The following is a 279535-nucleotide window of genomic DNA, read 5'->3' as shown; positions in this document are numbered from 1 at the left end:
AGGTTTGGGAGTTAACAGATGGCGAGAGGATGAAAGCAGAGTTGGGAATGCTCCATAGAGCCAGCGACCTCCTATTGAACAAGCGGCTTTGATGACCTGGCCCAGGTGCTTCCTTCCTGGAAACAACACAGCCCCTATTGTCTTCTGCAGGGCGAGCTGCAAAGCTGGAATTGCTCTTATGGTGAGAACGGGTTCAAGTGGCTCTGTCCTTTCTGCTTTTACCCTAATCCTCCATCTCTTGAGCCCTAGCAAAGATGTTTGTGCAGAAGAGGTGTGCAAGGGAAATGAGCTGGGTTTTAAGTGCATTTATCTAGTACATCAGAGGCAGGGTAATGGAGTAACACAGGAGCTTGCAGCAGCTGGAGTTTCTTCTTCATGCCTTGTGGAAAGCTGGGCTCTGTACCCATGGCCTCCAGCCTGGCTGCAGGCTCTTGGTGAAAGAAAACCCATGATCTGCTGTAAAACTGATGCAGAAATCAAACCCTCCTCTGACTGTTTAGCAGTGAGGATGCCAGAGCTGGGGCTGAAATGACACAGCTGATGGCTGAGCACATGAATCCCCTCACACAGGGCTCTGTCGGCATTCCCAGCCTCCACCTCGGACCTGCCTTTTCTCTGCATCCCACCACACTGGAGTGTCTAACACCACACAGCACTCAATCAGTGGCCTCAAACAACGTGATGATGAATTGAGTGACAGATGGTAGCACTGGTATATACTCCAGACAGTTGTTCCAGTTGTGTTTCCCTCTTTTTCCTTTCCTGGTGGTGGAACTGGAGGCAGTGGAGTCCCTACAGGCTGCAGCAGTGGGTGCCTGATCCCATCTCCCTGCAAGCCAGGGCAGTGCTGGGCTCCCAAGCGTCCCCCCATACCCATCCACAGGCACAACGAGCCCACCCAAAGAACCAACAAAACCACAGGGTTTTGCCCCATTGTTGCTTGGTGCCAGGGAGGGATGTGAAATGAGGTGCCTGTGGTACCTGCCAGCAACACCACATGGGGATAGGGCTGGCTTTAATTCTTTCCAGTCCTGTTACGGGCCACCGGCTGAGATCGGTGAGGACCACCAGTGGGTTGGTTTATGCTGGGCAATAGCATCCCTTTTCCCATTGCATAAAGAAATCCCTCTTAAGTGGCATCCTGGTGGCTGGCACATCCCTGATCCCACTAAAGGTGGCAAGAGGTATCCTGGTTTCTCCTGATGAGATGTGATGCAGCAAACTCCTCGGTGACAGCTCGGAGGGGAGACCAAAGCCGTGTATGAAACAAGGCATCGAAGCTGCTCCACCAAATCAAAGCTCATTCCCCTTTATTCCCCGGCAGAGATCCTGTGTTCATTGATTGTTGACATGACATATGTGGCTTGGAGAAAGGCAGCAGCGGCTTCTGGCAGGGGAGGAAGGGGCCGGGGGGGCTCTGGAAGCTGAGATGCTGATTACCAGGGGCAGCAAATAGCTTGCAGCTGCCTCTGCTCAACACGCTCTTTGTGGCTCTTTGCAGCCACTCTTTGGATGCAGCTATTTTTAAGCAAAGGGGGTGGGTGATGCCTCCAGCATCCCCCCTTCCTGCTTCCACCCCTTTCCTGGCCAGTGCTTCCCGGCTTCCTCTTGGGAATGGGGGGGAAAAGCTGTCGTTCCCCCCCCCTTTGGGGTTTATTTTGGGGTCTGCCTTGGGAGCCGGCCTTGGCTTTCCCCCTGCACCAGTGTGTGTGCGGGGAGCTGGGAAAAGGCAGGGATAAATAAATAGACAATTAGGCAGACATCCAGCTATGGAGGGGGTGTGCTGCAGAAAGAGGCTCCGGCCGCATTTTGGAATGCCTGAGAAAGCGGCTGGAGCCGTGGGCTTCCCACCATCGCTCTTATCCCGATGGAAAAGGGGAGGCTGCGGCTCCCAAGGAGGAGGGAAAAGGAGGGTGGCAGCTCCCAGCCTTGTTTTCAGGGGGGTTTCCTTCCATTAGCATCTCCTAAAGTCCAGGATAAGCCTTGTTTGTGTGATGAGAGCGGGGCGAGGGGTGTCTCAGCCAGCCCTTGGCATGCTCATCCCATGCTCCAGAGCAAACTCCACTGGTGTTTTCGGGGCTGGAAGCTGAGGTGTGTGCTCTGTTCAAGCAGCAGCACAGTCTGGGGTTAATAAATGACTTATTTGCAGGCCTTGTTGCTCTGTGAGGGTAAGCATTAGTGAATATTATATTCCTGCTTTATCCCGGCCATGCATTATTCATCAGGTTTGGAGGCTGTCAAAGGGACATTGTCAGGTTAAAACTTGCGTGGAGGCAAGCCGAGGGCTTCAGGGAGGTTTTGTAAACGGCTTTTCTCAGCGCTGCTGAATGCAGGGTTTTCACTGGAGTCTTCCCCTTTTTGTCCATGGGGGTTTTGGAGGCATTTCTGCTGGGAAAAAAAGGAGAATTCCCAGGCAGGTTTTGTTATTGTGGGTTCTAAGATGTAGAAAGTAGGGAAAAAAACACCAGCAAAACACTTCTTGACCAGGTAATGAATGTGCTTTTGGTAATTCCTATTTACTAAGACCTTTTTACTTCACTTTGTCCCTTCAGAGCTGCAGCAGAGATTTCCCTGCAGTCACTGAAGCCAGATTCTAAGTAGGCATTCAGATAAAACAGCCGGTCTTGCTGCAGGTTAAACTTGCCATAGGTACATCACGTGCGTAGCAGCTCCACATTACCCTTCACCTCCTTCCCATTGGATCCAGGAGTGGGTTTGTCTGTATATTAACACAGCTTCTCTGCCACCTCTTCTGCAGGGAGAGCAGGGGCAGAGGTGCTGCTCCTGGAGCCATGGGAGAGCTTGGGAAGGTTCCCACCTTCCTGGGAGGGTTTTTCCCCCAATGTTTTCCTGGCACGCACTCCAGGGCCATGCGCTGCTGCACTCCATGCCATGGAGCTGCAGGGATGTGGATGTGGGTTCTTGCACTTGCACATCCTATATGTTGTAGCTAAAGATTCCATAGCTATGGCTGTCCATGATTTTAATGGCCTGGGCATCTGCAGGTGAGGTGGTGGGATGCTCTCCCACTGTGCTCCATGGTGGTCACCACTCTCCTCCCATTCCCTCTACAGTGGCACTTGCAGTGTTCCCTTTGCTGGGGGATCCCTGTGGAGGGAGTGGGTGCACAGGTTGGTTTTAGATGTGTCCCAGCAGCACATTGAGCTTACAAAGGGATTCCTACTGGTTGTGATGCTGTGCCTGGGGAGAAAGGGTGGGTTTCTGGAGCACACCCATCCTCATCCCTTTCCTCCTTGTTCTACTAGTAACTGCATCAGTAAAGTCATAGCAGATCACCAGGGCACTGGGGAGCTACTGGGATATAATTAGAGCTTTGGTTCACTTTTCTGGCTGCTTTCCCATTAGGGGAGGGACAGTGGGGATTATGGATGGAGCAGATGTGTGGAGGAAGGGGACGTTTGGCTTGCATGGGTGGTTAATGCTGGTTTAGGGAGAAAACGCTGCGCCCCTGGGACACAGGCTCCTGGTGTGTTATTCCCAGCCTTTATCCCTAAACAGGGTGGGCACTCACAGCACTTTTCCCCCTTGAGTGCTGCTTGCATCAGTGCCTCCATTGCACCATGCAAAGCCCAGCTTGGGTTGCTGGCTGGGCATTCTCCTTGCCCTATGACAGCCATGTGTGCCTGTTGGAACCATTTCTGCTTGGAACTGCCTTTCTTGGCCCAAAAGCTTCCCGTTTTATGCCATGGGGTGGAATGGCCGGTGGTCAAAGGTTGGAAAACACTTTCCAGCCACTGCCTCTGCTTCTGGGAAGGTCTGGAAAGTCCAGACTTGTCAGGAAGCTGCTGGGAGCAACAGAGAGCAGAGCAGGTATAGGGTTTTATATAGGGTTGAGGTGCAGGATGTGGCTGCTGCTTGGTTGGCCAACCCAACCCAACCTCTTCTTCTTGGGTTGGCCTCTAGCTGCAGCCCCCCAAGTGGTATTCCTGGAGCCTGGGTGCGTGGTATTCCCAGCCCAGCAGGAAGCTCTGCAAAGCTCATAAGAGCAGTGCTGGGGAGTAATGAGATTTCCAGACTCATTTGGCTGGATTCAAGAGCTTCCACTGAAGCATCTGCACTCGTGGGAGTTGTCTGAGCTTCCTGCGGATCTGGTGCTGCCCTTCCCTAGGGTTTTCCTCACTTCCTTATCATTGAGTGCTGGTGTAAGGGGCTGCATTGATTGTCCTTAGGGGTGAAAGTGGGGGCTTGGGGAAACCCCACCACATGGGGTGTAGTGCATGGCTCCAGCAGGAGATATGCAGTGTGGGGTGTAACTGGTGTTGCTTTGCTGCATCCATACTAGAGCCTGCTGCTTCGCCATAGAAGGATGCTGTGACCTGTGTCTGTGTGGTAGGGTGGGAAGAGCATTGACCAGCCATAAATTGCCTTCACCCACTGAAAAGCAAAATCTGCTGGGCCCAAAATAAGCCAAACTGGGGAGAAATCACATCTATAGTCTTGCAGTGCAGCATTGGGTCAGCATAGAGATGGCTTGGGTGGGTCTAACTGTGTCTTGTGAGTGTTCAGCTGCGAGGTGTCTGCTGACTTTATCCATCATGAGGTGGTGCTTTCCTTTTAGTTTTGTGTTATAGTGGAAAAGACAGAAGGAAAATGCCTGGTTCCTATGGAATGGGAAGTGTTTTCTTCTGAGACACCAGGAAATGTGTTCCCATTTTATGTGCTCTTTTATCGTGGGAAGCACTCGGTGTTTTTCTCTTTGCTTTATGAGCAGTTCACTGCTTCCTTGAGCTGGTGTAATGCAGGGCCTTAAATTATCCAGAGCTCAAGATGATGGCTGTCAGAGGTGGCTCTGCAGGGCTGTGGTGATGCTGATGGTGTGTGTCTGCTCTGATTCCTCTGCTCTGGTTTGCTTGTGGGATGGCTGGAGACCAGGAGACCCGTCCCTCCTTCCCCTCTAGGCTGCAGGGGAGATGGAGTCACTTAGGGAGGTACAGGGCTTTGGTTGATTTAATTTGCTGCTTTCCTTTGATGGCTTTTACCTTGGCCGTGCCCATCCTTGCTGGTTTGGAGGAGACAAAAGCAGCAGCTCATTCACAGCCTCTTCTCTCCTCTCTGATTTCTAGTCTGTGTCTCCCCAGGTCTCCAAACAGCCTGATTTGATGCCCCATCCTTGGAAGCATTCAAGGCCAGGTTGGACAGGGCTTGGAGCATCCTGGTCTAGTGTAAGATAACACAGTGTACCAGGCAAGGGGTTGGAACTGAGTGAGCTTTAAGCAGCCTCAGCACTGGTGTGACTGGTTTGCAGAGCCAGCCTGGGCTGTTGGGCAGAGCCTGCCCCAGTTTGGCCTCTGCTCTCCAGCACAACCAGTGCCCAGGTAGATGCTCAGTCCAAGTCTAGGTGCGGTTGGACAGGGTTTGCATGACTGGCCAACATGGGTGGAGATCACCCAGCCTCAGTCCAAGCTTCCCACCTGCTGAGCTGTCTCCAAAGCTGGCGTCACCCTGTCTGTGACCATCTCTGTGTGCGGGTGACCTGACGAGCCCTGCAATGGGGATGTGGTGTCTGGTGTTGTTTTGGTGGAGCCCTTTTGCTGCTGGGAAGGGACGTGTGAGCTGGTGTGCATGGAGGTGATGCTGTGTGCATGGAGGTGATGCTGTGTGCATGGAGGTGATGCTGTGTGCATGGAGGTGATGCTGTGTACATGGAGGTGACGCTGTGTACATGGAGGTGATGCTGTGTACATGGAGGTGATGCTGTGTGCATGGAGGTGACACTGTGTACATGGAGGTGATGCTGTGTACATGGAGGTGATGCTGTGTGCATGGAGGTGCTGCTGTGTACATGGAGGTGATGTCGTGCGCATGGAGGTGATGCTGTGTGCATGGAGGTGATGCTGTGTACATGGAGGTGATGCTGTGTGCATGGAGGTGCTGCTGTGTACATGGAGGTGATGTCGTGCGCATGGAGGTGATGCTGTGTGCATGGAGGTGACACTGTGTACATGGAGGTGACACTGTGTACATGGAGGTGATGCTGTGTACATGGAGGTGACGCTGTGTACATGGAGGTGATGCTGTGTGCATGGAGGTGCTGCTGTGTACATGGAGGTGATGTCGTGCGCATGGAGGTGATGCTGTGCACATGGAGGTGATGCTGTGTACATGGAAGTGACACTGTGTACCTGGCAGCACGAGGTGCAGGGGACCACTTGGGACTTGTCTCCTACACCGAGGGGGTGGAGAACAAAGCTGACAGGGCCAATTTGGAACAGTGCAATTTAAAACTCAACTATCAAGATGCAAATGATGCCCCCTTTCCTTCCCACCCCCAAACGGCTGCGTTTCCCTCTCTAGGCAGTTCAACCCTGCACCAAGCTCTGGTCCATCACCGCCTGTACAGTCCCCAGGCCCATGGTCTCACCATGCTTCTGCCATCAGGCTGATTACCATGACAACTCATTGGAATGCTGCTTATTTGCTTCCCCTTTGGCTGGGTAATTGTTGTAGCTGTTGTGCCTGCATGTCGGGGAAGCGGGAAGCAGGGAAGATGCCACGCTGGCAGCTGCGAGCAGATGGGGTCGGATCCGTTATCATCTATTCCTCCCACCCCATTATAGGAGGGGAGGAGGACATTTTGCATTTGAAACGCATTTAAATCCCAGAGAGCAGGAGGGAAGAATAAACCCTTGCATTTGTAGGGCTGTGAGATGGTGCCTTCAGCGTGGCAGGGCTGGCAAGTGCCTGTGCACTTTGGTCCCCAAAGAACCAGGATATAGGTTCAGCAGCTGCTCCAAGCTCTTTGTACAATGCTGGGCTTTGCTTTAGTCCCCTTGGCTTGATCCCAGTGGGACCTGGCCCTTATTCCCATCACAGTGCCGATGTTCTCTGCACCTTCTGTTCTTCTTCCCCTCCAGCTGGACATGGAGTGTGCATGTGCATGGATGCAAGCTTCCCTGAAGGGCTCCCTGGCTTTGGGGATGCTGCAGAGGACCCAGAGGGTCAGACCCCAGCACTGAGGGATGTTGCCACCCACTTGGTCACCCTCCCTGCCTGGCATGGGTGATTGTCAGGACAGGATCTGGCTGTTCCCATCACACAGGGACCCCTCGGATGCTGTTCAGCAGGAAAGAGGTTAACAGGAAGGAGGCAGGCTAAGCGCTGGCTGCCAGCTCCCGACCCCGCTTTGGGCTGGGAGCAGCTGGGAGCTGCAACACTGGTGCAAAAATCCCCATATAAGGCCAAGAGGAGCTGGCTCCAGCCTCTCCAGCACAGCTCCGGCCGGGATCACACTGCTCCAGCTCCGGCTCCCCGGATGGGCGCCCATGGGGATGGATGCGGATGGGGTGCCTGGACCCAGACTTGCTGCCTGGGCACCCCCAGGGTGGGTGCTGCTTGTACTATACAAAGGTGGCCCTGGGTGGGAGAGGAGCTCCAGGGTGCCTGTGGCCAGCCCATGGCCTCACTCAGTGTTTAGACTTGCTGTCTGTGGACATAAACACCAACTCCGCTTAAAAGCGGCCCCTGGCTGAACTCTCCTGCCCAGCCCCTGCACTTCACCCCCTCCCCAAACTGCTCCCAAAGAGAAAATTCCTTCCCCATGGTGAAAGTGGAGCTGATATTGTTTCAGCTCCTGGTAGAGGCTCGGCAAGGCTCTGCAGGGCTTGGCATGCAGGGATAGGTGGGCATGGAGCTATCGCATCCTCCAGGTCTACCTCCCTGAGCTGATTCCTTGGGGTACCTCCGTTCAGTTCCCTTCCCTATGGTAGAAACCTGGTTTTTTATTGCCTACTGTGTGATATATGGAAAGGAGGGACTCTTACAGATTAAACCCTTTTGACTTGCAGCATCAACCTCTTTGCCCAGGAGCTCATTGCCCACAGAGCATCCAGCGCTGTGCATCCTCTTGCCACAGCATCTGGGTCTCCCCAGTAATGTCCTGCTTGGGGTTTCTTCCTTTGGGCTTATAAAAGGTCCCCATTCTTTCTTTCCTTCCTTTCCACTGTATAAGGTGGGGGCTGCTGCAGTTGCTGGGCTCTGCATCCTAAGAGCATCGTGTCTAGAGGCTGCTGGGGTTGTGGATGTGAAGAGCATGGCGTGGCCCAAGCAAGCTGGAGGTTTCTCAGTGGCTTCACTGAGTAGTAGACATTGACAGAAGGAGTCTGTGGATGGGAAGTGTGTGCTCAGGTGGCCAAGAAAGGCACAGGGAGAGCAGAGAGCTGTATGGGGATAGAGGAGCACAACCTTCTGCTCCCCTTCGATGGGTGGCTGCTCTGGTCCATCCCTTTGCAGAGCTTGTTTTCAAGAGCCTTTGTCTAACCTAATAAACCCAGGATGCTCAGCCTGTCAGATGATCTATAAGTGTAATAAAATCTGCCTGCTGCAGAGCTCTCCTCGCATTGTGGCCGTATCAGTAACCTCATTCCTGGTGACAGGAAGCCTGAAAGGCTCATTAAAGCCCTGCTGCTGTGCCAGCCTGGCGCCTGGGTAGCGCTGGGCACACTGTGGCTACTGCATCAGCACCGGCAGGCTTAGCCCTGTAGCATCAGGATGAGGCATCCCCTGTGCTGGCGCATCCCTATCTGGGATTTAGGGATGCAGTACATAGCTGATAAGGGAGCTCTCTGGGACTTTAAAGGAGTTGGTGCTTTCTTGCTGGTGGGAATGGTGGATGTGGCTCTGGTGTGCCGGGAGCAGCCTGTCCAAGCTGCGTTGTTACCCTTGCCCAAGGCACGGTTGTCTCCTCATTGCTCTGATGCAACGCTCCTGCTTGCATCCCACCTCAAACAGCACTGTTGGTGACACTGGGGATGGATGGAGCTTTTAACATCCCACCCTAACTGTTCTGTGGGCCTGTGTTCAGCAGCTGCCTCTGCAGAGAGCACTGAGGAGCTGCGAATGAGCAACGTGCTCTCAGCAGCCACCTCCATGAATATTTGAGCTCAGAGAATTAACATTTGTCAAGAAGCATTTATGGAGGCAGAGTGGATGTGTCTCCCCCAAGCAGCGCTGAGAGCCAGGGCAGAGCCAATCCAAGCCCTTCCCATGCAGCATCGCAGTGGAACGGGACAGCAGAGCCACGATCTCCCACCGGGACAGCCCCCGGTGCCAAGGCAACCATCCTGCCATGCGAGGTAGACAAATGGTGATGGGGTTTTTCTTTCCCTTCCCCTCCTGGTTCTTGGCAGGAAGGAAAATGTGCCTTTTGTTTGGCTGCCTCCTCCCCCTGCCCCGACGCCTTTCTTTAAAGGTTGTGTTCCAGCTTTCATCAAGCCCACGTTGTGTAAGAGCCCTGGAGAGCAGCATGGGCATTGGCCGTGTCCCACCAAGGCTATGGCAGGAGCTTGACCCTGGGGTTACCTGCGTAGAAAACATCTTGTGTGCAGTTGCTGAGCAAAGCCGTGTGTTGAGGTTTTGGATCGAGCTCCTACAATGTGCTAGAAACGATGGGGAAGGTGCTTGGGGGAAATCTGGCCATTTCTGGCCCTAAATAATGCTCTGTTTCTACCTCAGCCCTTCAAAACTGTGTGGAAATGAGGGATTTTTGCAGATAAACCCTGTTGAATTACAAGATGCTTGAGTGTTCATCACCCCCAGAGCATCCAGCACTGTGCATCCTCCTGCCACAGCATTTGTGTCTCCTCTGTTCATGTCCCGCTTGGAGCGTCTTCCTTTGGGCTTATAATAGGTCCCCATACTTCCCTTCCTTTCCACTGTCTAAGGTGGGGGTTGCTGCAGTTGCTGGGCTCTGCATCCTAAGAGCATCGTGTCTGGAGGCTGCTGGGGTTTTGGATGGGGAGAGCATGGCGTGACTCACTTCCTGGGTGCCTGGTGAAGGGAGGGGAGGAGGAGAGCGTACTATAGGCTTTGTGTAACATGGGAAGGACACTGCGAGCACGTGCGTGTGTAAATATGGGTCTGTCATACCAGTGGGGAACAACAACCCGATTGTTTCTTGGCTCTGGTTCCTGTGCTGATACTGGCAGCTGTAGCTGCTCAGATGGTGCAAGTGGTGCCTTCCCCGTGCCTGCATGTGGCAGGGGCTGGGCTGGAGGTACCAAGGGGAGATGCTGCTTGTGATGATGCCCGCAGTGGTGTCCTGTGCTGGTGCTGGGCTTCCAGGCACCAGATCCGGTTGTGGGGCAGCTGTGTGCCCCATCCCATTGACTGCAGCAATGGGAATAGCAGAGGAAAGATCAGTGCATGGGGACGGGGCTGTTCCTAAGGTGGGGATCAGCAGAAGCCAGAGCTGAGCCTGAGCATCCTCTCCTGCATGAGCATCCACCCTGACATGAAGCCTCCCCATGGCCCTGGGGTCTGAGGCTGGTTTCAAGCTTGTATCAAAGCATCTGCTCTTCAAAGGGCTGGTTCAGGTCCCAGCCTTGTTGTTGTTTTGGTGTCTCTGCTGTATAAAACCTCCCTGCTTTTGCATTTATTTATTCCCTTCCAATTGCTGGGGCCACACAGTCCTCACCTGAACTGGGACCAGCCTGGGGACCAGCTCTACTCATCCTTCCCTGGGCATCCCCAGCCCTGAGGAACCCCCCAGTGCAGAAATGGGTGCTCATAGGTGGGCTTCAGAGCCTCTCCTATGTCCCCTGTGCCCACACCACGACCACATCTTCAGCATGCAAGGTCTATCCCTGTTCTCTGGGTTCCCTGGAGAGAGCAGCTGTGTGCCATGGCCAGCTCCTCCATTGGGATCCTGGGTGATGTCAGGATGCTCCCAGAGATCAGTGCTGCCCCAGCTCCATCCTTTCCTCAGTGCAGGTTATGTGTGCCCATTCCCACCTGATGCCATTTGCATTTCTCTTTGCTTCGGAGTGCCTGAGCTGCTTCCAAGGAAGGAAGAGAATGGTGTAAAGGGATTTACATCCCAAGCTGCTGGTCTGTCAGGTTTCATCTGCTACTGAGAGCCGTGGGGATGCTGCGGGGTGATGGGTTCATCCCTGGCGCTGTCCCTGGCCACAGGCACAAGAGGGGCTAGAACCAGCTTTGCTTGCAGCCCCTTGGAGGTGCAGCAGTGGATGGGGATGGGTTGGGCTGTGCAAGATGCCAGCGTTCACCCTCACAAGGAGAGGCGTGTGGCAAAACCACTTCATGGGCTGGTCCCAAACCGGCTCCTCCGCTCCGGGCACGCTTGGGTTGGGTGTGAGCTCCAGGGAAGCCGCCCTGAACACTGCCATGGGGTTAGAGAGGGAGGAGAACAAGGAGCCTTCTCCTCCTTTCCTGTACCAGCTCCCTGCAGGGCCTGCCTGGGCGTTGAGGGGTGAAAGAGGGACCAAGTGGAGAGGTCCCCTTTTCCTCCTCTCCTGGTTGCGTTCCCTGATGCTCTGGGTGGGGAAGGAAGTTGGAGCCAGACCTTGCAGTCCTGGAGGCCTTGGCTGTGCTGAGTGAGACAAAAAGGTTTCTAAGGCTCCGCTTGGAGCAGAGGGAAGTTTTTCCATTGGGTTTTTATAGCTTCCAGTTTTATTTTTGTTGTCTTAAGACAAAAAAATCCTCTTAGGAGGAGACTCCCTGCGGTGCTGCCTGCGCCGTGCCAGGGTCTGGGCTTGGCTTTGCTCTCCTTCCTTTTCCTTCCATCCCCTGGGGTCTGTGGATGCTGATTTCCATGAAGGAAAAGAGGAGGTTTTGGTGTCACTGATGTATAACCAATCCTGTTCTTTGTGCTGGGCATTGATGCTGCAGCACCCATGGTAACTCCATGCCCACCCTAGGCTGTCATAGGATGCTCCTGGGGCAGGGAAAGCCCTTTTCCTGGGGAATGGGGTTATTTACCACAGCCTGCAGATGGGTAAACCAGGGCCTTAGGGAGCTGACCTCAATTTCATGTGGTCATCACATTCTCCCTGCTCACCTCTTCTTTGCTGCTTTTGGAAGTTTATTTTTGGCAGGGGAACCATGGTTTCCATGGTAGAAACCTTAACAGCATCTTTAAATCCATCCCCACCTTGGCCTGGCTATCTAGAGGGCACAAGGAGGCTTTGGTGGGGTAAGGAGATGGCCATGAGCTGATTTGGATGCTCCTTTGGCCACTCAGAGGGGTCCCTCTGCCCGGTCATTTATGCCCCAGGTGCAGGTTCAAACCAGGATGCAGTGGGGAGCTCAGTGTCACTGAGCCTGGTGACACAGAGCACTGGGCACCCGGAGCGGGTTCCAGGCTGTAATCGGATGAGCCAGCACCACTCCAGATGGACCTGTCACCTCTTGTCAGTGCTGACACCTCTCTGGGCCCCTTCACATCCCAGGGGGGGCACAGCCAGTCCCCACTGTGCTGTGTCTGCTTGGAGCAAGTGGGCTGGGAGGTGACACTGTGTTAGAAAGCCCATCAGACAAACTGGATCCCTTCCATGCTGTGGTCCCTCCATGGCAAACTCCCATTGTTTTAACAGGGAAAAACCTGATGTGTGTCTGTCTATAGTGCTGCCCTGCATTGAGGGCAGGGGAACACTGCCACCCAACCACCCCAAATGGTTCCTAGCTGCAAACACAAAGCCTACCACTTGATGCTTTGTCTTGCATCTTGCTGGTAGCACTGGACTGGGCTGGCAGGGGTTGTGCCTGCTGGTCTGTGTGCCAGCCCTGCACGTGGTTGGGTTTGGATACTCACGGGCAGAGCATCTTGGTGTGTAGGATCCTGGTGTTCACCAGGAGAGGTTTTAGGGCTCAACTTTGCACTCTTCCCTCCTTAACCATTGCTCCTTTCTCCTTCCCCTCGCAGCCAACAACCCTCCCACAGGGCACCATCAACATGAACCAGTGCACAGATGTGGTGGATGGGGAGGGCCGGACAGGGCAGAAGTTCTCCTTGTGCATCCTGACGCCGGAGAAGGAGCACTTCATCCGGGCTGAGAACAAGGAGATCATCAGTGGGTGAGTGCTGGACCAAGTCACCTCAGGGCTCTTCCCTTAGCCAGGAGGAAGAGGAGGGTGGGTAGGACCTTGCTCAAGACTGGGTGCTGTGGGAGCCTTGGCCAGGCCCCAGAGCTAAGCTGCTCCTGAGTCACTCATTACTTATGAAGGCCACTGTTTCCAGATCAGTTTGGTTGTCTGCTATTGGGCAATATCCTGCTTCCTGCTGCAGAACAACATTCCTGGGGGCATTTACCCCTGGAGTATCTGTGGGATGCTCAGAGGGTGCATCTGATGCCGGGGTGCTCCTGGGCTGGCTGTAGAAAGCAGCTATTTGCTGGCCAGGGGAAGAAGCTTGGCTGCAGGGTGAACACCAGAATGGTGCTGGGAGCCTGTGGGGATGGATGCAGCCCATTCTCCTGATCCCAGTGGAGTATCTGACCTCTGAGGGTGATTGAAATATCATTGCTCATAGGAACGCCTGCCGCTGGGATGCAGTTGCTCAGCAACACTGCTGATCAGGCCACTAAAATGAGCAGATTGTGGTAGGTTTCCCAACTCCAGGTGTTGGATGGTGACCTAGAAACATCCTTACCCATCACTTGTATTCTGGGTTGAAAGCTCTGGGAGAGCTGAGCTGCAAGCACACAGCAGTGGGACTGCGAGGCTGCTGCTGCTCTTCTGTGAGCATTTCCTATGTGGAATGTCTGGAGCTCAGTGCTCACTCCCAGCATTTGTTGACATTTAAAGCGGAGCAGAAGGTTGAAGGGATGAAGTACACACTTCTTCCCACTCTTACAATCATGGAATGGTTTGGGTTGGAAAGGACCTTAAAGCTCACCCAGTTCCAACCCCTGCCATGGGCAGGGACACCTTCCACTGGAGCAGCTTGCTCCAAGCCCCATCCAACCTGGCCTTGAGCACTGCCAGGGATGGGGCATAGCTTCCTGAGGTACAGCATCTTCTGCTTACCCAAGCCCTGGCAGCAGCAATCAGTGCTTTCTGTTGAGGTGATTTCTATTTCTAAGTGTTTTCTTTGGTTGTGAATCCCCCCATTTTGGTAAACACAGTCTGAAACTGTAATTTTTCTACCAAGACCTTGGGATTTTGATCACATTGATGTTTTCATGTGTTGAAACTTCCTTGCTCTACCGAGACATGGGCATGGGTGATTCTCCCTCTGTGCACTGCCTTGGTGTCCTCTGGCAGCACGACCACCCTTCTGTCCCCAGTTACAGTGGTGGGGTTGCAGTAGCTTCATAGCCAGGGGAATTCTGGCACAGGGGAGCTGTCTCCTCTCCTCTAACCAAGGCAGATGCAATAGTTATACCCCAAAACACAGCCAATCCCCTTGACAAACCTTGCTCTTGTCTTCTTTTCCCTTCACCTTGGTTCACAGCTCAGCCTATTGTTGCTGGTCCTGCTCTCCCTGCATGGGAGGGAGAGGCATTGCAGAGCAAGGTGGGGCTGATTTATTGTTCATTGGCCCTGCACTGGATTTTGAAGCAGCTCATTTGCTCCTGACTGCAAGCATTAATCATCCCCAAAGAGCCCTGCTCTGACGGAGCCAAGCGGGTTCCATCTGCACTTGCAGCACGACAGGAAGATTCCCTCAGCTGGAGGAGAGTTTGGTTCATGTTCATTCTGTGCTTCTGGCACTTACTGCTTAACCAAACCCCACTTGATGTGGTCCTCCCAAAACACTTTGCTGCTGTGTGTGAAGTGGGGGGAACAGGAGAGGGAAGTGGGGGCAGCTGAAGCAGGAACGTTTCCCAGTGGTCCATGGATCCCTGTGATGTTCAGAGATGCAGGGGCAGGTAGTCAGGCTGTGACAGGAGGGTCCCCCAAACAGGCAGCTTGTGCAGGGCATGGGCTTCTCAATGCCAAGTTTATGCTGCTCTCTCCTGGACAAAAGCACTTTGTGTGCAGGTGTTGGCATTGCTGAAGGGGGAAGGTCCTGCTGGAGCCTTGTCCCTCTCAGGATCTTTGAATCCCTGTCCCATGTCAGCCCTGGCCATGGCCTTGCTCTTGCAGTGAGTGGGGTTAGAGCCAAAGCACCCGGGGGTCATCCCTCTTCTCCTATCCTGCCTCATTGTCCCCCAGGAGCTGCTTGGGATGGTTTCTGGGTCCTGTTTACCACGCTGACCAGGTTGGGAAGCAGAGCTCCTCTGTGTGCCCAGCTCCAGCTTGGGGTTGTGCTTAGGGCCAAGTTATAAACCCCACAAGGCTGTGATTAGGGATGAAATGGGGATGCTCTGTTTCTGGAGCTTGCAGGGAGCCTGCCCTGGAAGCAGGATGGGGAAGCATCCCCTCAGCCAGTGTGATCAGATCCCCCCTTAGTGGGCTTTGAGATCCACAGGCTGTGGGAAGCAGTGTTACAGAAGCATGAGCATTGCTCCCATCCCTGCATGCTGCCCTTCAGCACACACCTCACCGTCTGCTTTCTCTGCCTGCAGGTGGCTGGAGATGCTCATAGTCTATCCAAGGACAAACAAGCAGAATCAGAAGAAGAAGAGGAAGGTAGAGCCCCCAACTCCCCAGGTAACCCCATGGGGGGACACACCAGTCCCTTGCTTCCCTCTCAGGACCATGGCATTACCCTGCTGCTGGGGAAGATGCCCCCAGACCCACTGCTCCAGCAGGCTGATGCTGTCTGTGCAGAGGGCAGGAGCCAGGGTGGTGTGGATTCATTCCTGGTCATCACTTCCCAGGCTCACACACTGCTGCTTTCTGCCTGCTTCAGGGCCACGTTTTGCCCCCTTGGGTGCTGTTTAGTGGCACCAGCCCCACATACGCTGTCCTGGGTGTCCCACACAAATCCGTGTGGTCCCCATGGGGAACCGAGGAGAGGTGCTGCCCCTTCCCGGGCCAGTTTGGCAGAAACAGGCTGAAATTCCATCAGGCTCCGGTTACCCCCTTTGAGATGACCCCGGAGATAATGGGAATGAAAGGAAAATACTAAAGGCCAGGGCCAGGCTGGGAGCTCCGGGGGCCGGAGCTGGGCTCTCCAGGGACTCAGCAGTGGCTTCGTGCTCAATTTGACTATAAATGGTAAAGAGTGGGGCCTGGCCGTGACTCACTTGTTCCTGCCGGGCTCCCACGTGGCCGGAATGGGGGAGAATCCCACAGATGGGGAACGTGACCCCAAGGCCAGCCTGGTCCCTCGCTGGGGCTGAGAACAGCAGCATCCCTGAGGCTGCCTGACCTCCGGGTGTGTGTCCCACTGCTGCAGGGGACCGGCTGTGAGGGCCCCTGCGGCCAAGCTGTGGGGCTGGAAACAGCATCCCTGAGCCCCCCCCCAGTCTTAAGGTGCCCTTCAGTGAAGACCTCAGGGTGGTCCTGGTGCAAAATGTCCATGGTGGGTTTAGTATGGTGTTTTTTGAGTCAGGTTTCCATCATTCTGGTGGGTAAAGAGGTTTTGGGCAATGGGAAAAGAAAGTAGGGGGGAGATGATGTGATGTTGTGCATCAAGCTGGAATTCTCCTGGGGTTGTCACAGCCCCCTGAGCACTGGCTCTGGTGATGCTCCAGGGAAGATGCCTGCTCTCTCCATGGCTAAGGGCTAATGTGTTATGAGTTGCCCATCCTCAGGTGCCACAAAGGGGGGCTGCTGCGTTCAGGGCACCCCAGCAAGCTAATGGATCAGGGCAGGGATGCTCACCCCATCCCTGGCACAACACTAAACCCAGGCTGGGTTCAGGAGGGGGACGGGGTGGAAAGGAGAAGAGGCGCAGAGCCAGAAAAACATCACTGTGGGTTACGTTTCATCACCATGGAAACTTCTTGGAAACTGTACAGGATCCGAGCTCCTGAGCACCAAATAAGGGAAGCGGCTGTGGGAAGGATGCTGGCTCCCTGTGGGCAGACGGGCTTCCCAGGTGCTTGGGGATGGGGTGAGCATGGAGCTTGGTGGCCCTTATCACCTCCTTGGCTGGAGGTGATCCACTCCAAGCCCCATCCCACTTGTTACCCTCTTTCCACTCTCTCCATCCCATTGGCATTGGAAAAAGACTCAAATCCACTTGCAAAACCAACCTCTATGCAGGACCTGCTGCCAGATGGGTGCTGCGTTGTGTTGGGTACTCCAGAGCAACCTGCAAAGCATCATTCTGCTGTGTCCTGACCCATGCTGATGCAGGCAGCTGGTCCAGGGAAGGAGAGAGGATGCTGGGGAGAAAAGCAGCACCAAATCCCCCTCTGTGAAATGGCTTCTCCTGGAGCTGGCTGCTGTTCAGCTCCCTCTCTGTGTGTTGGCGGAGAAAGCCTGATTTCTTTCTAAGACAGCAGCACACTAATCCAGCAGCAGATCCCGTCTGAGCGCTGCTCAGGAAGGGACGGACACCTTTAGGAGTTGGAAAAAGCATTAAAACAATGGATACTGGTGCTTTATCTCATTCCCATGTAGCTTTTCCTTAGCTGCAGCCTGGCACTCCTCAGGCATCAGGGCTCTTTCCAGCTTCCCCCATCACTTTGCATCTTCGCCCTGTAACATCAGTGGGGTGGGAGCAATGGAGGTGAAACTGGGAATATCACTCCAGCCATGGGACAGGGATTGTTTGGTGCAATCCCAGAGGCATTTTCACCTTTGCTTTGCAAGCAGGGTTGCAGTTTTAGGGCAAAAAGGGCAGGTTTCTGTTGCAGCTTTTGCTTTACTCCAGTGCAGGCAGCAGGAGAGACTGGGCTGCCTTTGCCTGCAGGATTTGGGGCTGAAATGTGGGATTTGAGGTGCTGCTGTCTGCTTGCACAGGGGTGTGGCAGGCTCAGGTAAGCAGAGCGTGCCCAGACACACTTCATGCAGCTGGAGGCCTGTTTTAGGCCTGTTTGGCTGATTTTGCTTACTGCTCCTCTTTGGGGCTCTTCATACACAGAGTTAATTTCTTTGCTTGCTTCTAGACCTCTTTTTGGCCCTCATCTCTCTGTCTAATTCAATACATAGCTACAAATACTTATATGGGGGTGCATGGAAGGGATGTATAAGATTATATGTGCTGAGCTGGTGATGAGTTTGGGGCTTTTGGACAATGAATGAGCGCATGGTTGAGGGTAAAGGGGACCTTGGTGCCTGTTCTCAAGGAGGGTTCCCTAGAGCAGGATGCCCATGAACCGTTTACCTCCAACACTGCATTCCTTCAGAGTGACATTTCCAAGGGGATTTTGCTTACATTGAGGTCATTTGCTGCTTGTTGTGGCTGTGAACGAAGCCAGGACCTGTTCCCTGGGAGATCCCCAAATGCTGATGTGAAGGGGATGCTCTTTGCAAACCCTGTCCCCAGCCCTTGTTTGCTGGCTCAGGCACTCCTGGATTCCCCCTGCTCTGTGGGAAGGGAACAAGCAGCTGGGAAACTTCCCACAATCCGGAGTCTTTGAAGGGGGGGTTAATTGCCATTGATTTATTGGTGGCTTTAAGGAAAATAATCTGCTAATGCAGGAGCTTAATACAACAGCAGCAAAACATCTGCTAAAGAGCAGAGCCAAGGCCTGTTGTGAAAGATGCTGCCTCTTCTGGGGCATGCACCCAACCTGGGCTGCCCAGGCTGTGGCCACCAAAGTGTCATCATCATCATCTGATGGATTCCAGAGCCCCTTGGGAAGCAGTTAAGATGATGGGTATTGTTTGAAAGCATAAAGCTCAATGTGATGTTGTATTTGCTTTGTCAAACAAGGAGCCTGTTAATGAAGCACCCAGGAGAACAGCACTGGTTGGGTTTTACTCTTTATCAGTGGCCTGTAGCAAACCAGCTGTGACAAACAAACAACACAGCTGGTGGAGGCAGGGAATTCATTTTCTCCTCCATCCTGTATCCTTTAGCTTGATTCCTTTTGGGGGTTTTGGGGATGTTAGTTATAACACTGAGCAAATCCAGGCCTGGCAAATGGGGCCCAGGAGACAAGCCTTGTGTTGGTCTGCATTTGTGGAAGGCTGGGAAACAGCTTGCAGGAGGAGCAGGGATGTGAGGAGGGTAATGAGGAACTGCTGTGTTCACTTGCATCCATGACAGAGGGTGCAGTGTTACCCCAGCCTGGGGCTTGGCAGAGGTGAGGGGAGCATTTCCAGGTTCCCCATGAGTCAGGACCTGACAGACCGGTTTCTCTGTGGGTCTGTGGTGCTGCACATGAATATGGGCACAGGGCCCCATGCTTGCACCAGGCAGCTTTTGGGAAGAGCTGGAGTGTAAGTGGAATGGTGAGGGACCTTGAGTGCTGTGTGAGCATGAGATGAGCTCTTCCCAAGGAGTTACATGTTGGTAGCCAGAGCATCCTGTGTGCCATGCTGGGAGGAGTAGTTCCTATCCCAAACAAAGCCAGGTGCTGCTGCAGCATTGGCTGAAGTAGTTGTTGGCTTGGCTTTGCTCTGGATCTGTTTCCAGCTGGATGCATGGGGAGGTGTGGATGGTTTTGGGAGCCCTCCCTGGCAAGGGATATTTCCTCTCGCATTGTCTCAGAGTGATGATCACTCTGTCTGACCTGACCCCCACTGGGTAGGGTTTCCATCTGCAAGCTTTTCCCCTTGGGAATGTGGTGGTGGCACATGCTGAGCATCATGGGCAGCCCCCAAGCCATGTGGGACCCATACCTCCAGGGGATGGCCCCATGTGGAGCTGGGGCAACCCCTCTAACCCTGCTGTGTCCCTTGTTCTCCTTAGGAGCCCGGTCCTGCTAAGATGGCTGTGACCAGCAGCAACATCCCCAGTGCTGAGAAGATCCCTGCCACCAAGTCCACGCTTTGGCAGGAAGAAATGAGAGGCAAAGACCAAGCAGATGGAGGCAGCAGCATCAGCCAAGCGCAGAGCCCAGTGCAAGGCCAGGCTGGGGCTGCCAGTTCCCTGAAGGATTCCGTGCTGGACAGCAAGGAAGGTGAGGGATGGGGATGGTGTGTTGCTGCTGTGAGCTGGTTTGAGCAGCTGAAAACCACCATAGAAGGAAAAAGTTTCCGTGGGTTTGGTTCCTGGAGCATCCCAGCAACGAGAAGGAGGCAGACCTCATCCCTGCTCTGTAGGGACCAGATCAAGGCATTATGGGCTGGAGTTTAAGTAGGAAAAACTAGGCATCACATGCTGGAAAACCACAGTGTGGAGCCCAGTCCTGCCCCAGCAGGGAGATGGGGATGCCTGCCCTCAAAGGTGATGTTACCCTCAGGCTGGGGGCAAAATGAAGGGGAAAATGCCTTTTCTAGCCCCTCCACATCCCAGCCTGGGCCAGGATGCTGTGGCTGCCAAACTCTATGTGCTGCTTCCTCCTCCAGGGCCCTATTTACATCTGGTCTCCCATATGAGTCCCTGGAAAGCACCAAGGCCTTGACATTGTTCTCCCTGGAACCACAGGGGCTGGGGACTCTTTCTGCTAGGACTGGGGACAGGTTCCATGGGCTGGGAATGTTCCCTTTATCTGCCTGCTTGGATGGGGGATACTTCCCACCTGCTCCCAGCTGCCGAGATTGAGGTGCCCATTGCCTTGTGCCCATGGAGCTGTGGTTAATGCCAGGCTGGGAAGGACAGGGATGGAAATGAATGCAGAGCTGTGACTGCAGCCATCCATTTCTTGATTTGAAGGTTTAGGTTGTGTAGTGATAGGACAATGGGGAATGGTTTTAAACTGAAAGAGGGTAGGTTTAGATTAGATATTGGGGAGAAATTCTTTACTATGAGGGTGGTGAAACACTGGAACAGCTTGCCCAAAGAAATTGGGCCCCACACTTAAACACAAGTGTTTAAGGCCAGGTTGGATGGAGCTTTGAGCGAGCTGCTCTAGTGGAAGGGGGTCCCTGCCCATGGAAGGGGGTTGGAACTGGATGAGCTTTAAGGTCCCTTCCAACCCAAACCAGCCTGGGATTCATCTGTGTAAGCCCAACCCAACAGTTGGACCTGCATCCCTGGTTCCCTGCAGACCATCCCTCCACCACCATGGGCATGAAGGGTGGTGAGGGTGGGAAAACCAAGAGTGCAAGAGGTGGCACAATGTGGGGCTGGGGCTTTCATTTCCTATCCCTGTCCTGGGTGGAATGAGGGTGATTTTAAAAGCAGAATCCAGCTTGGAACCAAGTTGGACTTGAACCCAAGCTCAACACCTTCTGTGTCCTTTAGACGAGAGCTCCATGAACGGAGACCGGATAGACTGCGGGCGGAAGACTCGTGTCGAGAGCGGATACTTCTCCTTGGAGAAGACCAAGCAAGACTCGAAACTGGAAGAGCAGCAGCTGCCGCCCCCACCGAGCCCCCCCAGCCCCAGCACCCCCAACAACAGGTACAGTTATCCCAAATCGCCCTCACAGGAGCATGCCCAGCCCTTTCCTTCCCCAGGTACCCGAGCAGGCGACCGAATGAGTCACAGCTTCTCTCTGAACTCCTTGGATTTGAAGAGCACTTGCCCCACGCACAAGGACTCCGGCAGCAGAGATGTAGGAAGGGGAGCTGAAAAATCGGGGCGTCCCCTTTCTTTTAAAGCCAGCCGGCAGTACACCACCCTGGCCGACGTTCCCAAGGCCATTAGGATCAGTAATCGGGAGGCCTTCCAGGTGGAGAGGAAGAGGCTAGAGCGGAGAACCCGGGCCCGTAGCCCTGGGAGAGAAGAAGTGGCCCGGCTCTTTGGCAATGAGAGAAGGTAAGGGATGAGTGGCTCATCTCCTCCTTGCATGCTTGCAACAGCAGCGAGGCTGCATCCCTGCTGCAGCCCTGGATGGAATCCCTTTGTGTTCAGTGCTTCTGGGTTGAAGGATGCTCATCCACACCGATTAGGCGGTGGGATGTCCTTAGTAGTGCCAACAGGCAGGTACCACCCTGCCTGGCTGCTCTGGGGGTGCTTGGCTGAGGTGGGTGATGCTCAGTGGCTGTATTTGCAAGCAAGCTCACCCTTCCTTGTCCCCTCCCCAGCAGGGCACACGCTGGCAGCTGGCACCATTAACTAGGTTAGCTCTCTAAACGGTGTTAGTGCCAGGTGCCTTATGCAACTGCCTAATGAGCTGAGAGAGGTTGCAGAATGTCAGGGCATTAATCTGGGAGAGGAGAGGCGGGTGCAGTGCCAAAGCAGGGCTGCAGAACAGCTTAGTGTGGAGGAGGACAGGGAAGGAGAGCATCCACACACACGCCTGCTCCACGCTCCGGCATGTTCCATGCTCTCCGGGCGAGGGACAGGCTCGTCTTGCCCTGGGAGAGATGGATTTGTGCAGGGAGGGCAGCAGAGCAAACCAGGAGACAGGCCCCGGGCGAGAGGGCCGCCTGCCAGTCTGATTCCTTTGCCCTGGTTTTCCTGCGGGCATGTTCTCTCTCGCACGGTTTCAGCAGGCTCTTCTCCTCTGTTTCTTCCCAGCCCCTAAAGGATTGTTTTCCAGCCTGGCTTCTGAGAGCTGGAAGTGGGTCTGGGAAGCATGGCACAACTTTGTGCCAGTCGGCAGGAGGATCCCAAAGCCAGCCCAGCCCTGGCGGTGTGCACAGCGAGTGCTGCATTGGGAATAAAGGAGCCAAACACAGGTTTGGCTTTCCCCACCTCGGGAATTAGGCTTTCCCCATGATGGAGAAGGATACCACATGGGTTCCTTGGCCCCTTTGGCTGGGGGCAGGGCTGAGAGAAGGCTGGTGACTGCTGGTTTGCTGGCTGTGCAGTGTGTTGGCTCAGGTGTGGGTCTGAGAGCATGGGTTTGCTTGCACAAGGTGCCCTGGCCAGTGCCTGTCCCAGTGTGAGAGGGCAGCATGTTCCTTCAGTGCTGACAGTCCCTTGCTCCAGCCCTGGGATCCAGCATGGAGCTGGGATGCACCAGCCAGGGGCAGGGAGGAACAGATTCACAGGCAGATAATGGGCCTAGGAGAGGATGCTGCTGGCATAGACTGTCCTTTTATAATGCCAGCCCCATACAATGCCTCCTGGCAGGTGCCTTTTCCCAAGGCAAGTCTGTTTTCCCAGCCCAGCTGGGCTCCTGGAGCTGTTAACAGCTTTTTAGTGCAGGGTGGGTGTAGGGAGAGGAGCGGGTCCTGCACCAGGTCTTCAGGTCTTGCTGCCCATGGGGCTGAGCCTTGACCAATGTTTGGGAGGGGAGTGATGGCAGAGAGCACGTCCAGCATCACATCAGAGAATGAGCATTCAGCAGCACCCTGCTCAGCTTGGCTTGGCTGCTTCTTGAATTTGACTTGACTTAGTCCACATATCCCTCTCATTCTATTCCTCCAAGCTCAGGCTGTGCTCTTTGAGGCTGAGCAAATACAATAACTCACTTCCATGCTGTTGGGGTCAGCTTTTCCCTTGGAGTTTAACACCATTTCTCATAACCCTGCTCAGTAACCCACTAACACATCCAGGAACACTTGCCTGAAGTCACTTGCCCTTATGCCAACCCCATAGGCACCAGCCAGGCATGGTTCAGATCTTTCATCCTTCAGTGCAGCCAAATGAACTTGCTTTGATTTTGGTGGTGTTTTTGGTTCTCCTTCCCATTTTTCCTTTGTTTATCCACCATAAATCAGTGCGAGCGTCAGAGCTACGGATGGGAAAGGATTATTTTAGGTACCCTGTGACACACCTGCAGGCTTAGCTCCAGATAAAGCCGTTTCCAAGGCTTCTTGTCGCGTTCCCTTACAGTAAGAGATATGACGTGACTTAAATCCAGGATTGGGATGGAAGTTTTCCATGTTGACCATGTATACCTGAGGCTGCCTCCACGCCCCGTCTGAGCTCGCAACCACTCAGAGCCAGGAATCTGAAAGCAGGAGATCATCTACAGGGTTTTGGCACAGCACAGAGTGCGAGTTCCCTCTGCTGGCACGTGGCAGGACGGGGCTGCTGTGCCTCCAGATTCCCATCTCAGACCCATCTCTAGGGAGAAGGAGCAGGGGTAGCTCTTGGAAAACCCTATGGATGAATCTTGAAGCCTTCAGGGATGTCCCCAGCCATTGGTCCCTGTATCCCAGCAGGACTTTGCAGCCGCAGGGATAAATCCTGGCACATCTCAGCAGGGTGGGAAGGAGACCACCATCGGGTGGGAAGCCCTTTCCTCATGCAGCTTCCTGGGAAGCACTGGGATTTCTGGTTGGCAAACTTGGCTCTTCTTGCACACTTTCAGGGATGCAGCCTCTAAACCTGTGGGTTTTCCTGGTTGACCCCATGTTCTGCTTCCTGCTGGCAAGACTCCACTGTGGCATCTGCTGTAGGAGCATGGTCAGGGGGCTGAGGGTCTATTTCTAGCCTTGATAAATAGCTGCCTGGAATGGCTTAAAAGACTTTTCCTTTCTCAAATCCCTTCTCTGGAGCTTCTGGATATGGCAGGCTCTGCACTGAATGCTGCTTTTACCCCCAGAGGAGCGCCTGCTTTCCCAAGTAGATATATATATTTTTCCATGTAAAGCTATCTTCTTCATTTTTGTGGACCTTTTAGGAGAATTCCTCTTCCTTTCCCTGACACTTGCTGTCTTTCTTGCTGCTCAATAAGGAATGAATCCAATAAAAACAAGCCCTTTTCTTCCAATCAAAGAAAATCACATTAACGATAGCTCGTGCTGGTCTTTATAGCTTTCAGCTTTTATAGCTTTATAGCTTTCAGTCCCTCCACCTCACAGCCCAGATCAGCAGCTCAGGTTTAATAGCCTGGAAAAGATTAACAGCCTGCATGGCCGAGGAACAACTTGGGATGAGCTTTGTGGTTGAGAAAGCACCGAATGGCACCGCAGCTTCTCAAACGCTTCTTGGTACCTGCCCGCAGCCTTGGTTTGGCAGCACGGAGCTGCTGTTGAGAGGGAGCAGCTCTCCCCTTGTGATGGGGAGGAGAGGACAGCTCTTCCCCTCCCCATTCCTTCAGGATCTCCAGCAGTAACCTCTCTGAAATGAGCTAATGGGAAATAAAGACGATTCTTTCCTGTAATCCGGATGATATTAACCCTTGGGCCTGTGATTGGGTTGCAGTGATTTCTTTTTCCCTCCTCCCTTTTTTAATGACGAATTACTGGAATGATTTTGATTTTGTTTTATTATGTAGATGCAGAGATATGATTTCCTCTTCTGTTCATTCATTTTCCAGCCTTATTTTCTTCCAGGTCTTGTTGCTCTCCACCTTCTCCTGCTGTGTTGCTGTGTGACGTGTCCACCTTTACTTCGCCTGCTTCGCTACCATCTCATCTCAATCTCAAGCCGTAGAACAACCTGGTGGTGCAGCCCCTTTCATGAGAAATCAACCTGCTTTTGATTTTGTTTTATGGTTTTATTTGGTTGTTTTGGTTTGGTTTTATTCTCCTCCTGATTTTGGTTTTCTTCAGGCCTTCACCTAAATAGGGCACAGACAATGTTAATTCATGGAGCTCTTACTCCCTCCTAAACTGAAACTCAGAGAAGGCTTGGCCAGTGGGGAAAAGGTTCAAATACTGTGTTTCCAAAGCACTTCCCCATTTGTTGGTGAATGGAGGATGTGGATTTATGCTTCATAGACTGGCTTATGGGAATGGACATCTCATGAGCAGAGCATCCTGCTCGCACTCTGCAAACTGGGAGGCAGCAGGAGCTGAAAAGATGTCCCATATAAACATTATAGAGGTGTTTGGATTTACAAAGCAAAGTCTCCCATAACCGGTTTTGTCCCTTCCTCTTTGGCTGTAGGCTCCAGCACCCAGTCCTGGCAGCCTGGCTCTGAGAGCAGTGGGGGGCCCCAGCCCCCTGGGGGATGTGATGTGCTCAGACTGTTGGTTTCATTGATGGAATTTGGGGCAAATGTTGGTTAAAAACTGAATGTTTCATGGGGTTTGAGCCCTTAATCTGCTGTTCTTTCTCTGGGAAGTGTGAAAAATGTTATTTCTTGACAACCTGTTTCCCCTCATGTGGTTGCCATTGTGGTTTTCATGCACATTAGAGGTTTACACAGAGCAAGCAGCCCTGAGTTGAGATGCGGCACGAGTGGGTCCAGGTTTTGTGTCCAGAACCCACCTGGACTGAGCTTTTGGGGAGGTTCAAAACTGAGCTTTAAACCCCACAGCTTGGAGCTCAGCTGGCATTTGTGATGGTGGTGGTGGGTTATTGCTTCATGTTCCCATGTTGTGGTCACAGACCTGAGGTTGATAACAGAGACCTGGGCATGCAGGCTTAGACACCAGCAGGTCCTTTGAAAACTCCTGTATATCCTGTGGGTCATAGAGCAACTTTTCATGCTGAAGTGGTGCTTTAATTCCACCTGCAAGGCTCTTTCCTAGGAGCATCCCATTTGGGTTTGGTCTGGGGTTGGCTCCTGCTTTATCCACACTTCTTCACAGTTCTCCATCCTCAGAGACATGAGTGCCACAGTGCTGTGGGTCACCAGGGTAGTGTCTAAGAGCCCAAGCTGTGCTCCCTGCTGTCCATACTGGGTATGCAGATCAGTTTGAGAGGAGGGTTGAGCCCCATGGTTTTACAGGGGATCCCCTGGTGTGCCTGCGCAGGGTGCTCCTCATCTCATGCCTCTTCAGCTGGTACAACCTGCAAGGCAAACTGTTGTCTGGAGGCACCTATGAACACCGTTCTGTCAGTGCAACCCTTTGGGTGTTACCTGTGTGGGGCTGTTTTTACAGGTTATCTATTGCAGGGAACACACAGGGTGACCCACAGCCACCCATTGCCTCTGCACCCCAGCTGGGTCTGATGTGTCTCTGCTCTGTGGCCTGGGGGGGGGCTGTTGATAGCTGCAGGGCTGGAGAGCAAAGACAAAGCTTGAGCCAAAGCTCAATCCCAGCCTGTCAAAGGGATGTAAAATGTACATGTAAAAAGCTATTGCTGGTTTTGCAAGGGGTTTCTAGGGATTTAAGAGGATACGAGGGAGGTTTTGTCCCCACTTCCAATGATGCATTGTCAGATTGGGGTGTTTTACCCTGGATTTGCACACGCTGGGGCATGCAGAGAAACGGGGACCAAAATCCCCTTGTCCATGGTCAAGCGTTTGTGGGGTTGTACAGCTCAGCTCAGTTCTGGGATTTAAACCCCCTCTGGTTTCCCTTTTCCTGTCTGTTTTCCAGGAGATCCCAGGTAATTGAAAAGTTTGAGGCATTAGATATTGAGAACGCAGAGCACATGGAAACGAACGTGTCGGCCGGTGCTGCCCTTTCCAGTGAGACGCGGCAGGGCAGGAGTGAGAAGAGGGTTTTCCCCCGGAAACGGGTAAGCTGCTCATCCCAACTCTTGTGGGGTTTGGGAGATGGGATCTGGCAGGTTTAGCTATAGGTTTAGCTGTATGGGGTTTGTCCCTGGGTGGAGCAGGGGATGTGGATCACAAGCAGGCTCAAACAGGGGCTGGACCACTCTGTGTGCTCAGTGTATGCAGGTTTGCTGCTCGCTGCTCTGCTCCCATGACCCAGCTGCAGAGTGGAAAATCAGGCTGTCTTTTCTCCTTCCTCCGAAATAGAAACAGGGAAACTTCAGCTCTGCCATGGCAGGACACAGCAGGATGGGGTGAGGTAACAAAAGAAATGGGGAGTTTTGAGAGTCCCAGATACACTTGGATATATTGGGAACAAATTAACGCCTGAGAGGACAAAAATGTGTCACCAGTGCAATGACACTTGTTCTGAGCCTGAGATGCCCCTTAAATAACAGGGATTTTTATGCCATGAGCCAAGAGAGCAGGACTCTGTCCTAGTTCCTGCACTGATCTGGGCTAACGCTGTTCACACAGGACTTCACTTGTGAAACTGCAGCTGTGGGCTCCATCCTGGACGTGTCTGCATCTCCTCTGTCCCCGCACCGCAGGGCAAAGTCGCTGGACAGAAGGTCCACGGAGTCCTCTATGACGGTGAGACACCAGGGCCATGTCCTCTGCCTTGGGGGAGGATGCGAGAGGCCCTTCCCAGGCAGGTCCAGGGAAAACGGGGCTGTCTGCTGCTTTCCTCATAACCAGGATGTAGGATATAGGATACACACAGATTTGGAGCAGGTTTCAGTGAGAGTCCTAGGGGCTCAGCTGGAGAGAGCTGCACTTCTTCTCTGTTCCCATCTACTGTTTAAAACAGAGTCTTGCAAGGAGTCCTTTTCCTTCACGTACAGCAGCAGCTTGGAAATCAGCCATTTTGGTTGTTATTTTTCCCTGGAATACCCCATTTCCTCAATGCTTTGCTCCATGTGTTAAGCACTGATGCTGTACATCACCCCTGAGGTGCTGGGGTCACCAGCCAGAGCTCCTCTTTGCCTTGTGCTGCCTCTCGGTCATGACTGATGCATCTTCAGACAGAGCTAACACATGGCCCAGTTTCCTAATGCCATTACCTTGATGTTTGTGCAGTTGCAGGTGAGTGTGAGCGGGATGAAGGCTGTGAGGAAGGGCCAGACGTCCCTCCCGAGCTTTCCTCCCTTTGCATATTTCAGATGCTCACCAGACCTGAAGGCAAACAGTACCGAACAAACACAGAATGCTTTCCTCTCACTCACCACCCTTCTGTCGGAACAGAATAAATACACTTGCTAATCTCTCACAGAGATTACAGAGCCACTGTAAATACAAGCTGCATTTTTTGTGGATGGGTGACTTCCATTCAAGGACTTGCAGACAAATGCACTGGCTGAGTCCTCCTGTAGACTTGTACAGCCATTAGAGTGAGTGTAACTCCTTGGTGGGAAGAATACGGTGCAAGAAGTGGCAATGCACAGCATCCAGTGAAGGCAAGGAAGTCAATGGGAAAAAAACCTGTTCCTTGCATTAAATACACTTTTATTGTGCCACTCTTGCTATCAAAGTAGCAACATAGAAACCTGTATGCCTGCTTGGCTTGCAGCTGTAATCGCAAGACTCTCCCCTACCCATTTAGTTCACTGTGTCAGATCAGGTTATCCATCAGGATAAAAGCCAAGGGAGAGTTCATCCCTTGTTAGGCTCTGTGAGTTCAGCAGAGCTGTGGCTTTGCTGCATTGGGTATATCTTCCATCGAGTGCTTCATCTGACTTTGGTTCCTAAAGTCTACACCCTTCAGTGGCAGCTGGTCCCAGACATTTCATGCTGGAGCAGCTTTGGAGCTTCAGGCACAGTCTGTGCTCTCCTGTCTGCCTGAGGAGAGGAAAGCAAAGGGATTTCCATATGGAGCAGGACCTACAGGAGAAACCTTCTGTTCCTGGTGTTTCTGTAGTATCTCACTGCAGCTGGCTCTGAAACATGCATATACTGCTTAGCAGCATCCTTCCTCTCTGCCTGCTTCTTCAGCTTTGCTTAAATCTTAGGGAAACTAAAAGCTGCAGTATGGATGCTGCTGAGGAGAGGTTTATCTGCTTTTCCATTAGATTCTGTTTATTCCCAGTTGATAAAAAACAAGTGAAAGATAACTCTTGGAGTCCTTCCATTTTCCTTCTCTGCAAAGTGCATAGCTGGGAGCCAGTTACCTTCGATCCAAATACAGATTCTTTTCCTGATGCTCTCCTGTAGTACAAGAAAGGGCTTCAACAGGATCCAGACCCTAAGAGCACGATCCCACCTACACTTTGGCAGAGAAGTGGTGGTGTTGCTTTCAGGGTCAGGTAGGGCTGAGATCAGGATACCCAGCTTTCAGCCTGCTTCAGAGATGGATGTAGTCATGGCCAATGCAATATTCTCTGCAGTTTGTCCATGGCTTATTGCTGCCTCAGCAGCAGGTCCTGGCAGGCCTCAGTGGGTTTATTGCCTGCAGGCGCATCCCAGCCAGGGCTGCTCCAGCTGGTGTCTGTCTGTTCCCTCATCCTGTTCCATAGGTATCCATGAAGGGCAGCATGGCATTTACTTCCCCCTGTGTGTTCATGGAATGAGGCTGGGTTCCCACCACGATGGGAGCACCCAAATACGTGTGCTTCACAGCATTGGTTTGATTGAACAGCCTTCCAAACCCCAGTTTTCCATTGATCTCATTGCTATACCCTGTTTCAGGCACTGCAGCTGCATTTCACACGCTGCTGTCCTTTCCTCCTCCACTCTGCAGCACATGGAGCAGCTGGAGAAGCTCAGCCTCGAGGGAGTGAAAGCATTTCCACTGCATCCTTCCCTGCACATGGGCAGGGCTGGGAGTGAGGGCTGGCAGGGGTTATCCCATGCTGCCTTGGTTGCTTTCCTCAGGGCTTCAACATCCCAATGCATCCTCTTTGGAGTAAAGAGCAGGTGTCATTTGGGTGATGCAGTGCTTGGATCCCCTGGGTTTCCAGCCTTGTTTTGAACCCTGCAGCCTTGCATCCATAGCACATTGTTTTTCTTTCATAATATATAATAGAGGGACAGAACTGCCTGCAGTCTTGCTAATTCCTTGCTACTCCTTTCTCTGTAATGCTGGTGTAGCAGTAGGAAGTTGCCAAGGGGAGTGCTAGGAAGAGAACAGCCTGAATAAACCATACAGCAAGTCTTTGTTCCTCCTGGGAGCAGACATTTAGCCACCACACAGTATAATGATCCAGTTTGGACTTGATGACCTTTAAAAAGGTCCCTTCCAACGCAAGCTATTCTATGGTTCTCTGAATTTAACTGTTACTGGCCTCTTTTATTACTGTTGCTTCTGGGTGCAGATGCTTTTGCCCTCCCCTCTGATCACCCTTCTCCCTTCTTGCAGCCTGACCTGCTGAACTTCAAGAAGGGCTGGTTGACAAAGCAGTATGAGGACGGGCAGGTGAGTCTGGGGGAAGCTCTGCCCTTCACATTGGTCCTTTGGTGCCATGGTCAGTCGTGATTTCTAGCAGCCAGCACTCACTGGGATGTCCTGGCTGCACACAGGGCTGCTCTGGGCGCTGACAAAGCTCCAGTGTCCTTGCAGGGTGGGTGAGTGTTGGGCCCATGCTCCAGATGGGAGAAACCAGTTGCAGGTGCAGAGCAGTGACAGGGAGTTTGCACAAGGCTGGAGCCAGACAGCAGTGGTTGTGTGCAAGCCCTATGCAAGTGGTGTTTGTCTTGGAGCGGGAATATCTGGTTCTCTGTCCTAGGGACGAAAGCCCCACAGTGGGATATCATGTCCTGGGGAGCTGGGGCAGCTTGGATAGCAGGACTGGTTTAGTGTTCCCATTCTCTGTTAGTCATGAGACCGGGAGCAGCCGGCTCCCCTGTGACCCAGCAACCCCTTTGGCGTCAGTAATGAGGCTCAGATAAGGCCTTCAGAGCACTGGGGAAACAGCAAGGCCAAGGAATAAATAAATGCCTCTGAGCTGGCTCTGAGGGAAGCAGCAACTGCTGCCTTCCTCCTGTCCATTCCCAGAGGGATGCAGGATGCACTGCTTAGAGGCAGGCACTGATGCCAGCATGGGTGTGCTGGCTGTTAGCAATCCCCTTCCCTGGATTTCCTTACCTCCCATTCATCCTGTTGAGGGGAAATGGGGGTGTCTGTGCTGGGTGACTGTGACAAACTGCCTGGGATCTGCTGGTGGGGAAGGAGCAGGAGTGTAACAGCCTCATCTTCACTGTTTCCTAGTGGAAGAAGCACTGGTTTGTGCTGACTGACCAGAGCCTGAGATACTACCGGGATTCAGTGGCTGAGGAGGTAAGTGTGTTCTCCATCAGCATTCAACCCATTGCTCTGCACCCACGTGCCCCCAAACCAACCCCAGACAGGTTGTCTTCCCAGATGCTGAGGTCCTTGAGCATTGCTCTTCAGAGCTTTGTGCTTCTCAAGGAGCTGCTCACTGTGAGCCCACCACACTTTAGGATTCTAAAGCATTGTGTTTTATTTCACCACTTCCCTCTCCAGGCAGCAGACCTGGATGGAGAAATCGATTTATCCACATGCTATGATGTTACTGAGTACCCGGTTCAGCGAAACTACGGCTTCCAGATCCATGTAAGGAAAACACGGGAAGGAGGAAGAGTCTGGCTGTGGGACAGCCAATGGGGCTGCTTTATGTTGTGTTACTGCTTAGGGATGCTCATCTGTGGCAAAGGAAACATCTCCCCAGATATATAAGAGAGACCACCCAGCACCCCCAAAATGCTCCAGGGATTTATGGCCTAATTCCCACTGTGAGCACACTCAGGGATGGAGGGGCTGGATGCGACCTCCACACAGCCAGGCAGCAATGCCCTAGCGCTGGGTGCTTGGGGCTGGGTGCAGGGTGGTATTGGGGTGTGTGGGATGATCCTGATGGGTGCCTTTAGCTGCTCTGAGCCCATTCTCCCTCCCTAGACAAAGGAAGGGGAGTTCACCCTCTCTGCCATGACGACGGGCATTCGGCGCAACTGGATCCAGACCATCATGAAGCACGTTCGCCCCACCACTGCTCCAGATGTAACAAGGTAAAGGGGGGAGTTCAGCAGCCCCTGCAGTTGTCTGGTTTGCTATGCAGGAATAACTCTTCCTTTATCCCTTTTCTTTCCTCTTTCTGAGCCTGTCTGTTCCTGGAAGCTGCGGCTCTTTCTCACATCCCTCTCTCTGGGCTTATTTTGGATACGCTTTGTGGGGATGCTGATATGCTGAGTTACTCTTTTTAACGTGTGCACGTGTCAAAGAGGGTTGCAAATGTGGCTTTAATTTGTGCGTAGGAATATGCAATACTGTTCCTATATCAAGGCTCCTCTGGATTCCTACCAGGTATTGTGAAACCACTTGGATTCAGTTGTGTGAAAGGATTCCCCCTTTCCTCTGGCTACTGTTCAGCACGAGCTGCCCATCCCCTTCGCGGGTCACAGCAGCACAAGCCCAGGGTTCAGTTTAGAAGCTCTTTGGCTCGGATGTATTTTAAACTCCAGCCAGCAAATCTTCCCTCCTCTTTTGATCTTCCAGAGCTCATTCCCCTGTAGTAACACTCGCATCTCCTCCTGCCACCAGTGCCAGAGGAAGGGAGCCCCTCGCTTCACAGAGTCCCTTCTGTGGGCGCTTGTGGCTGTGGGCAAAGGGTGGTTGACCTCCTCACAGCTAACTGTGCCAGCCACACTCGTATGGGCCACCTCTTCCAGGCTTCGTGGACACGGACACACCATTAACTCCGTCTCCTGTCCTTACTGTAGCTGAAACAAGCAGGTTTTTGCCAGGTTTGTCCCTGCATTGATGGAATGGCTCTTCTCACCCGGTGCTGTTGACATGGAGATGCTCCAGCCTCTCCTTCCCCATCCCGCTTGGCACTTGGCCACTGTTTCCCAGCCCTGCCCGAGCTCTGGTGGATCTCGCGGGGGGTCTCGGGGAAGCCTCCTCTCTCCTCATTCCTGTGTGTGTTTGATTTCCATGCAATCCCAGGAAAAACTTCTCTTTGAAACTATCCGTGCTGAAGCCCAGGTTGGAAAACTGTGTTCTCTCCTGTATTAACGTTCTGTGGTTTGTATTATCTCGTGGTTCACTGCATGCTCCTTTTCTGCACCTCGGATGGGAAGTCCTGCAGTTTCCATTTAGTTTTCTTTCCTTTTTTCACCTGCCCCTTTATCATTTTTTCCCCTTAAATAAAAGCCAGAGAGAAGGGAAGAAGCAACCTGGTCTTGACACTTGATTTCCCCACACTGGTATCTTCCGATGTGACTATAGATGAAGATGGAGACCAAGGAAATTGGAGGGGATCTCTCTTCCTTCTAAGAGCCAGATATAGCCCAACAGGTTCCTGCAGCGCAGCAGACCTGTGCTTGCTGCCTTTGCATCTGCTCCAAGCCCATGCAAAGTGGTTTGGCTTGGTTTCCCTTCATGAGAGGGTCCAAGCGCAGGTACCAGTTGGGCTGTAACTTGTTACACTGCATTAATAGACCATGAATCACAGTCCTGAGCTGGGGAAAAGGGAATTATAGGTGCACTTCTGTTGTTTGCACTGGTTTGGATGGGGTACGTGGGTTAGTCATGTTGCTGTGGGCTGAAGGGCTGCGCCGTGTGTGGAGCAGGGCTGTGTTCACCGGTGCCTGCTCACAAGCCCTTTGCCATGGTGTGGGATATCCCATCCCATCCCGTCTGGCTTCAGGCCCATCATTAACACCCGCACCCACCTTGTGAACAGGGCTGCTGGAAAGCCAAAGGAGACTGCCAAAGGCTCGTGATGGAGAGGAGAGGTGGCCAATGTCTGCACAGCATGGCTGGGGTGCAAGAGGGACAATAGCCTGGATGCTTGGTTTTGCTGGGATGGTGATGGTGTTCACCCCATCCCTAGGGCTGGTCTGACTCCATATGCTCCTGCAGCCCTGTCTCTCATTAGCCCACTGCCATGTCTCCACTGAGCCAAACACACTCGTTACCCAAGTCCTAATTACTGTTTAGATTGCTGCATGTGTCAGGCCCTGGTGGGGGACAGATGCTGCTCTGCTCCCTGCCCTCAGCACTGCCCTGCAGTCTGCAGAGACACTACTTACCCTCTGCTAATGATCACTATGCAGATATAATATACCCACAAGCAAGAAGGTGGCTGCTTCAGTGCTGGGACACTGGTTCCCCAGTTCCCCAGTGTCAGTTGCCTGCAGCTTCTTGAACACACCATTCCCACAGCCACATGTATTAAACCTCCAACTTCTCATTTTGACCTATAAATACCATTTCAAGGGAAATATCCATCCCCAACACACACGTGATGTGAATTGATTTGGGATGAAGGAGATGTGAGACGTGTGAGCAGAATTAATAGCCATGGGTGCTTGCAGGGGATGAAACGAGAATCTCTGGGTCAGTCTTATGAGTGTCTTTACTCAGTCCCCAGTGGCTGCTTCCTGACACACATCCCGTGCCCTTTGGAAAGCAGCAGAGGAGAAATGAGCTTGGGAGATGTGTCACCTCTAGAATTACCAAGATTATTCCATGTGGTATTTAGAGCAGCATCATTTCTGTCTCTCATCAGCATCCAAGGGGCCCCAAGGCCCCATTCCTAGTGCTCTTCTCTAGTTTAAGACTCAATCTCATCCCTGTTCTGCTGCTTTTAAATGCAGCTGTAGTCACTGACTCCAGACTGAGTGCCTGGCTTTGGAGTTGTGCAGTATCTTCTCATGCTTATGGAGCGAGGCGGTTTCACCGTGCTGCCTTTTGGGTTTATTCTATTAGGTGCAAGTGACAGTGCTGCAAAAGGAGTTACCTCTTGAGCTGCTTTTAGCCTGTGTATCTTGCAGCCCAGCTCTACTGAGCCTGTGGTTTGATCGGGGATGAAAGTGCATCGGAAGATACTAGCGCAGAGCCATGCAGAGCATCTCTTCTGCTCCATCCTTTGTTTTGGGTGTATGCACATACATGGAGGTGGTTGGCTGCTGGGCTGTGTTTGCAGGGCTGGAGGAGAAGCCGTGCTGCTCCCTCCTGGTCACTGCAGTCTCAGTGCATGTGGTCCCATGGGTCAGAGCCCTGGTGACAGTGATTTACCTGCAGCAAAGGGCCCTGGGGAGCTGCTTTCCAGCTCTTCCCACTGCGTCCTTCTAGAAAGCTGATGGAGGCTATGCTGGAGGCTGGAGCCCGCGGGGAGGCTGTGGTTGTACTGGAAGCAGGGAGAGCCAGGAGTCAGCCTGAGCAAGCAGGGCTGTGCCTCAGGAGGCATCTCAAGGGCTTCTGATAGCAAAGAGGGTTCAGCACATGCCTGCCACTCCCTCGGGATAGATAGATATAGCTTAGCACACTGCTGGTTTCTGTGTTGATTTTGATCTGCATGTGACAAGGCTGGCATGTATTGATAAGCTAATCCTGCATTATGGATTATCCATAGGTTGGAAACGGTATTACCTTCCCCTGTTAACTTCTCCCTGCTTGACAAGTCTGTCTCCCCTCCCAGCCCACCCCATCAGCACTCAGAACTATTCCTTGCTTGAGAAATGGGCATTTGTTGAATAACTCTTGGCTCTCCTTTGCTGCACTGACAACCGCTCATAGAGCCTGCAGACCCCATGCTGCCCTCAAGGCTGGTTGCCCAGGGGAGAGCTGTGCCTTCAGTGCAGATAGTGGCACAGAGAAGTTTTCAACCCATTCATACCCTGACTTTGCCAAGCTCAAGGAAAACCTTCCCCCCTGTCACCCAAGACCTTTGGGAGCTGCTCTGTGCTTCTCCATCCCGCAGCTCTGAAGCCAGCCTGACTTTGGTGGGACTGGTGGCATCCTCCTCCCTGCAAGTACATGACTATGGCTGCATCGACCAGCGTGTGTGCATGGAGCCCTGCAACCAGGGTGGTGGGCACTGAGCCAGCCACCGGGTGCTGGATGGAGGAGCTTTGGAAGCCTCTTCCCTGCCTGGCAGGATGGTTTGGGGTGGCTGCCTCGGCCGCAGGCTGCTGCTGGGTCATGGTCACCAGCCCTGGGATGGCTGCTGAGGAGGAGCGAGGTTGGGATCAGCTGCAGAGCAGCCGGGGTTGCTTGCACCAAAGCTTTGCACACCAGTGTGACCCTGGGGAAAGGCAGCAGCAGCTCCTGCACCTGAGAGGCGATGGGAGATGGAGGGGCAGGGGGGCACCCACGTGGCATTGGCTTGGGCTTCCAGCAGCCCCTTTCCACCCAGCTCTTCAAGGCATGCATGGGAGCGCCTGGCTGTCTCGAGCACCCATTGACGCTTCCCTTCACCCTCTCTGTGTCCTCACAGCTCTCTGCCGGAAGAGAAAAGCAAAACAAGCTCTTCCTTCGAGCCTGGTCCCAAGCCTAGCGAGAAGCCAGATGCGGAACAAGCTGAGCTGGACCCGGAGCAGAAGCGGAGCCGTGCCCGGGAGCGCCGGCGAGAAGGCCGGTCCAAGACCTTTGACTGGGCTGAGTTTCGCCCCATCCAGCAAGCCCTGGTGCAGGAGCGTGCGAACGCTGCCGACTCCTCCAGCAGCAGCTCTGCTGCCTTCACCAGGGACACCGGTGCCGGTGACACCGACACGGGTGAGCTGGAACGGGAGAGGGCTCGGCGGCGAGAGGAGCGGCGCAAGCGCTTCGAGATGATCGATGCTGTGGATGGGGCAGGGTCGGAAGAGGCGCTGAGGATGGAGGTGGATCGGGTCCTGCCCGTCCCGGTGGATATCAAACCACAGAATGTCCATGTGGAGATCGAGCAGCGCTGGCACCAAGTGGAGACCACACCGCTGCGGGAGGAGAAGCAGATCCCCATTGCGCCGCTGCAGCTCGCCAATGCTGAGGACCGGGATGAGGGGCTGGCGAAGCAGCACTTGACCACACTGCTGGAGAAGGAGGTAAAGGGGGGGGTGTGGGGGGCTGGAACAGGGCCCTGGGGTGACTATAGGAAGCCTGAGCAAGGCTTTGAAAAGCTGCTTTTCTCCCTGCTTTGCAGTGGTAAGGAGCAGGGATGCTGTAGGAGCCCCCGGAGAGCTGGCAGGGCACAGATCCGTGTCCATTCCCATTCAGCCCTGCCAGCAGCTTTCATGTTCCCACGGCTGCAGAAAGGGCTCAGGAGCACTTTGTTACCCCCTCCCAGCCAATGCAGCCTGCACTCATGCTGGTTGTTGGCCAGCCTGGCCCTGATGAGATGGGCACAACCGGTGTGTAGTAGCCAGACCCTAACATCAAGCTCCTACTTCTGTATGGCTGTAGAGATTTGTGGCTGTGGTTATGTCCACAAAACCAGAAACTGGCTTCAGTTGTAGCACACACCATAGAGGTTCCCTTTCTGTGGAGCCTACATCAAACAGTCTTAGGATTTAGGAAGAGAAAGGAGGAGACTCAGCTCACTTGGAAGAGACCCATGCCTGGGATAACAAAGGTTGTTGTTAGTTGGGATTGAGGTGTATTAGGGGTACAGGCATGCAGTAACCAGGAGTATCGCCAATCCGAACTGGGCTGGGATTTGCCAGGGTCATGCCTGGCACAAGCTGGTGCCATTCATCCTTTGCTGCAGTGAGCTTTAGGGACTAAACTAATCATAATGTGGTTCTTTCAGTGGGGAGGGATTTTGCCTGGCAAAATGAAACGCAGATCCCAGAGCAGAGCAAAGCAGCAGTGCCATCAAAAGCCCTGTTCATGCTGTTCTGTATCCCCTCCAAACCCCTTGCTCCTTATGACCCATTCCCTGCTCAACTCTCTGGACTCTGTGTCCCTCCAGCTGGAGCAGAAGCAGAAGGAGGCCCTGGAGCTCCTGGAGCAGAACCGGCACCTGCAGGACCAGCTGAAAGTGGCACTGGGCCGGGAGCAGAGCGCCCGGGAGGGCTACGTGTTGCAGGTAGGGGAGCAGGGAGGAGAGAGAAACCATCCTCTTCTCTGTGTGTGCCCAAGGGGGACCCTGGTGGGCTTCGGTCTGGGGTGTTTGTGGTTGCATCCTGCTTGCTGCAGAGATGGGAACCACTGAGTGGGGTCCAGGAGCTTTGACCTTGCAGAACACTGCTAATTCAGCAGCCTTGCAGAACCATCTGCTTAACAAAACCTCTCATCTGGGATGCAGCAGGCAGCAGAGAGCATTGCCTGCTTGCATCCCTGTTGGAAAACAAAACACAGCCGTGGTAGGCAGGTGGGATCTCAACAAAGTCCACCTCTGATCTGCCCCATGTTTGCCCATGCAACTGCTGTTCCCCTCTTTCTGTGCTCCAGATATTCCCCTCAGGCTGTGGGAATAAGGCTTTTGTGTCCCCAGTGTGTCCTGGATGAGGAGTTGCTGCGGTGGTTGTATGGGCAAACACAGCACATGTGATCCAGGCGGATCTCCTGGGCACATTCCCTGCAGGCAGAGCGGGATTTGCACCAGGGCAGCCTGTTGTCTTGGATCTTGGTTCTTCTCTTACAAGATGCTTTTCCTCAGCAAAGCCTTGAATTGTGTTTTGGAGGGGCTGGCAAAAGAGATGGGAGAGTCTCTTGGGAAGCCTTTGCTCCCCTCCTCCAAACAAAGCAGCCTTTTCCCAGCCCTTCCTTTGGGAGCATCCATGCCTGGAGGAGCCGTGGCGCCTGCAAGGCAGCTCCTGACTGCTCTCATGGGTCCATAGTCCTGTTTTGACCTGCTCAGACCTACTTGGCCAGTTTGGCTCTGGATGGAAGTGGCCACACACTGAGCTCCTATGGCAGCAAACCCGGTGTTGATGCTGAATCTGGTGTCCTTATTTCCCATGGGAGGAATCTCCCCTGAAGGAGTTCCATAGGCAGTGGAGCCAGCCCAGGTAGGGGAGGATCTTGCCTCCCTTGCCAGTGATCTCCTTGGAGGAGGTCTTAATACATTTGCTTCTGGAGTCCCCAGGCTGACAGTGCTTGCTTGGAGGAGTTCCATTGTCAGTTGGCAGTGTTGGAGGAGTAACTTAACTCCCACATCCCTGGGGCAAAGGCATCCGGCCTTCCTTTGCCTGGAGCCTGGAAAAAGTCAGGGAATGGGGCTAAAAGCTGGATGCTCAATCCATCATCAGATTGGCTGAGTTGAAGTTGGCCCTATGATACAAGGAGGAAGGCTGCAGGACGGCTGAGGAGTCATCACTGCAGTGAGAAGTGACCCAGGCTGTGACTTAGAAGTTGGAGAGGGTTTTTGGAAGGGCTGGAGGCTTTTGCTTGCTCCAGTTTCATTGTTCTGGGGATTTCCCTTGTGTTTCCTTGGGAACAGAGGGATTAAAGTCCTGTTGCAAAGGGAGTAAACCCAGCAAACCCTGTTGGGGCAGAGGAATGGAATCCCTGGGGTGTTCCTGCAGCCCCACACTGTGGGCAAACATCTTTTGGGATGGACCCTCTGAACAGTGGTCCCCACCTCCATCCTGCCTAGTTTTGGAGAGGTTCCCATGTTGTCTATGGGGAGGGATGATGGAGGAGCCTGACTGCTGCCAACCCATCCCTCCTGAGCTGCCTGAGGGGGAACCAACCCCTCCTCGGCAGCCTGACCAGCCCCACACAGACCCCCAAGCACTGCCAGACATAGAAGATGCTGCATGTTTCATAAGGCAGCCACTGAGATCCGCACCCTGATGCATGTGCCGCGCACCGAAGCCTCTCCAGCCTCGTGTAACCCCTCTCTTGCTCTGAGCTTCCTTGGGATGGGACATCCCTAGTGGGAGAAACAGTGGGAGCTCCTGCTCCTCACCAACAGACTGGAGATGTCCCCGGGCTCCAGTTGTGGTGGGTGGGAAGGGTCACGTACTAACCTGTCCCGGGCGGATGTTCTTGCATGTGTTTTGGTGTAAAGCATGAAATATAACTTAACATAACTGAGTGTCACATCTGTGGGCTTTCCTTACCAGCAACCAGAGTACAGCAAAGGCAGGCCAAATTCCTAGGCTTCACGCTGTGCTTCTCTCACCTCTTCCTGTCTGTGTATTTTGTTTCAAGATACATCATTTCTGTCGCCTTCATGCATGGGTTCTCTCTCTGTGAGTTTTCTCGTTGCATGCTACATTGCTTTGGTTTGAATCTCACCAAGGTCGGTTTCTTTCAGTTTACATTCTCATCATGCCTTTTCCCCTTCCCTTCCCTTTTATTTTGTCCTTCGTTGGGTTTGGGGTTGGGTTTTTGTTTGCAGGTAGAGGAATTAGATCCTCCTTAGCCTTAACCTTTCACATACCAACACCTCTGTCATGCGATGAGCAGCCCTGTTTGCAGGCACAGACATGACATCGCCACGCTGCAGTCCTGCGTTGGGGTGGGATGTGATGTCAGTGCTGTCACCTCACTTTCTGTTGTTGCTTTGGGTCGGTAGGACTGTGTTACCTGAACTGTGCACTTGTTGTTCCACAACAACCCGAACAAACATGCTCAGAAAGCACTTTCTTCTCACCCTGTTACCATCCTGCCTCCCTTCTCACGCCCTGGTTTTGCTCTTGTCTGTCTCTCTGTTTTACTGCTGGTGTTTCTTTTCCATCGTGTGGTGTTTTGTTTCCGTTTGGTTCTGTTTGAGTTTTTTGGTTGGGTTATTTTGGTTTCCTTTTGAGCCTGTTCCTGTGCAGCTGTTTGGATGTTGTGGTCCGTGTTTTCTCTTCCTGGAAAGCAGTCGTTGCTCATTCAAAACTAACAAAAACAAAGCCCAAAAAAAAGAGGTTAAACCAAACTATACAAATTATGCCAAGAACAAATCATCTCAATTGGAGCATGTGGGTAGCAGCCAAATCACTGCGAGGAGCTTTTGCCATGGCCTGCCTGGCCAGAGGTGTGACACTCAGAAGGGAGAGCCAAGAGTGTTACTAACCTAGTATTTAATCAATCTCTTTAAGACCGAGGTGGCCGCCTCGCCATCAGGTGCCTGGCAGAGGCTCCACAAAGTCAACCAGGACCTCCAAAGCGAGCTGGAAGCCCAATGCCAGCGCCAAGAGCTGATCAATCAGCAGATTCAGTCGCTGAAGCGCAGCTACGCCGAGGCCAAGGACGTGATCCGGCACCACGAAGCCGAGATTCAGAGCCTGCAGGCGAGGCTCAGTAACGCAGCGGCCGAGCTTTCCATCAAGGAGCAGACCCTGGCCAAGCTCAAGAGTGACCTGAGGAGTGAAAAGGAGAAAGCCAAAGAGCAGCTGGAGGAGTGGCAGCACGGAGAGGCTGCGCTCAGCTCCCAGCTGAAGGCCAGCGAGCAGAAGCTGAAGAGTGCAGAGGCTTTGCTCCTGGAGAAGACCCAGGAGCTGCGGGACCTGGAGATGCAGCAGGCTCTGCAGAGGGACCATCAGAAGGAGGTGCAGAGGCTCCAAGATAGGATTGCAGACCTGAGCAGGCAGCTGAACGCCAGCGAGCAAGCGCGGATGCTCATGGAGGAGAAGCTGCAGAGGAATTATGAGGCTTTGCTGGAGAGTTGTGAGAGGGAGAAGCAGGTTTTAATCCGGAGCCTGAAGGAGGTGGAGGAGAAAGCCAACGAGTATGAGATCCAGCTGCAGAACAGCGAGCAGCAAATGGAGATCCTGCAGAAGGAGAAGCTGAGTGCCAAGTTCGAAGGCAGCAAGCTCGTCCACCAGTTGGAGGAGCAGCTGCTGATGAAGGAGGCCAGCATCCAGAAACTGGCAGAGCACATCAAGGAGCTCGAAAGAGAGAGAGATCAGATCAAGTGTCGGTTCCAGGAGCTCATGAATCAGGTTGCTGAGTCGGATAACGAAGTGGCAAAGCTGCAAGCAAAGCTGAAGATGGAAGAGACCAACTACCACAACCTGGAGCAGTCGTTCGAGGAGGTGTCCGATCAGTTCCAGGGTGTGCAGGAGGTGCTGAAGGAGAAGGAAGAAGAGCTGAGACACGTTAAGGAAATGCACTTGAGGATTGTGGAGAAGAAAGATCAAGATCTCAGTGAGGCTTTGGCTAAAATGGTTGCTTTAGATAGCAGTTTGGAGGAGACTAAAATAAAGCTGAAGGCCAAGGAGGAGGCTTTAAGGAAATTGGCTAGTGTAGGCACAGGTCCGTGTGCTGAGGAGGCAGAAGAGCTTGGCCATAATCTAGAGGCTGATGAAAGTCATCCCTCCCAGTTAGGGCAGCCTCTGCCAACTCAGGATGTCCTCCCAGCTCTGACCTATGCACTGAAGGAGGAGGAGGATGAGGTTCTTGAGACCAGCCAGAGGCAAACGGAGGAATTCGATTCCCCATCCAAAGCTGTAGAGCTCCAGGACCAGGATCTGGTTCAGAAAGCCTTAACAAAGCCCGAGGTGGGAATCATGGGGGCCAAGAGGCAAAGAATCCGTTTCTCGAGCATCCAGTGCCAGAAATACATCCATCCAGATGGATCGGAGAAGAACTGGACAAGCAGCACCTCGTCGGACACGAGCCAGGACAGGTCTCTGTCTGAAGAAAGCATGTCATCGGAGCCCACTCTGGGTTACCCATCATCGGGGACAAGTGACTCTGACACCTATCTCTCCATTATCCATTCCCTGGAAACCAAACTGTACATCACAGAGGAGAAGCTCAAAGATGTAACGATGAAGCTTGAGAGCCAGCACGGCCATAACCAGGAGACCCTCATTGCCCTGCACCATCAGTGGGCCAGCACCGAGTCTCAGCTGCGGGAACAGCTCCAGACCAGCTTATCCCAAGTCAGTGCTTTGATCTCACAGCTTGAGAGTGAGAGGCAGGAGAAGTTGAAGCTCATAGAAAGCCATGTTAGTGAGCTGGGAGCTTTCCAGCTGAGAAATGATCAAGCCCTGACTTGCTTAGAGAAGTGCAGGGAGCAATTGAGGTCTTTGCCCACATCCGACAAGGAGAAAGAGGGTGATTTGGTCCTTGTGACTCTGTCCAGCATGGAAATGACCTTATCAAATGCAATCCAAGCCTTGAGAGGTGCACCATCCGAGCATCAGCAGAGTGAAAGGCTTATCACGGATAGCCATGCTCCAGAAGGAGGGGTTTTGGGAGAAGAGGAGCATGTCTCCAAGGAGCAGCGAGTGGAAGCGTTTGACATGGGCCAGCTGAGGTGGCTTTCAGAGAGAGTGGCCTTTGAGGCCTCTCTCATCAACCAAATAGCAGAGTCCTTGAAGAACGCAAGCTCTGAGATATCCCAGCTTCTGAGAGAGATCCAGGGAACGGCCGAGGTGGCCTTGTTGGAGCCAGCCCATGTGTCTCATACAGCCATCAGTCTGGCCAGTGTCCTGTCTAAGAAGCTGCTGCTGGAAGGGGAGTTCTGGAGCCAAGTGGAGGAGCTGAGAGTGCACTTGAGCACCAGAGAAGGGGAAGCAGAGGGCAAACCAGAAGCAACAGGTTTGGGCTTTTCTCCATGTTTTCTCAGTGCCGTAGCAGATGCTGCGTTGATCAAGGCAGAACTTGGGTTTGTTGCACAGAAAATGAGGGAATCTTTTCATCAGAGATTAAAAAGCATTGAAGAAGACCTCCATAATACCAAAACAGCCCTCCAGCAGCATAAGTGCATGTTGGAGGAGATCATCAGAGCGTACAGGACTCCTGATTTTGATAGAGTTATGCACCAGATTACTGAAGCACTGGAGATACAGAAGGATGCTTCAGGAAGAGCCCAGATCTCTTGGGATGGGAGCCATCTCCAAATGGGGCCGTGTCAGGAATTAGCCAAGAGGGAGCAGACTGGCAGCCTGCAGGACTGTAGTGGTGAAGCTCTTGTTTCCATTCAGGAAGATCTTGCCCAGCAGCTAAAGGACAAAGCTGATGTTCTGAAGGAGATATCTGTTGCCTTACTCTCTCTGCCTCCTGAGGAGGCAATGAGAGACTGTCAGAAGCTCCTGAAGATATCTCAGAGTCTTTCCTATCATTCATGCATGGGAGGCCTTGGAAGGTATTCCTCTTTGTTAGTCCACGATGCAATAGTCCAGGCTCAGGTTTGTTACGCCGCTTGCAAAGTGCGGCTGGAATATGAAAGAGAGATGAAGTCCTACAAGGAGTCCTTGCAGAGCATGGATGCTCTCTGCCAAGAGCGCGTGAAGACGGTCTCTCTCCTTCGGGATGAGTATGAAGACTTGCTCAGGAAGCAGCAGGGTGAGTACAGCGAGGTGATTGCCATGCTGGAAAGGGAGAATGCTGATCTCAAAGCGAAGGTGGCCCAGCTCGATGCTCAGAGGAGGCTCCTGGAGGAGGAAGAGCATAAGCACAGCAAGAGCTTGAGTGAGTTACAAGGACGGTACGAAGAGGAGATCCGGAACGTGATAGAGCAGCTGAACAGGACAGAGGATGCTCTGAAGGCTGAGAGGACAGAAGGGCTCACCCAACTGGATGCCATTGTCCGTGACAAGCAGAACATGGAGCGGTACCACCTGGAGCAGATGCAGATGCTGGAGGACAAGTTCCAGGCCAAGATCAAGGAGCTGCAGGTTATCCATGGCGAGGAGCTGCAGGCGCTGCAGGAGCACTACAGCCAGAACCTGCAGCGCCTGCAGGAGACCCTGGATGAGTACCAGAGGCAGCACCCTGAGGTGTCCCCCACCATGGACCCGGGTGATGGGGATGCCTGGGTGCCCACTGGTGGCACTGGGCAGGAGCCTGGGAGTGACCTGGACTCCATGCACGGCCTGAGGGAGCGCATCCAGGAGCTGGAGGCCCAGATGAACGCCATGAGGGATGAGCTGGAGAACAAGCATCTAGAGGGGAACGCTTCCACCCTGAGGGAGAAATACCAGAAAGACTTTGAAAACTTAAAGGTTTTGATATGTTTTTAACACTTTTTCTGCTGCTGAGTGACCGGGAGGGTGTGTTTGGTCCTGGGGTGTGCTTGTTGGACCAATGGGCATCCCCCTAAAGAGCCAGCATGCTGAAGTGAGCCCCAAGGTCTCTATAAAGCATCCCCATGCTTGGGTATTCTAAATGCATTGCTAAAGGCTTGGTCTTAGTAAGGGAGTTAATGCTTGGAGGTGGTCTCTGTGTATAGAGAGGGAGAGTGACAAAGTAGCTTGGTAACATCACGCTCTCCTTCATTATGAAGACCATAGTGTTTCTCCTCCTATCTGAGGCATACATTTTATTCATGGCTTCCCTTTAAAAGCATTCCTCAACTCTGTCTGTCTCAATCTGATCAAATCTCCAGTCTGTCTCTGCTGCCCTCAGAAATGTGGGATGAAATGGGAATTTACTTGTATGTTCCTGGGAAAAGCAGCTGCAACCATGCCAAATTCCATAGCAAAGCACAAGGCTGTGAGGAGAACCACCCTGATGGTGCACAGCAGCAAGTCTTGACACAACAAACAGTGCACAGTTACAGGCAACCCAGGCGAGGTGCAGAGGAAGCCATTGGCAATAGAACACCAATAGAACACCATCGTTCGCATTGCTCCTGCTGTACTGTCTGGCTGTAAAACTGGCCTGAGATGCTGCAGCATCTCAAATAACCCTCTCGGCTTTGGTGTTTTGCTGTTGATGGGAGAACATTTCCAGTTGGGAAGTGGGTTTAGGGTGGCAGAGGACTCTTGGTTGAAAGGGCAGCGTGCAGAGGCTGTGCTGGTGAGGCTTCCATGGAGTTCTTCAGTCAGCAGAAAGCTTCCTTCCAGCCATGAGATCCTCAGTGGATGGGGGTAAAGTGTGGCTCAGCTCCAGCCAAAAGCTGGTATTAACCTGGGGGGAGCAGTAGTTCTGCTGCATCCCATCATATGAACTGAGTGCACAGGGGAGAGGGAACTGCTGAGGAGAGCAGAGGGAAGCAGTGGTGCTCACTCAATACTATCTCCTCCATCTTAACCCTTAGGAAGGGGAAGTGCTTCTTGAACCCCTCACTGAGGCCAGCAGGACACAGGGATAACCTTGTCCTGTGAGCCAGGCACCAAACAGGATGCTGGTACCAAGGGATGTTCTTGCTTTGGACGAAGGCAAAAAGCATCTTCCCAGCAGAGGTATCCAGGAGGAGAGCAGAGTGAGCAGCTTCTCTGTGCACCTTGGCAGGAAGCAGAGGGACTTCCTTTAGCTAGAAAGCTAACCAGGCTATAGCAAACCTGTCCAGTTTACAGGCTTAAATGTGCTTGATTCTTCTCATCTGAACCCGATGGAGAATGGAGCATCAGTAACACGAGGTGCTGTGTTGTACATGTTCAAATGTCCTGGATGTATAGCAATGCATTTACAATACATGAAGTACTGCACCTACAGCCAGACCTATGGAGAAGCATTTTCCCCCAGCATTAGAAGTGTGATGGAGAAGTCTGCAAGGCTGCTTCATGCCACTGCAAATCAAGTCCAGACAGGTTCTGGCTCTTGAGTTATGAGTTCCAAAAGCGAGCAAGGCTGAGGAAGTGCACAATGCCTTGGGGTTAAAACGTAAAGGTGAGGGAAAAAGGAACCGGAGCTGAAAACAGGGAGTGAGAATGGGCATAGGTTACAAAGCATTGGACAAAAAGTGATGCTGAGGAGGGTGTGTTAGTGTAGGTCAATGGTGTGACTGTCATGAGCATTGTGGTCACTGGGGTGTGAATTTGTCCCCCTTAAAAGGCAGCCTGTAGCATGAAGAGGGAGAAAAGTCCAGTGCAGTGCTCAGCATCAGGTTTGCCCCCAGCTGTCTGATGGGGCTCATGCACCTTGTCCTCAGTGCTTGCCCCTTCCCAGCTCATAGCTTGAGCCTGCCTGTGGCTTTGCTGTCCTGCCTCTGTCCTGCAGCTGTGTGTCCATGCGGGATCCCAAGGCCCTCAGTGGGGTTGCCAGGCTGCTGGCTGAGCTGGAAACAGGCGTCTGGGGCAGAAGGACCATGCTGGAATGCAGGATCTCAGTCCTGGTGACTCCTGGCTCCTCAGAGCACTGCTCCATCTCCTGGCCTAAGCTCACTCCTTTTAATTCCATTAGCAGATAATTGCCCGTGCAGCACTTGAAGCAATGCTCAGTGGGAGTTAAGGTCCTGTTGCTGTCAGGAGTCACCTGCTGTCCACCCTAGAGCTGGCTCTATGGAATCAGGCCGAGCAGAAGGAACACTGTAGAACACATACAACACAGTAGTGACTGCAGGACAAGCCCTGACCTCATGAGGTCCATCCCCATGATGGAGCATCCCCCTGTGTGCCAACCTACCCGCTGCAATGTGGCTCCTGGTGGTCTCACCACCACTGTGATGCCAACCCCTTCCCCTCGTCCCTTTTGCAGGCAACATGTGAAAGGGGCTTTGCAGCCATGGAGGAGACGCATCAGAAGAAGATTGAGGACCTGCAGCGGCAGCACCAGCGGGAGCTGGAGAAGCTGCGGGAGGAGAAGGACCGCTTGCTGGCAGAGGAGACGGCTGCCACCATTTCAGGTATGGGGACATGAGACAGGGTCCCCTGCCATGGGGCAGCTTCCTGTTGATGGGGACATGGGAATGGTGTTTGCTTTAGGATAGAGGAGCAGAGCGTGGGATGGGTGGGCATCACAGAGGGATGGGGAAAGGCTGGTCTGAGAGATGCTGTGGATGGAGGCACATCTGCTGCTCCTTCTCCAGGCTTGGTACCCTTCTCCTTGGTCTGTTTTCTGTTCCAACCCATAAAGGCATTGGTCATTCCTGTGGTTAATTTATTGCCAATTCCACACTGAATTCATTCTTCAGTGCCCCAGGGAACTTGAAAGCACTGGAGCCCAGGGCTCTGCAGTAGGAGTGCTGCAGCCCAGGAAAAAACATGTGAATAGGACAATTGTTTGGGCTTCATTCAAACTGGCAGAAGCCAAGGACACAGACTGAAGTGTGAAGCAGTGGGAGGTTCATGGGGGTGGCTCGGGTTTTGTACCCTTAAAAACCAAACTAAAGCTCTAATAGAAGGCCCTTGGGTGGAGTGGTGCTGGGTGCTAAGGCTGTGCTGGGTACCAGCACTGTGCTGGGTGCTGATGCTGTGCTGGGTACCAGCGCTATGCTGGGTGCTGATGCTGTGCTGTCCCCTGCAGCCATTGAAGCCATGAAGAACGCACACCGGGAAGAGCTGGAGCGAGAGCTGGAGAAGTCCCAGCGCTCCCAGATCAGCAGCGTTAATGCCGACATCGAGGCCCTTCGAAGGCAATACCTGTAAGACCATCATCATCCTCTGTCACTGGGTCTCATAAGGAGATCACACATGTTGGATACTCCTTTCTCCCCTTTGATTCTTGGCTTATCCCTATGTGGGAGCTGAGCAAAACAGCCGAGCAGCTTTGTTAATCGTGATGCATCCACGTGGATGTGTAAATGTGCAAATACTCCAGTCCCAAGTGCCCAGAGCAAGCTTAGACTCACGGAATGGTTTGGGTTGGAAGGGACCTTAAAGCTCCTCCAGCTCCAAGCAGGGACCACTTCCACTGGAGCAGCTGCTCCAAGCCCCTGTGTCCAACCTGGCCTTGAGCACTGCCAGGGATGGGGCAGCCACAGCTTCTCTGGGCACCCTGTGCCAGTGCTTATATCCCAGTGCTGTTGTCCCGGGGTGCTGCCAGCAGAGTGCATGCAGGGAGGGCACTGCCCATGTGTGTTCCACAGGGAGGAGCTGCAGTCGGTGCAGCGGGAGCTGGAGGTGCTTTCGGAGCAGTATTCCCAGAAGTGCTTGGAGAACGCTCACCTGGCGCAGGCGCTGGAGGCTGAGAGGCAGGCCCTCCGCCAGTGCCAGCGCGAGAACCAGGAGCTCAATGCCCACAACCAGGTGAGATCCTCACCATGCCCAGGCCAAGGGGGTGGCAGCCCCATGGGCAGCACGGTGGGTGCCAAGCCCTGGCCGTGCTCACCATTCCCACATGGTTCTCCTTCTCTTCCCAGGAGCTGAATAACCGCCTGGCTGCGGAGATCACGCGATTGAGGACCCTGCTGACCGGGGAGGGCGGGGGAGAGGCTGCTGGGTCGCCTCTTACACAGGGCAAGGATGCCTATGAGCTGGAGGTGAGTGAGCTCTGCTGTGCCCAAGGGGCAGCACAAGTGCCTTTGGACACCCCCGAGAGCATCCCACAGCCATCCATCACTCCGTGCAGTGGGTCTGTATGGCTGCTCAATGCTGTGCATCAGGATATGAGATTATGGAGTCCTGATGTTCCCTTCTCACACACCCCCTTCTGAGCCTGTTTGTTCGTTCCCTGGGATCCAGTCCCTACAAAGCAATGGGGACAGAAAACAAGGGGTGTGCAGGGAGCTTGGGCATGTTCCCAAGAGGCCCAAGGGCTCACTTTGTGGGTGAACCAGCAGCCTTATGGAGCAGGTTGTGCCCTGGTGTCACCAGGCACAGCAGGAGAGCATCTCGGGCTCGTGCTGCATCTCTTCACTGTGAACATGGGCTGCTTTTGTTCCACAGGTCCTGCTGCGGGTCAAAGAGTCAGAAATCCAGTACCTGAAGCAGGAGATCAGCTCCCTCAAAGACGAGCTGCAGACAGCACTGAGGGTAATGCCAGGGGTGGTTCTGCCATCCTCTTACGTGCTCTGCTCCTCTGTGGGCTTCCATTTCAGCTCACTTAGAGCCAGATTTGAAGCAATTGTTAATGTTTCCCCTGCATGGGACTGAATACACATTTGGTGTCATCAGTAAAGCCCTCCACACCTGTGTCAGCTTAGAACTTACCCCCACAAGGCAGACTGAGTGGGAGACGTCCCTTCAGTGCTTTACCCCTATTCCTGGCACATCAGATCAGATTTAAATGGTAAAAGCAATCAGTGTTAGGGATCTGCCCAGCCTTCCAGCATTGGATCTAGTTTGCTCTGGTGGCCTCTGTGCCATGGCTATTTCTGGGAATTCTGATGGATTTCTGTGTCTTTGCTGAAGCACAGACAAGTAATCCTATAACAAAAGGGCTACATGCATGGGCAGTGCTGTATGCTCTTCCTCTTCAAGGTCTTTTAGGGTATTTAAGGTCCCTTCCAACCCTAACCATTCCATGATTCCATGCTCACCACTGGAAGAGCTTTGTGCCTCTCCCAACCCCTGTCCCACTGTTAGAGGCAGCTTTGAGGGTGTGTGGATGAAATGCGTGTGTGGCTCCAGCCAAGCATTCCTCCCTGTTGCTAGCTCTTCCTTGGGCATTTGCCAAGCTCCTCTTCGGTGCATTCACAACCTCCTTGGCTCCAGCTGCGTGTCTGACCCCATTGGGTTGCTCTTGTGCCTTTTGCCAGGATAAGAAATACGCCAGCGACAAGTACAAGGACATCTACACGGAGCTGAGCATCGTGAAGGCCAAGGCAGACTGTGATATCAGCAGGTTGAAAGAGCAGCTGAAAGCAGCCACAGAAGCTCAGGGAGAGAAATCCCCTGTGAACACCACTGTATCGGGATATGGTCAGTGCTCCCCCGTGGGTTTCCTGAGCTTCACACATGCATCCTGGCATCCAAGCCCTCGTGTAGCAATAGGTCCAAGTATAGGACTTGCTGTGAGGCTGTTTTGCTGTTTCATGCTGCTTCCACCTCCACTCCTTGCAGTGGAGCTGCCCTCCTGTGGCAGTTCCTCCTTCCAGCCCACAGATGGGAAGTCAATGGGATTTGAAAGCCTTCTGGCACTTTGCATTGGGAAAACCTCATGGTACAAGGGAGTGGTGACTCCTGAGAGCCCCCTCTGACCATGCAGCAGCACCGCTTGAGTTGGGCACACCAAGGCACTTGCTTGGGATGGGAGGGCAGAGGAGCCCCAGCCCCGCTCCTTGCAGGGATGCAATGGACACCACATTAACACCACTTCTTCTGCTTCTTCCCAGATATAATGAAATCAAAAAGCAACCCTGATTTCTTGAAGAAAGACAGATCCAGTGTTAGCCGGCAACTAAGGAATATCAGGTCAAAGGTGAGCACAGATCTCCTGTCCCATATGATGGGAATAACCAGTGTTACTCTCCAGTGGGGGTGCTAGGTGGGAAGGAATGGAAGGGGAAGAAAACTGGGAATTTCCCAGTCACTAGTGCTAGTCACTGGGAAGAAAAGTGAGCTTTTGACTGGAATGGTTGGCTGAGCAGCCCCCCATGGTACCCACACACACTCTGAGATGGAGGGGTGAAGTTGTTCCCCACTTGAAAGGAAGGATGAAGTTCACCCTGTTCTTTGGTCTTTCACAGGAGGACTCTCCCAGTATTTGCTCCCCATTTTCAGTTGAAATATAGATGGAAACAGGCACATCATTCTAGTGTTCAGTGCTCATCACTGCAAGGTTTTTGGTCTTTACATGCAACAACGATGCCTTGCTCCTGGGTGTATTTAACACACTTGCTTGTGTGTTAACACGGTGCAGATGGCCCTATGTTCCTCTGGCTGTTGGTCCCAAAGCCTAGTGCTGCTGAGCCAAGCTCTCCTTGCTGACAGCCACAGTTACATCATGTTCCACACTGCCTGTTGCTTTGGGACCACAGGGATGAAAAGGGCAAATGAATCTGCTCAAGGCATCGTTTGCCATAGGTCAGTTGAAGGAAGATCAGCACAGGCAAAGCCTTTGCCTTCACTGCTGGATACCTGGTGTCTCCTGTTGATGTTTGAAGTGGTTGGGACCTTGTGTGGAGCAAGAAGCTGGGCAGGCAGAAGGCTTCTAGCTCCGTGCCCATGCAGGGGATACAGCCTGTGCTGCACTGAGTAAATGCAGAGAGCATCCTTGTGCATTTCAGAGCAGCCCAGACCTGCTGGGCCAGATGTGACATTGGGTTTCCCTTCACCACTTCAACTCATACCCCTTATGGAGTGGTGCCTGCTGTGTGTGTTGCTTGGTGGGGAAGGAGGAGAGGAGAGCAAGCATGGGCTCTGCCTGCTCGCATCGCTGGGGGGCTGGGGCTGTACCAATGCATCCAGGATTGATGAGCTTCTCGTTCTGTTTTTGTTTCTCTTTGTTTTGCCTCTTCCTTCAACAGTCCGTTATTGAGCAGGTCTCATGGGATAACTGAAATGAACCCGAGTCCAGGTTCCCTGCCACATAGGTAAACAGACCAGCACCCACCACGACCACCACCACCACCGGAGCGGCCACTTTTGCATGCACATGGCAAACCAGAGCCCTTCTGCTCTTAATGACTGTGGTTTATGGCTAATTGCTGGGGGAGGGGGAAGGGGAGCAGGCAGTGTACCCAAGATCCAGATGAAATGCAGTTCTTTTCCATAGGGAATGTTTCTCATCTTCCTGCTCCTCCCACCCTCACCAACACAGCTAACCTTCATGGAGGGGATTTGGACATGGTCCCTTGGTGGCTGTGTTGGGAGCGTGGGACACTGAGTGTGCATGCTTGGATAACTCTGTATGCCTCAGGCTAAACTTCAGCAGCATCCAGGTCTGGTAGGACAACAGGCGTTTGCTGTTAGCCACGATGAGGAGTGGATTGGGGATGCCTGGAAATGCCTTTCCTACATAGGCCTGGAGCATGTAAAGTGGTGGTCCCGGTCCCAGCTGCAGAGGGGATGTCCTGGGCTGCCCTAAATTTCCTTTACCTATAGTTGCTGCTTCTTTAGGTTGATCTGTGCCTGAGCAAAAAGAGTCTTCCTTACACAGTAACCTCCTCTTCCTGCTTTCCAGGATCCCTCCTGCTTCCCAGTGTCCACTGTACTGCTCTCCATCCCTGCATTGCACCCCCATCCTGCTGGCCTCAGGCTTCCGAGCTCATCCAGCAGAAGGAGGGAGTTATGAGGCAGATCCTAATGACCCTTGAGTAACTGGAGCAATAGTTGCTTTACTGGCCCATGGTAGAGAGTGAAGTTGGAGCACCTGCAGAGGGAGCTTAGGGAAGAGAGGGGAGCTCCCCAGCTCGATGGAGAGCCCCAGGAAGGCTGATGAAGGATGCCTTTATCACAGATCTCATCCTACATTAGTCACCTTTCATCAGGCTCAACTTAAATGGGTTGTGAGAGTGCCTATGGGGTGGATTGCTGGAATTTGTACCATCAGGCAGAGTAGGCTGATGGTTTCTGTTGTCTCCTTCCATCTCACTGGGAATCAGATGCACAAACTGGAATCCATGGGTTGCTGCCCATTTAAAAGAGGCCCAAAGTAAACTTCCTTTAGGAAGTGTGTGTTCAGATACTCACATCCCAAGAGGCTCTGCTGCCCTTTGAAAAGAGAGCACACAGCATTTGGGAATTCAGCCCAATCCCTTTTAGTGCTTTCATTTCCGTGCTGCTTCATTCTGTAGCTGTGGGGCTGTGGGAGGAGGAACATGGAAAGCAGTTCAGTAACCATGGGAATGTGCACAGCCTCAGGGCAAGTTCATCCTGGATTCCTGCCTTCATAAACACACACTCAAGAAACCCAGCCCAAAAGTCTTAACCTGTGCTGGGATTGCACATAGGGAAGTACAAGCAGAAGGAGAGCTGGTTGCCTGTTAACAGAAGGGACTTTGCCTTCAGGTCAGTGCCTTTTGAACCTGCCCTGTCATGGTCCTTAAAGCACATAATGACCCAGCCTAGGCCACAGCTTTGGGGCTGCAGGATGGAGTGAAGGTTGGTGTTAGGCTTGTGCCTACACTTGGTAGTATCAGGTTTAAGGTGTTGTATAGGGGCAAGCAGTTTGCTTCTGGGTTTCTACCCCTCTCATAGCTGTTCTCCTGGGTGAGAGCTCACAGATGCAGATGCTGAGGACCAGCAGGATGGGCTGTTGTCTCTGTTGTCTGGCTGTTGTTTTCTGGTGTCTCTCCGAGTGTTGTGCCTTGCAGTCTGGATGCTGCATCCAGATTGGATCAGCCATCACATCCTGCTAGAACTGAAGCAGGCACTGAGCACATCCTCTGTCTAATCCTGTGCAGCAGAGGCAGCTTTGGCTTGGGAGAGCCCCCACATGGGCTTAGAGAAAGAGTGGGATTGTCTCTGGCAATCAGAACGCAGTTACAGGGCTGCTTAAGCAGAGCCCATACATTGACCGGAGCCAGGAGTGTCCCACATGGATGCACATCCAGTCAATGCTGCAGTGATGAGGGGAGCACCAGGCTGCAGGCCCTGCTCAGTGCTTTAAAGCATAGCAGATCCAAGCCAACCTGCCTTGGGCTCCACTGGAATCACCCCAGCACCACCACAGGCTCCGGGTCATTTTCCATGTGGATCCCATCCCGCTTGCAGCATGTCCCTCATCCACAATCCCACCCTCTCTCTAGGCTTCCTTCACCAATAACCACCCTCCATAACCCTGTGTTCTCTCTTAGCCCATCCCACTAATCCCTCAGCCACGAGACCACTCTCCTGCTGCCCACATCCTTGAGCATCACACCTTTCCATGTACCCCATTCCCAAATCCCGTGTGTTTTATCTCCCCCAGAGTCTGAAGGAAGGCCTGACTGTGCAAGAACGCCTGAAGCTTTTTGAATCCAGGGACTTGAAGAATGCCTAGTTCTCCCCGCTCCGCTTGACCACGCGCACCTCCCAGCTTGAGGCAGCACAGCACCAGCACCGTTTGTCTCCTCCTTCCTTACGACTTGTCCTTTTGCTGTCGTTCGTCTCGATGCCCCCCGACGGGACCCGGCGCCGCGGTGATGGTGCCAGCCCTTTGCCTCCCCAGCTCCTTGCCCTTGCTTGTGAGATGCTCCAGAGACTCTTGAGAGGGAGAGGAAGGGATTGGAGTGGGGTGTTTTTTCCCCCCATTCCTCTCTTTGGCGCTTTGTAGGAGAATCCTTCCTTTACTGTAAACCATTACACTAAGTGTCAGTATTAAGGCTCAGTAGCCTGTTAATAAGCTAGCTCTGTCGTACCAACCGTTTTGGTATGCAAGCAGGGCCTGGGTGGTGGTCGCAGCCATCCCCAGCCCTTACTGCTGTCAAGAGACCCAGTGCTCAGAGCACGCCAGGAGCCTAATGTTAACCATTGGATCTCGATTGCATTACTTGCACCTACAAGGAGGGGAAAGCCTGGGGGGAAGCTGTCGGGGAGCTCAGGTCCCTGCCGGTGTGCGCAGCCTGGAGGGACAAACACACATCCCGCTGGAGAAGGATGCAAGAAGTGATTCTCCTGCCCCGTGACTCTGAATGTAGGTGATGCTGGAGCCCAGTGGAGCGTTGGTGGCTGCAGTGGTTGTGGATAGGGAGCTGCAGATGCTCCAGGGCACCATGGAGCCTGCCCCAGCGCCGTGTCTTTGCCTCCCGTCTCACTGGTGGTTGGAGTTGGTGTTCTGGGGGCCCGAGCTGTAAGATCACTTCTTTGCCTCTGTTAGATCAAGCCCAGCACTCTCTTTTATTGCTGTTACTCCCTTCCTCTCATTGAGTCCCGTGTATCCCAGGGTCTGTGCGCATGTGAAACTCCCTTTTCCTAGTCAAAGGAAAGTAGAGTAGAAAAGTAGAGCCGATACTGACTGAAAATGCACAGTGCTCAATGCATATAATGCTCCTTTTTTATCAGCTTCTTGAATTCAAACTCTTCTTGTCAGCAGGGCAGCTCCTATTTTAATTCTTTAATCTTTTTTTTTTCCTGAAATAAAGGATCTCAAAACCATTTTGTGCTTCAGACCTGCTCAGTCCTGATGGCTTCTGTAGTCCAAGAGCATCCAGCTCGGCACCGTGAGGCTGATGGAGGGATGCAGGCTAAGTGAGCTGGTAGCACTGGATGCAGCACATGAGGTTGTCTTCATAGAGGAAGCCTGTGCTGCTTCATGCTGGGCTGAGTTTCAAGATGCCACTTGGTCCTGCCTCACCAAGCAGAGCTAAAGCAGTGCTCTGGCACATTGGTTCCTAGCCCTGTTTAGCTGCTGATTGACCCATGTCATGTTGTGCTGGGCTGTTAAAGATGCTCCTGAGCAAAGCTTCCTCTTGTCTATCAGGTGCTTTAACACACAGTTGAGGCAGCTCTATGTGCTTCCATGGCTGATTTGGGGGCTGTTAGGTGGTTGTACAAGCACAGCCCATAGAGCAAACTGTCACGGCAGCCCTGGAGCACTGAGCACCATGGTGTTGGTTCCAGGCACTTGCAGTCCTGCCAGATTGGACCATGCTGGAGCATTCACCTTCATCCTTCCATCACAGCAGCAAGTTTCTGTCTGGGACCCTCAGCAGGAGATGGCCTCATCTAACCATGAATCAGGCTCTTACCCAGCTTGTGTGGCCTTGCCATGGCCAAGTGCTCAGCCTGGCACATCAGAACAGCATCTGGTGCTGCCCATAGGAGCCCCACTTGTCCCCAGCCAAGATGCCAGCACTGAGCAGTGAGCAGAGCGTGTACCAGGATGCTCTCCCATTGAGATGCTCTGTGATCTCTGCCCGGGTGTACATGGACGTCCTGGAGGCAGGAGCAGGGCAGGAAGGATGCTCAACCACTCGGATACAAAGGCTCTTCCCTCGTCAGCAGGCAGGTGCCCTCGGATGGACCCAGGAGCCTTTCCAGCCATGACCCATGTGGACCACATCGGATGAGCCACCAGCCTCCAGGAGCCTCAGTGCTGCTCCTTGCATCGTGTTTGCTTTAACCCATCAGCCAGCCAGCCTTAATCCTCCCATCCCACCATGGAGGAGCATGGCCTGTGCTCTTCCCTTGCAAGACATCACTGGTTCCAGGATGCCTCCCTTTTCCTCTTCTCTCAAGACATAATGATGGGACTTTGTCCTTTTTAGCCAAGCCAGAAGGACGTGTGCTGGTCTCCTTCCTCCTCGCCATGTGGACCCCAACCTTTCCTGCATCCCTTAGCAAATCCTGCTTGTTCTTTGCATACTTCATTGGCTCAGGAGCACTTAATAAGTATGGGGATTGGAAGTTATGTACTTGCTATCTGGCCTTGGCACTCGGGTGGTGTGGATAACACAAGATGGACCTTTTCTGATCCAGGATCATGCCACTGAGCATCTTGAGGCTCTCCATGGGAGGGATGATTTCATACCAAGCAATGCTCTCATAGTGTCCTGGGTATTGAGTAGGAGCACTTGGTTTCTTTGCCAGTGCTCCTGCTTGAAGCCTTAATCCTTAACATAGGGAACAGCTGAGTGAGTAGATGGAACAGGCAGAGCTCATGTGGAAATACACTGATGGATTTGGGTGGTAAAGAGGGGTGAGGAAGGTGCTGCAGTGCATTGCCAAAGGCAGCAGCACTTTGGTGATGGATGGGGCAGGAAGGTAGAAGAAGGTGGGATAAAAACAGGGATATGAAAGATAGGGAAGGTGCAGAGATGTGCATTCTGCTTGGGCTCTGGCTCTCCATTACCCTGTGCAGAGAGGCTGGGGGTGCAGTGTTCTTATTTATATACATGTAAATAAACACTGATGTCTATGGGGCAGAGTCATTCAGGAACACTTGTACAGCTCCAGTTTCTTCCTATGGATGTGCCCAAGTGAGATGCTGCAGGGATGCAGCTGGATTTTCTTCACTCTTTCCTGTGTTTTTACCTTACTGTACAGAAAATGCCAGTCTTCCCATCACTCCCCACCTTTCTATGGTCACCTGAAGCATCTGTAAAGGGATTTGAATTGAGGTTTGCCAGGACCCCTGTATGGACAGGATCAGACCTGGAGGATCAGCTGCTATCAGGATGCTTTCATTTAACATTGGCAGCTGCTCTGGACCTGCAGATAGCTGAGGAAAGCAGAACAGGCAGGTTTGCTGGGGATAAATGGTATAAACTGGCACTAACAACAGATGTAGCTGACATAAACCAGGAGGGCAGCACAGGGGATGTGGTGTGTGAGGGAGCAGTGGGACCGGCTGCCTTTGCCATGGTTTTAGCTATGTTGAATACATCAATGAATCTGATTGCTGGATGTGGTGGGTTCAGTGTGTTTATTCCTAAGCAAAGGGGTCTCTCATGAACATGGTGGTGGTTTTCATGCTGTAATGTGTAGGAGCAGCCGTCTTCCACTGCAGAATTAGGTTCCTTTGGCTGTGCTGTGCCAAGAGGGCATCAGGGGCCTTTTGGCATCCTAAGGATCACCTGGAGCAGCACAGGCTCGGTGGGAATGCTGTATGTGATGTCCTATGGTGGTAGCTATGAGCTCTGAGAGTACCAGAGAAAGATGAGAGGATGCTGTGGGGTGCAGATAGCTGCTGTGAATGGTGGCTGCAAGCTCCAGGCTTCACTTAAGCATCTCTCCAAAACAAGAGGTATTAAAAAGATAGAACTTGCAGCACCAATAAACAGCCAAAACCAGATATATTTCTGCAGAGAGCAGTGCTTTAAATAAGGGGAAACAAAGCAGAAAGCCAACTGGGAAGCTTTTTACGTATCACAACGTGCTGTAGTTATCCGGTTGCTGCTTCCTGCTTCCCTCATCTTTCAAGATAAATCAGTGGCAATTAGAGTGGAAAGGTGGGGGAAGTATTGGGAGGCAAAGAGCAAGCTCCCTACCTGCATCATCCCACTGCCCAGCATCACCCTTCGGTGTGTGGTACCACTGCAGGTACCTGCTTCAGGTGCTCTCCAGGGCATCACATCTACACAGCAGCACATGAAACACAAGCTGCTGCATCTTGCACAGTTCTGTGCTGTTGATAGCATTGAAATGTGAGGTGTAGGAAGAGCCAAGTGTGAGGATGGTGCACTTCCACCAATCCCTTGCTTTTTGCCCTGGTTAGATGCAGTACCTGGGTTGTGACCCCCTGAAGCACACTCACTGCAGCTTGTCTTTGCTCTGTCATCTTCCCTTTTTTACCCTTTTTTAGAGAAACCCCCAAGTTTTGTTATTCTTGTCTTTTAAAAGGTTAATTTAAAGCCTGTATTATAGCATCCAGAGCACACACTGTACCTATTACTCAGCAATCAGTAGAGGGGCCTCTTTTTGTGCCTACAATGTGGGGTTTGAGGTTTAAATCCTGGTCTAACCCAGATGTCCCCGCTTTAGGAAAAGAGCAATGAGTGTGATGTGGCCAACCCACCCTATAAACTGGCCTGGTTTGGTTTTGATGACTCTTACAAATGTCTTTACAAACCTTTTCTGCTGAGCTATACCTTTAGCTTTGAAGATCCTCATCCAAAGATCATGAACAGTGGGTTTGAGAATCGTACCCTATAAGCTTAGGTTGGTTTCGTTCCATATGGATTGCTCCATGATGTTGTATTTATGTGGCACATCACACACGTGCAGGCTGTGGTGTGTTACTATAGAGCTACCTGGTGATGGAGCACACCTTGTGCAGTGGGTTAGGGCCCATGAGGCACTGCTGTAGTGCTGGAACTCACGTGTGCAGCACATTCCAGAGCTTCTTGGATGTCACAAGGGAACAGACACACGTTCTCCAGGAGGAAAGAAGCACGTCATAACTCACAGTGTGTAACTTCAGACATAGCTTCCAGTACAACACACTTATTACTGCAGTGAACTTAGGTGGTCCTGCAGTAGAAATCACTTCTCGACAGAGGATCCAATGTACAGGAGCAGTGAGTACCAGGCTGGAAGCAATGGACTTGCCCTGATCAGCCTGTGACTACTAAAGGAAACCAAGGGTGTGGGATTTACCAGCAGAACCCTAAAGAGCCAAGAGCCAGGTTGGTACCAACTGCATGAAGCCAACTGGCCATGAACTCCTCAATGATGAGTGCAATCACTCTTGTGTTCTTCGTGCTGTCTTCATGTGCTGCCTGTGTGATACTGACAAGAACACCCTTTGTTCTAAACTAGAGATGGCAATGCATGTTGTAAGATACTAGAGACTATGGTAAGTGGGAAGAGGATATGAATACAGAGGCTTTGACCTGTGCCCACCCTCCTGGGACCTGGAGTTCTGGATGTCTTTGAGATTTTAAGGAATCGTTTTAAAGACTCAGATTTATGGGAAAGGATGAAGTTTTGGGGAGGAAAAGGGCAGTTCTGCAAGTCTGTGGTGGTACCTGGAGTGGTATTGGCCATCCTCCTCCTTCACCCTAACAGGAACAGACAGCTTGCCTTGGTTCTGTCCGAGCACAGTGGCTCAAACCCAGGCAGGCTCACACCGAGGAGAAGAGGGAACACAGTTGTTCCCAAGCTCTGTCCATCCATAGGGCAGAACAGTCTCTTTTAAGGGGATTTTCCACATGGATCAGTCCTGGAAATGGCATCTCACGTGTCATTTTTTCCCTCTGGAAAGAGGAGCAGGTGTTGAAGGCTCCTGTTCCTCACTATGTGCGAGCTCCTCTCTCCTTCCCTTCTCCCTTCCACTCCAGTTTATTCCAGAGCTTAAGAGCCACCATTCCCCATGTGTAACAGGTCACTTCTCACCGTATTTATTCCTTACAGCCCTGTGTGACATGCTAGGTGCCCATGGATGTAGCTGATCCTTTTTATTTTGTAAATAGAATTACCTAACTTTACATTAACTGTATCCTAATAAACTATTTTTGCACCACCCTTTGCATGCCGGGTACTGAGGTGTGTTCTTCCAAAGGGGAGGATGCTACAGGGAGAGCAGAGGCCAGAGCCTGAAAATGAGAGCTGTTTGCCTTCACAGTCACTACTACTACTGAAACACGTAGCATTCAATAGCAGTGATATGGCTGAAGTAGTGTAAATCTAATGGTGTTGAAGGGGATTTAATAGAGAACCACATTCCCCAGCTCCTTCCATTGGTGCTCTTTAATAGCAGTGCCTTTTCCCCCAGACCCATGCCAGCTTTGTCCAATAGAACATATCTCTCTGATGATGTTATTCCATGTATCCTAAATAACACTTAAGGATCCACAGGAGCTCTTATTGATTTGGATCTTTGGAACAACCACCCCGCAGGGATTGCCTGCAGCACAAGAACCAGATGATGACATTGAGGTTCTCTGTGAAAGCAGTTCATTTGGTAGCGCCCATCACTGCACTGCTGCATCAAAGCAAAACTGGTGCCAAAACCTTAAATCAAAATTACACATTTTGAGGCACTTTATACTCTGGTTTAAGCAGTTCTTACACAGATGGTAGGTAAGGTTTTAATCGTCTCAAGTGCATCCATCTGTGTTCCACCCTGGAGGGCCATATCTCACCTCTCTCCCTGTTACTTGTGCCCCATCCTGTCGCTGTCAACTGCAGCCAGGTCTGCACTTGAGACCGACTGATCCCAAAGAGTTTCTTTGTTCTTCCCAGATATCCCAACACTTCCCTGCTGGAAGATGCTGGCTCCTTAGTACCTGCGACCTCAGGCTTTCACACTGGAGTTCGGCTCAACTTAAACCCTCATCTTAAACCAAAGGAACCCTGTTCTCACTCAAAACACAATCTCTGCCTTCTCATTTCTATAGATTTCCTTTACAAACTTAAAACAATTAAAGCCAACACATAACTAAGAAACATAACTAAGGTGCTTAACTCCTCTATGCAAACTTTATCTTTGCCCTCTTAACTCTTCCTTTGTGTTGAGCCACAATTCCTTCCTGGAATATCCAGTTAGAAAACACCCATTTCACCATTGAAACACCTGCCAGCACCCTGTGAACACACCTGCACCAAGCCACAGCAATGAGCCTGCCTGCTTTAAGCCCTAAGAAGGCAGCCCTGTCACAACTATCCTCAACACAATTCCCTATCTAAGCTGTGCTGTTCCCACAGCAAAGTGGGTCATTCAAGGCAGAGAGAACTTTGCTTCTCAGGAGCTTATCCCAAGTGGATATGACAGTGATGTCCCTACAGGCTGTGAATGCTCTCATGTGCTAACACTCCACCAGCCGTATGAAGCAGCACAGTCACTGTCCTTGGGATACAAACTTATAGTTGGTGGGATTGTATTCCTCCCAAATCCTTTCAAACTCATCCAGATACAGCTTTGCATACTCCGCATCCTCCACCACCAGCACGTTCTCCCGGTTGCTCTGGATGGCCTGCGTGGTCCAATTGAGGGACCCGGTGATGAGCATCCTCCGGTCCACGATGGCAAACTTGTGGTGCATGTACCCTTGGCCCTGGTCGTGGCGCACCTGGATCCCTACAACGACACAACCCGGTCCTCAGCGGGACTCGAACCCGCGGCCCCACACACACCTCCGCTGTTACCCCCCCCCCCCCCCCATTCCCCACAAGGCCTCACCTGCTTGCCGGAGGAGGCCGATCTGCGACCCCCGCAGCCCCATGTACTGCGCATCGGTGACCACCCGGACACGGACCCCTCGGCGGTGCAGGAGCCGCACGGCGAGCCCGAGCTGCGGGCAGGAGAAGGCGAAGAGGCAGATGTCGAGCGAGCGGCGGGCGGACAGCAGCCGCCTCAGCAGGCGGCTGAGGGGGCAGTCGCTGCTCGGCAGGGGGCAGGGGCAGGGCTGGGCCGGAGCTCCGGTGCCCGCAGCCTCGGCCAGCAGAGCCTCGGTGCAGCTGGGAGGAGAGGGGAAGAACAGCACCTCACGGACGGGCCGACGCCGCCATCGCCGGGCGGCCATGGCCACGGCTAAGGTGGCGGCCGCCGCCATCGCCACAGCAAGGGCCTGACGGCCCTCTGCACCCGGCACCCACATGGTGCCCCCGGCGCATGCGCGGTGGCAGCAGGGAGGGTAGCGCAGGGAAGGCTGTCGAGGTGCTGAGCTAAGTACTGGGTCCAGCCATGGGGTTGGGATGGGAACGAGGGGCAGGGAAGCGTTGGGAGCATGGGGGAGATGCTCCAAGCATCCTTCATCTGTTCCCACCGCTGTCTTCGGTACTCATGGAGCAAAGGGACATCCTGGCTCGGTGAGGTGCTGCAGGGTGTGGTGATGGAGCTGTTGGGGAAAGGCCAGAAGAGCAACGAGGATAGTAAAGGGGATGGAGCACAGGCTAAAACACTGGGGCTGTTCAGCCTGGAGAAGAGAAGCTGTGTGGAGAGCTCAGAGCAGCTTCCAGTGACTAAAGGTGCTTCGAGGATGCTGGAAAGGAACTCTTCATCAGGGACTGTAGTGAGAGGATAAGGGGTGATGGGTTCAAACTGAAACAGGGAGATTTGGGTTGGATCTAAGCAGTTCTCCCCTGTGAGGGTGCTGAGTAACTGGCACAGGGTGCCCAGAGAAGCTGTGGCTGCCCCATCCCTGGCAGTGCTCAAGGCCAGGTTGGACACAGGGGCTTGGAGCAGCTGCTCCAGTGGAAGGTGTCCCTGCCCATGGCAGGGGTTGGAGCTGGATGAACTTTAAGGTCCAAAACCACTCTGTTCTTCTCTGATTCAATCAGTTTGTCTTCAAGGCTCAGCATTTAGAGGGAAGGGTGATGAAAGATGGCTGCAGAAACACTTTCTGCTTAATTAAGTTGTGCACATTCCAGCTCTCACGGCAAAAGCAGCACCTGAGGGATAATCCGGGAGCTGCAGGAACTTGCCCAGGCAATTACTTGATAATCCCATGTGTAGATCTGTTCTAGCAGGCAAGAGCATCTGCTTCATATGTTCACAGACTCAGCAGCTCTCCCCTTTCCTTTCTGTGGGCAGTTTATAAGCACCAAGTTAGTGGTTTCCTTGCCCTGGCTCCGAAATGATGCATTATCCAGAGTCTGGCTGTCTGTGACATGGATCAGGACACAGATAGAGTAACACTGCAAACAACTCACCCTTTACACAAGCACGAGGAAGAAGAAGATGGAGCCTCAGGCTTGACCCTGTGCCCACCTATTTGCTGCTTCAGAAGAAACCACACTTCTGCTCAGAAACACGGGATGCTCACACATTAGGACATTAGGTTTTAACATTGGTCTGCTTGGGAGAGCTAGTGTTTGAAAGATAAAACCAGTTCAGCAATCAAACAATGCCAAGTCATGTCTTACCTGCTGTGTTACACGGCTCTGGATCGGACCAGAATAGCTTTCAAGTGCAAAAAGAAGATCTCATCAAAGATTGCTACAAGAGCAAGCACTGGAAATTGATTTACTGGTCTGTGCCTTTCTAATTACTCCTGTTGCTTTCACCCCACTGACAGTGGGCTTTGTTCTCCCCTCATGACTAGCACATAGGAAACAAGATGCATGCATTACTCAAAGCTCCATCTCCTGTCTTCCTTACTCACAATGGGGAAATGCCAGCTTCTTTCCAAAGGCTGAACTTCAACAAGTGCTTTGGATACAAAGTAAGGCCTTTGCCCAAGCATGTTTGCTGCTTGGATCTCCTGCAGTTGTTTTGTGTCCAGTCAAGCAGTTTTAGTTAATGTATCTGAGTATCCCTTGCTCCAGATGTACTAGAAACTAATACAAAGAGGAAAAGGCCTATGAAATTAGATTTAGGCTAAGACACATATCAACTGCTGCTTCCCCCCCAGCAACACACATAGAAAATGAACACAAACCCAGGCTTTGTCCATTTACAAAAATAGCTCTTACTGAGGTTTAATGCCTGTCTCCATTTTACAGATGTTCCAGACACAGAAAAAAATCAACCTGCATATTTTATATATATATATATATATAAGTATATATATATATATAAGAACAGAACTCACGACAAGTTGGAACATCGCCTCTGAGCTCGAGTCTTGTTTGAATGAGTGTAGAAGGTCACCTGGGTAAAACCTGCCTTTAGCTTGGTACAAATGTCTGTGGTAATATCAAGTTTTCCCAACATTGATCCAGAGGAAACAACAAAACAAAGACTTCACAACAGAAACAGTAATTCCTTACAATACAGATAAGGAAGAATCTGATTTAGGTCATTAAAAAATGCACCAATGTTTCCATGAACTATTAAGCAAAAAAATGGCTACTATAGAGTTAGATAAGGGAGCACCTACAGGTTGGATCTTTCCTGCTTAACTTCATTAGGAAGCTAGAAAACTCTTTCTGGAGATAGGGAACCACCAGCAACCGGATCCTGACGAGGTAATCTTCATTACCTGGAAGTTTTGCAACTGCAGGCAAAACAAGGCGAGTGTTTTACCCTCTAGAGAGGCAAGCAGGCTGCTTTTAGAGACTCCTTATATTACACTTCTCCCTCCTTAACAAGGTTTCCAAAGCAAATGCTGAAACTGTCTCAAGTTAAGATATAAATAAATAACGTGGAGTGACAGGACTCCAATGGGATATCCTGACTTATGCTACAGCAGAAAAGAAGTCTCTTGTAAATCCGAACATAAAGTGGTTTGAAATAATTTACACGTGGATCCAGACCCTGTGACGTTGCCACACTTGGTTTTGGTTCTTGTTTTCTCAGGCATTCGGGAGATTTATGTGGGATTTGGAGAGATGAACCGTATCCATTCCCAGGAGATCTGGATGTTGTCACAGGTAGCCAAGTGTTGCCAATGAAAGCTAAAACTGAGCTCTATTGCCACACCACAGTGCTTAGTGAGGCAGGATGGGATTTGAATCAACTCACACCGATTCTTTGAGTGTCACTTTAGTCTCAAGTGTGCAGGTCTAGGTTCAGAGCTGAGTTTAGGACAGACAGCAGCACTATTTATTAGCACGTATTAGTCCAGTCTCACAGCAATTAGAAAAGACTCAAGTGGCTCTTCAAGTTAGTCTGAGGACCAGGAGAACAGTGACGAAGTGGCACTATCCACCTGATGCACATGCTGCGGGCTCAGCAGCGGTAACTCAGGGTCCCTGCGGTTATCTGAAGGCAGCAAGTGAGGTTGGGCACCTTTTAGTTCCTGGACTCGGAGGATGTGGGGCTGCGAACTGTTGACATCAGATGGGACTTGTATGTCTTGCTCAAGCCAGTCATCCAGAACTTGAGAAGCTTGACGTTGTCCTCCTCAGCAGCTCCCAGGATGCTCAGCAGTTTCTGGGTATCCTCCTTGGGTCTGCTGTCCACTTTAGTGAATTTGAAGAGGACCTTCACTTTACTATGGGAACAAGAAACTCCTGTTATTACAATGGGTTTGCACATGTCAACAAGGGAATGAGCAGTAAACTGCAGCTGCTCTCAGTACCTATTGCAAGAGAATGCTAATAACAGCTTCAAACAGTATATTGTGGAAACCTCTCATGCTTTGAATGAAGAAGAGTACAAGAAAAGGGGGATTATTCATTTCCACTCGTAATATGCCCAATTCTAGTTTGTTTCTTCATTCTAGTGGAAGGTAAAACAATTCATTGTGACAACTGGGAATCTCCCTAGGAGACACATCTAGTGCCAATCAGGCCCTAAGGTAAATCCACAGAATCTTAACGTTCCATGAATTATTCCACATGACTGTCTGGTCTTCCTTTATACTTGCACCCTTAAAATGTAGTGCCGCAAGGCACAATGATGACATCTGTTTGGCATGTTATCTGTACTGGAATATAGCACACATGGACAGGCATATATGGAGTTGCAGACTTAATCCTCATAACGTGTATCAGGCAGACAAGTACTGTCATGCAGGTAACCTACAGATGTGTGAACTGAAGCATAAAGGTTAAGAACTGCTGACAGCCAAAAGGACTACTCTTCAAGGTACTTCCAGTACCTAAATGAAGCTACAAGAAAGCTGGAGAGGGGCTTTTGACAAGGGACTGTAGGGACAGGCCAAGGGGAATGGCTTGAACCTGCCAGAGGGAAGATTGAGTTGAGCTCTCAGGCAGAAAGTGAGGGTGCTGAGGCGCTGGCACAGGGTGCCCAGAGAAGCTGTGGCTGCCCCATCCCTGGCAGTGCTCAAGGCCAGGTTGGACACAGGGGCTTGGAGCAGCTGCTCCAGTGGAAGGGGTCCCTGCCCATAGCTGGGGGGTTGCAATTGGATGAGCTTTAAGGTCCCTTTCAACCCAAACTAGTCTGGGATTTCTATGAACAACTCAGATACTCCTAGCTCCTAACAGCACAGCCAACTACTGTCAATACTACAGCAGAAGTTACCTGACCACAAGGTTTGTCCTGTACCCTGCTGTAACCATTCTAGGATTAGTGCCAAAGCTGTTTCTCTGAAAGCAATGCAGTCACACTTACTTCATCCACTCCTCCTTCAGGCAGACAAGGCACTGATCCACAACATCTACAGAAAGGTTCTGGTTGGTCAGGGCAGCTTCGATCTTGTTCAAGATTGTGGGACCAACTACAGCAGCAGAAAGAGGAGGAAAAGGGTGAGAAAGAGAACACAAACTATAGGTTACCCACTTACACCTTTACTAGTCATTGTTAGCAAGGGCCGGTCCATTTATTCATGGCCTGGATACCTGCTGAAATTACAAACAAGAATACACATTTCTTCCACCTCTTACTCTAAGTTCACACTCATTTTCCACCAGTGCTTTGGTCTGGTGCATCAATGCAGCTTCCTCTGTATGGAGAAAGCTACACTATTAGTAACAGCGCAGCCAACTTCAACAGAGAATTTGGCTCCATTAGTTCATAGGTAATAATCTCCTTTGAGTCCAGAAGAAACCTGCATATTCCATAAGGAGGAAAATGTTCCCCCCAGTGGCCTATCTTGATTTCACTTCCATGCAAGAGGAGCTAAAGATCATCCCACTAGAGAAACACCCGATCCAAGAAGCAATGTGGAATTCTGTGAAGGAACAGGACTTGAGACAAAGGGGCTTTGTTTCCTTCAGACCCATTTTAATCTGTTGGTTAGATTTTGTTGGTTCTAGTTCCGTATCAAAAGCTCCTTAAAAATGCAAAGTTATGAAAAGTCTTCCTACTTTGTATAATATACATGAAAATATAACCCCTCAGTTTTGAAATCTCTGCTTACTCTTGATTCAATGTTCCTCTTCTTGAGGGCAGCTCCAGGGTACTTAGTAAAAACCCAAACCAACAGCCATCCCAAGGCATTCCTCTCCCCAACCACGTTTTGGAATTCCCTAGGAGGCTTTTCTCCCAGCAGTCCACTGCCTACTAACTTTGATGCTGTGGTGGAGAAATGACATTTCAGTGACTATTCTAGTCCAGAAGCTTCTGGACATGCTACTGGTTGGATGGGAAGGAGACTATTGTAATTATACTGTAAGTATGCATTACACAGAGAGTAAGTCTCTGCTTTGCATTGCACCTGTACTTTCAGAGGACAGAGCAGGAAGGATTTAGCCATCTGCCACGTGGAACATGGGAGATGAGTAATGTCATAGTTCTTGTATGCTAGATGTACTCAAACACACAGTATTCCAGGATATAAAGTGGTCACTGGGGGTTACACAAGAATTTCCCTACAAGTACTGCTATTTTTAGTTAAGCAAAATGCTGATCTGGTAAAACAAACCCTTTACAATAAAACAGACTGCAGGAAACCTCATCTCAGTATTCAACCCAGTTGTTTTCTGACCCTAGTACCTGAATAGCATAAAAAGCAGTTCACGATCAAGATGTGTGTTTAATCTCCATGATACAGGTTCTTCTTGCTTTCAAATCACCCACCTCGATCTGCTGCCACGGGGCTACCGCTGGTGACAACAAACTCGTACTTGTTGAGGGACTGCTCCTCCTCAAACAGTGTTGGGTAGAGGCTGGACCGGGTTGCAGCACGAACTTCCACAAGCACCGCAAACTCTAGAGTGACAGGAACCCAAAAGAACAGTAACTGAACCAGCCCAGGTTCTAAACTACAGCTCCACACCCTGCTCGGAGAAAGCACAGCTCTGTCAGTGTTTGGTCCAGCATCAGCCTTTCCCCAGTAGGAACCAAGAATGTTGGCTATGCCTGATCAGTGCTTAAAGCAGGTGTCACACCTCTCCACTACTGATCAGGCAGGGATATAGGGAAAACAAAGGGATGTGGTACAAGTTTTAGTTCATGCAGCAATATCAGACTATCTGCCAATACTCCATAAATAAAATAAGAAACTTGTGCCTTTTAATATGACAGAGGAAGGAGAGGGTTCTGCACCATTCTTACCAGATGACAGGATGTGGGATGGGATTTGGACGTGTGGGCTAAGCCCTAGGAAGTTACACCGATACGCCTCTTCATACTGGTCACTGTAGGGGATGATCCGCACACAACCAACAGGCAGCATAGTCTAGAGAAAGAAGGAAACATGTCAGGAGAAACACTGCAAGTAAAGGAGTACAGTACAATTTTCTTCCTCACTTCCAAGGAGAAAGACTTGCAGCACTGCTTGGGGGAAGCTCCTGATCTGGGGGATCAGAAATATCCCCCAAAATCAGCTTGAAAGTTGCTGAGGACAACCAAACCATCCAAAGGTTGAGTCTCCCCCCTTTCCTTGGTGGCTCTTTTTTGTTGGTGGTTTTGTGTTTTCAAACCCATGTAATTCAGACCACATTCTCCACGAGATTACACGTCAGAGACAGGCCATTTTGAAGACTGGACTATTAAGGAAATGCATGTGAAAATATGCAGCCAGGAAACACAAGGAAAAAGCTTTTACCCGCAGCACATCAAAAGCAGACTGGACAAGATCCGTATCTCGAGCTTTCCAGATGACCTGGTTCCCCATCAGAACATGCCAAGCCAGCATGCGGAATGCTGATGCCCCCAGAACCTGGAAAAGACCCCAAACCATTCTGCATTGGTTATGAAAATCAGTGAAATGTCCACTAAAAGCATGCCTGCCACTTAAGAATATGGCTAGGACTGAACAGCAGAAATAAACATGAGCATTTAGCAGGTCTTGTACCCAGAGCAGTAGCTCTAAACCACAGCACCAAGATCAAGTGTTTTGGGACAGGACTGAACAACTTCTGATAGATGATAACAACTTTCAGGCATTTCTCTGATCTGGGTTATGTACAGAGATGAAACAATGTTCTTGGACAAGCCTCCAAAGGCACATACTTACAATACAGTGATGCAGTTCAACAGCTTCAAGCCTTCTAAACTGGGAGACAGTAGAACAAAAGGAGGCTGAAGACATAAAGCAGGTACTTGTCCAGGAAAACAAGCTGGTGTGACAGAGACTGTGGGTCAAATGCACTGAACCTTCCCCCTCAGCCAGGTAACTGGAAGCACTGGAGAGAAGCCTGATATGTACAGAACCATTTGCTTTGCTTGTAAATGGGTTTTTTTTTCCTTGTGAAATACTTTTGTTTTAAGCAAATTAATACTTGGCTTTGGGGATGCTGCACAATCTCTGTGTTAAATTACTGTCACTGCTTTTGGGAAGAAGAGGAGTGAGGAATTTGATGGAAATCATATGATTCCATCCCACATGACTGATGATCACTAGAGGCCCACATGATCTAGATGCAGTTAACACTGTGTTATGAGCTCTGCAGGCTCTGTGTTGAACACAGAACCAGGGAAGAAGTGCAGAGTGCAGGAAATAAATGTATCTTTTAAAGAACAATCAGGAGAGGTTATTAACTTGGGAATTCAGCATCAGTAACATGCTCCTCTCTTACCTGCCTCATGTGCCTGAGAGAGCGAAAGACAGACAACCTTCTGTGAGCTACATTCCAGCTGTTGCAATCTGGCATCAGGGATGTTTCAGGTGAGCATTTAGATAGTTCCTGCCCTTCCACAGCATCTGGCTGGGAAGAAGGTTTCTCTTCTTCCTCAGAACCATCCCAGCCTTCTGACTCTTCCTTCAGATCTAGCAAAAGAAGGGCAGAGAGGTCATCAGAATTGCTGCTCTCTAAGAATGGGAACAGCCTACACATGCTGCAGCCAATTGATTTTGGCTGGATGTGGGAATAGAGAGTTCAGAACACAGCAACTGGAAGTACTGGCACCACAGACACACCCAAAGTCTTAACAAAGTTTATGAATTCAGATAGAAGATAAGCACTGAAGCTTCAGGAAGGGATTTTCAGCCTCTATAGAACACAAAATCACATCTTTTCACCAGTTCCCTATTCTTGTTTTAAAGGGCATGGCCAAAGCTTTGAGGCAGGTTTTGGAGATTCTAAGCTAAATGGATTCATAAAATAATTCAATGTAATAAATAAATTACGATCCCTTAGAAATGTTGTAGAAAGAGGAGCAAGAAGCCCATATATTGTGACTGCAAATTCTTCTGGTTGTAAAGATCCATTGGAAAGGCCAACCCAGCCAGAGAGAACAATAATCATGATGATGCAACACTCCTACTCAAGTAACCAAGATCATGTGTGCATGCAGAGCCTACGAGGACAAGGATTTCACACTCCTGTCAGTCATCTCTACATGGGAGAGCACATCAGCTACTGCAGAGACTGCCACTAAAGTTGATGAGAGATGGCTGTGCTCACAATGCTGATGAAAGAATTTGGTGTTTTACCATCCCAAGAGGGTCTTCCAGCTCTGGAAACCTCTCTCTCACCTGCAAGTTTTTCCATCTGAACAAGGGTGTCTTCTGTTGGTGCTCCCTCCAGAAGCTTCTCTGTAAGTCGGCTGCCACAAGCTTTCAAAAGCCTGGAAACATTGGAAGAAACATAAGCAGCACTCATTAAACCTGCCAAAGCCCAGCAACACACTTGGTGTGATGAGCTCAACAAAAATCCAACCACGAACCAACATGTATTTGCTTTCAACACATCTCTATGCCTTCCTCAGTGTGGTAACTATCAGCGCATCTTACAACCACTGTCACACACAGTTACCAAAAGGACTACCATTCTGCAGAACACTTATCCCCCACCCAAATCACATGGCAGTGTTGCAACCCTCTCTGTGGCATCTTTCCAGGGAAGTCCGAGGAGGAAGTCAGGTACTGGAGCAACTGGACTGCCACAGACATGCTACTGTGCTGCACTTCCCACACTGCCTATCACAATACTCTGACACTTCAGGTGAACACTCACTGTACTTCAAGTGTGAATCCAAGGTACTGAGGGTAGGAGCATCTTTCCATGCTGTCTTCCATACCTACTTTTATACTAGAAAGGTTTTTTCATCTAGATACACATAGCTTCCATTAGCTGCCACATTATTAGGTTTATTTCATCTCTAGCATGACCAGCAGATCAAGGGAGGGGATCCTCCACCTCTACTCAGCTCTCATGGGACCCACCAAGAGCACTGCATCCAGGTCTGGGATCCCAACACAAGAGGGACATGGAGCTGTTGGAGTGAATCCAGAGGAGGCCACAGAGACACTGCTCCAGAGCAATTCTGCTCTGGAGCCAGGCTGAGAGAGCTGGGCTGGTTCAGCCTGGAGAAGAGCAGGCTCCTTAAGGGGAGTTCTTAGAGCAGCTAAGAGGGAAGATTTAGACTGGATATTAGGAATAACATTCTTCTCTGTGAGGCACTGGGACAGGGTGCCCACAGAAGCTGTGCCTGCCCCATCCCTGGCAGTGCTCAAGGCCAGGTTGGACACAGGGGCTTCGAGCAAGCTGCTCCAGTGGAAGGTGTCCCTGCCCATGGCAGGGGGTTGGAACCAGATGAGCTTTAAGGTCCTCTCCAATCCAGACCATTCCATGATTATTTCACAGCAACAAGGTTTTTTTGGTCCTAAAGTCATCTGCAGGCTGCCCTCTTCGTGTGTTTAGCCCCTTCCAATTCAGAGACTACTTAGCGAAGTCCAACTTCCTACCTCAAGAAGAAAAACAACAGCCAAACTCTCACACCACATTTCCACCCTTTCAGAACATGCCAGTATTCTCTTCAGGAAGGAGGTGTAGAAGCTAGAAACACAAGTGGCATTACCAAGCAAAGGACGTATGCAAACATGCCCAGAGGTTTTCATCGTTGGTCAGTGACGTTAAGGACCGGGCTGCGTTGCCGTTGCGCTGGTGCAGGAAGGGAGTGAAGGCTGTGTTCATCCGCTGCGCACGCTGAGGGCACCCGTACTGCTCTGCTTCAAACACCTACACCATGGAAGAAAGGCAGTGTAAGAGACTGAAAGAGATGTTTATGTAGAGCTGAGCCAAAAAATACCCAGTAAGTACAAAGTGAAAAGGTGCATCACACACAATCATCCAAAATACACTGCCAATTACAGGAAAAGAGAGGGAAGGGATAACTCACTCTCAGATTGACTAAAATTACCATTAAGTGCTCCAAAAGCATGATCCTTCTCAGCTTTAGCTACTTAAATTTCTAACAGAGCTACTGTCTAGCAGTTAGGTCTGTGAAGTGTGTTACAACAGGTCTAAAATGCCAGAGGCACCCTGTTCCTTCCCTCCTAACCCCCAGATACACACCACCCTCTTGTCCCTTGTGTCAACTTTAATGTCCACCCTGACTGCAATGAGCTGGATCAGCTTTTTGACTCAGCTGCACATCAGCTATTGTAATGTTTTACTAACGTTGAGTCAAACAGACCCTGTGCTCTGACCGACCTTAAGTGCTTTGCCCTGAAGCTCATCAATGATGCCTCTGATTTTTCCCAGCAAGAAAGGCCAGGAGTTGATGAGGTAAATCCGGTCCATCATGATGGTGATGATGCTGTACCAGCGCTGGAAGCCTCGAGCCAGGCTGTCTTTGATAAAGAAGGTGTGGCTGAACACAAAACCATGCTGTTCATCTCCAAAAAAGATAGGGCCTTCCCGTCCTGGGCAGACCTGAAGAGGAAGGGCACATACACCAATATGGTTAAGCAGATCACACAGCTGAAATGGTAATACTGCACAAAGCTTCCTACTCTGAGTGAATAAAACAAGCCTTTCTTAGGCTGCTATCCAAAATATGTGGTCAAACAGACCTCCAGAGATATCCTACAGACACTACAAAAGCTTCAGTTTAATAGCATGTTAAGAACTCAGCTCTATTCAATGACAATACTATTGAGAATCCACAAGGGATTTTGCTGATCCTGACACACAAATGCTCCCTGATCTGTATGGTTCTCCCTTCACTTCTACGAGATGCTGAACGTTAATGGTCTACAAAGATCAAATATTCCTTGACACTAAACAAGAGAGTCCAATGTTCTTACAAAACCAGTTTATCTTACAAAGGAAAACCATGAACATCCAGGAGCAAAATCAAGAAAAGGAACCTTTCAATCCCAAAAGGTGAGAGGAAGGAACCCTTAAAGTTATCAAAGATCAACCTTAAAAGCTACCATCAGACCTGGAATGGACAGACTTGTGTGTCTGCCTTTCCACCTCCATTCCCTCCTTGCTTCAGGCTGCACAGAGCAGTCAGGATGAGCAAAGTGCTGATACCTAAAGCCATGACCAGGTTTTCTCCCTGCTCTCCCAGACAGTTACCTCACAGCTCAGGCTGCGAACACAGGCCTGGCGCACGATGCTGAAGAGCTGGGGGTGGTTAGGGTGCTGGTGACTGACATATTTGATTGATGTTTCCTTGTCGTGGCTGACGTATCCAGGATGTCCTCCTGCAAGAGAGCGGCAACCCTGAAGATAGAAAAGCAAATCCAGCCATAAATGAGCATGCAGTTGTCTAAGGTTTCCAAAGGCCTCTGCATATTCCCTTCAAAACATAGGGAGATGTTACTTACACCTATTGATGACAACACAAATACTTAGAAGACAAGAAATAGGAGGCAGGGTGAGGATCTGGACCCAGCTCCTCACACAGAACTTTGTGTGATATACGTCCTCTGTTCTTATGCTCATTTTCCACTATTTAATTCGATCATGAATTTGGTGCTGGCTCTACAAGTGGTAAAATTCAGTTAACAGCAGCTCTGAGACCAACTGATCTAACAGAACTGGCCAAAACCTAAAGAAAACTAAATAACAAATAGCTCAGAACAAGCACTAATAGGAGACAAGGACAGGAATGACTAAGAACATAAGCTTACTCTACTATTTTAATGCCTCTTGCCTTTTCTTTCCTGTTTCCTAATCAATGCTGCTCTTAAAATGGCTATCAATAAATGATCAGACCCTATAAAATACACTCTTTGAGCACAAGGAAAGCATTTCCCAGACATAGGAGATTCACAGAACACAAGGCTTAAAGAGACCTCAAGACACCATCTTGAACAGTTCCTTATCCTTTTATCATGAATCATTAGGAGGACTCAGAGATCCAGCACCAGCAGTCACATACAAACCAAGCGCAGATCACTGTTCATCCTCTCTTAAACAACTGAATTTGCATTAGAGAATCCAAGAGCCCTTCAGTTAAGCCAAAGGACACTGATGTCCACACACAGATCTTAAACTCACCTCACACATATCTGACTTCTTCGGCCCTGGGCTGCTGGAGTCAGCACTGGCACCTTCCGCAGGGCTGTGTGAGCGGATGCGGCTGCTCATCTGAATGCCACCTTCTTCCTCTTCTGCCTGCTCATTCTGCCCGGAGATGTCCCCACTGCTGGCACCTTGGGGGAGCGGTGAGTGTAGGACCTCAGTACAAAAGAGGGTGCGAGGGCCGTGGAGCTCACAGAAGTGGCAGAGGGCAACAATTGCATTCATAGTGAGAGCTCAGCACATGCGTCAGGTCTCCTGTGGGTAAGGGAGAAAGCACACAACATCAGAGCAACAGATACTAGAGCATCTCCTTGGCCTGGTCCTGCTCTGGATCCCTACAAATGCCCTTAAGCTCAGCCTAAGGGACCAGCACAGCTCCACCACGGGGTGACCTGAGCAAGGCCCAGCCCTTCGCACCCTGACAGGGTGGGAACAGCGCTGATCTAGCCCGGGTCAACGACAATAACCCGGGACACCGCAAACCCCAGTGAGGAGGGGGCCTGGACCGGACTCCCCGTGACCGGATACCTGTGCTCTTACAGGGACAGGCCGGGGTCTGTCAGGTCAGAGCTCCGTGCCCGGACCCCACCAGCGCAGCTCCCCCGTGCCCGGAGGCCCTCAGGGGGTAACCGGCTCTGCCCTACTCAGCCCCCCCGGCCCCGAACGCCTCAGGCCCATCCGGACCCGGCCCTGCCTCCCCTTCAGGGCCCCGGCCCCCCCGGTCCCGGACACCGGCGACCCGGCCCCGACCGCGCTTACCGCGGCTCCGGCTCCCCCGCCCCGGCCTGTCCCGTGCCAGCGGGCGCCTGACACTGACTGACCCACCGGCCCGTACCATCCCTACCGGCAGCTAGGGGGGAACAGGAGCCGGCAGCTTCCCGGCTGCACATCCACCGCCGCCGAGGAGCGGCGAGGAGAGGGAGCGGAAAGGGGGAGGGAGGGAGGGGGAATCGGTTCGTACCGCGGTACCGAGCCGGGGCTCCCCGCCGCTCTCCACACGATCCCCCGCTCCCCCCCGGTGCGGCAGTGACTCGGCCCACGGCCGCCCTCTCCACAGGGGCTAGGCAAAACCATTACTAAGAGAGGGGGAGGATGAGAAGGTCCGGAGCACTCCTCCTTCCTTCTCTCGCTATCCCGTGTCCCGCTGTCGCACCGCAGAGAGATGACAGCCGTGCCCGCTCCTCGGAGCCCAGAGGGGTTGAGTCGCCTCCTGCGACCCTGTAGGTGCTGCACACTGAGAGGGGCCCGCTCCCCCCCCTCCCTGTACCAGATGGTGCGGGCCGCATGGCGGCTCACGGGCGGGGTCGCGCAGGCGCGCTGCGCGGCGGAGGCCGCGGTGAGGTGATGGAGGGGCCCCGTGGAGGCTGAGTCCGGCGTATCCCATAGACCATGCGATGGGTATTAATTCATTAAACTATTACAGTGTTAAGGTTAGAGCAGGGGATAACGTGGAAGAAGGGAGCAGACACAGGTAAATATGCTTGTTGGAGACTCTTCGATGCCAGGTCTCCATTAAACTACCCCAGTTCCTCTTCACCGAATCAAGGTTCTATCACTGGAAAACGGATGGAAAGATAAACCAAATTCCATGTGAACTATTAATCCTTTCAGGCTTCAAAACAACGAAGTACTGGAGCCCCCTGCCCTTCGCTTTACATTGGAGTCGATCTCTTTAACAGTTCTGAACAGAAGCAGTAAGTCTCCCACAAGGTAACAGGATAGAGCATTCAACTGAGTAAAATGCACTTAAATATCCCAAGAAAGAGCAGCTATCACCAATAGCACTACAACATCTGCCTCTGGAGCCATCCTGCATGGACTAAATTCTGCCTCTGGAGAAAACAGTACTTGGACAGAAGATGATTGTCACACAAAGATACCAGTGTTAGATCCAACATCTAATGCTGGAGGCCATGCTGGACACTTGTAGCATCACCTCCCAAGGAAAACGCACACTGCCTGCACAAGAAGAACTAGTTTCCACTCAAGGTAATTCCATAGAGCTTGGACAAGGGGTTTGAACCAGCCCTGAGAGAGGACACTGCCACAGTAGCAGCCAGTCAGCAAAATCACACATTCTGAGAAGCAACAAGGACAAAAGATCCCCAAAAACCCCCTAAGGCAAAGCCCAATATAAAAGAGTGACTGTCTCACGTAAGACACACTAAGAACGACTTGTTTGTTAGCTTTATTTGCCAATGGTACATTTAAACAACTGCTCAGGACTAACCTCTTCAGCTGGGGTGGAAAACATCTCCTAGGTTATACAGAGCACCTATGACAACACATGGTGGTTGTTCTGGAGAAGCATTATAGAATAGAATCATAGAGTAGTTAGGGTTGGAAAGGACCTTAAGCTCTTCCAGTTCCAACCCCCCTGCCATGGGCAGGGACACCTCACACTAAACCATAGCACCAAGGCTCTGTCCATCCTGGTAGGAGAAGGCAGCTGGAGTTAGGCACAAGCACAGGTGTGTTAGCAGAGGTCACCAACCAAGGCTCCTCTGCAGCACAAAACCAGGAGGGGTGGCTGCACGCAAAGAGCTTCTAACATCTCTTCTTTATTACATCTTAATACTTACTAATAGCAGCTGAATCAGACACCCCTCCTGTGGCTAAGAAGTGTAGCTGCACACCCAGTGCTACCTTCACAACTGCATTTTCTCTTTGCTGATTACATGAAAAGAGAAGCCAGAGATCAAAGCATGCACTCACTATCTCATGAACACATCTTGTGGCCATGCAGGATGGGAAGCGCCAGAGACAGGCCCTCAGAGAGCCTCAGCTCAGAGGAGCACAGCACGCAGTGTTCTTGCTCTTGATCAAAAGCCCTTCCCTGCAATAAATACAAATGAAAACCAGAAAGCACAGGCGTTCTCAAAGCTGCTCAGCTGACCACAGCCCATGCAGGCAGTTCCAAGACTTGAATGAGCTACTTCATTAGAAATCTGACTTAATTTCAATAGTATCTGCAGCCATACAGATGCCAGACTCAGTTTATCAAGCTCCTACTTAAAAGCCCTTCCCTGAAGCACTTTTGGTGAATGCTTTATCTATGGATTCTACAGGTGGGACCTGCCTTTGAATCTTCAATAGCACAACTAGAAAAGGAACCTTAAAAAAACAGGTTAAGCAATCCAGTGTAATATATCATTTCATCCATTACATTGCTATTTCTACTGTCCTTTTGATGTGAGCATGGATTTATTTTAGTTACTTCAGGCAAGAATAAAATGTAGCTGCTATTTGCCAACTGCATCTATTGGCTTGCTTCTAATTCCATGGCTCCAAAGCCATCCTGAAGCTCTGAGATTTTAAGTCCACACTCACAAGTAACAACTGGTGGTATAAAAGCCCAGCCACTGCAATATGGACATTTCTGGGTATCACATTCTGAGCCCTTGGTACTGAAAGACAAGCCATCCACATTCTTTTATAGGTAGTAGTTTGAGGTTAGTCATTTGCAGCTCTTTCGATGGCTGCCACCCAGCTGTGAACACTTGGATAATGCAGCTTCTGTGCTTCAGCCTGCAGCATTAGTGATTACTAATTTAACACTTCCATGGTACCAGAGAACTGCATAAGCATGTTCAGCACTGAAGTCACTGCAGGATTAACCAGGAAAAACACACCTTCAGAAATGATAAATATCTATAGCTACAAGACCAGTAAGGCAAGTGATGCAAAAACATAAGGTGTAAAAGTTGCCTTTAAATATGGAAGTGTCTATGATAGGAAGCACCAGTACTCAGTGGTGAGCTGCTAACACTAGGAAATATGCTGTGTTTGACACTAAACTGTGATTTTAGCCTTTTAAAGACATCTTACACCACCCAGACAAGCATCTGGGAACACATCCCTTCTACTAGAAGGCACTCGCTGTCACAGAGACTATGCTGGAACTAAGACACCAATTCCAAGTGCAAATCCCAGTGGGTCTTTATCAGCACTGGAAGCACGAATGGGCTATTTTCAACCATGGGTGACCTCAATACGTACAAGCTTCACATGGCAACAGCCACAAAAGCTCAGCTCCTGCTTCAGCATCTGAAACAAAGCTGGCAGGTTAACAGCAGCAAGCAGCTCTTAGTCAGGCGTTTCAGTAGGAAGCACTGGGCGCTGAGTTTCTCATGTTCTGACTTGATGACAGGTTTATTTATGCCTGATAGTAGGAGATTTGCACCTACATGAAGTGTGTCAAAGGTGTTTGAATAGCGAGAATCATCAGATACACGAGAACTACAGAAAAAGAGCCCATTGATTTAAGTGGTGAAGCATCCAGCAACCAAGTTCTTATGTTTAAAACAGTGAATTAAAACCCAGGTAAGATTCCAGCATGTTATTTCCAAATAAAATCCTGACTTTTGGGAGCTCTGAAGAATAATCCTGTTTGTGTTCCACGGAGAAACAAAGATCTACAGCATCCCCTTCACTTGAACTGATTTGCAGCCTGTTGAATACTTTCATGCCAACTGGATAGAAACAAAGATTTAAATGGCTTTCAGCATAAACAACATCCTGTCTGGAATCCTCCAGAACACTGAGCTCTTCCAAATATCCTTTTGTTTAGGTCTAATAAGTTAGACCCAAGAGAAAATATTAAAGAGACATTCTGCACCAGAAACTTACCACCATCAATAGCTGTCATGTCCAGATTCCCTGCAATGATTTGGGTTTTTCAGCACATCCACCTCACAAGGACTCATTAATATGCTCATCCTTTTGGGAAGAACACAGGTCTGAGTTCATCCTTTAATAGACAGCAGCCAGCTACACTGGGCATAGGCAAATCATCATGTAGAGAGTGAAACTCCAGCCCTTTCCCCCCACCACACATACACATCTGCACTTTGAGCCAACTTTAAATACAGAGTAAAGAACGAGGAATTATCTTGGATGTGAACCAACACTAGTTTGTATTCTTCCCTGAATAACACTTTTCTTTCGCAGAAGGGAAATAAAGGACTGCTACAGAAACACAGCAACATTCAAACCCTTTAAAACAAAAGGTAGATTATTTAATGCATTAACGATGTTAATCTGAAGATAAATAAATCCACAACAGACTTTTACGTTTCGTTTTGAGATTTCCTTTTTCTTTGCAGAGAATATTTCTGATATTATACAGTACTGAGAGGGTGTTCTTTTATGTTCTTAATGTCCAGGTGAAAAGCAAAGCTCAGTTCTCTCTGCTCTCTTCGTGGAACTCCTCAATGCCCTGTTCCAGGCGGGATTCTTTCATAAGCTTTTACTTGAAAGCGGAGTGGTGAGCAACATTAATTTCAAGAATAACTGGATGGTTTGGTCCCTGAGTCATCCTCTTGAGAGCCCATACTCTGCAAGGGAGAGAGTTAGTTCGTTTCACAAACAGGCCTGAGGTTTACCTTTGAGACAGACAGGTCTCTGAAGTTAGCAGGTAGGAAAATAAAGTGCATATCAGATAACATGTGCTTCCTTTGTATTTTAAAGCATGATGTTTATGCGTGTATAAATACATGTTATTATTAACACTACATATCCTGACATTCAGTGCAACACATACTGCACTGAATCTATTGCAGGACATTAAATCACTTACCTTCTGCACAAACTGAGGGTTCACAGTGATCTCTTGATCCATGGCTTTCAGTCGTTCATCAAGCTCTATACATTTCAGCATCTTAAAAATACATATTAAGTTAATTACTCGGTCCAGCTTGCTCAAGATACTTCATGGCTGTGCTGTGTAGAACCAGTAACTTTTGCCATCACCAAAGTCCCATCTCAAAATGTTCTTATCCCTCATCTCTCAGAAGTGTCACATTATTTCTTATTCCCTTGATTCATGTCTTCCTAACAATCCTTTCCAAGGCCACTGACAGACAGCCCCATGAGGGCCAACCACCTCAGCTTATAGGCAGGTTACTGACAGCCAGTGGAAGTGATCCGTAAAGGCTAAAACTCTGAAGCCAATCTTTCCAATCCATTCTGTACAGAGGATACAATAGGGAACGCGTTGACAGTAACTGACTATCAATCTAAACCCCCTTTAAATACCAGTACTGTGAAATAGTCTAATAATGATTCATAGTCCTCAATCTCTTCAAGTAAGTCACCTACACTGGCTTCTCCCAGCAACAATCTGATTACAGGCTAAGGTACTCTGGTAGCAATTCCAAAAGCAGTTAAGATCTTAAAGATTTACCTCCTGGTCAATGTTATGGAGCATAGCTGGATTGTTATATTTTTCAGGATTATCATGGAAACAGACCATACCATCCTTCTGATTAATACTTGCAAAGATTTCACCATCTTCTATCTGAAATGAGAAAAGGTTTAACATAAGGCATGACCAAGAAGAGAATTTTGAGTAACTACAGCACACAGGCTCCTTGTGGAATCATCTTGTTTGCTTCTTATTTCCTAACAGCTTCCCAAAGACAAATGCTGTATGGTGGAGAATCCTGTTATGACTTTATGAGAACAGTCTAAACACCACAGCAGACTGACAGTATTTCCTTCACCCTGAAAGGGAACCATTCTTCAGCCACTCAGAACACCCACCACCAACCCAGACACTTAAATACACTGGATCAAGTTTTAAGTGAGGATAGTTCCACCAAGTCTCAAGTCTCACCATGTGGAGGACGTATTTTTCGGCTTCTTGGGGCCCCGACAACTGCACTCGACTTGCCATGTCTTGTAATGACAATGTTAAAAACGTCTGAAATGTAGAAAGTATCAAACCATTAAAGCTAGATGTAAGAACTTTTCTAATCTCATTTGTGAAGCCCAATGGGAAGAAACAAGTGGGACACAGTTATTACTTATAAAAGCCCCATGAGAGAGAAGTCAGTTCTTCCTCTGAAGACATGAATCTCTTACACTGTTCACATATACAGACCAAACTAACGGTCATTACTCCATTTCTGCTATTCCTTTTTACCCCAAGCATAGTCCTGACCATGCCCAACCTCTTCCCTCACCTTTTTACATGAATAAGGTGGCTGTCCATCCCTTGAATCTCCTTCAAGAGATGCACATATCGTATTCCTTCTGAGGTTAGTTCTATTGCAGCAAACATCATTTGCACTTGCCATAAAAGACCTTCTCCTGATCATCTTTAAGGATTAATCTGACCTCTCAGATGAAGGAGCACATTGAACCACAAATTCTGGTTTTCCCCTTACTTCAGATACTTCCAAAATCTGTCCTATTCACTCCCTCTTCTCTAATCAAACAGCCTGTAAAGTTCAGTTTTCTCTTCTGAACAGAGATGAAGGTCACTGGGTCGCTGCGCTCACAACTTCTTTGAATATGTATGAAAATCTCATGGGCAAACCCCTTTGATAGACACATTCAACTACCTTTTAAATAAAGCATAAGTAGCCACCTGAAGTGGTTTTCTATATAGAGCATTTTAGCCTCATTTGTTTCAGAGACACGAATCTCATTTTACTCATTTCTCCACGACATTACTGCAATATCATTTCGCTCTGAATTGAATACATTCCAGAGACACTCGGCCAGAAAAACTAATCACAATTCCTCAGCAAAACCACCCCCTTCATCTTACCTTGGTTAGCCTCTGAATATTCTTTTTGTAGAGAGATGACAAGCATTGCTTAACCAGCCCCATATTGTTATCCCTTGTGAATGTTTCACTGTGTTTGTTCACCAGGTTTCGAAGCTCCGAGGGTTTATTGGTTGAATAAACTTGTGCTAGTTCATGGTAAGCATTGCTAAGGGGCTGCAATTAGAAAAATGAGAATCCTTTATAAAGAACATGCTGTTCAACCAGCCTCTATTCACTACTTCAACATTAGAAGCCACGCAGGCATAAAAGCAGATTTTAAGCAGCTCAAGCATCTCTCATACCAAATAGATGATGCCAATACATGGCATTAGAACAGCATAAGATCCTCATATTAATACATAATACAGCTAAATCTGTATTACTACAATAGAAGATTTAATAAACTTCATTCAAGGACCTCTGTATGACAGTTCTAGTTCTGGAAGTGCAAGGAAAAGGCCATTAGCTGAACAGTGTATGAAGTGAGCTGAATTCAAGGCGCGTAGTCACTGCCCATCAATTGTAAGACACTGTCATCCTTGACCACAATGCATCACAGCAGGGCCAACAGAGAATCAGAGGGTGAAGACTTGTTCACTTTAAAGTAGCAACTGTTTGAGTTTGCTTAATATCTGGAATTACAAGAAGATTTTGGGAACTCTACAATTCTGGTCACAAATCTATAAACTCAGTGTTAAATAGAAACTAACTAAAAGTGTGTTATATATTGAGGATCAAAACTCTCTCACTAAGAGTGCTCTCTTCCACCCTACACCTCCTAATCTCAATGCTTACAGACTCCAAACTTAGAGCTGTTTCAGAAGCTTTTATTCTTTATAAAGCTGGGGTTTTGGAATAATCCATTTAGCATTTCACACTTCAACTAGATGAAGTTATGGGCTGAAGGTTCTTACAAGGCCACTGGACGCTGAAAACCAAATGAAAGCTGAGTTTTGTTTGAGTTCTAACATAAAATGCTATTGAGGGATGTGCAGTATCAGTGAATATTGGTAAGTACTATTCAACCCTGAAGTTCCTCCAAATTTATGTTTAAAAACCTGTATCCCAATATGAACAACAATGTTTGTTTGTACAAGACACTCTTTAGCTATTGTACATTAGAAAGGCAGTAGGAGGTTGTCCTCTGGCACATTATTCCATGATCTGCAATGTTAAAAAGTACCATCAAATGAGGGTAGGAGACATAAACTCAGCTTTATTGCTCTGTTATTTAACTGTATTCACAAAGACTTACCTTAATGAATCTACCAACTATCTGGGAAGTGTATTTTGGTAGTTGCTGAACTTTGCCAAGTAGTATCAAAGAAACTAGAATATACTTTTTATACGATTCCAACATAATATGACTGACTGCCATGGCTGGAGTAGTTATTGCCTAAGCAAGAAAGAAAGAAATAGAATAGGAATTTAATATACTTACTGATAGGTCCTGGTAGCTATTGCATTAAGAAAAAAATCTCAGTTTCAAGCTGCATGTGGAAGAGATACAATGACATCAAATTCACCTTTGAGCATTAAAGCTTTAAACTAGCTTCTGTCAAAACTAATTGTCCAAAATATATTAAATTCTATAGAAGCTGCTCAAAATGCATCATGTTATAGTGGTGCCTACCTTCAAATAACCCTGTTAAGATCAAATCTAAATGTCTTTCTTTGGTCTATATCAAAAGTTGTACCTGCAGCTACTTCTTACCAGAAGTGATTATACACTTTAGAACGTGGATTCACAAAGATCCCTAAAGAGGTTTTATAAAGCTATTACACCATCAGATCTCATATTTAATTATGCTGAAAGAGGCCTGCAGAATCAGGAAAAGGGATTTCAAGTTTACTACGATGCTGCTAAGCTACTCAAGGACTGACACTTGCATACAGGAACTGACACATATTTGACAGCATTTTTCTCTCATACATATACTAAGTTTTCCCAATTTGGAGATGCTTTTCTTCTTTCACAGAGGAAATGAAAGCAATATTGTGATAACCTTGACGTGTAACTCCCCTCATAGAATTAGCAAAGGTCTTAGGCAAAACCACTGCACTAGTTTTGCTTTAAGAACACACAATTGTGCATGTCAGCCTGGGAGCCGTTGCTATGCCAGCAGCAATAAACAAGCATCTGAAAAATATTTATAGTGAGATAAATTTAACATCAACCTTTGAGATGCATAGTTTTGTGGTGCAATAGTTACTTGGCTGGAAGAGACCTTCTTAAAGGAAAGCACATCTAAGGACAGCTTGCTTGTTACTTTACTACATGCTGAGTACCACCGTTCAGGCTGTACCTGTCATAAAAGAGCTAGTAATGAACACAAACCCAACTCAGGTTGTATGTATTACTATGATGAACACACTCACTAAACCAAACCCCATGTGAATGATGAGCAGCAGTACAGATCTGTTAGTAGAATCATACCTTTAAGGTTAAGAATGAAAACTGTCAGTGGCTGCTTGTGCCTTATGTTATGTTCACAGCTTTTCCTGCTCTCCTTGGTGGCAATTCAAAGATTGTATGTTATCTCAGCATTACTACACATGCTACTGTAGTCATGCTACAATACACTACTATTGCCTTTCAAGTGATCACACTTGAGACTTACCATTTGATTTCAAGTTACCTGTTCATAAAAGTAGAGTGCTCTTTCAAAGTTCTTTAGCCCAGTGTATATCATCCCACCATAGTAGTAGTAACATAAAAAGTGCTTCGCATCATATGCCCCATTCTCTTTACAAATATCCATCATGTCCACATCTAGATACGGGAGGGCAGGTTTAAAGCATTTTGCTAACAAACAGAGCTACGAGAAAATAAATCAGGTTGTTATAAATTAGCCATTTCCATTCAAACTTCCAGGAGGAAGAAGATAAAACTAAATTCTTCTGGTACTAGTCAATAAATCTCACTCCTCCAAGAGTGACAAAACAGGGTATGTGGTAGTGCTGTAACACAGATTAACACGGATTGTGAGCTGTTATAAATTATCTTAATGCTAAAGAAATCACACTGAGACGAAGCTGTCTGAAATTCCAGGCCTTCCAGACTGCCTGCACTAAATATTGCACTAAACATTCCTGTCCAACCCTAAATCCCAGGAGCCATGAAATGAGACAGAAGAGCAAATTCAGGCCAAAGACACCGAGACAAACTGGCTTTTTGTCAAATCTGAGCAAACAGCATCTGGGTATTACACTTACACTGCCTGTGTGTGACTTTCAGCCCAGAGAGAAGAGATGGCAAAGGACTTTCAAGAGTCATCAACAAAACCAAAGATCTGGGGACATGCACTGCACATTTAAAATGCATAGAAAGGCATTTTATTTCAGTGTGTCATTATTTATGACTGGAGACCAGTGACAAGGCATTTTAACATTGCAATATGTGAACATGCATCTCCTCAAAGGGTTCTAGTTATAAAATACACTTTTACTCTCACCAAAAGCCCTTATAGCTCCCCTTACCTGGCAGAGATCTGCATGTATTGAGGTCAGCTGGTTTGTGTTCATCTGCATCTTGTCTATGGCTTGTCTGAGAATGCTAATTCCTCGCAGGGGCTGTCAGAAATTACATCTCTTTCAGACAATTTCTCATAGATGGCAGCACATTGGATCTTATGTTGACACTTACAAATGAAAAATAACACTAATTGACAGGTTCCATTCAGTAATAGTTAACTTGAGGTTCCCTTTGTGTAGGATACTGCAGTCTCTCAGACAATAATATTAACCTGGGCTATACAACTTCTCCTGCTAAGCTAAATGAAGCCATCAATTCTGCTCCATAAAGCCAACCTCATCAGGAATATAGGAGTTTGTACTGATACAAAAGCCTCTCTTGACTCCATGACATGACTCCCACCAAGTAATAAAGGCAAGGCTCTTGATTTGCTCCACTTAGACCAGACTTGATCTCTGCTTCTACTTCAGACTAAATTTCACTGAAGTAGCCTGAAAAAAGTCAGTATCTTAGCAACAGAAACATTGGTCAACTACTTCTTAATCAAGTTTCCTTTACATTTTGAGGCATTTCATTAAGAACATTATATAACACTGGTGAGAATAACACTGAAACCAGTATCGCTGACTCACCAGTGCTAATAATTGTTGCAGCTCTCTCCTACTCATGCACACGTTGCCTGAAGAACATTCTGGGTACCACAGATCCCGTACTTTGTGTGAGAGAGCACACTCTTAGGTGACTCTCCCCCTAAAAATTGATCTTCCCTATGTTTTCCCTAAAGAAAGCTGGAAAATCTTATTGCAGGTTCATTTCCTCTGAGTAAACTTAACAAATAAGGAGCTGCACAAAAATATATAATGTGAAGTTCATGGCAAATCTTTACGAAGCAAGTCAGAGACTTCAATCATAGAACAGTTAGGGATGGAAATGACCTCAAGATCATCTAGTTCCAACCCCCCTGCCAAGGGCAGGGAAACCTCACACTAGACCATGCTGCCCAAGGCATGTCCCTTTTAAAGAGCTTGGATATGTAGGTAGCTTATATGTACTAGATGATAATTGCTCACCTGTTTTCTCTCCACAAGGGCATTTGTTAACTGGTGGCACAGGCCAGCAACTGAATACAGTAAAAAAAAACAAAGAAAAAGACAGCACAATGAAAAATCAGAATAAAACTATCACAAAACCATATAAAGTCTGAAAGTAAGCTTAACTTACAAGTGTCTGTTGCATATCTGATGTGTTCTCCATTACAAGTGCTGATAAAAAGCTGCACCTGTGAGAATAACGTTTCGAAGTCAGGGATGCTGGGCATAGAAAACTTCACAAACCTAAACCAAGCAAACAAACAAAAGGGTTAGCACTTCACATTTGGAGCTTCATTAAAATAAGCTCTGTAGATGCACGTCGATGCTTGCAAACAAATCCAAAGTGTTTATGACAGATGGCAGATGAGCTGCACAGCGTTTGAAAATACACTCTCCCTGCACACCCCCATTCTCAATCTAGTGCAAACGGCAATTTAGAACAAACTATGGCAAACAAAGATCATTTTGTCTGCTACAATAGTTACAATCAGAACAGAAACACTGGCTAATGATGATGAGTTGTAATACTCAGCCACATAACCTCTCTGGCCACTTTTGCCTCTCCTACAGCCACCTCCTGCTTGGATGTGCTCAAGGTTATCTCAGCTATTACATTATTAGATGTGTATCTCTTGTTAGGAGTATTTTCTCTTCACTCTCTGGTGGTTCCTTAGCACCCTATAGGCTTACACACTGCTGTTTCTATAGAATGAGCCATGATTATGCTCATCTCAGGGCAACGAATTCCTGTGCATCCAAGAAATGCCACAGAAACCTATGGGAAAACCCCTCTGTTCCATGCTAATCAGTACACGATGCTGATACCATTGCTTCAAATAATACACTTTATATATTATTGCCCCATCCCTGGAAGTGTTCAAGGCCAGGCTGGACAGGGTTTGGAGCAGCCTGCTCTAGTGGAAAGTGTCCCTGTCCATAGGAGGGGGGTTGGAACTGCATGAGCTTTAAGGTCCCTTCCAATCCAAATCATTCCATGATTCTGTTTCCTATAAGCACTTATCTCCTTCCTCTACCTGTTTTAATGACTGTTTCCATGTACCCCACGATACAATTCTGCTAACACAATATTGATGCCCTGCTTGCTGTAAAGTCCATAATGTGTTTTTATGAGATGCTAAATTGTAATATTAAACTGCATTATCTCTATGTATTCCAGTAATTCTGTTTCAAAAGGGTAGCAGAACAAGTAGCAGGATTCTGATCTTCCCTTTAAAAAGAGAACTGTTAAGTAACAGTGAAACCCGTAGATGCGCCTCTATAGGTACAGCCAGAAACAGTAGTTGGAGCTTCAAGGCCAAGTATCTTTACCTCAGCATCACCAACTCGAGTATTATCTTAAACTACAGACAACAGCAAGAGCTTCAGTGCTGTCTAGAGACAAACAGCCAAGAACTGTCAGAACTCATGGAAAAAAAAGTGTTGCTTCACACTTACAGTCTTAAAAGTCAGTTTTATGCCTTTTTGCTGCACACATATGGAAAAATACTTATAGATACAGCCATAAGGAAAACAACCCCTAATATTAACACTTGACAGTAACGGCATTTACAGCCTCCAAAGGTTTCCTTTGGAAAATGTAAGTTTGAGTTGGTGTTTTTATCACTAAATGTGCGTCATTAAGCACCATTCTAACAAACACAGACTGAAAACATGCAAAAGAAAAACATTTGGGTGACAAGTCAATAGTAAAACTCCAGGCAACATACTAAGATATTTAACTGAAAGAAAGCACCACTTACAAGACAGCCAGAACACCTAATGAGTGCTCCTGCACATCCAGGGCACCAAGCACTGTATCCAGATGGGAAAGGTTTTTTGCCAGCAGTTCTCCACTCTTATTGATCAGCTCACAAAGCTGGGTCATTTGCCCTGAAACACAAAACATGTTGTCAGCCTCTAATTAGAGAACACTCACACATTCCCATACTTCATGACACTCTTTCTGCCCTATATAACCTGAGGAAAAAGCATCACCCAGAGAATTTCCTTTTCTTTAATACAATGGGCATTAGTTTTCAACAGTGAGGTACCCACCATATGTGGCAGTGAAGCTTCTGGCCTTTGGGATTGCAAAGGAAGCCCTTAGAATACAAATGCAGCAGGAAAAGCAGCATCAGCTCACCTCAGAGATGGGCTGCACGGTCTTGTATCACCACCAGCCGCCACCTAAGCCAAGTCTACCAAACTCTGACCAGTGGACTGCCATGCAATATTTTGCCTGGTGGATAAATTTATCTCCACTTGTACCTTCTGGGTGTTGTAAAGGGAAAAAAACAGAACAAAACAGCACCAAAACCAGTCTCCTCCACTCTCTAGAAAATCCCAATAGCGCAGTTTGTTTCTTGCTGCTTCCCCAGTGCCCTATTTACCACTTTCCAGCTCTGCTCATAACCATGTTTCTTTGAAGCTGACATTAACATTACAACTAAGTGCCTACAAGAAAAGGCTTTAAAGATCTGTTCTTAAATCTAGCTTGTGTAATTAAAACTACAGTGGTGTTCTATTTGTTGTGAGCCATGAACACAGCATGAAAGGCAACTACTCTGAATTAGGAAGGTACAGTAAGCCCAGAAACCTTACAAAGAAAGCAGATCAATTGTCACAAACTGCTTTCAAACTCTTTCTCCACCATTCCTTGAATTAAAACTATCCTTTGCTGAAGCAGAGGATTGTTTGAACGTTCAATCCTTGTAGATTAGAGAGAAAAAGCAGAGGTTTTCTCACCCCTACAAAAATCATCATAAAAAGAGGAATAGTGCCTCCATTCATAGAGATACATTATCCTCAATTCTCTGGCCTTTTCCTTTGAAACAGGAAAGCCTGGAAACCCTAGCAATGAAATGTTGGATTTGAAGCAATAGAAGGATCAGAAGTTCCAAACAGGGGACAAGAGGCCTCACCCCCAAACCGCTCTCTCCATATGGCATTCAAATTCCAGCCATAAGCATGGAAAGAGAGAGGGCTTGTAAAATGCTCTGTAGTTTGATAACAGGTTGGAAACTTTAGTTCTGGTGAGCTCATTAGCAGAGAAATCCTCCCATATCACAGCTGTTACCTGGCATTCCCATGAATGCCAAAGCCAAAACCCCTCCTGAACAATCCCCTACCCACCAGCATCACTGACCAACTTGCGGCGTACGCAGACATACCCACACCAGACCCAACCAATCCATTTATGTCACTTCCCATGCAGCCAAATGCTGGGAACCAGAAACCATCACCACCACCGTGAGCACACAGACTTCTCCCATGGGCTCTCCCAGGCTCCCTGGATTTCCTTCTTCAAGGGAATGACTATCTGGCTTATCCCTGATGGAAGAACTTCCATCAAGTCAACCAGAACCCCCTGTAGTAAAAAGTTCCCCAGCTAAACAAAGAATCATCTTTGTACCCACACCTTTTAGGTATAGTTTGTCTCTTGTATGTGATACCCCCCCATAAAAACACTCTATATCCAATAAATTAAACCAATGTAAGAGCAAGTTGGGGTTCTATCCAAAGATGAAGCCTGGGGACACAGAGGAAAGCATCAACTCGTGATCAGTTCCAAGGAGCAAACATCCCATGCGAAGCAGCCCTCAGAACACTCTAGGAATCACCAACATAGAAAGTTCAAGAAGCAGGAACCTCTGTGTCCATGCACAGGGAACGCAGGAGTTTGGCAAAGAAACGAAAAGGGTTCTAACTATGGTGATTAATACGTTTGCTAAGCGCTTGGGTTATGGTAACTCTGAAGTGAAGTCTCAGCCTTCCTCCTGTACATGTCTATGTATAGTGTACGTACTCTTCTACATACAGAAATGTATGTAGAAGCCATACACTTCCATTGCTCTATTCGTGGCCTATTTTACCCCCAGGGACAACCGCTCGTGAAGCGCATTTTAAAGCCCCCATGCCGCAGCTTGCGCGCTCAGCACTGAGGTGACAGACCGGGCTGCCGAGCCCCGTTAAACCCCTACGGTGCCCGCTCCTCCCGTTCGCTTTTCAAGGCTCAGATTCAATGCCGGCTCCACCGCAAACCGCCGAGACCTCTCCCTCACCGCCACCACCGGCAGCCGGACCCTCGGACCCTACCAAACCGCACCGGGACCCCCCTGAGGCCATAGGCCGGTAAAGGCCCCACAGGAACGGAGGCTGAGGGAGAGCCGTGAGGAAGCCGGGGTTCGGAGGGGGAAGGCCGCGGCCCGCCCCCTCACCCATGCAGGCTCCCTCGGCCTCCACCTCCTCTCCAAGCCCCGCTCCGTGCCCGCCGCCACCGGGGCCCGTCCGCGGTCACCTTGGGCCGAGAGCTGCCGGACGCTGTTGACGAACTGCTCCAGGGCCGACGCCATCTTGGCGGCTGGCGGCGCGGCCGCGCGCGGGGGTGACGGGAGCGCGCACGGGGGAAGGAGGCACCGCTCACGGGCGCCGCCGCCGCCGCCGACCGCCCGCCAGCCAATCAGCGGCCGCGGCGGGGAGCAGCGCGACGCACGCCGCCGTGCGTCACTTCCGCCGCTTCGCCACCTCTCGCGGGAAAAGAAGTTGCTATGGCAACCACCGCCTTTCCCCCCCCCCCCCCCGTTAGGACGGAGGGAGGAGCGGGAAGCCGTGACTCAGCAGGGCTGCGTGATGACGTCACGGTGCGTCATCCCTTCGCGACGTGGGGCCCGAGGGGTTCGTGCCCGTTGTCCCCTTGAGGGGGTGATCGGCGGCTGAACGTGGCGACGGATCACTCCTATGGGATAATATGGGATAATATGGGATAATGTGGGATAATAACATCATCCCTATGATGAGAAATGGGGCTGTTCAGCCTGGAGGAGGGAATGGAGACCTCATTCAGCCTGCCGGTGTCTGAATGGGGCTGCAGGGGTGCTGGAGAGGGGGGCTCTGCATCAGGGACTGCAGTGATGGGACAAGGGGTTATGGGTTCAGACTGAAACAGGGGATTTAGGTTGGAGATAAGGAAGCTCTTCGCTGTGAGGGTGCTGAGGCACTGGCACAGGGTGCCCAGAGAAGCTGTGGCTGCCCCATCCCTGGCAGTGCTCAAGGCCAGGTTGGAGCATCCTGCTCCAATGGAAGGGGTCCCTGCTTGGACCTGGATGAGCTTTAAGGTCCCTTCCAACCCAAACCAGTCTGTGATTCTCTGTGTGTGCTCCATCGCTGCAGGAGCTGGTGGGCAGGGAGTTACCCTTCACCATACCACAAGGAAAGACTCAGTGTGGGATGTGTGCATGTTCTCTCACTGCTTCCCCAGACACATTGAGCTGTGTTGAAATCCCATTCCTCACTACACACAAATGCCTCTGGCACAAGGCACAGCAGAACTCAGCCTTAAAACTTAACGTGTTTTCCTTCCCTGTCAACATTCACCACCCCATACAGCCCGGCTGCCAGTTCTTCATGCCATGACCTTTCCCAAACCACCTGATCGCTCATTTGCCCTTTTTGTGAAGCAAGGACGATGCCTTCTACTGGAATCAAAAGATGGAATACTTTGGAACTGCTAAAGCTGTATTATTGCCACCGATCGAGCTCTTTCCCAGCTCAGCGGTTGTCTAATCCTGTTAGTCACACTCAGAGGTTTCCCCCTCCTTTAGCAGCTCAAATCCCTGCAGTGTTTTGTGACTGCAGCAATCCATGGCCCTGTGTCAGAATGCACAGACCGCGATGTGTCCCCAGCGCTCCTTTGGGGGCTAGTTTTGTCTTCTAAAGGTTCCCATTGTCACCCGTGGGGACAGATCTGCATCACATCGAGCTAGATGCTGGGCAGAGCACGAATTGGTTGAAATTGGTGTGGTTTAGGTCAAATTGGCTGCAAAAATCACTGTGTTACGTGTGCCCCAACACCCGCTCGCAGGGACGGGGACTGGAGGGGTCAATGTGGGTACCCGCAGGCAGGGACTGGGGTAAACTGAGGCAGGGGCTCAATGGGAGCCCCCGCTGCAGGGAAGGGGCGGGCGGATGGGATCGGCGCCGTCGCACCGCGTTTGTGCCGCTTGAAGGCGGTGCTGCGGCTCCGGGCTCGGTCGGGCACCGGGAAGAGGAACTGGGCTTTGCACTGCCGGGTCGGGGCGAACGCACCGCCGAGCACCGGGGCCCCGCTGCCGCTTTGCTGCGCCGCAAGGGAGGGATGGGGCCGGGAGGAGGCGAGCGCCGGTCTTTGCATCCCCCCCTCGCAGCCCCTCTGCTCCCTGTTGCATCCCCCTCGTACCCTCCCGCTCCTCCTTTCTGCTGCAAGGGGCCGTGCTTGAAATAAAGCCCCCCCCCCTTTCCCAGAGACCCCCCCCTAATCCCCTGCTTAAGCCCCTTTCCATCATGATCCTGCTGAGCAGCTTCTTGCACCTCCGGCCTCGGCGCTGCGGCCCCTTCGCAGGGCTGGGCAGGGGTCCCGGCCCCGCAGCGGGGTCCCGCAGGGCGCTGCGGGTGCTGGTGGACATGGATGGGGTGCTGGCTGACTTCGAAGGAGGCTTCCTCAAGAAGTTCAGAGCCAGGTATCCCGACCAGCCCTACATTGCCCTGGAGGACCGGAGGGGTTTCTGGGTGTCGGAGCAATACGGGCGCCTGGGACCTGAGCTGAGTGTGAGTTTCTGCATCATCCCCGGCTCTGCGCGTGGCTCTTGCTTGGCTCTGTGCTGTGTGGTTGGAGCTCTGGTTCCTATGGGACATCCTCCCCTACCCCCCCATTAACTCCTCCATCTCTGAGGTGCAGCGCTGTGGGTGCTGGATGGAGCTCCCATTGAAACACAGGCTGCATGCAGGAGGGCTTCCAGAGGTGCTTTGCTCCTGGAAAGGCAGTGTTTTCCATGCACATCTGTTTCCCTGCATGCATGGATGGAGATGGATGCGAGGAGAGCTCATTTAATCCCATAGCTGAGGTTTTCTAGCTCTGATAAGGCCAACCTGCATGGATAGATAATGTTCCTGGATGGATTATTTAGTTCCTCAACAGCAAAGTGAGGAGTGGGACACAGAGAAGTTGAGAGCAAACCATGCAATTGATGCTTCATGTGCGGGCTTCCTTAACATTAAATCAATCCCAAGCCCTCCCATGCTTCAGAATTACTGTGCTGCCTTTAATAATTAAAGCCTGAAACCAGAAGCTCTTGTTATGCTGTGCTTTATCATTCAGCAAAGGCCTGAGTGCTGCACAAAGGTGGTTTCTGCCTCTACCAGTTTCCTATCTCAATGGGATGTCTCTGGTCTCCCTGCAGATTGCAGCTGTGGTAGTGGAATGGTGTTAGGGCAAATGAAAGCACTCATCATTAGAGGTGTGATGGCTACAAGGAAAGGAGGAGGGTGAATAGGGTCCAAGGCTCTGCCACTGGCAAAGACCTAAGCAGCTTGATGAGCTGAAGGAATAACGTGTCCTCTCTAGCTGATGAGAGGGGAATGGAGGACATCATTCATGCGGGAAAGCAGATGCTAAAAGTATGACAGGAGCATGATAACCCTTTTGTTTCTCCTTGATCTTAACTACTTTGGATGTGTTAAATGAAGTGAGCTCTTTTTGTGTCTGCTGTGATCATGTAAAGCCATTAAAACCTTGCACTGAACAAGCAGCAAAACCTCCCCAGACTGACATCAGGGCAGCTCTGATTCCACCCATGATTTCAGACCAGGGATAAAGAGTCAGAGCTGCTACAGGGCCATGGATCATTCCAGGCATCAGACAGCACCATTGACCTGCTGTAGGAGACTGGAAGATAGAAGCCAAAGAGACCAATGAGCTGGAGGTCCCATGTCTGAGAGGGAGAACAACAGCTCAGCATACATTGAGCATACAGACCTGAAAGGATGGGGAAGCCTTGGATGGGTAGGAAAACAGCTCATGGGGAGACATAGGAAATAGAGGGTCTGTCCTGCCTGGCACACGGTGGGATTCCCAACCTGGGGATTTTTCCATCTGCTCCTGGCTGTGGTGCCACAGGGAATTATTCCGGCTCTGGGAGCTAAGCAGGTCTTTCCTTCAAGATGCACTTAGCTCTTCCCCCATAGAACTTAATTGCAAATGCTTTTTGACATGAGTGGAAGCCAAATAGCTGCGGAAGTGCTTGCTGTAGGAAAACACTTCAGGGCAGCTTCAAGTGCTCTGCTGCATTGGGCCTCACTTCTCAGGCATCTCTTGTGCAGGTACAGTCAGGATCTTAAAGGAAAGCAGCATTGCTCACCGGCCTAAAGCATAGCATGGGATGTTTGCTGGCCCCATGGCACTGTTAGGGTAGCTGTTCTTGTGGTGCCAGGAGGCGTTTCTGCTGGCTCCCTTGCACCAAATCAGAGTGCATACATACATATATATGTATGTATCTTCATACATATTCAACATGCATGAAGAAGCTTTTCTTCTTTCCTCTAAACCACTGAGGTTTGCTGCTGCTCAGGCAAAGGAGAAGAGAGCAAGGGTTGATGTGTGTAGTCTCTTCTTTTAAGTTTCTTCCCCAGGTAATGTATTAAAGGCATAATGTGGTGGTTACCCACTAGGTTCCCACTTAGCAGGCAGGAAGGAGCTGCTGGCATATTTAACCAGCCTATTTGTTCCTATGAGCATTAAGAACCAGCATCAGAGCATCACTGAGGCTGCTCCTACTCTGATGCTCTGCTGGCTCCTCCACCCTTTGCAATACAAGGAGGCTGGGATAGGCTTAAACTTCCTTTTGTCTCTATTTTCTTACCTCAAATATAGAAGCAGAGCTGCTTAAAATGAAGGTCAGTCCTTCAGGGCACAGCTCCCTTCAAACCTTCTCCAAGCTGCATTTACATCTACTTGGCTGCATTGCAACACCAGGACAGGGCTGCTTCTGCTCCCCACAGCCATACTGCAGCACAAGCAGGCTCTCTCCTCCCTGAGGACCCGGTGTCTGTGCTTGCAGCTGAGTTCTCACCTGCTTGAGGGAGTGCAGGGGATGGATGCTGTTCCATAGAGCTGGATCCCATCACATGCAGCCCCTGGTCCCAAGGTTTTGCTCCCTGTAGTTTCAGCTCTGTGCCATGTGCAGCCTGGATGTTAAAGTGTCTCAAAGCCTTGCCTGGAGGTGCTCTATTTGCCTGACAGACCTTGCCCAGACATCCCTGAGGATGAGCATCTGCATTCCTCCTGACATGTAGTTCATCCTATAATATGTGTTCTCCTGTGAGAGCAGCCCAGCTGGTATTTTAAGTGATCTGATGGAGACAAATAGGCCAGACAGCATCTGTGGCTGAACAGCACCACATTACAGCAGGGCTACCAGGGCACATCAGCAGGATCCACATGGAAGTGCCCCTCTGGATGCACGTCCAGGGTTCGGTTCAGCTCTAGACAATCTCTTGTGTTCTGATAAGAAGGAATACACTGCTCCCTCTGTGTTTGGGGCTGCACAGGGAAAACCAAGCTGCTCCAGAGCATCTCCAGTCTAAATGGTATGGAATGGGTGCAGGCTGGCTGGTGGGGAACAGAGGCGCCCCTAAGAAAGGTGGGTTAGCAGGAGGGGACTGGAGCCAGTGCTCCCACCTTTCCCACTGTCACCATACTCTGTCCTAGCAAAGGGTGAGGAAGATGCATGTGCAAGAGTAAGCGAGAAGCCCTGTGCAGTAACTGCTCTCTTTTCCCATACAGGAGAAAGCCATCAGCATCTGGGAATCCAAGAACTTCTTCATCGAGCTGGACCCACTCCCTGGGGCCGTGGAAGCTGTGAAGCAAATGGCAAACTTGGCTGAGTGAGTAGGAACCTGCCCGTGGTGTTTGGGATGGATGGATGGGGGTGAAGCAGTGGCTACCAATAACACTCTGCCCCTCTTTTTCTCCTCCTGGCAGCACTGATGTGTTCATCTGCACGAGCCCCATCAAGAAGTATCGTTACTGCCCTTATGAGAAGGTGAGCAGGTCCAGATCCCAACTCTTCTTCCCTACAGTGCTGCCCACTGAAAGCCAGCTGACCCCTGCATGCCTCCAGCTGTAAACCAGCAGTAATATTTCCCTGCTCCACCTGATTAGTTCTTAAGCATCTTCAAAAAGCCCCACTCTTGGCCAGCCTCTACCATTTGCATGCACTGAGGTACTTAGTAGCTCATCACAACATCCAAAGCTGCTTGACTTTAAAAGAACTCGTGCTCCAGCAGCATCTGAATCCTTCCCACTGAGGATGAGAGATGCCTCCCTATGTGCAGGGCTTGTGCCATGCTCTGCAGCTCTGTCCATGAGCCTTCCTCGAGCTCACTGTTCTCTCACCTTCCAGTATGCCTGGGTAGAGAAGCACTTCGGGCCCGAGTTTCTGGAGCAGATTGTTTTGACACGAGACAAGACAGTGGTTTCTGCTGACCTGCTTATAGACGACAGACCTGATATAACAGGTAAGGGAGGTACAGGGTGGTAGGAGTGACCAGAAACAGCCCCAAGGGGCAGAGAGCATCCAGGGGTGTGATGGGTGCTGGTCCCTCCCTGCTTGATTAGGCTCTGGTGTCCACAGGCTCCTTGTGTCACCCTTTGTGTCTCATAGAGCTGTCCAGAGCACCAACCTCTCTCTTTGCTTTGCAGGGGCCGAGCTGAACCCCAGCTGGGAGCACGTGCTCTTCACAGCCTGCCACAACAAGCACCTGCAGCTGAAGCCCCCCAGCCGCAGGCTGCAGTCCTGGACCGATGACTGGAAGGCCATTCTGGACAGCAAACGCCTGCCACCCGGCCAGGCCACCTAAACACCAGCATCCCACAGCCCCCCGGTGCTGCAGCCGCTCCTGCTGAAGGGTGAACCCACAGACGGACGGACAGACACTGTCCCTGCTGCGGAGAGGAAGAGGAGGGTGAGCTGAAGCACCATGGTAACCTGGATCCACATAGCAGCCCCCAGCCCAGCTGTGCTGCAGCAGCAGGATTGAACCTTGGACCCGACAGGAGCATATCCCACTGGTTCCTGAGGTCCATGTGCTGCATCTGCACCCTCTGCGAGGCCATCCTGGTGTTCCTGATGGACAAGGTCACCCTCAGCCTGTCTGTGTGGCACAGAGCAGCTCTCCATCCTCCTCTCTGTGTGGGATCACACAGGGTGGTTTGTTTGGTCCTCACAAGGCTTCATACTTGGATTTTGGGATGCAGGTGTCTGGAAGGGCAGGGGGAGCAGGCAGATGCTGCCCAGGCTCCCTGCACCAGCTCAGTTGAAGCAACAGGACAGCTATGCGCTTCCCTGCAGGAAGAGTCCCTGCAGTGTGACATGGGGACAGTATCACTCCTCCATGGATCTGGCCATGGAAAGAGAATCCAGAAGCATCTTCCAGTTGATGGGAGGGATCCCTGCTTGCTCTCATCCCTGAGGAGCTGCCACAGCTTTAGAGCTGATTTGGGATGAAGAGAAGGACTCTTCTCCCAACTGCTCATTGCTTGTGGGCTGCTCATCCAGGGGATCATTGGGACAGCACCAGCCCTTCCTGGGAGCCAGGCAGCTCATGGCTCACACTGACAGACATTGATCCAATGGTAGCTCCATGGATTTCAAAGCCAGGAAGATCTGCACATGCCGGCTGAGCACGTTCACATCACCCCATCTCCCTCCTCCTGGAAAGCTCTGGGTGCACCTTCACCAAGCACACTGCTTCCATGCAGAAGGTCCTGGGTGCTGCACCCCACCATGGTCAGGCAACTGGGATGTTAATGCCACAGAGCATCCTAAAGCCTTCAGTGCAGGGCCGCTGGGAAGATGCTGCTGGATGAAGCAGGGCTGGTGGGGAAGCTACAGCATCACTGGGAAGTGGGTACAGCAGAGACACCACAAGTGTCCAAGGGGCAGGTAAGGGTTGCGTTGGTGGAGGACTGTCATGGCCACATCCATGGATGCTGTTACCAGTCTTTACCTACCACAGGGGTAGAAGTTGGGGGGACACTGCTGCTAAAGGCTGGGGAGCCCATCAGAGATGCCCATGAGGCTGCAGTATGTACAGTGTGTGTGCCAGGCACACAGCCAGGGGAGCTGCAGCTGGGTACCAAAAAGGGACCGTGTGGATGAAGAAGCAGCTCCAAGAAGGATGCTTTTTGCATAGCAGTGCCCACAGCTTCTTCCTCCCCTTCCTGGCTCATTCCTGCTTCCCTGACCAATCCAGCCTCCAGCTGCAGTGACTGAGTTGGCATCAGCATCACCAGAAGGCAGCTGTCTTGTCCCAGAATAGACATCCCAGCTACTAAGGAGAGTCAAATGCCCCATCCCTGCCCACAGCACTGCTATAGGGCAGGACACAGCCTGGCTTTCCCAAGTAATAACTGGTGCCCCATGCAGTGCCCCAGGGATGCACTGGCTGCATCATGGCTCATGTGCATCACTGCAGAGCCCATGATCCTGTGGCCATGTGGGATCCCCCCATGTGCTCCTGCTCTCCTGGTCCAAGGACTTGCTGGCTGCAGGAGTGGAATTCCCCACTGGGACACATAGTTCCATGGGCAGGGGGTGTAGCCAGGGCTTGGCCACCCTGTGCTGCTTGCTCAGCCCTTCGGCTTGCCTCTCCTCTCTCCTACAGCCCCCATCAGCTAAAACCTGTGTGAGCTTAAAGCTACATAGCCAACAAATACCTGCTTCAGCATCACATCCTGAGGGGCTACTGGAGTTGGTGCTGTTGAACCTGTGCCTTCCCTGGCTGCTGCAGGACCAGGGATGAAGCCTGCATCATCTTGGGTCTTTCTGCTGCCCCATATCTTGGGATGGGGCAGGTGTGTGAAGACAGCAGGGTTGGTCCATGGCGGTGGGTTATGTACCATAAGGATGTTCTTTCTTTCCTGTTTAAACCACTGTGTGCTTCTCCCAGTGATGGGTTTGGTTCAGGGGGGTGTTTGCAATGTGCTTCCCCAAAGCAACCATCTTCCCCCATGGCTGGGGCAGACCCAAGGGATGTGGGTCTCCAGAGCCAGCCAGTGTCTTCCCCTTGGTAGCACATGTGATGCTGGAGAGACCACACATGCACACCAAATATACTTGAAAGCAGGGCTGGGGTTTCTCATCCCTGAGGTTCCAACTGCATGCACAGAAATCCCAAGCAGGAAGCTGGTCTGTTCACTGCTGCCAAGTTCAGGACCAGGAGGTGGCTTTCCATTGCCCAACGGGTCTGGCCTTTCACCATCCAAGCCCTTCTGTGGCCAGCCAAGATGTGCAGAGCTTTTGGTTTTAAAGGCACATCCATAAAGCTGAGGAGGATGAGGAGCACTGCAATAAACACTGGGGTTCATCACCATCCAGCTCCCTACAAGTGGAGTTTCTCTGTCTTCTGCATGGGGATGGGGGGTCCAGAAAGCCTGGAACCAGCCCTGCTGTGCTGTTACCCCATCAGACAGAGTCCCTGTTGGCAGAACTAAGCCCAAGGGGTGGTTTTAGGTAGCAATCAGCTTCCTAAAGATGTTTTATAATAAATAAAGCTGTAAAGTGTGTCCTGTGTTGTGCCAGAAGCTATCAAAGGGGCTGGTTCTCCCCTGGGGCTGCCAAGTGATGACACTGGGATCAGGGCCATGTTTCCCAGTATAAGATGGAATGAAGGGATTGCATCCCTCCGATGGAGCATCACAACCCACTGATGCACGCTAACCTGTAGCTCTGCAGCTGCATCCACTGCCTTCTTATTCTCCCTTGTAAAGCCCCAGGGTATCACATACCTTCCAGGTGATCAGCACGGTTTCCAAGCCAGGCAGAGATGGAGAGGAGTGGGAAGGACATGGTAGTGACCTGGCCCAGTACACAGAGGATCACTGGTGGTGATGGGATCCTTCACATCCCAGGAGTGGGCTGGGGGTGCAAGCATCCAATCCTTAGGGAATTCATCCCATTTCACCTCAGTCCAAGCCTGCAGGACCCTGTAGGGTGGGAGCAAGTGATGTTTATGCCTGGATCCCTTGGAAGCTGTGGCCATGTGGGTATTTGTTAGCTGTTTACCGTGTTGGTTGATGCCCAAATAGCTCCAAGCCAACATAGAGCCTGGATAAGGGGGAGAGTAAGAGCTGCAGGGTCCAGCCCTGATGCAGGGGTAGCGAATGGTGTGGGCTGGAGCTGGGACAGGGACAGCAGAAGGCAGAGTCACCCAAATACACAGCTGGAGATGGAGCAGCAGCAGAGACGGCTCAGCCCATGGTGGTGACCGGATCCCGCTTTGCTTCCACCATGCCCAGCTACAGGACAGGAGCAGGATGATGCCCTGGGATCACTGCTTGGGGTCAGGGTCTGGAGCCCAGCGCTGCCCATGCATGGAGAGGAGGAGAACCGTGTGATGCAGGAGAAACATCCACTAGAGGGGACTGTGCGATCGCGTGTAGGAGCGCGCTGCCTCCTAAAGGAGCAGAGCAGGATTTGGCTCCTCTGCCTGCAGAAAGCCACCTTCCTCCAGCCCTCAGCGCTCCCGGTTATCCCAGTCCGGGTTCCCAGCGCCCTCCGCATCCCTCCCGCTGGGCACTGCACCCTGGGGGGGATGCAGCTCACCCAGGGCAAATGGAGCTTTATGGGATACTGGGAATCCCAGCAACTTGCTTCCCCCAGCAGGATGGGGCAGAGAATGAGATGGGCATAAGCATGAAAGCCTGTGGGTTAGAAGAGGAATGAGGGGTTTACAGGGTCCATATAGATGCCCCCTACAGCTCAGAGCATCCCCCAGTCTCCACCATGCCTCCTGGTCCCTGCTTTACCCCCATGGCCCCACAACTCTCCCAGGGCTGAAACTGTTCATTCTATCCCTGCAGGCCCCAAATCCCACAAGGATCAGGGCTGTTCCTTGGCTTTTTCCTCCTGCTTACCCTGAAGCCAGAGCCTGTTGGTGGGGGCAGAGCCTTGTGTACCAAAGAAAGGCAGAACCAGGGCAACTGTTGGTTTCTTTTTGCCCTCTCCTTCTCCCCCAGCACCATGATATCATTTCCCTCCTGGTAGGATTAATGCTGCTCTATTTGTACCCAAGGACTTAAGTAATGCACTCCCCAGAGGGCAATAAAGCTTCCCTTGGCCCAGCAGTGCTGGGGAGGCCAGATGAGAGCCCACAGCCATAGGCTGCATCAGCTTTCCTCCCGTCCTTCAAGGCTCCACACATGAAGCCCATTCTCCTGGCACACATCCTGCAAAGTGTTTGTTTGCGACCGTGTTATAGCAAACACTTATGGAACACGATGTATTTAGACGTGAGCAACTCCATCTCCTCCTCCCTGCATCCCCAGGGCCAGGCCCATGGGCAATGCAGGGCTTAAAGCTGCCAAAACCTGGCTGCTGATGCTGCACTTGTGGGTACCACTGGGACCCGCAACCCCGAGCACAAGGCCACCTCGCCTGCTGTTCCCACCAACCACCAGACACCCCATCCATGGCTCTTTCCTGGAGGTTCCCAGTTCATGGTCCAGGAACAGGGATGGAAGCAGGGGAAGGGTCTGATCACCATCTCATACAGACACTGGGGCATGGATGCAAGGGCTCCAGGGATGACACCCAGCTCCATTAATACCCATCATGGGGGGGGGACACATGCATGAATTCATGCTTCACCTGGCATGGCCTTGGGGCATGATGCTGAACTCCAGCATCCCCTTCACATCAGACCCCTGTGCATTTACAGCAGTCCTTGTGGGCTAAAACCATTTCAGAAGCACCCAAACCTTTAGGGATGTGGCTCCAAGAAGCCATAAACCTGCATCTCTCCCCTCCATTTCCAGCACTGAAACCCCAGCACTAACCCAGCACCCATCCAGCCCCAGAGACTCTGATGCTTTCCACGCTCCCCAGCTTTGTATGTGTCTATAGAACACATCAAACGTGTCTGGAGGAGTGTTTCTGTTCCAGCACCTGCTTTCACCATGCATTGTTTCCCCAAAGCCCATAAGAACAGCCGCAGCTCAATGCACTGGGACCCAGTCAGACCCAACCAGCTCCATCCTGCTCAGAGGCGGTTGTTTCATCCCAAACTAGCTAATTCTTGCTGCTTTCTTCTATTCTTGCTTTTGAAGGAGGGAAGGGAGAACAAAACAGCCCTCGGGGTGCAGTTACCTTCTTAATTAACGAGGCAGAGAGCTTTGCAGATACAGAGCAGGAGGAGAGAGCAACAACAGGAAAGCTGGGCAAAACCAGAAAGGATTGGGTTCAATTGTCAGCCCAATTAACCTAGATCCCTGCTCTCCCTCTGGATGAATAGGTCCTTCAATGTAATTGCTCGGGCCCAGCTCCTCATTGAGAGAAATTAGAAGCAGACACTTAGCAAGACAAGCTGGGGTGGAGATGGGATGCGGGAGCTGCCCCAGGGAAGGCATCCATAAGGCAGAACTGAGTGAGAGCTTGAGCTTAGGCCTGGCTTAGAGGATCTTGCTGAAATCAGCATTATCTGCATCATTTGCACCTTTCTGGACCCAAAAAGGCTGCTGGGCTGGGGGATAACTTGGAAAGGCGCTGGAGATGGGAAGCTCTGATTGTAGCCAAGCATTTAAGCATCTGTGTAATTGCAATGTAAAGGCAAGTCCAGCTGAGCTCAGCAAGGGATTTAGGTGTGCTCAAAGTGATTCAGGAGCTCTTTTGTCTGGAGAAGAAATGAAATCCATTGTAAGCCTGACTTGCCCCTTTCCTCCATGCTCTGTGTTAGCACCCATCCACCCAGAGAGGAGGAACAATTCCAGCATTACAGGCTTTTAAATCCATACCTCCTAGGAAAAGCCACTAATCCTAATAGCTGAGAAAACTAAGCAGTGCTGTGTCTGAACACGCTTCTCCATCTGTAGGGCTGATGGGTTCATAGGCACTGGGAAATTTAAATGCAGGCTTTGGGAAGGGACTGCAGGTTTCAATATCAGCTTAAGAGCAGACAAGCATGTTTCTGCTGCTGAAGTGGGTCTCCTTGCAGAAGGGATCCCCTCTGCTTTTACCTACCTCTTTTCCTGCCTGCAAATGATCCATGGAGAAAGGGAAAAGGACAGGGAACACCACACATGGCTGCATGCCCCATACACCCCTTGTTCTCTGTCTCAAGGTGTGACAGCAGCTTTGCTTCCATCTGAGCTGGCTGCTGCCCTCAGCTACCCATGCTCCTACAATACCTGCATCCCCCAAAGGGCTTTTTGGGGTCCTGGCTCATGCTGGTGCTTGTTTCCAGCCCCTTGGTTGAGCCTTTAACCCTGACCCCATCCTTAGCCAAGCCCCACTGCAGTGTGCATTGCAGGGATGCTTGCTGTGCAATACAAAGTAGGTATCTCTAAAGAAACAAGCACTGGATACGTTACATTAAGCAGTTTTGGCTTACCCTGGTTGCAGAGCATCTTCAGCTGCTGTGTCCTGTACCTGCGATACCAAGACTGAGACAACTTCCCCATGAGTCCTGGCTACAGCTTTAACCCTCCTGCCTCACCCCAATCATTCCTGGCAGCTGCTTTCACCTTTGCTAATGAACTGGGTGTCCTGAAAGGTCCTAAACCTGCCCCAAATCAAGCAGAAACGGGTAAAAGGTGAGAGGAGCCCAAACAAACCCCATAGGCTCCGGCAACACAACGTGTCCTGAGGGCAAGCACCAGCACCCTGCCTACACCTGTGTGTTTATTGACATGGAAAACAGGTGCCCTGTGTTTCCCAGGTCCACACTTGGGCACAATCCAAGCCATCAACACCCTCCATAACATCCTTCTTCCAAGAGACTCAGTGTGTGCTTCATCCTGAGAGGGTCTGAAGGGTCCATGGTTGGTTTCATCCGATGCTGAAACAGGCCCAGGGTTTTCCTATGGATATCCCAAGGTTAAATTAAAGAGGATTTAAGCAGATGGTCGATCCTCTGCTCTTTGTAGTTGGCAGAATGGGAACCATATCTCTGACCTGCTTACCAGCACTAATTAATGTTTGTGAAGCACTCTGCTCTGCAAACTCCTGCCTATGTGCTAAGTGCTTGCATTAGTATTATTACTGAGCTACGTATGCCTGTTCCAGTGCTTTCTCTTCCTTGTCCCAAAGGGCTTTCCCTCCTCCCTGTGCAGATGTAGGGGGCTGGGAAGAGGAATCAGCTCTCCCAAGCTCTGTCTGGCTCTAGCACAGCCTCAGATCTCTGATTTGCCATCAAAACCCTCTGGCTGTGCCAGCACCACTGGGATGGAGTCACTGGTTCCATGATGAGGGCAGGAGCAGGCAAGGACTGCCCGGAGATGGAGTTTAGCATCCTCATACCCAGCTGTGGGTGACAGGGTTGTTTCTCTGCCCTTCCTGCTTGCGGAATGGACACGATGCTGCTTTGTGTTCCCATAGGGAAAAGCTTTCTCGTGCTTGCAGGGGCTGTTTGCATCCTTCTCACTGTCACCGCACAGCAAAGGGCTTTGCAAGGAAAGGGAGAGATCACTCATCCTTCCTAATGACCTAAGAGGGGACCGAGGCACAGAGGAGGTGCAGTGATGGATGATCTCAGCCACGGGCCATGACAGGCCCTTGTCCCCATGCAACAGCCAGGCAATGACGTCTGCTGCCGCCGGCAGATGGGACGATCATTCCCTACAAATAACCATCCTTGTATTCCGAAGGTGAAGCCTTCATCAGAGAAGCAGCTCACAGGAAACCATTCATGCTGCCTCTGTGTAAGGCAATGATGCGCTTGGGGTGCGCAGAGCCATGAATGCTTCTCCCATCCCATGCCAAAACTGCAGAGCACAAGATCAATGTCTCTGCTTTGGAATCCTGTGCTCAGTTCACTTCAGGAGGCAGGACATCCCTGAACGTCCCCATTGGCATCCCCAGGGTGGCTTCATCACTGGGAGGGGGAAGAAATTACCCAAGACAAGAAACCAGGGCAGCATCCAAGAGGGACCAAGTGAAACACAGAATGCACTGAGTGAGGTACCCAATGTGCTGCAGGGACACAGCAGCAGCATCCTCACCCCTGCTAATGTGGGGTGAGGAGGGCACCTTCACTGCAGTCACCTGCAAGCTAACAGGGCTGAGGAGTGATGCTGTGCTTCCAACGGGAGCATGAATAATCCCTTTTCCTCCCCTGTGCAAGTGCATGTGATGAAACAAGGCTTGGGATGTAGGATGTGGGATGCAGGATGCAGGATGCGGGCAGCAACTGGAGCAGGAGCACAGATAACACAGACCCACTATTGCCCTGGGCCAGGGTGCATTCGCTTTGCAGAGGTTGTTTGGGCACGGACAAGGAATAGCAGGAAAAATACAGCTCCAACAAGCATGAGATCCACATTTTCTGCGTGGTTTGAATGATCCATGACTTTTGACCCAAGATTAAGTCTAGTGTGTAACTGGTGGTTATATATTGAGTCATATGAGCAGGCTAATCGCAGGAACCCCATGTTCTCCAAACACCCTGCACCGCGCTCACGTTTCCCAACCGGAGCTCCCTCCAGCTTTGGGATCATCCTTTGAATCCAACACTTCCAAAGCATTTTGTTGTCTGACCCGTATCTCCAACCCAGAACAAACCAAACCCATCAGTGCCATGAGCAGGCAGCCCAAGGAAGAACACTTCCCCATGGAGTTTAGCTGCTCCGGTGTCTAGTAAAGGGTTGTGCTCCCGCTGCAGTGTTTTTCTCAGCAGGAGCTGTTTCTCCATCAGCAGTTCTCTTGCCATGCATAGAAATAGCCTTTTGACTTCTGCCTCTGTGTGTAATTTGGGTGAAAATGAGCTCTGGAGTCAGCAAGTATTAGTGGGGGGTAAATGGCAGGTAAATGGGCTCTCCCAGGGTGTGATGCCTGCCTTGATACCCACTGGGAAGCAGAAGGGATTGGTTCTGGCTCTCCCCAAACTCCCTTTTAGCTCAATGCACCTCCCTTCCCTCTCCTTAGGGCTCTGAACTGATTCACCTCCCCCAGAGAGCCCAGGTAAGAGCTGTAAAAGGCTGTTATCAGCAACAACAATCAGGTAAATACTCCTGTGAGTACAAGCCTGTGGCTCACCGGGTGATTCCCAGCACCTGGATGGTGCTGGCACAGCCTGTGTGTGCTGGAGCCCTTTGCCTTCCCTCTGCCCAGGGTCAGCCTGGAGAGGACCCAAAATGGGGCTGATCCCGGGTTTGCCAAGTCCCTGAAGGGCTCCAGTGAATGGGGATTGTGTTGGAAGTTGTTTTGATCATACAGCGGGTCCCTATGCATTCACACATGGCAGTAGGGACCTCATAGGAGCAAGGCAGCGAGGGATGCACGGAGACACGGATCCCATCACCATGGATCCACACAGGTTTGAGGCTATGGAGAGAGACACCAGCTCTTTGCCTCAAGGATGAATTAAGGCTAAATCACCTCTTCCCTCCTGCAATAAGTCATTGGCTGGTAGAAACCCATCAGGAGGAGCATGACCTGGGCCCAGGCTGCTCGTGTGTCCGGCTGCACGGGTACGGAGCTGCTCAAGAGGCATTGCATCACCACAGGCTCTCTGTCTGGGAGGCCAGCCACTGTCCCCAACTGTCCCAAGAGGGATGCTGGTGACGTGGGAGGTGGGAACACTCCAGCCCTGGGTTCAGAACAGGGACAGCCCCATCCTGATGGCCTCAGGTCCCTCCTGAGGTGCCCAGAGGATGGTGGTCCCCAGTGCTGGCTTTGCTGTGACCCTTCCATACCCCACCAAGTGTCCCCCAACTCATGGCATCCCCAACCCCACACACTCCATCTCACCACAGAGACCTCTCCGTGTCCCCTCATGCTCCATTCTACCCACCAACAGGATACCCAGTTCCTTACTGGTCTGAACCGGTGCAGACATCAGTGCTGGGCTTTCACCTGCTCTCAGCCAAAGTGGTTCTGCATTGCTTTACAATGAAAACAAAAGAACCAGCTGGAAGGGAAACAAATCCATGGTTAGAAAACAGAGCTGAGCAACCACGGACCTCTCACCCAGGAGAGGAGGAGGGCAGGGAGAGCAGAGCTGCTTGGGGGCACCCAGGGTTGGATTTCAACACCCCATAGGAGACACGATGCTTTTATTTCATCGTCTGGATCCCTTTGCTGCCCCATGTGCATGGGGGTGTTTGGTCTGCACTGATAAGGTGGGAATGGGAAACAGCAAAGGGAAGGGGTTGGGGTTTGGGGTCAGCTATCAGGACCTGCTCTGCCCTCTTCCCTCCTTGCTCCCCAGGCCCTGGGTACTCAGTAGCCCCTTATTTCTACAGCCCTTTTGCTTCGCTTTAACTCTAACCTGTTTTCTCTTAGTACAACACCACGTTTGCTACCACTCACCCTGATTCTTATTGCCTTTGGGTCTCCTTGTGTCCCTTTGGGACAGGGGCAGAGAAGCAAACACCCAAACCAGAGGCAAAAATGCACAGTTTAACATCTCACATCTGTTTTCTTCCAACCCATGTACCCTGTCACCCATCCCATGGATGCCACCACTGTCCTTAGGGCTTTGTCCTGCGTGGCCACATAAAGGTCATGCCAGGACAGTCCTGATGTTGGGGTTCCTTTGATGCTGGCTCCGTCCTGCCCCACCTCCACCATAAATCACAGCACACTATAAATCCCTGCCAGCGCTCAGGGACCCATCCTTGGGGAGGACAACGGAGTTCAGTCCTGAGGCAGCAAATCCAAAGGTCACGTGTTTCACATGGATGAGATTCCCTGTGGGCACAAACAGGAGCTGGGAGCAGGGGGTGCTGGCACCATGGCATCGATCCAGCCGGACCCGTGCAGGGACAGCTCAGGGCACAAACCTTTGGTAAGGCTGGTGCTTCCAGCTGGATGCACTCCCTGACCTGGCTCCTGCATGAGTCCTTGTGCCAGCACAAGGAAAAGGGACTGATGAGGGCAATAGGGGCACAGGGCAGGAATAAACAGCACTGGAGGGTGATGCTGGAGGGGCTGTGGCCAAAGGCAACAGGGATGGAGCTGTCCCAGGGGGTCCCCACTCCTTCCCCAGCCTCATGTTTACAAACCCTCCTATTCCCACCCCTATAGTGACTCCTGGCCTATGAGGACCTGTACTCACCCAACCTTGGCTTAGCTCTGCCAGCAGAAGGATTTGGGGACCAAACACAAACAGCCTCACAGCAGCTTTCCATGGCAGAGCAGAACAGGCTTTACATTGCCTAGTGAAGTGCTGAGATTACCCAGGCAGCTTGATTTGCTCTTAGCAAATCCTGTTTCCTTGCTGTGACGGCTGCTGCAGGAAGCCCGAGCAGAGGGTGGCTGCATTTGTCACTCAATAGGATTAAACAGGCTCTTGGCACACGAGAGGGGCAGCGCTGGTGGCTCCCGGGGAGTTATCGGCCACATCCCAGGGATTTGCCGGGAAGTGCCGGAGGAGCATCAGTGCCAGCAGCGATTGCTGTGAGCAGTGGTGTGGCAGAGCCCGTGTCATTCCTCATCACCGCCTGGCTCTGCAATCTCATCTACAGGAACCCAGCAGATTATTCCTGCATCTGTGTGTGTGGGAGGCTGATAAGGAGCTGGGAAGCTGAGGTTTTGTCCTTGGGGCTGCTCCGGGGCAGGTAGTGGGTGACAGCGCGGTGCCAGGTGCCTATTGGCTATCAGAGGAGTGCAGTGATTTGCTTATGCTTCTAGAAATAGCTCTTCCTGCACTAGAAGGGAAAACCACCTTCGTCATCCTCTGCCTGCATCACTGCTGATAGGCCAAGCAGCAAAACAGCACAAGGATGGGCTGCCCAGGGCATCGTCTTCAGTTTGGGTGGTCCACATTAGAATCATGGAATCGTTTGGGTTGGAAAGGACCTTAAGATCATCCAGTTCCAACCCCTGCCATGGGCAGGGACACCTCACACTAAACCATGGCACCCAAGGCTCTGTCCAACCTGGCCTTGAACACTGCCAGGGATGGAGCATTCACAACCTCCCTGGGCAACCCATTCCAGTGCCTCAGCACCCTCACAGTAAAGAACTTCTTCCTTATATCCAGTCTAAACCTCCCTTGTTTTAGTTTGAACCCATTATCCCTTGTCCTGTCACTACAGTCCCTAATGAACAGTCCATCCCCAGCATCCCTATAAGCCCCCTTCATTGTCCCTCATTTCTGTAACCTGCAGGTCCCCTGGCTAAGGACCATCCAACTCTTCCCATGGCTCAATGTGAGGCTCAACCCCATGTTATGGATATAACCAGCATGGCCCTACTGCAGGCCACATCTGCCCCCTTTCCCTGGTTGCGTCCCCACAGCACAGTCCAGGGCTGCTGGCCACAAGCTGGGTTTTAGGGGTGAGACAAGGCACCCACATGCCTGGTACTCTGGTTTTCCAGTTCAGTGCCCTGTGCCATTGAGGGCAACAGTCACGTTTTGCATGGAGCAGCAGCACAAACTCCCTGACCCCATCCAGGGCTCACCATGCACATGAGCTGCAGTGAGAGGTCTCCACATCAAAGCTGGTCCTTCACTCGAGCTACTCGTCCCTGTGCTGGCCCTGGGTTAATGGAGAGGACGGGAAGGGCTTTGGGCTGTGCCGCCGAAGGACGGCATGGGAACAAGTGCAAGGGTGCAGCAAGGCTGCCCATGGTGTCAGAGCACAGCAGCCGATGCTGGAACAGCCTGAAGGTCCCGTTCCAGCTCCCGAGCTGGAAACAAAAGTGCCTCTTGTTCCCGTCCTGTTTTCAAAGCCGGAAAGGTCGGGGCCGTGTGAGCACAGCCAGGCTGGGCAGCACTGCCAGCTCCCACCGGCATGGGAACACGCAGGGAATGACGCTGCTGCCTGGCTGAGGAGAGCCAGGGGCCTTCCCAAGCCTCAAGTCTGGGGTATCCTGCACCCACAGTCGTGTCTCATCCCTTCTCTGTGTGGGGAGAGGGAGAGGAAGATGCATGGGAATGATGCGACCACACCATGGACCCCCTGCACACACCATGGCCACAAAGCACTGCTGGAAGATGCACCAGCTCCTGGGATCTGCCCTGCCACCACCAAGGGAGCTCCTAATTCATCTCTAAATCCCCCAAGCCCCAACAAGGCTTTGCCCTCATTATATGGGTCCATCATTAGAGCACTGGGGGCTTCATAAGCAGCCCTCTTGCTGGGATGAAATGCAAAGGGTCCGTATGCCCAGCACAGCAGCATGGCCTTGCCATCACCACATCAGGCTCTGAACTATCCCCCTGTCCCCATGCTCGGTGCCTGCATGTGCTGCTGTGGGGATCCTAACAGGGAAAATCATGAGGCACAGGGCTGGGAGCCCAAGGGACACTTGGAAATCAATCCCAGCTCGCTGCCCAAGCCATTTCCAGCAGCCCAGCTTGAAGTGACAGCAGTTTCCCTCCATCCAGGAGGAAAAGGGGGTCTGATGGGGATGGATGCTGGTCCTGATCCAGCCTGGCCCCCAAAGGTTCTCAGGGACTCACTGCCCTCCAGATCCCAGAGCTGTGTTTTACCCACAGATCCACACCAGCCTTTATGGAGGGCAGGAAAATCCAGCACCAGAGCCATGGGGAGGAGGCAGGGCTGGGATTCAGAGCCAGGAACATGGGACCCCATCTATTGCCTAGGGAGCAGCGTACCTGGCAGCCAAGGCTGCTCCTCCCAGCACCCTGTGTCCCCAAGGCAGCTTTGGCGTTCTTACTCCTCAAGCCAATGGGACATTGACATTCATTTTGACCTTTCCAATCACAAGGATGTTCTGTCCTTCCCAGCCAAGTACAGTCTGGATACCCTGTGGGTGGATTAGACTGTATATACAGTGCCTGCAAATACAGAGCTGGCAGGGAAGGAGAGGTTTTGTGTGCTTGCAAGGGGGTTGGATGGGATAGAGGAGCTGCCACCAGTGCCTGCTTTTCCTCCCGGGATGCCCAAGTGGATGCAGCACCCCAAGGAAGGGCAGTGACAGCAGGAATGCTGCTTTGGTTGGAGGGAGAAGGGATCCAGCTCCGGAGGCTGCTCCTGGCTCCCCACGTTTCCCATCCTCCAGCTAATTGCACCTTTGGCTTTGAGAGAACACGAAGACCTGTCATTAGGAGACATGAGGAATCAGCCATAAGGGCCCAGCTGGTGCCTGGGGATGGTGCTTTCATTCTCAGCCATCAAACCCCCCTCTGGACAGGCTGTTTCAGGGCTAAACCTGCCCCAGCCCAAGAGCTGGAGCTGATGTGAAAGGCAGCACGTTCCTGTTCTATAAGGTATTATAGAACAAGCTCACTGACTTACATCAGCATCCTCCCCACCTCAAGCACTGCACATGCCAAATCCCGTGTCCCACAATGGAAACCCTGGCAGGGAAAGGGGTACAGACTGCATGGGGTTGAAGGCAGCCATCCCCATCACCCCATCCCCTCACAGTCCTTGGAAACCAGAGCATATCCCTGGATAGAGCTGCCTCCTCCCTGCTCTCTGCAGCACAGTGTTTGGCACAGGGCTCCCCCATGGCTCTCCTTGAGCCCTGGCAGCACGCAGGCTTTGCCAAGCGGCTGGCTCCATCCAAGGCTGTCAGGGCATGGATTCGGACACCCCGCAGCCCCATGGCGCCAGGGAGGAGGGAAGCTTTGTGCTTCCAGCCTGGATTCATCGCTTATCTCTTCCCCTCTCTTGCCCTTACACATTTTTTCCCCTCGCTGTTTTCCAGCCACCCCATAGGGCTCTTATCTCGAGCCCAAATCACCCCTTCCCAAAGGCAAGCTCAGCAGCATCCTCTGCAAACCCATTTCCAGGAGGTTGTGCACCATGTGAGGGGCACAAGTGAAAACCTGGCAGCAAAACCTCTTGCCCTTTATACCACACTGATGCCCTCAAACCCCTTCCAACACCCAAGGCAGGGATGGGGACGGCCAAGCACAGGGCATAGACCCCAGTGTCCAGCATTGCCCTCTCACTGCTGGGCTGTAGCTCCAATCTCTGCAGCAGGGAGAGGGAAATGGTGTTTAAAAGCTTCTGCAAGCCCAAAGAGCCCATGGGGTTAACACAGTGCTCAAGGCCAGGTAGGATGGGGCTTGGAGCAGCTGCTCCAGTGGAAGGTGTCCCTGCCCATGGCATGGACATCCATGGAACTGGATGAGCTTTAAGGTCCCTTCCCACCCAAACCATTCTATGAGCAGAGTGGGGATGCTGCAGCTGCTACTCAATGCATCCTGCATCACAGAGCCACCAGCAGCAGCCATGCAGGTGCTGGATGGGAGCAGAGAGCAAAGCACTGTGCTTTCAGCTTGCTCTAACACTCCCCAAGCAAGCCTTGTGCATCAGATCAGCCTTTGCTGTGGTCAGCCCTGCTTAGGAGGTAGGTTCCTGGGTCTTGCTGGTGGAGGAGAAATCAATGCCCCATCAGCAGCTTCTGCCTTGTTCATCCTCCCCATTGCTCAGAGTGATGCTCACTGCGGTCTGACCCCAGCCACATGTCTCACCAGCATGGAGCAGGTCTGCCCTGTGCAACAGCACAGGGAGGCTGTGGCAAGCCCTGCTGCCTGCAACAGCATCACCCAAAAGGATGAGCACCATCAGACTGAGAACAACGTGGTGGGTATGAGAACATTACACTGTGCACTGTGAAGGCAATCCCCCTGTTTCTAAGGGGAGGAGGTTTCTGCCTTGCTTCCCCCTGCAATTGACTGGCTTAGGAGGCTGGAGGTTTAAAACATCATAAAACTTAGCAAAGGGACCAAAGAGAGATCCCTCATCCTAAAGAGCTCTTGGATACAGCACCTGTGCAAAGGAGAGGTTCAAACTGCAGCCCTCCATGGGGAGGCTGGAGCTGGAACACACTGGGTCAGCAGGGAAACAGGCCCATGGGTTCCTGGTGTGGGAATAGCTTTTTGCATCCATGTGTGTGCATATCCATGCATGTGCATACGCACTTACAGCCCTCTGCATCCCATAGGAACAAGGTTGCGTCTGGGTGGGACATGACTCCCTGTGGATTCGGCTCTGTTTTAGCACACTGATGAGGTTTGCACATCCTCATGGGAACAGTCCCTGACCCACATCTTACCCCAAAGCGCATCACAAACCAGTGCTGCTGTCAGCTTCAGGTGGCCACATCCAGCCTGGACCAGCCTTTCCCAGCTCAGAGGAGCCACTTTCCACCCCTGAAATAGCAACTGAGATGATGCTCTCTGCAGCTGGGGATGATGATGCAGACTGCTCTTTATCCAGCAGGAACAATTAGACTTATGGCAATTAGCTCTGCAGTTGCTGAGAGATACTGGAACGGGCCAGCCGGCAGCCAGCTCCCTATGGAAGGATGGATGTGGTACCCAGCCTTGCCAGGGGCCACCATGGCCATGGAGCAAGAGCAAAATGCAATGGGAGCATCCAAAAAGCCTCCTGCAGCGCCAAGAGGGCTGGGTTTGTGTGGGAGTAAAAGCAAGGACGGGCAAGTGTTTATCAGAGAGCCAAATGCCCTCTAATGACGTTTGTTTGCCTTCAGATTAATGATGCAATGGGCTGAGCCACGCAGGGGTTAGAAGATGCTGGTATGGACTAAGTTGTTTCACGTGATGCTCTGGGCTCCAATGCAGGCTGGGCTCAGCTTTATCCATAAGGTAAAATGGGCAGAAGCTGGCTCCAAGCTGGATCAAGCCACGGGCACCTGATGGTCACTGAGCCTGAGCTGGGCTTCAGGCATCATTCCTCTAGGGTAAAAAGTCAGGCTTCTGGTTGAGAAATGCCCATGGGGTAAAGGCATAAAGGACAACTTCACTCATTTCACAAGTCACAACAACATAGAAGGGCTCTTCTTTTCCCCTTGACATTGTTTGAAAACCTCATTTGGAGTCTGAAGCAAGCAAGCCCCAACAGCCAAAACCAATCCCAGGCCGAGGAACAGCTCCTCCTTGGATAAGGGTGGCAAGAAAGCTTTTGGGATACAGCTGAGCTCCAGATCACCAGCTGATACCCAAGGGGAGCAAGGGAACAGGAGCTGGAGGGATGTGGGGAGCCTGTTCTAGGAAACCCCAGGGTGTTTTCCATTGAGGACTTCATTGGAAGCAAGCAGAGCACCACATCCCGGCCTTGTTTGTGCTGCAAGAGCCAGCAGAATTCCAGGGACACTTTCACTACCTGGTCAGCAAAACCTCTCTGATGCCCTTTGTTTATCAGTGGCTAAACATTAAACCCTTGGCAAACTGGGCTCCTTGTGGCCAGGGACGTGTGACCGTGAGCAGCCCCAGACATGGGTGAGAGCTGCTGGTGTGCCCAAGGAGGGGACGGGATGCTCCAGGCAGGAAAAGGATTAAATGGGTTCTCACTGAAGCTGGATGGAGCCTTCCCCATCTCCCAGTGCTTTGATTTGCAAGAGGGATTCACCTCCCACACTGCCTGTGCTGCCCCAGAAACCCACTGCTCTGGCACATAAACTGTGCTCTTCAAGGACACCCAGTTTATACTGCAAAGCCCCTATAAAATGGGCTGGTTTGCAGTAATTAGGCCAACTGTAGTGAAGTGGTAATTGCTAAAATCTTCCCCTGATGCCACTTTAAAGGTGCCAAAACAAAGCCCAAACAAAGCTCCTTTCCTCTTGCCCCCTGCATTCAATAACCAAAGAGCATCATTTTGCAACACTCCAACATCAGGTAATGGCTTTTGCTGCCACACTTTGAAGGGGACCTGACAAAGACACAAACAAAGCCTGACCCACTTTAGCAGAATAAGCACACCAAGAAAGAGAACAGGGATCTCAATAAAGCCCTTAATGCAACCCCATTAGCAAGTCTGCTACAAGCAGCCAGATCAATTCATCTTGATAAGTCTGCCCTCTGAACAGTGAGAGCCACAGATGCACGAGCACACAGATGCACATAGGGATGCACACGTATGTGCTGCCTCACTCCATCACCTTCCCCACATGCAGGATGTGCATCCAGGAGGTTGGGGCACTGGTGCTGGCTCTTGCAGCAATGCTTCAAGCACAAATGCTGCTGCCTCATGTGTTTTGTGGCTCATTTGTAAGTGATAGCAGCAATGCTGTTGTCACTGTGCTGCAGATGACAGCCAGCAGGGATGAGGCTGGTTTTACCCAGTGCTACCAAGGGCACTTCCCTCTGCAGGGGGAGGTATCCCCAAAGCGACTTTCTCCTCTTAGCACTGGGTAGGAGCACTCAACCTCAGCTTGGAATGACCTGATGGGACCCTGCAAGGAATCGGTGGCTCCAAAGACCCAACAGCCCATGCTGCCCATGGGCACATTGCTGCCCAACAGAGGCAGTGAGCTTCAAAGATGGAGATGGGCCAGGTTGCAGCTAATCCAGCTGTGTGCTGTCCTGGATCCAGGCTTCTGCGTAGCTGTCCTTGCGCAAGCAGCCCTGTGCTCCCCGTGCCTCTCCAGGGGTGGTACCCAGCCTGGTCCTGCCCCTGTGTTTGATCAATGGTGGCATCACTGAACATCACCAGATCCCTGGCCACTCCCTGTGCCTTTGAATCATCCCCATTCTCCCCCCTGAGTGCACCAAAGCACTGACCTTCACAGCCAGGCCAATGCCCTGCAGCTCCAACACCAACCAGGCTCTATCCTATCCACTGGAGGATGTCACTCTCCCAGAGGATGGCATCTTGCTAGGCATGGATGGCATTCCTCTCCATTGAAGGAGCTTCCTCAGCAGCTCTGCCAAAGCATAGTAAGCTCCACAAGGCACTGGGACGGGTTTGGATGCATCTGGTCCAGCTTGTTCACACCAGATGGATCTTGAAGCCCAATGGCACCCAGGCCACCAGCAGCTTTGGGAGCATGTGGTGGTGCATGGCTGCGTGTCTGGGGAAGCCAGAACTCCACAGCCTTAAGCATCTCTGGTTAAAACACTGCTTCAAAGGATGGAGCTCAGCTTATGACCCCCAAACCTGGGACAGCACGGCCCTGAAATGGTCCCTAAATGACACCAAGACTCAAGACATGGCAGAGCCCAAGGCCAAGTTCCCATCTGGTCAAAATTAAGGGGTTCTTGGCCAGGAACATGAGCAGTTGCCATGAGCTAAGGAAAAGGTCCAATGTTCCTGTGCTGCTGGAGCTGTAACTTCTCATTCCTATCACCCCATCCCAGGTGGCCACAACCCTGACATCACCTCCCAGCTGAGCAATACAGGCTTATCCCCCCACAGCAGCTTAGCAAGGCTTAAATAGAAAACTCAGAGCAGGAGGAAGAGATAAAGTTCAACCTGGTGATAGCCACATATTAAAAATGATAACAGAGCTGATGGCAACAGCACAAGCTCCAGATGGTCCAGCAGCGAGCAGCAGAACCCAGTGAAATGCCAGCCTATCAATACAAAAACATTGAGTCATTATAAGGAAAAGGTGAAAGGCCCAGAGTTACCTGGCACTGAATGAAGGAACTGGTGGTAAATCCCTCACAAGTTACCTCTGGAAGCAGACAAGAGGCACAATTTGTACAGAAATGACAGGAAAAGCACAACACTGGTATCATAAAGGAAACAGGCACCAACAAAAGAGGCTCCAGACAGAGGTTATTTGCTCAGCTGGGTTTTAGGATAATGGGTTAACCAAATGTTTGGATGAGCAATGAGTGCACGATGGCTTCAAGATGTGGAAGATAGGATGGTTCGGAGACATCTGCACACTTCGAAACTGGCTGTCCAGGGAGTTAATCACACAAAGAGCCCCCATCAAAGGAGAGGAACAGGTCGATCATTTGCTCTTCACGTTTATTACCAAATCCAGAGGGAAATTATTCCTCTCATTCAACACTCAGTGTCTTTGTTCATGATTTAGCTGCCTCACTAGGAGCTTTCATAGGCTGCTTGTTCAAACCCTTCTGCTGAGGAACTGATGGTGGTTGGAAAAATCCCAGCTTTCCTGCTTGGAAAATCAGGGAGACTTGCAGACCACCCCCAGCTCCTTATGAGGAAGGTCAGACACAGCCCTTCCACCCGAGGCAGAGATGCCAACAGGATTACAAGGTGATAGGGAGGAGGAAGACCACGTTGTTGGTGATACCTGTTAGGACCAGCATTACAAGGACGTGACCCAGATCATCCCATGGGGACAAGGGCCTCGTAGCTTGGAGCTCCACAAAGGCAGGTGAAGATTAGGGTCCACCAGCACAGCTCCACAGAGGTCAGTGCTTGTCTGTGCCCCTCAAATCACATCTTCTCTTTCTTGCAGACCTGTCAGCAGGGTCTCACCTCGCCCCATAGTCCTCACATGGACGCACTGTCATGGTACATACAGCAGCTCTACTGTACCCCTCGCACAGGAGGATACTCAAACAATGACCACAGAGTCTCATCCAACCCATTCACCAGCATCTTCAGTGCTGGAGGAGCCCATTGAACCACAACCCTACCACAAACACCTTCGCTCTCCCCTGGGTTTGCCACGAGACATGACAAGCCCCTGAGGACAGAGATGGGTAACCTCAGGGAGCTGTTTCCACTAGGAAGAGGTGATAGGAAGGAACATAACCTAGATAAAGCTGCTGTGGGAACACAAACCCCCAAATGAGAACTGAATGGCACAAAGCAAGCCCTGATTGAGAACGCTTTAGGTACAGCTGAATGGTATCTGCACACTGTCACCTGCTCCAAGGACTGCCTGACTCACCCCTCAGAGGCAGGCACCAGCAATAAACCACCCTCTCCATCAAGTCAGGGGCAGAATGAAACCCAGCACAGTGCAGAGTCCCCCATGGAGCCAGATTCAAGCCTTGCTTTAGAAACAGCCCATAAACAGTGACAGAAATGAACCTCTCGGCTCAGCCCCACGCAAAGGACGCAGCATCCTGCATCTCCTGCTTGGCTCCGGGAAGGACCATAAATACCACCAGCCTCTCCGCAGGGACCCGGGCTCCTTCTTCACACATTCCAGCATCAATGCCCGAGCCGGGATCTATTCCTGACAATAGGAACAAAGTGAGCAATTGTGTCTGCTATATTTAGAGCAAAGAGTCAATATTCCTTGTGGTTAAATGGTTACCAGCATTCTCATTTGATCTATAAATAACTTCCGTTTGCCTTCAAAAGGAACTGGTTTAAAGAAGAAAATTGCCTTCCCAGCCCATGACTGTTGAGCAGGGTGGGCTATTTCCGATGAAACATTAAGTTACGCATTTTCTCCTCCAAATTCCCCCACTTCCCAAGCCAGGCTCTCAGCAAACACTCCAGCTTGCTTTCCCTAAACCAACATCCACTGTGCTTCCACCCTTGCATTGCAAAGACCACATCCCCATCACTCAGCATCCTCAACACACTGTCCCCTATGAAGTCAAACTAAGGGACCAGGTAATGAAAACCCACATTGGGAAGCTGGGATGCAACAGCAAATCCCTGCTGCAGGGATTGATGTAACACTGGACAGGGAGATTCCTCCCCTAAGCTTCGGGTGGGAAGGGAGGGACGCGCCCAGCACATAACCTGAGCACAGCAGCGGTGCTGGTGCTGGTGCAGGGGGGATCCTGGCTCCCTCCTCCCCCTGCCGTTGGGGTGCACGAGGGGGGCTCACTGCAGGGGCACTGCCCACGCTCAGCGCAAGCCCCAGGCTCGGCTCAGACCCGGACCCGGACCCGGACCCGGACCCAGCCCCGGGCTGCACTCACTGCCGGACCATGCCCAGGGCAAGGCTCAGGAAAGGCCCAGGCCAGGCCGCGGCGCAAGCTCCGGCCCAAGGCCAGGCCCAGGCCCAACCTCAGAGGTCCACCCGCTCCCGGCCCATGCCCACTTCAGTGCCCCGGGAAAGCTCAAGCGAGGCCCCGGCTCAGGCACCGACCCAGGCCCAACCTCGGCGGTCCACCCGCTCCCGGCCCAGGCCCACTCCAGTGCCGGGGGAAGCCCCAAGCGAGGCCCCGGCCCAGGCCCAACCTCGGAGGTCCACCCGCTCCCGGCCCATGCCCACCCCAGTGCCGGCGGAAGCCCTAAGCGAGGCCCCGGTGCACGCAGGCGGCTGTGCCCGCTGCCGGCCCAGGCCCACGCCTGTGCAAGGCCCTTCCCTGCCGGCCGCAGGCACCGGGCGGGGCTCGGCGGCAGGGCCGGGCTCCTTGCTCCGCCCTCCCGTCTCCGTCACTGTGCGGCGCCGCGGAGCCCGGCCGGGATCTGCCATGGCCGCGGCCGCGGGGGGGGGCCCGGCCCGCACGGCCGAGGAGCCGCCGCCATCCGAGCCGCCGTCCGAGCCCAAGCCGCCGCCGCAGCCGCCGCCCGCACACGAGTTCTCCTTCCTGCCGCTCGTCCACGACATCATCAAATGGTAACGGGGGCACCGGGACCGGCCCCGCACCCCCACCCCCCAGTGATGCTGTGGGGCAATGGGGGCCCCCCTTTGACGGGGCTTTACCACCTTCAGCACCCCTGAGCAGGGAGCAGGGGAATGGGATTCCCCTATAGTGATGTTCTCCGGACCCCAGCATCCTCAGGGTGCCATGGATACGGAATGGGAATGGAGTCCCCCGCTCTCCTGAATGGGGAGCAGGGCTGTGGGGTCCCCCTTTTAATGATGCTTTAGCACCCTCAGGGTGCCCTTGGGCAATGGGAGCACCCTCTAATGATGCTCTCCAGCCCCCTGCATCCTTGGGGTGCCATGGGGAGCAGGACAATGGGATCTCCCTTCTGATCATACTCCCCAACCACCAACATCCTCAAGTGCCCTGGATGGGCAATGCAGGGCAATGAGGTCCTCCCCCCTCCCAAGCATCTTCTTTGCCCTTTTCCTCCCCACTGGAATTCCTGGGAAGAGCTGGCACAGCCCCAAGTCCATCTCTGCTCTGAGTCATGGCAGCACCTACGTGGTGCTTGGGTCACCCAAGCAGTGCAGGTGCTCCCATGGGCCAGGGATGCTGCCCCACCATTAACAGCCAGGAGCAGGAGTGTTGGACTTGCACCGGGTTATTGGTGCAGATAACAGCCCTGTGTGCTGATAACAGCCTCAGAAAGTACAGGTAGTGCTGGGGCACGAATACAGCCCGTTTATGGGGGGTTGTAAGAAGCAGGATGGCTTCTGTGGGGGTACAGGGCAAGTTGTTCTCATCCTGGGTCAAGGTAAGTACTATAAGGTCCAGAGACCTGTGCTGTGTATCCCAGGATAACCCCTTCAGAGATGCTGAAGGTTCCAGTAAGGGCATGGTTCTGCCATGGAAATCCATGCAGGCATATCTGTACACTATGCAGTGAGGCAGAGGGGATGGGAAGCCTGAACTGCTGGTTGTGGTCCTGGCTGTCCTTTCGCTGTGCGCTCAGTTAGGAGCTGAGGCTGATGTTCCACTTACATCAAGCATGTCTGAAAGGGGAGAGAGGTTGATCCTTAATGGCTCCACAACGTGAGTTGTGGCAATGAAAAGACTCAACACCCACTGACACACTGGTCCAGGTACAGAACAGCTGTGAGAACACAAACCCTCTGAGTGCCTCAGGTTCCCCATTGCGCTGGTGGTGCCAACCTCAATCCTGCCTGTTCTATCCAGAGCACACAAGTGAGGCTAAACCCCATTGCTGGGTGCATGCAGGTGCGTAAGTGAGCCATAACCACGAGCTGAGACCTCCCAGATTCCTGTCTGTCACTGAGCAAGCCATGGTGACCCATAGATAACAGTCCTTAGGATATCTTGTGCCCTGTCTCCCTGAGTCACCCACTGTTAGCAGCCATCCCACTAACCAGCTGTGGTCCTTGGCTTCACACACAGCATTTCCTGCTGGAGCAGATGTAGGTACACTGAACAGTGCTGCAGACAGGTAAGACCTCAGAGATGATGGGATGTGTGCCTGACAGATGGCAGATGTATTAGCCGCAGAGGCCGGCACTGCTGTTCTGACCCATCTCCAAGGTGACTCTGCTTGGGAGTGAGGATACATCCCATCAGTTTGCTTACACTCAAGGACACGTGCTCCTTCCTGTTGTTTGGGTCCGGAGAAAGTTTCCCTAAGCAGGACTTGGTGGTGTTTGCAACCTTGTACAGTCAAATGGCATCACCACTGAGGCCCCAGCACATGGCTCCACCAGTGGTGGGCTGTGGTGCTGTGATGAACACTGTGCCTTAAGGCAGGGTTTATGCTCAGTCCATCAGCACAGGCTGTGACTGGTTGGATGCTGTGTTCAATCCTGTGTTACTGCAGGCAGTCTCTTCCCACACTTCCTCACCTGTGCCTGTCCATGCCCTCAGAGAAGGAGTCGTTTCAGTGGCTTGATCCAGCACAAAAACCACCCGTCAGGGTTAAAACCTGATTCCTTTGGATCTACCACACAGACAGCTCCCTACCTGTGGGGAAGGGAACAAGACTTGGGGACGCCTGGAATGGGAAGGACATCCCTCTCAGAGCCAGCCTGCAGCTATGATAGATGAAAGGCAGCAGCGCCAACCCATCCATCCCGAGCCATCAACCTGTGTGTGTGTGTGCCTGTACTTTTCCACTGTCATCCCGACCGGGAATGCCTGCATAATGGGGCTCCATTCTAGTACCAGCTGCAGTTTGCTTTAGGAGGGAGTAATGACTGTTTTGTTCCAGCAGGCTTTCTGAAAGAAGCGGCCACCATCTGGTTAAAAGCTTTGCTCTCAGCCATGGCACCATTCCCCAAAGTTTAGAATGGAGCCCGTCTCTACCCTGGTCCTGCCAAGCAGGGTTATTTTTAGATCTGGCTATAGAACAGGCTCCGAGTTGTCAAAGACCATTAGAATCCCTCTCTCCTTATTAACAGGCGCCCTGGAAGCAGGGATTTGCTTTTGCCTGGAATCAGGGAAACTTCTCGCTGGTGCTAACAAAGCTGAGGCAGATACTAATGAGGGGTTGAGGGCAGACACTGCCTCAGACACCGCTGATGCTTGAAAAGCACAGAGCCGGCTGCAGAACCGATTGTGCTGCTCTTAAAGGACAAGCAAAATAAGCTGTCGCTTCTCTTTTATGAGGTATACATCCCAGGGGAGTCATTTGAAAGCTCCAAAGTGCCGTTTGCTCTGCCATTGGATGCTCTCGGATACTTTGGGGAGCAGTTTCTGTTTTCTGCTGTCAAGCTGTTTGACTGCATTGATTTTTTCCCTGTTGTATTACAGCAAGCAACAGGTCATGGGTGAGACTGAGAGGTTTCTTTCCAGGTGCCTACACCCAACACACGTGTGTGATCTTACCTTCCCCAAAGAGAGATACGGGAGTTCAAACAGGGAGAATGTAGCCTGCTCTATCCTGCTCCATGGTAATGTTTTAAAGCTGCAAATCAGCTCCTAACCTCATTGATGGATCCTGAGGTAACTGGAAATGGGCAGGAAACCAGTTTGCTCCAGAACTTAATCAGTCTGTGTACCTATCTGTGTCCATTTCATTGGGATAGGTGAATTAGGGGTGTGTAGCTAAATACCCAGAGCAAAATTTGCCCAGTGAGTTCCAGTTTAAGCCCTGGTTGTACTGGAAATACCAGTCACCCCCACAGGCTGAAGGGGTGTTTCCAATAGGAGAACTCAATGGTGTCTTGCTTTTCTCTCCTCTGCAGCATGGACAAGGACAGCCAAGATGTTCACCAGGTGCTGAATGAGCTCAAGAACAAGTTCCAGGAGATGAGGAAGCTGATCAGCTCCATGCCTGGCATCAGTGTGAGCCCAGAGCAGCAACAACAGCAGCTGCAGAGCCTGCGGGAGCAGGTCCGGACCAAAAACGAACTGTTGCAGAAGTACAAGAGCCTTTGCATGTTTGAGATCCCCAAGGAGTAGGGAGGGTGCAGCTCTGCTGTCAGGTCTGGGATACTGAGATACCTCTATCCTGGCTGAGCAGGAGAAATAAAGGTGGCAGGAGTTTACTTCTCTTTCTTGTTTGCTTGCTTTTGGTGGAGTTCCTCTGAAGTTGTGCCTGTGTGGATCAAAGGCGGGTGGCACTGAATCAGCACACTGTGTTTCACATATGATGATGACAGTGGTATGTTCACTTTGGTCTGCTGTAGGACTGTACATTTATGTGTCTTCTGTTCCTTCTCTGCACAGGGGAGGTTGGTTTTCTTTACATTGAAGCAAGCAGGAGACATGATGTTCTCTCCTCGCTATGGGTTAAAATACCTGCTGGTTACCCTCAGCAAGAAAAAGGAGCATTTTCTGCTTTGGGGTTTCTTTACACTTAAAAGTGGCCAAACATCAGGAGAGAATGTAAGAGAGAAGCATGAGCCATTTGGCCTCGCTCCTGGAAAGGGCTCTGGAACACTTTCCAGTCTGTGTGTCGAAAGAGGAACGATTGCTTTCAATTGCTTCTGTATTTCTGTCTTTTTAAACAAGTGGTGGTTGTGTCTGAGATGAAGCAAGCAGGGATTTAGAAATGCCAGGCTGCCTCTCTTGTGTATTCACTGAGTGGATGTGGACTGGGCAGGGGCAGGGCTTTGGCAGCACAGAGGACATGCGTAACCTGGGCCCAGCTCCTGGGTCTTTTCCTCTTGGAGGAAGGGCAAGCAGAATGAAAACAAAGGGCAGAAGTGATAAGAGCTTTTAGCTCCTCCACACGTGACAGAAGTCAGGCTCAACAGGACAAGTCAGTTCCACATTCAAAGTGCTCCAGGGCTTCCCACAAACACAAGCATTTGGGCAGTAAAATGGTTACCAGTGGCTGATGGAAAGCTTTTGAGTGTCGTATCACCTTCAGATGCATACTGGGGCTCCCTACCTCTGTTCTCCTGCTGTTGGCGCTCACAGTGGCAGAGGACAATAAGCAGCAGCATGTCTTGGCTACAGAAGATGTGATGGGACCTTGAACTTCATGGTTCTCTGAAGAGATGGTGCAGGTTGGTAGTGGAAGAGGTGAAAAACCAGCTGGAGAAGTAAGAGTATCTGTTAAGAACCAATGGTAGAGGGTGGGTAACACCTTCAAAAGCAGAGAAGCAAGGTGTGTTTGTGTAGGGTTTTCCTTTCCTAACCCAAAACACAAGCAATCCTGTTTGATGTAATGGTGGCAACTCACCTGGAGGCTAGAGATTACTCCGTCTCCACCCTACTAGTACTTTCCTTGGGAAGGTGCCAGTGTGTGAACTCTGAGTAAAGCACAACACCAAGATAAACACAGCACAATGTACACTCTTTTTATTACTGGAATTACCTTGCTGTCAAACATTGCCTGTCCCAGCTCAATACATTCTCATGTCTCCTTCCTGGATAGGGGCTTGCCTTTTGTTGCCAGCTGCTGTTCCTAGGAAATCAGGGCATATGCAGAGCTGGAAGAAACTGTGCTTCCAATGAACTGTCTGGCACTTAACACAGGAACACGTTAACTCTGGCAACTTGAATCCAAGTTTCAACCGAAACTGAGGCAGGTTTGGTTTGTGTTTCCCTCGCCCACCTTCATTTTATGGCTTCAGTAGAACCTTTCTGCCGTTAATAGGCATTTGTTCTGCTGCTTGAAGGGGCTGGAAATGAACCACAGCAGAAGCTGGAGCCAGGAAGAGCTGTTCTTTGAAGTGCTTTCCCTTCTAGCAATACTTACTAACAACTCCTTAAGAACTCCATCAAATGCAAAGGTGACCTTTCGAGTAAAGCACTTCCTTCACTCCTATTGCAAAAGCAAAACAATACCCCAACCAGGGGGCAAGTGACTCACTCTCTGTTGACATCATTAAAGTGTGCTTAGTTAATGGGGGGAAAAAGCATGAAACACAAGCAGCTCTTTCTAACGATGTGATGTCAGGCTGCTGGGTGGCTGCAGTGAATGACATGCCAATGGGCAGCACAGTGTGGGGCTGCTGCCATCGTCACTTGGCGTTAGTGGAGGAGAGTCTTGGCTCAGAGACACGTTTGAGTAACTAAGCCTGTGCGTGGCCTCTTGTTACCCAGACTGCTTGCAGAGCCAGAAACCTTTGCACTGGGAGAAAAGGGGGCAATAAAGGGGTTGAATCGAGAGGGTTTTAAGGCCTTCAAGTGGAGTTTGGGGCTGTGTTGAGCAGGATTCGGTTCAAAAGGAAAGAAGGCACAGGTGTCATTTGAAAAAAGATTTTATTCATTGGTAGAAAAAATAAAACATCAAAGTTTCACCCACGGTAGAAACACTTGAAGGGATTTTTGTTCATGTCAATGCCAAGCAAGACTTACATAAAGTGCTATTCGTTTCTTACTTAGAAAACCCCTTCCCATTCCCCCCCCCAACACCACCACCCTCCCCTGAATCTTGCAAATGAGACAAGACGAATGTAAACAGGAGTCAGTGTTTCGGTCCATGGGGACGGAAACCCTGCAATGCCTTTGCAACAGCTTAGGAGCATCTTCTGCACGTGTTCCATAGACACAGACCCACACAGGACACAGAGCCAGAGTCCGTGCTCAGCTTCTCAAGGTAAGAGAACAAAACAAGCCAACAGAAACCAACCCCAAAGCCCCAAGCAGGAGCTGGCAAGTGCCTGCCCTCTCCTCATGTAGGCTGGGTGGTTTGGGAGGGAAAGAAACACCAAAGTCTGTGTCCTCCATACTAATCCTCCCATCTGGCTGCCCAGCAGCTCACCCTTTCCCTGTCTCTCTGCCTGGAGGAGGCTGCTCCCAAGGAGATCCCCATCCTGCCTTCCTAAGCCTCCCCCTTCGCATCCCTTCCTCCCAAAATCCCCCCCCCCCCAGAGGGAAGGGAGATGATGAAAGCAATGCCTTGGGATAAGGGAAGCTAGGGAAAGAGGCGAACCCCTCTCTGAGTGGGTGCCTGCCCAAACTCAATTCGGAAACAAGCATCTTTCCCCCCCCTCCAGTCTTTCCTTCCTTCCCATGGTGGGGAAAGCTCCTAACTGATCACACAGCGATCCTTCTCCTTGCTGTGCCCACCACCAATGGCTTTCTCCCTGATGTACATGAGGTCGCTGTGGACACTGGGGCGCCGGGCGAAGGGGGCCACGATGCCGAACGCCTCCTCCGAGCTGCCCCGGCCCCCTTCCTTCAGCAGCTTCTTGCCTTTCAGAGCCTTCTTATGCAGGATGTCACAGTACTGGACCGAGACCTTGCGGTGCAGGTCGGGGCTCATCTCACTGGGCAGCTTGGCCATGGCGAAGAGAGCCTGGAACATCTGGTCCAGGCTGCTGTTTTTCTTGGCTGAGATCTCGAAGTAAGCACATTTCTTGGGGTCCCCTCCTACCAGCTGCTCGATCTCCCGGGGTTGCACCTCCCGGTAAAAGTCACGGTCCCCTTTGTTGCCACAGATGACCAGGGGCACCTCGATGTTCTCCTTGGTTTTGTTCTTCAGGCATGACTTGGTCTCTAGGATCTGCTGCTTCAGGCGCTGCACCTCCTCAAAGGAGTCCCGGTTGTCCAGGCTGAACACAAGGATGAACACATCTCCTGGGGACAAAGAGGGAAGGTGAGACGGCTGCAGGGATGGGGACACATTGCCTAAGCTAAGTGCTTGGGGATGCACAGACCAGGCAGAACATGGGTCTTTGCATCCTCCCATCCACCCCATGCAGGGACCAAAGTCGCCCACACCACACACACACAAAATCCCACCTCCCAGGACTGGAGAAACACCCCCAAACTGGACAAGAACACCCGAAACCTGCTACGGGGACCCCCCATTTCCTCCTGGCACTCCCCACCCAAGTACCTGTGAGGATGGAGAGGCGGCGCATGGCAGGAAAGGGGTGATTGCCCGACGTGTCCAGGATGTCGAGCTGATAGACCTCCCCACGGATGCTGTAGAACTTGCGGTGGAAGTCCTCGATGGTGGGGGTGTACTGCTCCTCGAAGCGGCCCGTGAGGAAGCGGGACACGATGGCCGTCTTGCCCACCTTGGAGGAGCCCAGGATGACCATGCGGTAGCAGTTCTTAGCAGGGATGCTCAGCTCGGCCTCGCTGGGACACATCTTCTTGATCATCGCTGCCAGTTTCATTGAAGCGAAGTGCAGCTTGCACCGAGGGAGGAGGAGGATGATGAGGAGGAGGAAGGCAATGCGTGCCCGGCTGCTCAGCCCCCTCCCCTCGCAGGAAAGGCCACTGTGAGCTCTGCACGGCCGGTGCCTCGTTATATGCAGGAGGCAGAGACCGCCCCTCGGCGCGTCACGGCCCGGGGCGGCGGCGGCTGAGTCAGTGCCCGGCTCCGCTCAGCGCAGTCCCGTTCGCAGCCCGGTCCCGTTCGCAGCCCTCTTTGGGCTCCCGGTGCTGGGCAGCGCAGCCCCGTTCACAGCCTGATGCTCGCTACGGGTACTTGGGAGCCCCGTCCCGTTTGCAGCTCTATGCTGCGCAGCTCGGTTCCTACTCCCGGTGCTGAGGAGTCCCGTCCCGTTCGCAGCCCAATTCGCACTCTCGGTACTTGGCAGCTCCGTCCCATTTGCAGCCCAGTGGAGGGCTCCCTGTGCTGCACAACCCGGTTCTCACTTAGCAGCCCCGTCCCCGCTCGCAGCCAAGTTAAGGCTCCCCAGCGCTGCACAGCCCAGTCGTATTTGCAGCCCCGTTCCTACTCCCGATACTTGGCAGCCCAGTCCCGTTCGCAGCGCGGTTGGGGCTCCGGGTGCTGCGCAGCCCGGCCCTATTTCAATCGCAGCTCCAACTCTCGGTACTTGGCGGCAGCCTCGTCCCGTTTGGGCTCCCGGTGCTGCGCAGCCCAGTCCTATTTGCAGCTCGGTTCGTGCACCCGGCGCTTGGGAGCCCCGTTCCTTTCGCAGCTCCTGGAGCTACACAGACCGGTTCTCACTGCCAGTGCCTGGCAGCCCTGTCCCGCTCGCAGCCAAATTAAGGCTGCCAAGGGCTAACCATCCCAGTCCTGTTTGCAGCCCGGTTCCCACTCCCGATGCTTAGGAGCCCGTCCCGTTTGCACTCCGGTTCTGCACAGCCCGGTTCCCACTCCCGATGCTTAGGAGCCCGTCCCGTTTACACTCAGGCTCTGCACAGCCCTGTTCCTACACCCGGTCCCATTTGCAAGCCGCCCCCATTACGGCTCATCCCGCAGCCTCGATGCTTTTGTCACCGTCCCACTCGCAACCCAGTGCGGGCTCCCCGTGCCCTGCAGCCATCTCTGGCCTCCCGAGGCCGCCCCGAGCGGGACCCCTGCACCCGGTGGGCAGCACCCGGAGCTGGGGGTACCGGGGATCCCAACCCGTTCCCCGGTGTGGTTTCGCTGCGGTTCATCCACCCGATCCCAGTACAGGAGCGGACCCGCAGACAGAGCGGAGCGAAGCCCGCACCACCGGCTCCGCCGCTAGGGGGCAGGCAAGGGCCCGGCAGGCAGCGCGGCCCCGGGCAGGGCTTTGGGAGCTCGGCTTTGGGGTATGAGCCCCAGCATCGGGCCCCACAGCCCCTGTGGGGCAGGGGGAGCTGCCCAGAGGAGGAGGAGGAGGAGGGATGCTCACAGGATGCAGTGCAGGCAGCAGGGTTGTTCCTGGATGCAGGCAGGGTGCGTTACCTGTAAGATGCTGGGTCTTGCTGGAGCTGGGTGCCAAGGCAGCTCCTCAGGTTATAACGTGCTTGAAGAGGTGCTGGGTTCAACCAGCATCACCCCGAGACAGCAGAAGCCAAGCAATAGTCCTCAGAGAAGCAGGAGTGTTGCTCGGCTGGGGGATCTCCTGTCTGCCCATAAGAGAGAGAGGACTTAGGGAAGCCAAGCTCCTCTTTAAATCAGGCTGATGAGCAAGTGTGAATTAGAAACACTTGTGAGGATCCATTAGGAAAAACACCCACCGAACTTAGCAACAGGGTCAGGGTAGCAGGAGCCTCACCCACAGCACTGAGAGGGGTCTTGGGGACAGCTGGAACACAGAAATCAGTGCAGCTCAGTGCATCCCATCAGCACTGCTTGGGAACTGGATGGTGCTGAGCTTTTCACCTCCCCTGAGTGTGGTCTCACACATGGATGTCAGCTTAAACCCTGTCCAAACGCTTGTGAAGGGATTGCAGTTGTCTGTGGGATGGAAGGGAAAAGCATTCCGGTTTTGCTTCCCTTGCAGGGCCATTCCAGCCTGCAGGGGAACATCATGCCCTGCAGCAAGGAACAAGGACACTTTGGGAAGGGAAAGTGGGACAATTTCCCATGTTTATCCATCTGTGTGCGAGACCCCAACAAGGAAAACAAAGGGGGGCGGGATAGGAGGTGCTGACCTCTGGGGGACAGACAAATCCAATAGCTTGACTGGCATTTATTGTCAACTGAACAACTATTAATAGTGCCAGGAATGGGTAAAAATAGCCTGCTCGAAGCCTTCTCCTGGGTTAGCGGCAATGGAAAATCCATTTGCTTCCTCTAAAGCTCCTCTCAGAGTCACGCAGAGCCTCAGAACAGGAGCATTACGAGGCATTAGGCTGAGTCCCCCCCCCAAACCATCTTGAGCTTCATCCCAGGGGCTGATGGATGATAACGGATCCACCTCAATGCGAGGCAATGGCTGTTAAAAGTCCCTCCCTCTTTCTGACCTGGCTGCAAATAGCCCCAGTCTGAAGCAAGGGGCAGGTGAAATATCACATCCCCCCATTGGGTGCCTATGCAGAGCTGGACCTGTCCTTTATGGGGTGCTTTGCTCCTCATCCTGTTTTGGAGGACCATAGAACCATAGAATGGTTTGGGTTGGGAAGGACCTTAAGATCATCCAGTTCCAAGCCCCCTGCTATGGGCAGGGACACTTCTCATATGCAGCTGCTTGGTACAGCAAGAGCCACAGACACCTTTAATAGCATTGAACATCAGCACGGATCAGTCCCTGCTTTCTTGCTATTTCTCCCCCTGTTTGCACCCTCCTGGGTTTACCAAGGAAGAAACCCACCCAGAGGCCATGGGGAAGTGGCTGGGAAAGGGAATTCCATGAAAGCCACATGAACATCCCAATAACAGAACATGCGGCTCCCCAGGGTCTGGCTTGGACAAGCTGTGCAGGCAGCACCAGCCTCTGCAAAATGTGGGAAGCAAAATGTACCAGGACATGGGATCGGGATGCATCGAGCCAGGGCAGGAGCATTGGGGGATACTAGGGAGAGGACAATTAGATCAGAACAGGGCTTTGGTTTCTGGGTGTGCTGCGGAGCAGGGAAGCAGCATCACTGTGGGGCTGAGCTGGGTCCTGGATGGGAACTCTGGATCTGAGTGGTGGAAAAGGAAGGAAGGAACAGCAATTGATGCCTTTTCCATCTGGGCACATCCAATACGAGCTCCTTATCACTGTTGTTAAGATGCTTCATGTCCTACCAAGGGCTTATCCCCTGTGCTGCAGCACGCAGCATTCCCTGGTTCCAGATACAAGTCCACAGCCTGGCTTTCCTGGCTCCCCAATTCCTGCTATTCTGCCCCAGGATAGGGACCTGCTCATCAATAGGACCTCTCTCCCTGTTTGGTGTCCGACATCCCAATGTGCTCCATGTGACTCTGATCATCCATCACCACCGTGGGCTGTTTCCCAGTGTCTGGGATCTTAAGGGACCCCAGATCCCATCGGCTGCTACCTCGGGATGGGAGAAGGAGCGAGGAGCTGGAGGGAGCAGGGAGAGGGAAGGGAAAAGAAGGGAGGCTTTAGCTATAGCTCTTGCTTGCTCCCCTGGGGAAAAGCATCTGATTAGCTCAGGCTGCAGCATCCTGGGATGCTCTTCATTCCCTATATTATTAACTTGTCTCATTGTATTAACTCTCCTTTAAAGCTGTTCAAAAGAAGCCCGTAATTCACAACACAGAGATGAGAGGATGCAGGAGTGGGCTGCTCTGTCACCGGGGAGGGTTTATTTGCTTCCTTCCCCCACTCGCTGCTTCTTTAGCAACACTTTTAATGTCTCTCAGTTCCTTTTAGCTCTTGGGATTGGATTAAGAGGGAATTTGGCAGCCGGAGACATGCCTCAGATCCCACTTCCTTGAGTCGCCCAGGCAAGGGGTGGTGAGAGCTCCTTTGGGGATGCTCTCCTTGTGCCTGGAATGATGCAGCTCCCACAGCAACTTGTGCCATGCTGTGGTCTTCTGACTTTCCCCATCTCCTCTTCTCCCATCTTTGCTGCAGAGGCCATTGATAACCATGGGACAAGAGGTTCCCCAAAGCAAGGTACACCCCAGGAATCCTCTGCTCCCATTTCCTATCCCATCTCATCCCATCCTTTCACCTCTGGTTCCTTCAGAGGCAGCAGCATCCCGCCAGCATCTGGCATGGACAAAGGTGTTTGCATGTCCTGGATATGTCCCCAAACTCCAGCACCTTCTGCTCCCTTCCAAAGAGCGGCAGATCCCTGGGATTAGAGGGAAATGTCACCTGTAACCAGAGATGGGCTCGGAATACAAGGCAGAGGGGAGAGGGAGGCTGAGTGTCCCCAGCAGATGCATTGGATTGAAGGAGGGTTCCCATGGAAATAGTGATGGCTGCCGGGGTTATAGGACAGAAACAAGAGCACAAGAGGAGGCTGGAGCTGGCACAGGGATGCAGCCGGGATTGAAGGCTTGCAGCATGGAAGTGTTTCATGTCCAGGTCCTGCATTCACCCCCATGGCTTTGGCTGTGGGGTCTGCTGATGCTGAGGCTGTGATTGGAGGTGTTGGGGTTGAGCTGGGTGAGGGCTGAGCCCAATTCAAGGCTTCCTGCCCTGATGCAGCAGCAGGACCAGAACTGCAGGCTCCGGTGTCTCCTTCCCAGGGAGCTCTGGCTGCTCTGCCTCCCTCCTGTGACCCCCCATTACCTGGGGCTGCTCCATCCCAAGGCCAGGTTGGACACAGGGGCTTGGAGCAGCTGCTCCAGTGGAAGGGGTCCCTGCTTGGAGCTGGATGAGCTTTAAGGTCCCTTCAACCCAAACCATTCCATGATGCTCCTATCAATGAAGGCATCGTGATGCTGAGGCCATCCAGGACCAGGGACACGTCCCCAGAGGACCTGCGCTTGGTTGTGACCACCAGTAACCCCACTCCTGTGTTTGCCTTGGCCCAGGGGAGGCACGGCCACTGGCCCCTATGTGACAAACAAACCCCATAGCCAGGAACAAGGTTAAACACATGGTGCAATCGGGGCAGCCGTGCTGAGGCTGCACTTCTGCTATAGGGGAAGATGGAAGGGAACAGGGGGGCTCAGGGGCTCCTGCACCCATCCTGGTGCTGAGCTTGAACCCAAACACAGCCATTGGTGGGCAGGGGAGATGCTCATCTGCCTCCAGCTAGGATCTGGTGCAACAGCAAAGATGAGCTTTGAGCACTCAGGGACAAGGGCACTGGAAGGGGCAGTTTGGGCACTGACTTGCCCAGAGAAGCTGTGGCTGCCCCATCCCAAGGCCAGGTTGGACACAGGGGCTTGGAGCAGCTGCTCCAGTAGAAGGGGTCCCTGCCCCGCAGGGATTGGAGCTGGATGGGCTTTTAGGTCCCTTCCAACCCAAACCAGGATGGGATTCCATGATTCTATGACTGTTTTATCAGGGATTCCTTAATCCAGAGAAAGCAGACAGGAGACAAGACAGGATTTACCTTTACATGGGAATAAACTGCTCCCCCCTATCCCTGCAGTGCAGGGAACACAGTCTGAGCTTTAAACACTCACAAAGAAATGCAATGGGAAGAACACCCCAAAAAGAAGCTGTTTCCAGGTGGGAAACCACCAGCGTTGGAGCCCAAACCAACACCTAGGGCAGGACCAGGATTTGCCCCAGCTCAGCAGAGCAGGGATTGAGCCTCATGGCAGGCTCCTGCTCCGGGATCTGCGGCTGCAGGCACCCCTATGGATACCCAGAGGATGCTTCAGTGCCAGGAGAGCAGCAGCATCCCATGTCCAGCATCCCCACTGCCCTTCACATCACGGTCAGGATCACATCCATCCAACACCACCCTCCACCCTGGGGTCCTTACGCACGGAGCTCCCACCATGAGCCAGAGGATGAGTTCCGAGGCTGTTTGCTTTAGCTTGCACACCAAAAGGCCTCCGGAGCGCTGCCATGCTGTGCCGCTTCCTCCTTGGAGCCCAGCTCCAAACAGGAATCATAGGAATGTGCTGCTTTTTCCATGTCGTGGTTTATTCCAGTGGGGAGCTGTTTACTGAGCCCGGCTCCTCTCTGAGGCAATCACAGCCTGAGTTGGGTTGAAGGGACCTTAAAGCTCATCCAGCTCCAAGCACCTTTTACCAGAGCAGGATGCTCCAAACCCCATCCGCAGGGAAGAGCTTCTGCCTAAGAGCTCAGCTCAGTCTCCCCTCAGAGCCATTCCCCTTGTCCTGTCCCTACAGGCCCTTGTCCCAAGCCCCTCTCCAGGTGTTCTGCAGCCCCTTTAGGCACTGGAGCTGCTGTAAGGTCTCCCCTGAGCATGGTGCTGGCTCCTCACCATGTTCCTATCACTGGGGCCATTTGGGTTTGTATGGGTGATCCCTCATCCCCCAGAACACATCACATGCACCTTAGGGAAGGGAGACACGTGGAGCATGAGGGTGGCAGATCCACTGTGAGGGCTGTGGGACAGGGCAACCCAAGGCAGTGCAGAGGACTCAGTGACCCATCCATCCCTGCCAGGCTCAGTTGTGATTTAACCAGATCCCCCTTTCCCAGTGTTTGCTCTGGAGGAATGGCCTGAACATCAAGGGAGGTGTTATCTGCACCCAGCCTCACGTGTGGCATCTCCCAAGGCTGCAACCAACCTCCCTGCCAAGCTCCTGGGGACCCACTACTGTATTTTGAAGCCATGAAGTTAGGAAAACACTTCCCATGACCACATTTCCTAGGATCCCATTGCTGCTCGGTGCCTCTCCAAGAGGCAGAGGGATGATTCCATCTGTGCCAGCACAGCATTGGGATCATAGCCGGCTGGTCCATGGGGTCTGATTGCACAGACTCCTTTGGATGCAGCAAGAGTCTCACATCCTGGCCTGGAGACCACGATGTCCATCCCTGCATCACTGGTCCTGTTCCACCACCAATGGTGGTGCTCAGCCTGAAGGGTTCATCCCTACCTTCTGTTATTACCAGGTAATTGGAGATGAATCAATGCTGTTTCCCTCACAACCCTCAATCCCTCATTGATAAATACCATCAAGCAATATAAATAAGTGTCTCTGTGTTCTCTTCCTCCCACCCTAGTGAGCAGCACAGCACTGCCAAAGACTGGCCCCAGCCCCTGAGGGAGGAACGTGGGCTTGGACCCCATGAGATGGGTTGAACATCACCTTCCAGCTCCTTGGATCTGCTTTAGGGAACAGAGCAGACGCCTCTGAAATGTCAAACTCCGGCTTTAGAGCAGCCAGAACCGGGGCTGTGAAGGCAGAGACACGTTAATCCCTGCTGGCTGCTGCAGGAAGAGCTACTGAAAACAGGGATGTATCTGGCACATCCCCAGCAAAAACCCTTGTGCGACGCAAAGCTGACCTGGAGTGGTTGGGAAGTGGGAAAGGTTGGTTAGAATTGGGTCTGAAAAAGGAGGAAGGCATCCATGAAGCAAGTCCTGATGCTTTTGGGATGCTGCTCCATCACTGGGGTTTATGGTGACAAACACCATGGAGGCTGATGTGGGCTGAGGATGGGAATGGCACAGAGCACCCCCCAGCCTTGTGATATGGGTATGGAAAGGTGTATGTGGTCCCAGACTGGGAATGAGACAGCACAGACACAGCCATTGCTGTGTCCTCATGAAGAGTAATCCTTCCCAAACAAGCACGTGGCTCTCTGGTTAAACACTGATTTCACCTATCAACAAAGCCAAGTTTATTTCCAGCAGAGACTAGGAGCCAGGACGAGCAACTCTGACATAAACTGCCTGGCTAATGCAATACATCCTCCCTGTGCTGGTTGCTATGGGCACTGGGCTCTTTAAACCCAGTCTATAAACATTAACTGTGAAGGGGATGAGGAAACTTACCTAAAAATAAACCCCTAAGCCCAAGTCTTTAAGAGGAAGGTTGAGGAGATGGCGATTAAAAGAGATCCTTGTGTAATGGTGATGAAACACCCACAGAGCATCCGTGAGCTCGGCCCAAGGAAACAGAGACTGAAAAGAAACCAACACTTTTAATTCCTGCTGAGCATTGCCCGAAGGGTGAGTTACAACACAAGAAAGCAAGAGGAAATGGGACTGTGAGGTGACACTGAGAAAAGGGAGGACCCTCTGTGGAGGGGACAATGTGATGCTGAGATGTGGTACCCCATCCCGGTGCTGAGATGTGGTACCCCATCCCGGTGCTGAGATGCGGTACCCCATCCCGGTGCTGAGATGCAGCACCGCATCCCAGAGAGCCGGTTTCACACTGCCTCTTTTTTGGTCATTTACAGCTTATTTCTCCAACTGTTCTGGGAATCTGTAAACAGTGAGCCTGAGGGTCTGGAGCATCACCCCTGGGATGCATGCATTCAGGGCAGCATCCAGCCCTGGGCTCTTTGGGACTTGCAGAGGCTGGTGGTAGGGGTGGAAGGGCAGATCTATACCTGGCTGCTGTGCAGCACCGAAGGCAGAAGCAGCCCTTTCCCTCCCTTCCTCCCATCCACTGCTCCTGCAGGGCAGTGGGAAACAGCTGGAAGGCACTGGGTGGTGGGGAAGGCAAGGCAGGACCCTCATGTGGGAAAAGGAAGGAGCCAGGGCATGGACACAACCAAGGATGGGATATCTGTGGGGTGCAGATGGGGACTGACTGTTCCCTTTGGTCTTCTCCATGCTGCAGGTTCCCCATGGATGGCTGCCAGCCCTTCATTGCCCTTGGGTGGTGGTTTAGGTTGTTCTTCCCTTCTCCATGCTCGGAGCCTTTCCACATAGTGTGGAGATGCTACAGGTGGGAAACAGCTCTGGATGGGGAAGTTCCCCTCTGCCAGAAGACAGAGGGTTTGTTGTTGGGTTCACAGCAGGTTCTGGGTTTACAGCAGTTTCCTTTCTTCCTTCCCCAACCGTGTCTGAACACCTCAGGAGCTCCTGAGCCCTTCCCATCGCTTCACCTGAGCCTTTCTCTTCCCCTGGCTCTTCAGCAGCATCTTCAGATGATCTCCAGACCCACTGGAGTTGGTGCTTCTCCACTCTCAGAGGTTACTTACAAAAGGGTCCCAGTGTCTCCATCACCTCTTGCCCTCCAGTCCACGGCTGGTGCTGAACTGCTTCTTCCCCTGCAGATCTCCAGTAACTGGTGCAGAAGAGGTTGGGAGGTCCCATTGCCATGGTACCACCTTCACGACATGAGCTACAGTGACCCGGCAATGGGGACAGGGACCTCCAGCTCCCGCAGCGAGGACGTGTTCCTCCCCTTGCTTCCAATCCCGCGGGATGCTCAGTTGGCTCATTAAGGGTTGCTGGGCTAATTATAGGATACATCTCAGTAGGAAAACAGGCAAATGGGCCAGCATGGGGACCGCAGAGGCACGATGTGCGAGGTATCTGAGACACTGCTTTGCAACAGGCAGGGAGACAAGAGCTTGTTAGAGACCTCACCTACAGCATCTCACCTATGTGCTACAGCATCTTTGGTTGGGCAGAGGCTATGGGGCTGCCAGAACCTCAACTGTGATGCTACTTGGGCTTGTCCAGCCCCTCTAACCAAAAGGAAGCCCAAGCTGAGTTTCTGGGGTGCACTGGTGCAAGCCCAAGTGCAGAAATGCTGGGGCAAGGAGCAGCCTGGAGCAGGGATGCTCTATTTCCCTGTGGGGTAATGCCCCACATGCCCTCTCACATCATCCCTGCAGCTCGTTGGAGCACCTACCATGGCAATAGCTGCTTTTCTCTGCCTGATTTAGACTAAGCTGGAGCCTCAAAGCTCCCCAGCATCCTGTCCTCGCACTCTCAAGTATATAATCAAAGCAATTTGGGGGTTGAATGTCAAGAGGCAGCCACAATCACTGCTGTGTAAAGCCTTCCTGTATGGGTTTTTGTGGAGGCTGGAAGCTCAAATCCACAGGGAAGTGCAGGAAAGGCTCTGGAGGAGCTGGGAAAGGCAGGGCTGGGAAGGGATGCATTGGGAAGGGGTGAGGGAGTGCTCCCATCCTCATCTAACGTGCCCATAGGTGTGAAGCAGCCCCTCTTGCTGCAATGCTCATTGGCAAACATACCTCTTGCTACTTGCTCTTCGCTCCCTTCTGTTTCTGCCAATATATTTCCTCTGTGAAAGGCCTGTAGTTGGGAATGTGGGGGGAGAGGGGGCAGAGACACGAGAAGAGGGGCAAAAGAAGGGGGGGAAGGATTAACATAAAGTTGACTGCATTCTCTCTGTTGGACCCATAAACTCTGCCCTTTGCAGGTTGGCCTGTGACTATCCCTATGGCAATCCCTGGCTCCATCTCCCTGGACCACAGAGCAGCTCCAAGCTGGGATCATCCCTGCACCAAGCAGCACACACTCAGCCTCCTCGTGCACACAGAGCAGCCTCATCTCCCTTTGCATCTCCTCGTCCATTGCAAACACAAAAGACTCTTCATGCTCAAGTACAACTGCTGCTCCTGGGGATAATTCAGGGCTGCTCTGTCCCAGGCTGCTGACCTATTGTGGCACCAAGTATGAGAGAAGCCCATCCAAGGAGCTACAGAATACAAGCTCTTCTTGCAGGCTCTCTCGAGATGACAGAATGAATCCTCTCACTCCCTTCCTTATTGTTCTTGTATGGCCAGAAACAGGCACCAGAATGGAAAAGACCATCTCATTTTGATAAGAATAAACCCCAGCATCAACGTTCCTAGAACTCAGCACACAGTTGCAGGGTGGAATCTGCCCATTGTGAAAACAACTGAGAAACCATCCTCTTGTTTTCCTTCTTCCCTGCTGAATTCATTGGAAAACCCCATCTCTGCCTGTGCTGCTCCCCAAAACCTCATGAGTTAAGGCTGGTTGGGACAACTGGAAGCTCTTCAGTGGCACAGAGCTACTCACCCCTCATACAGCATGGCGATGGTGTAGGAAAGTGCCACGACTGCTGTCAGCAAAAGGCCAGCTGGGCTTGCGTGCCTGTTTTGAAAGGGAAGAGCAGGTAAGTACATGGGCTTATGCAAGACCTGGTTTAGAAAGTGAAATGAGAGGCTGGGCTCCCTCATTAAACAGCCGTGAATAAAAGGGCTGGGTTTGTATAGGTAACATTAATTGTCTCAGACAGATGTTCCTTGGCAAAGCCTCTTCCCCAGCCTTCTTTGGTGCCTTCTTTTAAGTCTGATCCCTGCACGTCTCTGCTAAGAGAGCTTCGGCTTTGATGCTAAATCCTGAGATTATAAAGCTGTTTAATAGCTGAGCAGCTGCTTACATATGGCTCTGGCTCCCATCCAGTGTGCTGGAAGGGCAGTGCCTGATGTGCACAGGAAGATGGGCCACCAAGGGCACAGGAGATACTTGGCAGATGGAGCAGTGTGTGGTACCATAACATCCCAATGGCACTGAGCCATTGCAGGGATGGGGATGGAGGGGTCCATACCTGCCCCATGATGGGTGCTAAAGTGAGTGCTGCGTTGGGACTGGGGGCTTGGATCATGGTTAAATCCATTCCAAGGTGCTTAGGAACAGGAACATGTCCTACACCTCCCAAGGCCAGGCACAGGGGACCAATGCCACCCGCTGCACTGGTTATGGGCAGAGGTACCCAAGGGCTGCAGCTCTGTCTGGTTCACCACAGGCACCACATCCCTCAGACACCCTTTCTGCATCCTGCACCTCCTGCTACTGGCTGCAAGCATTGCCCTTAATGAGGATGCTGCTGTCTGCCTTTAATTGCTGGTTGCAGCTCAGAGGAGGACCAGAGCTGGCTGTGAGCACAGAAGGGTACTTAGCTGGTCCTTGGTGAGGATAAACACCCTACAAGCCTTGGGAAAACAGGGCCTCAGAGAGACCAACCTAAACCTCAGCCTGGAGCTGCTTTCAGGCACTGCTTGGTTTAATCAGCTCCTGGAGAGACAGACACAAATCTTCCCCTTTTCACTGTTTCCATTTTGCACTAAGCTCTTTCCCTCATTAGGAAGCATTGGGCAACTTCTTCCCCTCCCAACCCCCTGCTATTACATGCTTAGTCATGTCTCCTCCTTGATTCCTATCAGAGAGAACAAATTTGCATGATTGTTTGTTGACAGCAAGACCTCTAATTGCATCATTTGGCTGCAGCTCCAGCTCTGATTTACACAGCCTGTTGCCATGAGTTAAAACACTTCCCTACCAGAGATACACAAAGCTGTCCCCAAACAGCTAATGCTCCATTTGTCTTGCAGGAGAAATGAGGCTGCTCGACAGGGGCAATGAGAAGCATCTGGGTGAGTTGTTTCTCTCCTCTTAGGAGCAAGACCTACTCATTGGGCAACAACTCAGTGTTGTAGCAGTGCTGAGAATGAATCAGCCACAGAGATTTCATGGCCTCAATAGGGCTCTTATGGGGTAAGAACTGGCCCCAATCCTGCTGCAGCTCCCCATGGCTGTGCATTGCCTGTAAAAGCAATGGGAGGGATTTGCATCCTTCCTCATCAGCCTTACTGGTCCTGGATACTGGATGTGGGACACCTGCTTTGTTCTTTCCTCCTGGAGCTCTTGTTTTTGTGGTGACCTTCTCCAGCGCATGTGGTGGACATGGTTTTGGTGCAGTGAGTTGAGCTGGGGATAGCTGCAGCATCCTGCAAGGGAGAAACCAGCTGCTCTCACCCCATGAGATGCTCCTCAGGCTGGACTGGAGTAGGAAGGCAGGCTGGCTGGTACGCTGCCAGGCTCACTTACGTATTGTGCTATGTGTCCTTACGGAGGAAAATGAATCAATCCTTTGGGCTCTGATGGTACGATATCGAGGGTGATACATCACCAAAGGAGGACAGATATGCTCTAGGTGTCATGTCTGACCAGAACCAGGCTCATTCCTCCGGCATCCCTCCCACTGCCATGGAGCTGGGACGTCAGTTCGGGCACCTAACATCTTCTGAGAGCTCCGGGACCTCAGAAGAGACCTGGACTCCCCAATGAACCCCAGCATCCTGAGCTGGAGCATGTCCAAAAGGCAATGGAGCTGCTGAAGGGTCTTATGGACCCTTGGGCACAAGTCTCATGAGGAGCAGCTGAGGGAACTGGGGTAGTGTGGAGAAAAGAAGGCTAAGGGAGACCTTACGCTCTCTACAGCTACCCAAAAGGAGGATGTATTGAGGAGGGGATCAGTCTCTTCTCCCAGGTAACAAGGGATAGGACAAGAGGAAATGGCTTCAAGCTGTGCTGGGGAGGTTTAGACTGGATATTAGGAAGAATTTCATCACCCAAAGGGTTGTCAAGCACTGGAACAGGCTGCCCAGGGCAGTGATGGAGGCCCCATCCCTGGAGGTACTTAAAAGACACATAGATGTGGCACTGAGGGGCATGGTTTAGTGGTGGCCCTGGCAGAATTATGCTAATGGTTGGACTCTGCAACCTTAAAGGTCTTTTCCAACCTCAGTAACTGATTCTATGAGCGGAGATTCCAAAGCACCCCATGGGAAGGGCTGTGCAGAGCTTCCCCAGTGCAGGCGGGTGCTGTCCTGGTGCCACTTTGCACAGCTCCAGCGCTTTAAGAGCAACTATTGATTGTGCCTCAGTGCTCTTTATGGTGGCAGCCTTTGAAGGAGGAAAAGGAGGCAATCACAGCGTTGTCTTGAGCTGCTTTTGCCCATGATTGCAGTGGAGGACCAAGCATCATGCAAGGCTGCTCTCTCGCGGGGGTGAAGAGATTTCTGTGTCATAAACAGCTCAGGAGAGCTCAGTTGGTTCCATAAAGGCTCTAGGAAATAAAATGATCTTAAATAAAACTCTCTTGATAATTCCTCCTGGTCTAATTCCTCCTTCTGCACTGCTTTAGGGTGCTGGTGCTGGTTGTGGTGTGGGATGGGGGGGCTCCATCCTGCCCCAGCTCTGCCCCATTCCCTTCTTCCCTGTGAGGGTGCTGAGGCGCTGGCACAGGGTGCCCAGAGAAGCTGTGGCTGCCCCATCCCTGGCAGTGCTCAAGGCCAGGTTGGACACAGGGGCTTGGAGCAGCTGCTCCAGTGGAAGGTGTCCCTGCCCGTGGCAGGGGTTGGAACTGGATGAGCTTTAAGGTCCCTTCCAACCCGAACCATCCCCTGATCCTATGACAGTTGCCCACTACACTCTACAGGCTCCCAAGTGAACACAACCAGGGTTTGTTGCTTTTTGTCTCCTGGGCAAATACATAAAAAGGGCTATCAAATAAAAACCACATAAAACTTGTTACACAGAATAGAATACATTGCTCATTTGCTGCTAAATTACAGCCTATTCATTTCCTCGGAAGCAGGCTATTAAGCTGTGTTGGATCACATGAGGAGCCTTTCGGAAGCGTTATCACCGTGCAGTGGGGGAAAGGGTGTGTTGGCTTGTTTTGCTTTCCTCAGAGGTAATTGCAGGGTCTCACTGCTCCCTGGTTATCAGTGCCCTGCCCCTGCTGAGTGACACCCGGCAGGACTCTGGCCCTGCCTGTTGGTTTTTCCACGTGCAGAGCCTGCCAAGGACCTCCCTGTGCTGATGCTGATGCTTCCTTTCCCCTTTCAGCACTTGGCTGGGATTTGTTTGGCTACGATTGATGTCGGGAGTCTTTTATGGCAGCAGCAGCTTTCACATGCACAGAAATAGGAAGTGAGAAGTCCTGGCATGGGACACCTTCCCTGCCATGTTGGTGCTGGCTGCCATCACTAAGGGCTTCTCTGTCCCCTGATGCCACCCGTGCACAGACCCCACAGTGGTGTCTGCATGTACTCACATGAGAGACCAGCCCAGGTATATGGCTGTGCTGCCCCAGTACATGGGGTTATCCAAGACGCTGAAGGGGAAGCTGGTCACCTTTGCCTCCATCAGGATGCCAAAGTAATCACCTAGAGAGGAAACAGAGGGGTTCTGGTTAAGCACCATGGAGCTGGCACACTGATACCCTCCTTGTGCCACAGGGCATCCCTGCCAGGGATGCAGAGCGAAGGCAAAGGAGGGGTTTTGCTGCCGATTTCCAGGCTGAGGGAACAGGAACAAACAGGTTGGCTGTTTGCTCTGTGCCTATCAGCTCTTCCAGGAATGGCTCTTTGCCCATAGGGGAGCTCTGTGCATTGCAATGAGGTTATGGCAGCCACGTCCCTCATCAGGAGGCAGCTCTCGAGGTCCCAACTGGCTGATTCTGGCTTTCTCATCTGAAAACTGCCTGTCTGATGCCACTTGACGAGGAAGCAAGTGCATGGGAGCAAATCCATTTAATGGGGAAATGAGCCCAGTGCACTGTAATGGTCTCTCGAGATGCCCTAATCATGACCAGCACCATCACCAAATGCCCTCATTCAGTGTCACCCTTTGCTCACAGTGCAGAGAATATCTCAGGATGTCAGAAAATAGCACCTCTGCCTACAAAACACTCAATTATCGACATGATGATGATGATAATAGGGGATTGTCAACTGTAATGAGGAAAGCTTTCAGAGCTGTCAGCACCCAACCAGCTTCCTACCTACCTCGGAGCAATCCTTCCTGAAAGGAGCCTGGAAAAGAGGAGATGTGGAGCTTGGGAGCAGCATTTTGGGGACAGAAAGGACCAGGTTGTGCATCTCTGACTCCTGTTGGTCTCACAAGCAGGACCACAAAGGCCTTTGCTCCATGCCCATTGTATGAGATGCAGGTGAGGAGCGGTGCTGATCCATCAGCCCAGGAGCTGCCATCACCCTGGATCGTGTTCCAGGTTTGCTGCCAGCCTTTTCCCTGACCTTGGGCAAATTTCCTCCATCCCTCCCAGTGCTATTGTGCACCGATCATAATATCAGTCTTTCTTATAGCGCAGAGGGTGGTGAGGATTAATGTATGGTGAGAAAGTGCTTGGAAATCCAGATAAAAGGCATTACAGAGTGCAAACTATTCAAGGTTATTATTATTACCTGCATCGTGGTGTAATTTCTTTGACCTCACATGGTGCAAAAGCATTTCTTATCCTTAATAAACAGCGCCTGCCCAATTAGACAATGCTTTTGGGCTTTAACTACAGGCCACTAAGTGAGATAATTGCCTAGTATTCATACTATATGTTCTCACAGTTACTTGGCAATGCATCTCCGAGATTGTTCCGGGAGAAAGAACACATCACCCCCTGCCACAGCCCATTCCTGTGCTTTTCTATGTGTCAAAATGCTTCATTATCCCCTGCCTGCCCTCGCCTTTGGGCTGAACGCCTCGCTCCCCAAATGATGCTGGCACTGGAGAGGGCTGCACAAAGCTCTGGATCCATGGGGCTTATCTGTACCCTGCACCAGTGGGGTTGTGGATCCTCTGGGCAAGCTCCCTGCAAGCAAGAGCACACAGCAGCAGGGGGAAGCAGCTTGCTCCCCTAGGATACAAGCTTTTCCAATGCAAACCCTACCTGTAAACCCACACAACTGAAAGGACACAGTCACCAGAGAGGCCCTGCAATGTTTTTACATCCAGGCAGGTGCTAAGGGAAAGAAAGGGCTGTGTTGCTTTGCACAGCATCAGCCTGGGCATCATCTGTGCCACCTCAATCAGGAATCAGCTCCTTGTCAGGCTGAGGGACTATGGCATCTAATTTGAGTTATACTTTGCTGGAGGTGAGTGTAACCACCTCACTGCTCAGGGCAGACAGCAGCAAAAAGCCATTTAATGCACTCTGCAGGGTACCCAGAGCTGGATCTGGGCTGAAGCATCCCCTCTGCTTCTGCACCAGCTTCACCATACCCAGTAACAGACTCCGATCAAGTCAGTACTGGAAGAAACCATGCTTGGAAGTGAGACAGATGGGCTCAGATGGGCAGAGCCACCTCTCAGTGCCCTCCAGGAAGCCAAGCCCATGTTTGTCAGGAAATAGGGCACAAAGTGAACTGATGCCCCAACCCCTGTAAGGGCACAGTGCAGAGACAGCACACCAGCAGCATTGCTCTGCAGGGATGAAGGCTGCTGGGATGCAGGGCTGCATCCATCCACTGCAAACATGGGAGATGGGGTGGCACAGAAAGGTTCGTGACTAACGTGGCTCCTGCTGCATGGTTTAGCCCACACTCAAGAGACTAAGGCTCTGCAGCCTCTCCAAAGCTTAAATGTGCTGTTCAAGAGGGCTGTAACAGGCAGCCCTGATGGCAGTGTCTGTGCCCTGCCTGGTTCAGCCCTCACTGCTGTAGGGAAACCCAAAAGGAAAGGGTCAGATGCTGTTCCAGGAAGGTTTGGAAGTGTTTGGCTCTCCAAGGTGCTCCCATAACTTCTCTTGGGCTCAGGTATCAACTGGGAGAAGCAGCTGGATGCTCCCTTCTTGCCAAAGCAGCGCAGCTCTTTGCTACCTGCAGTCAGAAGGGCTGTCACTGCTGGGGTCCCTGCTCCTCCTGCAGTGCCAGCACATCCTGAAAACCCTGTGTGCAGGAAGACATTGGAAGTACCAGTCCCAATGGGGTCCTGAACAAGAGAACATCCAATACAAGATCATAGAATCATGGAGTCACAGAATGGTTGGAAGGGAGCTTAATGCTCATCCAGTTCCAACCCCTGCCACAGGCAGGGACACCTTCCACTGGAACAGCTGCTCCAAGCCCCATCCAGCCTTGAATCTTCAGAGATCCTTGGATACCTGCAGACCCTTTGTCTACCCTGTGGCTGGGTAAGAAACCATCCTGAACAGCATTCTCCATCCAAAGTTTGCTGACTTGGACTCATGGGGGCTTACATGGAGCTGGAAAGCCATGGATGGATGCTCTATGGAGCTCCAGCTTGGCCATGCCTCTGTGGCACAGAGATCCCAAGCCAGCCAGGGTCTTGGCATCTCCCTACCCTGACTCAGCTCTGCCCTGCTGCCGTCATGCCCCAGCTAGCACAAAGAGCTGGCCTCACTCTCTGCTGCATCATGCAAGGCTTGGAGCCAGGCAGCCCCAGCCCAGTGCACTGGTGATGGGGAGAGCAGGGAGGATGAAGTAATGCCCGATATGGACCATTGACAGCTTCCCCTTCCCTGCTGCAGGGGACATGGGAGCCACCAGCCATGCAGAGCAGAGAACAGAGCCACTCTCCCCACTTACGCTGAGCCTGACTCACTTGTGTTGGCTTTTTCCCAGTGGTTCAAGTCCACTGGATCCTCCTGGTGGGATGAATCAGGCTTTACTCAAACAAGCCCAGTCCTGGCTGACCTTCAGGAGCATCGAAGCAGCTCTTACTGATGGATACTCCTGTGTCCAACCCCTCTTCATGCACAGCATCACTCCTTTGGGGGTTGCAGGTGGAAGATGCCAATGGGAGCTGGGGGACAGGGATGTACCAAGCGGCTGCCCAAGCGATGCCTGAGGACACGCATTCAGGAGTGCTGAGCTCTATTTCTGGCAGCAGGATCTTGGCCAAGTCACCCCAGTTCACTGCAGGTCCACTTGAAACCAGGAAGGATTATTACCTCCCTCCCATCCTCCTGCTGCCGCTGCAGGAGCTAATGGAATTTGGCTTGTAAAGCACTTGCAAAAGCACAGCCTGAACGTGGTGTCAAAGTGGGGCTGTCGTTACTGGAGCCAGTGGGAGCTGCCCCTTTCCTCCTCTATTTATTGTTGCTGTCTCTATTCTATTTTGATGAATTCCACACATACTGGCACGGTTTTAAAGTCAACAGCACTAACAGAATGACTCTATATGTGAAACAGGCACAGTGGAAAATGTCTTCTTGCCATTAAGTGGTAGATAAAAAGAATCTGTCAACCAACGGCAGGTTTACTGCAGAAGGAACAGCAAATGAGGGCCTGCTTCTGGGCATGTGTCACTGTATAAAGCCAGTAATGGCATGGTTAGATCATGCTTTGGTATCATAAAGGCAAGACCAAAACTAACAGCCCCAAAAGCAAGAGCGAGGGAATTCTTAAGGACTTTGCCCTCCCAAACAACCCCTGCAAGGATTAAATGCACTTTCTGGTTAAGCTGATGAGGTTTTAAGGCTTACCTAGGAACGTCCCAGTGAATCCCAGTGCTAAGAAGCTGGTGGTGACAAACAAGGTCCCTACAGCCAAGATGGCCAAGCCCAAGTAATAGGCCCAGTGGCAGTCCAAGCCCTCCAGCTTTGGTTGGCTCTTCATGGCTTCTGTGAAGCTGTCAGGGAGACAAAAAGGGCTGTTAAAAGCAGCAACTCATTACTAACATCACCCACCTCTCCCTGGGAGCTCTGGGAGAGGATGCTGCCGAGGAGGATGCTTCACTGGGTCCCTGCAGCCTCCCAATGGGAGAAGCCAGGAGCCAAAGCCTTGTGAGGGCTTGACCTGAGGCTGCTCTTTCTACCTGCAACCCTTGCTCACTCCTGTAAAGCACCAACCCCATGGAACTGCTTTGCCTTGCTCACCAAACCCCAGCTTTCACCATAACCAGCAGCTCTGGAAAGACCCCCTTGCCAATGCTGGAGGCTGGGATGCCTGGGCACGGGACTTGGAAGCATTGGGAACAATTGGCTGGCTTATCTCATGCTCCCACCCCCGTTCCTCTCCATCCCAATATTTTGCCGTGCTCACGTGTTCTCCACGTGCCCAGGAGTGATTCATGGCTGCAGGCTGACACATCAGGGGGAGGACTGGAGCCGCGATAGGAAAATACTAGGGAAGCACATTGCCAAGTGGGAACGCAGCCTCTCAACTCCAGGCTTGTGCAGGCATCACAGCTCTGACCTTCCAAATCCTCCTTTGTGAGGGGAATAACCATAACCCCCCTTTCTCCTTTCAGCCCCTTGAACTTTGCCTGGAGCAGGGCTTCAACATCCCCATAGCTCCGATGCGAAGGGGTGACTACAAAGGAGACAATGCTGTGATTAAAAATGCCCATTAATAACAGGGGGAGGAGGTAAGAGCCCCGCAGAGCTGCACACAGTGCTTCCCTACATGCTGCTGACACATGAGGTAGGAAACTTGGAGCCTTTCTTTAATGAGCACCCAGGAGGCTGAGATTCAAGTGGAATAACAGAGCTGCTGCACCTCCAAGCACTGCACAGGCACAGAGAGCTGCTCCCGGGCTGGAAAATGCTTCCATGATGTTACCTGCAAGGCTTGGGATAGTTTTTTTCCCCCCTCTAATGCCCAGCAAATCCCTGGATTTTCTCTATTGCCCACATGAAAGCTGAGAGACAAAGTCCCTGCCTGGGTGATGGACAAGCAGCTGGAAAGGCAGCTTTTGAAGGCTCAAAGGCCAGATAACAAGTTACATACACCAAGCAAAGGCCAGGATGATTTCAACCCCATGAGTTAGGGATCTGGATGGTATTTTCCTTAGAGCTCATTGCTACCAGCTTTTCTATTGCTGGGGAGTATTTAGGACCTTGGAGCAAACCATTTGATCTTCACGTTGGACTGGAGCACGGAAACCAAACACAGAGTAAATGTGGTTGGGAGTGAGCAGGAACACAGCACCTTGGTTATTTACACTCTGCCCCCCATACTGGAAACCACAGGGAAATTCCCATTTCCAGGGAGCTGAGCGCAGGCAGAGGAATGGTCCATGTCCCTGGGGCTGGCCCTCCTCCAGCACCCATCACACCTCCCTGCGCTCACCAGGCTCCTGTTGGTTTGGCTTGAAATCATTCCTGATGGGAACACACAAATCCGGCTGGAAGATGAAGCAGCAGCAGCTGCACAACCCTTTACATCATCTCCCTGCTATTTGTTTTGAAGTGACACAAGCCTCCCCTATGAGGAAGCCCAAATCCACATCCCTGTCACCAGTGATGCTTGGGTTTGGGAGGAAAGCAACTCTGCAGGGATGTGACCATCTGCCTGAGCAATGCTGGCCTGGCTGAGCTCTCAAAGCATCCCCAGGGATGCTCCAGAGCTCTCTGCTCCCATAAAAGATGATGCTAATGACTTTTCACAACGATGGGGCTTTGATTCTGCATCTGGCCAGGACCTCCCCATAGGGCACCAGCACAGGGAAGGGATCTCACAGCCATCAGAAACCACTGCTGATGAGCCCTTGGGGAGGCAGGGAAAAGCAGCACTGAGCTGGTCCCTGCATCCCAGCTCCCAGCAAAGAGATGTCAGAGCAGAGAGACACAGCAACATCACAGCGCTCGGAGGCTGCTTATCCTCACCTCCTTGAGGCTCCTCTACCCTATGCCAGTGACCTGACTTGGCCTCAGAGCACGAGAACAAAGGTGGCTTCAAGAGCAGGAACTGGCTGTCTGCTCATCAGCCTCCGAGGTTCTGTGAGCAGCACATGACATGGTTTGTTTTGGCAAAGCCGTCTCCCCTGTTCCAGATGATCCCGTCCTTCCCTTTCATGGTCGGATAGGTCTGCATTAGTTATTCTCATCAGCATGTCTTGTTCGGTCCCCTGCTGTTCGGCTTACAGCTAGAGAGGGAGGTGTTTGCACGGAGATAATGGACTGCCTTTCCCTCTAGTAATGTTTTCTATCTTCCTAAACACACTCTCTATTTGCATTAAACATGATGCGCGCAGGAGTCTTGGTAAATAAACCTTGCAAGCAGTTGTGATGCTGGCCCATGACAAGCAGCACGGAGCCATCAATTATTCCAGCATCCTCCACTGCTCCTTGGTGGCAGGGGAACATCTCACCCTCCCTGGCAGGGGGAGGACAAGGTGTTGGCCATCTCCCTTGCTAAGGGAGCTACTCATGCAGGCAATCTGTCATGAAACCAGTCCCTTCCACCATGTGCCTCTGAATCACGTTTGTCACAGCATTTATTTCTGGCTGCAGGATAAAGTACCCAAGAGGACAGCAATTAAAGCTGCGCTTTGTCCCAGTACCTGGAAATGCTTTATGCGCTGAACAGAGCCATTGCCATGGTGAGGAGCATCCCTCTTCCCAGTGCAGCTGGGTAGGCTGCGACCTACTTTAATCGCATCCCTGGCTGCTCTCACGAGGACATCTGACAGTGGGGAAAAGGGGGGACGGGAAGGTGCCTTCTGCAAATGGAAAGGGGGCAAACAGGGCTTCCCATGACATCTCCCCATCTTGCCCATGTGAAGCGTGACACCAGAGGTGTCCATTTCCCATCCCAGCCCAAATCCATCAGCTCTGCCCTAGCCAAGTTGGCATATTTGGCCAATTCCCAGCAGCATGAGAGCAGCCAGGGTGGTTGCACAACTGACACAGCACACAGCAAGGTTGTGCATGGGGAAGCCAAGGCAGTGGGCGATGTTCCACTCACCCTTCCCAAAACAGAGATGCGCTTGCTCAGACACTGAGCCATCGCTATGCATGCATCACCTCTTCCTTTCATACCCCTTTTGGGTTGGAAGGGACCTATAAAAGTCACCTAGTCCAACCCCCTGCAAGAAGCAAGGACATCCTCAACTACATCGTGCAGCTCAGAGCCCCGTCCAACCTGACCATGGACGTTTCCATGTATGGACCATTTACCACCTCCCTGGGCAACCCAATCTGGTGTTTCCCCATCCTCATCATAAAGAGTTTCTTCCTTGTCTCATCTGCATCTCTTTTAATTTACCACATAATAAACCACATGAACTGGAAGAAACACTCGAAACGGTCCTGAAGTACAGGGACGGAGATGTCACACAGGAAAAAGGTGGGAGTGAGGGAAATGGGCTGTAGGCTCTCTTACTGGGACACAGGGATGACATGTACTGGTTTATTCAACCAGACAACAGCAATTACACCACCAGAAAACTTACCAAACCTGCAGCCCAAAATACATCCCCAAAGGCTGCATGGAACATAAAGCAAACATGGAAACACAAAGAAGCTGAGATTTTCAGGCCCACAGCGAGCCTATTTTGTCATCCCTTTCCCACAAAGGAGGGCAAAGACCTCATGCAGCAAAGTGGGTCGCTGCTGGGAGCAGCCCAGCAGTGCTCCCTTTGCCTAATCCCCAAAATCAGCTTGGAAACCGGGGCTGGCAAATACAATTGAGGCAGAATTGGGCCAGGAGCTGGCAGGCAGCGAGGAAGCAGTGGTGATGGATGGGGCTGAGGTTTCAGTGAGCAGTGCCACGCTCCCCATGTGGGATATCAGTCCATGCCCCCCCCCAATGAGGTTTTCTTCCTCTCAGCAATAAGGAGGCACTGGTAAAACCATCCAGTGGTGCCCAGCAGCACAGGCTGCAACAAAAGATCCTGTTTCTGTGTGAAAAGCAACCCCAGCATCACTCAAACCACCCTGCGGGTACCACCGGCAATTGTGAGCTTGGTCATCATCTTCACAGCTTCTGCTGCCAATAATGACTTTGCTTTTCTGCCAGCACCAGGGTATATGTGTGTGTGTGTGTGTTATTTAGGTCAGCTGGGGGCTGTGGCAGCTTCTCCTCCTACCTTGCATCTCAGCTTCCTGTTTTCCTCATCCCAATGCCTGGCTGCTGTGCCAGTGGGAAGAGGAGGTGCTCGGAGGGGACATCAGCTCCTTCAGGCTTGATTCCCATCACTGAACTCAGTCACTTGTGCACAAAAGGCCCTGTGGTTCTTGGGTCAATACCATTTACACCATGCTTATTCCATGGTACCACTGAGTGTAAAGCTGAGAGGCACTACCAGGCAATGACAACCAACCCCTTTCCTGGGCAAAGTCCCATCTCAGGGTGGATTCATTTTCTTGGAAGCACCAGCTCCAAGAAAGAAGCCTTTCCATGGAGGAGGCAATAACCAGTGAGCAGCATCAATAACGGGTTTCATGTCAGCTGAGCACAGTGCCAAAGGTTCTGCCCTCACTCTGCCTCTGTGGGGCTCATTCCCACTGGCCCCAGGTACCCCAAGCCCCCATTCAGGTGTGCCTATGGGTGTTGCTTTTACAGCTCAGACAAACACCCCCAAACCCTTCAAGTGAGATATTCATAAGGTCCCAAAACCCAAAGGTCCCAATCTCCCAAGATGGGGACTTGGCCAGGATGTGCCAAAGGGAGCACAGGAGGGTTTGGAGGGTGCCCATTGTAGAGCTCCTGCAGGGAAAGGTATCAGTGACATGGTAAGCTAGGAGAGAGCCACACTGGAGGCCAGGGAAGGTTGTCATGTCCCATGTCACCCAGATAATGGTCATAAACCATGGGGTAGTGCTCACAGTGCAAATAGTTCAAAAGTTCAGGAATTGTTTTCATAGATAAGAGCTCCAGGGATGGAAGTTCCTGCTCCTTGCTTAAAGAACAGGGCTGTAAGGAAAACAATCACTGCACCACAGCCATTAAGGATGCTTGTCCTGTGCCATTGACTAAGCACGTCCCCACTGCTCCCAGGTCATTCTGCATTGCTTCTCAGAAGCCAGCCAAGCCTGATAATGAATCTCTGAGCTGGGAAACACCTCATTGCTTAATTGAGCACAAGACATCCCTCCCCTTCCACCCAAGGTATCCCCTTGGAGCAAAGCTCACATGAGAGCATCGCTGGGGACAGGACCCCACTGGCATCCCTGCATGGGGATGCAGTGAAGCAGCCACACAGGTCCTGGATGCTTTCAGCCCCGATGCCAACCCTCTGGCAGGGTTTCTCTCTGCTCTGCCCTCTCCTCCTCTGCCCCCAGCTTGGAGCCTTTCAAACTACAGCTGCAGAAAGGAAGCTGGTTTTTAAACCCAAGAGACGTCCTGCAGCTCCTCAATTGCTCCTTGGCAGCCCACACACACATAAAAGGTCCCCAGAGCATGCAGAGAGGAGCTTTAAAGGTTGGATTACAGCACTGGGGGCACAGGGACCCCCCGAGGTGGCCTTTTTGATGGCAAGCAGCAGCCAGCTCTGTGCAATCAACACCTACCACCACGTGCAGCCAAAGCGCAGGGCATAGCCCGTGCCTCTGTGGGGCTGAGGGGTGGAAAAGCTGCCCACATCCATGTGCTCCAGTACAAGAGACTTGGAAATTCAAGGGAAAAGCAGAACAGCAGGAATGGGTAAGACACATCCCTATGGGCATCACTGGCCACTGAGACAACAGTGCCCATGCTGTATGACCAGTGAACCCCTCTGGCCAGCTAAACCCCAAGGGGAAGCATGAATCCTTCCCAAACAGCACAACTTCTCAAGGCTTGAGTATTGAGCCCTGGGCAGCTCTGGAAGGTGGGCTGAGCTGGGAATGGAGGCAGAGAGTCTGCCATATGCACCTCAGGGCAACTGCAGCACTTGGTGACCACCCTAAAACCATCCCATCACCCCCACTGTTAAGGGCTTGCTTTGCTTGAACAGCATCCAGAGCCTGCTAGCCACCACTCAGGCCAACTTCAGTGCCAAGGGAAAGCAAGGGAATAACACAACCATGCCAAAACACCCGAGCAAAATAAACCTTCACATTGCTATCATCTGGCCTTGGCCCATTGGTGTGGGCTGGCATCCCATCCGTGTCCTGCTGGGGGTGAGCTGCCCCATCTTCTAGAGCCTATCTTCCAAAACCAGGGTCCAAAAGGAGCTTTTCCAGCCCCCTGGGTTGATCTTGTGGCTTCCTTCAGGGTCTGTGCAAGCAGAGGCACCCCCAGAGCACTCACAAACTCATGACATAGAGCACAGGACCAGTGCTGGGGCTGGTAGAGCACTGAAGGGTCTGTAGGGTTAAAGCATGGTGTAGTGCTGGGACAAATGAGGTCTCTTTGGCTCTTCCAGCAGCTCAGATCAGGGCCTTGCTGTGAGCCAGGAGCCAGCTGGACCACTGGGAACTGAGGCTGCCCCCTCCATCAGCTGGGCTTTTAAAGGCAGTCACAAGGCTTTGCATTGGCTTCCCAGACAAGTGACTGTGCAATATGTGCAAGAGACTGCTGAGACATTCCATAGAGAAACCCAAGCCCGCTGTGTCCCTCAGACATCAGCAGCACACACACATACCCTCTGCATTGCTTGCATTCAATTACAACCCTACTCACTGCAAGCCTTCCTATAGGCTCTGCTATAAGCTGTAGCTGGGGCAAACGCAAGGTCTTGGTGTCACTTCCAGGAAGGCAAAGCTCTTAAATACATGTGCAAATTCCAACCTGAGATGTGTGCGCCTGGGCAATCACCCCAAAGCACTGAATAACCCCTGAGCTCTGACCCTGCCATAATTGGATCTGGGAATTCAGGGAGAGAGCCTGTCTCTCCTAACAGCATTGAGGATAAAGCCTACCGGATAGCAGATAAATTGCTGGCAATGAGGAAAGCTTGTGTAGTGAAACCTCTCTGCTGCACTCAGGATGTCAAAGGACCTATTCCCCTGGTGTACCAGGCATACAATGCTATTAGCTAGCACAGGTAGTATTTAAAGAGATCACAGATAAGAGTTTGGAGACACGGCTTGCTAAGTGCACACATAATCCTGCTCTTCTACACAGGAAATTGCAGCTTCTTATAAACAGGTTTAATTTGGTTTAGGAGAAAATGCAGTTTCTGCTGCTCTGGCTGATCCATGCTGGAGAAACCACCCCAGAGAGCAAAGCAAGGAAACCTGCAGCACTCAATAGCTGTTGACATGGATGGGTTTGACCCCTCTGCTGCATCCCTCCTCTTCATTACAAACCCAGGGATAGACATGGCTGAAGGCATCCAACCATGTAGCACCAACACACCAGGGCTGCAGAGCAAACATCCCTCATCCCTCCCAAGCCCTGGAGGGCCATTGCTTTGCATGCAGGGTTAGCTCCTTACCAATGGCTCCGCACACAGTTAAGCAGCAGGATAACAGCACCCAGGCAGTAGCAGGCAGCGTGTGGAGAGCCAAAGACTCGGCTGAGCGCTCGTGTGTTGTGCTCCCATCTGGCTACCTGGAGAGACAACAGGAAACAAAGAGGGTGGATGCAGGGACATGGGCACATCCCAAAGCCTTGGCCCCATATGGAGTGGAAAACACCATCTATGGGGCTTTGTGTAGGAAGCAAGCACAGGTCACTGATGGGACATGGCTTAAACCAAGCCTGGCAGTGAAAGCTCCTTCCCCTACCCATGCCAGCCCCTGCTTGCATTGCATATACCCTTGCATACCAGGCTAGCCAGCAGCACTAAAGCACAGGTTCATAGAAGAATCCCCAAAACCACACTACACATCAGTTTTGGGGACCACAGAGCTGGGACAACACGTGTCCAGCAAGCCTGAGAATATTGCTAAGACTGTCCCAGGCCATCAAAGGCACTGCCATAGAGCTTAGCATTGCTCTCCTGGAAGGAAAACAGATCCCTGAGTATGGGATGGATGACAGGAACACTCAGTTCTCACCTTCGAGGCACTGCCATCTCCTCCATCCAGCCTTAGGGATCATACCTGCCAGGAACAACCCATGCACATCCAAAGAAGCTTGCAAGCTCTCCCCAGACAAGATATACCAGCTTTACTCAAGAGCTGCTTCCATTTGTTCAGGCTGAACCAGCTGCCCTTTGTTAGCACTCAGCAATTGCAGGCGTTAAGGACCCATCTGCACTCCCCACATGCCTGTCTCATTACCACCCATAAAGCACATCAGTGACAGCCCAGGACTCATGTGTGCAGGCAGCATCTCCAGGGAGGCATTAGCATCCTTCACAGCACACTTTGGCTGCAATTGTGAGCTGTGTGCTGTGCTGATGAGTCCCCTGCCCAAAGCACCTTGCTCTCACCCTGGGAGGCTGCTGCATGTAGGTGGTTGGAGCTGCTCCCATAATCTATAGGGCTGGATCCACCCAAGTCATCAAATCCAGGACCCCCACTCCCAAGCTGATGGCAATCCTTACAGCTCCTCTTTTCCACCTTTCCTGCATCCCTCAGTAAGCTTCACTGCATTTATCACCTCTGTTAGGCTCCATGTTCAGGCACCAAGCCTGGGGTTTGCATCAGCCCCTAAATTCAAGCCAAGCAGAGCACACCTGGGCAATGAAGAGGGAGGTGGGAGTCAGCACAACATCTCACCACCAATTTGCTTCTCAGACACGGCGGGCACTTCATTAGCTTTAAATGCACTTCACTCCATCACATGGAGCCCAGGCAGCATTAGGGGGAGGCACTTGCAACCCAGCTATTGATGTGCTCTGAATGCATCTGCTCATCTATTGGAGCAGAGAAAGGCAGTTCTGCAGGTCCTGCTTCCTTCCTAGGCTGATGGAGAAGCACAAAGTGCTGCTGGTGGAGGGGGGATGCTGGCTTCAAGGAGGGGAGAACGATGCGAACCTCCGATAAGCGGGGCACTGATTTCACATGCTGAGAGCTGATTCAATTAGTTATGCAATGATTGCTCTGAAATTACAAATCCACTCATGACAGGGAGAGCTGCTCCACTGCCTTTTCCTGGCTGGTATAAATAGTTTGTATTCGAAATTGAATTTAAAGCACCGTGCGTCACGCTGCTGCTAAAACAGGAGCTGCTGTTTGAGTGCTGAGAGAGGGGGGAAAAGGAAATATATGGGTGAGTTACCACCTTTAGGAGTGACCATACAGGTGACTTGAGGCACAGAGAGAAAACCGCAGCCACACGCCAGTTATCCCTACCAAGTCCCGAATTCCTTGGGTATGGTCCTGGGGGTGAATGGCAGCTCCTGGCTTGTGTGGAGAGCTTCCCAAAGCACCTTGGAGCTGAAGCTGAAAGAGAAGGGAATGCTGCCGGGAGCAGAGGGGAGCCAGCCTCATAATTACCCTTGCCTTTAGAAAGGCACATCTGGGCAGCGATGGGACAAAGGGATGCGTTGGGATCCCTCCCAGTGCATCCCAGCTAATGCTGCATCCTGCTGTTACCAACTCCCCGTTTGGGACCGAGATCCAACTTGTATTTAACTGCTAAAGCTTTCAGATGGGACCCCAGGCTCCTTCCTTAGGCCATGCGGGAGCCATCCCGAGCAAAGCAGAGCAGGAGCCTGTGTGGGCTGGAAGCAGCGGCACCCGCCAGGCCCCCTCGTACTTCAATACCAATTAATTTGTTCCAGGTCTGGTTCTGTTCCTCCAACAACTAATTCCTTCTGGCTCGGGTCTAATTTTAGTCATTTCTAGCTAATATTAGCTCTTGTTCACCCCACAGCTCGCAGCTGCCTTCATGGTTTCATGGAATGTGTTGTTATTTACTGTAGGAGAGATAGAGATGGGATCTTAGGAAGTGTGAGGGTGCTGAGGCGCTGGCACAGGGTGCCCAGAGGAGCTGTGGCTGCCCCATCCCTGGCAGTGCTCAAGGCCAGGTTGGACACAGGGGCTTGGAGCAGCTGCTCCAGTGGCAGGGGTTGGAGCTGGATGAGCTTTAAGGTCCCTTCCAACCCAAACCAGGCTGGGAATGGTTCTATGATGCTGGATGCAAAATGCAGGGCTGAGACTGGCGGACTCCCAGGAAAGGCTGTGCCCATTCCCAGTGTGCCATTTGCCCTCCCAGCCAAGGCCAGCACTGTGTTGCCCATGGGGGAGCAGAGCATCAGGCAGAAAGAGCCTCCCACCACAGCTGCATATCCTGCTGATGGAGAGAAGGGAGTATCATTGCTTTCCTTCTGATCTCTAAGTTTGGAAATGGAGTTAATACAAACTTCCCTCACTTACCCAAGGGTCAAAGCAATAGAAAACCATCAAGGCTCCTTTTCCAAAGCTCCCAGCCCTCTGCTTTCACTTCAGGATACTCGGTGAGGGCTGCAAGTAATGTTCTTAACATCCCGCTCGGTGCTTGTTACTGAAATCAATCAATGGGAGGATGTGGCTGCAAAGCCAGGGAGTGCTCCTGGGCCCCATGTTCTGCCTTTGGCAGGCTGGGTCAGTGCTTGTTGGGGCCTGATATTCCCAAGGAATCGCCTCCTTCCTGACATAAATCCAGGGCTGGTTTCTGGATCCATCTCCCCAACCGCTCAGGCAAACGCATAAGCAGCACTGAAAGCACCAGTACACGTTCCCAGTGCCTGCTCTGATGCAGAATGGAAGCGCTCGGAGCTTGCTCTATTTGGGGCAGGAAAACCTTCCCAAAGCACCTCGAGAAGGGCCACAAATAAGCAATTTCACCTCACAAACCTGTCTCTGTAGCTGATCAATGGGAATTGCTCTTTACAGCTCTGTGTGCACGGCAGACCATCGCCTCTCATTAATATTTAGTGTTTGCTTCAAGGAAATCAATTCCTTTGGTCTGCCATCCAGGGAAGCTGCCTTTGGAACACGCTGCATTTTCATTTGCTCAACCCCAGCTCTGTAACAGAGCCTTTGTGCTGTTTTGCATCATTCCAGTTCTATATCTGACTCACCCCAGAGGTGGGGAAGGAAACCAGATAGCCCCAAGGCTTGGGTCTGAGGGATGTTCTGCATCTCGATGCTCATCAGCCGGTCCATGTCCTCACGTTGCCCTAACACTATTGTATCTGAAGAAGACCACGCGGGTGCTGTTTATCCCTGTGGCATGCCTGGGAGGCTGGGATGGATCAGCAGCTTCCTTCAACCCAAGGGAAACTGAGGGAGGGTTGAGGTGAGTGGCTGCTTCCCAGCTCTCCAGGGGGCAGGACAGAGGAGATGCTCAGCCCACTGGTGTCCAGTACCCAAGTCTGGGCTGAAGAAAGGATGACTGAACAGGAGGTGTTACCTTCACCATTCCTGTCTCACAGTATTTGCCAGCATGAAGGGGTTTGCCCCATCACATGGGGGCTGGGAAGCAGCCTGCTGAGGGACCCAAGAATCAGGAATTCCATTAAAAGTCCAGAGGGAAAACTATCCCAGTGTGGGATACGGGATGGGGCACATCCCAAGAGGATGCATGTACATAGGATGAGCCCTGGATGCTTCAGCCCTAACTCACAAATGGGTGCATCCTCCTGTGGGTGCTGGGATGGGAGAACCCTGACTCAAGAGCTTTGGTGGCTCCACATGGGCATCTCCCATGAGGGGAGATGTGCCCCTGCTAGCTCCTAACCTGATGAAAGGGCAGGAAACCTGATGTTACCCTTATTTCACTTATGAGGACCATAAGGAACTGACCTGTTCCATTTTCCTTTCTGACTCCCTGGAATCCCTCATTAAAGCATAAGGACAGAGAGGATAAAGATACACCTGAGCAGCCAAACTGCCTGTGGTGCTGCCCGGAGCAAGCAGGGGAGCGGAGCCAACACAATAAACACAGCAGAGCAGGCTGCATTGTAAATGCACATGCACTGCCTGCCTATGAGCAGTGGGGCTGGCTGACCTTTGCTGGATCCCAGAGGAACCAGCCTTTCCAGCTGTCCCATAGGACCAGGGAGGAAATGAGGGTGGCATGACCTTATCCTTCCCAATGATGCTCCCTTGCACTTAACACAGATGGTTTATTGCCTGTGTGCTGGAAGGGAAGCACCGACAGCACTGGGCAGGCTGAAAGCTCCAGCCTGAGCTCCTGTGGCCACTCAAGGGTAATATCCAAGTGCTTGTGCTGCTCCTAAGGGAGAACCCCACTGCTTTGCTAAGAGATTGCAAACCTCAGGAGAGATGGAGGGGAAAGTGCAGGTCTGGTCCTAGGAGCATCATGCACAGCAACCCCATGAGGTGCAGCACTGACCCCTGGCACAAGAACCCCACCAGGCAAGGCCGGCGTGTTTCCACGTGCAGCCTCATCCTGAACCCCATCCCAACACCAGCACGGGCTTTCCGAAGGCATGTGCAGCAACCACCCGGGGGGACTGGCGTGCCACCGGCAGCAGGAACATGATTAGCAGGAGCTCTGGGCAGCGAAGGCAGGAGAAGAAGAACAGAACAAACCACGGTTTAATTTGTACAAGCTGGTAATTATAGTTGCTATCTGTCTGAAATCTCTATTGAGTTCATTTAAATATGTTCTCTGCGAAGGCCATTCAGACAGGAATTATCAAGGTGTTGCAGCGGAGGAGATAATGCCATGCAGTTTTCAACAGATCAAGGGCTGATTAGGAGGAATTAATTAGCTGCTTAAACAGTCCTTGACTCGCTGCAGCAATTAGCCATCACCTCCCTGCAGTCACGTTCCCGATGCGGCAGCGATACCAAGTGCCCATCACCACAACTGCCTTCCCTGTGCTGCTGCTGAGCCCCGGGTGGGTGCATGGCCTTGGGAAGGTGCCCTAAACCCTGCAGGTGTAGCCCATAGGCAGGGCTTGGCAGACAGGCAGCGGTGCAATGGGCTGTGGTGACTCACCTGCACTCGCTGTGATGCTCGCTGGTCCATGTGCATCCACTGTGACTCCCCACAGGAGGCAGACAATGGATGTCTTCCCTTTCCAGCCTTTACCAGGCCAGTCCCTTGTGCATCCCTCACCCATCTCTTATATGCTATGCACCATCAGTTCTCAGCTGTGCTGCACCATCAGGGCCGGCTGATTATCCAGCAGCCTTAATCCCATGTGCTTGTCCCTTTGGCAGGGCAGGAGCATTGTCCCCACCTCTGCCCATCTGAGCTATCACCCAGCCTCTCCAAAGCCTTCATCCCACCCATCCCCGCCTGTCTCAGCACTGCTCAGGGTCCCTTGCTGCTCACCCTTAACCTTCCTGGCACAGGACCCATCTGTAGGGTGCAGCTGAGATGGGCACCAGCTCCAGGGATGGCTGGGAGACCGCTCTCCATCCCTCCTGCCAGCATCTCAATAGGCTCCACTTTGTCTAATGGCTTCCTGCCTGCACTGGGAAAAGCTTTGGCTGCTCTGGATTACCCCATCTAAAGACCTGGGTTACTTCTCTGAAAGCTTCTCAACTTGCAGGCACTCAATTACAGAGAGCCAAGAGATGGTAACGGAGCCCGAAAGCTTTTAGCAAGTGATTAAAGCCCTGCACAGTTCCCCCACTAAGTACAGGAGCAGCAGCCTTCAGTTCATGCAATTAAAACACTGAAGTGATATTAGAAGAGACAGGCACCATCCTAATGGTTTCACATGAGCCATAAAGGCAATGCAGGCCAGAGACTGCCCACATAGATTGTAAAGGGCTTTCTCATGGTAATGCCCCAAGAAAAGATGCACCCAGAGATGGATGGATGCTGATGGGGACAAGGGGTGACAGGAGCCAGGGCAGGGCAGGGACTCCCATCAGAGCCTGAAGGCTCCAAGCTCCCTGATCTGATGGGCAGAGACCTGATGCACATCCCAAGAGATGGGGATAGGCTGTCTCAGCTTCATAGGGGCTCTCCAAGAGGCTACACCAGCTAGTTTCTCTATTTCCCCACTGGTATGATGGCAATAACAGCTGTCAGTGAGCCACAGCCGAGCAGGACAGCTAAGCTCATCCGTGTCTGCCAAGGGCTTTTGGTTTGGAAAGGAAGGTGCTCATTTGACTCAAGGAAGACTTTTCCATTGCCTTCCATGGCTTCTGGATAGGGGGTTTGTTGTTTATCCCAGCCAAAAGAAACAGCAGTGGGGTTTTGGAGAGACAAGGCAGTGTGGGGACTGGCCACGCAAGGATACTGCGGCATGGAACAGCCAGCTGGAACAGGGGGGATGTACACTCAGGTGACAGAGGGGTTCACATAGGGGAAACACACGTTTACAGCATCTCACAACAGATCCAGAGGCTTGGAAAGCACAAAGGGCTGCAAAAAGATGTGAACATCCAAGGGGCTGAAGGAGAGAACCATCTACGTGTGGAAAGCAGGGAGGGTTTATCTCCAAAGCCAAGGGGGTGGTTATGGAGCTGCAGTGACAAACCCTCACTGCCTGCTATGCCCATCACCTGGAAGAGTGAGTTAGAGAACAAAACACAAGATGGAATGCCTTTTCTAGCGACTCCTTCCCAATGGATGCCACCAATGAGGGGATCAACAGGGTCCAGTCTGAGCACTTTTGACCCAGGGAGAAGAGGAAAGCGACTCTGTCTTGAAGAGTGGGAAGAGGGCTGTTAAAGAACCCCAGCCTGCCTTCCCCTTGTCTGAATTCAGCCTGGAAAAGAAACCTCACTGCATCCATCCCCAGTGAAAGTAATTGGACTGAAATGGCACAGGTCACCTCAGCTAACAGCCTGGAGCTGGGGAAGCAGAATAAGCCAGCAGGTAAACAGATAAGGGTTTCGTAAGGACTAGGTACACTTTACCTCAGAGCCATCCCTTGAGATTACCTCCACACAAGCCTTTACCTTGAATCCACTCATGATAAGCACCTGGATAATACATTTCATTTCTCTAATAGTGCTTATGTGATTTGTCCAAGTGGGGTCTCATTAGCTGCTTACGATGAAAACAAGCCCCTGCTCATCGGAGGCCACGGCAGCCTGGGTCCAGTGATGTTCCATGAGCCACATCCTCTCCTCTTCCATAAAAACATAAATGACATGGAATCCGGGCTGTAATTGCTAGCAGTTTCCAACACAGAATCTGAACAGCTTCTCCTCAAGGCAAGGAGCTCATGATTTATGTCTGAAGGGCTCTGATTTCAAGTAACCCAGAATAAGCTGCTCATTTTGAGAGAGGGCATAGGGAGCCCTGAGAGCAAAGGGGAAGGAAGGTGATGTGCTCCAGCTACAGGGAATCAGGCTCCACGGCCCAAACCGCCTCTTCAACCCATGGAAAAAGTATTTGGGAACTAATGATTTCTCCAGAGCACAGCATGGGATGGGGAAGGACCTTTCCATGTCTGCGATGCGGTGGGGACAGCCAAGGGCTGCATGGGGGAACAGGGAGCAGCCAGCATCCATGAAGCTTCCTATCCATTTCATTTCATTATTAATCAATGCATTAAATGAAAGAGGCAGAGGATGCCCTGACACAAGTATGTGGGGCTTTGCAGAGGGAAGGCAAACACTGCCAGATGAGCATCAAACATGTATGTTTCGCTTGGGTTTCACTGGATTTATGTTCCTCTTCCAGGCGCAGATGACTTGGCCCACACTCAGCTTCCCATTGCACACAGCTCCCATCCAGAAACCACAAACCTCCTCTTTCCATACATTCTCCTAAGCCTCAGAGCACTTTCTCTGAGCAAAGACCAGTTCAGGCAGCCCCCAGCACGCATCTTCCCAAACCAACCCGAAGCAAAGGTGTGTGTTTCTCGAGTGATGGAGAATGTTCTGCCCCTTTATGTCCTGTGTTTGCTTCTTTCCCCCCCTCCTTCCTGTTGCTCCTACTCATACAGCACTATAAAAAGCAAAGCAGGGGAAGGGGCCTGAAGTGCTGTACACACAGCTGCTGCACCGAAACAGGCCGTCCACCCCAAAGACCCATTTCCAAACAAAGCCTTTCCAACAATAGCACTGACGATGTTTGAACTGGCATCGATTTAGAAAGGCAAGCTCACTGCTGCACCTCACTGTCAGCAAGTGCTCAGTACAAATGCCACGTTACAAGACAAACGTGTCTCTCTTCTTTATGACTTCCCTTCTATTTTCACGCCTCTGCTCCATGGCTTCCCTTCCAAATCAAGCCCTGGATCCCAATGGATCCATAGGGCTGAGGTCAAGGCCCTCTGAATTCGCTGCACACTTAACACCTTGGGTTTGGTTTTAAATGTGGGGACGAAGCTCTTTACCTTCATCACAAAGCATCTACCCTTGCTCTTCAAAGCTCTCCAATGACTGCTCCAAACCTGTAGCTCAAATTGCTATCACCTTGGCAAATAAGGTCAGCCTGATTAAAACCCAGTTATTCTAGCTGGAATAGAAAGGGACAGTCTTCAGCAAGTACATCCCATGTAAGAAATACCCTTGTACTGCACTGAGACAAGCCTTCACTGGCTCCAGGTAAAAGGAGATTGAGGTCACCTAATGACTGTGACATTTCTTGCAGCCTCTGATTCATTGCAGGGAGACTGTATAAAGCTCTACCGGAGATGTCAGCTAATCCAAATGCTTTTCTGCTCTCCTGTATGACCCACATTCAGCTGCAATACGTGTTCGGGTATGAGTGTGAGCACCCAGCTACAGCACCGTGCCCTCAACCAGCTGGCCCTGCAGTTGTGCCACTGCCTGTGACTGAAAACTGGGGCTGAATGGCCCAGTATTTCAAGTTAGGCAATTCTTCAGGTTGATGGGGATAGAAATACTATGGGAATATATGGAAATATACCATGGGAATAGAAATACTTCAGTTCTGCTGGCTTAAAGACTAAATCAGAAGCCCCAGTTCACCCAGTGTATGAATAAAGAGTTGGCAAGGATAGAAGGGGATGGAGAAAGGCTGGGAATGATCAGCAAGCAAAAGCCCCTCAAAATGCAAACACATCAGCATACATCTACACACAGAACCATAGAATGGTTTGGGTTGGAAAGCACCTTAAGATCATCCAGTTCTAACCCCTTGCCATAGGCAGGGACACCTCACACTAATCCCTGGCACCCAAGGCTCTGTCCAACCTGGACATCAAGGAAGAAGATAAAGAAGCAGCCAAGACATCGCAGCGCTGCCTGGGATCCTGTGTTTGATGTGAGGGGTTTCAGACCCAGGCACCATCATTGCAGCCTGCTCTCATTAATAACAGGTCTGCTTGGATTCCAGCTCAGCCCAGCTCATTAGCCACCCCACCGAATCCGACACTAATTCTGGATCACTTCTATTGCTACAAACAAATAACACAATTGCCTCCACGCAGGGGTTGTTTTCCTCCTCTCTCCCCCTAATGCAGGGCTGGTAGCATCTCATGTATCCGTTAATGAAGTCCATTATACCCAGAGTTTCTCAGCAAGGAAAAATTACAATCATTAGCCAGTGAGTGATGAGAGACAGAAACACCATTTCTGCCCAGGCTGGCAATAACAGGACGCCAAGTACACGTCCCAGCGAGTCCAGCCTTGCTCTCCTGTAACGTGGTACCCAATGTTCTTCATTAGCATCTCTCTTTTTAATAGAGCAAGACAGCGTCCTGCAGCAGGTTGCAATTACACAGGACAATGAATGCAGGGAGCAACAATGACGGGGGTCACAGAGGCACATTTTGCAGTGGGGTTGTGGGAAGGTGAAGTGGGAAATGATTCGGAACATTTTAAAGCCCTGTCTAAACCCCAAAACAAATGGAAGCTCAAGTGGCAGCACAGAACAGGAGATGTGGCTGGGTTCTCATGCACTACTGCATCCTTTTTTGGTTTAAATAGTAAAGAAACACAATAATGACTCTTTTGGTTGTAATACCCCACTGGCCAGGACTGGTAGTCTCAGACCATTTGCACTGGCTTCTCCCACAGCTGTATTGAACAGATCCCTCACTCTCCGGCTGCCCTTTTGTGAAATGAGGGTTTAATTCTCTGGAATAAGACTGCTAATAAGGACTCCCAACACACCCATCCTCTGGACAGCATGTACTCGCTCATTGCTCCCCCAGGGGCTGTGATGGGAGGGAGAAAGTTGGGGGGGAGAAAAGAGATGAATACACCTCAGAGAGCAGAAAATGCAAGAGAAATCCAATACCCCTTCACAGGATAGTGAGAGTTCAGTGGAAAAGAGGCACTGGTTGCACTGGTGGAGCACCGATTCCAGCTGGAGGGCCTCCAGTCCTCTCCCTGCTCCTACATATCACGTTCCGTGTTAAGCCTTCCCTGGGAACAGTTCCCACAGTGCTGAGGACACTCATGTTTGCGATGCTGCTGTCGTCCCGGTGGCCAACAATAGAGAGGGACAATTTGATCTTTATGTAATGCTCTCTGTTCCCCTCTGCTTGGGGATGAGATGTTCAAACCGAGAGGCACAACAGGTAATAACAGCCTGAAGGGTTAAACACAACCATCCAACCCCTCAGTGTTAGCACTGGGGCTCCTCTGGGTGTAGCCATGTGTCCCATGGGGTCTGTTCAATGCAAGAAACTAAACCCAAAAGCTGAGGGAATGATCCATCACCCCTATACCCAGTGATCTGCACCTCAGGGATGCTCCTTCCTGCTTTTGTAGCCTCAAAGCTGAACACTGGGATGCACATATGAGCCTTGAATTCAGTGCTCAAACCCTCTTAGCCTTTAGCTCCACAGCCCTGCACAGAGGGATGTGGGAGGCTGAGCATGTCATAGCATCACCAAATGGTTTGGCTTGGAAGGGACCTTAAAGATCATCTAGTTCCAACCCCCTGCCATGGGCAGGATCCAGGCACATCCACACCAGGGACCACAGCCTGACAGGAACAGGCAGGAAAGTCGTGTTCCTCAGTTGGGCAATGCATTTGCTTTGGCTGAGTACATCCTGACTAGGACTGCATGACCAAGGCTCAGAATGAAACTAATTCATTGCTGCTCCCCAGCCTTGGGAATCAAATGAGTAACTCTGCAGTCATTAAAACAATGTCCTGGTAAAAATAAACAGGAAAGGGTACTTAATAGGAATGTTTCAGAGTTAAAAATATTGGCTCTGGTCTGAGCTCATCCAGTTTTTAATAGGAACAGCTACGCATGCCCCAAGGTGATGTGGTTTGGTATCGCTCCAGTCCTGTTAGGAGTGCAGCGTGTATCACACACAGACAGATGGGGCTTTTTCTTCCCCATTCAAAATCCTTCCTGGAATGTTGCAGACTGAGCACCTGCTGATGGACTCACCGCAGAAAACACAGCTCTGAGGGAAGAGGCAGGAATAGGAGCATCCGTCTGCATGTGGGGGATTCAGGGTCCCTCTGCTCTTCACCCAGCAATACGGAGGAGGATGCTCGAGTCTTTCATTCTGAAAGAGGCATTTCTATAGCAAAAGAGAGGCTCGAGGCAGAGGCAGTCACGTTGAGCACCAGGTAGGCACAGAGCTGATGCTGGAGAAAGGGCAGGAGGCGAGCAAGGAAGGCAGAAGGAGTACTGTAAAGGCTCACAAAAGCTGCATGTACGTTTTCCTTCCCTGAAAATGCCTTTGTGCTTTCATGGCAAGGAGCTGCTACAATTACAGCTTCTTTTATAAGCGAAGCACAAGCCAGATAATGAGCAAACCTCCCACTGCACAAAGGAGGTGACGAAGGCGTTCTGTAAGCCCTGATGGTGAGGCTTCCCCACCACAGCTAAAGGCAGAGAGAACTGCTCAAACCCATCTCCGTGTCACTCACTTCAGGGTCTGTGAGCTGCTTTTTCTTCCCCAAAGCACAAATAGGATCACACCAACAGTGTCTGTACCCACTCAGACAGGGAGTGAACACCCTTCAGCCAGACAAGGCAGCAGCTTGAGTGTCCTAACCTGCGGAACAAGCCCACGGCTGCATCATCCCTGGTCTGGAGGAGGAAAGAGAAGGGACAAAAAAGGGGTTGCAAGGGGAAAACACCAAACACGATATTGTCAAATCCAGGTGATTGTTATGGACTGTGGAGGTTCCTGATTTCAGTGACACATGGGATCACAGTGGCCTTCTTCTCCCTGACCCTAGCGTTTGCTGGGAGATCAGGGGGATTGGATGAAGCCACATGCACAAGCCTTGGGCTTCCAGCTTTTCTGGAATCTTCTAAGGGAGTTGCTGCCCTTTCCCTGCACGTGAGCCAGCATGGAAGTCTGGATGGCTTGGCAGGGAAAGGGAAAATCAGGCTTGCTGGGTAGGGCTGCTTCATCCCACCCCTCCTTTTGCCTCTGAAATCAAAGCCCCTCACTCTGAACAGCCAGAGCACTGCAATGGATCAACCAAAGCTAATGCTCATGTCCATAGACCATGTCCTCCATCAGTGTAATACATCAGCACCAGCTTCCAAAACTCAGCTTTGGTGCAGAGGGGTTTTAAAGCTTTGCCATTAGAAAGGGGAATGTAAGGGAGCTGAATAGGGCAGGCAGACACTCGTTTGCTTTAACTGAGATAAGGCTCCTAACATCGACCAGGATCCACTGTCCACCAAGCACCGCTGTGATGAGGCTGCTGAGGGATCTGGTTTCACACTCAAGAGAGCAGGATGTGGGATGCTCCTGCCATTTCCAGCTCCATGTCTCACTGGGGACACACTATAGTTGGAAAAGAAAAGGAGGGGATTGCTTTACTGATTTACTAACCTCCTTTACTACCCATTTACTCCTGCCATGGGAGATAAGTGTCCTCTTGGAGTTCACTAAGGGGGGAGAAAACAGGAAATGAGGATGGATTTCCTTTGGGATGCCATCCCTGTGTGCCTCGGGCACATCCAGCACCCCCAGCATGAACCCCCAACGCCTCCCTCCCAGTGTGAGTCTCCAGGAGATGGATTTGCATCACGCCGGAAGGGTCTTACAGAAATAAGCTCCCAAGAGCACCCAGCAGACTGCGTCTGTCTGCAGCTCTTCGTCAAAGCCTATTTTGGGAGATCCCATCCTTCTGGGAACGGGACAGGCTCTGCTGAATGCCTGCGCCAGGGCACAGACGGGAAACACCCGGCTCCCATCTGCAGGCAGGCACACAACCTGGGAAGCACCCATCCAGCCCCCGGATAGGGATGTCCCAGGGGAGGTGATGGAGTTCCCTTCTCCGGGTTCCAGCAGCTCCCGGCCCAAGGGCTACACACAAATGATGCCAAAGCCTAAGGCTATGCAGGAAGAGCTGCTGCTTTCCATGCCTCCCAGTCTGGGTAGATCCTACTACTTCCTATTTTGCCTCCAGCACCGCTTTTTGCCTTGTTCCATGGGATACAGGTGGTCATAGACTTGCCATTAACCACACTAACATCCTTCAGCAGCATGGCACAATGGGGATGGAGTGGGACAGAGAGGAAATGCCCTCTTCCCAACTTCTAGGGTGTATAGTTAATCCTCTGATGCATATGAAAACAAGACTCTTGGCTTAAGTCTAGTCTCTTTCACCTTTTGCGCGTGTTCTGACTTATTCCAGCAGGGCTGCCAGCAGCCCATGGGTTATTTTTAAACCAGCAAACAAGAACAAGTCCAGTTTATACAACAAACTCCCTGGGTTTCTAGAAAAACATGCTACAGAAGCTTAGGAAAAGGAGGAGGCTGCTTTTTGGGTCAGCTTGACCATGATCTATAGGGGACTGTGAGGTAAGAGGCAGCTTCTGACCTTGGTTTAGAGACATGCGTGGTAGGCAGGCAGCTGCTCAAAGGATTACCACCATCCTCTTCCAGCCCTGAAGGCTGAGACCATGCCTGGCTCAACACACGGATGAAGCAGCTCAGCTCAGCCAAGCTGAACTCCACATTTCCCCTCATCAAAGGCAGCTCAGCCTGCAAGGACATCATAAAAAGACATTGCAGAGCTCTATAAAGGAGGATTTAGATGCAAACACCACCACCCCTTGCTGGGAGGCTGCAGGGAAGCAGCACTGGGACGACGGATGTGGCTCTCCCTCAAGGTGACAGCACTCCTAACTGTGTCACTGCAGCCAGCAGGCAGAAGGATGCGACCCAGTTTTGGTACCTGTTATGTGGCTCACAGCAGTGCCAAGATGCTGGAAGAGCTAAATTTAGGAGCCAAACAGGCACAGTGTTATACACCCAGCCAGGACTCACCCTGTTACAAGACAGCTGGAGAATCGATGCTGTCCATCCGCTCACCACATGCGTTACAGCATCACTGCAAAGGCCTCGTTGCCCGAGTGGGAAGTATTACCCAGTCACTTGGAATTAAATTGCCACTAAATGCTGTTTGGGAGGAGGAAAAATAGAAAGCAAGCAAATCCTTGCTCTTTCCCAGGCATTGTAGGGAATGAACACGGCGATTGCTGCCTGGTAGAGAGCCCAATTACGAATAATGTGCGTCCTCTCCCTGCACAAAGGATGAAAGGCATCAGAGCTGGCAGTGACATTTTCAGACCGGATATGTAAGAGCGGATCCAAGCCCCATTGCAAGCCCAGCTTTACCCCAATAAAGAAGCACTTTCTGCAGTCAATTGCCTAGCAGCGTAGCTTGAAGGCCCGCTATTGATCTAGCATCTGTTATAAGCAGATAATCATTGTCACTGGGCCGGGGCGTCTGCAATGGGGTCTAAAAGCAGCTTCCAGAAGATGGCTGAGGGCTGTTTTTCTGCAGAGCCCACAAAACCCTTGAGGTTTGCAGCATGTGAAGGCCAGAAAAGACCAGTGTATCACTGCAACTCATTCATCTCCCAACCCCATCAACCTCAGCTAACCAGCCCTCACACAGCCATTCTACACCCTGCAATTCCTCTTCCCCAGCCAGGTGCTAACTCACCACCATCAATCCATTGCTCAATCCTTCCCTTCTGTAAGACAGTGATTGCTGCTGAACCCCCCCCCCCCAGCATCAAGCAGGTTTCTCCTGTCCCCAAAAGGCTTGCTGAGGATTGAATCCCAACCCATCCAAGCTTCTGGCCCCTTCCCAGCTACGTGGGGAGGTTTTGGGGCCAGGCACCTTCCTCCGGGTTTAGCAAGAAGTGGTCAGGGGTAGATGAAATCAGGCTGCAAACATCCCCCTCCCGCCAGCACAAGCACTTCCCATCCACTTGGCAGATCCCTGCGGTCTCCAAAGAAGGAGAAAAAGATGGGAAATTAAAAAGAAATGAACCAAGAGATTCACATCCATCAGGAGCCAGGCGCTGTCAGCCCCGCTCCCTGCGCAACTGCTCCCATAATGAAAACCTCATGCAGTCTAAGCCCTTGACAGAAGTCTCGAACTGAGATCTTGTTACCTTCCCCAGGAAAAGCTGCAACCTTGAAGAATAAAAGCATATTTGTCTGATGGGGTCTATTTAAAACCACACTAAATGACACGAAGCAGGGTTTGCTCTATGAGGATGGCTGGCGCAGGGGTCAGCGGAGGGGAGAGGAGGAGCAGGCTGAAGATGTGCCATTTCTAAATCAGTCCATTGACGCCAGACAGCAGTTTTGAAGAGCCTGGATCCAAGAAAAGGATTGCTGATGGATGCGCTTCCCACTTGAAACTCACTCGTGTGGTGGCAGACGTCAGCCTACCTGCCTCATGGCTCCGCCACTTGCCTGTTTGCTATGGAGAGGGTCAGAAACCTTCCAGCTTCCTAGAATGTCCCCATGTGCCACGGCTCAACGAGCTCTTTAAAGCCTCCCACATGCAGGTTATCTGCCTCTCCTGGCCTCAAAGTGTTTGTCCCCAAGGAGCTGCTATTTAATGCCTTCCTTCGTTACCGAGGGATGGGAAGTTTCTCCCGTCATTCCATGGCTTTCCAAACACAGATGGGATTTATTGTAGTTTCTGCTGCCTTGACCTCATTAATGTTTTACAGCAATGTGCCTACTACAGCCCCACAGCTCAGCTCTCCCAGTGCATTGAACACCTTTGGGGAAGCTGAAGTGATTTCATTCCCAAACAGCTCTGTTCCTGCCTTTGAGGACCTCACCTGCACCCTGCCTGATGCAGGATGATGGCTCCCAGCAGCTCCTCTCATAACAGGCACGGTGGGTGGGAAAGCACAGACAGCACGAGGAAGAGAAAACAAGGACAAAACCAGAGCAGAGGAACAAATCCAAGCTGTGCCATGGACAGCATAACCCAGGAGCCACCGATGGACAGGCAGGATGGTAACTGGCATAGAGGGGTGGAAGCAGAAGAGGGGTGGGGAAAGGCAGAGGTGACCATGGAGTGACATTCATGGTACCCATAGGGAATGGCTGCAGGGAGGAAAGGTGAGAATTGGGAGTCCTGAGGCCTTTTGGAGAGGTTTTCTGCCTTGTGGAGAACAGGAGGGAGCATCCAGCCTGGCTGGAGTCCTGCAATTGCTCTGTTAACAGAGGTACACACATTGACCCCATGAGCATCAAAGGTTACTTTGGAGCTCCTCTATAGCCCCTGGGAATGTGCTTCATCCCCAAACCCTGCAGGGTTTATCCCTGGTGCTTTCCAGGGCAAACAGCTCAGGATGCTCAAGGCCTCAAGATGTGCTCCTCCATCAGCCAAGCACTGCATGGAGCTGGGGTTTCCCCACCACATACTTATTCAGAGGCTCTGCACAGTAAGGACAACCCTTTGCAAGAGGCAGACCTGGCCAGAGCTCAGCAGAAATGGGGAATTAAGGCACTGAACTAAACCAATGCATCCCTACCCAATTTCTCCCTAAACCAGGAATTTCATGCTCAGGAGGGTTTTGGACCAGGATCCTGTATTACTTACAAAGCACAGAGAGCAGAGAGTGCTTGGCACTGCACAGCAATCCAGTCTTTGCACTAAAGCTCTTGCAAGCCCAAAGTAATTCGGATGCAGAAGTGATCTCAGCTGCTGGGAAGGAACTCAAATAGCAAAAGACAAAGGAAGCCTGTGCAGGGATGTAGAAAATGAAGAGCTGCTGGCTGGGTATGGGCAGGGGACACACATGGATAGAAGGATGGTGGAGGAGGTAAAGGAAGTGGGATAGGGAAAATCCAAGGATGGCTGTGGCCACTGATGCTCAAATACACCCGATAGCAGGGGCTTGGTCAGTGCTGCAGGTCCCGCATCCCCCTTGCAAGAGCCTGAACACAGCAGGGAGATGCTGGGGCACAGCAAGCGAATGGATGGAGGCACAGGGACTGCGAGAGCCAGGCCAACACCGAGTGCCACGCTCACCTCCCCAGAGCCTTCCACCACACACCAGTTGGGCATTGCAAAGCCATGCATTGATGCCTTCTGCTCCCAGGCTCAAGCCCTGCATGTCTTGCTTGCAGTGCCACCTGCCGCCAACGGCAATGCTCTTCAGACGCTGGAAGGGGACAACACAACGCAATGAACTTCCTGCTCTTCCATCAGCTTTCCCTGGCCTTTCACAGCAGCCAAACTCCTGATCCAGAAAAGCCACGCTCTGTTCCCAAGCTGCAGGCATAGCAGCAGACCCTAATAAAGGCCTTTTTCCCCCCTCCCCTTCTCCCTTTTATGCAGCATTGTCACTGGAGCCAATCTCTTCCCCCCGGGAAACCACATCCTGAAGCTCACTCATTGATTCTTTATGCTAAAGGATGACTCTGCAGTCGAAATAATGTGGCAGGTTCTAGCTCGCGTTTCAGACACCGTGAGGCTTCCTAATAACGACTTGCATGAGGAATTAGGGAGGCTGCAACAAAGAGCTCCGACACAGGCTTCCCAAGTGACTCAGAGCCAAGAGAGCCGCGCTATTCCAAAGCCCAGCATGAGACAATCCCTAAAGCCCCCGCACTCCGAGAGAGCCGAATCCTCCCCCTCTGCAAAAACAAGGCCTTTGTTAAGGAGACTTCCCCCCATCCCTGTGTTTGGTGGGCGGGTTTGGGAATCATGGCTGGAATGATATCCCGTGTCCATGAGAAGGCTTCATTCCCACCTTGGCTTGTGCGGGGTGGGAGCCCCACTGCTGTAGCCAGCCTGGGCTTCCCATTTGGCTCTGCAATGCTCCAAAATGGGGCTGGACATGATTATTCCTTGCTGGTGCAGGAAAGCAGCAACACCCCAGGGGTAAAGGGCAGTGAAGACTCCTCCAGTCTCAGCTCCTGAAGCGCTATAGTACCCACATAGACAGCGAGCATCACTGCACAGCAGCATCCCTGCTTCAGGTTAATTTTTGGCTGCTTTTACTTCCTGCCATCCACACAACCAACACATTTCAGGGGGAAGCAGCAGGGAACACCTCCCATGCAGAGGGTTAATGCCATTTATGCTCAGTCCCAGTGGTGATCTGCTGGGGTGGGAGGTGCAGGAGAAGACAGGTTTGATTCCTCTGCTCCATCTCCCAAGCTCAGCTCCTAATTCCTTCTGCATCCCACACCGAGTCCCACCTTCACCTCATCCAGGACACACATCACAGACACCTCCAGCCCAAGCAGTTCTCTCTGCAGCACAGCTCCACTTGTAATAACTGAGCACCAGTCACCCCACAAGCCCAGCAGACATCCCCAAAAGAGGTTTATCCTCCAGCGTGGCCAAAAGGAAACCCCACTGTAGCTGGCAAAGGAAGGGTAAAAGCAACAGGGTGGCTGTGCACAAACAGCTCTTACCATGTTCCAGAAGAGAGGATTGAAGGCGATGGACAGGGTGGCCACAATGAAGGCAGAGTCAGTCACATCCACGTAGCCGAAGAGCCATGCCATGACTGTCACATCCACCTGGGGAGGGAAGGGCAGTTACTGGGGGTGCAAGATCCAATGGGGACACTGGATGTTGGACCCAAATAAGGGGCACTTCATCCCAAACCAAGCTGACTTGCAAGAGCAGATGAATCTCTCCATAGCCCCAAGCAATGCATAGTTCAGGGTGCAAAGCCAAGAGGAAGGATGGGGGTTCCTCCAAGCTGTATCCCCACATCCCTGAGGGGGCTCTTAGGAAGCACTCAGAAGGACATGAGCACTTTGAGGACACTGTGGGGACAAGCACCAGCCCCTATGGGGCAGCTGCCAACCTGAGCGTGCTCCCAGTGCTTTGGCATCCCCAGGGATGGGTTTGTGTCCCAGGGATGCTGGTCCACATGGTAACTCCAAGTAATGAACTGTGGCAGCCTCAAACTCGCCTTCCATAAAGTAAGAACAATGCAAACCCCTTCCACAGTGAAGGGAGATGCAGCTGCACTGGAAGCTGCAATAGACTTTCCTGTCTTCCTTAATGACAACAACAAAAAGCCCTTAAAGCTCTGAGTTTTTCCCCTTTCTCCTCTTAAGCAAGAGCAGTTTTCCCCAGGAGGGCTCCCTGATGCTGTCAGCATGTTTAGGTGCATTAAGCCCTGCTGCTTCTCCTCCCTGCAGTGGGATTTAGCTGAAAAACACTCAGCACCTTCCTTTTTTTCCTATGTATTTTTCCCCCAAAACTTGGAAAACAAAGGACAAAACAGCCCAGCCCAAGCTCTTCCCTGGCTTGAATCAAACCCAAGACAACAGCGGGATGTGGATAGTTTCTGCTTCCTAAATACAGCTGTGTTTGCAAGTCCTTCGGATGCAGGGAACAGGAACGGTTTGAAAAGGCATCAGCTCCACCTTGCTAGTCCAGGAGAGAAATTCCCACTGCTCTTCATAGGTTCATAGAAGGAACCAGAGATTCATGGCTGCTAAACCTGGTGCCTCTCATAGCCATGAGCAAAGGGCTTGGGAATAGACCCTGTGCTGTCCCAGGTCATGTCCAGTTGCTCCAGGTACCCCAAACGCAGCCAGTGAGAAAGATTCTATGATGGGAACAGCCCTTAGAACCTGATCCCAACCCAAATCCTCCCTTCCCTTCACCTGAGCAACCCTTTAGCCATCAGACCTCATCCCTCCAAACCCAGCTGTGCACCCAGGCTGTTGCTGCCTGGTCCTGCTCCAACTGCAACCCTGTGACCAGGACTTCTTGCCTCTTGTCCTGTACAGCACTGAGCACAGAACCAGCACAGGCTGAACAAAAGCTTCTTGACCTACTAACTCCTGGCTGGCAGCATCATCACCACACTCACCTGCTTCCCTCCTCCTCAACAGCCGAATGCGTGCCTGGCAGTGGGATTGGCCTGTGCCTGCTGTGTGCTTGCAGGGCTAAAAGGGGAACCCCTTAGGATGAGCTGTCCCTACAGGCTGGGACAGCCACGGACAAGTACAGAACAGTCAACTTTGTCCCCTCCTCCCCGAGGGGTGATCGATAACTGCAGCAAACGCTGCCTGCCTGCTTGTAACCCCAAAGCTGGGCAGGGTGAGAGCTGCATGGATACCTAATGAGAGACACATGGGCACCCAGAGAGGCACAGGGTGAGAGCTACATGGGCACCCAGTGAGAGCCACAAAGGCAACTGGACCAGAGCCACACAGGCACCCAGTGAAAGCCACAGGGCAACTGGGTAAGAGCCATATGGGCACTCAAAGAGCCATAGATGGAACAGGGTGAGAGCTACAAGGGCACCCAGTGAGAGCCACATCCAGAAAGAGCCACTCGGGCACCCAATGGGAGCCACATGGGAACCCAGTGAGAGCCACATGGGCAACTGGGTAAGAGCCATATGGGCACCCACAGAGCCATAGGCGGAACAGGGTGAGAGCTACATGGGCACCCAGTGAGAGGCACAAAGGCAACTGGACCAGAGGCACAAGGGCATCTGAGTAACAGCCACATGGGCACCCAGTGAAAGCCACAGGGGCAACTGGGTGAGAGCCACATGGACACCCAGAATACCAGAGGGGGAACCGGGTGAGAGCTACATCAGTACCCAGGTAAGAGCCACAGGGGCACCTGATGGGAGCCCCATGGGCACACAGTGAGAGCCACAGGGCAACTGGGCAAGAGCCACGTGGGCATCTGGAGAGACCCACATCCAGAAAAGCTACGCAGGCATCCAAGAGCCACATGGGCCACAGCAAGAGCCACGTGGGCACCCAAGAGCCAGATGAACACCCAATGAGAGATATATGGGCACCCAATAGGAGCCACATGGGCACCCAAGAGCCAGATGGGAACCCACTGAGAGACACATGGGTACCCAAGAGCCACACGGGCACCCACTGAGAGCCGCATGGGCACCAAATGGGCACCCAATGAGAGCCACATGGGCACCCAAGATCCCCATGAACACCCAATGGGAGCCACACGGGCACCCAAGAGCCCCATGAACACCCAATGGCAGCCACAGGGGCACCCAAGAGCCCCATGAACACCCACTGAGAGGCACACAGGCACCCAAGAGCCCCACGAACACCCAACGGCAGCCCCACCGGCACCCACTGACACCACCCAGCACCCATGGGTGCTGCAGCCCGGGCTGTGCCCCACGTACAGCCCCCTCCTGCTGCGGGAACCCCCATCCCTCACCCCGGAGCCTTTGCACCTGCGCCATAGGCCGCGGACCGGGAGGCGGAAGGGGGGGGTGGGAATCGGCCCCGGTCCCTCCCCGTGTACCGAGCGGCAGCACTGCCAGGCCGGGCCGGGCCCCGGTGCCGCCGCCGTTACCTGCCCGTACTCGAGGCCGCCCAGCCCTTCGCAGCACTCCCGGGGGAACGGCCGCCCCCGGCCCCGGCCCGGCCCCGGCAGCCCGGCCATGGCGGAGCGGGGCCGCGGGGAACGGCGCTGCCGGCAGCCGTAGTCCCGCCTCCGGAGCGGCGGCTCCGGGAAGCACTGACCTGGGCTCCGGTGCGGGCTGGGGCCGGCTGCGGGAGCGCCGCTGGGCACGGACTTCGGCCCTGGACGGCAACGGTCGGCACCCGACACCCGCACCCCCCCCACTGCGGTTCGGTCCATCGGGCACGGGGGGAGCGGGTGCATAGGGGCCGGCACTGAGACCCCTGACTGCGCTGCCCCTATGGGGGGTTTACAGCAGGGGCAGGGGCCAGGATCCATCTCCATTGGCCTCCCAGCTGTGGGAATGAGGTGTTGCTTGCCCAGTGTGACTCATTCGAGGCCAAAACAAAGCTATCGAGTCGGGTGGTTTAAGAGCAAATCAGTGCAGGTGACTCCCATCAGCAGGTGTAGTGTTGGCTTTGTAATGGCTGTTATTGATATAACAAATACAATTTCTCTTCTTCACTCTCTGCAGGGTGTTGCTGGGTGATGCCACCACGTGGGATGCAGTTTGGATCTGCCTGTGCATCCCCTATGAGGGTCTGTGCATGGACCATCCCCTTCCACAGGCCCTCTTTTGAGGGGAAATACGTTCAGTTCAAAAAGGAGTTTGATTTGAAGGGAACCTCATGGATGAGCTGCAAAGTGACCATCCCAGAGGTGTCCATCCCTAATGGGATGTCCTAATGCTTGTGCCCTGGCACTGAAAATGTGATGGATCACACAAAGCCCTTCACAGTAACATGGCATCATTAGAGGATGCGCCTCACAGACCCAGAGCATCCCAGCTACAGCTCTTGGCTCCATGGGGATCCAGCTTTCCTTACTCCATACTTGCTGCTTGGGGTGTGTATATGGAGCTGGACCCCTCCATTCCCAGTATAATGTGCAGCACCAGTTTGGGATGCAGGAGCTGTGGTGGGTGGGAGCAGCGTTCCCCACGGATGCTCTCCAGCTGCTTCCAGCCTCTTCTCCCTCGCACTGGATAATTCTGCTGTGCCGAGTGTGTGATTATCCCTGTGTCATCTCCCTGGCTGGGGCACCGGAGCAGATGGGAGGATGTTTGTTCTGTCAGTCCCACCAGCTGGGTGCTTGGGGCAGCAGGGATGCTAAGGGGATGCAGGGGGGACAGCAGTGAGGGCTGTGTTCATAGGGGAGGAAATGGTCCTCCAGGGAGGGAATTAGCAGGGAGAAACCTCTTCCCTGCAGCAAGGACAAGCACAAGGATGCTGTGGCAGGCTGGGAGGAGGAATGGGTCTGGATGAGGGACATGGAGCAGTGAAGGGAGGGATGGGCAATGAGGAGGTGCAGAGGGGTGCTCACTCAAGGCCAGCAGAGCTAGGCTGTCACATACACATCTGTCTGTCACCCCATGTTGTAAGCACCCAGTAAAGGCACGTGCTGCAGTGCCCTACCTGTGCTCAGCTGTGTTTGGGGCAGGGAATCACACCCACACCATTCCTGCTGCCAAAACTCCTGTCCAGGGAACATTTTGCACCTAAGGACAAGGGGTGTTTGCTCCACACTGGTCTCCATCCCGCCTTGGAAACATCCAGCAGTTGTGAAGGAGACAACGAGGGCTTTCTGCAGGGCTTTTCTTTGTGTCCCCATCCCTCCCCTTGTCCCCATGGAGTGCCTTTTATCCAGGTCCCTGTTTCCAGGCACCAAGCTGAGGAAGAGGGCATTGCCCTTGGCTTTTCCAAGTCCCTTCCCAGTGCCCTTTGAAATCCCACTATAGCCCCAAGAGGTCATTGATGAATATTGAGTTGCAGATGTCCCTGTGTGCAGAAAGCACTTAAATAAAGCCATTCATAATGGAGCATCCCTGTTGGGTGAGGACCAGGATCCAGCTTGTTGGTTGGGAAATGGGATGCAATGGGGAGCTGACAGGGATCATGCAACCCCCACTGCTCCTCTTGGCATCTCCTGCAATAGCACTGGAGGGTTTCCATGTGCTTCACGTGTTCATAGTAGTGAATGCTCCACCCCTGGCAGTGTTCAAGGCCAGGTTACACAGAGCCTTGGGTGACGTGGTCTGGTGTGAGGGGCTGGAACTGGATGATCCCAAGGTCCTTTCCAACCCAAACCATCCTGTGATTCCATGATTCTATGACCAGCAGTGCATGTGTGTGTCAGGCCATGAAGGATGCTCGCTGTTAGGAAGCTGCAGTTTCAAACACAAGGAGAGCCAAGGGACTCCACATGTGGAAATCCAGTGCAGGGAACGCTGTTGGGTGACTTCCCCATAGAAATGGGATATTGGTTGGGACATCTCTTCTTACAAGCCAAAGAGAAAGCTTCCAGGCCAAAGGATTAGTTTTCTTGCTGAGATAAAGGGGAAAAAGGGGATATAAAGCACCCGCAGCTTCCACGTTATGGTTGTCCCCATCAAGCCTCAATGGTCACCAGCAAGGGCTGCTTTCTGCTTGTGGTCCAGGTTGCTCATAGCAGAGCTTGCAATCTGGTCCCCCCATGGCACCATCCCTTGCTGATGGAGGTCACGTTTATCCCCTTCCCTAAGCGCTGTGTCATGGTCCACACGTCCAAACCTGCTCTGAAATAAACCCTGGGGGTTTAACCTTTGTAAACATGCCAGGGCTCGGGCTGAGGGGTCATGGAGATCAAGGATGGAACGTGGAACCGCATGGTAAAGGGCAGCACTGCAAACCTAGAGAGAAGCAAACAACACTGGAGCATGGAGCTGAAATCACAGATACTCCTCTGTCCCCATGAGATAAACAGGCTGTCACCAGTGGTGCAATGCTGCAATCCAGCCCTGCAATCCTAGTGGAAATCCTTTAGTGTTTGTGCTGGAAGTTAGCTCTATTTATATTCTGATGAATGATTTACTCGAGTAATTGGCACACAGCTCCCCTATTACAGATCATAAAGAATTAATCACGAGATTTTCAATGCTCCCCTATCAATTTTATTAGGCTTGATTGAACGCGGTGGATTGGGAACATATGGGATGTGAGTCAGACTCTGCTCCCAGTTACACCCTGCTTAATGCTGGGAACTCACTCAGGATGCTGATCCCTGTAAATCCAAAGAGGCAGCTGTTCCTTCCCTTCTTTCTGTGCCCAGATGCTCCTAGAGTTCCCTTAAATGCCCAGGGATGCAGAAAGCTCCGTACATAAAACAAGGGAAGATCAGATTGGATATAAGGAACCTGCTCTAATGGAAGGTGCCCCTATCCATGGCAGGGGGTTGGAACTGGATGGTCTTAAGGTCCTTTCCAACCCAACCCATTCTGTGATTCAACAAAACCCAAGATGTTCTCTAATGGAAAGCCAGGCTGGGAAGAGGATGCTTTGCTTCCAGCTCCTCCATGTGCCAGCGTGAGCCAGAAACAGGAGCCAAATGCTTGGGACCGCGAGATCTGCCCTGATAGCAGTTGTTGAACAGCAGCCCTGTGATGTGCCACAGGGTGGGACAAGAAGCAGCAGCAAGAAGCCCTAACACCCACCAGAGCAGGGTGACACATCCCTGCCCTGAACCTGAGTGTGATTCAATGGAACAGAAACCTCCTTAAACCCCTTTCCTGCCCTCACACAGAGAACCAGGAAAGCTTCCAGGAAAGTCTCCATGTTAAAGGCTCTCAATCCTTCCCTTGCTTTTCCACCTGTGGGTGTTGTTATCGTGATGTGCAGTTGTGATGCAGGGAAGGGGATGGCACTGGACACTGTTCCAGCTCAACCCTAGTGATGCTCTTCCTACTGTGCTCCCATTAACGACACCCATATCTCAACAGGTCTCTCAATAGCACCTCGATGATCCTTAAGGTCCCTTCCAACCTGGTGCTCTGTGATTTCCAGGAGGGAATGGGAACTTTGGGTGTAGATGGAGCTACTTGCCTAAGCCCAGCTTATCCTGCAGCAGGCTTTGCAGAGCAACCAGCCTGGCACAGCTACAGCCCACATCCCATCTGCTGCCTGGAGCAGCTGCACTGAAGGGCATTGAGAAGTTATTGCCAGTAACTGTTGGCAGGAGGCAGTGAGGAAACCTCCCTCTGGGGAGAACTGACCTGGGGAGGGCAAATCAGAGACAGAGGATAGGGCAGGATGTGTCCTTCCTGCAGGAAAAGGGGAACATTCCCCTTTACATTCAACACACTACATGCACAAGGTTGGTTCAGGGCAGGACCTTGCATAAGCCTCTTGCCAAACATCACTGTGCCCCAATGGCCTGGGGCTGCCTCTTCTCGGCCCTGCTTTTGTGCTGCCTGCACCCAAACCAGCTCTCCTAAGGCTTTGCTTATGGATGAACACCCCTTGCAAACACCCTGGGCTCTGGAACCCCTCCAGCACTTCACATGGGTGGCTTTGCCCCAGTGCTCTGCCTTGGCAAGAGCCACAGCTTGTATTGCTTTAACCCAGGGCATTGTGCCCTTGTCATGCATCAGTGGGGAGAAGCACAGTGGGAGGGGACAGACACAGAGGCTCTAAAGTGCATCTTTCCAGCCTCAGCCTATTCCCAGAGCCACAAGTGTGATGGGTGCTGCAGCAAGGAGCAGGCAGAGGAGCTTCCCAGCATCAGGGCTCTGAACCCAATGGAAGCAGCACTTAGGGAAGGATTCACAACAGCTTCCCTGCTCCCTGAGGCTGAGTTCATCACCAGCATGGCTCTAATGAAGCAGAGCCTTTGCTTTCTGGGATCAATGAATCCGCTGCCCGTGACCTGTCTGCTAAGTGGGAAATCAGGTCTCTCCCTCCCCAGCCATGTCTGAGCTGGGCTCTAACAGCAGGTTCTGTCCCCGGGGTACTCTGTGATGCTTAATTGCAAAGCCTGTGTCTGATTAGAGAGCAGCAGTGAGGGTGAGCAGCTACTGCTGTGCCTGCTGCTCATCCAGCCTGGGAGATGCTGCAAGGAGGGATGAGGTTTTGGGGCTCCAGGATGGTGGAAATCCCTCTGCAAGGAGGTTTTGGGATGGAAATCCCTCTGGCTTCCTCTTCTGCAAGGGTCCTGACTCTGCGCAGCTGGCTGGAGGCTTTGTTGCCAATCTGCTCTCCCCCAAAGCCCTAAATCCCCCGAACCATTCAAATCCCTCCTAAGCACCTCTTATGGGGACAGATGCTTTAAGAGAGGCTGAGGCTTCCCAGAGCAGGAGGCAGTTGTAAAGGGCACTGCTTCCACATCCCCTGCCCACAAGATGTCCCATGCTGGAGGTGGGAAACAACCCCTATTGCCCCATGGGTCCATTCAAAGAGGTTGGGCAGCTTTCCCTAATGCTGCCTGGTCCTCACTGCACCTATAACCCTTCCTGCACACCCCAAGCCCCTTTACCTGTATGGTTCAAGGTACAGAGGACTGAACCAGCCCCCAGAAGACATCATCAGCACAGGAATACAGGGCATTGCTCCAGCCACATATAATGAGCCAAGCAGCCAGGTTTTGGATGCTGAGCTATCCAGACGCTCTCCTAATGCTCACCGCACCAGGGATGATGGAAGGGAGCTGAGTCACAGCACCCAGCATCACCTCCATGGCCATTGCTCATCCCTCGCTCTGTCTGTTCCCAAGCAATCAGCCTGGCTCTCAGATGTGGCACCCAGGAGGGATGCAGAGAGAAAAGAACCCTCATCGAGGACTCAATGGGGGGCAAAGCCTGGTAATGGGGGCTGCTTCGTGCCATGCATGATGGCCACCGCAGCAGGAGCTCAGCAAAGAGCTGGGTTTGGAGCCAAAGCTGTAGGGATGTGCTCTGCCTCCTGGCTTAAACCACCCGGGATCACCCCTAAGGAAGGGCTGACATGCAGGTCCTGGACACAGACACACTCCTGCGTGAGCCAGGGAAGAAACTTCCATGGGGCATTATCCCATGGAAGCACAGAGCCGGCTATAAATACCCCTGCAGAGCATCACTCTGCCTCCTCTTTGATGTGTTGCTGTTGTTTACTTCAAACCCACTCCTGATGCTGTTTATTTTTATCTTCTCTTCTTTCCCCTCTGTTTTCACGGCTGTTTATGAGCTGCATCACAGAAGCATCCCAAAAGGAAGATAGGAAGAAGACTGGGGACCCCAGTAAGGCAGAGGCCCTATGGTCAGCAAGCTTGGTCCCTGTGTCCCACCGGCAAGGGGTACAGCAGCCCCTAAGCAGGGAGACTCTGCTTTGGGCATCACACTCACCCTGTGCTAGGCTGATATTGAAAGCAGAGTGCTGAAGTCCAGCAGAGCCTTTTCCTCAGTGCATCCCAAGGGCAATCTGCTCCACTTCCACCCATAGGAATGGGTTTCCACTTTCCTCCATAGGGATAAGCTGGTCCTGCTTGGCTGGACCCTGGGCTGCCAGCTCCCTGTGCATCCATGAAAAGGGAGTCATAAGGAGGAAGGTGCCCATAGGACTAATGTGGGCAGCCAGAAGTACCCCCCCACAATGGGGATGGGGTGAAGGGGGTCTGCTGCTGCTCTCCAGCCACTGGCATTTGTGGAATTGCAGGAAATGGGTCTCCCTGTAATGCTGAATCTCTTCCAGAGCCAAAGGAAGCCAGGCAAGCAGCTCAGGTGTTAATGGAAGTGGAGGTGATGGGAGTAGTCAGACACAGATGAGCTTAATTCCCTTAAATGAATTAAACATACATTGTTCTTCACCACTGTGAGTCTTAAGCTCTGAATCACAGCAGGAGGAGGGGAGGCTGAGCTGTGAGCATCACCAACCACCTCTCTATAGGGACCCCCCAAATCAAGCAACCAGGTTTTGCTGCTACAACCCTCCCTATAGGCAGAGTGGGAGCTGGTGCCATTGCTGGGGGCTGATTCGAGTTGTTGGAGCATGAAGAAGCTGCTGGAGCCAACTTCTTCATTCTCTTCCTTTATATAAGATGAAGAACATCTGAGCACAAACTGATCTCTGCACTGTCACAAACAGGGCCTGAAAGAAAAGGTCTGGGGTTTATCCACCTAAACCAGGCTGTTTAACTTGCTTAAGTGCTTGATGCCTTATTCCTAAGGGTGAGATGCTGTCTCCAGTCCTCCTTCCATGCATCCCTCCTTCTTCCCATACCCAGAGAAGCCCTAACCCACCTGGAAGTCACAACTCCAGCCATCCCTTTGCCAGAGGCCCTGCCTGCAGCCTGCCCATGCCAAGAACTGGGGTTTTCTTGCAGATCCCCATAGAAAGGGCATCTGTCGGGGCTGTGGGTCACTGCCCGGGCAGTGGGGCTGTCGGGAAGGATGTTTGCTGCTCTGGTTTGTTGTTGCTGGTGGGGAGTCCCTTGAGGCCCCATTTAGACATCGGCAGCCAAAGGGAGAAATCGAAGCCAAAGGGCAGAAGGGGAAGGAGGAGAGACTGGAGCAGGGAGCTCGGGATGGACAAAGCACCCACCGGCTGCATCCCCATGGCAGGGATGTGAGGATGGTGATCCATTTGGAAGCATGGAGAAGGCTTTGGCAGCAGATGGGTTTAGCAGGGGCTGACATGAGGTTCTCCGTATAGGGAAAACTTTAAATCCCAACAGGCTGCTCCTCTCCAAGGTCTGCTCCAGCCCAGACGGGCAGGCATCCAGGGAGCCTCCTGGCCTGGATTGCATAGAAGGTCATGGCTATCCCTATGGGCTCTGTGGCGAGGAGGGATGCCGGGTGATGGGAAACAGCTCAGGGGCTGTTTGGAGTGGAGTGGAGTCAATGGTTCCAATCCAGGGCACAGGGACCCTGTGTGGGGACCCCCAAGGAGCTGCTCCCCCTCCAGCTGCTGGGATGCTGCGATGGGAAGCATCTGCCTTGGGCTGGGAATGGGTGAGCTGTGGATGTGGATGGGCTGTCCCTGCCAGGCATCGCTTCCATGGTGCAGGACTCTGAGTTGTGCTGCATCCACTGCAAGCCTCTGGCTTCATTTTCACCCCCCATGTTGGATGTTCCACATGTGGTCACATCCGGATGCTTTCCCATTGCTCCATCAGCTTACGGCATGATGGGATGACGCACGCAGGCTCACAAAGCATCAAACACAGGACCAGGGGTGCAGGGATGGAGCACTGAAGCTGTCAAGGAGCATCTCAGGGTCTCATGAGCAGCCCCAAATCCAGCCCCACAAGGTGGAAGGGAAGCTGCCTGCATTCTCTCACCTCCCCACCAAGGAGAACAGGCTTGGGGGCACACATGGGTCTGGACCACGCTCTGTCTGCTTGGCTTAGACGATGCTAATTAAGCCCCTTGCAGCTCACAAAAGCCATTCCTACAGGGCACACAATTAACCTTGAAACGGGGCTTTTAGTGCTTGGAGGGGAGTGAGTTTCCATCCTGTTATTTCCCTGTGCCATTAAGCTAATCCCAGGGACCAGGAGGGAGGAGCAGTGTTAAAGCCTGCAGCTCACAGCCTTGCCAGGAGCACAGTGTGTGGCCGGCAGCATCCTGCTCCATCCCTCCATCACACTTCCATTCCCCCCTACCTCCACCTCCAAATAGCATCATCATCATCCCTGGGGAATGAGGGATGTGGCCAAGGGCACATGGCAAAGGCTGTGGCATTATGAGTGTGATAGAGGTAAATCCTGATGCACTACCAGCCTGGCCTTGACTTTTCAGGCAGTCTCTCCATAGGGACAGTGTGTTCCTGGCTCCTCAAGGTTGCTGGCACAGCTCCGGCACTGTGGGAAATGAGCCATTGGAGTGGGACATGAGCCATTGGGGTTTTGTTTTCAAACAGGGGAGGATGATGGAGGTGGGGAAAGATTTGGTCCATGCAGGTCAAACCATACCCGGGATGCTGGGGATGTGCATGGGCTGCCCTTGGTCCCTCCTATAGCTCGCAGCTTCCATCTCACCCCTTAAAACACAGCTGATGACAGTGCTGAGCATTGGGACAGCCCAATCGGATGCTGCCATCAGCAGAGGCAAGGGGAAGGGAGGATGGATAACCCCCAGGCACAGCAGCACGTATGTAATGTGTTTAATCATTAAAAACCAACCTGAGGGCATTTGTTACAACAAGCTGCATAAAGGAACTGAAATGTCATTAAATTACCCCCAAAACAGAGTGCTGGGAGGGCACCACCATGGTGCAGACACCCCTGGCTGTGTCCCTGCAGGCCTGGGGAAGGGGGATGTGGGGATGAGGGGGACCCCAAAGCCATAAGACACAGAGAGGAGAAGGCAAGAAAAGGGCTGGAAAAACCTCTTTGCATCATCCCAGCATCTCATTGTTCTTTGGGACAGGGCAAACAGGTAAAAGCCATTGGGAAGGGAAACAGGAGTGTGTTTTGGGGTGTAACACCAGGCAAGCTCAATGCTGGCCACGAGCCCAAGCCAAGTAGCAGCTTGTGCACAAACTGCACCAGGGTGATGAGCAGCAAGTGATTGATTTGGCAAATGCAAATCATCTCCCCAAGGCTCAATTTATCTCAATTAACACTTGCACAGAAAAGCCTTTTCTCTGCTGCCAGTCCTGGGTTAAAACCTCCTTTCCCCCCCTCCATCAGCTGTCTCTGAACAGCTCTTTAGCTGTGAGGTGAGCAGTGATGGGGAAGGGGTGATCCTGTGGGTCCCCCACCTCCAGGGATGAGGATGGAGGGAAGATGTGCTGCTCCCAGAGGCAATGGTGCCTTTGGGGATGCCCAGGTGAGATGGAAAAGGTTGTGCTTAGTGGGACCTGGCTCTTTGCAGGGGCAATGCAGCAGGGACCTTCCCCCAAAGTGCATGGAGAAGCCCACACCATCGAGGCCATTGAGATGAGCAAGGCACAGGCAGAAAGCTGGTCTGTTATCTATGTCAGTGCAAACCACCCCACATCCAGATGTTTTCCAGGTGTTCCTCAATAAGGCCACTCAGCACCCAACCAATGCTCATCTTCTCCAGCTGCATCCTCCAGAGAGGTCTTCCTCATCTTCAGCATCCCTTTCCCACCAATGGGACCTGCAGCCTGTGACCCCTTCACCAGGCTGAGCACTGCCTGCTCCCATCCTTAGCATCCCAAACCAGCAGTACACCTCCTACCTGAGCACCACTGGAAGTGCTTTGCCATCCTCCTGCACTAGTTGCTTGGCCTTTAAATCAGAGCATGGAGAGCAACAGCAGCCCTCAAGGAGCTGTTTTAACTGCTTTCCTCCTTTCCTTGAGGGGGTGGTACATGATGGAGGCTGCATAGAGCGACCGGAGGCAGAGCTGCACTGGAAAAGCCAGTCTGCTGCTAAATCTGTTGAGAAACTGATGCTGCAAAGTGCCTTTGCTGTTGTTTAGCCATTTGTTAGCCTGGCTGAAGGGTGATTTGTGTGCCTGTGCTCTGCACCAAAGCATCACGTAGGGTAAGATGCCCTTAGTTCAAATGGGAATCAGGGGAAGGATTGGGAAAGGAGGATGAGGGAACATCAAGAGGAGATTTTCTTTCCTTCTGGGTGACTTTTAGGGCTTGTTTGCCTCCCTCTCCCTTTACACAACGTGATGCTCATCTCTTCTCCATGGAGGTAGATTCAGCTCCCACCACCTTGCAGCTTTTGCCTCCCCATGAAAGCCACTTCTCCTGCAGCTCTGCTGTTTCTCACTGTTAGCTGTCATGCTCTAATATAAAAGAGCGAGTAGGTGCCTGGGGTAGCAGATGGGACCAACTCCTCCTGCCTGCTATAAATCATAGGCAAGGCTTTACCTCCCCAGGATGAATCCATGCTCTCTGAGCACTGATCCAAGGAACGGCTGCTCCCTGCTCCTCACTGCATCCTCCTCTCCAGGAGGAGAAGACAAACCGACCTGCTCCTCCTCTGCTGCAGAAGTGGAAGGGTCCTAATGGGATTCCTAAATCACGGCTGTACTTTGCAGTGTCCTTTTGCTGGTGTAAATCAGTGCAGCTGGAATGGGCTGCGTAGGGCTGATTTACACCAGGGAGGAGGGGGGATGCTGGGTGGTTCATCTCAGTATCCCTGCCCTCTGCGCCCAGGCAGGCAGCCACAAATCCACTGGTGGTGATGGGAATAGCTCAGCAGCCTGAGCTGGGGCAGGGGGGTGAGGGAGATGGGTAAGGGCAAAGGGGGGTTGAGGTGGTTGTGGGAATGAGTTTCAAAGGATAGGATAGGACAGGATAGGGGAGGAGAGGATGGAATAGAATGGGATAGGATAGGGTAGGACAGGATAGGATAGGATGGAATGGAAAAATGGAATAGAATGGAACAGAAAATGGAATTGAATGGGATAGGATAGGGATAGGACAGGACAGGACAGGACGGATACGGTAGGGTAGGGTAGGATAGGATAGGGTAGGACTGGATAGGACAGGACAGGACAGGACAGGACAGGATAGGATAGGACAGGATGGGATAGGACAGGACAGGACAGGATAGGATAGGATAGGACAGGAATAGAATGGAATGGAAAATAGAATGTAACAGAATGGGATAGGATGGAATGGAATGGAGTAGAACAGACTGTTTCCACTGACAGGGCTCTACAATGATCATCCAGCCCCACTTCAGGCCTGACCAACAGTTAAATCATGTTACAAAGGGCACTGTCCAAACACTCTTCACCACTGACAGGCTCAGGGCATCAACACCTCTCTAAGGAGCCTGTTCCAGTGTTTGACCACCCTCTGTATAGAAATGCTTCCTAAATGTCCAGTCTAAACCTCCCCTGGAGCAGCTTTAAACCATTCCCATGAGTGCTATTACTGGATGCCAGGGAGGTTTCCCTGGAGCCCTCCTATGCCTGCTGGAGGCTGGGTTCCTGCAGGACTCTGTGGGATGCTTTAGCAGGTATCCCATTTCCCTTGTAGGAGATGCAGGTGATGCAGGACAGGATGAGCAGGCAGCAAGCTCCATTTGCAGTGGGGTGAATGGTGATGAGCACTTGGAAGCTCTGGAATTGGAAGGCATGAGTGTGGAGCAGGTGTGCCAACCAACTCAGTGGTGCTGAGCCTGGCATGAGCTGTGATGGAGCCCCAGCACCAAGGGGTTTACATGTGTATGAGCTGTCAGGTAGCAAGCAGAGCTCTGCTTTATCACTGCCTGTGTCCTACCCAAAGCCACCACATCCTTGAGTGACCATCGCTGCCCCTGTCCCCAGCACTGTGGGTTGCATTTATCCCCCTTAGGTGGCTACAGAATTGAGGTGTATGTATAATGTAGCCTGCTCTGATTGATAAGATACGCACAGGATTGCATTAGGTGTATGTGCTGGGGGAGACCAGGGCTCGGAACATCCTGACCTCCCATCAGCATCATTCAAGGCCAGGTTGGATGGGGGTTGGAGTAACCTGGTTTAGTGGAAGGTTAGGGTTAGGGTTTGGAACCGAATGAGCCTTAAGGTCCCTTCTAACCCAGACTGTTCTATGGTTCCATGTCCTATTAGTGCAGAACAGGCTGCAGGACCTTGCTCAGCATGGGACTGAGGGTTTCTGTGCTGCAGAGAATCCAAAGCACCATTTCCCCACGTATCAGCACTTTAGACAGCACAAGACCCATAGCCACAACCATGCAGGCAGGTTACAGCTCCCATCACTCGTTTCTATCCCTGCTCTTCTCTCCAGCCCTGCAAACGGGTCACTACCTGCAGCAGAAACACCTCTTTGCCTTCAGCAGCACAGGGTTTGTCCCCAGACGCTGTTTGCTTCGTGCATTGTGATTCTGATGCAGCAGATGGTACCAACAGCTGCCAACCCTGCTTCTTATCTCCCTCCTAGCAGGCAGCGCTGCCCCGCTCTGACCCCGAGCAGCACTGTCACCCATGGCATGGGTGAGGACATCCCCTGCCAGGACCCACCGTGTCACCCCGGTTGGGTACCATGGGACCCAGAGGGTGCTGGACACCCCCCCCCCCCCATAGGGTGCTGCTGCCCCATAGCCGGGCAGAGGCTGCCACTTAGTGTTGGGAAGGAGCACGGCGCCTGCAGCTGGGTACAAGCCACCCCTTTGCTCCTTGGGGGGGTCCCCAAACTCCTACTCGCATCACTGAGCTCCCCAGCCTGTCCTGATCCCGTTTTGGGGTGACCCCGCTAATTACTGCTAATGGGGACACCCATTAAGTCCTATACCCCCCCTGCCCTGTCCCTTGGGGTGCTGGCTGACCTCACCCCTGCCAGCCCTGCATCCCCAGGCAGCTGATGAGCATCCTCCTCCCTCTGCTACCAGCACCCACATCAGCCGCCATCCCGGTTTCCATAGGCATGGACATCAGTCAATGCTGCTTCCCAGCCTGCATCCCACGTTTTGGGTGATCCCAGCTCCATCCACCCCCCTGGACACCCTCTATTTAAATAAGGTGCTCATGTTCCTGTTTCCTAGGGAATGTGGTACCCAGGGGATGCGGGATGCAGGATGCTGCTGCTGTCCTTGTGTGTGAATCTGCTGGAGCAGAGCTCACTGCCCCTTGGCCACACAGGGAAACTGAGGCAGGGCACAGCAAAGCATGGATGTGTGTGCTGAGCTGCTCTGTGCTTCCACCGCCCCAATCACTGTCATCTCCTGGTCCTTGCCCTCATCACAGCCCAATTACAGGCAGAACGTCCTTCCCCGTGATGTTGTATTAGCTTAATAGCATTTTCCCACTCCATTGGAGAAGGGAATTTACAGTGATCTCCAATCAGAACTGCCTTGGCTGTGCCCCATGGATCACCCGGGCTCACCCTGCCCTGCTCCGGGTCCAAGTTGCTGTGGATGCCAACTGCCCTTTGGCTGCTCATCACCCCATAGTGCAAACCCCTCCATCTCCCTGCATCCTGTTTCTCACCCCCTAAAGAGCTTGGAGCAGGCAGCATGGCTATTCCCATCCCCATGGCTCTTCCTGCCCATACATCTCACCCTGGTGATGTTTGTGAAGCAGCTTGGGAAGAGACCCTGTACATCTTGCTTGTGGTCCTGGCTTGCAAACCCTGCTCATGCTTAGAAACCTCACTCATGGTCCTATCTGCAGTGCTCACAGGCAGCAGTGCAGGCAGAGCCCATGCTGGGGGCAGCCCCAGCCCATTCCCACCCTCTGGAATGCTGCCCCCTCCTTATCCAGAGCTGCTCTTCCCTCGCCTCTGCCACAGACGGTTCTGGGATCGCTTACCAATTAGTGTGGCCTGCTCATTAAAGCTCATTATCTGCCAGTGTGAACTTGGACGGGATCATATGGGCTTGGCAGGGGATCAAAATCTGCCTTCTTTCCAATTGCATCCCGCTCAGCTCCCCCCCTGCTCTGGGAGCAGCCCTGTGGATGCAGCAGAAGGCTGGAGGATGAGATGCTGCTGCCTGTTAGAAGGGAAGGAAAGCACCCAACAGATTAAGCCAACCCCTCCCCATGGCAAGGATGGGTCTCTGCACTGCACTGATGCTGTGATGGAGCAGGATGATGCCGGATTCATCATCTTCCATGGTTTTCTGGGAACAGACAGTGGGATAAACAGCTGGATTTACTGTCAAACTCCACACCTCACTGTCAAGCTTACAGCCCAACAAGCCCACACTAGTGATGTTGGAGCTGGGAGGCAGCTGCAGGTACTGGCATGCTGCAAGGTCACACTTGCCAACTGGCCATGGCTTATCCCGGTGATGGTTCCCTGCCTATCCAGGGAAATCAGCAGGTCCTGATCCAGCAGCTCCAGCTGCTCCCAGGTGATGCCTGAGGCACCAGCATCTTTGTGCATCTTTGAGCATCTTTGTGCATCTTTGGGCATCTTTGTGCATCTTTGAGCATCTTTATGCATCTTTGTGCATCTTTTAGCGTCTTTGGGCATCTTTGTGCATCTTTGTGCATATTTATGCATCTTTGGGCATCTTTGTGCATCTTTGAGCATCTTTGGGCATCTTTGGGCAGCCCCAGCACTGTGTCACATCAAGCTCAGCTCTGCTCCAGGGCATAGGACCAGCAGCAACAGGGAAATGCCAGCTGCCAACTGCAGAAATCAGGTTTCTTGCCCATGTGCTGTGTTGTGGGAAGGGGCTGGTCTTGGGGGTGTCTTGGCTATTTTCCCTTTTTAATTGCAAGGATAGATGGAAAAACACAAACCTGACCCAAATCGTTCTTCTCCCATCGCCTTGGTGGGTGTTTTTGGTTAAATAAGAGTGGGAAAACCCAATAGAGTACATGGTTTGGATGGAAATGTCTCCAGCATTTCCACTTACAGAAGGAGATGTCACTGTGCTCAGCTGTGGTCAAGCCGGAGGGCAAAGCCCTGTGCCTCCATCCTCACACACATCTGGGGGCACATCTGGCTTTGCTGTCATTGCCCACATCCCATCCTCTGCCTGACACTGGGATGCCAGTGCCTGTTAGGGTGACATGGACCCATGGGAAGGGATGCAGCCATTGCTTTGTTGCCATGGGGGCCAGTCCTGTGCATCCTGCACCTAAAGGCAAACAAGCCAAAGCCTTTCCATGCTGGGAAAATCAACCCCAAATGCAGCCTGGTTTCATAAGAACCAGAGCATGGAGAGGCAACCACGGCTTTCCCAGTGCTTCCTTCCCTGTTTCCCAAAGCCGTCCTTCCCTAGGGAGTCCCCAGGTCTGGCTTTCATTAGTGACTGAGCCTGTTTTGGTGAATGGCTCTTGTCAGTATTGATTAAACTCCCTCTTCCCATGTGCTGAGAAATCCCATTTCGGTCCCTTCCGTGCTACCATCCTAAAATAACCCAGTAACAGGACCCTGTTTAACCCTTCCTTCATCATCCCAAGGTGAAATCAGGCTCTCAGAGCCCTTTTGTTCATGGAGCCACCCAGCAACAAGACACAAACCCAAGCAGCCAGTGGAAAGCAGCTGGTCCAGGTTCAAGCCAACCAGGCTGAGCTTGCTGGAGCCAGGCCTTTAGCACAAGGCCAAGCTGGGAAGGCAGCTCCTGCATCATTAACAAAATCCCCAGCAAATGCTCCCCATGGCACCCAACCAAGCTCTCCAGGGCTGCAAATAGTGCCCAGGAGCATCTTCTTCCCCAGCTCCTCTTTGCCAGGGTGCCTTTCACCGCAGGCATCAATGTGCCTTGCATCCCATGCTGGCCTGGATTAACTGCCTCTTTTATTGCTGCCAATTACTGGCAGTGGGAATGCCGCAGGGATGGAGTGTGCGGGATGGGTTACCACCTTTCCCAGCCCTAATGATGTGAGGCTTTGCTGGCTGCAGTGCCCCACAATGGAAGTGGGGATCAACCCATACCCTGCTTCCCTGCACACCCACCCCTTGCACTGCACTGCTGCAGATGGTACTGTGGGACAGCTGTATCCCTGTGCTCTGGCATGGATTAAGGGATGTGAAGGTGATGTCCATCCATAGTGACCTGGAGATCCGAGTGGGAGCAGAGGCAGCGTGGGGCTGCAGGCAGCAGGACCACACTGGGATGCTGCTGAATGCTCTGAGGCTTCACACTGCGAGAAGAATGAGCAGATAATGGGATTTTCCATCTCTTCTAAGTGCGTGCGAGCCAGAAGAGCATTGCAATGCCCTGGGAAGAGCTGCTGGGAACATCCCACCGCAGCCACAGGAATGCTCCAAGCTGCAGAGCATGCAAATCGGGACCGGAGGTCATGATGCTTGTGAGGGTACAAGCCTGGTGGGCACCATTGCTCCAAAGGGGAGGCAAAAGGATGCCAAGCCCTGGTGATGCTGCTCCAGAAGCCAAGGGGAAGTTCAGCTGCCTCCATCACGGTGTGTTTTCAATAGGAACAGGAAAGCTGTGAGAGCAGACAGCAGGCTTTCCACTTGATGCTTATAACAACCAGGAGGTGCAGACATCCCCACACCAAAGGCACTAAACACCCCTCCTGTTCTGCACACCTACACTGGCACCAGCCTGGGGCAGAGCATCCATCCCCAGTGCATGGTCCCTCAGCCGAGGGACCATCTGGCAGCTCATCTGAGGAGCTCCCGCATCCCTACATCCTGCTCCATTTCTCCTCGGATGCCTTATCAGCAGTGACTTTCCCGACAGCGATCGATAGAAAACATTTTATCACCTTCCCAGGCGGCAGGATCCTTGGAGTGGGGCTGATTCCTGTTTCTATGGTGACATCTTCCGGGCTTGTGAAAGATCTTGCCTTTCTTGGTTGTTGTTGGGTGATGGAGACGGGGGGTGGAGGGCGGCTGGTGCTATATTCTGTGGTTGTTGTAGGGTTTTGCCTTGTTCCTATTATATAGCTGTATATTTAACACCGTTTTCAGTGTAACAAGGAAGTCGACAGCCAGACAAACACAGCGCCTGCAGCTTACTCATAGCGCTGCTGCTTGCTGGGAGGGGCCCCAGGGCAGCTTTCATCCCCATAACACATTGCAGCCTCTGAAACCTATTGAGGCTGGAATACACGTTGGTTTGGAGCATCTCCTTCCTTCCCTCTCCCCTCTTTCCCTTCCCATCCCTCCAGGCTTCTCCTGCCAGGCCTGGAAAAAGCCACTCACCACACAGTAGGGATGGCCTCAAGCACAAGTGACTGTAGCTCAGCTTATTTTGCTTCTCAGCTCTGTTCCTTCCTCCTTCCCCTTCCTTTTCCCCTCCCACCTCCTGCTTTGGTGGCAAGGAAGGGGGTTTGTCCTGCAGCCCCTGTCCTGTCAGCTGTGGTGCCCCTGCAACAGCAGCATCATCATGAAGTGATGCTATGGGGTTCACTTTATATCTCTCATCATTTCCCATCTCTTCCATGTAAATATCCCGGTGCTTTTGCTGAGTTATCTGCACCTGAGGGTCCCACCAGCTTCCTGATTAATGTCATCACGGTTCCCTCTCATTAGAGATCCCTTTGCCCTATGAATGGCATCCTGTCCTGCTGCCTGTCCCTGCTGAAACAGCACAAGTGCTCCGGATGGAAGCATTCAGCACACAGCAACCCAAAGAGGTCAGGAAACCTGGAGGAGCCCTTCCCAGTGTGACCCTGGGATGTACCATGGGAGCTGGTACAAGAGGAGGGACCAGTGCTGAGCAACCGGGAGAGCTGAGATGCAGCTGGATGCTCTGGTTCAGAGGTAGGCTGGAACAGCATCACCAGCTTGGTGACACTCTGCCCTCTCTTTCCCATAACCATCAAGCTGCACTGCTCTGTGTAGTTAATGGCACAGCATTCTGCATGCAGGGAAATAAATAAATAGACCAAACCAGAGTTTTCTTCTTGTTTTATACTAGGAAACTCCAAAGCTCAGGAAGTTGGAACCGTGTCCTGGCATCCTGCATCCCAAAGCAGGGCAGGAATGGCTAATGCAGGGCTGCCACCACTGTCCCCAGTGAAGAGGACCGTGCTGCCTGTGACATGAATCACCCCCCGGTGTGTTTCATCTCCACACAATGCCCTTCTCTTTGACCTGAAATCACAATTATTCCTTGTTCAGCAATCTCGACATACAGAATGATCCATGTGTGCATTAATGCCACGTATCAATCAACTCCCGACGCGAAGCCAGGGAATGTTGATCCCTAATTTTACCATAAAAGGATGGCGAGCACCTCGCTCGACATTATCCTAGGGAACGGCAGCTACGATCAGCAAATCCTCTCCTGGCCATTGACAAACACTTGGATCCTCAGCTTCTCCTAATGGAAACAATCTGGCCGGTTCCTGAGAAAGGGCAAAGCGCGGAGGCCGGGATGAGAGCAGCACGTTCCCTTCTCTCCTCCTCTCCCCCAAATCCCCTCTGCTTTGGGAAAAGCCTGCAACCCATCCCTGCTGACAGCATCGCTGCTCGGAGGGAAGCGTGTTTGCTAGGAGGAGTGGAAGGTAATCAGGGATTTGCAAGGCTGGGCATATCCTGAATGTCTTTTCCTTCCTTTGGAGCGGAATGAGGGAGCGTTGGTGGTAAAACCAAGGAAGGAAAGGAAAACACAAGGAAGCGCTTAAAGGAATGGATCAAAACCAGACCGCATTAAATGCCTTTCCAGGTTACTGGAAGGCAGGGGGGAGAAGGGGGGTGGATGGACAGACAGCTTCCACAGTGCCACAACAGCATTAAGAGCTCTGCACAGGCTAAAAGTCCTTGGGTACATGCCATGCTCCAGCTGTGAGGAGCAACACGGGTTATCCCACTGCCATGGAATCAGTGCATTCCCATCCCGATCCGCTCCTGCATCCTGCTAGCAGGATCGGTGCCACACAACGGGCCCATCCAACCTTCCCACCCCACACACACAAGGAACAATGGCCCATGTGTCCCTCGGAGGCTCCTCCTGCCGCCCTCCGAACACATTCCTGTTTTCCTTGGCCGGGAAGCGCTGGAGCAGCAGGTATTTCCTGCTGTCATCATCCCCCATTCCCGCATGGCCTGCCCCCATAGGGGACACCCCCCAAGGACCTGACAAAGCAGGGATGCGCAGGGGTTTTGCCGTCCCTCGCAGGCAGGTGGCCCCGCTCCAAAGGGACACCAGCAGCTCCGCTCATTCCCCTCCCACTGCACACATCCTGCTGGAAAAGCTTTCCAAGCCCCAGCTAAAATGAGGGTGAAAAACGTGCAAAACGCTGTTTTCGTTCCGTTTCCTTTGTGTGTTTCACGGGGTGTTCTGCAAACAGGGCACTTCCGCACGGGTTCGCTTTGGCTCTCGCGTTTGGGAAGCAGAGAGAGGCTTTTCTTTCCATCGGAAAACAGGATTATGGATTAGCAGGCAGGGCTGGGAGAGCCCTGAATCATGGAATGGTTTGGGTTGGAAGGGACCGTAAAGCTCATCTGGTTCCAGCTCCCTGACTTGCACGCAGCGCTGTGGTGTTAACACTGGGGACACAAGGAAGGAGGGGTCCTGGGTACCACTCCTCTTGGTGCTGGTGGCACATCTGAGATGCAAGTGGTTAACCAGCCACAACGAGGGCTCCTACCAGGTACCTGATGGAGAGGAAAAACCCAGGCAAGCATCAGGCAGCGTCGGCTGCAGCCAATTTTCCTCGCTTAATGTGTTTCCTGCACTCATCCCCCTCCCTGACCTCAGCTCCTCCTTGGAGCTCGCTCAGCCCCAGAGCTGAGCAACAGCCAAGGAACCAGCAGGATCGCTGCCATTTTGTCCCTCCCATGGTTCGGATCCGGAGCTCCGGCCGTGGCTGCTGCAGATTCCAGTGCTCCCCATGCTGCCGGGGCAGGGGGAGCAGGGAGCACCCTTGGGATGGGGTGCTCTGTACACCAGTGGGGCTGCTGTGGGTTCGGATGTGCCACCTCCATCCTTTGTGAAGGATGCATGTTCCAGATGGAGATGGAAACACAGATCCAGATGAGGATCTGAATCCAGCTCCAAATGCAAATCCAGATGTGGGTCCCAATCCCCATCCAAATCCTGGTCTAAACCCAGACCCAGATCCAAGCACAGACCCACATGGGCTCCAACCCTGATCCAATGTGGATCAAAATCCTGCTCTTAACCTGGACCCAGATCCAAGTGCAGATGCACATGGGGTCCAGCCCTGATCCAAAGTGGGTCCAAATCCTAGTCTAAACCCAGACCCATATCCAACCACAGACCCACATGGGCTCCAACTCTGATCCAGCATGGATCCAAATCCTGGTCTAAACCCGGTCCCATATGCAAGCACAGACCCACATGTGCTCCAACCCTAATCCAGCATGGATCCAAATCCTGGTCTAAACCCAGACCCAGATCCAAGCACAGACCCTCATGCTCTCCCACCCTGCCCCAGGCTGCCTCCAACCCCTCTCCCAATCCAATCTTCCCTTGACCCATTCCCGTTCCCCAGCACACCCCCCATGGAGCCTGGGCCCTGACCCCGCTGCCCATCGCTCCGTACCCACCGCTCGGCAATCTCCGTCCGCCTCCGTCACCGCTCGGCTCCGCCTGCAGTTCCCCCCTCGGCCGGCAGGTGTCGCCGCCGTCGCGGGCAGGGCCCCCCGGGCGCGCGTGCACTTCCGACGGCGCTCGGTCATGCCCCCGACTTTCCTCCCCTCCCTCCCGGCGCCGCGCGGGGCTCCCGCCCGCTGACACCGCCGAGGCGGCTGCACGGCGCGGCCGAGAGCGGCGGGGCCGCCCGGGGATGGCCGCCGGGGCCGCCCCCCCCCAGCGCCGCCGCTGAGACCGGGCCCGGCCCACAGGTAGGACAGCGCCGGTAACGGCTCCGGGCTGGGCCGCGGATGAGGTGGGCCCCGGTTGGGGGGGGGGGGGGGGGCGGGGTCTGTGACAGGGGCTGTGCGGTGGTGGGGACCGGGGGGGAGCGCTCGGTGCCCCGTTTGTATGTGTGTGGGGGGGGGGTTGGGGGGGTTCAGCCTCCGTTATCTCAGCGCCCGTTTCGCGTCGCAACGGCGGCGGCCGCAGCTCCCACCGAGCCCGTTGCGTTCGTGCTGCCGCTGTGGAGCGGCCGGGGCGGCCCCGCAGCGCTGCCGGCATCTTCCTTCCCTTCCCTTCCCTTCCCTTCCCTTCCCTTCCCTTCCCTTCCCTTCCCTTCCCTTCCCTTCCCTTCCCTTCCCTTCCTTTCTCTTCCTTTTCCTTCCCTTCCCTTCCCTTCCCTTCTCTCCCGCTGCCCAGCGCCGCCCGCACTCCCATTTACAACCAGAGCCGGTCCCCGTTCCCGTCCCCCCCCCTCCGCCTTCGGTGCCGTGTGTGTGTCCGTGCCCCCCCCCCGACTCGACCACCCCATCCCGGTGACGTCACGGGGACAACGGGGGGCCCCCGGTGCGCGCACCCCATGTGTGGGGATGGAAAAGGGGGGACTCGTTGGATCTAACCCCCCCCCCCCCCGGCATGGATAAGCCGGGCTTGGGAGGCAGGAGCCTCCCGAGGCTGTGCTGCAGCTGCTGAATTCCAGCAGAATTCCAATGTGTGTGTGTCCCCCATTCCCACCCCCCCTGGAAACAACAGCAGCCGCAGCACTATGGGAATCCCAACATCCCAATGGATGCTGCATCCCCCAGCCCAGGGGTTGGCAGCCCCAGAGGGTTTTGTTGGCGTCAGAGCGGGGAGATGTTGGGGTTTGATCCCCATTCTCTCTTATGGAGCTCGATGCCATCCCTTAGATGTGACTGAAGCTCCTGTGGGCACCGGTTCCTGCTTGCCGGCCCCTTGGCTGTGAGTAGAGCAGTGCCAGGGCTGGCTGCCCTCAGGTGACCTCCCAAAGTGATGGTTTGGAGGAACAACCCCAATGGGTATGGGTTTTGTATGGGAAAGGACAGGGAAGGCATCCCTGGTGGTGCCGGCACCTTGGGGGGGCTCAGCCCCAGCGTGTGGGCATCCTTAAGGGCCCCTCTGCAGCATGTGTGTTCCCTAGGGTGGCAGCTTGTGGTGGCCATATGGGTGAGCAGCGCCGTGATGGCTCTATGGATGTGGGTGCCGTCACTGGGAGAAGGTGGGGGGCACCCACAGGGGTGGCTGTGTATGGTGTGATCGGGTGCGCAGCCGGTGATGGGAGCACATCTCCTGGTGGCTGTCACCAGCTGATGGAAATGGACCTCGAGCTGGTGGGGGATGGAGGAGAGAAAGATGGGAAGAAGCCAATGATGTGTTCCCCCCCAGTGCTCCTCCCTCCCCGTTGCCGGTGGGATGGAGGCATGGGGATGGTTCAGTGTGGGCTGTGCTGGGGACACCCGCATGCTGAGCAGCAGCTCCGCAGCTTGGGAGCTGTGTGTTCGAGGCAGGAAGTGAGAAACACACACGAAAAGCACAAATAAACGCTGTGCTTGGGTGAAAGTACCGGGGGGGGATGTAGGGAAGGGGCACATTTGGTGCTGGGGAGCATCCAGGAGTGCATATCCTCATGCTGGGCACCGCAGACCCACCTCTCCTCGGCCGGCTCTGTCTCCTCTGCAAGCCCCAGGGAACAATTGCATACAGAGTGCTTCGTTTCAGAGCCGCCACAGTCATTTCAGAGACCTTTTAGGCAGGAAAAGTGCTCTGTAGCGTGTAATTTGAAGGCTCTGCTCTGAACCTTCCCTGTCGCTCTGCTAAATGATCCTCTGCTCTTCCCAACGTTTGCTGCCTGGAAACCAGCGGCAGTGACCTGGTTCCTGGCCTCCCTCGGTCCCTGCTCTCCCTTCGGCCCCCTGCTAAGGTGAGGGGAGGTGCAGGTTGCAAAGAGCAGCCCAAGGTTTTATTCTGGCTTGCAGAGGGCCTCTCGTGTGTCACAGTCCCACGAGGTTTCAGCCAGTCTTAATCATCTCTCGCCTCTGCCTGAGCTGCAGAGGTTGGCACAGCTTCCTAAAGGGTTTTCCAGCCTGGAGGGGTGAGTCTGGCTCTATAGGAACCCCAATGGATGCCTCCCAGAATGGGAGGGGGAGATGCAGAACTGCGTTGTGAGGCATCCCTCAGGCTCGTGGTGGGGAAGGAGGGTTTGTTCTGCCATCACCAGAGGAAATGGCACAACTTTGGTGTAACTGATGGGGCCACCCCAAGCTGAGCCTGGAGGTGATGGGCTATCAGTTAACCAAGGGTCTGGTGGCACCCATGGGGGTTCCTCACCCTCATCTTTCCTGCCCATCCCAGCGTGAGTTGCCCTAAACCTGCTGTCAGTTAAAGGCACACCTGCAGGAACAGAGCAAGCTGTGGGTTTCCTCTTGCCATGGGCACTGCTACCCCACCAGATACAGGCAGGGCTTTGAGTTCTGACTTGTGCATCAAAAGGGAAAGGATGGGGAGAAGGAGAAGCATTTGTACACAAAGGGTTTGGCTGTCCCCCATCGGCCTGGTCCCATGGCACAGGGATGAGCACCGGGGCTGGCACCGCACAGGCACGTGCACGTCTCCTCTTGCCTTGCTTTGGATTTGCTCCTGGTTTGTGTCGAGGCAGGGAGAGTCCTGGTGACGGTGGATGTATGCACGTCACTGAGTCAGACACGCTTCCAGGCTGGAGGAAACTGTCTTGGATCCATCCTAAGGGTCTGGATCTGCAGGGCCAGGCGGATACCTGGATGTAACCTGCTCTTAATAACAGTGGTGCTGGTAACAACCACCCTATCCCCAGGCGATTGCTGCCACTCACTAATGACAGACTTCCAGGGATGCTTCCGCTTTGCCTCCTGTTCCCTGCAGCTGGGCATGAGGCAGAGGAAGGGCCATTTCCCTTTCCCTTTTTCACCTCTCAGAGGGATGCTCTGAGGCTACATCCCTTCTGAAGACCAGGCAGGATGCATCCAAGCTGGGGTGGAGCGGGCAGACCCATACATCATCCTGCCATCATCTTGCCCCATTGCCTGCTTGCAAACATGCTCAAATCCACCTGCTTGGCATCGTGTGGATTTGGGATTTCCCTCCGGAGCTGCTTGGGGATGGCTTCCACCCCGGATCTGGTACGGAGGAGGAGGAAGAGGAGAAGTAGAGGAGGAGGAAAAGGAGAGAAGGAGGAGGAGAAAGGAGATGCTGGGGTGCTGGTGTCACAGCCAAGTGCTTAGAGCCTTTACAGCATCCCCCAGGCAGTAAAACCTCCCCATCCCAGCAAGCCCAGGGCCAGCACCATCCATGCAAGACAGAGAGGAGCTTCCCAGGGCTGGTGGTCACCCCTGGTCCCCAGCAGGAGGGTGAGCATCGCTGCGGGGAGGCGTCCGCTTGGTTTCTGCTTGTGTTGCGTGGCCTAGTTTTGCGAGCTGGAAGATGCTCAAAGCTGGGCTTTCTGAGTTGCTTTTTTTGGGTTTGTTTTGTTTTAAATGACAGCATTTCCCCTTTAAATTTACATCTCTAGCAGGGGAACACAGAGCCTGCTGAGAGAGGGAGTGTGAGACTTTTATAAAAAGAACGAGTCGGGTTTTATTATCCCTTTGAGACGAGCAGGGAAAATCTATACTGAAGGCATGAAATAGCAATAAAAATGGACTTTTTGCCAAAGCAAAATTAATTGAGTGAATCTCAGTCCTCGAGCCTGAGCTCTGAGAGGCTTATGAGCTGGATATGAACCACGCTGCCCCCCTCCCAAGGCTCTCATCCCTTGAGGAGGAAGGCAAATCCTCCCTCTGGTCCTCGGCGCTGAACAGCAGAGCATGATGCGATCAAGACCCAGGAGCAAAGGAGGAATGATGGGGATAAGGGCTCTGCAGTTGCCCTGATGGTCACTGGAGTGAGGACCTCTTCCAGGTCAGTTGGCTTGAAGACCTGCTCCAATGGTGTGAATATGATGCTATGATCGTTCAATGATCATCACTTCAGCGCTTCTATCACCATTCATCACATCTGGATTGTGGATTTGGGGGAGTCCAAGAGGAAAAAGGAAGAAAGCTGGGCACAAGCTCATTGAACCCACTCTAGAAGCAAGGAGAAGAACTTGCTGTCTTATCTGGCACTGAGCTCCAGCTCTCCCAAGATGCTTTCTGGGCAAAACCTTCATAGGATATAATCCCCCCTCCTGGGTTTTGTTCATCTGGATGTACCCGTGTGGTGGCACCAGTTCTGTTCCCCTCTTTTTGGGGGATAGGATAACAGGGGGAGCCTCCAGATAGAGCAGGGGGAAAGACAGATTCGTTTCAGCAGATGGTGCAGGGAGGACGATGCTGTATAAACCCCCTGAGTCCACCAGAGAGATGGAGATTAAATAGTGAGAGAGCTGAGAGGCAGCTCCAGGCGGGAGAAGGAAGGAGAAAAAGGAAAATGGGGGTGGAAATAGGATTGGAGAGTGGAACTGGAGAGAGGAGAGGTTTGAACATGAATCCTGCTCCCACTTGATGTCTCCCCTCTGATTCAGAGGGCCTAGATTCCGTGCCATAAAAACACAGCCCTTTCCAATCCCTTATCTTGCAGGAGCAGAAACAATTGGCCTGCAAAGAAGGAGAAAACAATCTGCTTGACTGACAAACAAAACCACGTTTCTGCACAAAAGGAGGAGGAGGAAGAGGCAGCTGTCTGGCTGCTGCTTCGGCTTTTTCCCTTTCCCCTCCCCTCTCCTGTCCCCTTGCTGATGGTGTCGGAGCGCAGCCGCTACCCTTGCCAGCAAAACAGCCGCCGTTCTGACTGGCTGGGTTCAATGTCAGGCTCCTGCAGCAAATGTCATTGTCCGCCCTGCTGTCACCAGACGTGATGGAGATGCTTGAGCCCTGCTGGGATGCTCTCCTGGGGATGGTGTGGGGAGAGGTGGTACCCTGAGCATCAGTGGGGCTGAGCCTGGCTGATGGGTACCAGAGACAAGAGAGAGGGATCAAGGCCGGTGGCTGAGCTGGGGACAGAGGGGATGCAGGACATCCCTCACTGGGTACCCTGCAGAAGCTCAGCTGGGTTGTAGGTGATAGGATGATATTGCAACGCTTGGGAAGCATCATTGGGGAAGCCAAATGCAATTGGAGATACTGCTGGAGCCATCTCAAGAGTCAGTTCTGTGCCTTGGTTTCCCCTGCGGTCAGTGAGATAACATGCAAGTGCTGTAAGAGAACCGGGGGGGGGGGGGGGGGGGTGTGTTAGGGTTAGGGTTATCCCAGCAAATCGCTATCCCTAAAAAGTCATTATGGGAATAACTGTGCTGGTGGGAATCTGTTGGGCAGGCAGGAGCAGAGCCTGTGGGAGCTCGGCACTTCTCCATCTCTCCAGCAGAAACTCCTCACTTGGAGGCTTTTCTAAAGGAAAGAGAAAGAGTTTTCCCATGCAATTCCCTGTCCAGGAGCAGCAGCAGTTTCCTGCCTGGAACAGCCTTCCAAAGGGACTCTGCTCCACAGGGATATCTGAAACCAGCCCAATACCATACCCATGAACCTGGAAAAGCAGGAGGCAGGAGCAGGATGATCTCTGCAGGGGCTTGTTCCCACAGTGGGAATCTAAAGGGGCACCAGAAGAAAACCCTGAAGCTACCAGGGCAGTCTTAGTTGCTGTTGATCCAGTTGCTGGTTCCCTACTGGAATCCACTGGAAAGCTGATCCCCCACTGGTGGATGGTTCACTTTTCCCTGTGTTTTTCAGGAGCTGTTTCACTCTGCAGCCAAATAACATGTAAGAAATCACAGATGCTGGGTGAGTTAATAACAAATGATGCCTCTCAGTTCCTGAGTGCTTCTCTTGATGCCTCAGTCCAGGTGTCTCGCAGCCAGGCTTGCCTGTGCATACTCAGCCAGGCTTGTTGAAATGCTGCTAGGAATTGAAAGGAACATCCTGAATTCAAGTGAATTCAAGAGATCTGGGCTCTGCTTTCTTACAGTAGCACTACAGAAGCTTTGGGGAATGTTTGACCTGAGACGTTGGAACAATTGTTGCACCTAAAAGGCAGCATGTTCTGCATTTGCCTTTCCTCTTTCATCTCAAAGGAAGATGAGGGCACCCATCTCTCCACGCGTCAAACTGCAGGCAGAGGAAGATACGAAGTGGCTCCTTCCACAACTCTGATGCTTGACTTTCCTTCCCAGAAGGGGAAGATGCATTGTCAGCCTGTCTTGTGATCGGGCTGTACCCTTTTGTTACCCTCAGAACTGTCAGATGACCAGGCTGGGATGTAAAAAAGCTTCATCTCTACCATTGCTTGCACACTGTGTTTGGGCAGGAAGAGGCCCAGCATCTCCCTGCCTGTGTGTCAGAGAGGAAGAAGGTGTTATTGAAGTGGCATGCCTGGACCCTTCCATCAGTGCTGCTCAGGAACACTTGTTCCCTTCTCAGCAGCATCACCATCATGCTGCATCCTCAGCATCACCTGCCCAGCTTCCCTTTGCTGGTGCCTTCTCCCACCTCCTCCATGCGCTGCTCTGGTCCCCATGGTCCTCCAGCATCCTCTCTCCTCTACTTATTCCTGCCTTCCAAACTCTCCCTGCCTTCTCTCTTCAGCTCCTTCCTCCCAGATGAGCCCTGTTGGCAGTAAAGGAAGCCTGGTGAGGGTTTGGCCCCCGTGCTTGGTGCTGGTAGATGCAATGCAAACCTGATGCTGTGATAAAGTCAATCTAACCAAGATGTGGAGTTTGGCTTCTGGGCAAGAAAGACCATTCAGGTTTTAGCAGATGCCTGTTTCTCTGGTCCTGCTTGCTCTGACCATCCAAGGTGGCCATGGGGAGCAGCCCTTGGGGTGAAGACAGAGTTTGGCTTGAGGAGAGGTGGCCAAGACAGAGTGGGACCTAGTGAAGCCCTGGCTCTCAGCTTCAGACCCTGCAGATGTCTGCATGCTCGCAGTCTCTGGCTGGTATTTCTCATTGCAGAGCCAGCATTTGGTGAAGCATCCCCCCCCTATGTTCTATCCAGACCTACCTGGACCCTCTCCTTCCCCTGCTTGCAGCCTCCCTGCTCCCTGGCCATGCACAGGAGGGGAGCAGACATCTCCCACCAGCCGCAATCACACCATGCACAAGCTCATCCTCTATGTCACTCCGCACTAACACCCCTTGGGGTTTGGCCAGCGTGTGTCAGGGCTCTGTGCCTCTTCCTCTCCAGCTGCTCTGCTCGGCTGCATCACCCAGAGCATCCCTTCCTCCTGCCTGGGGTTGCTGTGTACATCTGAGTTATTTTGCCCTGATTTATACTAGGTCACGGGCTTGTGGCTCCCTTGCTTGGCCATGGTAGCGCAGCCTCTTCGATTAGGTGTATTTCCAAGCATGACTTCCATCTGTCCATCAGTCACTATGGCTAATTTCTGCTGCATTTACGGCCATACAGGGGCATACTTTGTATGTAATAATCGCTGGTGGTGGATGGATTGGAAGAATGGATCTATCCCACGCGTTTTACCTCTTCTCCAGTCACAAATAGTTTGGGATTTTTGGGAGTTGCATTAAGTATTCCGAGTGACTTCCATTTCCCCCATTGCATTCATTATCCCAAATTGTTCTCCAGGTGATTTCTACAAGTAATTCTCAGGTCTTTGCTCTTTGGTGGTTACTCAGGCTCAAGAACAGGAGTCGTTTTAATTGGGATCTTACATCACATGATGGCGTTTGGCTTCCCGATTGGGCAAGGCTTCATCTTTAGACTTCAGGTTTGGGGAAGGAAGGCACTGTTGCAATGAAGAATTGGGAATTCACTTTCTTCCCATATCTTCTGCCACTTAAAATTAACAGTTTGTCTCTTTTTTTCTCCCCCTTTCCTGGCCAAACAAATCCCTGTCGGTAGCTTGTTGGCAAGAAGCACATTTGGAGAATATAAACAAAAAGGTGGCACCAACACAGCTAAATTTAACATATCTAAAACCTGGAGCGATGATTCACGGTGGTTTGGTCTGTATTATTCGCAATAACGAGCAAAATAATTCAGCATCCTAAAGAGTCACAGAGGAAAGGAGCATTTATTGCCCTTGGTTTCATAAGGTCTGCCCAGGGAGCATCCTGTGGGCTGGCCCGTGTGTGGTGGTGAGGTGGTACCTTGCCCCGGGATGAGGTTTGAGGAGCCACCATCCTGGCTGCCCACACTGCTCCATCCGCACCCACAGCAGACAAGCCTCCGGTTGTCTCGCTCCAGGCAGAGGGTGACCATAAGTGACTTGCCCAAGGTCGTGCTCCAGCTCCTTGGTGCAGCTGGAAATAGCCCCAAGGTCTCTGGATCCCTCTCCTTCAGCATCCCCCTCCCAGCGAGGCGAGACGGAAAGGTGCAGAGTTCAGATGTTCCCTCTAACCCACAGCCTGGCTCCTGCCACCCCTTGTAAAACCCCCTTGGCGTTATCCTCTGCCCCTCGCCATCAGGCTGAGTCAATAGACCCCCCCCTCCTTCTATACCATGGGCTCCCATGGCATATTTATGCTTCCAGAGTGGAGCGTTGCTGTTCGTGCGGCACCCGCACACCCCGGCTGCTCGCTTCCACCAGCTGCTGCTGCCCATTTGCCTTCAAAATCAAACCCCTCTAAAGGTACAGCAGGGACACCTTAAATGCAGAGCTGTGGCGTGCAGTTAATCATATCCTCTTAACGGGTTTATTCGCTCATTAAATATTTAAGACTCGTTTCTCTTTATCAATAGTGTGGAGGCGTGCAGGCCCCGCTGCAAAGATTGATGCACACAATAGGATCGGTGCCTTTGGATTTGTTTGAAGAGATCCGAGAGCCATTGAAAGCTCAAGCGAGGAGGGATGCTTGCTGCTGATGCTGGTTTCCTCCAGTGAGGTTTCTGCCTCCTGGCTGCAATGGGGAAGTGGCAGGAGGGGGGATGTGGGGGGCACAAGGTGATGGTTGCCTCTAAATACCCCTATGGTTTGCTCCTGTGATAGCTATGCCCCTTTCTGAGGGATGCTTGGAAAGGGCCTGCTTGTGCCTGGCATGGGTATCCTATAGTGATGAGGGTGGTCCATTGTGGAGGCGGGACCTGGCACTGGGAGCGTGGTTGTGGAAGTGGCGTTTTGATCCCTGCTTCCCTGTGCTGTCTGTGGGAAGAGCTTTGCTGTTGCGGCTCTGATGTGAATTCCAGCTCATCTGGCACTGCTCAGGAGCCCACATGCAGGTGCAACATCTGTTCTCCTCTTATTACCTGGGCTCTGCTCTTCACGCAGGTGTAAGAGCAGTGGTGGCCTCTTTGGTTCATAGGAAGGGGTAACCAATCCCACACCATCACCTTGATCCTGCCTCCCCATCCTTCCCATTGTCTACCTCTTTCCCATCACAGCTCGCTGGCCCACATCACCATCCAGAGCATCCTATCTTCACCCAGCACCCACCATTCCCCATCCTGCCTCATGCTTGGTACCAGTCCCTATGCAGGGGCTATGGTGGCAGATGTGTTGCTCACCCTCAGTGCAGGGAGGTGATTCCTCCTGCTGTTGTGCACCCTCTGCGGGTTGTCATCTTCTGCTGGAGCAATGGGGGGCCTGAGATGGGGCAGAGGGAGCTTGATGGCACATCTGATGCAGTTGCACAATGGGATCTGTACCCATCCTTTCACTGCCGGGGCTTGCAGGGACAGCAGGTCCTGGCACGCAGGACTCTATCACCATCTCAGCGGCCTCTGCTTAGATCAGGAGGGAACATCTCATGCCAAGACCTGTCCTCTCCAGCCTGCAGCTCAGTGTCAGAGATGGCAGCAGCTGACGCCCTTCTTTCTGCCCTCCCTGTGGCATCCTGGCAAGCTCTTCCTTTCCTTCCCGTACAGCCAGACGTGCCCATTCCTAAAGCTTTCTGGAGGCACTGGGGTGGGTGAGAGGGGATGAGTGGCCGCAGTGGCAATGGGCAGAGCTGGCAGCTCCATCTTGGAGGTGTGAGAAATACCCCGGCTGGCTCCTTGACAGCGTGGAGCTCGGGAAGAGCTTGCATGCGTCACATATTTGCCCAAACCTCTCCTGCTTTGCAACGTGCCTGCTAAAGGAAAACATGGATCTGACAGCAATAAAACTGTCGGGCTGCTGCTGCTGCTGCTACTGCTGCTGCCTTTAAAAGTTCCATGATAGCTTCTTCCCCCCCTCCTTCCCCATCCCTTTATTTTTAATAGCTAATGCATCTGTCACTACTTCCCTAATGAGCTTTCCGAAGAGGGCCTTGGGGACCTCTACCTACCCATGTGGGCTTGGGTAGGCGCTTACTCAAGGGAGGCAGAGGGAATTCAGCCCCTTCTTTCACCCCCATCTCCTCTTGTAGGGCAGGTTGGCCAGAGGGAGGGGAAAGGCAGCAATATGTGAGCACTGGGCGAGCTGGCATGCACCCCTTGCAATCACAGCCAATAACGACAAAAAGACGGGGCTGCTGCCAGAGATAGAGAGCTGAGCTCCAAGCGTTACAGCAATGTCACAGCCCTGGGACTGCTGCTGGCTGCTACTGGAAAGAGATTTCCTCACAACAGGCAGAGTTATAGGAAGGAGCCATTGATTGCATTAAAAAACACTCTCCCCACCTCTCTTTTTTTGGCATGGATTTTCAAGGCTGGGTTCTTTCTTTCCCCCTCCCTTCTTTCCACACATCCTCCCCCCCCTTCTCCTTCTCTCTCCATTTGCCATTGAAGTTGCGTTCAATAAAACCCATCGCCCGAGAGCGTCTGTTCGCATGTTCTCAGCAGTACAATGGGCAGAGGACTGCAGTGTGCGGAGGCTCAGGCAGCCTCACGCAGACAATGAGGGGTGGCAGAGGGGCAAGGAGGGGCTTTTACTTTATGTTGGTTTATTTTCCCCCCACCTGCCAGCCCCCACTGCTAATTGTAATCACAAAAGGCAAATGGGAAGGGACTTGGGGGAGCAAGGCTGTGGTTCACCAGGGTCATGGTCTCCATCAGTCATTCTCCCAGCCTGTTGCTGGGGAAAAGCCTTGGTTTAGCAAAAGGGCCGTGCCCTAAAAGCCTCTTCACCCCCCCAAAAAACACCCCCCCAAAAAGCTGTTCCAAATGCCTCAAAAAGCATCAATTCCCCTTTGCTATCCATAGGAGACTTCCCATTGACTCCTGTAGGCGCAGAAGGGAAAACAGTGGGTTTGGTGACTCAGGCACAAACCTGGGATCTCTCCCTCTCGCTGACGCGGTTGGCAAATCACTTGGGGGCTGATGGAACATGGATTCATGATGGAGCTGAACGGCACCATCCCTTGTGCCGTGCAGTGGGGTACCAGAGGATGCACCACTTGGCTGTGCTGTGCCTGAGCTCCCTTCAGCCGTAAACTGTAACGGCACTAACCCTGCATAGAAGCTAATAACTATTAATGCCAGGGAGATGCTTCCAGAGCTCTAGATAAAAGGTGCTCAAGGAGGGAAAATTATTACCAACGTGGGCCAAATAGCTACAGGGGATTCGAAATCTGCTTGTGTTTGTAGGATGGAACCACTAAGGAGGAGAGACTGGGACAATGGAGCATGCACAGCACTAATGGAATGAGCGTAGGAAAGAGGGTATCTCGGGAGACCCTTAGAAACCATTTCCCAGTGGTAAGATCTGCTTGGGTTGTTTGTTCTGCTTCCCAGATGAGAGCTGCAGTCGTGGATGCTTTTATCACTTAGGAACTGGACTAGATGGAGGGCCAGAGAGGATATTGTAGGGATGAGCTTGCGTGGCTCTCCAGTGGGTGGGTCTATGGATTTAACTGGGCTCAGCTTCCATTTCTATCCCTCAGAGCTGTGCTTTATAGCAGAGTCATCTGGAAGGGGCATTTCAGATCTGGTTTTCAATCCTATGGGGTGCAGGTTTGAGCTCTCCAAGGGCATGACTTGGGCATCGTGAGGCTGCAGCAGAAGGGTTGTTGAGGTTTGGTACCTCCCCATCCCATCCTGGGATGCAGCACTGGGATACAGTTTGGGCCGAGGAGCGGATTTGCAGCAAGCCCCATGGCAGCACATGAGCCTGGTGGCTCCTTGAAGCCGTTTCACTTGGAGACTGACTTTTTCCAGCTGATTCACTTCCTGCTTCCCAGCCCATTTCTCTGAGCCTGGTGGTACCAGGAGCTGCACAACCCCAGGTCGTTCCCTGGGTATTAAACCCAAGTCAGACAAGCTGTTTGTTGTCTGTGGGCTGGCAGTGCTCAGAGACCTGTGCAAAGCATTGGGTGAGGATGTAAAGGACAGGCAGCATCCATCCTGCTTCCCTTGGAGCAGGCCTCTTCCTTAGCCACAGTTCTTCCTTGCAGTGGCATGCACTGCTCCGAAATCACATCCCTTGCACCCCGAGACAGCCCCATTTTGTGCTGCCTTTCTCACCACCGAAGACCTGCAGCACACCCTGCTCTGTTCTTTCTTTTCCCCTCTTTTATGGGTTTTTTTTCCCCTCTCCTGGACACTTTACTTAGGTTCTTTCTTCCCTCTCATTTTCCCTACCATCAAATGAAAGCCATTCAGACCAAAACGGTTCAGTCTGCTCTTTGTGTCTGGAAAACAGAACACCAAAGACAGCTGGACCTACCCGAGATGGCCACGGCCGTGGCAACAGTGGCTCTTTGTTAGCGCCGTTGTCTCTGCCCCTATCTCCAGTGTCTGGGGCCCTGTCTCTTTAAAGCTTTAGTGCTCTGTGTCAAAGCCAACAGAGAGTTCAGCTTTATTAATGGATTCGCTAGGTTAATATCCCAACAGTTTGGTGGGTTGTTGGGGTAGGGGTTTTTTCTCTCCACCAGCATAATTTAGATAGAGGGGGATGGGGAGAGAAAGATAACCCAGGCCCATTTGTGGGGAGGAGGGCACGGCATGGCTCATTGCTTTGGAGAAATGGAGCTGGAATGGTTGGTCGGGGCCAGGAGGAGGTGGTGGCCCAGCCCTTCGCCTTCCTGTCTGTCTGTACATCTCTCTCTATCTCCTTCTCCTGCGGGGTTCCCTGCATCAAAGCTTCTTCCAGTTCTTATGCTAATGAGGTGCATTAATGCTTAATGACTGTGAACAGGCTTGTTTAATTGCACCTATCTGAGCAGGAGGCACGTTGCTGTATAAGAGGGAACGACCATGTAAGCAGCTGCATGCCCTCCTGGACAGTCTTAATTACATGTAAAACTGATGTGATCTAAACCACCAGGCTGGTGATTAGTTTAGTGAGGCAGGTGGTACTTTGCAATTCAGTGCCTCAGAAACTCCGGAGCCAGCGAGATCGGATGCTTTCGGAGGCGATGGAGGAGAAGGCAAACCCTGCTCATCCTCGGATCTGATGTGGGGTGGGGACGAGCGCAGCAGAGGAGATTAATTTAATTAATTTATTGCAGTTAGTTTGCAAAGACATTATCCGCCGGCGTCTGTGCGGAATACTGAGCAGTGCCATTAATGCAATGCTATTTTGCCTGTAAATCCTCTCCCCCCGCCCCTTACAGGAGGAATGAGCTGCGATGGTCTCAGCTTTCTGCAGTGTTATCTCGCGCTGTTTGAATACGACTGATTGTCTGAACTACAAAGGGGCCCGGCGCTAATGCAAAGCCATCCCTATTGGCACTAGACCTAGATTAATGACTCTGCATGCATTGACTTGGCTCGGAACTGGATTTCCCTAAAGCAGCTCCCGGCGCTGCTGTCTGCGCTCCCGTATCCGAGCCTCGAGCCGGGCTGCGATTGTTCCGCTGGTGGATCTGGGAGCACCTCCAAGTGGGAAGGCTCTTAGGCAGGGATGCACAGGTATGAAGGTACCTGTTATCGCAAGCCATCTGCTGCTAATTACCTGCCCTGGCTGCTTGTGGTTATTTGTTTTGCTGTTAGACACCGGAGGGGGGGATTTTGCAATGGAGAAAGAGCCTCTTTTATAACCTGCTTTGGGGAATGAACCCAATCCACACCATACTCACCCCTATCCCCACAGCACACCCTTCCCCATGACCTCCTCCTCCTCAAGCGCTTCCTCCCCATCCCCATCCCATGAACTCTCTGCTCTTCCCCTCTCCCTGCCCACATGGGCCCCAGCAAAGGCTCTTCCTGACGTTACTCCCACAACCACCACTTCCTTCCCGTCCCGGCAGCCCCCGGCTCTGCAGCCATCCCTGCATGGCCCTGGATAGCCCCTTGCTATCTCCTCCAGACCCCTGCTCTGCCCCTCCACTTCCAAACACCACTATTTGCCTTGTAAAAGGGCTCATCCTGGAGGCTCTTTCTGCATGGGGTGAAACTCCTGGCTGCAGGGCTGCGGGGTGAGTGATTTGGGGTCCTGCTCCCACCATCAACCCCTTCTCCTGGTATCCCTGACACCCATAGGGTTTTGGGATTAGAAACCCACCACGTAGGATGTGTTTTAGCTGATCTTCAGGGACCAGCTCCCCACAGTGTTTCCTGGCAGGAGAAGGTGCATGGCCATGGTGGGGAGGCAGCAAGAAGTGAGGAGATGGGATGGAAGGGGGAGACACAAGGTGGAGAGCAGGGTCCTGCCTGGACCTGCATGGATCTACCTGGTTTAGGCTGGGAGCTTTCCCTCCATGGGAGTCAGCCCCACTCCAAGGGTCCAGAGGCACTCGCTGGGCAGGAAGGCAGAAGCCTCAACACTGTCTGCCTTCTCCTTGCTCACCCCATCATAGAATCATGGGTTAGGGCTGGAAAGGACCTTAAAGTTGCTGTTCCTTATCCCACCAACGCCAAACCTTATCCTTTCCATGGCCCTAAGGCAGACTTTGGGTGGAAAAGACGATTTTCCCTCTTGGAAAAGCCACCCTTGGTGATGGCAGTAAGACAAACCCTGAGCATCACAGCATTGATGCCATGCTCCTTGGTGTATCACCACCACCCCATACCTCACTACCCCAGCATGGCCATCCCCTCAAGTGCACCAAGCACCCCTATGGAATCACAGGGATGCAGGGAACCATGATGAGGTGCATCCACCTTGTGGGGCTCAGCCTTGCTTTGTCTGTGGGTGAAACACCCTCGAGCCTGAGCGAACCCTTTTTATAGCACTCCCCTATTTGCCAAGCGTACTTCCTTTCTTTTGATTCTTCCCACCTACAGACAGTCTGACTGCAACGGCAAAGGGGAGAAAAAAGCATTGCAACATTCAGTCGAAGGCTTTTCTGTCTAATGACGTTAAATTTATTAACCAAAACTCCAGCTGCACCAGCCTGGGATCTAATAATATTCAGGCTATGGAGACATCACGTAGAAAGGAGCTTAAAGCCCTTTTTATTTCGCAGTAAAACTGTCAGTAAATAACTGGATTGTCTTGAGACTGAGAAAACGGGGATTTATCTTCCTGAACATGAAAAGTGTGCTTATGTGGGGTGGGTTTTTTCCACCTCCCCCCTTCTCATCAGCTTCAAAAGCCCCAGCAACCTTGATTTCCCTTCCACCCTGTCCTCAGCAGCTCCATTGAGCCCCCAAAACCACACAAATCAAGATACAGGCTCCAGAAGATATTTTTAATTCAATTAATTCCTTTTCCTTCCTTCCCCATTTCTCCCTTGTCCTCTCCTCCATCCTCTGCCTCTCTCCCTGTGTCCCCAGCTAATGACTTCTAAGCACTGTGACATTTCAGCACTGGCTGTCACTAACACCACACCTCCGTGCTGGTTATAAATTGGGCACAGAGACATCAAATTCCCTGCAGAAGGTCCCCGTTTGATGGTATTCTCCGAGGTGACTCTCCGATAGCTCCCTGTTTTCTTTAATAACGCTAATAGGCATAGATTAATTAAACTGTTATATTACTTCCTTCTTTCTAGCAGCACCAGTTAGAAATCTTATTACCTGCTCCTCTCCGCTTGCCTTTTTGTCCCCAAGGTGCTTACATTGCAACCAGTTACCAAGGTTTCTCAGTGGCTGTAGCACAAGGTGAAGCAGCAGACAAGGCTGGCTCCTGTTCCCAGCCCCGGGCTCCTAAACCCCACCGACCTCAACAGGGTCCATGCGGGTGTAAGCAGGGTCAGGATTAAACCCGGTTTGTCTGAAGAGGTTCTGTCTTGAAAGCAACAGCGGGGCTATTGTTGAGGCTGGATGCCCCCTTCTCAAAGGGACCACAGCTGTAGGAAAGGGAATTGTATCCATCCATCAACTCCTCCAGGGCCCCAGGATGTATGAGTTAAGATTGCGGGATAGCATGCCTCGGCTCCACTGAAGGGCTCCTTTGAATGACATGTTGGATATACTGTTGCACATCTGGCCGCTGGATGATTGAATTGCTCCACGGTTGCATTTTCCAGACCGCGGGAATGTGTTGGTCCAAGGAAAGAAGGGGAGGGGGGAAGAGGGATGAAGGGGACGACATGTGGGAAAATTAGAGGGATGCATCCCGCGGGGTGCGGTGGGTTTGGATGGAGGCAGGAGGGAAAGGGGGGAGCAAAGGCAATGCTCTCACACAGAATGTCGTGGTGCCATTTGAAATCCACTCCAGAGCTTCCTGCTCTAATTAAATTTGTCACCATCGTTACTCTAATGCCTGCCATCCCTCCGGTGCTTTTGTGTTCTCAGGCATCCCAACACCACAGAGGCAAGGGCAGGATGTCCAGGTCCTCCGGGTTGCCTCTATGGGAGCAAAATGCACTTTTGGGAAGAGCACTTTTGGGTTGAGCAAGGGACACTGAGGCTGAGGAATCTGTGCACTCACACATAAGGTATCTCCTAGGACTGGGAATGTGCAGGAGCTTGGGTGAGCATCCTGGGCTGGCCCATTGGGCTCTCACTTGGTTCCTATTGCTCTCAACCCCTCTGGACCCGCACGGAAGCCGAGCATCCCTATATAACCACTGCATCACCTCCACTCTTGGCACCACGTCTGGCCAAGCAGGCCGTGCCAACCTAACATGAGGAGCCGTGTCCAGGGCTGTGCAGGGGCAGGAGGAATGCACTAATTGCTCATGGCTGTGAATATGGCCCCTGAAGGCTGCCAGGGCAGCGTGAAGGGCTCGGAGCAGGAGACACAACCTTGCTCCATGGTGTCTTGTGTGTCAGCTCGCAGCGAACTGAATGCAAAGAGGCTGTCTGAGCTGCAAACAGCAGAGCCCTTGGCAGTTTAAAGGTGCAGAGCATAGAAAACAAAGGCGCTGCTGAATATTCATCCCCGGCGTCTGATCCTGCCGGGAGCAGAGCCCGAGCAGCCCCTGCGAAAGCTGATGGGAGGGAACCTTGGTTTGAACCTCATCTTTGGGCTCCAGCCCAAATGTAAGGGGGGGAGCAAATTAGTCCTTAATGCACATATATCTTAGACTAAAACCTGATAAGGGAACTCTCCTATGTTAATTTACCTGGGTTATTTACTATCCTGATTGCTGAAGGTACTCTGATTAGCGCATGAAATATTTCTATACCTTCGGTCTGATTAACCCATATCTGCAAAATAAATATTTGTCTCATTATAGTTATGCGATCGTGCAATCAGAGACCCTCTCATAATGGCAAAGGGAGAGCGTATCCGTGTGGAAAAGGCAGGGAATGGCGACACAGGGGGATGAAAAGCAGGGGCATAGCTGGAGTGTGGAGGGGGAGGCTTCATGGTCACACAGGGCTTGAGATGCCAGGGAGGGCACGGCTCTGCTCCCGTTTCACCGGTGCTAATTGGGACTAATCCCATTTGACTCAGCCAGTCCCAGCGAGAGAGGAGGGTCAGACCTTGGGAATCACAAGGGTGAGTCCCAGCAGGCTCCCAGCCTCCAGTCTTGTCTGAAACAGAAGCAGGGAGTTCCCGGCAGCGCGGTGTATGTGTGTGTGTGTGTGCCAGTCTACCAGACAAGCTCCTAAAATAGCCCAGCACACCAGGGGAGAGCGCTGAGGATGAAGTGTTCAGGCTTCCTGGCCCAGATCCGGGCAGCTCCCTGCCCAAGGCGAAGGTGGCTTCAAGTGTGGTCCATGGAGGAGGGCAGCGGTGATGCTGCGCTGATGGACATCCTCCCTCGGCGATGGAGCTGTAAGTCATCTGGAGGAGATGATCCCCCTTCCTCTGCTGTTTTGCATATGCTCCATAAGGAGAAAGAGAAGAGTTTTATTGTGGCTCAAGTCAAGAGGTTGCTTTATGGCTCTTGGATCCCAGCTTAGAGAGGAAGGCGTCCCAGATGCAGCATACAGTAAGGCTGGCAGCGGTGTACAGCACTGCTGCAGCGCGGAGCGGCTGCGAGCATCACGCTTGCAAAAGAGCTGAAGTCATTTTTCTTCTAAGGGCAGGGGGTAGTGGGGAGGAAACACGAACAGGCAGCCCTGTTGCTAAGGAAATCTGCTCTTTGTATGGTCGTACATTTAGGTAATGCTAATGAAAGGCCATATAGTAGCGAGGTGCAGATGTCAGCACTGTGCACTCCTGGATATTTGATTAGCATTTCTTTGACTTTGCCTCCTCGAACAGAAATACCTGAGTACTTGGATGTTAGGAAGATAAAATCCCCCTTCCCCTCTGCTGACAGCCCAGCAGCAGGGGAAAAGGAAAAGCCTTACCAAATAAGACACTCCATAATGAATGTGTGTGTTTCCCCCCACCCCAAACACACACCCTGGAGAGGATGAGAGCAAACATGTGATGGGAACAGAAATAGTCACATCACTTAATGCATTGCTGGATGGTACCCAGCCGGCACAGTGATGAACCTGGCTGAAGACCCGGTAGCAGCAAACCAGCATAGCATCCTATTTAATGGCTGGTGGCCCACAGATGTTTTTAACTGCATCTCTCAGAGGTTTCCCTTTTGACTCGGTTGCTTTTGGAAGCACAGGCTGTGTGTGGATGCTCTATCCATGGACCCAGCGCATCCATCGGTTAGCTGGTCCTGGGTGTCTGAGCCTGGTGATGTGGCTTCCAAAGCTCCAGAGCCCCATGTCCTGCTCTTGAGCATCCCTGGAGGAATGAGTCAGCCGTTTCCCTTCACACAGGAGTCGAGTGGATGCCCCTGTGAGTGCCACGAAGACAAGCACCCAGAAATGTGCCTCTGCGCTTGCTTGTGGTGCTTGCAACTGTCTTCAAGACCAGCTGCTCTGCATGAGAGTTCCAGAGAGTGGCAGAGCACTTGAATGAAGCCCTTGTGTCTCTCTCCTTTTCTTTTGCCCTCTGTTTTCTTGCCACACAGTGCACCGAGGGCTCGGTTCCTCCTCTCCTTTTGCTCTTGCTCTCCTGTGTGTGTCTCAGAGGCATCAGGACTGAGTCCTCCAGCTCGGGTAAGGGATGGATGAGGGCTAAAGCCAGCAGCAGGGTGGCAGAGATGCCCCTGCAGCAATGCGGGTGTCTCCCCTCGATGCCAGCAGGGGTTTGCATGGCTTTGGTGCAGCAGTGGGGACGTTTCCCTCCCTGCCAGCAACACCCCTCCCTCTGGTTGTGCAACACCCCAAAGGCAATCACAGCAGTGCTTACGTGGAGGAGCGATGTTGGGAAAGCATTGAAGTCATTCCAACTGTTCTGCTGGGGGCTCCCCTCCCTTAAGGTGGTTCCTGTTGCTGCTTCTCCCTCTCTCAATGTCATGTGGCAACTCCTCACTGTCCCAGGGACCCTTCTTGGTGAATCCTGGGGCTCCTCTTGGTGATGGGGAGCCCACATTCCTGCACAGGAGCCACATTCCCATCGGACAACTCTTTTCCTTTCCTTTCCCCATCCCTCCCATGCTTACTGCAGGGCTTTTAAAGTTCCCATGCCTTGACAGCGATGGGAGGGTTGTGGCTTTGAAAGCAAAAGTGAAAGGCAGGAGGATGCAGAGCTCTGGGGCTTCCGGATGCTTCTCCATCTCCATCCATCTCCCTGGGCCCATTGTAGACAAGGCAATCAGACTGAGTGGTACTCCACAAACATCCCACTGCAGGTTCTCTCTGCTCCTTCTCTTCCCTCTGCTGTGGAGCACTCATGTGGCATAGGGGTTATGGGGCACTTCTGTGTATGCAGGAGACACCTCAGAGCATCCATGAGTGAGAAAGGCTCTGGAGGGAGCTGGAATCAAGTCTATAACAGCCCCATGGCTGTGCTGGATGTCTCATGCTGGTCCAGGGAAGTTTAGGGACACTTATGTGCTCCCAAGGAAGGATGTGGAAGAGTCAGGCTATTATTTACCCTAGAAAGACAGTGAAAAGAGGAAGCCGTGGTAAAAGATGACAACCTCATACGCGTAGTGAAACAACACCTCAAAATACATGGTGAAGGTTACAGAGTCAGGCACTGAGGGTGTAGGAAATGCCGGTATTAAGGCCACCTGAGCAGCTTACACCCAGCAGCGGTGTGCATTCCTTAGGGCACAGCCTTAATTCCGTGGTCACGAGCTATTTCTTCCATAGGGAGTGTGTGGGATGGATGGAGCTCCATGAAAAGCAGCTCAGTGTCCATCCCCCTGCTATTGAGTCTGCAACCCCAGCACCTCCTTCTCTGTGCATCATGCAAATCCCGCGTGGAGGAGGAAATTGTTCCTCCTGGACTATCCTGAACCACTCAATCTGCTCTCATCTATTGCTTTCCCTTCCTTCCCTCTTGTCTCTTCCCCCTCCATGCTGCTGAATGGTTGGCAGGGGGGAATAACAAGATCCCCCCCCATTAGGAGCCCTTATGGGGTTTGCCCTGGGACCCGAAGCAGGAGGGGATACGCTCTGCAGCTCCAGGAGGGCTGGTGTGAGCGCAGCCCCCATGCTTCCTGCTGCCAGCATTTGATTCTTCCATCTGTTTTGTGTTTTGGTTCAGTGAGAGGCAGGGAGGAGAGGTGGATTTTGGTGTGAGCCTCCTGTCTGCCTGCGTGCGGTGTGTGGGACAAAGGCAGCTTAGCATGGAAGGCCCCAGAAGCAAGGAGTGGGCTGGGGACTCAGAGGACATTGCTTCTGGAGAAGCTTTACACATAGGAGCAGCCTCACAACCTCCTGTATGTGTTCACCGAGTGAGAGCCGGAGCCTGCAGGGGACAGATGGAGGAATTAAGGACAGCTCAGCTGGGGAGCAGGACCAAGGGATGCTTTGCAGGGGAGCTGGCTCCCATACCTGAACCGCTTTGGAGACCAAGGCTGTGAGTTATCACAGCTTTTCTTAGCAAGAGAGCCCTCCACCGGAATACCATGTTGTGGACATAAAAGGAGATGTGGAGAGGGAATATTTCCCCCCTGGAAGCTGCTAAGGAACTTGCATTCAAACTGCCTTTCTGTCCCGGGAAGGAGCAAGCAGAACAATCTCACTGTGCTGCCCGGCTGTAAATTCCTCCCTGGCTTTAGCTGGGGAAGAACAATGCTCTCTCAGTGCAAACCTCCCAGGAACCCAGGGTGTTTTCTGTGTCAGCCTTTTACCACTCTGGAGAGGGCGGCCAAGGAGACCAGTCAAGTTGATCCCCTGCCTTTTACTTCCCGACAAGTCAGTGGAGTGTCTGGTGAAGGATGGAGATGCTGCAGGTCACGGTGACACCCGCGTGACCGAGAGGCCGGGAAGCTGTTCCTAAGAGGAGGTTCAAGAGGGATGTGTGTGTAGCAGAGCACAAAAGGCAAAAAGCAGTGGTGAAACTTTGCCTTTAGATGCCTGCAGCAGCAAACCAGGGAGCTTTCCATGAGGACTGATGCGATTCCTGCCTCACAGCGTTTGCTCAAAGAGTATTCATAATACACCCGCCACTGCCAACCATCCTCTTCTGCTGGGAATTGACATTAGCGGCTAAATTCAGTGTTTTGCATATAAAAAGCACTGAGATTTAATTCTGTGCGATGCTGTCTTCAATGTCCTTAGAGAAGAGGTGACTCCAAGCAGGGTTTTGCCTGAGTTACAATGAGGTGTTGGGAAGGGGATCGGAGCGCTGCTCAGTGCGTGATCACAGCACCCAGGAGGTGCACGTGGTGTGGTGAGATGAGATGCTACAGGGTGATCAGGCACTATAGGGTGATGAAATGCTGTGGGGTAATGAGGTAGCATAGGGTGATGAGATGCTATGGGGTGATGAGGTACCATAGGGTGATGAGATGCTATGGGGTGATGAGGTACCCTAGGGTGATGAGATGCTATGGGGTGATGAGGTACCATAGGGTGATGAGGTACCATGGGGTGATGAGGTACCCTAGGATGATGAGATGCTATGGGGTGATGAGGTACCGTGGGGTGATGAGGTACCATAGGGTGATGAGATGCTATGGGGTGATGAGGTACCATGGGGTGATGAGGTACCATAAGGTGATGAGATGCCATGGGGTGTACTCCCCAAAGATGGACCCGTCAGACCTGTGAGGTGCTGCAAATGGCAGTAGCCTCTGTCAAGCATCCGCAAATGACACTTACTCAGAGGCCGGAAATAGGCAGGATTTCCTGGATGCAGCAAGAAGCACATCCCTGATGCTAATTATCCCATTGTGTGTGAATCCCTGCTGCAGAATGGGGGCTGCATGAGGTGTTCAGCCTCTTGAATGGGGAGGGAGAGAGGATGCTGACAGAGGGGAGATGGAGATTAGACATGAGGCAGAAGCTGTTCCCTGTGAGGGTGCTGAGGCGCTGGCACAGGGTGCCCAGAGAAGCTGTGGCTGCCCCATCCCTGGCAGTGTTGGATGGGGCTTGGGGCAACCTGCTCTAATGGAAGGTGTCCCTGCTTGGAGCTGGATGAGCTTTAATGTCCCTTCCAACCCAAGCCATTCCCTGATTCCAGTGCCTTCAGCCGCTTTCTCAGAAGCACCTGGGCTCTCCCAGCTGATGTGCCCATGTCGAAATAAGCCTGGAGCGAAGATCCCCATGGAATTGCTGTTTTGGAAAGGACATGCAGCCTCCTGCTCCGTTCTGTGGAGGAGTTTCCAAACCCAGGGAATTAGGATGGGATTTCATCAGAAGCGGATTATCCCATTTCTCTTCTCTGAGCACATTTCTCCCTCCGAAGCAGCACATGACAAGCAAAGCAGCAGCAGGGCATCTCCCCTGCATCCCATGGGGGGACCGAGCATCGCTCCGGATGGTTCCCTGTGTTCCCAGTGCAGGGATGTCAGGAGCAGGATGGAGGGGGAGCAGCCGGCTGCGGTGCTGAGGGGCAGCACAAAGTCACTGCCAGAACAGCAGGGGCTCGCTCTGGCGACGGCTGCAAATGGAGATGGAAAGAGCTGGAGAGGAAAAGACACAGCACAGCTGGTCCCCTTCGGCTTTGATCTGGAAAGCACTGGGGTGTTGGCCACAGAGCAGGAGGGAGGGAGAAAGGGGGGGGGTGACTCATAAAAACATTGGTGTTTCCATGAGGATGCAGTTACCTGAGGACAGGAAGGAGGAGGGAACTTCCCTGGAAGAAGAGAGTCTCCCTTGTGCAGGAATCACCATCCCACTTAGGAACACAAAGCTGTTTGCTTTGGAGCCCGGCGGGTTGGTTCTGTGCTGTGAGCTGGTGGTTATGTGCAGAGCAGAAGGTGGTTTGTGTGCTTGGTGCTTCAGGGCAAAGAAAAGGAGATGGGGGAGAGGGGAAGAAGCAGGAAGAGCTGGTTTGCTTGGGAGATGTGTTTGGGAAAGGGAGATCTGCTTCTTAGTGCTGGCTGAGGGAGGCGGTTGAGGGGGATAATCCAGCCCTGGGTAGTCAAGTACATCCCAGGGTGTTCATTTGGAGGCGCTGGTCATGGAAGGGCTGAGGTTTCACCTTCTTGCCCACCCGTGCTGGGGAGAGGGCTGTGCTTTACTCACAAGCATATAGATGTGCTCTGCATACCCATCTCTTCCCATTGCAAGCACAGGAGGACACGAGAAGGATGGGAGGACATGGCCAACGCTGCCCTGCACCAAAGCACGCTCAAACTTTATCTCATTGCTCCCTCTATGAGCCTTTGGAGGATCTCAGCCTTCTCTACAGCACAGGACCAGCTCCATTCTCATCCTGGAGGCCAAAATCACTGCAAGTGATGCTCCCATCCCTCTGAGGCCCTGCACCACAAACCAACCCATCGCAATGGTGATCCCCCTATGTGTCAAACCTCACCTCGCAGCTAAAAGCTGCTCCACAAGCACCTTTTGTACTAAACCCCGAGGCCTTTAAAACGTGAAGCAGCAAAATGTAGGGCGCTGCACAAAGCTGACCCACTGGGGACAGGATGGGGGGGTAAAAACCCGCAAGGAGGAGGGCTTGACACACAAAAATTGTTTTGTTAACAAAGCATCATTGTTCCCCTCTGAATCGGTTGTACTGGAGTGGTAGAAACACCCCATCTGGAGACAGATGGAGAGGTTTTGCTGGCTAAAGAGACGGTGGGAGGAGGGTGGGCTGACAACCCAGCAGATAGCATTGTCTGCTGCTACCTTGGCGATGGAGAGGAGAAAGGGCTGGTGGCAGAGCAGGCGTCCCCTTTGCAGCCCATCCGGCTCCTTCTGTGCCCTGGGGGCTGTGCCTGGAGGGAGGTGTGGGCTTAGGGTGGCAGCTTGCAGCCCGGTGGAATCCTCCCTCTCTTCCTATGGGGCTGGTTGGGTGCTCATAGGGACCGGTGAGGTCTATGGGGAGGTGTGAGCAAGCACATCACCCTTACAAGGAGATGGTCCTGTACCACTTTGTGTGCTGTGCCAGGGCTCTGTGGATGTGGGGTTAGCAGTGCCAAGGACTGGGCTGGAAACAGCATCCCAAAGGCTTGCCATTGGTTTTGCCACTAACTTCCATAAGAGCAGGATTTGGGATGAGAGGAAACCAGCATGGTCAGAGCTGCAGGGAATAGATCTGATGACAACAACACCACAGTACCCAGAGGTGGGGGACACCTGAGGACCAGCACTTGGAATTCCCTTGGTCACCTTGCTGAGGTTGGGAATGAGTGGTGGAAAACCTCAGCTTGGATGCCTGGGGCCTCTCAGCTACAGCACACACTGAACGTGAGATGGGTTCTGGCACCCCTGCTCCCTCTGCTGCCTTCCGTGCCTGATGGGAAGCTCCAGGGTGGGTTTTGCTCTGAGGGACAGTATCCTGCCCTCCCCTCCCTCTGGATCCCTGATTACTTGCTAATTGCTTGACACACTCTACTTGCGATGCAGGAGACAGGCTCACGTCATCCTCTGTGGTTTGCCAGGGGAGAGCGTGAACCTCTTTTTGCCTTGCCTTGAAATAGATGATGAAACAGAATAGAGCTCGATCTGATTAATGGGGAAGCTTCAGCCTGGTTCCCTGCGTTGGCATCCAGGCCTCGGCTGTCTTAGCATCACTGTGTCTTTGGGGGGGGATCTGGGGGCTGGTGGTGGGCTCCTCATTGAGGTCTATCCATAATCCCCAGCCGCTGGAGACATTCCGGGTCTGTGCAGCAGTCACGGAAGGATTCAGGTGGTTGCCTCCAGGCGCTGCTGAGATAAAACCTCAAGGGCTCCTATTCAAACCCACTGAGGCCTTTACAGTTGCATGGTGGAAATCTATTCAGATGCACCAGGGCTTCTCACTGAGGCAGAGGAAGAGGCCAGCTCCATGCAAGGGGGAGCAGGGGACCAGCACCACCCAGATACAGCCCTGCAAAAGGGATAGGAGTAATCAAGTGAAAGGTGGTGTTGGGGTTTGAGCCTTGCAGATGCAGATGCAGTGGCAAGGGGTGCCCTGCTGATGCTTCAGCCCCAGCTTGTGCCTGGCAGCTTAAATATTGGCTTCCCTACCTGGCTCACCAGGTTTGCCTCCTGCATCACCTCTCTGGGGCAGATCCTGCCTGGTCCAAGCAGTGCTGAGCTTGCCCAGAGGGATGTGGCATGGGGGTGACAGGAAGGTCTGTGCTGCTCAATGCATGGGGTTCCAAAGGGTTTGCATCCCTCATGGCACCGCAGGTGACTTTGGGATGAAGTGTGGCCTCAGGGCAAAGTGAAGGGGATCTGAACACTTATGATGGAGTAAACCAGGCTGGATCTGTTCACCCAAGCTCTTGTGCAGGGAGTCATGATTGTCCCAGAGGGAAGGGAGCTGGACTTTGGAGAAGGAGGATGCTGGGACATCCAGCTCCTTCCTTTGCAGCCATTTGCCTGCCCTGGAAAAGCATCATTCTGCTGTCTCTGATTGCAGGCAGGAGGGAGGAGGTGAGACAGGGTGGGCAGGTTCAGCTCATGCCAACCACACAGTGCCTTTGATGTGGCTGTTGATGCCCAGAGCCCACCGCAGGCTCTGGAAGGAGGAGACAGGACCCAAATCGCTGGTGATGCAGCAAAGCATCCCTGAGCACTGACACATGCACAGCACAGGTCAGGGTGCTGTTTGCTTTGCCCTACCACTTGCAAATCAAAGCACTTCCCTGGGCACCCATTCCACCTCCCTCCTGCACCGCTCCATCCCCATCCCGGCTATCCCAGCATCACACACATGGCATGAAATCTTCCACCCTGTGCAGAGAGGGGGGAGAAATCAGCATCAAATCTGTCATGAGGGGAAGCAGAGGGGATGCATTCACCTTGCTGAGAGGCTGGAATGAAGCCGAGTGGATGAATCTGCTGTCGCTCATCACCGGTGGAGCAGCGCCTGGGGAGGTCGGATGCTTTCGGGTGCTGATGCTCTCTGCTCCTCTCTCTGCTTCCCGCACCAGGCTCTGTGAATCAGCATTTCTGCACTCGAAACCAGACAGGAGGGAGCCTGGAGGGGAGGAGGATGGAAGTGGGGGGAACCTCATTGAAAAGGGGCAGCCTGTTTGCTGGGGGTGGTCTCACCGCAGGCTGCTCCCTCTGGGTTCTCCCTCATTACCGACGTCCACCCCTCGTGCACGCAGCGAGGTGATGCTTCCCCTTCTCCCTCCCTCCATCCCTTCCCACCCCTCGGCGACAAGGGAATGTGACAAGCTGGCACCGGGAAGAAGGCATGAAAGCAAATGTGATCCGGCTGCGGCTCCCGAGCCGGGAACCTGGGGAGATCCAGTTACAGCAATAGGGGTTGGAACAAAAGAGATTGGCCTCTGGGATCAATCCCTCTCCCATTTTCCGGGCTGTGCACGTGCACACACGGAGCAGCCTCTGTCTCCGGCTCTGCAGCAGGAGCAGCCGTGGGGCCCATTGAGCACCAGGCACAGATTCTTCTCTATAGGGCTCCACAATGCTTCCTTTTTCCCAAAGCAAGGAGGGCAGGGGCATACCCTGGGACAAGGCAGGCGTTGCAGTGCTTGGAAACCAGGTTGGTGGTTGGTGGAGTTCCAGCCTTTCCACTGCCATGGGCTGACCCATAGGTCTGGGACCAAGATGCTTGTGGTCCCCATGGATCATTCCCTGTTTCCCAGGCGTTTCGAGGTGACATCTCCACCCTCCATCACAAGGGAGCAAAAACCTAACCCCTAAAAAGCCTTTCCTATAACATTATGGCTGTGCCAACACCGTGTTAACCGAGATGCTTTTAACCCACAACTGGGGGCACAGTGAGTGTTTCACACATGCCACAAGACTGGCTTGAGGAATTAGCAGGGTCCTGTACCCTGGGATACTTGGATGTGCTGTTTGGGAAAGGATTTGGCTTATTTGGGGTTGGTTGGGGGGGTTAATTTTGCCATATTGCCTTCTCCCAAATGCTGCTGGGGATGAGCTGTGGAGAGCACAGATGTGCATCCCGAGCATACCGCAGCGAGGTTCCTGATTTAAGGACTGTGATTAACCTCTTCCCGACAGTTGCTAACCAGGTGCAGCATTGGAACGGGAAGGGGAGGAATCTCAGTGGGAGCAGCCAGTTTTCCTCCATCACCTGGAGGGATGCAGGCGGATGCCATTTTCTGCTTGGAAATCAGGCAGGATTTAGGAATTATAAAGGGGGCAGGGACACCCCTTTTGTATCAACATTGCCTATAGCTGCTTTCCAGAGCCCATCTCCTCCTTTCCAGCTTGGAATCCATCAAACAAGGCATGGATGCAGTGTGAATCCGGTGCAAAGCATGCCAGTGTGTGGGATGATGTGCTGTGGAGTGTGCCCCACTGAGGAATGTGGATAAAGGGATGCTGATGAGAAACGAGGTGGAAAATCACCCTGGAATTCCTGCCTTTTGCCTCATGAGTCTGAGCTGGAAGAGCAGCATTCCTTGTGCAGGAAGTGCTGTGGTATCTCCCAGGCATCCCTGCATGTGTGGCCGTGCATGTGGATGTGACCAGTCCAGGTTTCCATGGGACTTTGCTCTTTGGAAAGCTGGGTATCAGGAAAGAAGAGCGGTTTTCCATGGTTAGCATGGAAAGGGGGAGCTACTGTGACTTCTGTTTAAACCAGGGTTAAACCAGGAGATGCCAAACTTGCTCATTTTAGGGGATCTATGGGAATCAGGGCTCCTCCAGGACTGTCATTGCCTCCCAGGTCTGGTTTTCATGTGTGATGCTGATAACTGCTGCATCAGAGAATCCCAGACTGGTTTGGGTTGGAAGCCAAGTGCTCCTTGGCTTGTGGAGCACTGGACTCTTACTCCTGTTCCAGCCATGGTCTGGCTGGTTTTGGGGTTCCCCCATCGTACCTCTTCCCATTTACATCTCCCCATCTCTAACTGCAGCCAAATCCCTCTATTTCCCCCCAAAGAGGAGGCTACAGGCTGTATTTCACACTGGAGCATCCCTAGGTGAGGAATAACAGTCGCTGTGCTCCAAATACTTGGTGGAGTCAAGAGCTGTGATATCCCTTAGGGGAATAACAGGGAGAGAATGGGAAGGGGACCAGGAAATATGGGAACCCCCAAAGCGAGCGGAAGGTGGCCTTGGGAAACGTGAAGAGACAGGAAAACGTATTAAAACCAATTAAAAGCTGCTCCAACCAAGGATTTCAACTGAAACCAAAGCCTTGGGGAGGGAGGAAATGAATCGATAGTTATTTTATTGCTTAATATCGGGGGTTTTGCTACAACTGTGATATGGTAAATGCAAATAAAGGGGTTTGAGGAGGCAGGATGGGGGGGAGATGGAGGACACACGGGGGGCGAAGCGAGTGGGATGTGGGTTTTGCATCGCTCGCTGCGTTCCTGGCAGGTCTTTTGTAACATCTGTTCGGCATAAACCAAACATCATTTCCATCGCTCGCCGCCTGAGATGGCTCCTGCAAAAACAACTCCAACCTGTCCAGGAATTTGCCTTGGAAGTTGCCCTCCCCTCTCCTCACGCCTCCTCTTCTCCAGGGGAGATTTCCTTCCTGCGCTTCCCAGGGGCTCCATTAGCCCCACATTAAAGCCTTCTTTGACTTTGCTCTCAAAGTCTCCATCGGAGGAAAAGGAATTCTAATAAAGCACTGGGAAGACTGTGCTATTCACTCTTTCCATGGAAACACGGCGCTGCCTCGGAGCACAGCTCCTCTCCACGGTGCTTGGGTCGTGGCAGGAGGAGACCAAGGAGGGATGGAGAGATGGTTTCCATTATAAGAGACCTTTGGAGAGGGATAATCACTGCTCTCCCACTGAGGAAAGCCTTGGAGATGGCAGGGGCCTCGCACGCTGCGGGAGCAGGGCTGGCCTCTGAGAGGTAGTGATGGGAAATGGTGATGTGCTGGGCATGGAGAAACTCATTAAAACAGCTGATTAGTGGCAATTACGGCACCCAGGACCAATTCCCTCCTCTCAATTGAAGGGATGGGTCCAGGAGGGGTGAGAGCGATCCATTGGACCTGGTGCTGCAGGCAGAGGCTGTATAATGGGGTTGGGGCTGAGGACATGGGGCCAGGGTCTCAGGAGGACATTGGTGGCTCCTTATCCAGAGCAGAACATCAAACCAGGCCAATACATTCCCCAAAGCCATATTTGCTTTGGGAGGGGGTTTCTGGCTGTTCCTGTATCCTGGTCCAAGGAGGTCAGTGTGATGCCCCCCTACCTAAAGTGAGTGGGTATCATTAATTCCTCTCCTTGCAGGCACAGTTGTCCTGAGCGTTGCTGCTGCAAGATGAAGGATTTATATCTATATATTTTAAGCGTGAGGAAGCTCGTTAGAAATAGCCTGAAGGGCAGAGTTAGGAAATGAAAATCCATCGGATCCGCTTGGAGCCGGTGCGCGGAGCTTGATGAGAGCTGAGGCAGGGCTGCCTGCTCCCTGCCTGCCAGGAGCCACAATGTGGGGTGTGTGGCACTGGGTGTGTGGGGATGAGAGCAATCCATTGAGAAAATCAGCCAGAAAGGGGGATGAAAGGGAGGGGAATGAGGAAGAGCTGGGTCAGAGCATCCCATGTAGGCACTGGGGAGGTCCCAGGCCAGTGGAGCATGGCAAGAGCAGGCAGAAGGGGATGCTGGTGGGGCAAAACTCAGCACTGAGGATGATTCCTTCTCATAGTAGGTCACAGTGGTGAGACACCGAGGAGCATCTTTGCTTTAGCAGCTCCAGAAGAGACAGTGCAATGAGTCATTGTTTTGTATGTACTCAAGGTGTGGGGGGGTTACTTCCAGGGTAGCTTCTGGCTTTGATTGCAGGTTGAGCCCTGCTCTTGCAATGGGGAAGATGGGAAGAAGCTTTTTGGTGCTGGTTGTGATGGGTTTGTGGTAGCTTAGGGTGAGATCTGCTCCATGGGGATAGGCAGTGAATACAAGGAGCATGGGGATGCATCAGCATCCATGGTAGGGGCTGTGCGCCACGCATGGGGATGCTCCAGAGCCGGATTTCATCAGGAGGCTGGAAACTGCCATCCACACAACTGCTCATCAGCATCTTCTACGAGCTCAGAGGCTTTAATGAGTGAAGTTAATTGCTGTCATAGGTGATGGTCTCCCACCCAGCCAGTGGTTGGGTCGAGACAGGCACGGCTGTGTTATGTAAATGGAGGTGATGTGGGTGCTGGCACCTCAGAGCTACTGAGGAGTCATGGAATGAGCCTTTGTGAACCCCTAAATTGCACTCGCAGACTATAAATGGTGGGGAAAAAACACAGCGTTTAATAACCAAAGTGTTTGGCAGTGATTTCATTTGCATATGGGGCTCTCCAGGGTTTGTGGTTTCAGCATTGCTCCTCACCATGGTGAGGTCAGGGTTCAAGGAGAGGAGAGCTGAGGTTCTGCAATCACAGCCCTCCCAGAGGTGGGGATTTCAAACATTCCCATCTGGATGGACCACACTGATGGATTGATGGGATTGCAGCGTGAAAATAACATATCCTGTGGTCTTTTCTCAATCCCATAGGAGATGATGCCCATTGGGTGTATGTCCCACCTTGGCTTTCCTAGGGTGGCAATCGCAGCCCATGGTGCCAAATGGTGATGGAGCTCTTCCCTATGAAGGGAAGGGGGGATCAGTGGTTATGGGGGATAAATCCCGGGTCCCTGGAGAGCCATGAGGTCCCGGCTCAGTTTACCATCCTACAGAGAGACACATGTGTAGTCAGAGCGTGTTGTGGTGTATTAGCTATAAACATCCAGTCTGGGACGGCAATGGGGAGAAAAGGGATGGGGGAAAGCAAGACCTGGTTTGCTTTGGCAGATGCTGGTTCCCCTTCTGAGGTTGGGTCTGTTTTGCAGCTCGATGCCTCCTATCTCAAGTAATTAACAGGGAAAAGAGAGGGCCTGGTTATCCATCCTTCAAGAGCAAGGGGTTGAATTGAAAGGCAGCGCCTTGGAAGTGGATCAAATAGCTCTCCAGCCCCCCGCGTACGGCTCGGGAACTCGCTGCCGTGCTGCGTTATCAAGGTGAACAGCTTTAGTGCAATTAAAGAGCGGCGGCGTGGGAGGAGGCAGGGATGGGCGTTTGCACCCTCCGGGCAGGAGCTGGTGTGCAGGGAACCGCACGGCAGCGACCCCGGTGCGAGCCGGGGCTACCGGAGCGATGCTTCCCCCTGTGCGACGGGAGCAGCTCCTCCATCCTCGCCTCTGCATCGGGTTTATCCATGGAAAAGCAGTGTATGGGGAAGGAATGCTCTTTGTTACCGTCTCCTTTTCCCCCCTTCATTGCTTCTGAAATACCCCCCCTGCCCCATTCCCAGCGCTGAGCTCCCATCACCGCGCACCTAAATCCCTGCAGATGCACGGTGCTGGGAAGCCTGTATTTTCCCTGCCGGTTCCTGCAGCTGGCTATGGCACACAGAGAGAGCAAGCTGCAGGTGTGATTTGTTCATTTGCCTCCACCCCCCAGCGCTGCCTCCCTCTTGCTTTCCCATCCTCTCCGAGCCCACCTTGCTCATCCCACCCCAGCGCATCACTGTGCGGCGAGACCCGCATCCCACCGGGGATGCAGCGCCGGTGGAGGGCTGGGATGGCTGGGGTTGGCTTGTGTGTGTATATAGAGGGGAAAGGGGGGGTTAATCTGATCCCTTGGAAGGGGGGGGCGAGGAAATCACAACTATAAAGAAGGCATAAACCTCCTCCTTTTCCCTCGCTCCAGAGGATTAAGCCTAAGGGGGGAGAAAAACGGGAGGGGGGGAAATGTCTGCAGCTTTCTGTTGACCCTGCATGATGGCATTTTTGCGCTCTGTGTGCTGCCTCTGCTGATTGCTATTCCTGGCACAAACACACACACACAGCTCACACACACACACACACGCTCTAGCACGGCTCACACAGCGAGCCCACTCCAAATAAACCACCCCCCCCATAAACCATCCCCTCCAACCCCAAAAGCGTTGCCCCTTCATCCCCTATGGTGTGTGTGGGGACAGCATCCAGCACCCGGTGCCGCTCGCCCTCTCCTCCACCCCACTTCTCACCTCGTCCCCAGCTCCAAGCGAGCACTTTCTGCCGGAGCCGCCCGCAGCCAGAGCCCTCCACCACTCCTACCGCTGGCATTACATTTTCAGGCTGGATGCTATAGGGCCGTTTCTAATTACCTTATATCCCCTAGTGGTCTATGAATAATGGTTAGTGAAGGAGCTCAGAAGGGCTGCTGAGAAGGGAAAGGCAAAAAAAAAAGCAAGAAAAAAAGAGGAGAATTGTGCTATTTCTCACATTTTTTTTCCTAAGGATCTAATCTGGCTACTGTGCTTGGGAAGAGGAGGAGAGCGAGCCAGCAGGAGCGATTGGAGAGCGCGAGGACCAGCGCAGGTATTGTTGCGAGCTACATCTTTGTGCCCTTTTTAATCCTGTCCCCCCCCTGCTTTTCCTTATGGAAGAATTGATGGGGGGGGGATGTGGATGGAGCTTTATCCCAGATTTATTTCCCTCTCGTGCAACTCGTGTGCCGCTGTGATTGAAGGGATGCACAGAGTTTGGGAAGGGGGGGTGGTGGTGTGCGTATGTGTGTGTGTGTGTGTCCTATGGAGGAAGGAGGAGGAGGAGGAATGGGGGGGGGGAATTGTTTTGCTTTTCTGGAAGTAATAAAGGAATCTGCAAGCGGTCCAACAAAACCCTCCTGACTTGCCGATTGATGGGTGTCGGAACAAAGATACAGCTGAGCCTCGGAGTGGATGTGGAAGGGATGGATCCATCCCCCCTTGTCCTGACTCCTTACTTATCCCAAAGTTGAATGGGAACAGGCGCGGGGGCTGCTTGAAGCCCTCGGGAGTGGGAATCTTCCATGGGAAGCGGATTGAATGGAGGAGTTATGGATGTGCATGGGGGTTTCTACTTACAAAAGTTGCGGCGGTCGGTTGCCTGGCTTCTCCCTGCCGTTGTCTGCACGTGAGAACGCTGCCTTGATGGATTCCCTTTCTTTTGGTCGGTGGCTGGATGGTGGGGAAGGGAAACCAGAGCTGGATCTGGCTGATAACCCCTGGAATCGTGGGGCTTGCACATCTGGCTGCGCTTTTCCATAGCCCCTCACTGGGACTTTCGCCTCCTGCTTCCTTTTGCTCCCACGGCACATTTTTACCCCCCCCGCTTCCCAAATCCATATTAATAAACAAACAAACCAGGGGATAACGGGGGAGCTCAGAGCCCTGCTGCTGGAAAAGGAGGGGGAAAGAAGGGGGGTGGGTTGGGGGTGTCTGTGTGTGCTTTGTTTTAAATAGGGAAAGGGCGATGATTGAAAACATATGAATAGGATGCAGTGCAGAGCGGGTGTGTTATGGAGCAGGGGGGAGATGGAAAACTGCTTATACGACAGAAGCAGAGCTTGAATGAGTGTGAGGAGATGAAAGGAGAGGGGTCCGTCCCTCAACCCGGCTGTGGCGATGGAAGGGGGGGGACGGGGACCATTCCCGAAGGCAAAGGAATGCTCTTGGGGAGGGGAAGCTCTCTGGGGAGGAATAAATCCCAAACCTGGAGTGAAGCATGTGGTTATATCCCATCCAACTTTGCCGGCTGCGGCGTTAATGGAGCTAATTGTGACCGTAAAATCCAAGGGAAAACCGCCTGTGTATGTGTGTGTGTGTGGGTCCCAAAACCCCCTTTTTCCCCCCCAAAAACCGCCGATATTGTGTTTATTTGAGTGGAAATAAGGCTGGAGCAACGGCCCTGGGGAGGCTGTATTCCCACCGGGAATGGCTCTGAAACCATGCCGGTGCTGCCCTTCACTGCCTGCCCTGCCTGGCCTTGCTTTTGTGTTTGTTTGCTTCCAAGGATGGAGGGGGGGGAAGAGAAGGGAGCCAGGGGGGGTGTGAGAAGGCGGGGAGAAGCCATGAGGGCGGAGAGCCGATTTAAATTGGACTTAATGGATTCCCAGGGCAGCTCTTTTAGATGAAAGTCAAAATAAGAGCCAAAGTGAATCTCAGCAGACCTGTCTGTTGCATTAGAGATGCAGCCTTCCTCTCCCTCCCTCCCTCCCTTCCCTTTCATTCTTTAAAGGAGAAGGGGGAAAGAAGTGTTATCCGTACGGAAGACAGTGTGGAGTTTCTCGTTCCTATAATGTGAGCTCTAATTGAAGAACTTGCAGCCTCTTGGGAGAGTCTTTACTGATCGCTGCTTTTGTTATTCACGCCGTGCTCTGGTTTAGTGAGGGTTTTAAAGGGGGGGCTGGCACAGGTCTGGTTGTGCCATGGGTGTGATGCTGTGTGTGTGTGCCCCCCCCCAAGCTGGCTCCATAGGCTGCTGGTAGGGGAGTCCCCCCAGGGGGGCTGTGTTGTGTTGAGAAGCTCAAAGCACCCCGGGAGCTGATGGGGAGATGCTGCAGTGGGGCCTCTTGTCCTCACAGGACCCCCTGGGCAGTGGGATGGATCCTGTCCACTGGGGATATGGGGGCCCTTTGAGCCCCATGTGTTTTCAGGGTACCCTAAACCTGCATGGTGCAAAGGGCACAACGCAGCCCCACTGGCACTGCTCTCCTGGTTCATAGGGGTCCGGGGTGGCTCTCTGCATCCGGAGCATCACCCAGAGGGGACAGGCATCGTGCCAAAGCCACGTGGATCCTCTGCCTGCTCAGGGGACACGGGCATGGAATGGCAGGACCTGTGCCAGGTCCTCCTGCCTTTTCCATTGCCCAGCAATTCGGGATGAGGATGGGAAGGGGACTGGTAGATGGGGCTCCCCTTCACTTGGGTCTCATTGCTCTCATTCCACTTCCTAGTCCCCCTTGGGTGGCCACAGCATCTCTGTGACCATGGGGCTATCCCCAAGCCCTGTGTCCCCATGCGGTCCCTCAGTGATGCTGTGCTGGTTTGGTGCAGATCCCTGTTGCCCCCCGTGTCCCTTTCCAAACCCTTTTGCAGCTATACTTAAGCTCTACGTGGATGAAAACAAGAGCCACGAGCCCTGAGGATGCTCTTGGTGGCATTTGGTGGCTGTGGGACTGAGTCTGGCTTTGGATGACGGTGTGTGAGCAGGATGAGGCTCCAGCAGCCCGTCGGCTTAGCGCGGAGGCAAAGCAGTTAACCTGGCCGTCTGATCTCCCTGAGAGCTGTGTATTGACCCTGACAGCGATGCATCAGGAGCGACAGACTCTCCATCATCGATCCCTCTCCTCCCATCACCAGGTGTCGACACTGACGGTTGTGGAGCCGGCTTTCATTTCAGGCCTCTGGCTCCAGAGTGTAACACTTAGCCCTGGTCCCAAGGTGCCACCAGGCTTTGCAAACAAACACCTCCACAGCCGGCTCGATGTCCCCATTTTGTGGCAGGGATGGAGATGGGGCTCACAAAGGACCCAGGATCCCTGGTTCCCATCATCCATCCCCAGCAGCCTTTAGTGGAGGATGCACCTGGAGCTCCTTTGCTAGGAAAACCCTGTGATCTGGTCCCCTTGTGCCATCAGTGCTGAGCACCAGAGGATGCTCCTGAGCTGGGGAGCCCTCATCCTTGTGCACCCTTTGCTGTGTGACCTTATCTGGCCAGGATACCTCTTAATCCTCCCTGCCTCTGCAATGGCTGTTGCCCGATCTGATGGGCACATGGAGATGTGATGGGGATGGTGGTGTTGTATGTTGGTGCCTTCATCCTGGGCAGTTGGAAGGCGCTGGCACGCCGCCTCTCCTCCTTCCCAGCATCTTGAGGCTTCCGAGACACACGCAGCCAAGCTGAGGCTGAAAAAGCTGCTTGTGGTTCAAGAGCATCTCCTCGACAGAGGAGAGAGGAAAGCTTTTCATTCCTCCCTTTCTTTTGGAGCTCGCCAAGCTCCACTCGCTGGGGCTCTTCCTTCTTCCCCTCCCTGCAAGGGAGCGTTAAAAGCCAGGGGCAGTGGATATCTTGACACCCCGTCAATCTGAGCCTTTTACAGCAGCAGTCTCTGAAGGCTGGCACTCTGCTGCACAGAAGAAAACAAGTGAGAAGAGGGGGGGGGAGGCGGGAGCAAGCCTTTGCAGCCGGCAATCGATAATTGCGGTGTCAGTCACTGCCTAGGAAGTTCCTGCATCCCCACCGGCGCTGATGGAGAGGGGAGAAGGGCTCTGCCCCACACAGCATCGGCCATGGGGCAAGGGAGTGATGGAGGGTGAGAGCCTGGCCTTGAGCAGGAGCCTCCGGCTGCATTACTCACCGCTTGATGTAGCGTGAACCTTTCAACTCCCTCCCCTTGGGGATGGAGCGGGTTGGGCAGAAGGTGTCGATGGAAAACGCTTTGCTCTCTTCCATCCGAGGGGTTTGCTTTTCCCTTTCCCATCTATTTTTACCTTCCCCACCAGCTCTGTGGGTATTTTGAGCTCGAGTATTCCCCCAAACCCCATCAAAGAACCCCCAAACCCCCCAATGCAGCTCCCCCTCCTGCGCGGCTCCTAAGACGAGGCAAAAGATCAAGGAATTCTTCCTTTTGTGCAGCTTTCAAGAGCAAAGATGCGCCGGTGAAAAGGGGAGGCTCAGAGTACCAGGCGCACACAAGTGTTAAAGGAGAGGCTTCCCTTTTGTCTCCAAGGCAATCAGCCGGCGAAGGGATCCACAAATTAATTAACAATTGCTCTGTCTTGATTGAGTTATTCCTGCTCGCATCCCACCTGCCTATCAAAAGACTGGGAATGGCAGGAGGAAATTCCTATTTCTTTCCCAACCAGCTCAGGCACGTAGTACAGAGCGTCTCGCTCGCCTTTCATCCCAGGCAGCAAAGGGAATAAAGCAAGGAAGGGCTGGCGCTGCATCCAAAGGGATCTCTCCCGAAGGATGCGTCCCCCTCTCCCATGCTAACAAATGCTGCGGGATTTGGGCCGTTGGGAAGAGAAATGACCAGGTTTACGTGGCGCAACATGGGCCAAATTGTGGTTGTAACTCCATGAAGTTGATGGAGATCCATTGGAGATTGATTTGGCTCAAGGGCTGGCTCTTGCTCCGTGGGGAATAGGCTGGATCTCTGCCTTGGTTGAAACAAGAGGTATTCAAATGGGTTTGTTGTGGCTATGCCCGAGTGGGAGAGCAGAGCAAAAATCCCAACTGGTTGTATCCCTGGTGCCAAAGCACCATAAATACACCGCGACCTGTCAAGTTGTGCATGTTCTCTACCGCATTTACCACTGAGGACGTTTTAAGGGGGTAGATTTATATGCAGGGGCTGTACAGAAGCCTCCCTGTGTGCTTTGCTAAGAGGTTTGAACTCCATCCCAGCATCCTGGTGCGGGGAAGCCTTTCCCCTCTCCTCCTGATGGGATTTCACCCACACTGTGCCAGGGCTGAGCCGAGCCGGAGCCCAGGAAAACCCAACTCCTTATCACTGGCTCAGTTCAGGCTCTGTTGTGGTTTGGGGGGAGCAGCATCAGTCAGTGCCTGCAGGCTGGGTTCGGGGGGCTGGTTTTGCTGCTTTGCAGTCAGCCCTTGCTGCTTCCTCTGCTTTATTGTCATCTCCGCTCTTAGTCACCGCTCGATGCCTCACCAGGGGACACCGCTCCTGCTGCATTTATGGCAGCCACTAAAATTGGCTCTCGGTGCTTGTGTTCCGATGGGGAGGGACTTGGAGCATCAGGGAGGCTTTGCCCATCTCCGTTACAGCCCTCGCCATCGCATGGGGCATGCGGAGGAGCTGCAGGGCAGTCGCTGTGTTGATTCCCCATCTCCTCTGGGTACCATCCGGAGGGGGATACAGGAGCAGCAGTGATGGAGATGCCTGGTGTGTAAATGAGCTGCTCCATAAAGTAGGAAAGAGCAATTAAAGAGACGTGGGCATGCAGTGATCCAGAGAGACACAAACCCACCCCCATCACCACATATCCCAGCTTGGCTGTCGCTGGGTACCTCCCCACATCGCCTCATCCTGTAATAGCATGTCCTTCACCCTGCCTGTCGCTGTATGATCTATAGGACAGGGCTGGCCTCTTCATACCACTGCCTTTCACCATCCTGGAGACTGGATTCTCCGGAGGAGGCTCTAGTGCTATCATAGCATGTCCTTCACCGTGACTGCCGCTGGAGGAGACACGGCAGCGTGGGGCTCTAATACCTTGTAATTCACTGTGACTGCTGTGGCAGGACCTGCACCGCGCTGCGCTGCGGCAGCCCTTTGCCTTTCACATCTGCTCTCTTGCTTTGGGGGGGGATGTTGGAGGTGCCCCAGGGTTGGAGCCTGGTCCTGTTATCCTGGTTGTTATGGGGAAGGTGCTGAGCATCCCTGGAGCATGGTCACATCCTTCCTTCTGGGTGGTTTGAAGGATGAGGTCCCTATGGGGAAGGGATGCTGAGGACCAGACCCTACCTTGAATAGAGGAGAAATCCCTGTCTGAGCGTGTCAGGGTGAGAAATGGCCCTCGGATGCAGGAAAAGCATCTTCCTCTGCATGGTTCTCGGGCAGCATAGTAAATGTCAAAAGCCTGGCGCACACAAAGGAGAAGGAGACATTTGGCTACTGAACACGTTTGTTCCCTTTGAAGACTTACAGGGTTCTCTGATGCTTCCCTCTTTGCTGGTTAACCTGGTTCCTTTCCCAGTTAGATGGAAACGGTTTCTTGATGGCTGCCATCAATAAAGCCCTTGTGGAGGCTCCGCTGTGGACATTGGCTGTGCTGCTCTGGTCCCCTCAGGAACCAGGTTTGTGGCTGTTGCTTTGCCTTTGAATCCCAGACTGGTTTGGATTGGAAGGGACCTTAAAGCTGATCCAGCTCCAGCCCCTGCCATAGAGAGGGACACCTTCCACTGGAGCAGGATGCTCCAACCTGGCCTTGAGCACTGCCAGGGATGGGGCAGCCACAGCTTCTCTGGGCACCCTGTGCCAGTGCCTCAGCACCCTCACAGGGAACAGCTTCTGCCTAAGAGCTCAGCTCAGTCTCCCCTCTCTTGGGCAGGTTCAAGCCATTCCCCTTGTCCTGTCCCTACAGGCCCTTGTCCCAAGCCCCTCTCCAGCTTTCCTGCAGCCCCTTTAGGCACTGGAGCTGCTGTGCTCACTCCAAGAGCTCCACGTCCCTCTCTTGTTGTGGCCCCAGAGCTGGATGCAGGACTGCAGGGGGGGGTCTCATGCAAGCAGAGCTTTGCTGGCTTCTCTTTGCAGGGTAGGCAATGCAAACCCATGCCAGGAGCTTACAGGAAGAGTGAGGATGAAGGAGAGTGTCCTCAGAGGGCTCCTGTGCTGGGAGAAGGGCACGTTTGGTGATGAAACAGGCAAAGAGACAGGGATTTGGAGCCAGCACTTCCCTGCAGTACGATGCTCAGCAGCAGAGCTGCTGTGTGGCATTGCCAGAAGAGCCATCAGCTTCCTGACTCCGGCTTTCCAAAAGACAGGGTTGGCATCTCCCATTTGCCTCCCATGTAAATGGGCAGCGATGCTGCTGCTCCCACTTGGATTGAGGAAGGAGAACCTTGGCCTGGTGGCCTTCCCGTCCTCCCAGCATCCTGGGTTACCTCTCTGCAAGCAGCTGTAAGAGGAGCAGGGATCATTAGCTGGAAGCATCGGATGAGATAGTTTCTTAAAAGGATTGTCTGATTTCTCTATTGATCAGCCTGATTTAAAAGGGGGAGCTGGGTCAGAGGGCATAAATTATCCTTGCAGGAGGGGTGAAGGCCTCCAAGGCTGCTCTGCACTTAGCTGCAGTGCTGAGGAATGTGTCTCTCGGTAGGGACGTGCATAGCCGAGCGCTGTGGCCGACGGCCAACTTGGGTCTCCTCTACACTGAACTGGGAACCGAGTCAAGGGAAGTGCATTTAAACTTGGTTAAAAAGCCTCTCTCTGCCAAACAGGTTCCTGCAGCCCCCACTGGTACTGCAGGGGTCTGTGTTTGGGGCTATATAGGGACAAAGGGTGGCCCCACAGGAGGTTCGGGGTGCTGGGTACCGCTGGCTTCAAGCTCCCTCCATCCCCATGGGGAGGATGCTCTCACCCCGCAGGGACCTGTGACCTCTCGCTGGCTTTCCCCAGGCTCCCTGTGTGGTCTCTGGTGAGATGCTGAACCACGGGAGGTTTCTGCCTCCCTGCCTATGGGATGGAGCTAATCTGCAGCCTGAGGTTGGTGCTTTCCTTGTTCTTGTGATCGCTGCATCTCCTGCCACCGGAGTCACGGGGCTCACAGCCTTTGCTGCAGCACCCTCAGCCTTATGGCTTATGGGGAAAGCAATGGGAAAGTGAGACACCATCCCCGTTGATTGCAAAGGGTCCTGTTTTGGGAACACATCACATTCCAATGCAGACCAGCTTGTTCTGCAGCAGCGTGGCTCCTTGCAGCATCCACAGAGCTCCCTGGGCAGCCAGGGCTGTAATGACTGCTCACTCCAGGTACAGCTCCTGTAGCACACAGTGGCAAAAGGCAATTACTGCAGTGTATTTGTACCTGTCAGGGTGCCGGGAGCACCCGTCTCATAGAATCATGGATTCATGGAATGGTTTGGGTTGGAAAGGACCTTAAGATCATCCAGTTCCAAGCCCTAGCCACAGGCAGGGACACCTCATAGTAGACCATGTCCTTCTCTCTCTTGGGGCTCTGTCTCAGCACCCACCACCTGAACGTGGCATCTCCTGAGCTAAGGAGATGATCCTTGTTTCCTCATCTTCATCCTCATGAGGAGGGAGCCTCCTGTGTCCCGGTCAGTGTCTGTCTCTGCCTTCTCCAGGGGTTTGCCTCTGGCTGGGGATGAACCATAAGGATCTATGATGGGATCGTGTAATCCCAGCAGGGCATGAACAGGCTGGCTGGTGAGGAGAAGCTGCAGGAGCACTTGTGGAATACCACAGCATCCTCCTGTCGGGGTTTGTGCCTTTTCCAGCCTCAGTGGGATTTGTTCCTCCTATTTCTGGCTGTGCTAAAGCAAAAGGATGTAAGAAATGTGGTCTCTGGAACATGATGGGGGTGAACACAGGCAGAGACATTCCAGAGGCTTGGAGCAGGACTGAGTGAGCTCTAGGTTAAGCAGTGCCATGCCACACCACTGGTGTCCCCCAGCTGGGGACATAGCTCAAAGGTGGGTGTCTGTCCCCACACTCCTCCAGTGCCACCATTGCAGCTGAAACTGCTGCCCATCCTCTCACCCCTCCTCTCCCCACACCCAGTGCATGGGGGATGTCAGGAATGGCACAACGGTTCCCTGTGGCATATGGCTTGGGAATGGGAGGAGGAGAACCAAGGCATTACCATGGTCACCTGCCTGGCAGCAAGTAAGGGACCAGTCCCCAGCCCAGGGCATGGTGATGGGCAGAGGATTCAGACCCACACAAGGTTGAACCAGGCTATGGGGCTCACAGCATCAGTGAGCATCAGTTCCCAGCATCCCTGCGGCATTGGCCTCCCGGCACGGCTGTGCCTGGGAATGCCATTGGAATGCCAGGAGCCGGCGGGAGGCAGTGGCTGGGCTTGGCTCCCATCTTAGAGGGAATGTGGAGCAGTGGGTGATTATTTCCCTTCCTTAATTGAAATTTCAGCCTCAGTGGTTTGCGGGAGCAGGCAGAAGGAGCACAGGGAAGCATGACCATGGAGCTCATTGTGGGGCGAGGGGGTGGCAAAGCATCACACAGGGTCTGGCACTGATGGGAAGAGATTCCCACATCCCACCGCAGGATCAACCCAGCCCCCAGAACGCAGAGATTCGCCTGGTTTTTGTGGTGGAAAAGATGCTTTATTGTGTCTTTCTTCCTCTATTTCTGTTTTGCTTGGGATGGAGGGGCCAATTAAATGGAATTAGGCGCTGCAGCATGGCCCCCCGCGCGGGCTCGGAGCAATCAGGTGTAACGCAGCATGGCTGATGAGAGCCAATCAAGATGTATAAATGAGGTGTTGACATTCAAGCAGCGGGTACCACATCGCCCAGCCGCAGCCGCGCTCATGGGCTGCTGAGCCCACGCCATGGATGCAGGCACAGGGATGTGACAGGCGGCAGAAGGGATGGTGCCTGGTGAGGCTCTGGTTCAGCTCCAAAGCATCTCGTGTTAAGGGTGACAGTGGGGACACATTGAGCATCCCCCCTGAGGGTGGGTATCACTGCTGGGTCTGTTTGATGGCAGCCCAGGTGCTGATGCTTCGATGCAGTGTGTGGTCAAGGAGATGCAGGAGCCACCAAGCCCTTTGCACTGCTATAGGATGCTGGTGCTATGGGGAAACTGAGGCATGGGGCAAGCTGGTGAGCAAGGGCTGTGATATCAGGGCTCGGTTTAACCCTCCAGGTTTTGTATTTCCATTGCTGGGGTCATCATAGAATCATGGAATGGTTCAGGTTGGAAGGGACCTTGAAGCTCATCCAGCTCCAAGCAGGGACCCCTTCCACTGGAGCAGCTGCTCCAAGCCCCTGTGTCCAACCTGGCCTTGAGCACTGCCAGGGATGGGGCAGCCACAGCTTCTCTGGGCACCCTGTGCCAGCACCTCAGCACCCTCACAGGGAACAGCTTCTGCCTAAGAGCTCAGCTCAGTCTCCCCTCGGGCAGGTTCAAGCCATTCCCCTTGCCCTGTCCCTACAGGCCCTTGTCCCAAGCCCCTCTCCATGTTTCCTGCAGCCCCTTTAGGCACTGGAGCTGCTCTCAGGTCCCCCTGGAGCCTTCTCCAGGCTGAACAAGCAGGACCCATCCATCCTTGCATAGAGATCCCCACTGAGACAGCCCATGGATGGGGACCTCACTGTGACAGGAGCCAGGGGAGCACCCTCGGACACTTGCCACCCTTGGCTCTCCAGCTTGCCATAGCCATTGCCACAGGACACAATCCCATTGCTGCGAGGTGAGGGCTGGCAGCACCACACACATCAGAGGAGCTCAGAGGCCATCCGGGGAGGAGGAACCATCTCCGTGGCGAAGAACCTCATCAGCGTTTCCTGTCTCACGATGGAGAAATCGCATGTGGTGAAGAGGCTCTAAAAATAGGCTCAGGCAAACTTTGAACCACATTCACAGATGGGAAAGGTAAAGCCAGAGCTGCCCTAAGGGGAAAACACATCCCCAGCGTTAACCCCAAGCGCTGGTGGAGCCGGATGAGAGGGCAGCAAGCCCCGGATGGGCAGCACGACCGAGATGCTGTCTCGTCTCCTCCGTGTCCCCATGCAGTGTGCAGGGGAGGACATTAGGAGCAGGAGCACGTAGCTGCAGGCTCTGTCTAACAGCACTGCTGCCTGACCCTGATTTGTAGCAGGGCTGAGTGGGGAGGTTTGCTCTAGTGTTACAGCTCTTCCTGTGGTCGTAGCCAGCACAGCAATGGGATGGGATGGGATGGGAAGGAGAAGCTGGGTTGTGGTGCACTTGTTGGTGAGGGAAGGAGAGGGTGCATGGGGATGCTCCATCCCGTGGTACAAGTGGGGTTGCTGCCCCCCTTGGTGTTGGTGCTGGCACAGTGATGGAGGGATGTTGGGTGCTGTCTCCATCAGCGCTGTGGCCCCATGGTGGCTTGTCCATCACATCGCTGCCTGCCCCTGTGTCACATCACCGGGGATGGAGTCATATGGGGACAGTGGCCAGGGCTGATGGGGCATCATCCCCCTGATGGCACCCAGGGGATGCTTCACCTTCCCAGTCTCCATCATGCCAAGGGTGACAGGCTGCTGGCAAAGTCTCTGTGCATCATCGCTGTGGTCATCCCTGTGTGGAGATGGATGCATCCCACTGGTGTCCATCCACAGGGATTTGCAGCAGCAAAGCTGACTGAATGGAAATACAAATCCTGGAAGGTTGAGCTGGGCCTTGTATGTGGAAGGCTGGCAAGGGGTATTCTGCCTATGGAGGATGGAAGGGGCAGCACTGCCTGCGAGCATCACTCCATGGTGCCATGGGCCCATGCTGGCTCCGGAAGCCCGAGTGGGAGAGACCCAAAGACAACCTTGAACCAGACCTGGAAGATGGCTCGAACCATAGGGAAGACAAAAGAGCTGGAATGATTAAAGGGAAGTAAATGAGAATCCTCCCATTGCCTGAGCTGCCTGATGCTGGCCTCTCACACACAGCTGGTGTGACTTTATCCTTGGGAGCAGGCTTCCCAATAGGTTTTCCTTGTTGCTGTTTGTGCAATGGATGTAGGGAATCCAGCACTTCCTGTCTGCTGTTGCCTGGCTTCACCTCTCCTCCTGCCTATGACTGCTGCATCCTCACGGGATGGGTTTGGGGTGATGCTTTGGATCATCCTCAGCCTTTACCTGCAACGGTGGAGGGGAAAACTGACCCTAACTGCTGCATCCTTATGGGATGGGTTCACAGTGATGCTTTGGATCATCCTCAGCCTTTATCTGTAAAGGTGGAGGGGAAAACTGACCCTAACTGCTGCATCCTTACGGGATGCATTTGGGGTGATGGTTTGGATCATCCTCAGCCTTTACCTGCAATGGTACAGGGGAAAACTGACCCTTGGAGTTCTATTGAGCTAAGAAAAGACCCCAAAACAGCCCTTGAACAAGCTGAGTGGTACCTGGCGGCCACCTTGGGATCAGTGTTTTGGCAAAAGGCATCCCCTTGCCGGTGGGAATAATAACCAGGAGGGGGAAGGGCCGGGGCAGGCAGACAGGCAAATCCATTTTATCAGACGCCGCATGTTTTATGAAGGCACATTTCAGCTCTTCAGCCTTGGAAAGCTTTTCATACCCTTTAATTTTCTAATAAAAAGGAATTACGTTTGCTGAAAAGCCCATAACAAGATTCACTGTCATTGTCTTTTGTACAGGCCATAATTCCTGCCTTGGGGCTGCTGCAGCCCCGTTGTGTGGTCCTGAGTGTGGGTCCGGAGAGCTTTGCCAATGGTATGCACCGGGGGTGATGGGAATGAAGGTGAGCGCCACGTGCAGCCTCTTGGTGCTGTGTTGAATGTGGCTCCCTTTGGAAGCAGCGTCTGGTTTGAGGTGGTTCCCGCTGGATGGGTGTGATGGGTGTCATGGCTCAGGAACCAGAAAACAGGGAATCTCAATTCCCTGGTTGTTGGCCTTATAACCATGAGCTCAAGAGCGGTGTGAGGTCTGGTGGGTGCAGGAAACCTTTCCTAGTCTTTGATGTGGATGGGGCAGGTCGTGGTTATACACAAATCAGAGCAACCGGATGCTGAGCACAGAGACGATGCCCCCTGCTCTGTGCCAGCACCATGCAGCACCACCATCCCCTCCCACATCCCACCATCCCATCCCGGTGATGCTCACAGCATCAGGAACCCTTCAAGGCTCACTTTGCTCCCTGCATTCCTCAAGGGATGCACCTCTCTCCAAGCACAGCTCTGCCTTTGCCAGTGCCACGTGGCACCGGAGCCGCGATGCCGCCGGCGCTCGTCTCCCTCCGAGTTGCTCATTTGAAGTTGCAGCTCAGCAGCCTCTTTTCATGCAGGGGGATGCAGAAGCAAGCACAAACACCAATAAATATCACCTACATCCTTCCCCCCCTTTCCCAATCCTTGTTTTCCTTCTTACTTCCCAGCTGGCTGTTTTTGGAGGGGGGTTGGAAAGGGTTTTCAAAGCTTTCCGTAACCGTGTGTAACAATAGGAAGCGTTGCCTTTTAGCCTGCGGCCGGCACAGTTTTAAATGAGGTCCCAGGTAGTCATGGTTACCTCTCCTCTTCAGTAAGAGATGACTTTTATTTCCTGCCTTTTGTATTTGCACATCTCAGATATACATTCTCCTAAACCATAATTGGTATTCACGGATTGATGGGGACGCGGGAGCGAGCCGTCGCAAGAGGGGAAAGGAGCCAGATGGACGCAGGGGGTGTCGAGGTCTCCAAGCCCCTAAACATCAGGAAATCTGAATTCCAAGTCATTTTTCCTCCCCTGGCAAGACCTGCCTCGCTGCAGCCTCAGGGCTTGTCCCGATCCCACCTCCTGGATGCTATCCTGGGATTCGGGATTCACCCTGCTTGAGAGCAGCAAGATTCTCCTTGTGGAAGGGTTCCCCAGCATCCTGCATCCCTCAATCGCGATGATGTAGGATGCTGGCAGAGGGTCCACCCTGTGCCCCCCATTCCCCCATTCCCAAGCAGGATCCTTGACCCCACAGGCACTGAGGGGATCAACACTGCTCCCTGTTTGGGAATGGCTGGCAACGGGCACAGCCCAGGGAGTGAAGCACTCAGGCAGTGATTGATGAAGGATCATAGCCTCATTCCACAGGATCATTGCTCAGAGTGTGGGCAAAGCTGCACATCCCATGGGGACCGTGCGATGCGCGCCTGCGTTTCAGGGCAGAGGGGATGGGAAGCCACACATCTGACACCTCTGTTTCTTCTCTCCCCTCTCTCAAAGCACCAGGCAAACAAAACCCCCTCCAAGCTTGTCTAATCAGAGGCAAGCAGATTCCACCCACTTCCTTTGGACAACTTGCATGCGCTAGGACATGATCCAGAGCTGCCTTTACAGCAAGCAGAGTGCCCCAGCAGCAGCTCGTGCCTTTCTGGCAGGATGATAACCGGTGCTGCACAATCACTGCGCCGGAGCCGCAGACATATTGGCTTTTCTCAGCCAGCAGGAAGGAATTTGCACAGCTAAGCAGGAGACGGGAGCAGCTCGGGATTTGCGGCTCTGGATGTGCCTGTGTTTGCTGGTGGCAGCATATCAGGGGCTTGAGCACTGCGTGCACCTGAGCTCCGCTGGGGGTGCTTTAAAGGGATGGTTTGGGGAGAAGTCGTTTGCTGCTTTATGTTTCCCAAGCCTTTTAATGAGGAGAATGTGTTCTTGTCAAGGAGGTTTGTCCTTAGAATATAGAGGAAAGGCAGCGGCGCTGTGGCATTTACCTCTGCGGGGCCAGGATGGATGCGCTGCATCCCGGAGCATCATCGGGAGGAGCAGGGTCAGTCCTGGGGTTCCTCATGGGGTAAACCCCAAATCCTTACTCAGGGCAATGCTCCTTTGCTTGGTTTTAACTCCATATGGGGATATATGGAATTGCTGGAGTGACTCCCATCCTGCAGAGGCTTTTGGTCCTTCTCTAGGCAAAGCTCGCCCTGTGCAGGTCCTAAGTCTGCCCTTGGCATGGGTGAAGCAAAGATACCACTTCTCTATGGGTTTGTAAGGTTGGGAGCTAGAGGTTGGCCCTATTTCCATCACAGGCATCCCCTTCCCGGCTGGAGCATTTCCAAACAGGATACTCCAATGTGGAAAAGTGGCATGGCAGGGTGGATTCAAACCCTGCTCCCACTGGGGGTGCTGCCTGGTAGGGTCAGAGCCTGACCTGGGCTATGGGACCCAGCCCCATTTATGGATGCAAAGTGCTCATCAGTTGCAACAGCAGCTGATGGACACTCCAGTATATTAGCAGCATTAATTAAGTTACAGAAATTATGCATGTTATCAGTTATGAGACGACCTTTCATAAACTCAGTTATTAAAGCAATAAAGCATGACCTGCTGGTCCTACCCAGTTTAATGGCTGGCTAAGAGTGTGGGTTTTCACATCATACTTTTAGCAGGTCATTAGCTGGGCAATAAGAGACCATGGAGAGCCCAAGTGATGCGCACGAGTGGCAGCAAGAGGCAGACACATTGCTGGGGCTGGGGGTCACCATCATCCCCTGCTGCTTACATGCATGGGCTATGGTGGGTGATGGTTTGGTGGTTGCTGCTAGGGGTGCTCCCTGCTTGTCTGTGCCATGCTGAGATCCTGCTGGTGTGGAACAAATCCATCCCTGGGTTGCTGTGGGCCGGTTTGGGACTGGTGTGCATCTCTGCAGCCCCAGTATTGCCTGTGCTGCAGAAGGGAGATGGGATGTGGTGATGTGACCACCCCGGGGTTCCTGGTTGTATCCCTGGTGCTGCTGTAGGATGGAGACTTTGACCTTCTGCAGGGCTGGAGGAGGTCTGGAGGGGCCAGGGTTCTCCCTGCCTGCTGGTCTCAGTGTATGGGCGATGCTGGTCTCAGTGCATGGCTAGTGCTGGTCTCAGTGTATGGATGGTCCTGATCCCAGTGTATGGATGGTGCTGGTCTTGTTGTATGGACATTGCTGGTCTCAGTGTATGGACAGTGTTGGTCTTGGTGTATGGACGGTGCTGGTCTCAGTGCATGGCTAGTGTTAGTCACGGTGTATGGATGGTCCTGATCTCAGTGTATGGACAGTGCTGGTCTCGGCATATGGACAATGATGGTCTTGGTGTATGAATAGTACTGGTCTTGGTGTATGGATAATCCTGATCTCAGTGTATGGACAGTGCTGGTCTCGGCGTATGGACAATGATGGTCTTGGTGTATGGACAGTGCTGGTGTCAGCGCATGGCTAGTGCTGGTCTTGGTGTATGAATGGTACTGGTCTTGGTGTATGGACAGTGCTGTTCTCTCCAGGCTGAGACCCCATTTCAGGGTGCAGGGTTGGTCCCTGCCTCCCCACTGTACCCACCCATGGGGACATGCCACATACCCAGGGCCAAGTGGAAGAAACCACCAAGCCCTGGCCACCAGCTCCTGCTCCCTCCCCATCCCATTGCCATTACCCAGCACATCCCAGCTGGGTGCCGATGCCCTCCTTACCCATGGCTGCACCACGATACCCAGACATGCCGAGCTCTGCACCGCGCCACCGGCACCCCCAAAGTGCCTTTCCCAGTCCCCGCCAGCCGTTTCCAAGCACTGACCCTCTCCATAAACAAAGGAGAGGGAGAGGGAGGGTGGCTGGCATGTTAATATACTCTCCCCCCCTCTTTTCCTCCCTTCATCCCTCTGGGAAAGGCCTTTGCAGATATAAGCAAACCTTGATTAAAAGCTGCCTGACAGGCAACGGCAGCAGCAAGCAGCAGGCAAGGAAGCTCTCCAAGTCCAAAGGGAGCTGCTTCTGCTGCTGCCGCTGCTGCCTCCATTCTCAGATGTCCCTGATCCTTTAATCAATCACAGCCGCGGAAGAGAAGAGCAAACACCCGTGCCGGGGCAGAGGTATGTGCTTGCATTCGTTCCAGCCGCAGCCCAGGCAAGCAGGGCGGCCGCAAGCCTTTGGCTGCAGGCATGGAGCCGGCCCCCGGCTTGGAGCTGCTCTTTCATGTCCAGGAGGGAGCAGGGGCTGTGCTCCTGCTGGTGCTTCCATGGAGGATGGTGCCCCATAGGCAGCGGGATGGATGCAGGCATCTGTCCCCTTCCTGCTGCTCCAATGCAGGATGCATCCATAGGGAGGAGGATGCTCCAGCTCCTATCCCATGGGCTGTGGTGTGCTGGATGAGTGGGGGAAATGGGGTGTTTGTAGATGGATACCCCACTGGGGAGCTGCTGGGATGGGGACGGCCATAGGGCACCAGCCTGGATGTTACATCCAACAGAGGGCTGGCCAAACCCATCCAAACCACAGCTGGGCACGTGGCGCATGACCCTAGAGACAGCCCCATTGGTGCTGTATGGGGTGGGCAATGGGTCTGTTCTGAGCACCAGCCATGGCCATGCCCTGAACCAGCAGCGTGCAGAGAAACCACCCCCCGGGGGGGTGATTTGTCACCGAGTGCCATGTATCACCGCGGGGCTCCTCACTGAGGCTGGTGATGGAAAACCACTTCCATCCCACCAAATCCTCCCTTTCCTGTCGTGTTCCCCACCTTGCGTGCAGTGCTGGGGGGGCTCTGCCCACCGGGGTGGGCAGGGACTGTGATTTCCTTCCTTATCTCATTGCTGGTGCTCATTTTTAGCACTGTGTGGTAATAGGCAGTGACAGTGCCCTGGGATGTACTGCACCTCCGGTCCTGGTGTCTGGGGCAGAGCTGCTTGATGCTGCAAACCAGGGTCAGCCAATTGCTGCCTAATGAGGATCTCAAGGAGGGGGGGACAACACACACATCAGGGATTGGTGTTTGCAACAGGGACTTTGTGGGGAGCAGGGATGCTGGATTGTGCTGGCCTCAATATCCCATCCTGGAGCTGCTTTGTGGAGGGGTTGAATGGGTTTGGGAGGGACAAGGATGTTGGGATCTTGCTGGTACCAGTGCCAGCCCTGCTGTGGGTACAAACCCAGTGAGGATGCTGTGGCCAGGGAGAGACAGGCATGTTATAGTGCTGGTTTTCTGCTCCCAAGCCCATTAGTAATGGATCTTTGTGGAATAACCCTCCTCATTAAGGCAAGCTTCCCCCTCTGCTTTATAAAGGAGCACTCAGCTCCAGCCAGGCTGTGCATATGTAAATGGGGCAATGAACAAACCCTGATTGAGACATCAGGGGGGCAGCTCTGGGACCCCCGGGAATCCTCAGTCCTGGAGGGGAATGGGGCCTCTGGAAGGGCTGGAGGGTACCAGTGGTTGGGGACAAGCCCCAGGCACATCCTTGGGTCTGGCACTGGGACAGGGCCATGGATCTGTTTCAGGCTGGGATGTGTCAGGGTATTAGAGGCTCCAGCATCCCAGTTCCAGCCAGCACATCCTCCCAACAGCATTGGGATGTAGCTCCTGCCCTCTGCACCATGGTTTGGAACAGCAAAGGGGGAATTCCCTCACATCCATCCTTCCCCCTCCCCTCACTTGCATGTCCAGCACTGGTAGCAGAGGTGTGGAGCCCTCCTCATTCCTGAGCTGAAGTCCTGCTGAGCTGGGATTAAATTCTCCTCATCACCCACATCTGGGATGTTGGGATACTCCAGGGCTTGGAAGAAGCTGGAACAAAGTGCTGGAGCTGAAGCCATCCCAACCATTGGGCAGCTTTGGATGTTGTGATGCTCCAAGGATTCAAAAGAAGCCGGAACAAGGTGCCAGGGTTGAAGCCCATCAATGGACATTGAGGGACACCAAAGGATGCTGAGGTCCCTCCTGCACTCACTGCTGCTGGAAAGGAGAGCTCAGACCCATCATGGACACAGCCTCCCTGGATCCATCCCCTTCATCCCCCCATGCCAGGACCTCGGCATCACTCTGTGCCAGCCCAGCAGCAGCTCCACAGGGGAATGAGACCCTTCCATGTTTTGGCAGCGTGTTGCTAATCAGCAGGCTCGCTGCTATTTAAGGAGCCTACTTGAAATACACCTGCAAGAGGGGAGAGGAGCGCCAGCAAGTAAATAACCCTGGAATCAAAGCACCGGCGGGGGCAGGATGAGGAGAGATGCGGAGATTTAAGGACAAAAAGCAAGCAATACAAGAGAAAAATGAGGTGCAATCTGGCAATTGAAGAGCTCGGGTGTAATTGTGAAGGGATGCTCTGCGGTCCTGGTGCTCGGTGGGGAGATGCCATCGCAATGGCCATAGTGGGGGATCTCACCTGCATCCCTGGTGCAGGCGGAGGGATGGATGGAGCCCTCCACTTGCCTCCCTGCTTGGCGTGTTTATCACATGCTGCCATTCAGCTCCTGCCTTCTTTTCCTCCCCTTTTTCCCCTCCTTTCCTGAAACATTATAAATCAAACAGCTTAAAATGTAAAGCATCAAAAATTCTAAAACCTTCATCTATTATTAACTGTGACAGTAAATTCCACCTCTGAATGTTTCACATAGCAACTGTTACCAGGACTCAGCATCCAAAGCTGGTGTTCCAGCAACTTTCCATCACGCTGCCACCACACCGGTGATGCTGGGACTGGTCCAGTGAGATGCTGTTGCTCCCAATACCATGCTATGGGATTAGGATGCCAAAGAGAAACCCATGGTTCATTTAGTGAGGGGATGGGAAAGGAGCTTGGTGCCTGTGTTGGGATGCAGTGGTTGGGTTCTTTGTTATGGTCCCAGCTCCACGATGGTCATGTAACCCCCCAGACTTCATCACTTTCTCCATCACATTATGGAGCACTGCAAATGGCCAGGATGGGGATGGGGATGGATACAACAGATGGATAGAGATGGCTTTGCAGGGGGTGATGTTTGCTTTCCAGTGCTGGTTGTAGCTGTGACCCAGGTATGGGCAGTGGGTCTTGATGCTCTGAGTATTGGGCTCACGTTGTGCTGGGTGTCCATAGGGATTGGTGTCCATAGGGGGCTGGGCATTTCCCAGCGGTGCTTATTCACCTTCCCTGTGCAGCTTCATGGCTCTGCTTTGTGTTGTACCCCTGCCTAGAGGCCGGGATGGCTCTGGCTGCTGTTGGTTCATGTGGAGATAGATGGGTTGGGATGGTTTGGGTTGGATTTGGGAGCCCTGGCTCTGCAGCCCTATGGAATGCTGAGCCTGGTCTGCTGCGAGCCCAGCCATCACACCAGCATCCCTGATGCTGATCCATCACCATAGCAAGCCTCCCACCAGCATTCCCAACCACCCAACACCCCCCGTAGCACCCTCCATACCATACCCAGTGTCCCCATACCCTATCCCAGCCATCCCTGCCTCCCCATCACCCCAGCTGTGCCTCCCTCCCACAAATCCCAGTGTATCCCCATGTGCTGCTGTGATCAATTCCATGCCGTGCCGGCTGCAGGCCAGGCAGCAGCGGCTGCTCCAACGCTTCCCTAGGGAGAGGCAGCAATTTTCCTGCTCTGAAGAAGCTTGTGAAGGTTTGAGTGAATCTGGGAAGCAAATCTAATTGGCAACCTGGTAATTCCTCGGGGGGGGACATGTACTTTGGTCATATCTAAGTACATTCCAAGCCAGTGTTTAAGACACGCCGGATCCAAACTTGGACAGTCAAATACCAGCAGCTCTAAGCTCCTTATCTATTTCAGGCAGATTAACTCCTTAATCATCCCTTTTGGAAGTTCCCTGCCCCAAATTCCTCTCCCCACCTCTTCCTCCCGCCCTGTTCTGCAGCAGGAACAAAAGGAGCCGATTTTGTGGGGTGCCAAGAGGTGGGGACGGCGCCTGCAGTGATTGACAGAGTCAATAACCGGGAAGCAGGAGAAGGCCTATGGAAATCTGCTTCCCCAGCTCACCTGCCCTCCTATTTGTCTTTGGGATTTGGACGGGGGGAATGTGTAATACCCAAATAATTCATCACATGGCACTGAACCTTGATTTATTATTTCCAGCCCTCTTCTAGTCTGGTTTTTAACCTTTCCCAAGCTCCTGTTATCCTTGTTTTTCCCTTTACCCAAGGGGATTCCTGCTCAGCATCCCCCTAGCAGAGGTCCCAGCCCCATTCCGGGCAAGGAGATGCTCATTTTCCCCCCTGTTTTCCCCCCTTGGCAGGCTGTGCTGAGCCGCTGGGATGCAGCCAGTGCTGGGCACTGTCACTCAGGGGAGTGTCGGAGCATTACACTTCATTATGGAGCTGTCTGCTGCTGGCAGGAGATGACTTAGAGGGCAGAGCCCAGCAGCAGCGTATCCGGATTCACCTCCAATGGACAGACCTGTGTGCATGGATGCCGAGGAGCAGCATCCATGGGGTGTGCAGGAGCAGCATCCATGGGGTGTGCAGGAGCAGCATCCATGGGGTGTGCAGGAGCAGGGGGTTTGGTGCTGGTGGTGGTGAGCTAGGGATGGAATTCAGCACGGTGGAGCCCCAAAGGCAAAGGCAGGAGGTGCTGTGAAACAGGAATGCAGGAAGGCAAAGGGGGGACAGGGAATTGCCCCCTGTAACTGTGGGTCCCAGTGAGGGGGTCTCTTAGGACCACTGGTAGTATTTAATGATGCTCGTTTCAAGCATCCTCATGGCCAAGCTGTGGAGCAGGAGTGGGGGAGAGGGATGGGGGTACCAGGGTCTGTCCTATGCCTGTTTGTGGTCTGGTTTCTTGGCATTGCAGTGTGAATTGGCTGGAAGTTTTCCCAATAGAAACCTGGTTGTGGCCAGAGCAGAGCCTGAGGTGTTGAACCAGGATCCAGTTTGGGAGAGCTGGAATGTCCTGGGGTGATGGCCATCCTATGGGGTGTCCAGTCCTGCTGGGGATGGAGATGTGCTGAGAAGATCCAGCACACCGGTATGGGGCTGGGGCACGAGCCTGCTCCATCCCTGTGCTCCTGGGCTGCCATGGGGATGGGACCACCATGCACAGCCCTGGCCCATGCCAGAGGTGGGGAAACTGAGGCACGGCTGGAGAGTGGTCCTGGTTCCAAGCTGTGGTGCCAGGCACAGCTTGTGGACCATGAGCCATCCCCATCACATTCCTAAGGGAGCACAGCCTCATGCATTCAACCACATCCACTTGCAGCAACCGGCTTCCGAGACAGGGATGTGCAGGGCAGATCTGGGATCAGGATAAGGATCCATTCCTTCTCCCATTCTTTTATTTGCTTTTGATGTTGTTGCATGAGACCTGAACCCCACATGGCCTCAGCAGCATCAAGGTGTGGGGCATCCTGGTTTTCTTGCCCACTAAAGGGGGTCCAGCATCACCTTGGGCATCCAACACTCATGGATGGGAGAGACTGTGCTTCCCCATCAGCATCACTCCAGTGGCTCTGCTCTCCATCCCATTCCTTACAGGGATACACTTTCTGCCTTGCTTCAAGGGGAAACTGAGGCAGGGAGCAAAGCAGGGCATGGGAGAGGGAAGGAGGTTAATATTAGCCACGATTATGATTGGAATGGTTAATTATTAATGGAATTGAAGGGAATGGGGCCAAGAGCAGGAGGGGAGGGAGGAAGGAAGAAGGATCCTGACCTGTCAGGCAGAAAATGAGTGGAGAAGATAAAAGCAGCACACTGAGACCTGGCCAGGCTGGTGCTTGGCTGAAGGTCACCATGGTGGTGAATGGCAGCCCCATGGCCATGGTGGTGCTGTCCTCCCCAGCACCCAGGCCTGCAGCAGGATTGGGATGTGATGGAGCTGGGTTCCTCCTCATCCTCAGGCCAGGCTGGTTCTGCTCCCCCCCCATCGGTGCCTCAAGGTTGATGTCAGCCCTGTGCTGGGGATTGAGCACGCGGTGCCTCCCTCCATGGTGATGGATCCTGCTCCGGAGTGTGCTTCCCAACGGAGAGGGGGTTTATCCGGGAAGAGCCGGGCTGAGCATCTGCTCTGCGGCCAGCTCCAGGCTCTGGCCTTTCATCTCCTCTTCTGTTGGTGTCATTTTTCCCTTCTGTTTTTTTCTTTTATTTCCTTTTATTTCTTTATTCCTCACCCTTTTTTTTCCTTGGGTTTTTTTCACTTTTTTTTTTCCTTTTCCCCCATTTTTCTTTTTCCCTTTTCCCTTTTTTTATTCTCTTATTTTTTATTTTATTTTTTCGTTTCCTTTTCCTTTCTTTTGCCTTTTCTTTTGCTTTTATCTTTTCTTTCATTTTTCCTTTTATTTTATTTTTTCCTTTTCTCTTCATTTTTATATTATTCCTTTTTCTTTTTGTTTTTCTCTTCCTTCTTTTCTTTCTTCTTTTCTTTTTTCCTTTTTTTTTGTCTTTTTTCCTTTCTTTTCTCTTATTTTCTTTTTCCTTCTTTTCTTTTCTTTTCTTTTCTTTTCTTTTCTTTTCTTTTCTTTTCTTTTCTTTTCTTTTCTTTTCTTTTCTTTTCTTTTCTTTTCTTTTCTTTCTTTTTTTTCTCTTTCCTTTCCTTCTTTTTCTTTCTTTCCTTTTCTTCCCCCCCTTTTCTTTTCTCATCCCCCTCTCCTCTTTCCCAATCCCTTCCTTCCAACCAGCATTTTCCAGCACCACCAAACCTCTTCCTCTCCCTACCTCCCCCCATCCTCCCCATCCTGACCCTCCCAACAACCCCCGGCATCAAGCATCCAAACCCCTCCACAACGAAGGAGGAAGACCCAAAGCAGGCGGGGGGGGAAGAGGCTGGAGCTGGCGGATGAGCCGGGTTTCCATACACAGGGATGAGGTTGGGAAGGCCACGGGCTTCCCCTGGCAAGGGATGGAGGAACCGGGGCCAGCAGAAACGTTGAGTCATGAGTGCGGTTCTCAGGCCGTGTGTTTATTCCCGAGTAGAATTCCTTGCTGGGGAGGAGCAGCGCTGGGAACTGGGGGGGGGGATGGATCTGACCCGAAGGATCCTGCCCCACAAATAGGGTGTTATGGGCACGCACCCCATTGCTATGGGAATTCCCTGCTCTTGGAAGGAGGTTTGGGGGGGGGGGGTCTGCCCAGGGAATTCCCCAGCAGCTGGATGGGAGGAGCAGCGGGATGTGGGGGGGCTGCAGGAGATGGGGACCCCATCCCTCCTCCTCTTCCTCCTCCTCCTCCTCCTCCTTCTCCCAGCCCATGCAATGGGCGGCGCAGCCCTGGCTCCATTTATCATCATCTGCGGGCAAGTGAAGTGTGCAGGGAGCAGCTGCTCCGGTGGCTGAGCGCCGAAATGGGGCGGGATGCAGCCGAGGGGGGGGCTGCCCGCTGGGTACCAGCATCCCCCGCAGTCACTGCACTGGGATGGAGCATTGGTGGTGCGGGAGATGGTGGTGCTGATGGGGAACACTGGGGAGAGGGTGGGTTGAAGGGGTTCGTTAAAGGAAGGGAGCATTAAAAGGGTGCAATGGGGAGAGGGTGTATTATAGGGGATCATTGGGGTGAGAGTGTGCTAATGGGGAGCACTGAGGGTGCATTAAAGGGGGTGCATTGGGGAGAGGGTGTACTAAAGGGGTTCACTGGGGAGAAGGTGCATTAAGGGGATACATTGGAAAGAGGATGCACTAAAGGGGTGATTGGAGAGAGAGTGTATTAAAGGGGATCATTGGGGTGAGCGTGTGGTGATGGGGAGCACTGAGGAGAGGGTGCATTAAAGAGGATGCACTGGGAGAGGATGTACTAAAGGGGTTCACTGGGAAAAGGGTGTACTAAAGGGGTTCATTGTGAAGAGGGTGTGTTAATGGGGTTCATTGGGAAGAGGGTGCATTAATGGGGTGCACTGGGGACAGGTTGCTTTGTTGGGGTGCATTTAAAGGCCCAGTGCATTGCCAGCGGGTACATCCAAAGGCAGTGCCAGGCACCACAGGACCATCCACGGGGTGCAGAGACAGACGGACAGAGCCACCTCCAAACAGCCTGGAGGCTGTGACCCAGTCCCAGGGCTCCCTTTGCACTGCTTAGGGAAGATCCATCCCATTCCCAGCTCCGGGAGCACGATGCCTTTTCCCACACACCCTTCCCCTCCCCATTCCCCCTCCTCAGCCTCCCTTCCGAGCTCTGGAGCAGTTTGTGGTGTGGCAGGCGGCCAGAAAGGGTTCCTTTAACCTCCACCAGCTCACAATTAAACAAATCCGGGGCTGAGGTGCTTATTCCCCCCTCGAGAGCCACCAAAGGGGGGCTGGAGGCTGCGTCCTATCCCTTCCACCCCCCCCCTTGTGATGCTTCACAGTGTGGGATGCACCCCAGGGCTGGGGATGGGTTTGGGGTCTGGTGCCAGCGCTGAAGCATCCCCCTGTGAGCACACGCTGCTATTTATAGGCCTTGAGTCCTTGTTGATGGCACAGCAGCAAAGGCGAGGAGGGAGCAGGAGGAGCAGCAGGGCTGGAGCAGGGCCCATGGGATGAGCTGGGAAGCAGGGTTGGGATGCAGGGAGCAGAGGGGTGCCCGATGTGGGGTCCTGGGTGCTTACCGAGGGTCCCCGGCCATGGGAAGTCCTGGGCTGCCTTCAGAGGGCTCCGGATCCGGCCCTGCCTTTATCCCTGCCAGGAATAGGGATGGGGAGAAGGAAAGGGAAGGAGGGAGGGATTGAGGGGAGGAAAATAACACCAAAGGCAGCCAGGCAGCACAAATCCTCCCGAGCAGCAGGCAGGATGCAGTGGCTGTGCTGGCAGCGGTGCCCCAGCTCCTGGCATCATCCCCATGCACTCCATCAGCCCCTGGCACCACATCACCCCCTGCACCACGTCAGCCCCTGTGTGTCCCCAAAGGGTGATGCTGGGAGCTATGGGGCTGTGTGTCCATAGGGGATGGGGTGAACCAGGGTGGATGCAGGCAGAGGGGACTGTGTCAGGCTGGCTCTGGGTACCGTGATGCTCCTCTTCCAATGCATGTCCTGGGGATCCCTTCTTGGGGTCCCACACCATGAGCCCTGCCTGCAGTGATGGCTTTGCCATGCACTGATGGCCCTATATCAGTTCCCATCACTGGGGCAGTGGGAGCCAGACTGGAAACCTCTCCAGGGCCGGGAAAGGAGGGGGAATGAGCATGCAGGGCCCCTGGGATGCGGCTGCAGCCGCTCCCCCTCCCGGGAAGGGCCATAACCTTGCTGCTGTCGACAGCTTGATTTGATGCCATTAAAGCCTGTGCTCGGAAACAGCCTACATCAGGCAGCAACATCTGCTGCAGCCCTTCTCTGGCAGAGCTGCGGCAGGGAGAGGGCCTCTGGTGCTGCCGATGGAGCCGGTGCTGCTGGGGATGAGGGTTGGATCATTCCTGGTCCAGAATGGCAGCATCCGAACCCATGGTGAAACCCCAAATGATGGGGTAGCCTGTGGGGCCAAATGATGGGGTGGCCTGTGGGGAGATGGGGCTGTGGCTCGGCACTGATTGCGGCTCATGGGGATGCCATGGGCAGCCCAAGCTGTATCTCCAGCCCCTCATTGTGTGATCCCCATAAGGAGGTACCCAGGGGTGCTGGATGAGCCCCAGGCTTTGCCATGCACCAGGATACAGCTGAGGCTGGGGTTATCCTGCAGGCATGGCCTCATCCTGCTCAAGGGCTTCCTCCACATGCTGCATGTATGGATACCCTGTGCACACACATGCATGCACATCCTGCACCCTGCATCCCCACCTCTGGTACCAGTGAGCCATCCATCCCCTTGCACCAAGTGCTCCTGCCCATCCTGCCATTGTCCCAGCACTAATTAATTAATAATGCTAATTAATAATACAGGAGAGGAGGGGAGGGCAAAGCTGCCCTTAAAGCACCAGCCCAAGGGCTTCCCAAGCCCTGTTCTCCCTTCAGTTCTCTCACTGCTGCCCAGGGCTATCCCAGAGACCTGGCTTTGGTTCCCTCAGCCCTGGCACAGGACAGGGCAGAGCCATGATTGGGGCTTTCACAGTGGCCTTCCTGGCTTTGGAACTGACCCATCCTTTCCCTGGGATCTAAGCTTTAACCAGAGCCTGTGGGATTGCAGCTGCAGTGTGGGGGAGCCATGTGGAAAGCAGCCAGAAAGATGGGGATGAAGGGGATGGGATGTTGGGCTGGATGATACTGAGCCTGGTTCCGTTGGTGCCAGAGGGCACAGTGTGATTGGTGCATCCCTAAGCCACCAGCGGCTATGGGAATACAACTGAATTACACCCCGTATAGACCCCAAAAGGTGCTGAGGTGTTACTGGTGTTGGTGTGAGGAAGTGAGGCTGAGCTGGTGCTGATCCACAGCCAGAGCCGCTGCCAAAGGAGCACATTGTGGCACAAGAGTGGTGGGGGAACACATAGGAACACACACACATCATCCCTACAGCCCTTTGGGGCTGCCCTAACCCAGGCTCCCAGAGCTCAAACCACTCCAAAACACACTCCAGTTCATCCCAGCACCTCCACCCCACTGGTGCTGGGGATGGGCAGGATGTGTGTGTGTGTGTCCCCCCACCCCATAGCCCCTCATTAGTCCCCACAAGGCACTCAGCTGCCTCTGGAGATCAAACCAGTGACCCAGGTGCTTCCCTGCACCTAATGCAAGCTGGGGTAGGAAATGGGGAGCTGTACTAATGGACGTCTGCTGGTGGGAGCAGACAGCTTCCAGATGGTGCCACACCGGGATAGGGGATGGGCTGGGGCTGCGGGAGGCAGCAGCAGGCAGGGTGAGTTGATAGGACTGCTTCTTGCAGCAGAGCCCTGTGGTTGTGGCTGCTGCTTCCAGTCCTTAGCACAGTCATGAATGGTGATAAGGGGGTTGTAGCATCCTGGTGTGTCTGGGGAGGGTAATAGAGGCCTGGGGGTGTGGACACAGAGCACTGGGGCTGGGGGACCTGTGACAGGCAGGCAGGGAGGGAGTGGGGAGCACTGGGGTGGGCAGCAGAGATGGGGAAGGCATTTGTACCCCAGCCATCCCCTGCTCACAGGCAGTGCTGGGAAGCAGGGTGATGCAGCAGGGAGATGTGATAGAGGATGAGGCAGGGAGATGCAAGGTGAGGTGATGCAGTGCCAAGTGATGTGATGTGGGGCGATGCAGAGCGATGCGAGGTGATGCAAAGCCAGCTGCTGTGATCTAGGGTGATACAGGGCGGTGCAGTGCAAGGTGATGTGATGGAGGGCGATGCGATGTGATGTGATGCAAGGGGATGTGATGCGATGCAGGGCCATGGGATGTAGGGCAATACAAGGCGATGGGATGCAAGGCAATACAATGTAATGCAGTGCAATGGATGGGATGTGATGCAGGGCAGTGTGATGCAGGGAGATGAAATGCAAGGTGATGTGAACCCAAAGCATTCTATGACTGTATGCAAGGTGATGCAATGCAAGGTGCTGTGATGCAGGGTGATGAATGCAGGGCAATGCAATCCAAGGCAACATGATGCAGGGAGATAGATTGCAAGGCAGCACAATGCAGGGCAATGAATGCAGGGTGATGAATGCAGGGTGATGAATGTAGGGCAATGCAATGCAAGCAACACAATGCAGGGTGATTAAATGCAAGGCAATGCAATGAAGGGTGATGAATGCAGGGTGATGCAATGCAAGGCAACAAGATGCAGGGAGATGAAATACAAGGCAATATGATGCAGGGCTATGAAGGGCAGTGTGCTGCTAGGTGATGCAAGGTGATGCAGGGCAATGTGAGGCAATGTAGGGCAATGCAAGGCAATGCAGGGTAGTGTGAGGTGATGTAGAGCAATGCAGGGCGATGCAGGGCAATGCAAGGCGATGCAGGGCAGTGTGAGGCAATGTAGGGCAATGCAAGGCAATACAGGGTAATGTGATGTGATGCAAGGCAATGCAGGGCAGTGTGAGGTGATGTAGAGCAATGCAAGGCAATGCAGGGCAATATGAGGCACTACACGGCAATGTGATGCAGGGCAATGCAAGGTGATGCAGGATGATGCAAGGCAATGTAGGGTGATGTGATGCAGGGCAAGGTGATGCAAGGCAATGCAGAGCAGGGTAAGGTGATGCAGGGCAAGGTGATGCAAGGCAATGCAGGGCAGTCTATGTGATGCAGGGCAAGGTGATGCAGGGCAGTGTAAGTGATGCAGGGCAAGGCAATGGAGGGTGACACAAGCCAACGCAGGGCAGTGTAAGTGATGCAGGGCAAGGCAATGGAGGGCGACGCAAGTCAATGCAAGGCAGTGTAAGTGATGCAGGGCAGTGTATGTGATGCAGGGCAGTGTGATGCAGGGCAAGGCGATGCAGGGCAGTGTATGTGATGCAGGGCAGTGTATGTGATGCAGGGCAGTGTAAGTGATGCAAGGCAGTGTATGTGATGCAGGGCAGTGTATGTGATGCAGGGCAGTGTATGTGATGCAGGACAAGGCGATGCAGGGCGATGCAGCAGGGGTGCAGCTGTGCCCCGGCGCTGCAGGCGCTGGCCCGGCGCGGTGGCCATGCTTCATTTGAATTCTCGCCTCTCTCTCTCGGCAGATAAGGAGCCCGCGCCATGCAGTCCTTTCGAGAAAGGTGTGGTTTCCATGGCAACCAGCAGAGCTACCAGCCGACTTCACAAGATACATCACGCCTGGAGAATTACAGGCATCAAAGTCAGGCAGGGCCGAACTGCGAGCGGCAGAGGCTGGTGGCGAAGGAGTACTACAGTCAGCAGCAACTGCCGTACTCGGGCTACGAGAACAGCGCCGTGGACAAGTACCACCGGGGAAACAAGCAGTTAGCAGGGCAGCAGCTGCAAGGCAGGCCGGCCTTTTCCAGTTACACCGTGCAGGAGAACAGCCCCTACCCTGCCCGCTATTCGGGGGACGAGAGCCTGCAGGCGTGGGGTGGCCAACCGCAGGCGCTGCCCGGTGGTGTGGCCAAGTATGAGGACAGCCTGATGAAGAAGACGGCGGCGCTGGCGGGCGGGCGGCCGTACCATGAGCCAGCCGGCACCTCGCTGCCCTTCCGGACTCACTTCCAGCAGCAGCCGCAGCAGCCGCCGGCGCTCCCATACCCCAAGCTGCAGCGGCAGAAGCTGCCCAACGACGTCTCCTCGCCCATGCCCTTCTCGCAGAGCCCACACTTCGGGCAGCACTCCCAGTCCTTCCCTGCCTCCTCCACCTACTCCTCGGTGCCAGGGGGCAGCCAACCTGCACACTCCTATAAGAGCTGCACGGCTCCCTCCGGGCAGCCGCCGCTGGAGCGGCCCCTGAGCAGCACCACCAGCCTGGCCCCAGGGCCCCGTGTGCCCAACCTGCACGGCTACCAGCCCAACCGCATTGGCTACGAGCAGCCCCCGCAGCCACCACCGCAGCCGCCGCAGCCGCCGCCGCAGCCACCGCAGCCTCCGCAGCCTCCACAGCCACCGCAGCCCTTGCAGGGGCGGCACCATGCCCCGGAGACCCTCCACTACCAGAACCTGGCCAAGTACCAACATTACAACCAGCCCGGCCAGACCTATTGCCAAGGGGATGCGGCGCCGGTCCGGACGCCGGAGCAGTACTACCAGACCTTCAGCCCCAGCGCCAGCCACTCGCCGGCTCGCTCCGTCGGCAGGTCCCCGTCCTACAGCTCCACTCCTTCCCCATTGATGCCCAACCTGGAGAACTTCCAGTACAGCCAGCAGCCACTGAGCGCCGGCGCCTTCCCGGCCGGCATCACCGACCACAGCCACTTCATGCCGCTGCTCAACCCTTCTCCCACCGACGGCACGAGCCCTGATGCTCAGTCTGGCAACTGTAAGAACATGCAGAAGGAGAAGCTGCCTGAAAACCTGCTGTCAGACCTGAGCCTGCAGAGCCTGACTGCGCTCACCTCCCAAGTGGAGAACATCTCCAACACCGTCCAGCAGCTGCTGCTCTCCAAAGCAACCGTGCCACAGAAGAAGGGCATCAAGACGCCAGCGAGGACCCCGGAGCAGCTCAAGGGGCAGCACTGCAGTCCTGAGAGCAGCACCTATTCAGCAGAGCAGGTGGGGACCCCACTGTCCGACCCACTGAGCACCCCTCAGTCCGTCCACGCCGAGGCCCAGGATGCTGACTATCTCAGTGGGTCAGAGGATCAGTTGGAGAGGAGCTTCTTGTACTGCAACCAGAACCGCAGCCCTGCCCGTGTCAACAGCAACTCCAAGGCGAAGCCTGAGTCCGTGTCCACGTGCTCGGTGACCTCCCCGGATGACATGTCCACCAAATCCGATGATTCCTTCCAGAGCATCCACGCCAGCCTGCCCCTGGAATCCTTCACCAAGTACGTGACCAACGACCGGGACTGTCCCCGCCTGCTCCTCAGTGCCCTGTCCCAGGAGGAGCTGGCTTCCGAGATCATCGTCCTGCAGGATGCCATCAATGAGAAGGCAGATAAAGCCTGGGCCAACTTGCCCATGCTCAACAAGGAGCCCACCAAGTCCCCCTTCCAGCTGGAGAACCACCGGCCCTGCCTGGACTCCATGGTGAAGGGCGCCTGGCCCAGCCAGGGTGACTCCAGCACACTCACTGAGCCCCTTAAGATGGACAAGGCTTCAGGAGCCAACGCAGGGAAGGAATTCAGTGAGGAGGTGTATGAGGGTCCCCAGGTGGAGTTCACAGCCACCGAAACCAAGGACTCATTGAAGGATGCTGCTCCGCTCGTTTTCAACTCCAAACCCAACATCCCTGCAGCCACGTCGAGCGCTGGAGCCCCCGGTTATAGCTGCTACTCCAACACCACTGCCAACTCGGTGGGGTCTGAGAACACCATGGAGAACTTCGAGTGGCCGGAGGAGAGCCTGGGCGACGCGTGCCTGCGGTGGAAGGAGCTGCAAGCCACCGAGCTCCCCAAGGCTTTGTTCCCCAATAAACTGGGGGGGTCCTGCAAGGAGAAAAAGAATGGCTGCGGCTTGGATCTGTGTGATGGAGAGCAGCCGGCCAAGAGCGAGCCGGACCGGGAGTACGGTCAGCAGGAGGAGGAGGAGGAGACGCTGACCTACGATGAAGCAGCGAAGGCAGACAGCGAGAGGTGGCTGCAGGACACCCGGCACTGCTGCTCGGCTGGGGACTTCAGTGAGATCCCCATCATCTCCTCACCGGAGCTGAAGGAGTCGGACCTGGAGGCAGAGGAGTACTCATCGCTGTGTGATCTGGCTGGTGCAGAGCACAAGTCGGTGCCATTCGATGCCTCACCACCCAAGCCCCCCGAGGTGCCTGCGGTGCTGTCCTCCAGCGAGGTGCCCGTGTCTGCTGAGGAGACCGTGAGCACGGTGGAGAAGGAGAACTCGGCTCCTGCTGCCCGTCTGTCCGGTCAGTCTGTCATCCTGCTGGGCCCTGCTGTGGGCACAGAGACCAAGGTGAAGAGCTGGTTCAAGTCCTCCCTGCCGCACATCCAGCCGGAGGAGGAGAGCGGCACAGGGGACACATCCCATCCGGAGGCAGCCGATGCTGAATCCAACCCATCGATCGCAGTGAAGCAGCAGCTCCCCCCTGAAAACACCCTGGGGAAGACAGAGCCCATCTCACGGGGCAAAAGCCTCCGCAACAAGAGGGTCCATTGCCGGCTGACAGAGGGGGACAGTGCAGGCAGCGCTGTGCTGAGCCCCTTTGATGATGGGCCAACAACCGGCGGCGTGGCCGGCGCTTGCCTCGGACCCGACAGCCAAGCAGAGGTCCCAAGCAAGAGCACCCACAGCCAGACCCCCCGATTCCCAGCCGAGGGCTTGCCGGCACGCATGTGCACCCGTTCCTTCACTGCGCTCGCTGAGCCCCGTGCCCCGGCCCCATTGGAAGGGCTGAAAGCCCCCGTGCACCAGGAGAAGCTGGGCAAGAAGCCGGCTTGCGGCGCGAAGCAGCGGGTGGCCTTCAAAGCCAGGAAGCGCAGCAGCCGGCCGGCCCCCAAAGTGGTCCAGAGCACCGGGGACACCGCGCTGCTGGTGCCCGGTTTGGTGGTGGCGGAGGAGGTGGTGGGGCCGACACCGTTAGAGGGGGATGCGGTGGATGGAGGGGATAGGGACCAGCGGTCGATGATCCTGCGCTCGCGGACCAAGGCGCAGGAGGTGTTCTACACCAAGAGGCAGAGGGGCAAGCGGGCGGCTGACGTGCGGCTCAAGAACTGCAAGGTGCCCAAGAAGCTCATCTCCAACAACCACCTTCCGCCTGCCTTCAAGCTGGCGGCACCAAGCAGCCCCCATAAGGAGGGGAAGGTGGGTGCCCGCATGAAGCTGCCCAAAGCAGGGCCGGGTGTTGGGGGCAAACTGTCTGAGCGGCCCCTGCACTCGCTGAAGAGGAAATCCAGCTTCATGTCCCCCATCCCTGCCAAGAAGAGGAACCTGGTCCTGCGCAGCAACAGTGGTGGTGTGAAGGAGGAGAAGGCAGAGGCCCCCCCCCAGCCTCTTCAAGAAGATGCCGGTGGCCAAGAAGGTGAAGACCAAACTGCCCCCCAAGACCTCCGGTGAAGCCATCCCAAAGCCCCCTCCTCCAAAGGAGGCCCCTGATGTCTGCATCAAGATCACGTCGCGGGCAGCCTTCCAGGAGGCCACCAAGACCAAAGTGCTGCCTCCCCGCAAGGGCCGTGGCCTCAAGCTGGAGGCCATCGTGCAGAAGATCACCTCTCCCAACCTCAAGAAGTTCTCCTGCAAACCGGTGGTGGCTGCAGCCTATGGCACCGCATTGAGCCCCATGGAGCGGGTGAAGCACACCGGGGCGGCCGGTGACGCGCGGTTGCCCAAGCCGGTGTCGGCACAGAAGGCACCGGCTGTGCCGGGGGCAGAGCAGCTGTGCCGCAACCCCAATGGCCGAGCGCCCAAGGGGAAGCTGGGCGCTGGGAAGAAGCTCTCTGCTGATAACTGCCATGGTGAGGCATGCGCGGCGGCACCGGCGGCACAACCCGGCTCTGCCGTGGTGGCCAAGAGCTTGGGGCTGCTGCCCAAGAAGAGGAACCGCAAGGGCAAAGCGGCGGCGCTGGGCATGGCCAAGGCGCCCTTGGTGCCGGCGCTGTGCCCGTTACGTGCCGGCGGTGGGGAGGAGGCACCGCGCGAGGGCAAGAAACCAAAGAGCGAGGAGAAGGAGATGGGTGAAGGGTCCCCCGATGGACGCGCCGCGGCCGGAGCCACGCGGGGACCGAAGGCACGAGCCAACCACTCCAACTACAATGGCTACTCCAAGCGGCAACGCAAGCGGCTGGGCCATGGCAAAGCCAAGGCGGTGCCGGCGCGGTGCAAGAGCCGCGGCAAGCGGCGGCGGCAGCAGCCCCAGCAGGCTCCATTGCTGCATCCTGCCGAGCCCGAGATCCGGCTCAAGTACATCTCCTGCAAGCGGCTGCGCGCCGACAGCCGCGCTCCCCCCTTTGCTCCCTATATCCATGTGGAGCGGCGAGGAGAGTTCACCACCGCCTGCACCGTCATCAACACCCCCGGTGAAGAGGCACGGCTGCAACGGGCACCGGCCGGGCCGGCGCCGCGGCCACGGGCAGCGCTGCCTGCCTCCTCCACCATGCACATGGGGCCGGTGGTGTCGAAGGCGCTGAGCGCTGCCTGCTTGGTGTGCTGCTTGTGCCGCAACCCTGCCAACTATAAGGACTTGGGGGACCTATGCGGGCCCTATTACCCCGAGGACTGCCTGCCCAAGAAGAAGTCGCGGCTGAAGGAGAAGCCGCGTGCGGATGAGGATGCTCTCACCACCGAACGGGCATCCCGAGGGCTGGATGGCGGCTGCGGTGCCGGCACAAAGGCGGCGCGGCCGGATGGTGCTGCCGAGGGGGGCAAGCAGAGCTCGCTGCGCTCCAGCCCACGGGGCATGTTCCGTAGGCTGCAGAGCTGCTACTGCTGTGACGAGAGGACAGAGGGCGAGGAGGCAGCCGAAAAGCCCCGACGGCATGAGTGCCATAAGGCTGAGTCCCCACCGCAGGAGCCGGTGGGAGACACGCAGGAGCATTGGCTGCACGAGGCTTGTGCCGTATGGACCGCTGGGGTTTTCCTGGTGGCAGGGAAGCTCTACGGGCTGCAGGAGGCTGTCAAGGCAGCTGCCGACCTGGTAAGAGCTCGGCTGCCTGCCCGCGGTGGTGCCGCACCGGCCGCCTTCAGCTGGAGCTGGTCCTGCCATGATGGAGTACATAGGGTTGGCCCCCATGAGTTGGGTTGGGAGGGGAAGTGGGTGTTCAGGCACCGCTGGCTTCCTGTGGGGTTTGTGCTGCTGCGTCTCTGATAGCACCTAAACACCCTGTTCTAGGCATAGAAATGGGCTTGTGGTGTTAGGGGATGGGAGGGTGACAGGACATCCCCAGCACCATGAGGATGCTGAACCTGGGGGGTTCATGGGGTGGCTTGGATACAGCCTGCCAAAGCAGGATGGGAGGTGAAAATGGGCATGATGTGGCCCGATGCCACAGTGATGGGCAGCAGGGGAAGGGGACAGGCACCCTGCAGAGCCTGGGGTCTCCAGCAAGCTCCCCAGTACCATGTTTGGGGCTGGCTGTATTCCCAGGCCTCTGGCTGGAGGCTGCTGCCCTCTCCCTGCCCATGCCACAGGCCTGGGTCCTCCCATCCCTGCAGCACCCACTGGGGATGGGGCAGGAGATGGGGGACACCATGAACCATGGCACATCCCCATGTCCATGCCCCATAGAGGATGGCTGAGGGCTCGGGGCCATCCAGAGGAGTGTAGAAACCTTGTGTGTGGTGGTTAACGGCCGAGTGAGAGGCACAGCATCACCCGTGGTGCATCAGCATGGGAGGAAGGATGCTGCTGGGGTGGGAGGCGCAGGGATGCTCCGGGATGCTCTGGGATGCTCCGGGATGCTCCGGGATGCTCTGGGATGCTCTGGGATGCTCCTGGGCTCTGATGGGCTCTCTCTGTCTCTCCACATCTCTCCCTGCTCTGAACCCCCGGGTGCATTTAAAGAAGTGCTCGAGCTGCCAGCAAGCGGGAGCCACGGTGGGCTGCTGCCAGAAGGGGTGTCCCCACACCTACCACTACGCGTGTGCCGTCGACACAGGTGAGCCCATGCAGGGACAGGGTCCCCTGGCAGCCTCTGCAGTGCTCAAGCCCAACCAAGGCCATAGGACAGGGGAATGGTTTGGGTTGGAAGGGACCTTAAAGCTGATCCAGTTCCAACCCCCTGCCTAAGAGCTCAGCTCAGTCTCCCCTCGGGCAGGTTCAAGCCATTCCCCTTGGCCTGTCCCTACAGGCCCTTGTCCCAAGCCCCTCTCCGGGTTTCCTGTAGCCCCTTTAGGTATTGGAAGACTGCACCAACAGTGCTGGCTGGTGTCCCGAGTTTGCCTGGCCTCAGCTGACCCCTTCATTCAGGGGACATTGAATCAATGTCCTTCATTCAAGCACTGTGGCTGATGCACACAGTGGCGGGGAGGTCATGGACTGTGTCCCCATCACTTGGGGACATCCATGGTGCAGCACAGGGACCCCCTGACCCGACCTTCTCTCTTTGCAGGTTGCTTCTTAACTGAAGAGAGCTTCTCTCTGAAATGTCCCAAACACAAGGTAAGTCCAGAGCCCCCTGTTGTGTACCCCTCGTCCCAATGCTCTGCAGCCACCCTGGGGTGGGAGCACCCACCTTTGGACCCATGGGGACACCACACTCAGTGTCACCCCCATGTACCAATGGGGAACTGTGGTTCTGGGGTTACCAAGCCACTGGGGGACAGGCAATGGGGATGCCAGGTCCGGGACCTCGGGTGGGGGGGGGGACGACGGGGGTATCCCCATTCCCTAAGCACTGACAAGGTGGGTGAGAGTGGACCCATTGGATGGGAGCCCCATTCTTGTCGGGTGGGCAGGGTGGGCACTGATGGGGACCGGACCCCCCATACCCATCCATGGGGAGCACCGGGCTGACACCCCCCTTCTCCCCGCAGAGGCAGCCGGTGTAGCGCCCCACGGGCACCCGCCCCGGCCGCCAGCGAGGGACCGGTGGAGGAGGCAGCGCCCGGGGAGCGGGGCCGGGATGTACCGGGATGCACCGGGATGTACCGGGCTATACTGGGCAGTACCGGGATGTACCGGGATATACTGGGCAGTACCGGGATGCACTGGGCTGTACCGGGCTATACGGGGCAGTACTGGGCTGTACCGGGCTATACTGGGCAGTACCGGGCTGTACCGGGCTATACCGAGCAGTACCGGGCTGTACCGGGATGCACCGAGGCGTACCGGACCGTACCGGGCTATAGCGAGCTGTACCGGACTGTATCGGGATGCACCGGACCGGACCGGGCTGTACCGGGCTATACTGGGCAGTACCGAGCTGTACCGTACCGGACCGTACCGGGCTGTACCGGGTATGCGCAGCGCTGCCGCCCGTTCCCCCCACAGCCCGTTCCGAGCGGGCGGAGCCAGCGCCGGGTTTTCCCCCTCGCCGGGCCCCGGTAAAACCCGTCCTGGCCGTCGGGGATCCGGAACGGGATCCCCCGGCCCGCGACCGCTGCACAGGGGGGAGGGGGGAGGGATGGAAAGGGGGGTACAAAGGGGGGGTCTCGGCGATGTTGTCTTACTGTGGGGCCGCCGGGCCCCGCTGTGGGTCCCGGCTCCCCATAACTCACACTGATCTGATCTGAGATGTTGCCTTCAGCAAACCTCACGGTGTCTGTCTGTATATACGTGCGGAGAAAAAGAGTCAAAAATAGGCAAAAAAAAAGACAAAAAGACAAAAAAAAGGATAAAAACCGTAAAAAAGGATAAAAAAATAGAGACAACCCAACGGCCTGCTGTTTGAAACACCACTCTGCTTTATCCGTTCCCTTCTTCCATCTCCTGTCTGCCCCAAACCATCCCTGGGTACCAGACCCTGTGTTGGGGTGATGGGCGCTTGGCTTGGGTTGAGGGGAACCCATTGCCTCCAAACCCTGGCTCATTGCACCCATCACACTCCCACTCCATGGGGTGCTGGCATTGATGGGATGGGGATACTGGTCCTGCTCTGTGGGACCCCCAAAATCATCCTTCTCGCTCTGCTTTGGTGTCGACAGCATCTCCTCATGGTGCTGATCTTTGCTCCCTTTGCTTGTGTAGAACCCCAGGCTCTGGATGCTGAACCCCGTGATTCTGGGTGCAAAACCCATGGTTTCGGGTGCAGACCCCAGGGTTGTGATGCAAGGTACAAACGGCTTCCAGCTGGCAGCAGGGTCCTTATGGGAGGAGGAAGAGGAGGCTTTTGCTTCCTCCCTCTGCATAGCCCTGGCTCAGCAAACCTCTGGGTTTGCTCAGCTCCCTTGGCTTTCACTTCCCTTCATAATGGAACTGGGGGGGCTGCCCAGCACTGGGATCACCCCCTGCCCATGTCCCCCCATTCTGCATCACCCCAGTAGCAAATCCCCAACCCAGGGTGAATCAACCCCAAATCCCATCCTAAAACCAGAGCCACCAGCCCTACCTGCAGAGCATCCTGCAATGGGCATCACAGTGCTAGCCCCATCCATCCATCATCCATCCATCCATCCTCCATCCGTCCATCCATCCATCCATCCTCCATCCGTCCCCTCATCCCGACCCCTCAGAGCCAGTGCCCCCCTTGCTGCCACATCCCCTCCATCCCCAGCCCTCACCCTCCAGGTTTGCTGGCCACACAATGTCTGTTGTTTCAGCAGCTTTGCCTCGGACACAGGAGCAAAAGACACAAAAAAGAGGGAAAAAGGGGAAAAAAAGAGGAAGAAGAAGAAAAAGAAGGAATTTAAAGCAGAAATCCCAAGGAAGCTCCGGTGTCCCTGGCAGCGTTGCCTGAAATCTGGCTATTTTTAGTGACATCTTGTACATATGACTGTAAAATGGTAAACCGTGTGTATTATATATTGCCTCATTATATAGTGTATATATATGTATACATATACATATATATAATATATATGAAGACTGTAAATGTTAAGACTAGTGTTCTTATTAGTATATTGCTTCACACTGAAGATTGTGTGTAACAAGCTGTTTCTAAAAGATGTTTATTTTCCTTAAGAGTAAAAACCAGGTCATTGCATTCAGAGCGTCAATAAAGATACAACAATTGTTTTGGAAGTACGTGGCGCCCTGCTCGTGGCCTCTCTTTATCCTATGGGGGTGTCCATCCAGGCCCCCCCATTCTGTACCAGCCCCTGGTCCCCATGTGCCACCCGTGCTGTAAGGATGGAGGTGATGCTGCAGCATCCTTAGGGTGGGGAAGGGGGTTTAGGGGCCATTGGTACCCATTGGTCCTATCCCTCTTGCCCTTGCTGTAAGGATGGAGGTGATGCTGCAGCATCCTTAGGGTGGGGAAGGGGGTTTAGGGGCCATTGGTACCCATTGGTCCTATCCCTCTTGCCCTTGTGGTAAGGATGGAGGTGATGCTGCAGCATCCTTAGGGTGGGAAAGGGGGTTTAGGGGCTGTTGGTACCCAGTGGCTCCATCCCTCCCACCTGTGCTGTAAGGATGGAGATGATGCTGCAGCATCCTTAGGGTAGGGAAGGAGGGTTTAGGGGCCACTGGTACCCACTGGCCCCATCCCTCCCACCCTTGTCCCCTCCACCCCATGCAGTGCAGGACCCACAGCCATCGGTCCCGTGCCCCAACCAGGCTCTATGTGACCCCCAACTTCAGTGTCCCCCCCTCCCCAGTCCAGCACACACCAGTATAAATAATCAGCTTTAATTTGTCTGTACAAAACTCTCTGACTATGAAAATACCATTTAAAAAGGCAAGGCAGGGGCAATGGGGGGCTATGTACAAGAGGGGGTGAAGCAAAGGGATGGGGGTACCCACAGCTCTCCCCTCCCACCCTCCCCCCGGAACCCTGTTGCATCCTGACATCCCTTCTCCTAAAGGCAGCTCCTAACTGGGGGGACTGGTCAGTGCTGGGGCTGGGAACGGGCTGGGGATCCCCTTTTAGCTACCATGGGTATGGATGGAGGGAAATGAGGGGGCCACCATGGGGTTTAACCTGCTCCAAACCCCCCTGCAGCAGTGGGGCCGGGTAAGGGATAGCAGGAGATGGGGATGAGCACCCCGTGTGTCAGGGCACTGGGGGGTACTGGGTGGCACTGGGGCCAGGCTGTGAGCATCCCAGTGCCATGCAATACTGCGACAGCGTCACTAGAGGTCCCCACGTCCCATCACCCACGTTGGGCTGGGGACAAGGACAGAGCCATGGGGGGGGGACAGGACAAGCACACCCGGGGTACCCCCATGTGTGTGTACCCCACACCAGGACCCTCCACCCCTATCCCTGGTGTCCCCTTCCCCTCCTCACCCCCCCCTTCACCTTGAAACCCCGATCCCATAGAATGGGGAAACTGAGGCACACTCGTGCCCACATCCCAGCCCCACAATGGGTACAACAGGGATGCTGTGCCCCCATCCCCATCTATCCCGATGTGACGGTGGTGCCGCTGCCCAGCTTGATGATCATCTGCTGGCAGTCATGCAGGGTGCGCTTGTCCCCCAGTTTCTCCAGTGTGCGGGCGGCCTCGGCCAGCATCCCCACCCGTTGTCCTGGTCCCGACAGGAAGCTGGGGGGCAGGTAGCAGCAGGCAAGGAGCAGGGCCTCGGCATGCTCCCGTGGGGAAGGGTGGCTCTCCGGCTCTCCGGCTGTGGGGGGACAATGGGGTCAGACCCATGGAAGGCATCGCCCCTTCCCTTTGGTACTCTGGTGTTTGCTCATCCCATGTACTGCTATGGGCAGGAAGGCCCCGTGCCCATCACACAGGTACTGGGGTGATGTGGGGGAGGTCCCAGCCCATGTCCCACATGGAATCATGGAATGGTTTGGGTTGGAAGGGACCTTAAAGCTCCTCCAGCTCCAAGCAGGGACACCTTCCACTGGAGCAGCTGCTCCAACCCCTGTGTCCAACCTGGCCTTGAGCACTGCCAGGGATGGGGCAGCCACAGCTCCTCTGGGCACCCTGTGCCAGCGCCTCAGCATCCTCACAGGGAAGAGCTTCCTTATCTCCCACCCAAATCCCCTGTTTCACTCTGAACCCATCACCCCTTGTCCCATCACTGCAGTCCGAGACCCTCTCCAGCATCCCTGCAGCCCCTTCAGACACTGGAACCTGCTCTGATGCCTCCTTCCCTCCTCCATCCCCCTCAGTATCCCACCCTGGAACCTCACTACCCACCTGCTTTGCTGCCTTGCCCCCCTCTCCTCCGCAGGCTGCGGTCCAGCAGCTGATGGGTACGTGTGGGGCTGGCACGGGCCATGAGGCGAGTGGTGGCTTCGTGCAGGAACACCTGTATGGGGATAGGATGGATGAGCACAGGCGGGTGCCACGGCTGCAGCACCAGCCCAGAGGCCGCGGTGAGGGCCTCACCCGGCGCATGGCAGGGCGCAGGGTCTGTGCCAGGCGCCGCAGGCTGCTGAGGTCCTGCTGGAAGCCGCGCAGCTCCAGGGCGGACGCCTGGTAGAGGCAGGGCCGCTGCTGGCTGGCGCTCATCTGCTGCTGCCACAGGTTGGTGCGGGTCACCAGGAGCAGGTCACACAGCAGGAGCTGCACTGCCTGCGGAGGAGAGGGGAGAGGGTGAGCGGGGGGTGCGGGGGGGGAGGGAGGGAGGGAGGGGGGGGGGAGGAAGGGATGAGGAAGGGATGAATGGAGGGATGGATGGAAGGATGGAGGGGGGGAGGAAGGGATGGAGGAAGGGATGAGGAAAGGGATGGGAAAAGGGATGGGAAAAGGGATGGAGGAGGGGATGGATGGAGGGATGAAGGAAAGGATGGATGGAGGGATGGATGGAAGGATGGAGGGGTGAAGGAAGGGATGAGGAAGGGATGGGGAAAGGGATGGAGGAGGAGATGGAGGAAAGAATGGAGGAAGGGATGAAGGAAAGGATGAATGGAGGGATGGATGGAAGGATGGAGGCGTGGAGGAAGGGATGGAGGAAGCGGTGGAGGAAGGGATGGGGAAAGGATGGGGAAAGGATGGGGAAAGGGATGGGGAAAGGGATGGGGAAAGGGATGGAGGAAGGGATGAAGGAGGGGATGGAAGAGGAGATGGAGGAGGAGATGGAGGAAGAGATGGATGGAGGAATGGAAGGATGGAGAGATGGAGAACGGGATGAATGGAAGGGATGGAAGGATGATAGATGGAAGGATGAAGGGATGGAAGGGATGAAGGAATAGAGAAAGGAGTGCAGGAAGAGATGGAGGAAGGGATGTATGGAGGAATGGATGACGGATGAAGGAAGGAAGGCATGGATGGATAATGGATGCGTGGATGGACGCTGAGGTCCCTGCGGGCAGGCGCTGCAGCGCGGGGCCACCGCCGGGCTGCATGGCAGGGGCATTGCACTCCCAGTCTGACACATGCAATGCAACTACAATGCACCCCTGCAAGGGCCAGGGCACCTCCCGCAAGGGCCGGGGGCTCCCCAGGGTGGGTACCACCTTCCCCCCCCCCCCAACCCCAGCTCACCTTGTCAATGGTGGCCTTGGGGGGGGTGCCCATCTCCAGGCTCTCCCGCAGGCAGCCGCTGGCCTTCTCACAATGGCTCAGGCTGGGCTGGCTCCCATCCTGCTTGCTCAGCATGGCACGGACAGCACGGAAGGAGTGCAGGGCAGCGCGGGGCAGGGGTTTACTGCAATGGGACACACACACACACATGCAGGGACCATGGCTGTGCCCCACTGCAGAGTGCATTGTCACCCATAGGGGATGGGAGGGGAGTGATGGAGCTGCTCCCATCCTGCCCATGGCATCCCCTGCACTCACTCTGAGCTCTGCAGCGCCCGGGGCATGGTCTCCACCAGCGGGTACAGGCGCTCGGCGCCCTCCTCATCCCCCCGCAGCCAGTGAATGATGGTGCCGATGAGGGATGCCCACCACTTGGACACGGGGTCGGTGCCTGTGGGGCAGGAAGGACACAGGAGAGGGGTGTCCACCTCTCTGGTGGCCCCCTTCATGCATCACCCGCATGAGGGGGACACACCAGCCTTTACCTGTGACAGCAGCCAAGCCAGAGCTGATGGAGGGAGTGGGGCCGGATGCGCCACTGACGTTGGAGCAGCCATTGAGGAGCTGGAGGTACTCGAGGGCATCGGAGAAGCGCCTGTGGGAGAGCGGCCATCAGTGGGGCTGGCCCCATAGCGGGCACAGGGAGTGGGATGCCCATCCCAGCACTCACCCCTCTCCCTGTGCAGTGGGGCGGCCGGGCTCGGGCATGGCCACACAGCACAGAGCCTTCTCCAGGAGGTGCTCCCGGAAGAGCTGGGTCACCTGCGCCAGCGGATCCACTGCGGCACAAAGGGGTGATGAGCATGGGTACCACAACCCCAAACCTGGGGATGCTCGGGGGATGCTGGTGTTACCTGGGTTACCGGCAGAGCTGTAAATGGTCTCCCTTGGAACACCCTTAACAGCCCAGTCCCCATCCACGAAGAAGCGGTGGCCCAAGGGGTGGCAGAGCCACTGCATGGCGGGGGGCACGGCCCCACCATGGGACAGAGCCACGCGCCGGGCGCTGCAGAGGAAGGGGCGCTGTGGGGAGAGCAGGGGGTCAGGGTCCTATGGGGCACACGGGATCCCCATCCCATGGCAATGGGATCGGCCCTGCTCTCACCGCCAGGAAGTGGAAGCAGCGGTGCAGGCTGGCCTTGACCCTCAGCGCGGCCGCCACGTAGATCTCAGCCAGGGCAGCCACGGATACAGCATCCCCGGCGCACTCAGCCAGGTTGACAGCGCTCAGAGCCAGGTTGATGGCCAGGAGGTGCCCCCCTGCCTGCTTCCCTTTGGGAACGGGATGGGATGGGGTTATCAGTGGGATGCAGGGTGGGATGTGCGCATCCCCATCCCTTACAGCGTGTGCCCATACCGGCCAGGTGCAGCTGGTGCAGGCGGTGGTACGCCATGGCGGCATCGCGGGCGCTCTGCCGGACGTGTGCCGGTGGCGGTGGGTCCTGGCGCAGGCGGCCGGCGCGGGCGGCCAACCAGCGGCCCACCCAGAGGCGCTGCAGGAGGTGGCGCAGCAGGGTCCAGAGCAGGCTGCAGGCCAGGTCCCCGTGCGAGGCCGGTAGTGGCCGGCCCAGGGCTGCCAGTGCCGTGCGCAGGTGCTGAGCGCCCTGAGCGAAGTCACCCTGTGCATGGGGAGAGGTGAATGGGATCAGGGAGTGCGTGGGAAAAAGGGGAGGGGCTATTCGGGCAGGGTGGGAGCGGATTGGCTGAGCTGAGGGGGTGGGAGGGGCTGATCGCAGGGGGCGGGGCTTCATGTGTGCTATAACAGGTGTGGAAAGTGGGCGGAGTCAGAGCAGGTGGTAAGGAGGGGCATGGGCAGGTGGGCGGGGCTACTTGTGGCAGGGTGGGATCGGATTGGCTGAGCTTAGAGTGGGAGGGCGGGGCTAGATCAGGGGGCGGAGCTTCATGTAATGGTGGGGGGCAAGGGGTGAAAAGTGGGTGGAGTCAGCACCAGTGGAGGGGCTGGGCGGGGCTACTCGTAGTGTCAGGTGGGACCCGATTGGCTGAGCTTAGAGAGGGTGGGTGGGGCTAATGGCAGAAAGGGCGTGGCTAATGAGAAGGGGGGCGTGGTTATTGTGGGCGTGTCATGTGACGTAACCCCGAGGGGCGGGGCTTACCCGGTCCAGGTCGAGGTCTGCCTGTCTGCGGTGTCGCCAGAAGAGGATGGAGGGCTCGGAGTGGGGCCGGGTCACCGGCTCCCCGCACACAAACAGCCGCACCACAGCCCCCAGCACCAGAGCCACATTCAGTGCCCAGAATGCCAGCGTGGGCCACAGCCACTGCGCCCAGCCCCACGGCTCCTCTGCGTGCGGACAGCGTCAGGGACACGGCTCCGTTCCAGTGTCCCCCACCCCGTGCACACCAATGGGTCTCCATCCCGGTGGTGTCCATCCCATGGTCACCCCAAGGGGCTCCATGCTGTACCCAGGACAGTGTCCAACCCAACAGCCTCCACCCTGTCCCCACCTCAGCATCCTCCACCCCAATCTCATACCTACCCCAAGACCCCTCTGCTGATGACCTCCATCCCATGCCCACCTCCATTCTCATGGTCTCCCCTCCACTGGTCTCCATCTCAGTGGCCTTCACCCCATTCCAACCCCTACAGCCTCCGCTCCAACCCCTCCAACCCAAGCAGCCTTCACCCCAACATCCAGCTCCTCAACAGCCTCCATCCCAAGCTCTTTACCCCATCCCCCCCACCAGCCCAACAGCCTCCATCCCCACATCCTCCATCCCCATGAGCTCCCATTGCAGCACTCACCCACAGCACCCGCCTCAGCCATGATGCTCCTGCTGGACCCACCGGTACCTGGGCTCCTCACCGGGGCCGGGGCCCCCCCAGAGCCCCGCAGGAGGGAGGCCATGGGGTTGAAGGAGAGGCAGAGGAAGACGAAGGCGCAGAGGGCCATGCGGGACCGGTCCAGCATGCCCTGGCTGCTGGGTGATGGGGGGGGCTGCTCCTGCTTCACCTGCATGGGCAGAGCTGCTCTGAGCCCAGGCATTGGGATGCAGGGCACATTTGGGGGTACAGAGTGTGAGGGATGGGTGTAGCACCCCAAAAACCCCCTTCCTCCAGCCCAAAATGGGGTGAGAAGCAGCCTCATAGAGCAAGAAAAGCTCTCGGCTGCTTTCCCCCATCCGGTTCACTCTGCTCTTGGCATTCCAGGTGGGATCCACATTGGATGCAGGGATCCCCCCTTGTACCTTGTCATGGTCACAGAGGGGGCTCTCAGGCTCTGAGTCGCTGCTGCTGGTGCTGCTGGTGCCGCTGCTGTGGTTGGGAGAGCCGGCATCCGACGGCGGCGGCGTCAGCATCTCCATCACTTCTGCCTTCACCACCTCCATGGGGGCCTCAGCCTTGCCCCCCCCACTGCAGGACACCAGCTCCTTCAGGGACTCTATGGGGAGCAGAGCGGGATGAGAGGTGATGGGGGGGATGCAGCTCAGCCCCCCCCAGGACCTGCCCATCAGCTCACTGCTCTTCTGCATGGCCATCTTCAGGGACAGGTTCTCCTGCTTCAGCTTCTGGTTGCTCTGCTGCAGGAAGCGGATGTACTCAATGGCCTTCCTTAGGATCGCCGACTTATTGAGCTGGTGATGGGAAGGGATGGGTCAGAACAATGCCTATTGAAGAACCCCATTATCCACCCTTATCCCGGCCCCTACCTTGGCCTCAGTGCCCACCACCAGGTCCTTGAGCTCCACTATCTTGTCATTGATGGAGGACCGATACCGCTTCTCAATGGCATTGTGTGCTGTCCGCTTCTCCCCCCGGCTCTGCCCCAGTGCCGGCTTCCCACTCGGTGCCAGCCGGTTGATGGGCAGCTTCTCGGTGTCCACCACCAGCGGCACCGTGGCCAGGATGGTCCCTCCGCTCACCAGCGCCTATGGGGATGGGGGATAACATCAGTGTGGGTCCCGGAGCATCCCTGCATCCCATAGATCCCCAATGATGGGACCTACCGGCACCTGCAGTGGGGCAGCAGAGCCGCTGGCGCTGGTGGCCAAGGAGGTGATGCTGGAGGTCTTGGCACTGCCAGCATCCGTCTTGACGGCCGTCAGCAGCAGGGAGTCAGCCTTGATGAAATGGGGCTGCAGCAGGACCTGGGGGGGCAATGGGGAGATCAGTGGGGCTGGGGGAGGCCAACGGGATCCCCGCATCCTTATCCCTGTGCTTACCGGCACTGGCTGGATGTGGGGTGAGACGGGCTGGGCCGTGGGGGCAGCGGGGGGCAGGAGCTGCTGGGGTGCCACGTTCTGCACTGCCAGGGGCTGGCCAGGCTGTGGGGTGGGCAGGGGGGGGGCTGGCCAGGGTCTGCCCCACAGCTCCGGGCTGCACGGCTGGGCACGGAGCAGAGCACAGTGTTACCGGACCCACATCATCCCAACCCTATAGCAAGATCCCCCCATAACACCCCCCCCCCATGCACCCCTCATGGTATCCTCACCGGAGAAGCTGTGCTGGCTCTGGTAGCCCACCACGGGCTGGGGGCTGAACTGGCTGCTGGATGTGGGGATGAAGTTGGGGGTCAGCATCACCCCAGGTTGGGGCTGGCTGCTGGGCACTGCCACCTCCTCCTTCACAGCCGGGGCCGGGAGCAGTGGGGCCGGGGGCTGTGGGGTGAATGGAGCCATGCCGGGGGGTCCTGGAGGCAGGAAGGTGCTGAGGGGTCCCGGGGACACGGCACCATCGGGAACACCGAAGGAGGAGTCAAAGAGCCCTGGGAAGTCGGTGTCGGGTGTGTTGAGCAGCTGGAGCATGTCTGCAAAACACCCCCCCCCCCAATGGCATCAATGCACCCGCATCCCAAAGGGGATCCCAGCACCATGGGGATGGGTTCCCATTGTCCGGAGGTGGAATTCCCTGAGAGCACAGGGATCTGCTCCCTGCAGCATCCCCAGTGGGGGAACGGAGGCACGGAGCATCCAATGGCTGTCAGCAAACAGAGGTTTCCAACCCATCTGGGGGGGGCAGGATGGGTCTCAGCCTGCCCCCAAGGTGGAGGGGGGCAGAGATGGGTTTGTGCCATCCCATACTGAGAACAACCCTGTTGTGGGAAGGGGAACGGGCTCTGGGACACCCGGGATGCACCAGACCCCTGTGCCTGCCCATGGCACCTCCAGTGTGGGGTCAAACAGCAGGGTGCAGGGTGCTCAGTGGGACGTCCCCATCCACACCCCCCAGCATCCACACATGGGGGTGTCCCGGGATGCTCCCACCAAAGCATCCCCTATGGTACCCTATGGTGCACCCCATCACAGAGCATCCTCACACAAGGACCCCTATGGGGATGAGGATGGCGATGGGGGGGGGGCCTGGGTGCTGGGGGGTCCCAGCCCCACAATGGGGCACCGGAGGTGTGGGAGCCCTGCCTGGCCAGGCCCACAGCAGGGCGGCCATGGGGTGATGCCGACTCCGCCAATCGCCGCCCGTTCCCCCCCCCCCCCCCTCGGGGCCGCACCGAGGTGAGCCCGGCCACGGGGGTTACTCGGGGTCAGGCTCCGTTAACTCCTTCATCCTGCACACGAGGGGATGCTCTGCTCGGTGCTGAGCACGCAGTGGGGGTACCCCATAAGCAGGCAGCCCATAGGGAACAAGGGCTTTGTGCTGCCCCATTTACCACCCTAAAGGAAACCCTGGGTACCCCTTTATGCACTGATGTGTTCCCAGTGGGGTCCCATTTCCCCCCTTAAAGACATCCATCCATAGCATTGGTGTGTTTCCTTCCCATTCAAGCTGCCCCATAGTCCAGAGGCAACGATTTGGGGTGCAGAGAGGGGATGCTCCATCCTATATCCCCCTTCTAAACACCCAGCACCTACTATACACCATGCCATGGACACCCAGTACTACCACCCTGACCATAGGAGCCAAATGGGGCAGAGCAATTGATTGTGGGTCCTGGAATATCACATCGGGATGACCTATGGCCACCCATGGCTCAGACAGGGGTCAAGCCATGTGGGTGAAGCGTGCTGCAATTCCCACCCTTCCCCTATCCATGCCAAAAGCAGATCTGCTCCCATTGGCATCAGATCCATCCACCTCCATCCTGGATCCTGGAGGAGAGACCCTATAATGGGGTAGGAGGTGGAGAGCTTGGATGGGACCATACCCACCTCGATGCATGCTCCACCGGCTCTGCCGGTCCGTGCCAAAGGCACGGACCGGCAGAGCCGGTGGAACATGCATCGAGGCAAGCATAGGGTTGGCCATAGGCCAAAACACCCCAATTTTGGGCTAAAATCACCTTAATATTGCACCCAGCACCCATTAGACCTCATCACCATGATGCTGGGGGATGCTTCCCTATCCCATTGCTCCCATCCGGGCAGGAGCTGGGTTCTAATGGACCCCAATGGCTAGGATGCTCCATTGAACCTGCTATAGAGCTTCCCCCATCCCTTCCCTTCTCCGCCTCCTCTTCCCTTCACCCCATCCCGGTTGGATGGCTCAGGGAATCCTGGAGGGAATGACCGCGAGTAACCCCGCCGGTGACGTCATGGAGGGGGCGGGGTTACACGCGACACGATGCTGAGACCTTACGGGGGGGGGGGGAGGCCCCGTCGGGGCTGTCCCATTACCGGTACCTTCATCATTGGGGTCCCGGTGTCCTGAACCCCTCCTATTCCTATTGGGATCCCGCTTGTCCTCCATTATCCCCCGCACTGATCCCACGCTCCAGCAGCTCCGCGTTCCCTCCCCATACACCGGGCCCGGTACCCCCCATCCCTTGCACCCCAACGCACCCAGCCCCGCTCCCTCCATCCCCGGTACCGCAGCAACCATGCACCGAGCACCGACCCCGCTCCGGAGCTCACGTCCCGGTCCCCGGTCCTATGCCCGTGCCCCGAGCCCGGTGCCCGCAGTGAGCGCAGCACCGGAGCCGCCCGCTCGGGACTCACCGTCGATGTCGCTCAGCAGCGCGGTGTCGATGTCGTTGGCCCCGGAGAGGCCGAGGGACGGGGTCAGCCCCTCCAGGGCCGCGTCGTCGAAGGCGAGAGCGCTCATCCCGGCGGCTCCGGTACCGGCTCCGGTACCGGCTCTAGGAGCGATGGGGCCGCCCGCCCGTCACGGCCATGGCCCCGAGAGGGAGGAAGGGGACGAGCCGCCAAGTTGCGAACCGTGCCCAGAGCGGATCCCGGCGGGGGAGGGACGGGAGGGAGGGAGGTGGATGGAGGCGGATCCGCAGCCGAGGACCGCCCCGAGCCCGCCCCGCTGCACCGGGACCACCGGTAACACCGGGAGGTGATGGAGCGGGGGTAGGGAGGGCATGGGGATGGTGCGGGGAGCGGGGATGGGAGCTGGGCTGGGGCAGCCTGGAGGGGAGAAGGGTCCTGAAGGGGAGACCTGAGAGCAGCTCCAGTGCCTAAAGGGGATGCAGGAACCTGGAGAGGGGCTTGGGACAAGGGATGTAGGGACAAGGCAAGGGGAATGGCTTGAACCTGCCCAAGGGGAGACTGAGCTGAGCTCTGAGGCAGAAGCTGTTCCCTGTGAGGGTGCTGAGGCGCTGGCACAGGGTGCCCAGAGAAGCTGTGGCTGCCCCATCCCTGGCAGTGTTCAAGGCCAGGTTGAAGCATCCTGCTCCAGTGGAAGGGGTCCCTGCTTGGAGCTGGATGAGCTTTAAGGTCCCTTCCAGCCCAAACCATTCCCTGGTTCCATGAGCAGGGCAGGCAGTGAGGCTGCATCCCCCGAACAGAGCAGCAGCCCCTGGGAAAGGCACCAAGCCCTGAGGACAGACACCAAACACCAGGGCAGGGCTCTAAATACCAGGGCTGGGCATTAAATACAGCTTAGGCCTGGCTTGGGGCACGGGTGGGAGCAGGAAGGGGGGTTCATGGGGAGGAGAAGGTGGCGGCAGCGGCTGCAGGAGCCCTCAGCACCTCATGGAGGCCACAGACTGGGGTGAGCCTGGACTCCTCCATCCCCTCTTGAGGCTGCTGTGGATGCCTGCCTTCCCCTCCTGCTCTGGGGTCCAGCACATGCCTCAGCACCACTGCCCTACAGCAGCATGGACCTGGGTGGGAGAAGGTCCCACTGCCTTGGGCAGGGGATGCTGAAGGGGTGATGCTGCCCTATGAGAAGGAGGAAGACCATTGGTGCCTTTGGGATCAGCCCCATGGCTGGCAAAGGGTGGTAGGGCTCAGTGTGGGGGTCTCAGGGTAAGCCCACGCTGTGCCCTGGACCATTGTCCCCTTGGAAGTTTGCTCTCTCCTCATGTTCTATGGATCTGAGGTTACCTGTGGCTGCACCATAACCATGGGGGTTAGAACCGGACTATCATAAAGCCCTTTCCAACCCAAACTGTTCTACGACCCTATTGGCTTCCATCATTGCCTTCCATGTGTGCAATGGGGCTCACTGGGGAGCACCCCATGTGTGCCCATGGTGGTGGCAGAGCTATGGGCTCACAGCCCAGCCGGGCCCCTCTGCACCCTCACCCTGCTCAGCCTGGGTCATTCACTTGTGCCCCAGCTGGGGACGAGCCCAGGGGCCCTGGCTCAGCTCCATGGG

The 279535-nt window shown here is 53.3% G+C and overlaps 10 protein-coding genes across 15 annotated transcripts in view; 4 read left to right on the top strand and 6 right to left on the bottom strand.

The window, feature by feature from the left end:
• MPRIP (myosin phosphatase Rho interacting protein) overlaps positions 1-55167 on the top strand; it is a 73147-nt gene extending 17980 nt beyond the window's left edge. Inside the window, exons 4-24 of one of the 2 annotated variants that reach the window (XM_034065596.1) lie at positions 12680-12831; positions 15267-15351; positions 19454-19664; positions 20891-21407; positions 26762-26903; positions 27418-27534; positions 30296-30352; positions 31145-31213; positions 31421-31510; positions 31853-31962; positions 36177-36762; positions 37629-37745; positions 40696-44550; positions 46967-47114; positions 47735-47852; positions 48297-48456; positions 48570-48689; positions 49096-49182; positions 49908-50070; positions 50484-50569; positions 54002-55167. In XM_034065596.1, the coding sequence (XP_033921487.1) occupies positions 12680-12831; positions 15267-15351; positions 19454-19664; positions 20891-21407; positions 26762-26903; positions 27418-27534; positions 30296-30352; positions 31145-31213; positions 31421-31510; positions 31853-31962; positions 36177-36762; positions 37629-37745; positions 40696-44550; positions 46967-47114; positions 47735-47852; positions 48297-48456; positions 48570-48689; positions 49096-49182; positions 49908-50070; positions 50484-50569; positions 54002-54073 (7062 nt within the window). In that variant the 3' untranslated portion in view covers positions 54074-55167. Of the gene's footprint in view, positions 1-12679; positions 12832-15266; positions 15352-19453; positions 19665-20890; positions 21408-26761; positions 26904-27417; positions 27535-30295; positions 30353-31144; positions 31214-31420; positions 31511-31852; positions 31963-36176; positions 36763-37628; positions 37746-40695; positions 44551-46966; positions 47115-47734; positions 47853-48296; positions 48457-48569; positions 48690-49095; positions 49183-49907; positions 50071-50483; positions 50570-51617; positions 51684-54001 lie in introns of both variants that reach the window. The other variant, XM_034065595.1, reaches the window with a different exon arrangement.
• Positions 55168-59702: 4535 nt separating this feature from the next.
• On the bottom strand, positions 59703-62043 carry PLD6 (phospholipase D family member 6). Its single transcript, XM_005142355.4, has 2 exons — positions 61634-62043; positions 59703-61531 (listed from the first exon to the last, which is right to left on the bottom strand). The coding sequence occupies exons 1-2, from the start codon at positions 62004-62006 to the stop codon at positions 61293-61295; spliced, it is 612 nt and encodes a 203-aa protein (XP_005142412.4). The 5' UTR covers positions 62007-62043; the 3' UTR covers positions 59703-61292.
• A 1808-nt stretch (positions 62044-63851) lies between these two features.
• On the bottom strand, positions 63852-75466 carry FLCN (folliculin). Of its 2 annotated transcripts, none has more exons than XM_034065593.1 (12): positions 75407-75466; positions 74422-74700; positions 73495-73641; positions 72622-72843; positions 71987-72147; positions 70662-70753; positions 69763-69953; positions 68790-68903; positions 68297-68420; positions 67820-67951; positions 66413-66518; positions 63852-65330 (listed from the first exon to the last, which is right to left on the bottom strand). In XM_034065593.1, exons 2-12 carry the CDS (start codon positions 74668-74670, stop codon positions 65129-65131), a joined length of 1740 nt encoding a protein of 579 aa, XP_033921484.1. In that variant the 5' UTR covers positions 74671-74700; positions 75407-75466; the 3' UTR covers positions 63852-65128. The 2 variants fall into 2 exon arrangements, with proteins under 2 accessions (XP_033921484.1, XP_033921483.1); XM_034065592.1 differs by lacking the exon at positions 75407-75466 and adding an exon at positions 75205-75266.
• A 3871-nt stretch (positions 75467-79337) lies between these two features.
• COPS3 (COP9 signalosome subunit 3) lies at positions 79338-91017 on the bottom strand. The gene is made up of 12 exons (XM_034065591.1): positions 90864-91017; positions 88327-88456; positions 86697-86809; positions 86546-86595; positions 85481-85573; positions 84640-84819; positions 83256-83396; positions 82001-82174; positions 81062-81148; positions 80630-80743; positions 80024-80104; positions 79338-79781 (listed from the first exon to the last, which is right to left on the bottom strand). Exons 1-12 carry the CDS (start codon positions 90916-90918, stop codon positions 79728-79730), a joined length of 1272 nt encoding a protein of 423 aa, XP_033921482.1. The 5' UTR covers positions 90919-91017; the 3' UTR covers positions 79338-79727.
• A 1582-nt stretch (positions 91018-92599) lies between these two features.
• NT5M (5',3'-nucleotidase, mitochondrial) lies at positions 92600-99944 on the top strand. The gene is made up of 5 exons (XM_034065810.1): positions 92600-93148; positions 96162-96262; positions 96360-96420; positions 96781-96895; positions 97080-99944. The coding sequence occupies exons 1-5, from the start codon at positions 92885-92887 to the stop codon at positions 97235-97237; spliced, it is 699 nt and encodes a 232-aa protein (XP_033921701.1). The 5' UTR covers positions 92600-92884; the 3' UTR covers positions 97238-99944.
• Positions 99945-119404: 19460 nt separating this feature from the next.
• Positions 119405-123084, top strand: MED9 (mediator complex subunit 9). Its single transcript, XM_034065077.1, has 2 exons — positions 119405-119550; positions 122776-123084. The coding sequence occupies exons 1-2, from the start codon at positions 119405-119407 to the stop codon at positions 122990-122992; spliced, it is 363 nt and encodes a 120-aa protein (XP_033920968.1). The 3' UTR covers positions 122993-123084.
• A 2323-nt stretch (positions 123085-125407) lies between these two features.
• RASD1 (ras related dexamethasone induced 1) lies at positions 125408-127214 on the bottom strand. Its single transcript, XM_005142344.3, has 2 exons — positions 126828-127214; positions 125408-126565 (listed from the first exon to the last, which is right to left on the bottom strand). The coding sequence occupies exons 1-2, from the start codon at positions 127111-127113 to the stop codon at positions 126015-126017; spliced, it is 837 nt and encodes a 278-aa protein (XP_005142401.1). The 5' UTR covers positions 127114-127214; the 3' UTR covers positions 125408-126014.
• An 8121-nt stretch (positions 127215-135335) lies between these two features.
• On the bottom strand, positions 135336-175673 carry PEMT (phosphatidylethanolamine N-methyltransferase). 4 transcript variants are annotated; one of them, XM_034065448.1, is made up of 8 exons: positions 175629-175673; positions 172560-172667; positions 153587-153702; positions 145986-146131; positions 141801-141912; positions 137975-138049; positions 137161-137221; positions 135336-136503 (listed from the first exon to the last, which is right to left on the bottom strand). In XM_034065448.1, exons 2-7 carry the CDS (start codon positions 172650-172652, stop codon positions 137167-137169), a joined length of 597 nt encoding a protein of 198 aa, XP_033921339.1. In that variant the 5' UTR covers positions 172653-172667; positions 175629-175673; the 3' UTR covers positions 135336-136503; positions 137161-137166. The 4 variants fall into 4 exon arrangements, with proteins under 4 accessions (XP_033921339.1, XP_033921337.1, XP_033921338.1 ...); XM_034065446.1 differs by lacking the exon at positions 175629-175673 and adding an exon at positions 175459-175582; XM_034065447.1 differs by lacking the exon at positions 175629-175673 and adding an exon at positions 175459-175582 and having other exon boundaries at positions 135336-136500.
• A 20727-nt stretch (positions 175674-196400) lies between these two features.
• On the top strand, positions 196401-265599 carry RAI1 (retinoic acid induced 1). The gene is given in 7 exon segments (XM_034065692.1): positions 196401-196463; positions 229214-229294; positions 258129-261981; positions 261983-263632; positions 264500-264593; positions 265047-265096; positions 265471-265599. Coding segments are annotated over 5 exon segments (5646 nt in total). The 5' UTR covers positions 196401-196463; positions 229214-229294; positions 258129-258144; the 3' UTR covers positions 265486-265599.
• A 3231-nt stretch (positions 265600-268830) lies between these two features.
• SREBF1 (sterol regulatory element binding transcription factor 1) lies at positions 268831-278166 on the bottom strand. Its single transcript, XM_034065670.1, is given in 20 exon segments — positions 268831-269161; positions 269692-269803; positions 269884-270069; positions 270982-271144; positions 271279-271411; positions 271506-271615; positions 271691-271799; positions 271875-272043; positions 272126-272292; positions 272378-272639; positions 273135-273319; positions 273782-273989; positions 274225-274418; positions 274497-274611; positions 274687-274905; positions 274984-275124; positions 275200-275322; positions 275324-275361; positions 275469-275783; positions 277927-278166. Coding segments are annotated over 20 exon segments (3279 nt in total). The 5' UTR covers positions 278033-278166; the 3' UTR covers positions 268831-268937.
• Positions 278167-279535: the final 1369 nt, after the last annotated feature.

Source organism: Melopsittacus undulatus, chromosome 8 (genome assembly GCF_012275295.1).
Source record: "Melopsittacus undulatus isolate bMelUnd1 chromosome 8, bMelUnd1.mat.Z, whole genome shotgun sequence".
Classification (NCBI taxonomy): domain Eukaryota; kingdom Metazoa; phylum Chordata; class Aves; order Psittaciformes; family Psittaculidae; genus Melopsittacus; species Melopsittacus undulatus.
This window is presented reverse-complemented; position numbering and strand designations above follow the sequence as displayed.

Excerpts from the sequence above, each read along its gene's own strand:
- FLCN (XM_034065593.1), bottom strand. The coding sequence starts at position 74,670 with ATGAATGCAATTGTTGCCCTCTGCCACTTCTGTGAGCTCCACGGCCCT. Across the intron at positions 68,904-69,762 it reads CTCTCAGGCACATGAGGCAG|GTTCTGGGGGCATCAGCATT; the intron begins GTAAGAGAGGAG and ends GGTCTTTTCCAG. Across the intron at positions 65,331-66,412 it reads CTGAAGGAGGAGTGGATGAA|TAAAGTGAAGGTCCTCTTCA; the intron begins GTAAGTGTGACT and ends TTGTTCCCATAG.
- PEMT (XM_034065446.1), bottom strand. The coding sequence starts at position 175,548 with ATGGCCGGGCTGCCGGGGCCGGGCCGGGGCCGGGGGCGGCCGTTCCCC. Across the intron at positions 172,668-175,458 it reads GCGGCCTCGAGTACGGGCAG|GTGGATGTGACAGTCATGGC; the intron begins GTAACGGCGGCG and ends TTCCCTCCCCAG. Across the intron at positions 137,222-137,974 it reads ATCGCCATGCTGTATGAGGG|GCCTTTCACAGAGGAAATAT; the intron begins GTGAGTAGCTCT and ends TCCCAACTACAG.
- NT5M (XM_034065810.1), top strand. The coding sequence starts at position 92,885 with ATGATCCTGCTGAGCAGCTTCTTGCACCTCCGGCCTCGGCGCTGCGGC. Across the intron at positions 93,149-96,161 it reads GCCTGGGACCTGAGCTGAGT|GAGAAAGCCATCAGCATCTG; the intron begins GTGAGTTTCTGC and ends TTTCCCATACAG. Across the intron at positions 96,896-97,079 it reads CGACAGACCTGATATAACAG|GGGCCGAGCTGAACCCCAGC; the intron begins GTAAGGGAGGTA and ends TTTGCTTTGCAG.
- PLD6 (XM_005142355.4), bottom strand. The coding sequence starts at position 62,006 with ATGGCGGCGGCCGCCACCTTAGCCGTGGCCATGGCCGCCCGGCGATGG. Across the intron at positions 61,532-61,633 it reads CGGCCTCCTCCGGCAAGCAG|GGATCCAGGTGCGCCACGAC; the intron begins GTGAGGCCTTGT and ends GTGTCGTTGTAG.
- RASD1 (XM_005142344.3), bottom strand. The coding sequence starts at position 127,113 with ATGAAACTGGCAGCGATGATCAAGAAGATGTGTCCCAGCGAGGCCGAG. Across the intron at positions 126,566-126,827 it reads CCGCCTCTCCATCCTCACAG|GAGATGTGTTCATCCTTGTG; the intron begins GTACTTGGGTGG and ends CTTTGTCCCCAG.
- COPS3 (XM_034065591.1), bottom strand. The coding sequence starts at position 90,918 with ATGGCGTCGGCCCTGGAGCAGTTCGTCAACAGCGTCCGGCAGCTCTCG. Across the intron at positions 83,397-84,639 it reads CACTCTACTTTTATGAACAG|GCAATAACTACTCCAGCCAT; the intron begins GTAACTTGAAAT and ends TTTCTTGCTTAG. Across the intron at positions 82,175-83,255 it reads TAGTTGGTAGATTCATTAAG|CCCCTTAGCAATGCTTACCA; the intron begins GTAAGTCTTTGT and ends TTCTAATTGCAG.
- MED9 (XM_034065077.1), top strand. The coding sequence starts at position 119,405 with ATGGCCGCGGCCGCGGGGGGGGGCCCGGCCCGCACGGCCGAGGAGCCG. Across the intron at positions 119,551-122,775 it reads GTCCACGACATCATCAAATG|CATGGACAAGGACAGCCAAG; the intron begins GTAACGGGGGCA and ends TCTCCTCTGCAG.